This window comes from Larus michahellis, chromosome 3 (assembly GCF_964199755.1).
Source record: "Larus michahellis chromosome 3, bLarMic1.1, whole genome shotgun sequence".
Lineage (NCBI taxonomy): Eukaryota > Metazoa > Chordata > Aves > Charadriiformes > Laridae > Larus > Larus michahellis.
This window is the reverse complement of record NC_133898.1, coordinates 82,185,551-82,446,826: the sequence shown is the minus strand read 5'-3', so window position 1 is coordinate 82,446,826 and position 261,276 is coordinate 82,185,551. Positions and strand designations below refer to the sequence as shown.

Here is a 261,276-nt window from a genome sequence, read left to right as displayed (position 1 = left end):
AGTTTAATGACTTTGCAGCACAGACCTATGAAACAGCCATTCTAGACGCTGCAGCTGTGCTCTTTGTAGGCGATGAATTTGGTTTAAAAAGCAGTTAGGACCTTGTCCTCTATTTTGTGCAGCCACAGAATCACAGAATGGTTTGGGTTGGAAGGGACCTTAAAGACCATTCAGTTCCAGCCCCCCTGCCATGGGCAGGGACACCTCCCACTAGACCAGGCTGCTCAAAGCCCCATCCAGCCTGGCCTTGAACACTTCCAGGGATGGGGCTTCCACCACCACTCTGGGCTACCCATACAATCATCCAGCAGCACAATACCTGCGCGAAGTTCAGAGGAGCAGCTGACTGGTACGTCTGGTTGAGTAGCTGGATGACTAAAGTAAACGGTGCAAATGCCTTCCTCGGTCACCCCCCAGACCACAGGCCTCCCTCTCCCCGACCTCCTTATAGAGGTGGGTGGGGAAAAGGAATCAAGGACATAAAAATAAAATCAGAGCAGCCTTAAGGTTCCACCATTGATCAGAAATTGTATAAGGTGGATGGGGTATATGAATACACAGCAGTGATTAATTGGCCAAGAGTTTGATAGAGGGGTATAATATTTTGCTTGTAATTTACCTGGAGGAAATGAGACAACAAAAATTTCTCAATAATTACAGGCAAATATCTTAAATATAAGATTACTTGATAATATTGGTAAGGGACTTTTTTTTTTTTTTAAATTCAGGTTAAAGAATAGTTTAAGAGCAATCAGAACTTTCTGGTGATAAAATACAAAAAAGGGTCATTAATTTTTGCTGATTTGCCTTTATTAGTAAAAAGTACAAATAAAAGAAATTGTACTTTCACGAAGAACTAAACCAGGCTTACACAGTTTTGCAATATGTTTGATATTTCTTTCGCACAACTGAGGTGACTGAGGGGAGATGGCTCAGAGTATCTCCAGCAGACTCAAGCTTCTTGAAGTCCTAAATCATTATGAACCCCTTAGCGTAGATGTAAGACAAAGAAAAGATGACGTATGGCTCCTAACCAGAGCCAAAAAAAGCTGAAATATGGCTCTGGTTGAATGTAGGTATTTCTTTCAAGCACATGTTTTACATTAGCAGAACTTCAGGGAACTTGCAGGTAAAAACGTATGGTGGTTAGCTAAGGCAGATCCCTCTGCCTGCCACTGCCTGGGCCACGCTTCTCCGTGCTCCTCTTCTGTCTCCAGCCTTCCTGCTGCAGCAACAGCGCGAGCTCAGGCAGGAGCGCCAGAGTCTTGGGAAGAGAGAAAACGCCAGGGCAGGCACAAGAAAGTGCGAGCAAGAAGCAGTCCGGCGTTGAAGCCATTCTCCATCCAGAACAAAGCCAGTCCTGACTTCTGGATGCTGCTCTCATACAAAGATTGTGTCTCAAGGGTGCTTATTATACATGTAATATTATGGTATAATATAGGCATATATTACACAGACTATTATGTACATTATGCAGGATGTATTTTCGGTATATTTTTAGAGGATAGAGTTTTTATTTATATTTTGCATTCGGTGGAATGCAACACGCTGGTCTATGACAAACAAGCTGTGTGACAGGGGGAAGGAGTGCAGGGGGAGAAGGAGGGAGGAGAGAATTTAACAGAAATAACTCCACTTAGTGTTTGAGCGAGCGATGTAATGAAATCTGTTTGCTGTGCTAGCTGTCTCCAGATTGGGCTGTAATTACACCACAGAAGGAAGAAAGGTAGCTGAGTCTCAATCTAGATCATTTATGTAAACTCAGGCTTCTTGTCAACGGCGTTCTCAGATTGCATGCGTGCAAACCACAAAAATCATCTCCTATGAACAAAACAGAGACGGTCTCAAATTGCAGGCTTCTGATACACCTTATATGCTGTCTGTAATTGGACTTTAAAATTCAACACACTGAGGTTCAACACTTCTCCAGGATTTTCTGCATTTTATTCAGCGCGGTGAAAGACTGTACTCACAGAAGAGCATTCCTTCTTCCTTTCTGCCAAAGGCCGATGTCTAGCCTTACAAATTAACATTTATTTGGCTTAAATGAACACAAGTGTCACAAACCTGGGAAATTCTTTTGTGTAAGACTGTGTTGAAACAAACGGCTTGATCTGAGGGAGAGATATTCCCTCCCCTAGGAGAGTTGGAAAAACCTCATTCTTTGACCCAGAGCAACATATTTTATACGCACAGTGTAAAACCCAGGCAGTCACTTCCCTTAACAGAGCCAAATTAATATTTGATTAAACATTTCAAAGCTCCTACTTACCATGCTTGACACATTTTCTCAGCAAGTTTCTCAAATACGGAAAGCATTAGGCACAGGGTAATTTTACATTTGAATACATAAAAACAGTGTGAGGAGACATGACTGCGTGCAGAGAGAGAGAGGATTTTTCCCCCATTAATCCCCCGAACTGCCCTTCCCCTTGATTAGCGGGTACATTAATTCCCGGCTCCGGCAGCTGGCTCTCTCTGGGCAGGTTTGAGCGGGTTTCTTGTGACACCTGGATCTTCACACCCCTCCATCCCTCCCTCCATCCCTCCTTCGGGCAGGAAAACCACCGGCCTCCGCCCTGGCGCCGTCCCCGCCGGTGCCCAATCAATACCGACTTATTTCCTGTCCATTTGCTGAGGTCACGGAAACGGGACTCATTAATTATTTCTACCAGTGCAGCCTCAAGTGCGCTTCTGGCACGACAAGCGAAAGCCGGCTGTGACCTTTTTTTTCTTCCTCCTCCCGAATTTTGCTGGTGGCAGCGGCAGCTGGCGTGTGTCCCTCCGTCAGGATGGGACGGACGAGGTGACCAGCGGTGCGGGGCATCGTCAGTGGCATCGCTGGTGTCCCCACCAGGTTGCTCCCACCCGTGGAGGGAGAGCGGCTCCTCCCGGGGCGGCGGGTCAGGGAAACCTGGTCACGGCGTAGACGATGTTGGCCAAGGCAGCCCTGGCCTCAGAGGGAGGGAAGCGCTCCAGGGCCGCCAGCGCTCTGTTTCCGTGGCAGCGGCAGAGGTCGATGGCAGAAGTCACACCTTTGCCAGCCTTGATGGCTTCCTGCAGCTGTCAGAAAACACAGGCACAACGGGGTGGGTTTCGGCAGTGCTGGCGCGCACAATTATCTCCGAGAGCCCAGGGCTCCCGCCGCCCCTTCCCGAGGTAAAGGCAAGAACCGAAGCCGTCAGACAAAGCTCTCGAAATATTCTCTGCTGCTCCATTTTGGCTCCCTTCTACAACAGAACTGCAGGTAATTTAAACTGCATCAAACATTACTTCATCACCTGAAAGATGCCGGCTCTCCAAAGGGCCGAGGAAAAAAAAAAAAAAAAAAAAAAGACTGTTGAAATATCTGGGCATTTCATACCTAGGCCACTGCCTGAGAGCTTTTGTGCAGAACTGGCAGACCAGCAGCTCACTCGCTCCCTCGTTTTCTGCAGCAAAAAAACCTGGATTTTATGAATACCGATTCCATCCCCTGTTTTTGGAAACAGGCACAGGGTGACACACGTTGAACTCTATTTATATACCATATGATTACATTTGCTACAGTGGACAAAAGCAAATTCTGTCAGTAAAATGGGATGTGTTAAACTTTATCGTACTGAGCTATATCCATGCAAACTCAATCTTCTCAGTAAGGCTAGGGAATTTGACAATGGCTCAGAGATACCTCATATGAGAAAGAAAATATTTTCATGGAATAAGAAATATTTCATAGCAAGCTGCTGGCAAGATTTGGCACCTAAAAAACTTGGGTAAATGACAGGTTAAATCGCTATGAAATAATACAAACAAATATGTCAAACAAAACATGTTGTTTTTTCCCAGTACCTCGATTTAGCTGAAGCTCTAAATAGTAATCACATTTATTAAGGACTTTTAAAAAATTACTATTTTTTCCTGGACAGCATCATGAGACTGTCATGAAACAAACACAGGTGTCCCCAGACCAACTCCAGCCTGATGCCTCACGCCAGAGCCTGGGAACCAAGGCCAGGTGGATCTTTGGGATTTGATTATCCCAAAAAGCATGACAGCATTTCATCATCTTTAATGTGTCCCACCTGGCTTTCATAGATGGGTTACATCGCCGAATCGGCTTTTTAAAAAAGGGCTTTTCTTGAACACAGATTATCTACTGTAACTAATTATACAGTGGTTTATAAATGATGTTTTCCTCCAATACACAGCCCAATGCCCCAATTCATTTACAAAAGCCTCAGTATAACCTTATCTATGTAGTTTAAATCACGTAAAAATATCTAAGCCATGACCAAATTGTTAGTCACCCATTTTTACAGATACTTGCATTCACCCAGAATGAATGACATTTCTTATCTGAATACAAACCGAAGTGGGCTCATTATTTGTAAAGATGAAATTAGCTGAAAGCATATTACAGCACTTGAGTGTTCCAGTCCCAGTTCATAAAAATTTTATTCTCCACTTCAGTTAGAATCTTCCCGCACTGTGCGCTGGAAAGGAACTTGCCCGGAGGCATAAATGCATTGCACAGTTAATTCAACACGTCTTCTAACGAATGGGAATCAGCCATACAACCACAGCTCTACAGCAAAGGCGGGGACAGGTGAGGTGAGGTACGGTACGCTGCCAGCGTGAAAAGGTGTTTCTTCCCCCTTCCCTGAGGCACACCTTTGCGAGATGGTAGAACCCACGCACCTCGAAGCAAACTCTGCCGATTTGCTAAAGCTCATTAAAAAGGTTTCACGTACCTGGTAATACTCATGCAAGTATATACTGAGACGTAAACAGGAAAGAAAATAGCTCCTAAATAGTCTTCAAACTGGTCAAAGATGGGAGGAGCTTAGCTTAAGCATATATGATTGCATAGATGTACTCTGACTTACTTGTAACACCAAAATCTGGAAAGGGGGAGAATTCTAATGCAGGGACACAATCCATTTACACGCTTGTCTTGTGTAAGCCCTTAGACACACGTAGCGCCTTGAAGCCAAAACAATTGCAAAGCTCGTGTCAAACTATGTGCAGAGGAGTCACTATACAAAAATCCAACTAATCCGCTACTCAATGTTTCCAAGCAAAAGTTCAAGGAACCTCAAAATGAGAAATTATTGCTCATAGGGCAATCTCCTTCCTCAGCTCTTCAGTTAGAGATCATCCTACGTAATGAACGATTTACAGTCCTTAAAACCTTCTGTGGTTTATATTCCATTTGCAGAATCAGCTGGGCAATTCAAATAAGCGTACACTGAGGGCAAACCAGTCCAGATTAACCAGACGGCACACGACCTCTACCTCAGCTGGGGTTGTAAAAGAAGGTTTTGGGGGAAGAGTACAAACTGGGCTTCTTGTAGTCGGACAATTATTAGAGAAATACAGGATATAACTCCACAGGAAACCAGGCTTCAGTAGTGCTGCTGTATGCAAACCCCCCTAATTTAAGCCTTTAGCTGTACTGTCAGTTGTATCACACAGTTACACTTTCACGCTCGTTCTCAATTTTTGAGCTTCAATGATTTTTTGTAATGAACTTCACAAACAAAGTACATTAAAAAAAAATAATCCATGTATCCAGTTTAGATGCTTATTTTTTAATTTCATTTGGATAGGAGCTGCTAATTTTTGAGGCAAATAGAGAAAAGCAAAATGAGCTGCTTCTATTTGTTACTTTATAAACTTTAACTACACTCCCTCATTAATTTCTTCTAAATAAAGGAATCTGCTCTTCTGGTCTCTACTTATATGGCATCATTTTGTGCAAACGTATTTCCACTTGTAGAAACAATTTGATCCATCATTAAAACACAAACTTCTTCAGAGTGGCATTCAATAATTAAAACCGAATACAAGTCAAAAATACAGATTGCTTCGACACACTTTTCTTCAGTTGAACCGCTAGATGCGCTGGAATACTGCGTTTTCATCTTTTGTTCAGACCATTGGCACTCGAGCCCTACTTGACTCTAAAGGTACCAAGAATCTGACAAATCACCAGCTGGGTTTTGGTTATTTAAATTTAGCTTAAAGAACAGTCTTGCAATAGTGCAGCCAAGTTAAGAGTTGGATGGGAAGTGATGCCCCCCCCCCGGCTAACATACCAACACTGTTTTCCTTCAGCACCTTCCGTCTTCCTCAATAAATTCAGATATTGACCAGGCTCGACAGCTTTGCCTGGTACACGTGAAGCTCAGAACCCCAAAGTTTTATGTCTCAAGGTTGCTCTATGAATCTAAGAAAAAGCAACAACATCATCATCTGGGAAAAATGGATACCTGGCTGAGCGTGGAGGACAGAGCACACCCAGAGCCTTGCTCCATTCAGCTGCTCTATCTGCGCTAAGCCCAGCCTCATCCATCTGACGTGCAATGAATTTGTTTTCATTTCTTCTCGTTCCCTACTCTTTGGCTGGAAGGAGGGATGGCTCTGATCAAGAGTTACAGAAGGAGCGAAAGAAAAAACAGGGAGAAAAGAAAGGAGGGAAGCACTGAGGCCTTCTCGACAAATTGCTGGGTGAGAGACTGGGCTCTTATTTCTCCAGCTTCCTCCTTCCCTTCTTGTCACTTTCATCTCTTCAGTCACCTTATAGCAGTAAACCAAGAGGAGGAGAAAGGGATGCTTTCTGAGCCCTTCCAACTTTAAGGCTGCTTTCCACCATCTCCCTCTGCACCTACATGCTCTAGGCATGTCCTGCAAATAGATGGCAAGAAGCTATTGATTGTTCCTTGAAGATTGCCTCTTGGAAAAGAGATTGCCCACCAGAAAGGAGAGTTTTATATCAGCACCTTGGTTTCAAGCTTCCATTTCCTGTCCTTCAGGAGACAACCACAAGCACCAAACAGTTGGAATTGGGACACCTTCCACCCAACCCTCTGAGATTTGCTGGGCCAAGAACAGAATCAAAAACCAGAACAGCAACCACTTTCTATGAAATCTTGGCCTGAGTTCAAGACTGATCTCTGGACTACTTCCATCTCTCACGTTAAAAGCTATTGAACAAAATACAGAGAGAGTTTTGGAGCAAGGACCATGTAACCATATACAGTCTATTCATGGTTCTGGACCTACATGTGGGAACAGAAGGATGCTTACGGATATGAACTTTATTTCTCTGTTCACTGACTGACCCTTCTAACTCCACCATAAAACCAAAAAAGGATATTTGTGTGTCCCATCTCCCTGCTTATAAGCTAGTAAGACATTAAAACTAAGAAATTATTTTCTGCAGTAGAGCATAAGTGAATAATAAAGAGAAACCCTGCGTTGTCTAGGTCTATGGTCTAACCCATACCATATGTATAAAGTTATAGTGAATTCGCATTCCTGCTCATACTTCATAGCATTAACGTTTGGGCTTTTTTATTAAGTATTTAGGCACATTAATACGTAAGGGGCAGTCTACATTTGGATTAACAACCTTAATAGGGTCTACACAGCTTTTAGATTCTACCGATTTGTTATAAACATACAAAGAGTAATGAAATGGTGATGATGGTGAATCTCAAACCAACTGCTAGTTTCACATATGGTACTAAATGGTCATCCAACAGAAGTTGCCTCTAACCAGATTTGACTATATTCAACTAGATTCAAATCAATGACCAACAGGCCGAGAGGTCCACATCCTGTTTTTCTGATGTTTCAACTATATTCTTTTTCCTTCATAGTTATACACATGCATATTTTTTTCTTGAAGCAGTGTGTCCTTGCAGCAAAGATCATCAACCACTTCTTGGGCTGTGTTAACAAGTGTATTCAGCAAGAAATTACTGCCCCCTATTTGGGGCTTGTGGGATCATGTCTGGAGTGTTGTGCCCAATTTGGGGCTCCCCAGTAAGTGAAAGCCATTGCCATACTGCAGCAAATGCAGTGGGAGGCTACCCAGATGATACGGGGCCAGAGCGGCACATGGTCTACAAGGAAACGCTGGGAATTGCTTAGTTCAGCCTTAAGAAGAGAAGGCTGGTTTTGCTGTCCCAACCATCTCATGGGCAAGTGCAGAGGAGTCAGAACTGGACTCTTCTCAGAGGTGTACCTGGAAGAGATGAGAGGCAAAGGGCACAGGTTGCAGCACGGGAAATGCTGATAAGACCCAAGGAAATTCTTCTCCGCTGGGAGGGAGGTCAAGCACTGGAACAGGTTGCTGGGGTTGGCTGTGAAATCTCTGTCCTTGCAGATACTCAAAACTCAACTGAGCAAACCCATACCAGCTCTGCACTGAGTGAGAGGTGGGAACAGACATGCCCCAGAGGTCCCGTCCAACTTAAATTATTGTATGATTCTGTGAATAAAGTAGAGTTCAAAGTACTATGTTTCCTAGTCTCTTCGTTTTAAAAAGGCAAAGAGAAAATTTCTCATCCATACCACAGCAGTTAATTATTTGCCTTTCAGACCAACTCTTCTGGATTGCGGTTGGACAAAATGGATTGTCTGAGCGCAGCGAGAGGTCAAAGAGGCAAGCTAGGGACCGCTGGATTTTGGAGACTGAAGAATTAAAGCAGACAAAAATTAAGCAGGTGTTCAAGTACAAAGACAACTAACTTCAAATATTCCCTGCTGAGATATTTCTGCCTTATTTCCAAGCCAAAGGAGAGAAGATTCCTTTCAGAGAGCTCTACCTGTAGGGAGCAACAAATTTTTGGGGGGAAGGCACCCTGAAAACGTGGTGAATATTTTGGCTGTACTAGACTTCATGCACAAAGGGAGAATGAGAACACTGAAATTCTTAATTATTTTTTTTCCCCAACGGTCAAACTTAGGATTAATTAACAAGTAAATTCAGATTTTTTTTGGTTGTTTTAGAAGAAAATCCCAAGCAGCCAGATTTCTTATATACTGAAATCTTCATTCTCTCTGATCTTGAAGCGAGTTAAAACATCCTGTATTTCTGAAGTGCACAGCACTCATTGAAACAAAAAGAAAGTCCAAACCACAAAATTTAAATCGATCCGTGACTGAAAAATGCTCTGTTTGCAGTGTTCTGCATTAGCTTTTCTAAATTTGTTTTCTCTTTTGTGGAAACACTGTGTTCAATAAGCACCGATGTTTGAGACTGCTGAAATGCTACCTTGAAAAGGCACCAACATGTTTCACAGCTAGTAGATCAACTTTGTCAATTTTTTCCTTTGTTTTTTTTCAAGTACCTTGGAACGTCTCAGCATCTGCTCTCGCAGTTTTTATGGCTGGACACAGGGTTATGCTCTTCCTTCTCAAAATGGGCTGGACAATCATTTAAATGCATCACTTCCTAACGTCGTAAGATACATTTACTTTTTAAAAATCTTTGTTGGCTATGTATGTAGAATGATACACCGCTCGAAACTGCAGCAGTAAAAGTATTTAGCCAATATTTTCTTAGAAACTTTTTCTATATAAAAGGTAAAGAAATGCATCTTTAAAGGGCATAAACACCCTGTAGAAACTTCCATGAGTAGTACCACTCAGTTGACAAACAGAAAAATTCTCTTTTTCCTTAAACTCAAAACCACCCTACCTAGGAAGAGACCAAATCCGGAGAGAGTCACCCCCGGCAGCAGAGGAAAGATGGCTGCTTACGGGGAACGCCGCTACTCCAGCTGTTATGCAGTTCTTGTAGTGCACTGTGCCAAAAAAATTACAAGTCATCCCGAGACACTGATTGATTGTACGGACCCTTTAATATTTTAGAAGAGACATCAACTCCTCCTCCTTACGCCTTTCCATGTCTTTCACAATGAACTTAACAAGGCCCACTAGCTTTTAAAGCTAAAAAATGGTAGTTAAGTGATGCCTTTTTACCAAAAAGTATGACTTTCTTAAATCACATTAATGCAAATAGTGATTGTTAACTGTCATCTTAGAATACACAAGCAATTAACTTGATATTTATGTTAAAAGATGTGACAGTTGTTTGCTTTAACAAAACAATAGTTGTGCTGGATTCTCACCTCAAAGCAGCCACGGAAAATACCCACTCATTTAAAACAAAGATGCAAGTGATTATTGGTACCGGATGTACACTTTTGATTACTCAGATATGGTTAATTCCAACAGAGGAGAAAATTGCTTCTTCTGAATGGTTTTGGCAACTTTTGTAGTATTACTAACACGGCAAGAAAAATCCCACCTATATTCATTAAATCTCTGACCATTCCTTTTTTTTTTAATACAGATAACAAAAGGAACTAATGGCAGTGGCTGCTCCAAAACAAACAAGGCACATTTTCACGGAAACCTGCCACATCTACACATCATAAACATCTACAAACAACAAACCTCTGATTTTAACTCTTTGCTGCATTTCAGGAGCCAGGCAACTCTTGCTAATGCGTGGCACTGTGTTATTGTCATTTATCAGTTGCATGACAGTAGGCTACCACCGAGAAACCCCCTTGTTTCCAGATGTGACCTTTCCCATTATTCTTCTCTCTTGCCAACCATATAGGAAGTCAAGACATTAGTGCCGTGCAGCATATGAATGGCTGGACCTACCACTTCTTGACTCATGTGAGTTCCAGTTCTGTACAAAACCGGCTCCCTGCGTTAACATCACGCACGGTGTTTCATGCACAAACCAACAAAGTCAGTCACGACATACTACGCTCATGTACCAAGTTTCCCATGTCGGTTTGGATGAAAGGCCTCTATAACACACAGCAGAACAAATGGACAGGGTGACATTAAAAAAATCCAAAACAAAACAAAGAACTTTTGCTACATTCTCTTTCACTTGACTTAATTTGTCTTTTCTAAATATTGCATTTAGAAAAAACAAAAAATCCTTGCAGTAGCATACTCGTCGGCTGCAAAATACAGGATTTATTTCTTTATTTAGCCTTATCTTACAATTTTTCTAGAGCTTTAGCTAGAAAACAAAAATTATTCCTAGCTTACTTGTGTTACTAGTTGTGCCTTCGTTACACTCATTTAACAAGTCCGTATAATGCCAAGCACCATTAAGGCCTCGACTTCAGTGGAGAGTTTTTAATCAATATTATAAAATAGGAACAATTAAATTGAGAATCTCAACTTGTTGTTTTAGAATTGCACAGCTTATCTTGCATGCAAAGTAGATGTAAGATGGATAAAAGCTTTTTGATTTTAAAAAGTCTGAGATTTTTGCCAAAATTTCACATGAAAATGAAGGTGACAGGAAAGTTACTGTCTCTTTTAATGACATATGTGAATTTTGTCCCTGCCATATATTTGTACTTTCTCTTTTGTCACCTGAGAAACACCATTAAAACAGAGCTGAAACCTCATCTTCATCTCTGGAAGAGACTTTCAAACACCACACTGATGGATCAATAATTTGTCTGGTTGCGGTGTGATGGTGTAGGAAAAAAAGAGCGAAACATTCAGATACTAATGTGAGAAAAATATATTCAGAAACACAGACCTTAAAATAAACCTTTTGTGATATCGAAGTCCTTTAGATAAAAAGATTGAGAAAAGCTGGGAGAAAAAAAAAAAACTAAAAAATTTTGCAGAACATAGTGACCTTATTGACATGACAGTCTCAGACCTCATTAAATTAATAGAAAGTTTTTCACGACTATTTTTATGTCAGAGCCCTCACTAAATTTACTAATACCATCTTGATATATTTTTGTCAGTGAAAAACATCAGGGATACCATTCGAATACTACATGCATCAAAGGAACAATTCAAAATTCTTGAGCAGTCTCAAAACTGAAATAAAATAAGACCCCTGCCTTTTAAGGAGGCATGTTAAATGGGTGGATCTCAATTTCTCAAATCAAATTTACTTTCAGTCATTATTTTAATTGAAAGCCACAGTGAGTAAGGTAAAATATTCTTAAGCAGGCTAAACAGCTAACAATTTTTGTATACGTGTATTTATGCATTCAACTAAAGTAACAACATTTTAATCTCAATTAAGCGGCACACTGAAGTTCATAACAAAAATTAAGAGAACAACAATAATACAAATTTTCAGAAGTTCTACAGCCAGTTTTGGTGACCTTGGCTTTTACAAAATTAAAGAGGAGATGTTTCAGAGACTCCATGAGAAGCAAGTCCCCAGATTTGATTAGGAATGTTAAAGTAATTCTAGCAACTGAATAGAAAGATGAGAGGGGACCTTGACGCTGGGAAGAAAAGACTGAACAAATGTGCAAAGCACAGACTCTGGTGGAGTAGAAATAAAGACCACACAGCAAAGGGCAAAAACCAAAACAGTAATTTGTACTGCACAACGTGTCTTCTAATTGGCTGTGTGCAGGTACCGTGTCCAAGCTACTGTGAAGGGATGAGCTACAGGTTACCGGGTTCATTTAGCATGGATGTAACTAACGACCACTTTTATTTTAAATGAAGAAACATAGAAGAGAGGGACATGACATCCCAGTTTTGAGACCGATTTCTACAAAAACCCAAAGTTGATTATAGTTTGAGCTCACAAAAACCATGGAGAATTTTTCACTATCATTACTAAACTCATAATATCTGTGCTTATGTAAGAGATGACTACTTGGAGCTAGTAAAATGACATGCTTCCTGGCTGAAGTCAACTGCACAAAATACAACACTTGAAGAAGGGCTTTTCCCCTTCCTTTCCTTTTATAGTGTGCCTAGCCAACTTGGACACTTGAATAACTTTTTCAATTTAATCAGAAGGATCCAAATTTAAGTCAAAATACAGAATACACTGATAAATATTTAATTCAGTAAAACAATTTTAGATTTTTTTTCCTTTTTTTTTTTTAATTATGGAAATTACATTGGGCAGATCACAATTGTAACAATTAAAAGGAGAAAATCCATTCTGGACTTACAAAAGCATGTAGCCTAACTTAAACATTCACAGAAGTGTCTCGCATACTCAGACGTATTTGAAGAAGAAAATTAGTGCTCTCAGTGGTGATTTAGAAAGTCACAGCTGTATCAGATTCTTCTATTGTAGAAAAAAACGAAAAGCACTGATTTTAAATAGCATGCTAAGGTTGAGACCTTTTTTATGGTCTAACAGAAAGGAAGGACAGGGAGCTTTTTTAATAATCCAAATTACAAATTTTTTTAATATAGTATAATTATAACAAAAAAGTTTGACCTGTACCTGTGTGTTAGCCTTACGTACTAGCAGCAATCAGTCATAGCTGTAACACTCTTCAGGCCCCAGTTCAAGAAGCAATTCTCAATCACGTGTGTGGCTCAATTTATGTATTATTTCCCATTGACGCTGGAGATGACTAACTGGTCCCTCATGATCTACTTAAGACTCGGAACAAGTCAGGCTCGTGCTCAGTGAGCGAGTTGGGGACATAACCTCATCCTCTGTCTCCACCACAAGAAAGCTGTGCTCCAGTATTTAACCAGGGGAACCTTCTCAGCCATCTCCTGCAGCTCTCCAAGAGCTTTATGGTGTCCCAGCTACTTTCAGCAGCTAAGCTAATTAGTTCAGGTCTGCCTTTACTATAGAGCAGTCCCAGTAGCAAATGCAGTGGTGACTTCGCTAAAAGCTGTAACGGGGACTGGAAGAAACACAAATTACTATTAAACGTGTGTGTGCATGTTTTTTAATAGATGGCACGGCATTAAGGTGAGATAAAAAAATGTAACGGCATACTCGATCAATATAGAGAGACCACTGATAGGAGCTAACCTGCAAATGACTGCAGGAAAAAGACAACAGCAAAAGCCATCAGAAGTCTGGTTTCAAAACCAAGTTTGGGTAATTAAATGGAATGAATAATGGCAAAAATGATTATTAAATAGCTACATTTGATACTTACAGTACAGCTGGCTGTTACTAGCTTTTTAACATCAAGGAATTGCACAAGCCATTCTCTCTGTCTCTCCATATACACATGCACAAATTATAACTTGACTTTAATAAGGAAGTTTCTCTCAACTGTCAAGAATATCCTTGAAAATATTACAAGAAACATTAAAAATAATAAGCAGACTTAAATATAATTTACCAACCTTCTTGTAGTCCATTTTATTTCCTTTTCCTTGTGCCTTAAAGAGAAAGAGAAATTTTATATAAGACATTACACACTGCAAAGAGTTGCAAGAATAGAGAATGCAATTAAGGTAGCTACTACTTTAAACATAACCAACTTTCATTAGGAATCCGATATAGAAAAACTCAAAATACAACCAAACGTGTTACCAGCTTATACAACATGGTTCTTCTGGTTCAGGTAAGAGCTACAGATACTCAATGTAATTTTTAGGATTTTTATTAACTTGTAGTTAAACATTTGTTGAATCCAAAATTATTTTGTCTTAAGAAATCTTGCTGTTTTCATCAATTAATCTCTCCCATGAGATTCTGAAATAAACTATGTTTTGTATCAGTAATAACAGGATTTAATGTCTTAAAAAGAGAAACCTCCCTGTATCTATAGTGATTTGCATGCAGTTAATAGTCTAGAGCTCTCAAAAGCGGATGTCAGGACCATGTCAGCGCTATTAGACCTAGGTTAGATATGCTAATTGTGCCTTTGGTTTAGAATTGTATTTAAGCATAGAGCACCACCCTTTACTTAGGCAGCAGATACATACAACCTATGACTCCAAGCACATTCAGAAAGAAGCATGAATAAATTTCAAATTTCTTGTTGCCCAGATGCAGAAAGTATGTAGACCAAATTCCTCAATTTTGTCACAGAGTGATGTAGAAAAGAAGATGTCTATGTCTTTCTCACCCAGAGACCCAGAGCATTCCCGCTTAACCAACCTGAAGCCCTTTTCTCAGGTCAAATCTAGCTGTGTCATTATCACCTCGTCCAAATCCAGCTCATCTCTTTTCAGGCCCATTGAGAAAAAAATCTCTACTGTTTCTTTCCCTCTAGCCTCCACAAGGGAGGACCACAAACCTCAGTTCTTCTGTAATGCAGTCTCCTCAAAGGATGTAGATTAGCACCACTACCTCTCCGGGTCCTCTGTGGGGACTTCAGAGTCCAGCCAAGAGGAGCAGCCCAACTGGAATAAGGAGAAGAGCTGAGGCCTGCACTGAAGAGGAATGAACACTACGTGGCAAGCACAACTTTGAAGAGATGTTGCCAAGACGGCATGGATTTGGAAAATAAATTAATTTTTGTAAGGGAGAAAAAATAAAATAGAGAAAAGAACTGACAAGAGACTAAGCAGGCAGAACAGGAAAGAAAACAGTAGATAACAAAACTGATTTCACTGAAGGAGAAAGGAGACTGATCCACAAAACCTCTCTACTACTCTCTTTAAGCTTCTTAAGAGTCAGCTTTTCTGGAATGCACATTAAGAAAACAGCCTGATAGCACTTGGGAGTAGCATAACCCCTGCCAATAACGGCTTCCTTATTTGTGTATTCCCATCTCTTTGATTTGCCAACTCCTATGCATACTGGTTGGATCTTACAGCTTCTTCAAGATAAATGTAGTAGTTATATTGTATATCAGAACATACCAGAAATATGTTCTTTAACAAATGGTTGCCTATATGCAGATTCACACTGCAGTGGAGAATTTGCCAACACGTTTGAGGAAGATGCTTTTTAGCCTTAGCAATAGCAGAAGAGGTGTGCTCAGCGTGCCTCCTCCTGCATATAATACGTTACAAACGGCAAGAATGCTTTCCCATGCTCTGTTCCTCTCAAGCATTCAAGTCAATGGCAGTTGTGCTTCTCCAAGCAGCAACCTTATCTCATCTGTTTCCTAAGCCTTCTTTACTACAACTGCATCTTTGCTTTTTTTCTTTCTTTTTATCCTCACAGTACTTTGGCTCTTTGACATTTACTGACCCTGATTGCAGACACACAGATATTTTTTTTTTCCTTTTCCATCAGATTTCTGCATCTCGTTTAGCTTCCTCAAAGGTATTAAGCCTGATTTGCAAAAGGTGTGCACTCTTGTCAAACTTGGATAACTTTCTAGGTCTCACTGCTTGGCTGGGGAGCTCAGCCTCTGAATGTGGGGTCTCTGGGCCCTCAAAAAAAAGCATCTGCTTGCCTGCATATTAGAGACCTTAACGGGCAGCTCAGCTCAGCCTTCCTCCTGAACATCAAAGATCACTACGTGCCAGGAGCGAGGGACAATTATACCATGACATTCTTTATTAATAAATGAAGTGGCGTGAAATCAACACACCTTGCCAGGAAGAAGGACCCCTGAATCCCCCATGAAATTACTCAAAATGCATCTGATAAGCAGACCACAAGCGGATGGTTTAAGACAATGCTTTTCGGAGCACGTTTTCAGGATGTTTTCCGAGATTGACTTTTCTTTCTCAGATGAGATGGTCCCTTTTATGTGTCTTAAAAGCTATACTTGAGAAATGCTTGATAAAGCATTTGATAAGTGCTTTTCTTTCAGCCCTGCTTCTTCTGAGAAGGCTCAGAAAAATACGATGAAAGGTGCATGGATTACTCTGTCCTAGATGGGATGGTTCTAGTTTCTGACTTATTCTTTTCTAAAATTACAAATGTCATGAGCTAAGATGGATTCTAGATCTGTTCTTGAGGGATTCTGCTTAATTTCTTCACTCAAACTTTGATCTCGCTGCTTAGATCGTGGATGCCTGTTGAAGCCAGAGAATTTTTGCTCTAGTCTAGTGAGAGTTATCCACAAGTGGCTAAAAGTGACCAACTCTTCTGTCTTTTGATCCCTAGGAAATCCTCCATCCTATAATCCTGGAGGCTTTCCAAAAGCTCAGTGGACTGCAGTCAGCAACTATTACACCGTGTCATCTGAAGAAGAGCATTCAAGCATTTTTTTGTCTGCCTACCGCAGTGTTTCCTAGGAACCATTTAAGATTGAGTGGGTTTGTTTTGTTTTGTTTTTTAAAAACATTTCAGGACTCTACTCCAACCCATACTGTTTTTAAAATAGACACTTGACCAAACAGTTCATTGGGCATTTTAATTTTAAATGCACAAAGGTGGAGGGTGTTTGTGGTGAGGTCAGTGAGAACAGGAGAGACTTGGGTCTTTATGGATCATTCATTCATGCGTGTGTATACACACACAGGTACACAAACCTACACATTTTTTTCCTCCTATGAATGACACGGCTTCCCCCTATACACATCCCAAGTCCCTTTTTAGGCAGTCCCTAAATTTCATCAAAATCAGAATCTAATCTTCTCAAAACATATAATTTAGCATTGATGCAACCTTCTGCACCTGGATATCTGATGTGTTTTGCTCTTTCCAAATGAAGAGACAAGGGGGCTTTTGAAAGTTCTTCTGCTCAGCTGCAGAAAGGTGCACGTGGCTACCACCACTAAAAGGCTACCTTGGGAACAGCAACTGTACTCGGACCTCTGACAACAGAACTGTAGTGAGACAATCATTCAAGTTTTGGACACTTCACAGCAGTTTAGGCACCCTTCATGACCTCTCTGAAGACTGTTTTCATCCAAGATGGGCATGACAGGCATGAGTCCCAGTCACAGCCTTTCTGAGCAGTATATCACTGTGGAGGCAGGTGCAATGGAGCTCTCTACCTCCACTTTCCTAAACTCCAAGACCTTCCCGCTGACGGAAGCCACCAAGAGGAGGTGCTGCCTTTAATCCACCACGAGGAGGTGCTGCCTTTAATCCACCACATGAATACTTACGTGGGCAAACAGTGAAAGAAAGTCAAATGACTTAGCAGTAACTGCAGGTCCATGATGTGATTTCCATATGCCTAGTCATAACTCAGCTACTAAGAAAAATTCTACCTGACAGGGACTGAGTGCACGGTGCATGCTTTGCTTATTTAAACCATACAAATGACATTGCACAAGGGGGTGGCTTATGAGCATACTCTTACTAGTACTGCCAAGATGAGAAAGTCCCCGGTTTGAGTCTTGGCCTATCTTGAATGTCACATAGCGAATGTGACTATGGATGACATCTCAAAGAGCTTGTAGTTCACGAAAGGCAATTTTCCTTTCTAAATCACCACAAGCCAAGAAAGGCTCCTGGACTAGGTGTTGCCCTTTGTATTTAGCTAAAGTAGTATTTTTTTTTTTTTCTTTTTTCCCCTCCCTTCAGTGAGAACTGCTTCATTGTTTCTACAATGCCTATTTTTGGTATGAGAATTAGTAAGCAGACAGACGGCACTCCTGGAGTCCTGCAATCTCCTCTAGATTTTGCAGATGGGAAATTGTTTCAAAGCTTTTATAAACTGTGCTGTGGTAATACCATCATTCTCCAACTGCAATCATCCAAGTCCATTTATATTCAACTCACGTATGAGCCTTGTGTTGAGATTACAGAATTCCAAAATTCCTTGTCACACGTTGTAAACTACTGGCCTCTAATTTCAAAATGACAAAAAGTTTGCTTCGCTTTAAGATCCCCCAACTCCACACCACTGCAAGGTTGCAGATTCTGCATATACTTCCCAAAACTTCACCGCTGAAGAGACCGTGCCTCTTGCTTGAGGTATGCGAACGCAGGCTGCAACCTGGCCATCATGAACGCACAACTAGGCAGAGGCTCAGACTCCATGCCCTCTGCCCGAAAGTCCTGCTTTCAAACCAGCAAGGAAAGGAGCCGTCAGTAAGCACGTCTTGAAAGAATATGCTCGCACAGAGCTAGCTTCTTACTGAAGGCAGCAGCCTTTCTACTGAAGAATCTGTATAACAACTGCTGGAATTTTCAAACAGTACTCATCACAGCTGTTTAGACAAGCAAAACATGTCCGACTGATGCAGGAACTCAACAAAATGCTTAATTTTGGACGTTTTTGATGTTTCTCCCCCTCTGTCTTGTACAGTTATCTATTTGTGTTTCAACAACACACAGGAAGGTATTCACGGAACTGAACCCTGCTGCGCTACATGGTACATAAAACAGATCTACACCACACAGCTATCTTATTCATACCACCTTCTTCATCTAAGACTTAAAGACAGATGAATTAAGAGAACTGAGAATAAGGACATCAACCAGCTAGACCTCACAAATATTTTCTAGTGGTCAGGAAGCCAAGTTCCCCAGATCTTTTCCGCCCATCCAAAATTACTGCTTCCAGAGCCAAGTTGGCAGAAGGAAATGTGTGCCTACCTTTCAACCACTGTAATGCAAAGTTCTCCGCTTTAAGCTGCCAGTGAAAGTAGCTTTAAGCTAAGACGTGGGACTGCACAAGCAGTGCAGAGGAACAGACATATGCTCCCCGCAAATGAATCCGCTTGTTACACTGACACACCGAAGTGTGACAGAGCTCGACTGTCAGGTCCCTAGTTGCCCCTCTTGAAAGCACGGAAGAGGGAGGTGTTAAGTATTGGAGAGCAGAGGTAACCTCTATATCATCTTGTCTGTTGCTAGTTTCTCTTTGCAGATTGAAAGTATAGCTAGGAAGAGAGATATAAATGGCAAAACTACGAAATTCTAAACAATGCTTTAATTTACCTCTCTGATCTGTTTAATCCATGCCTCCCTTCCAAGGAATTCTTGATGCAGGACTGCAGGAGCAGAATTCAAACTGAAGGCCATGGTGTCACTAGAACTTTCTTTAACAAATGGCTGAAGGTCCGAATGTAGCTGAAAGAGAAGAACATCTTACTTCAGTTCGCAGGAACAGTCTATACATATCCATTCACTGACCAAATCAAGGTCCATATCCTGATCGTATACCTACTTTATCACTTTCTGCTTTGACACGTACTTTGGTTGCACTTTTTCAAGTTTTGGGGGAGGGAGAGGAAGGGGGGAAGCACTGCAGTGGCAGAAAGTTGTGGTAAAAAGAAACATGTAGAGAATCTGCAAAGTAGTGCATAAAGGACAGCTTGCAGAGCTGGGCAAGTGATGGGACACAGCCAGGTGGGCAATTTTTGAGTGGCAGGAAACAGAAAAATAATACAAAGGACAGAACAATCCAGTCTTTGGTGCGAAGAGTATCAGTTTTTAATCTGCGAAGGGTAATACATTCTACTTTTCAGTACCCAAGGAAGCTGACGCAGTATGACCCTCTTTCTGACAAAGGAAACGTTACATAGCTAGGAGCTTTCCATGAAAATTATGCAATCCTTTCTACACAGCTGTATGTCAATGGTGAATGTATTAATATTAAAGCACACACAAAATATTAAGGCTATAGTCTGCACTAGAAGCCATTTACTGGTAGAGTTATACCTAGTAATAGTATACAGTGGCATTTCTACGGCAGTAAAGCTGTGCTTTGTAAAACCACTTCCTTCTCCTGGAGGAACTAGAAACTGTCTAAACCAACTCAGCTGAAGCGGATGGGAGGTCTGTCTGCCTGTCTCAACCTACGTCTATACTTGCAAGTAGTGCAATACAGTAGGAGCAGACCTTTAGGGCAAAAACAGAGTTCCAAGGACCCGAGTTCCACACTGTGTTTTCCTTTGGACTAACTCTAGCTGTGGACTTAAAGTCTTCTAATGGAGATAAGGGGCCTTCTGTGGGAAATCCTACTGCTGCAGAGGTGCAGGCTGCTCCGGTCTGTATCTGGTGACCTTCCTCCTTATCTCTCAACTACCTCCTCTGGAAGTTACCTCCACTGCAGATTATTCAGAAGGGAACATATGCAGGTCCTTCAGCCACCGCAGCTCATGCCTCAGCCCCGTGTGCTGCTGCAGGCAGTTGAGCCTCTCAGTGCAAACCTCTGCACGGTGGCAGCTGAGACCCGACACATGCTTTCTCCTGCAACTCCTGCTACTGGGACAGTGGCTTCAAGAAGAACAAAGGAGCAGAGAAAGTAAAGTTTTAAGCTGCTACAGAAAGATATGCTAGAGGGATGTTAACAGAGCCTTGAATGAAATAAGCTACACTGCCAGAATTGTGATTTTGCCAGTTCGTAAGCACTGTTCATACCAGCATTTTCTGCAAACATTTTCACACGAGGCAGCAGTCAAATCTCTCAACACCACTGACCAGCTGTCAAAAGTCTACAGCACAGTGGCAGTATACGACAGAGCTCAAGAGCAACATATCTTACAAGTCGTTCTGTTTTTAAGATCCCAGAACGAAAGGAAAAGGTGTACCTTATGACTCATAGACATGTGCTTTCCATACTGAAACGCCATGTCCTGAATCTCCGCGCTGTGCTTTGCTAGCTCCATTGCAGCCTGGCAGCTCTTTGCCAGCAAGGCACTATGTGACAGGAAAACCTGCTCCTTCCACGTAGATATGCCGATATCATCTGTAAGACAGTTCTCCTGAAAACGAAACAAAGGCTAACATGAAAACACTGAAACTGCAGCTCTGTCAGCTCGCAGAAATTAACCGTGCGTGGTGATAACGCGACACGTGGTGAGTAACAAAACTCTGGGTGCCACAGTGCCAAATAAAGAAGGGCATTCTTTTGGGGATAAGTAGAAAGAAGTATCAGAATAAATATACTGGCAGCTTCAAACAACATTTTAATTTTCTGATCAAAAAGAACAAGGCAAAATACATGTAGCTGTCAACAGATTCAACATAGATCCTTTTCTTAATGACTGTATCATTACACTGAACATTAACAGCCCGCTATATTCCTCATGAGGGACTGCGGAGAAGACAAAAGCAAAAAAGACAACCCCCCCAAAAAAACCCCAGAGTACATCTGGGGTACAATCCCAAACAAACCCAAACAAACTTGAGAAGTCCCTGCAATTTCTCCTTTGCAGTCAAGAAAAAAATAATTATAAAAGCTATTAAAAAATCTTATAGAACTGCACTGGAAAAATGAAGGGCTTTGATGGAGGATTTGTACCTCTTCCACCCCTGTATTAAGGACGAGCAATGACTGAAAGTATTAAAAAACAAATAAGTAACGCTGTAATTTAGAAATGTCAATATTAACTTTCCCAGGGGACTGACAGAGATCCCAGTGATGCCTCTAGTGAACTTTATCACCTTGACTGTAAGGTCAGAGATGCTCAACACTTCTCAAAATCCTTTGTATCCAAAATATTAATTCGGATTACTTTCCACAAAGTGTTTTAATTAACCCAAATCCAATCCTTTCCCCCCAACCCCAAATTCAACTGCAGCTCCTTTGGTTCACAAGGTGTCAATATACCACTATTTTACTAACTGGTCTTCAAAGGTAGACATGACTTTGTAACCTTTCTCACATACGTATTACTGTCATGCCTTTAGGAACTCTCTAAAGAGGAAAAAAACCTCCCGAACCAGAAGAGACCACAGTTGCTTTGCTTAGAAAAAATTAAAATCAGTAATGAGAAGCCACAGAAAAAAATTTCAAGGATATAAATGTTAAAAAGTTTGTAATTTCTCAGTTCAGCCAAATCTGTAGTGAACACTAACCCAAAAGGTATTCTTTATTTTAAATATAAAAAGATTCTTATATAACAAGCCTTTTTCCTCAAAGTGACGTCAATTAAATTACTTAGAAACGAGCAAGAAGTAATTCTGTGTGACCCTATAGTTTTCTAGCGAGGTATTATCTGTCGTGAAATCGGCAACAAATGAAATAGAATCCATCCGTTCAGCTCTAATTTTCCTCCCTTATGGATATCACCCAGAAGTGCTGCGTTACAAGGGAGAGGATAATTTGAGACTAATGGAAAAAGTAGGAGAATTCTGCAATGCCAAGTAACACAGAGCTGTATCAAAATGTCTTTGCTTTCAGACATACTATTAACTTATACAAGGAAAGCGAAGAACAGAGAAACCACATGTTTGCTATTATGCATATGATAACTTACAAAGTCAAGCCTAAACTTTCCTCGTGTTTCATTTTACTGTAGTATTTTTGTTTTAATATCTTAACTCAGCCCAGAGCATGTGCAAATTCCCATGACTGGCAAAATGTCAAAATGAGCATTTAATTCAAGTAGTTTCCTATATATCGAGTCTTTTTTTCCTACTCAGATATAGATCAATTTATTTTAAATTTTAAATCAGGAGCTCTTGGAAGACGCAACACAATCTTTTCCTTAACAACCAATCTGCTCAGCGAAAAAACAGTATTTACTAAAATTTGCTGGATGATATTGAAAATTGGCAGTGATTTTTATAATTATTTGTTTTAAATCCAACCAAGACAAAAATATTCTAGAAAGGTATCCTGAAACAATATATGAAGTTAAAAAGTATTTCAGAAGACCCGTAAATTGAAAATGTTTGCTTGCTGGAACCTTTGAGCAGTAACAGAAATGCAGACATTATCAAATACCAACTGAAGGAACTGAAGAAGCTTAAAGAGTCACTGCAACTCGATGTACACAAGGAAATTAATTCTATGATTTGTTACAAAAATATATTCTTCTCATACAAGTTTGAATATCATCACAGGATTGAAAATGAAGGCACAACAAGTTACTGTCCACTACACAAACAGCATGCAGGAGCTTCAAGCGTCTAAAATGAACATCTAGCTTAAAAAAGAGACAAAAATTTGAGACATATTTCAAGATACGGTACTGAAATCTTAAAAACATAGGTATTGTGAATTTCTGGGTTACAGAAAGAAGCCAGTTGTAAAAAGGCGTTATGCCCATATGGATGTGCTTTAGCATATGAGCTTGCAAGCCAAGATATCGCTGATTTTAATCACAGAACGTCTTATGACCACATACCCCTAAAACTTCTGCTGCTTAAGACAGCAGAGGCAGACACAACCTTTCTTCAGCAAACTTCTCCAACAATCCAAAAGCCATTTTTCCCCAAGCTTAACTCTCATGTTATAAATAAAATGTCCACCAACCACACTGCATTCTTACAACAAGGGTACGTGTGACAATATCTAAACACTCTTTTAAAATATCAAGGGAAAAATTAAGCTAGTTCTAGACTGCAAAGTCTGCAAAATCTGACATCATGACAGCACTTACTATTTTTAGAGAAATTTTCACTTTTTGGTAAACTGTTTTGTTTTGCCAGCAGTGAGTATGTCAAAGGATAAATATAAAAGTGAACATTAGCTGACCCAGAAGACTCCTAGCAGCCTTTCATATAAAAGCCTTTTTAAACTCTAATTCTAGCCGTAATTGACAGCACTCAGACATTTGATTAACTAATGCCTATGGAGTGACCTCAATCACAAATTCTGTCACCAAGAAATGGGTCCTGATCACAAGCAACCTTGATGCTGCCTGGGTAGCAGAAGCTGGATGAAGAGAGCTGAACCCCTCACCACCCCTGGAAGAAAGCAGCCAACTCCAGATACAGTTTGGATAACGTCGGCATGGGAGTACTGACAAAATACCCGAATCCAGCTCTGTCGATCATGCTCTGTCGATCATCGTTTCCTATGGGGCATTAAAAACACATTAAGGGAAATACGAATGAAAACTGTGTCTTAAAACCATTCGCAAAACCAGGAAGGAGTAGAAGTCAGAGACTTTTCAATGTAAGACTTCAGCCATAGCTTGTAAGGAAGCCTTTGTTTTATTTCCATACCATGGCAGCTCTTTCTTAGCCATCTGCTGTTGCACAAAACGATCGAGAAGTCTGAACCACTTATATCAAACTTTAGTTCAGTTCTCAATGGGCAAATAATCCACAGAAACACAGGGAAATATTTTTAACCAACATTTTAAATTAGCTAGCTCAAGAACTTGTATTTTACATAAATAAAATTCAATGCAACTATGAATCTCTCTACCAGTAGCAAAACATCTTGCACATGGTTCACATCAGCCTTCAACAGATGCATTCCTGCTTGCTGAACATGACAGGGCATGCTTTATTGGTCTATTAATACGTGTCTTCACTGCTTTTGAAGGAACAACGGTGTCTGCAAATGGGTCAATAAAGCATGCCACCGACTACCTAATACTTTTACTGTAACACTGTAAAAGAAGCAACACAAGATTAAAAAAAAAGTTTGAAAAATTATAATAAATTTAAATATCTCTCCACATCTGTTACTTTTAAACCTCTCTGGAAAAGCTTAGTATTTAAAACAACAAAAGCAGTAAACAAATAGCATTGGCCTTCTTTCTAGCTATGCTCTTTTTTTTTTCCCCTCTGACACATTTACCCATTCTTTTCACAGATGCTCTTTACTCAAATTCCATATTTTATCCTCCCCTTTTGTCTTGCAACAGAGACATTTGTTTTTTAAAAAAAAAAAAAAAAAAGTGAAAGCTCTGACTGCTGCCCTGCTAAAAGGTTGTTTACATGACTCAAAATACATTTCATTTACCTCCTGTGGTAAAATTTATAAGCAAATCCTTTACTTATAACATAGACTCGTAGTTGTTCAGTTGATGGACATGTGCGAGATCCAAAACATTACTCCTCAAAGCAGGACTGGTGACTAAACATCAAACACGAATAGGTACAACTCCCCCCACATAGTCTGTATTTTGCTGGAGAATCACCAATTATTTTTGTTAAAAACCCCTATATTTTTCTAAAATAAATATCCATTAAACCGCTATTTGGCACAATGAGTACTTGCCACTAATGTAATTCTTTTTTCAACTTGTTTCATATATTAGTTTGACACAATTTCCACACAATTGCATTGAAAATTTCACCTAACAGTCTTCCAGCCACCAGTGGAACATGTTGGAAATGGTCTTGTCTGACATAACAGTCCCATTCTGACACTAAAAATGAGTTTTGGTAATGCGCGTTGAGCATCAGCTACATATTCTGGAAGTGAGGAAAACAACAACTCAGGGCAGCTTCCCATGAAAATCTGGAACACTTCAAGATTACAAGAATGGTCTGGCAGGTAAAGCTCAAGAACCAACATACTCAAGTCCTGCTCTTCATTCTCTTTGACCTTCAGCTTCCCTGTATCTCTCGTCCCCGTTCAGTGAACTGACAGGGATGTTAAGGCATTCTTCACTAGTATTTATTAAATCATCTGGAATATTAAGACAGAGGGTTTCTAAAAGCGTGACAGTATCCTGTGAGTTAGCAAACACTTTTAGAAGCCTTCAGTTTCCTAAAAGTAGGAAACAGAGACTCAGTGCAACGTTTTTCTGTTAAGAATAGATACCACGATCATGACTGAAGGCCAGATTAGACAACTTTCATCTTTGCACTCACTGAAAGCACAATTTTTTACTCCCAAGTTAGACCTAGATTTTGGGAAGAAAGACAGGAACCGTGAATTGTGTCCTTCACTCACAGAATTTTGAGTTGCGAGGGGATTTGGCACACCAAGCTGCAAAGGTTTATCACATCACCCCTTTCTGCTCCAGCTTACAGTCCGAAATATTAGCTTAAGCCAGTAATGCAATGTCTTAAACCACAGCAGCTATTTGCTGCTTTGAACATGAGTGGCAGCCCTAACCTTCAGGCTGTCTTTGCAACCAAAACCTACACTTTGTAGTTTGGATTGTCACTTCAAATAAAGATGAAAAGTTAAATACTATCTTTATTTTCCCCCGTTTCACACAGACCTAATGGACTCGCTATGCAGACAAGATGAAGAATGACCAAAGAGAATGTACTAAAATGGGATGGCTGTAGGATTGCATGTGGTTTTACAGAGAAAAAAATGTGGTAATGAGAGCTGTCAAATAATTATATCCATTATATGTCTTCAGGAGTAAATAAGGTCAGTCTTGTTAGGTCAAATGATTCTTTCAATTTTCTTACTGGGTCATCCAAATGAATCAAACTGCAACTTTTTTTGGGGCTAAACGTGAACTCAGGGCCTCAGAGGAGAAAGGTGAATTTTGCAGAGTTATTTTTGTCTAAAATAAAAGATAAAACCATCTAGGTAGACACCTAGCAAAGCTCAAAACAACTTGGTGCTAAATTAGTCTATTTTATGGTACTGAGGAGCTTTATAACAACTGCATTAAAGACATTTAACGTATGAAGTACGTTTTTCCTGCCTCAAAAAGCAAAAAAAAAAAAAAAAAAAAGATGAGAAGATATCCTTCTGCTTTTCCAAATTTGAGACATACCCAGCAATGAAAATGCCATTACTAACATCCCAATGCCCTACTCTTAAAAAGAAATAAAGTTTGACATTTGAGATTTAGTTGCAGAGTAGATTAAAGCATTTGTCTTACCTCTAGGAAAGGTAGTTCACATTTTTGTTTCAGTCAAATTGCAATTAGGGATGGAGGCAAGATGCACAAAGGATACAAATAAGATAGAGCAACAACTGATCTAGTCCATTTGGCAATCTTTGCTGAAGAGGCGTTCAGAACGGGAATGGGACACTGCCTCAGAAGAACAGTGTGAGGAAAGCAGCAGGGATGTGTCTCATACACAGCATGGAACCAAATTTCTCCGAGGACAAGATAAAAAAATAATTAAAGTCGATTCCACACTTGTTTGTTCTAGGTCTCATCAGAAGCCATGCACTACCCATTAAAAAGACTAAACTTCAGACACTACCATGTAATTTTCAGTATCTCTTATGCCACCATACTAATTGTGTTTTGAGTTAACTGGGCTCCCCTTAGGAAGGGTATACTGTACTTTCAACTCTCCTTAGACAGAAAAAGTCACTGAAACAAAATAAGTCTTTGTGATTTGTGATTGGGCCAGGGGAGTGTAAACACCGCGCAGCTGTGCTTAGTTTATCTCACACTTCCCTTGCAATCTACACGTGTGGAGTGCTTCAGTAATGCAACAGAAAACAAACAGAGAAAGAAAGACCAAGAAAAAGAAGATTAAGACCTTCTGCAGTGGCAGGAACCCAAAAGAGTCCGCAACATTTCTCATTTATGCAGGGGCCATGGTTAAAATAAAATGCAGTTTCATTGCTGAGGTGAACTTGTAGAGCTTTGCTTCTACACACAAAAGAGTAGTGTTAAATGTGATACTTCTGGAATCTACCTGTATTTAGAAACCTGCTTGAATATAAAAAAAAAACCCTCATAAAAAATTAAACATTCTTTACAAAAATCTCAAATATGTCATCTATTTTCAGCACATAACCCTGAGCACAGTAGGCTGCAGCCTGTTTATCCACGGGTTAAACTCAGCAGATGCAGAAGGATGCCAAGTTCTCAACATTGCATTGCTGCCACGCTTCCACCCTGGGTCCCCTCCTGAGAGGTGCCAGAGGACGTCTCTGCCATGCCACCTGGCGAGTCCGTGGCCCCAGGCGTCTCCCGAGCGTGCCATTATCGCTTTCCTGCTAGAGGCTCTCGCGTCCTCCAAGGGGAGAGCTCAGCTCATCAGCATGATCGCTTCCTACCTAACTGGTTTCAATCAAAATGAGAGGGATAAGCTTAAATGAGGTTAGTTGTAGTAACATGTCTTCGCTGCTGCAGAGCAGGAGAGACAGATACTGACCAATGGAGCCACTGGGTGCAGCAGCACCCTCCTCTCCAGGGCCCAGCCACGGTTAGCTGGTGGCTCATCCACAGCTTGATAGTCTCTGCTTGCCCACTCTGGGTTGGCTGGTGCAAGGTCATCAGTGCAGGTATCTCCGGTAGCGGTAACCCATGCAATCAGCGCTTCCACTAAGGTATTAATTTTGCTGCATACTACAACACGGCAATAGTAAACCACAGCTGCAATCTAAATACACAACCACAACATGGCAATAGTAAACCAGAGCTGCAATCTAAATACACAACAAATATAAATGAATTCATGTATTTCTGCAATCTTCAAGCCATTTCACCTACTGAATATTAAGATTCAGGTCTCTGAGGCAAACTAGGCACATGAGACAATGTTACTATAAGTAAATCTATCTACCTCAGTGGGTTTCAAGATAGATATTCACAAATACACACCGCTCATCATTCCCATACAGTGAAAACTTGCTATCATAAAACCTGTAGAGGTCATGGCAACTTTGAATTACCATTTTTTTGCATGTGTTAAGATACAGCCATAGCAAATGAAAGAAAGAACTCTTTTTTTGCTCCGACACCCTGCCCAAGCAAGCCTACTTCAAGAAGCGTCTCTACAAGTTTGCTTAAATACCCTAGTAAAGACAAAAATACCTAGATCTAATTTGACCAATTTTCATCACAATTCTTGCCAAACAATAGCACAGCACATCTGTAATTGCCCTTGAAGAAATACAAGGCTATTTTGTGTGAAGGGCTGGCAGCCGCTGTCTTTGCCCATGCCGACTCCTGTAACCTGTGCATGGTGATTTTTGGTGGAGAAGAGTACAGTGCTACACTCCTACTGATTCAGGACAAAACTCATGGTTATACGATCAAAAGGTGAACACTCAGAAGGAGAAAGGACCTGATGTAAATTTGGGATGAAGCATTTTGTACAAGTCTTTGGGTTTGGAAATGAGAGATTTAACATGAAAATATTAATGATGTTGACAACATTGTAATAAATGCCTCTAACAGAACCTTGACTAGAAAACTCTGAAACTGTTTGGAAAGCCCATAGCAAGACAAGTTTAGAGCTCCTAGTAATGACACATGATACTATTTTATTAGGCACTCACAGAAATAAAATAGTCCCCCCTTGAGCATTTCTAGAAACCTCCATCAGAGTTCAGGTGTCATAACGATGTTATTGCTAACACTCACTAGGACTGCAGCTAATTCTCTTCCTCCCTTCTCCCTCCTCCTTTTAAACAGATGAGAAAGTCAACACATTCATTGTAGTCACATTAATATCACCAAACTTCTTGGGTATGTAAAACTACTGAAATTCTTACCTCGGATGATTTTGAGTTTTCATAATATATACCTTGAACTAAGTCACCAATAGCACTTGAAATGAGTTCCACAACCTGGAAAAGACGAGGAGAAAAAGCCTTACATCTTTAATTATCAACAAGTTTACTAACAACATTTCCAGAGACAAGTGGTCATAACTATCCTTGCAGAAAGCTAGCTGTGAAAGACTGCAGGATTTACTGGTATATATATCCTGCACAAGCACGATCCCATCTCTCTGCTAAAACCTCTACTACAGTAACTCTTCTATCAAAGTTTTAAGTTAGTATAAATGAAAAACAAGACTTTTTTTTTCCTGAAGTGTGAACTATGGAGTGTATTCTCACAAGGACGTTCACAGAACTAATAAATCCCAGTTCATGAATATGAGACAGTACCTCATCTGGGCTTTGTTTTGTTTTGTTTTTTTCCTGCCAAGTAAATACTTCACAATACCTCTCAATGGGAGCTGTTAAAATTCTAATCTTCGTGGCTAATACAGAAAAGTCAGAACCCATAGAAAGGTAACCTTTCAAATGTGATCATTTGGTATTCGGGTGCCCTGGGAATGCACTGTGGATGTATTTAGTGCATGGCCTGAGGCTCAGCTGTACCACATACACTGAAAGTCTGCAACACGGGAATGTTTAAATCAGATTTATCAATCTGTATTATCTTCAGGGTTCAGACTTTTTATTTTATTCAAGCAAAGCCTAAAAATCTGAACTTGATCCAGAATGTAAAACAAGCAGTCCACGGTCTCCCTGGAACTACTGTACAATTTAGTGTCGTGCACATGAACTGTCTTAATTGGAACAAAATACTCAGATTTATTGTAAAATTAAATACAGGCATTTCAAATAAGCACACCTTAAGGCTACCCCTTTAGTTGCTCACAAAGTTTTACCTTCTTGAATGTTTAATTTCCTATGCATATGAGTCTATATCTGATCCCTCTTTATGCTTCCTACAATTCAACGCAGTTCTTATTGAATTAAAAGATTTAGTTTCAATTTTTATCATTCTTGTAACTGAAGACAAGAAGTCAAACGATAAAACCCCTGACAGAAAGATATTTTAACATTTAGGCATGCTTTATTTGATAATAAAAACACATTTGTATGCTAGTTTTGAGTACTAGCAGAAAGGTTGTATGTTTTCTTTTTTTTTAAACACTGGTTCATATACATATTCATATACACAGAGCAAGCGCTAACTTTAGAAATGGTGCTGATTAAAAGTCATGTTTTTTCTTGCAATGCATATGGGTTAATTTGCAAGACCTATAAAAACAGCCTAAAAAAAAAAATAAAAAAAATCACGTTGCCCTTTAGGAAACTAGATACCGAAGAAATATTGTAGCAATAAGAGCTGCAGAGGAACTGAAAGGACAATGATCCTACAGTGTTACCAGATGTGTTGAGTTATTTAAGTGGGGAACAGAGAAAATGAGGGGCTTTTTTTTTTTTCCATCTCCCTGCCCACCCCCCCCCCTTTTTTTTTTTTTTTTTTTTTTTTAAGGTATCAGATAAGCCCTATTCCCAAATCCAGGAGGATTGAGTATCGCCAATAGGTCTATGAAAGTCTGTAACTAAATGCCCAGGATCAGATTGAATTACGGTTTATACAAGCAACATCCCAAGATTCTTCTGATGGCTAGGACACATAATACAGATCAATCACTCACTAAAAAATGTTATGGTTTGTGAAATGGTCTGAGCTCAGAGACCTACACTGGTAATACGAAGAGGAATTTACAAAGACACTGAGTCCGACTCTAAATGTCAAAGTGATAGTATGAACTTTTAACAATGCATCTGGCTCTGGATAACTAGACCTTTTCCTCTCTCGCCTGAAACTCTAGACTGAGCAGGACCCTGTTTTGGGGTTTCTTTTTTCCATCTCTCCTCTCTCTTTTTAGTGCAACTCTACTCTCAAAGGCAATTCTGACTGACTTAAAACAATCTTGGTGAAACATTTGTGAACAATTGTACCCCTTCCTCTTATAGTTTATAAAACATCTTAGGAGAATTACACATCCACTATTTAGAAGAATCCACATATTAAATACCATTAGGCCTTTAGTGACATATTGAACGCTATATGTTAGTGAGAATTTAGTATTAATATTACCTCCCTTCTATCCAAATGTCTCCTCTTTTTTTTTTTTTTAAAACAATATTTTTCTGGGGTAAATGCAAGGCCATATAGATCACTACCAGGAATGAAATTCCAGTTTCAGGAGCACAGTGGGATACTTGCACGGGGCTCTGTTACTTCATCAACCCTTAATCCGATCTATGAAAAGCATCTGCTGCATAACATCAGTGGCCTGGGGTCCTGAGCACTGGGGAAAGCAATGAGAAATGAGGAAACCAGGTAATTTTCCTCTGTATCCCAAGCTGACATAGAGGAAGAAAAATTATTACAGATTCAGTAGTATTCACGCAGTCAATGATACATTGACTAGTTCTTATGCAGCACTTTTCATCAGAAAATTTGAAAGCAATCAACACCCCCTGTGAAATTTATTCCTTCCTGTTTTATGTAAGGGGAAAACAGTGATACGGAACTGATTTTTCCTAAAATGATGCAGCATGCCAGTGGAAGAGCAGAAAACAGTATACAAGTCATCTCTATTCTCATCGGTGCCTTTACGCCTGACCAGTGCCCCGTTCCACTCGCTCATGCTTCTGATAAGCAAGTTTGAAGAACAGGAAAGGTAGATGAAAAAATCAAGTGCTCTCAACTGCTTTTCTTCTCTTCTCCTTTGAAGGTTGAGCCCCATTTTAAACAAGTTCAAAGATGGGGAAAGAGAAGAAAGGATTGCTAGAATTAGTGCTTGAAAACAGCAGTGTCTCAAAAAGAGACCAAAGGCAGCCTATTCATAATCTCTCTTCCCACTATTTTTCCACCCCTCTACAAATTTTTTGAGAAGCCTGGTCCCTCTCAGGTACTCAAGATGAGCAGGAATAACGTCATATTGAGAGAAAACAAACTTCCACTCTATTTTTCATTTTCCACTCTGCATCAGCATCTTCCAAAGTGCTGTGTTTTCTGCTCCCCCGGAGCATCTGCAGGGCTAGGACCAGCCCAGGGGATGACCCGTTCCTTGCAGGTGACAAGTGGAATCACATGCAAATAATTTCACACTCCTTAAACACATGTTCTTCTACAGTTCTTCCAGGGTTTTTTTGGTGTCCCACCCCCCAGGAGGTATTACTTCAACACCTTTTGTCAAGATGTGATCTCTTCTGCTTTTAAAAGGTCAACACAAAGGCCATCAATTCACAATGAAAACAGGGAAGAGATGGAGTGTTAAAGCTAAAATCTCTCCTACTATTTAGGCAGACTAAGTGTTTAACATGATGGAAGTTCTGGACACAAGCATGTGATGCCTGATTCCATAGCAAGATAGAGCTCATGCTCTGACCTCTCTGACTTATGCAAATAGGAAATAGTCCAGAAGCCTGTGCTACGTTTCAACGCCAGAAGAGCTCTGTAGGTTTGAAGATGAGAAGTTTGGTGAAACTTGATTTGCCCTTTTCTGGTATAGTAACTTATTTGTCAAAAATGCACAGCTTTAGCCCTTCAAGATTTTCTCAATGTTGATTGAAGAAATAAAACAAAGCAGTGGTAGTTTTCTTACCAGTTCAGAAAATTACTCGGGACGTTCAACTAGCCACACATTGAATTTCCTCCCTCCTTTTCCTAAACTCAGACTAAATCTTTCAGGTAGTTTACTCAGGACCCATCTACAAGACACTTCAGGGTTCAGAATTCCCAAAGCGTTCTGCGTACAAGACAACACAGAAGAGGGCCATGTGTTCACTGTCATGGGTACAGTGGCCTGGTTCTTGCCTACAGTTGCCCGCCCTGGGAAATCCAGCTCTGTCTATAAAAAATAGCCATGTATTTTAATTAAAGTGAAACTTTAAAGCTAGAAGGAAATCACAGAATATAAGATATTTTGGTAAAATGCTTTCTTTGCAGTTAGAGGATATGATTCAGATTGCTTCAAGCACAGTAATAAGAATGGATTCTGGGCCCCACTCATCCTTCATGAGATTTCTAAACACCCTGTATGAAAAGACGACATTGCTGCCATCAGTTTAGCAACTCAAGCACTTTGTTCCCTTTACTTGTCTTCGAAATATTTTGTTTAAAGTTCACTGCAACATAACACTGCATATGTATTTTTTGCTGTTTCTCATACTATTTTTAAAAAAAAGGAATGAATTTGAGCTCCATTCAATGTGTGGTGGTTTTATTTTAAATTCAGCAGTTGAAATGGAATTGATTACACAGACCACTATTTCAGAGTAGTAATACAGTGTGTCTCCAGACTCTACCAGATATTTTCAAGGGGAACATCAGGGAAAGCATGAAGCTCTTGCGGGAAGACAGGAAACGGCACTAGGAAGAACACAGCAATGGATATATCTTTGTTTCTCATCCTTCCCAATTTCTATTTGACAAACATCCTTAGCTTTGCCAATTCCTTTCAAGAAAGACCACAAGTAATTTCTTCCTTTCTTAGTCTTTCTCTTTCTGTCTCTTTGGGCTGCTGGTCTTGAAACAATATCCTTTCCTCACACAGCTGCTATGACAGACCCTACTCCACGCTGCTGATGCGTAGACTTGAAAACGTAGCAAGATTTCTCCATAGAAGTAAAGAAGAAAATTAGACAGTCAGGAAACATTAAATATACAGATAAAAGTTTCTTCGACTTGCATTTGACTCCCCCCCCTCCAAAAAAAAACATTGTTAATTTTTGGAAATATTTCCACATCTAAAAATTCTGTGGAAAGTTATTAAAATTAAATATTCTCCTGCATTTGACACAGAAACATTGTAGCGCTAGAAAGCTAAAGACAAAACTCAGTAAACACCTGAAATTGGATTTTGATTGTTCAATAATTCCTAAAAAAAAAAAAGGGAGCAAAAACTCTAAGGAGTTCCAAAAACACTGGAATTCAATTTTCTTTCCTGGTAATCTCCTTAAACATCATTAGTCATACAGGTAACTAAGTGTGCCAGCCTGCAGAATTGTTTTTTAACGTAATGTTTATTGAATCCTATTGGATTTACTATTTGAGAGTATCTTGAGCTTTACTATTTTTAAACTGTCTCTCTCTCAGTTGAAACACACAGGAAAGACTACTCACAGTGATTTGCTTTCTAGCAAGTTTTAAATTCTCTTGGAAAACGCATTTATGGTTTTCTTCACTCTGTTAATGACGAATTAGTAGCAAAATACAGCGTGCAATGTAAACACATCACCCAAATGCACTACTTGATAAAAAGGTACTTCCTAGACATAAAAAAAATCTTTCAAAATAATCAGCTGCAGTCAATTTAAATATTGTTGGTATTGTCAAATATCTACCTAAGGTCAGTCTACCTTAAGGATTTTCAACAGTGTTAAGTTACCTTTTTATGCCAATGCAACACTACCCACAGAAGAGACTTGCACTAATATAAAGACTTTCAGTGCATAATTCAGTCATTTTCCTTAACGATAACTTAACCAACAGAAGAAATTTTTTCCCGTCTCTACCTCCACATGGTACCTTACACAGCGTACTAATATCTTTGCAGATCCAATGCAGCAGATCCTTGCTCTGAAGCACTCAATCAGCTGTTGATTGACTCAGTGACTCAGGTTAGAGAAATATGTGATTTCTTCAGCTTGACGCTTTTGGGCAGGGTAATTTCATTACGTATCTTTCTTCTATATAAAATGGTGAACAAAGAAGGTATTGCGACTGCAGGGCCCTGTAGCTATAAACCCCTCCTCATCAATAAATGACACGGGAGAGCATGGCTATAAAACACTATTTCTAGTCATGCTGGTACAAACAACCATTAAACTGGGAGATGTTCACTAATGAATTGCGGATTAAACTGAATTAAAAAAAGCTGACCAGCTCCAAGTAGAGAGAAATTATACCTGCAAGTTGTATTAACTATTTTGCCTAGACTGTATCCAAATAAACGTGAATCAGAAGTAATACCATTTAGCATCTGACAGATGGAATCAAATAAATGAAGCTGCAAATGTTTGCTAAAACTATCAAATCAACAACCCACTGTATCAGGAGCAGCAGCAACCAGATTCTAGACTCCAAGGGAAATGCTGCTGAATTTCTAAACACTAATATTAACCAGTACTTCCAGTCCCTCCAAAAATTCAATCTTCTTGCTAGCCAACAAGATGTGAAATACCTCAGTACAATTAACTCATCTACATTACTGCTATAATTTTATGTACTATACTGTATTATTGCACTGAAGCCACTCCAGATGTAAAGGAACTTTTAGTAAAAGTTTGACCCTGGGAAGGTTCATTTTAAAGATGAACTTTATTGCAGTGCAAAGAGAGGGGAGGATAATCTATCACCCTATTTACAAGACACATATTTTAACCTCTCTTCATAGTACAACTTCTGTAAACACCTGCTGGGAAGGAATGAAGAAGAGGGAGCCAAATTCTTGTCACTCCCACTGACAGGACGAGGCAATGGGCACAAATTATAGCATGAAATTCCATCTGGACAGATGTAAACACTTCACCATGAGGGCATCAAACAATGGAACAGGTTCCTCAAAGGGGTTGTGAAGTCTCCATCTGCGGAGATATTTCAAAAGCCATCTGGACACGGTCCTGGGTAACCTGCTATAGCTGACCCTGCTCGAGCAGAGGGTTTGGACTAGATCATCTCAAGAGCTCCCTTCTAACCTCAGCCATTCTGTGACACTAGCAGCTGGTGGAGGAGGACCACAGTTGATTTTGCATGCTCACATCTGCAGCACCATAACTTTTCTCCTCTTAGAAATAGTAAAACCAAGGCTACAAAGCTGGTGCCCAATACTCTCTTAGGGAAAGGTTAAGTTTACTGGGAACAGATATACCTACTACAAATAGTTAAATTCTTGGGAGACTAAGAAAAGCCATCGAGACAAATTTTAGATTCTTATCACTATTGCTAACAGCTTTGGATTGCAACTGAATCCTCACAAAAATCTATTTTCACACTTTAAAAGTGTATTCTCTGTTGAAGGTGTACTCTAGGTGGACAGCTGACTAAATACTAACCACTGTGACCTCCATCCCTTCTGCAATTTGTTTATTAACCACCTTGTCACGAAAATCCACTTCTAGAACCAAATATGTCCAAAGATCCCACCCACCCAAAGATGGATGTTAATATGTATTAAGTCCTCACTCAGAAAAAGAAAAAAAAAAAAAGAAAAAAAAAGGCTGTTTGAGATAATATTGTTCAGACGGTATTTCACCAGAAACAGATTTGATCACTTTTCATCCTACTACGCACTCTCAATATAAATCTTATTATGTTTAGGAAACAGACTTTAAATAAAGCCAAGAAAACAGACCTTGTGATCTTCCACTGCTTCAGCTATAAAAAGAATGAAGTTGGCATCACAAATGTCGCTCATGGAGGACATCACCTTCTGCAGCTTTATGACCATTAATTTTCATTTCATAATTTGTGTATGAACTAAAGCTATTTAGCAAAGAATTTCCCTGTGATAATTATTCATGGCTGTGACAGGAAGAGCTGTAATGAACATCTCTGCTTTGAGAAACATGGACAGTGGCAATACCTATTCTAAGTAGGTGGTGAATGAAGCCGCAGAACTGCTGGCTCTCGAGAGTCCTTTCTCACAGTGTGCATTTCATGCAGAATAAAACATCACATACCCACAAGTTTTTGTTACTTCAATTTCTTAGAATAAATTTTGTTTTCTTTTGAATATCCATTTCCTACATATTCTGGCAGAGAACAACATCTTGGATAGAGTTTCTTGTAACTGTTAAGGAAATATCAAACATAGGCACTTTTTAATGCTTGCCTCAAATCTTTGAAAGGCAATTTATTCTCCAAAAAGTGTGTGTGGGAGGTTGCTTTTTAAAAAAAGATATAATAAGAACTTTTCTTCTCTAATTTAGCCTTAACATACAATGAAATTGATTTTTTTTTATATATATGTGTGTATATATATATACACACACACAATATGCATGTATCTCAAAGCCTGCAAATATTTGCACTTTGACTTCACCACTAGACAGCTGCCAATTCAGTGTCATATACATTAAGGGAGCAAACAACAGAGGGACAGACGCTGCTACCCCAGCTATCCAGAACGCATTTCCCAGGTATAGCAATCACCACGAGATCTTGGATGACTTCTGACTTTCCTCTCAATGAAATCAGCTTTTTTTCAGTTTCTTCCAATTAGTTTTCACTTTCTTCTTCACTGATGCTCAACAACCATCTCTGAAAAACCCCCTCTCTTTCATGTATAGATAGCATATTAATATTTTCCAGACCATTCTGTTAATTAGAACAAGGCATAAACAAGTTCTATGAGCAAAAGAGCTACTTAACCAGGTGTTAGAAGTAGCTGTGTGCTTTACCTCTGAGGAAAAAGGGAATAATAACGTGTACTTGGTTCAGGAACTCAAGTGGTAAACATTGACTTTGGTCTGCTGGGCAGACCTGAGAAGCAGAAAGACATGTCCAATTGGTACTACGAGGAAGACAAATTCAGATGCAAGTTGAGGAAATTGTTAGTAAGACGATTCAGAGGCCAGAACATTAAATGTTCTGTGCAAAACTATGCAAACCAGTATGAGAATCTTCAGTATTCTATTGAAAAATTATCAGAACTGAGTAGATAACTTTTTCCTGAGAATGTCAACATTTTCCTCAGTCAACATAGCATTGGGACAGAATCTCAAACACTCACAATTCTGTTCTTGATAGCTCCATGCCTCAATGCTTTCAAAATATTCCTGCAGTTTATTTTTGGGAAAGAGCTTCAATCTTAGACTTGATGATTCATAGTGATACCTATGACCACGAATTTTGGTATCAGCCTCCATTCTCAGTCCTTTCATGTTCTGCAGCAGTCATTCTGCTACAAGGCACTGGTTATAAGTCATACATGTCCATAATGAAGTGGTAGAAATCACTTTCCCCCCCCGCCCCTTTTTTCATGCAGAAGTGGGAGGACAGAAAACAGACTGAAATCTAAACATAAAATTTTCCAGCAGTGCCAAGTGCCAAGAACCACAGAAAAATAAACTCTCTCAATACAGACCCATACTAACCCCAGAGGAGTCTAGCTTTGGGAAAGCTTAACATAAGCATTAGCCTTAAAAAACCAGTACAGGTGCAAAAGGCCACTAAGGTAAAGGATGAGACTTATTTGAGGAATGCACCGATTAAGAATCAAAACAAAGTCAAGTGGTTGTAATCTCAAAACTGACGTTCACTGCAAAGCAATACAACTCCTACAGATAAAAAAGGAGACTGTTTCTAACCTATTACCACAATTACAGTTGTCTAATTTTTAGAATTCCAATTAAATTAATAAGTTAATAAGCTGTGTCACCTAACGCTCTAATTTAACTTCTCCAAAAGATTACTTTTCAAACACATAACCGCAGCCATTAAGGTGATGAAATTTTACAAATATTTAATTATATTGCCAGTTACAGTTAGCAAAAGTGGGGCTATAAGTTTACTTCTTGAAAACAAAGGCAAACGATGCACTTGCTAAGGAATTGTTCCACTGGCACAAGTATTGAAAGGGGCAATGGGAAAACCACAATGCAATATTTAGGAGATTCAGTAGCATCGTTCTACAATTTTATCATCATCATCACAAGAACTGTTACCTCTAAACACAGCGGAAACGCTAGACGAGTTTCAAGGCAGTAGTGTGAGAAAAACTTGATTACCAAGTACTGATTCCAACAGATTTTCATCTTTTATCTCTAACATACAGTATTTTTTTTTCCCCTAATATTCTTTATAATAGTTGATGAAAGTATTTAACGGTCTTTTTGCTACCAAAGGAACTTCACATGACTGTCAACAAAAATTTAGTAAATAAATCTTCTTTATTTACAAATCCAGTGTTTGAGAACATTGTGCAGAAAAAGCACGTCCATTAAATGGACATAAAGTTTGTTTGAATTACAATCTCTTATGTTTTACTTTAAGGTAAACTAAAACCAAATTTACATCTCAGAATTGGATGCAAATTAGAAAATTTTGGTGCACCCTAAAAATAACTATTCAAACAAGTAACAGTTTTCTTAAAAATTGATTCAATATTACATGTAAATCACAACGATGTAGTTCTCTCAGTACTGAAAGTGTGTTTGCGTTCTCCAATAGAATCTACACTTAGTTGTATGCCAATATTGAGTATGTATCTCAATATTTTAAAATACAACAGGGTTGCCCAAAGAAGAGCTTTATTCTGTAATAATGTAAGGCTATGTTGTCTTATGTCTTCTCATATTAGGTTAAAGGTGCAAAAACTTTACGATTCTTCCTTGGTTTTTCTTTCATTACCCAGATAAAACAGTGTTCCTTTAGTGTACTTTTCCATAAATCAGTTCATAGCTCTTTAAACTCATCTATATTTTTCAGTAGTGTCTGGTTTTGAGACACTTCCCTTTGACACTCTAAAACAGTAAATTAGAATAAAAATACTCACCAATGCAGACACTATCCTACTCCCTATCTAGTCCAGCACGCCACCATCAAACAGTGCCTCAAGGGAAGGTACAGCAAGACAGACACGATAATGTACTTCAGAAAAGCTCTTCATCCTGCTCACTAGAAAAAATTCTGAAGGTTGCTTTTCTTCATATTTTTTTTTTCTCTTGAGAACTCAACTTCACTATCAAACTTCATAACCTGGGTCTCTTAATCCAATCTGATCTCTGTCTCTTACCAAATTTATGCCTCAGCGTCACCTACCTGCTCTGTGAGCTGATTGTTTTAAAGGTACTTATCTCTAACAGCAGCTTATATTGGGGAAGAAAAAGGAAGTAGATAAGTGAGCAGAGGTGAAGAGTTAAGAATAATTAAAAATATATACACAATTTGAAAATGGTTTTATCACCAGCTTTAGTTTTCTATATTAACACTGTAACTGGGAGCAAACAGATTACTTACGGTTCTCATCTTTTCTCCATGATTTTTTCATCCTGCCTTCTCTGATCAATACAGCTACTGAATCTCAGAAGGAAAATTCAGATTAAGGGTCTCTGCTTATTTTATGTAAAATATAATGAAAATATACTTACTGGGTATTTATTTCACCAGAAAAAACAATGAAGAGTAGTTCTTTCAAAATAACTTTCATTGCTCTGCAAATAGCTCATCTCACAACTACGTTTATCAAGAAGCACCTTCTACTCACCTCAAACAAAATGAAAAGCACTGGTCTGAAGGACAGTAATTCGGACCTGTTACAAATCAGTGGCTGCTAATGGCTGCCATTACATAAGCAACAAGACATTTCACAGAATCATAGAATTGTCTAGGTTGGAAGGGACCTTTCAGATCAAGTCCAAATATCAACCTAACACTGCCGAAACCATCGCTAAACGACGTCTCTCAGCACCACGTCTATCTTTTAAATACCCCCAGGGGTGGCGATTCCACCACTTCCCTGGGCAGCCTGTTTCAATGTTCGATAACCCTTTCAGTGAAGAAATTTTTCCTAATATCCATCCTAAACCTCTCCTGGCACAACTTGAGGCCATTTCCTCTTGTCTTATCGCTTGTTACTTGGGAGAAGAGACTGAGTCCATTTCTTACAGGATTTTTGATGGTATGTGCTCTTCATGTTCTTTACACTGAGTTTTCAGTTTTGAAGAGAGGACCAGAAAACTGCCACCAATCCTAGGAATCATTTCTTTAGCCAATCCATGATTTTTAACTGTTTTAATACTTAAAATATTTTTTTTTTAATTTTTTATGTTCTTCTCTTGACATCATTCAGGAAAAGAAAAAGCCTGATACAAGTACTACCTTTCTTACATGACATTGGAAAATTAAAATTATAGAGTCTAGCTGACTCAATTCTCAAAAATGTCGATTTACATCAAAAGGGCAACTGGCATAATTCCAGAAAGGGAATACTCTCCATATCCTTCACTGGTCAGCAAGGAACTAAGTTGTTCAAGTTGAAAATGGAGCGTTCCCCATAGGGCCACAAATGATGCTACAGTAGTAGAAACCATAGTTCAAGATAAGCAGTTCTTTTACGAAGCACAGTGTACATTCAAGATTGTTGCAATAGGAAGACTTACATGAATAACTTGTTGATGTTTATGCAAACACAAGGCCTATTTTGTAAACAACACATTTATGCCTTTAGGAATACATAAACTTAACATAAGGAAATGCATCCACCACATAAGTACTACATCTGTGCTACTGTTTATTTATAAACAAATAATGCTTAATAGAACAATGCTCTATAATGTGGTCTTCTGGCAGAGCTCTGCATTGACAGACAAGATTCTTAAATTCAATTCCAAGCTTTCAGGCTATAGATTTTGAAGCGCTTCTGTGAACGGTTTAACATTCCAACAAAAGATCACGGAATTATAGTGGAGAAAAATAGAGTCATTCCTAAGATTTCAGAAAGAACTATGGAAAACACTACCGTTACATGTATTTCAGGTTTTTGGTCTAGGTTCTTCTCCCCCACCTCCCCTGCCTTTCTTTTTTCTGGGATTTTATTTTTTCTTTTGGATATGGGTTTTTTTTGTTCCTTTGTTTGTGGTGATTTTTTTTTAAATAAAAAGGGATGCCTTCCTATCTGTTTATGGAGCTACAAGCGATGCGTTTAAAGATTATTTTATAGTTTTCTTTAGTCATCAGCACATTACAGTAGGCATTGCACCAAAACGCATCATTTAATTCATCTGAAGATTTATGGATCAAAAGTGGTCACAATTACATCTTTTATGCACCCTCTCCAAAGTTTCATAAGACAACTGATGATATCCTGGGCTACATTAAAAGCAGCATGGCCAGCCAGTCAAGGGAGGTGATTCTGCCCCTCTACTCCGCTCTCATGAGACCCCACCTGGAGTGCTGCAACCAACTCTGGAGTCCCCTACATAAGAAGGACATGGACCTGTTGGAGCGAGTCCAGAGGAGGGCCACAAAAATGATCAGAGGGCTGGAGCACCTCTCCTATAAGGACAGGTTCAGCCTGGAGAAGAGAAGGCTCCAGGGAGACCTTATTGCAGCCCTCAGTACCTAAAGGGGGCTTATAAGGAAGATAGGGACAAACTTTTTAACAGGCCCTGTTATGATAAGACAAGGGGTAATGGTTTTGAACTAAAAGAGAGTAGATTTAGACTAGATATAAGGACAAAATTGTTTACAATGAGGGTGGTGAGACAGTGGAACAGGTTGCCCAGGGAGGTGGCAGAGGCCCCATCCCTGGAAACATTCAAGGCCAGGTTGGATGGGGCTCTGAACAACCTGATGTAGGTGAAGATGTCCCTGCTCATTGCAGGGAGATTGGACTAGATGACCTTTCAAGGTCCCTTCCAACCCAAATGGTTCTATGATTCTGTGATTTAGATGCTCTAGGAAGCTCCACCTATAATGCTGCACCAGGTTTTTTCCAACTTATCTCTTATATACCCTGCAAAAGCACATGATTTGATAATATTGCGGCCAATATTCACACATCATTTGCATTCAAATGTCCATATGACGTATCTGTCTGACAGGTGACAAAAATCTCAATGCTTGTTACTTTTGCTATGTTTGTATCTGAACGCCACCCTAAAAATATTACGAGAGGTGAAGGCTACTTAAGCAGAAATCAAAGGCAAAACTAACATTTTTTGCTACCAGAGTCAAAGAAGCGCTTCCATGCAACGAAACTCGCTGTTAGCAGTTTCATGCCCACATCCTCGGCCAGGCAAAGCGAGAAAACAAATGTTAAAGATATGTTACCTTCAGATGGCAACAAAGAACCGACCCTTAAACATATCCTTTTACATTTCTTAATAATTTATTCATGTACTTATTTAAAACTGTATATGGTCACATATCCCACAACATAGGCACACATCATTTTACTTTTCCATCTCTCCCACCATCTACATGTTTATGATGATTTTTACAAATATCTTATTGCAATCCTAGTATCGAAACACTGCAACTTCAAAATGAGAAAGCCTAACAAAACAACCCCATCATGCCATATAAACACACCCCAGTCCAATAAATCAGCACATTACCAGGCATTACTGTGCTGTCATTTAAGGAGCAAAAACTAACCATGCCCTTCCTTGGCAAAGGCGTGCCACTCCTATACCCACTGCTGATGTACCAGTTACTAAAAGATTCCTCTTTGGGCTCAATTCTGTTCTAAAATCTATGGATTAGCAATGTCCAATCTACTACAGGATATGGTTCTGGAGTAAGGTTATACCCATATTATCTTCAATCAACAAAAGAATTTAGCCGAAGAAAAGCCACCATCCAAAATACAAAGCAGACAAAAAAAAAGGATAGTTTATATAAGGTGATTAAAAAGTTAACATGAATGTACAGAAAAATTTTAAATCCATGTGATCTGATCAATTTAATGCTTTGCAGCTGTAAACGTTTTTGAAGAAATTACTGTTCATTTTAAACAGTTTTTATTATCTAAATAAACTGCCACTGTTACAAAAATGCAGCATGCAGTTGCATCTGCCCTTCAGTACTTTATTTTAAGCCTCAGTCAATATCAACTTTGAAATCATAATTAATGTCTCAATTTCACAAAGTAGAAAATGAGAATGCTTCCTTCTGAATTATTATGTGTGTTCAAGCAACAAAATTTTTGATTATTTTATAATACCACAACAGCAGAATTCATCTTACCGGAGGCTTCCTAACTGAGATTTCAAGAAATTTTTAGTCCTTGTACCTCAGATATTTAAAAAAAACCCCAAAACATCGCCCCCAAGCCCTTCTTTTGCCTAACTTTAGCAAACGTATGAGAAGTATGAGCACTAGTTTAAAAGAAACCCCCCAAAACACAAGCCCTGAGCCTTGAATCTTGTTAACATTGTTGCAGCTATATTCTACAACAGTAGCAAGAAGAGGAAAATTACTACGAATTAACAACAATTCCTATATTTAATGTTATTTAAAAATCAAAGTGTTACCTAAGGCAATTACCTTGCAGCCTTTTAATATCTACAGGGAAAAGCCTAAGGGAAAATAATTGACTTTGCTAATTTTACCCTTGGCAATTATAAAATAGCTCTGCATTTCATTACGACTACAGAATTTCACATCTAATTGTCAGCCCCGAGAGAAGCAGAGAGATAAATGCATCATACACAAGCTTAGACAAGAGTTTAACAGCACAATAAAATTATCTTGGTAGCCGTGGTTTCGGTTAATGTTAAAGCCCCCTTTAGTTTAAATTGTGGTCTGTACAACAGCTATGCATGTCTACAGAGGTTATAGCCTACCGTGGTCCAGTCCCACGTACCATATAACGCTGCTCATTTCATTAGCCAATTTGCTGAGCTACCAAATAAATGCCACGATAAAAGCAGTACTGTGATTTTTACTTTTTACATCAAAGAAAACAAAACATTATGAAGGAAAAAAGTCACAGTTATTTCACACTGCTGAAAAACAGATGCCAGATTTGAAAATTCATCATTTACAAAAGAATAAATACAGTATGTTTAAATCATTGCACCTGTCAAGAGATTTCTATAGCTTGTACTTCAATTTTTCTAACTTTGCTAGTAGGGTTAGACGTATGAAAAAGAATAATTTACTAAGTCAATCAGTTTCCATAATGGCATCCCACTTATCGTATGTAGAAGCTATGAAAGTATTTAGATGTCAGAAAAATGAAAAAAAGTGCTAAAATGTTTTGGCAGAATTTTCCGACATGCAGTATAATGATGCTTTAAAAAAAAAAAGAAGTAAAAAAAAAAAAAGTATTTCTCTGCACTTGTGCTTCATTTCACTGTAGGCTTGTTTCCTGGCAAGTCTTCAGGGATTATACGTTGCTGCTGCAATACGTAATGGTGTACTAAACACAAAGTAATAGGTGCTACATTTTATAAATGTTTCCTCTTACGTTGAAACAAAAAATGGATGTAGGGTTAAATCTTTTGGTCTGTCTTGAGAATCTTACTAAGTACTAAAAAAAATAAATAATGGATACAAATCAACAATAATTAGTAAAATCAAGTGCACCCCATTTTGGTTATGGCATGACTAAAATTTTGCACTATTTAAAACTTTTTTTTTAATACTTACTCCCAGTTATCGCCATACTGGCTTAATCCACTATTCCAGCAGATTGACATCTAATTTTCTGTCTCTTCTCCTGAATCTCTGTTCTATGTTACAAAATGACACCGCTTTTGAGAGAAACTGTCACACTCACAATCAAAGCAGTACAAAAATACCCAGCTACCATCACAAGGAGCTTTAGCACGAGAATCTAAAAACAATAGACTCTCTAAGTTCAGGATTAAAACTATGTTGGTTGTTGAGAACTGCACACACGACAAACATTTATTTTACATGACGATATGGCAGTGATCTTCAGATATATAAAAAGTACCCCTACAAAGAATTGTTCTCTGTTTCCACTGGAACGGCACACTTAGCTCTTCAGCCATACACGTAGTTAGGCATTACACCAGACTGCACAGGGACGCCCAGGAATCTCTCTCCACCGCCAGAGATTTTAAGAACAAGCTAGACAAACACACGTCAAGAATGATTTGGTGTAGCTGATCCTGTCCGGGGAAAAGAAGAACCAACTGCAGAGATGATCTCTTAAGGTCTCCATCAGTCTCATTCATACATATATACAATTCGTTTGTCATGGAAAACGTTTCCCTGTAAAGTTTCAAACAGTTTGGGTGAGCAGCTGGATCGCAGCTGCCCTTTAGAAGCCAGTACATCCATGCTAATAGGGCAATGCAATACTCAGGGGAATCCAAATGCCTAACAAAATAATTTTATTAAGAGTAAAAAGTCACCTGAGCACTGTGTAGAAAAAGAAAGGAATTTCCTAAAACAGATAAACCTTTCACAAAATGCAAAGTAAAACAAAATAAGAAAGCAAACATGTCTCCAGCTGGCAGTCTGCCAGATGTGTTGTAGTCCGACATGTCATGAGGATGCCACTGCACATACGTTAAATTCACCAAATTAACCACTCATCCATTACTACCTATGGCTGCACTGCTTCAGAGTATATACTAGAGGCCTCAACACAGTAATTCTGTAAGACAGTGGTAAACATAGAATCATTTAGGTTGGAAAAGACCTTTGAGATCATCGAGTCCGACCGTTAACCTAATGCTGCCAAATCCACCACTAAACCATGTCCCTAAACATGTTTGCAGCAGCAGCAGCCTGTCAATCCATCTACAGCTATAAGTATGCTGATTTTTAAAGGATGTTCCATATATACATACATACCATAACTGCTGATTTTTTAAAGGACCTCTTTTTCGGAAGACTCACTAATAGTTACTTGCTATGGCTGTAGAAGAACTGTTTTCTTTTTACCTTGGTATTCTGCAACTGCGCAAGGCTTGTGCAAGCATTTGCTAGAAGAAAATCTCCACTCAAAACAGCCATTTTATTTCCAAATTGCATATCCTTCAGCGGGCCATCGCAGGACTTGAGCTCACCAATATTTACTATCCCACGATGCACCAGAAAGGCAGTGTGGATCAGTTCTGTAATCTCGGCCAGACTTCTTTGACTGAAAGCAAAGAAAAAGTACAATTATTTTTGATGCTATGAATAAAACTTAGATTCTTAGGGGGGGAAAAACCCAACCACATGTGCTAAACAGATATTAAATGAATTATCGTGTCTCTTCCATGTACTTTTAGAAGCCACAACCGGAAGGTGTTAAGCACAAAGAGCTTTCACTAAGTATTTCCAGGTAAGCTGCAGGTACCACAGGTTCCATTTGGAGGGACTCTGCCCTTTGTTTGAATTTTTTCACAAAATAAAGGTAAATAATCAATACAGTCCTCGTGGCGCTTTCTTTTTTTGTTTTGTCTTCTAGAAGCTTGAGGGACACTGACATGAAGAAAATGCCAAGCAGAAAGTACTGATGGGAAGGAACAAAGGACACATCAGCAGGGGAGTTGCGAGCAAGCCGATCTGGACACCTTAAGAATGCTGCAGTCAATGACTGCTCAAACTGGAGTTAAACTAATAACAGGATACCTTGCAGTTCAATGATACCAAGGCGGGAGGGTGCAGGGCGGAGAGGGGAAACAGCTGAACATTTTAAAGCTGCGTACTAATGATCTTGCACTGGTTGTTTTAGACAGAAGAAGAAAAGGTCATTGTCCGGCAAAGGGGCAGACCCAATTTTATTTAGGTAGGTTTACAAATCACTTCTTATTCCAACAGACAGTGTGCTACATTCTGAATTTAGGGGTTTCAAATCCCTGTGAGAGCATGGCCACAGAGGTTATCGCATAGAGGCTTGCCCTCTATTTCTTTTCATTTTTTGGAAAAGGCATGAAAAGAGTCATTAGCACAGCCTTCTCTTCCCCTCCTCCTGCAGTTCAACCCTGTAGCCCCCGACAGTTAGTGACTGTCACTCCAAGGAGCCCAGAGAATGTCACCTTAGCTCAGAACTACGGCAGGGGGATGAACAGTAACAACTGAACAGGGACAATGGGAGCGGGGAACAGAGCAACGCACTGGAGCATCCTCTTAACACTGCAAACCTAGACACACACAGACCCCCCTCTCCTGAAATCTTCAGCACATTCACATCTTTTCTGACTCAAGCAGTTCCCCTCTTGTCATGGAGACTTCACATATGAGCAAAACTGCCCTCAACTAGACAGACGACTAAAAGGCCTCAAAGTTCAAATTAAATTGCGACCTAGTACAAAGGCACATTATGCTCCCTGAGCTTATTCGAAAGTGGCCAAGCACTGATTCACTGAGTACCTAAACTGCTCCATACTTTCATGTAACTGCTGATACAAGCTCAGGTTAGATTCTGCCTCCATGCTGGCATAGTACTGAGTAAATTGTTTCCTCTGGACAGTGCACGTGTGTTGCAACTGCCCCCGGACGATATTAATCTAAAGTAACCTTCTGCCCCAGATCAGAACATTTGATCTGCGAAGAGCCCCAGCAGCAACTGTTTCAAGGCCAGTGATTCGTGCCAATTAGCAAGAGAGAAGAGCCAGTAGAGCCACACAGCCTGGGCAGGCATGCAAAAGGGAGATGAGATGGGGGGGGGAGAGGATAAACAGAGCTTCCCAACGTATTTTGTCACACACACAAAACCTAAGCTGTTTTAAAAGTTGCCTTTATAAGTCACAATTTTTGCTCCATCCAGAGAAAAACAATCTGAAAACAAAACAGCTAGCCACTCTCCATGTAGACAACAAAACTGGAGGTTGATGCTGTTTTTCAAAGAGGTGAGGGAGAAACGCACAGAACCCACAGCCTCAGTATTGTAAGCACGCTTGGCTCGGCTCTAACAAAGGGTTAATAAAATTTCAAGCTCGGAGAAAAAGACTAACAAGACATCCCGATGCTCCTGCTGTCATTGTCAGGGCAGCCCTTGGAGGAAATGTCCATATCAATTCGGTTTATCAGATGGACAGCTGATCAACATTAAACAGACTTGCTCTGGGCAGATTGAGCCGAGCTACCTGTTATGAATAGCAATGAGAGCCCTCTGCTCCCCGCTGCCGAGCTCTGCCATTTCCGACTGCCGCAGATCCCAGGACATATGGGGATCCCTAGTGACGAGCACATAAAGCTGCAGCTAACTCAAGCGACGGCTCATTTCCCCCAGCTGAAAGCAGGCATTAATATCCCGAGGAGATCAGGCCCGCCTCTGTGACCCCCAACTATTGAAGCAAAACAACGACTGTCCTATTTCTTCATTTAATAAGCTTTTAATGAAGGAAATCAAAATCCCCTCTTTGACTTCAGCATCGCTCTTCATGAAAAGGTTACACAAATACATCAGTGTCGTGCTTTCCAAATGCTCAGGATCTGGATGTTTTCATTTCTTTTTCTATAATCTGTTTGTTCTCCAAACGGTATTCATATTATCCGTGCTAACGAGAGAACCATATTAGGCAGATAATCTGCGTCTAATTCTGATCTTATACACTGCTCTTCCACCCTCTCTCTCTAGCAAACTAAAAATCTGAGAACCAAAGCTATTGCAGAAATCCCAGGCAATAGATTTCTTAATGCTTTTTGCGATAACCCCCATAATACCCAGGCACAACTAAGAAGTCCACAGTGCTGCTACGGATACAGGAGGGTTCTTTACATGACTTTGTAAAGCTAAAGCATACAGCAACCACCCCCCCGCCCACTGTTATGAAGTTGCTACTGAATGGCTAAAGCAATACTATATACAGCTTTCTCAATCTGAAACACAATTCAGTGATTAAATAATTCTGTATTTGAAAGCAGCTAATCCCAAAATGTAAAAAAAAAAAATGTTTATGCAATGCTGGACTTACAACAGCATATGACAGAGTACAAAAGCAGAAACAACAGGGCAACAGGATTAGGAACTCCTACTGCTTCCATCCTGTTCTTGCTCCAGAGCTCACCTTCACACAACAAAGAAGCGGTTGCCACAAGAATTACTTACATAGCAAGGTAGTACTGAGAAAACAGTCAACATTTTCAAAACACACAAAGTCTCCAAATGGAAGCAGGCTAAAAATAAGGAATGCTTTTTCACCAAATGCCAAAATACTTCCATCTGTCTTTCACAGCCTTCACCACTGAAGCAAGAACTCCCTGCAAACCATCACCAACTGCCCCAGAGACTTCATGTACAGACATCATGTTTCAAGAGATGACACCAGTTTGAGCTCTACATGTCCCTTAATCTCCTTTCCTTTCTCCCCTTCCAAAAATCAACCTACATGCAGTAATGTCATTCCAAAGAGAGTGGTACAGAAGCTTGGACGGTACCAGGGAGACCTTACTAAAAACTTTCGATGGGTCACAATCAAACGGGTACAAGTTCCACTGTTAGGTGCATTATTTAAGCAAACTTAATTGTGAAATATAGCTCTCCTGCCTTCTACCCTCTCAACCAAGAGAATCCCAGAATCATTGAGGCTGGAAGGGCCCTCTGGAGGCCATCCAGTCCAACCCCTCTGCTCAAGCAGGGCCACCTAGAGACAGTTGCCCAGGACCATGTCTAGATGGCTTCTGGATATCTCCAGGGATGGAGACTCCACAATGTCTTTGGGCAGCCTGTAAACAGGACAACAGGACACATTGTCTCATTACCATTTTGAGCCAATTACTATCTATGACTTCAGTGAATACTTTTCCCCCCTCTTCCAGCCTTTGATAAGATCCTCAGGCTTGTTCTTGGCTCTTTTCTTCTTTTGCTCTACTCCATGAAAAATCTGAATTTACAGACTTTTCTTGCCTGTGGGGTGTAACAGAGAGCAGCATGGAAGCAGCAGTGTTTTTCTGCGCTTGACTCCTTGTTCCTGCAAGTTTAGTACCAGTGTAACTAACCTAAATCTCTGTAAAATGCTTGCTATAAAGTATCCCTTAGGTTATGAGCTCCTCAAGCTGTAAATGTCATCCTGGAAAGTACAAAGAAAACACTAACTTCAGGAGTAATTAAAAAACTCTTCAGCAAGGTCAATTGGAGCTTTATTGACTCCAGGACTGTGAAACACCAGCTTGCAGGAAGGTACTAGACAAATGTAAAATTAAGTAATATAGACATCCTGCAACAAGAAAAACAAGTGCAATTTCTGTTCTTCCTCTTTGCTCCCCTCCCCCAATGAAGTCACACCGATCATTGACATTCAAGTATATTTTGGTGAACTTTGATAAACTGATGAGAATACTTCAAGAAATCTTTTATATCTGCCCTTATAAACTACTGCAGTAGCTGCAACATCCCGCTGCTGCGACGGCAAAGTAAGGAAAACAGGTTTTGCAGAAACCCCACACTCATACAGGCACCACATCTAGAGAGAAAAATAAAGAACTAATGAAGAAACTTTGTAAATATGCTTCTATCTCAAAACATGCATGTCACAATTTTGTTTTGGATTAAAATTTACTATTTGTCTGCCTGGGAGTCTGCCTCATCACAGCATCACTGTTACTAATGGTCTTATGGAGACGAACATCTCATGCAGAATTCAACACAAATTTTAAAGCCTACACAAAACTGTATGAAACGGTAAGGGGGACTGGCAAAATATTGAAACAAAATTCCATGGAATCAAAATAGGTTTTGATAGTAAGTTTCCTATGCAGCTTCTTAAAATTAATTTTGTAGTGTTCTCTCCTGGCATCCTGAATATCCTCTTTGTTGTTTGTGTTATCTTTAAGGACTTGCAGCAATGAAACATTAGCCAGCACAATCTCTTTAAGAGTTCTTAGAGGTGACTTCAGTCCCTAATTTCAAGTCCTACTCTAAAAAGAAATAATAGCATTTTGCAAAACATATGATCAAATAGAAACATTAAATAGCACAATTGTATTGCTGTGAACAAAAGAGTACTTCAGCTGAAAAACTCCTCTGCAATATTTGCGATGGAAACTCAAGCTCTCAGTAACCGCAAGAAAACTTGAGTCAGTTTACCTTTTCATTATCAGCTAACCGTCAGAAATATACTGACCCTCTCAAAGGATGATAGGTTATGCAAAGAACCATTTAATAATTTAAAATGTTAATAGTTGACATAATATTTCGCATTAATAGACCAAAGACTTAAGTGAGCCGCTAGAAACCATATTCTAAAATTTTCAGCAATGGAAGCAACTGCAATGAACAAAGACAACGGAACTGATAGATCAAAAATTCTTCAGGAACTTTTATCATTGACCCTTTAAAATGACTAACAGTATACACCCAAGATTTGAACATTTTCTCTGTGACTGTCAATCCATTAGTTTCCCTTCAATACACAAAGGATTAATTTGTAATTAGTTGTAAAGCCTTACATCAGGGATTTTTAAAAAAATAAATACATTAAAAAAATACCAGCATCCATTCAATTTTAGCGACAACTATAATAATCTACATATACCTATGAATCTGAAAAATGAAATAATTCCCTAGTGGAAAATTAATGTATGAAAAAGCATTAACTAAAGAATTAAGTAATAAAACCTTAAGCACTGACAATGTATTGGGCAGAACTTGCCCAATTTTTTTTTTTTGTGACCAATGAACAGAAAGAAAAGCCTTTGGAAAGACAAAGAGGTATATACACTAAATTCATGTTCATCCAGAATGGTCGTAGTGCTGCCCCATGATAACCCACTCAGTTTCGCAGCAAGAAAGGGCTGGGATTTTTACAGTTCTTTTTTCCATTCACCTTGCTAAGTCAGCGCCATGGTTAATAAAACCACGATTAAAGGAACGCTGCAAAGTAAGTAACGAATAGCATTATGGTGATGGAAACTTATTCTCATCTTCCGTATATAGTCTCTTTTATGAGAAGTTAAAGAGCGGGGAAGGTGTTTAAACTAGTCAACATGCATGGTAGGCGCTGCGGTTTCACTAACAGCAAACACATTCACCATCAAGCAGCAGACTTAAGCACAGCACCAATTATTCATTGCACGATCATGACTCGTGTTATCTGTTATCCAGCAGAAAGTATCTACCCACTGTTATCCTTTAACAAGGTCAGAGACTAAGACTTCTGTAGTTCCTCCTCTCTTGGTCACTAAGCTACTATACAGGCATCTTCCACCTCACAGATAAATGAAGCTGAAAGACATCAGTTCTATGAAGTTTACTGAGTATGCTGTTTAAATGCATTCCTGTCAATCAATTTATTTTTAAACTGGCTACATATCTTACCTCTTTCATCTCCTTCCCTTCTTAGCATCACAAAATTTTTCAAGTAAAACTTCTACCCATATTCCTTCATGTACTTTTCCTTCTTTATTCTTGAAAAGATCTTGCATTTTCGTTTATCTCCCCCACCACTGAATATCACTTAATTCCCCCCCCCCCCCAATTTGTCTCAGTAAGCTCTTCCCTCAGCCCATTATAGGATTTGAAAATGTTTTTTGGTTTTTAGTTCACTTGAATTCAGCAAGCCAGTTTCCCTAAGTGTTGTGGGTGGTCAGTGGGGGGGAGAGGGGCACTAGAAGGCAGGCTCCTGTTCCTTTTATTAATGTAGGAATTATGAAGAAGAATTCTGTCAATCTTGGCTTCACTGATAATTTAGGTTTATCACAGAACCACCAATTCCCCCTTTGTACTCCAGACAGCAATGTGAAACTTAACCAATTCGTATCAGTTTCCAACTAGTGCCACTGATGTGCAGAGATGGCCACCACTGTGTCACTACAGTGTAGCCAGGAGCCCTCAGCCTTGGAGCCAGCTGCCTGCACTGAACTGCATCATCACCGGGCAAAACGAAGCCCTAGAACTGGAGAACTTCAGGGTCTGAAAGCTCTGCCTGCCCTACTCCTATATTTGGTGTCAGCGCCCAGCACAGTAACAGCGATCACAGCCTACAGCACAGCGCATCTTTCTTGTGCTGGATGGCACCATCACAGCAATTCACCTTTCAAAGTGCTCAGGCTAAAAGAAAAATATTCCCAGCCTGGAAGCAAAAGCATCAATTCTGGGAAGCAGGCAGGAGAATCTAGACAAAGACCTGGTAAGAATCACTACCCCACATTCAGTTTGGAAAAAAAGAAAAAAAAAGTGTTAATCAGAGAAGCCAGCAGAAGAATACCACCAGAATCAGTAAGTCAAACTGATGTTTTCCAGGACTGAGAGGCAGACGTGCAGGCTGGGACCAATAAAGAAGATACCATCAAGAGGAAGCCTTAACAGTAAGAAGTAGCTCGTCATTGCAAGATCTAGAAAATCAGTGATAATCCAGAGTGAACTGATGAGGAGCAGGTGGGCTGGGCTGACAAGGTAAGAATCCAGACACACTTGCCATAAAGACAGTTCTTGTCACATTAGGACTTTTATAGCAAGAAGAACTATGTTTACAGGAGGGCTAGCTAGCTTAACTAATCAAACCAGAGGAAAAAAACCCCAAGAGTATTCCTGAAGATATGAAGAAAAAAATTAACAAGATACCTGGAGAAAGAGATTTCTTGGATTACTTGAACACTGATGCTAAGAAACCAAGTAATAAAAATTGGAGCTACTCATTTATAAGCATATTGTCAAATTTATTAAAATTTGGCATTTTTAAAGTCACGTACCGTAATTCCCATTTTAAAAATCACTGGTTATCCCTATGGGAAGATTCACATTTCCCAAATGAAGTAAAGCTGTCAAATTCAATATTGTCTTTTTATAACGCAATTATAAAGACTTAAACTTCTAACAAATAAATACAAGTTTAAATTCTATTTGATGTTCACTATAGATTATATTAACAGCTATGTAGACCTTATCAAATACTACATCAAATCATAGCAAGAGCTAAGATGTTTACTTCTTTAAAGAGTTACTTCTCTCATTTTGTAAATAACGATGCTGATATTACATGAGAATACTGAATACTCCAAATAATGCATATCAGCAATATAATGTCACTATCTTGAATTTCTAAAAAGAAATTTCCTACCTCAAGAAATGTAGCATGCAACTTGAATTCTCTAGCAAATTTTAATTTGTTACAAAAAGTTCATATCAGAACTAAAAATTTAGGTACAAGTGTTATATGAACACAATATAATCAAAACCATAGCACTATACAAACATTCTTTATAAATATGACGTATAATATTCAGAAGCATATAATATTATAGATAAGCAAAATTTATTATAGATAAGCGATACAATATTATAGATAAGCAATAAGCTGGAATCAGTTGGATAAATTAATCAGAAAAATGTGAATACTTTTTGGAAACTATTCAAGAATAGCCACAATTCACCTGCTAAAAAGACTAAGTTGATTAAAAGCAAAACAAAAAGACAAAAAAGCATGGCTTAGACAACCGAATCAGCTATAATTCCTTCCCTCTCTAGCTCAAACAAATGGGAAAACTGATAGCAAAAAATGCAAATCAGAGAAACTAGGCAAGGAAGAAAACTGATAAAGGAACGAACGAGAAAATGCAGAGATGGACAGGAAGCTGGGCAAAGGCAATTTAAAAAGGACATACTAGAAAACCCTCAAAGCCAAAAAGAATTTTAAGAACTGCATCGGTCCATTAGGTTAAGGGTGAGCAGTAACATAACACCACAAAGGCAAAGGATTTTAGAAAGCCTGTTATGTTTTTAAGCAATATATTTACACAACCAGATATTAATATCTTCTAGCTCAGTAGTGAATAATAATGCTCGTGAACAGCAGTGGTGCTTAAGATTTTATAGTCAGTTGGTCCAGAGAACTTGCACTCAGGAGGGAAGGCAACAGAAAAGGAATGACACAGCTGATAAGCAGCAAAGAGGATGAATCATCCTCAATACAGAGTCAACTGAGCTGGTTCAATATGCTTTACTTAAGTAAAAGTATGCATTGCAAAAAAAGATCAGTCAAAAGATCTCAGCTAGGATTACAGAAAGCAGACCATATACGCACAGGATTAGGGACTCTTTCAGGAAGAAAACACTGAAGGTTTGGAAAAGGGCGGAAGGAGGGTGAAGGAACAGATCATCCCAAATAATTAGTTAAAGTACAGGATACAACTGTCGTCAAAAAAGCTAACAGGATCCACTGATGATTTAAAGGAAGAATACCAGTAGTGTGTTCTGTCAACCCTGGGTTTCTGACGCCAGTAAAAATAATTACTGGTAAACTTCATTCAGGAAGAATTTGGCAAAGCAGGAAAAAGTTTAGAAAAGGGTCACACTAGCAATCAGAGTAAAATAAAACATACAAATTGAGAAACTAAACCTGTTTAATATACAGAGAAGGCTGATATTGAATCTGTAGATTGACTCAGTCACAGCCATTTAAAGAAGGTTTAAGTATCTACACTACAGGAAAAAAATAAAAATCAAGATAAGAAAACAGTGAGATTATCAAGCAAAGATAAAATAAAATCCAGTAGCTTGAACCTAAGCAAATCCAGAGAGGACTAAGGTGAAGGCACTTGCCAAAATCTATTATGAAGAGTAACGATGCATTCTCCAACAATGGCACAACTGAAGGCAATATCTGATGAAATCCTATTTAAGCAGAAGTATTAGACCTGATTAAAGTTGGGGAAATCCCGTGGCCTGTTTTATATTGCCAGCCAATCTGACTGTCAAAATGATGTCTCTTCGTTATTCATGTATTCATGAACCATAAAGCCAAGGGAAGGAAACTTTTCAGAAAATAAACAAAAGAACTTAGATTTGGCAGCAGTTAATGTCGGTCCCTGTATCTGAAAACTTACTATTGGCCAGCAGCCCGTTTTCTTTTAAGGAGGTATAGATGCTTTCAGCACTGGGATTTGCAAATGCATTTATTTCAGTCACCTTATTCGGGAGACATATCAAACCCACAGCCACTTTTGCCCATTACCATCAGCTCCCATTCCCAGCGCAGAGCATCCAAAGCCACCAGCAGGCTGGAAATCACAGCTACAATGAATTTAATTCTATCTTACATCACGTAGAGCATAAACATTTCAAAATTCATTTTAAGCAAGTTTTGCAAGAGGAAACAACCTACATTCAGGATTCACGTCTGTCTACACATTTAGGTATCTACATTGGTAACGCAATGTATTTGGCGCTGTACTAACCTGGGAATACATACAAGTATTCCCACAAAAAACAGGAGATAAAGAAAAACAGTGACCATCTACAGAATTATTTTATGTATATAAGGGTGTGTATTTTACCTAAGTATACATATTTTCTTTAATTACAGTTTTCCATATAACCATTAGGGGGTTCTAGCCATGCAAGTCACATTTAATAAAGGCAGCATGTCAAATAAGAGTTGACAATTACAGGCTATATCAATACACATTATGCCAGATGGTAATGAGCCATACACAAAGGGCCAGCCATCCAAAATAATCACACCATTTTCCACAGAAATGTTGAAGAGGTTATGGTTTATTACACAGTGCTCATTAGATATACAGTGGCAGCATTAGCAATTTTTCCTTCATTTGTGTCTCATTTAAGACTCTGCCCCCACAAGCTCATTCAAATTAGTACACAAGGTTAAAATCATTATGGTCAGAGGAAAAAAAAAATTAAGTTGTATTTTTATTTTACAGTAATGGTGGATCAAAGGTCCCTGGAATCTATTATTCTCTCAACTATTATCTAACACAGGATACTAAAAAGAATGAAATTCACTGTCATTTGCCATGAAGAAAGATAGCCTATTTTAAATGAGCAAACTCTATATTATTTCATTAATAACACTAAGTGAAAACAACAGTTAGGCTGTGACACAAAGTGACAAAAGTCATAAAACTGGAAGTTGAAACTGAACTTTCAGCCTTGGCTTTGAACTTTCTCATCTGCTTTTCAATTTGCTGCTTTAACAGCACGGAAATATTTAAGTGTCCAAAAGGCAACTCATCCTTCACAGCAGGTTGGAAAAAGAGTTTTCTCAAATAACCAGGGTGCCATCTCTGAGAAAACACCTATAAGACATGATTTAAAGTACCTTTCTACCCAGCTGCATATGTTGACTTCCAGCTAGAAAATGCCTGTTGGAGACATTTATTTTCCTGCCTTTCTGTGTTTATAGGAGGTACGTGGGTGAAGAGATGTAATGGGGCAAATGTGAGTATTTGTCAGCACAAGCAAGCATACGTTTATTGCTTAAAAACATGCCAGTGTCCCCCAAACTCCAAGCAACGGTCAGCATTTGGAAGTCAAAAAGACTGCGAGAGAGGGGAAGGACTTGAGCACTGGACGTGCCACCTGACAACACGATGCAGAAAACTGGCTTTTCAGTCCAAGCTCCTCTTTTGAAGCATGCAGAGCATCACTTGGAAATCTGGGTCTTGCATCAGGCAACCAGCCGGCTCACGAGACCAGGGTGTCCTTACACCTCCTTCCCCGACCGCTCCTGCTGAGCTACTCTGCCGTTACACAAAATGCTGAATTATTCATTCAGCCAGATGGCAAGAGAGTGAAAAAAAAGTCAGTCAGTCTCCAGGAGATTACAGAAGAGAAAGGTGGGACACCTGGACTCCAGTTCCTGCTTCACAAACTTACTGGGAGGGAAACAACATTACATATTTGGGCACTCCTGACCTTGGCATCCTACATCCCTGTATGAAGAGAATTCTGAAAATTCAGAGGAGTACTGGGTATTTGCATCCTTTCAAATACTTGAGGAAGTCAAGCCCGGACTTCCTGCAGCCTCGGTTAATGCTTAGTCAGTGGCCAAAGAACACGGAGCAGTGTTACCAGCACATCTCCAGCTTGGGAATCCCACCTAGATATTTTTCTAGTTAAACTAGCCAACAAATCTTATCTGTGTTGTGCAACTGTTTGAAAGATAAAAAGCATATTTAATAGGGTCTTTAAAAAAAAAAAAGCTTACAAAATTAAGAATTCCACTAATTCCAGGCAATGCAAGTCTATGACAACTGAACAGGTACTCTGATAACTACATAGAGCAAACAGTTTTCTATCAACGACAATATTTTGCATCAAGTTCGTTCTACTACCTGCCATTTGTACACTTCATTTTATTACTGACAAAAACTACTTATCCCAACAAGGTGGCACTTTTGCAGGCAGACACCAGCAAACATGAAACAAATACGAAACCTGCGCAATGTATCTGAGCAAGCCCACCTCTGCGCAACTACCAGAGGTTCTAGAAACAACAGAACCACCACTGTTTCCTTAAAACAGCAGTACTACATGTTTAAAAAAGGAAGGTGAAAATGAGACATTTGAACCTGGTTAGGGTGGAAGAAGAGCAAGCCAAAAGAAGAGTTTAAAATGGAGCTAGCATAAAGGTGGTCTTTTCGGCTTACTGAAGTGAGCAAGTTGCAGCTATTGTAAACAGGAGTCTAAAAAGGGCAAGACAGGAGGTGATCAAAAGCTTTGGCAACAGCTGCTGTAGCACGGCCTTGGAAAAATGGGATGGTAGGATATACAATGCAAAGGAAGACAGTAAGACGCAGAACTGAATAAGGCATGTTGATGAAAAAACTCAAAAGATGAGGTATGAACTAAAGGATTAATTTGTGGATTGGATGACAGCGTTGTCACCAAAGCAGAAATCAAAAGGAACACGACGATGGAGAAAAATCACATATTTTGTTACGGAAATGACCAAGATTCATTCCCTTATGACAGCAGCGTGTGTCAGCCAGACTGCTTATGGAACAAGCAGACACCACGCAGGACACCCACCCATCCAGGATTACCCAGACTTGCTCTATATGCCCTCAACAATAAGTATCCTCCAATTATATCTCATGCATCTATTCCGTAACACATTTCACATCACGGTTTAAAAATCGTTTTGACTATTCTGTGTTTAATTTAAATATTAAATATTTAAATACTTGCACTGAAACCAACTGCAAGGATAGGAAGGGAAATAAAAGGTCTCACTTGCAGGTAAATAGAAGAAACAGGCTACTAACAATTAATTTTATGGCCATACTTTCTCTTACCTTATATTAGTTGTTTCTCAGCCCTCCAAGACTTTGAAGCATGGCTATCATTTTATTTGCAATGACTATGGGAGACGGTTTGAACCAACATAACAGAAATTCCCATTACTGTGGACTGTCAACTATGCAGAGACCGCCAGCATGACTTATCACTCCAAGTGTTTCTCTGAAATATCTCTGAAGAGTTTGTCTATAATTGTATTCAATGTAGCTGAAAGTTAAGGTGCAGTAACCTTGACATTAAAGCTCTGCTACTAATGACACTTGAAATACACAGAACCTTTTTATGCGAGAGAAAAGAAGGTAACCTTTTTTATGCAGTGAAGAATGAACACCTGATAAATGAGCAGTCCTGTTACGAGAAAAGATTGTTCATATGTCTAACTGCACAGGAAAAAGGCATTAAAAAATACAATGTGAATCACCAGAATAAAGTGCACCAGATAGGGTAGTGGGTTTATTTTATGTATACAAATATATATATATATTTATCATGCTTATATAAAACATACTGTATATTCCAAAATATCAATAAATATCCAACTCATAGAGGAAAAAAACCTCAAAAACATATACTGCTTGCACAACCACAGATACCCCATACTACCAAGGAAACCTGCCTTATTCCTAACAGCTGTAACTGCATTTATGTTAGTCAGCAATTAAAAGTATAGTTAACACACCTGCTCTCCTTTCCCCTCCTGAACTTTCAGTGTTCAGAATTGGATAGGGACATTAATACCATATATTAAAATGGTTTATTATAGGAATGATTTTGCTTTTCGCAAAGCAGAAGTATGCAGCAGATGGATATTGCCTGACAAGTACAAGGAATGAGACTAATAGCTAAAGGGAGACGGCAGACTTCTCGGAGACCTTGCCCCTTACACCAGGTGTGTTGACAGAATTGCCAGCAGGGAAAGGATAATAAACCTTTTGGAGCAAGGCAACGACTGCTGCTTCTGGGACCATATCAGCATAGTAACAAGCATTTGGTGCTGTTGACGTCTGCAAAGTTTTATCGTTATTATTAGTATATATTTTATGCAAATGGAGTATCGTGTGATATTGAGAAAACGTGCCTTTTGATGAAAAAAAACCCTACCTACTATTACACCATTGGCATCATTTTCATCTATTTTAACCTTATTTACATCAGTTCTACAAGGTATTTGAAAATCTCACGCTTTCATTTTTTTTGGTCCTTTCATCCCAGAATGACTCAATCTATACATTTTAATAAGGGATAAAATGACATCAACCAATTCAAGCAACATTAACCCCAAGTGAGTGATGGTGGAGAGACAGCAATATGCTAATAAACCACCTTCAAGAACAAACTTACTTTCTGCAGAGTTCCTACCTGAGTCCACAAAATAGGATCAGTTATCGATTGCAACCACTACTGTAGTTCTGCTAAAATTCAATTTGTTGACTGGAACAGCACATGAATTTAGCTGAACTTTTTGTACTGGTTTTGTTGCATGGATATCAGAAGCCAGAATGAAATTTCATCTATAAAAGACTGAAGTAAGCTTTCCATAGAAAACTGTTTTCATGAAACATAGTATTATGAGAAAGAAATCAGAAGTGTTTTACAGTATCTGAAACTTTCTTACATTTCTTCTCTTTCAGGAAATATTAGACATATAATTTATTTGGCTGTACCTGCTCTCTCCACAAAAAATTCCACAAATTTGGCCAAGTCTTTGGAAAAATTAAAAACTACAACTACAAATACTTTAATGGACTTCAAGAGTTGGGGAATCAAGCTCCCAAAACATCACGTGCACTGAACATGCTTCACAATCACGCTGTCAGTGCTGATCAGAAAATTTCAATCGCTGCAAACACTAGGAAAAAAAAAAAAAAAAAAAATCACCTTTCTGGTTTCTATTTTGACTACCTAAGCACCTTCTCAAATGCAACATGGTTAGAACACCACGTTGCATTCATATTCTTGAAATCTTTACCCCTAATTCTCTAACTCATTATTCCTCTTCTCAAATCACTGATCACTATCATCATACATATTTCTAGCAATTTAAAGTCAGAATGCAACCATTACCTCCAAATCTGGACTTGCTAGTCTTGCAATTCATCCATATCTAAAACCTTTTAACTTCAGTAACAATTTAACTTTCCCCTTATTCCAATAGCCAAGGTGCTACATAACACGGACTAATATTCTCCATTCCAATCTACTGAAAAACCATCTCATGCCCATTGAAAATGTTTCTGCAAAGACGATTAATTTTTATTAATGAGTCATTTCCATCAGGTTAATTCTTGCTATTGTTCCTCAGTGATTTCTCTTCCACTACTGCATCAAATGAAAACACACTTTGCTCGTGAAGATGAAGATCTGCTACATGAAGATGTCAGCATGCACTTTTATTTCACGATGTCTACTTAAAAGAGAATCAGTCCAAAAATTTGTTTCTCCCAATCCAGCTGTCATCCCTTAAAGAAAATTCAGTTTCTGTTATAAGGAGATGATTTGACATTCTTTACCAGGATTCAACTTAGAACCCTTTTTCCCCACCTTCAAAAAGAAAACAGGCCAACAAAACAATAATAAAAGTGTTTTTTAGGCAATGTTCCCTTGCCTGTCCCTGTTTTTCATGCCAAAGAAAATTTCTTATTATCTTGAACAATCCTGGCTAGAGCACTACAATAAGTGGCAACTTCTTCCTCTTTCCTTGTATTTTCCTTATCTACCTGCTCGATGTATGTACTCACACGCCCACCTTTATGCTGGAATATATGACAAATAACCGGGCTTCTCTGTCCAGCAACACTATACCCTGTCTCCACCACCTGCAATAATATGGTGGGGTTTTTTATTTATTTAGTACTGTTTGCTTTAGAAGCATCTCAGAGCTGTCAAATTCCACATGAAAATCTACTGAAAGTTAAAGGCCAGATACCAGTGAAGTAATATTCACTGGTACCAGTGAAGTGATATTCGTTTACTTAATGTATAATGTGATCGGGGTCCAGAACATGCCATTATTTCAGGTGGAAGAGAATGGATGTTGTATGGTCTGTATAAAGTCTCATGAACTCTAGGCAAAAAAGGACAATTTCTGAGCTAGGAGGGAATTGTTCGTTAGCAGTCAGACCCACTCTTATTTATACTCAACCCCAAAACAATCCGTTACCACCACAGAAACAACATATTCCCCATACGTATCCAAATATGCCAAAGATTAGTATATACATACACTTGTGGAGTATAACGAAGAGCTTCTCCTAAGCTCCATCCCAGCAGATGAAAAAGTTTGTATCTTCAGTTGCATTATATCAGAGTACTGACTGAATCATATTAAGAAAATAAATTAATAGGTACAGCAAGCCTTGTAATACTTAACTTCATATTGCTACAATTTCCCAAGTATTACAGAAATTTGTACTGAAACAGCATAATTGCATTTTAAAATTTGTCAAGGGAGAAGTTAATAGGTTGTGCCTGGGAAGAGGACAGCTGGTACTTCAGCAGATGGGAAAGCATGGGAGGTATTTTGGGACTGTAGGACAAATAAATTACATAGATACACTTACTTAAGAACTTGCTGTGAAGCAATTGGTCATATTGACATCATAGTTCTGAGGGATAAGCAGTCCCCAGAGCTGTTGTGTGATTTCATCACAGCACTAGATTGCGCTTAGGTGATGCTTGGAAATTTCTCTTCACGAATACTATTTTTTTTTTTTTTTTAAGAAAATGTGAAAGTTCTCAAGCAGAGATTTGTTGCAAGGGAAAGATTTTTACAGCAGACCGCCAAAGAACAGCTCTGGCAAAATTGCTCTGGTACACGGAGATGTCATGCCCCAGGAAGGCTGTGGTAGGTCTTGTTACCCACAGGTCACCTGGCCTTCCTTTGAGAAGTTCCCACTAGGGTGAAGGCAGGACTTTGCTGCTCCCACAGCCGCTCCTGACCCACGGCAGAATTTTCATCAGTGCTGCTCTGGTTTTGTATGCCGTGCTGCACGTTGTGGCAGTCCAGTACTCGCTTCACAAGCGGTGGGAGGAGGAAGCTCCAGGAAAAGGGTGGGCTGGACAGACAGACAGCAGGCAGCATTATGGTTTCTCCAAGGTAAGCCATCCCTACTGTGCTTTCTATGATACTGAAAATTACTTCCTTTTTAAAAAACAAAACAAAACCCCCTTGTAATGTAAATTCTGAGTTTACCTTGCTCAGCTATGTAGTGCTAAACAGACTTATTTTGAACAAGATTTGAGTCCATATCTCTGCGGAGTCTTTGATTAGCTTTAATGCAGTGCCTTTTGATTTATTCTACAGCGTAAGGAGAGGACCTTTTCTTATTCAACGCATAATTGCTGTATTTGCACATGCTGTGTATGCTGAAAACAATAAAAAGTTAATGAAGAAAAGTACTGGTTGTAATGAATTAGTAATATTGTTAGATTTGTATTTGGAGTTGATTTTTATTGTTGTGGGAGGAAGATGATCAATAGGAATATGTAATCAAGTTGTATGTGCTTTTTGTCTCCCGAGACTCGTCTTGTAAATGAGATGAAGAATCTCACAGGATTTATCCTGGAGAGCAAAAACTAAATAGAATAATTTAGAATAATCGCTTAGATTTCCTCTCACTAAAAGCTCTGGGAAAGCTACCAAGGACTGGGAAAGAAAATTTTATAATCTTTAAGAAATGTGTAAGACACCACGGCTCATGTTTTGGCACACTTTTCCCATTATCTTTCAAACAAATAATTTATCAAGAGCATTGTACTTCTTAATGTACTTAGACATTGAATATTTTAGGACCATGCATTTTCTCTACCAGTTAATTAGCTAAGCTTCCAAAGTACATGCTAGTTGGGATACTGCACCTTCGCTGAAAGCCAGCCTTCCAGAAGATAGGAATAAGAACAGTAAGTCCCAAAGGAAATCATTTTTATGATAAAGAGTCCTAATGTGCCCCAGTAAAGGTGAGGATTGATTGTTATGGCCTATTGTTACTATAATTAGAAGTCAAACACCAATTAGCAGTTCCATTAATAAGATTAATCTCTGCAATATCTGCAGCTGAGACCCAGGGCTTGTGTGCAATAAGCCAGTGTGAATTTAAAGTGCAACACCTATTCTGCACTAAAACTCCCAGTTTGAATACTTACACCAGACAAAAGAAAAAACCTCTGCCTTCTTTTGAGTTCCTACATACACTATTCATCTTACTACATTTTTCTCATTTCTTGCTTTTTATTTTGTTTAAACACATTCTATCATGATTTACACCATTGATGGCGATAGGTGCAATGCAGCATGAAGTCTCACACACTCCGGTTCGCAGCCACTCCCTCTGCGTCACACCAGCTCAGAGTAAATATAATTTAGTTTTCCATTACTAGTAAACTCAGACAAGTAGTAATGGAAAAAAAAAACCCAACTTCTTACAAGTATGGAAGTTATATGTTAGGCATCATTTATTTACTTCAAAATAAGAAGGGAAGAAACAACCAAATCCAATCTCCCAAGTTAATACACCACACAGTTCAGAGAGTGAAAGAAGGGCAAGGTCTGAAGATGAGGTAAAAAGTCACACACTCACGCTCTTTATATTTTTCTAGGTACCAAAATCACCATTTGTATGGTTATTCTTTGACTTTATTTCACCTGAGTGTTGCCTTTTACAAACAAACAGAATGTAAGTCTCAAAGAGAATTTGTCCACAGATAAACGTACACTACGCAAGGTAAAAAGAAGTTTTATAAAATATAGTAGCAAGACAACCTCTAAGTGTTGCTTTCACTGGAACCATACAATTAATCTCACCTTCAACAAAATTTCCTCATGTTTGACATGGCTTACGAGCCAAGAGGCTTTGTAATAAGTGGATTTGCATTTTCCTTTCTTCCTTTTAAAGGGAGACTATCTGATTTCTTTGCGTCGGACTATTAATTAATCAAATATAGATTTATGTGGAGACACATTTCAGTTGGAAACCATTTAAACAATTACTAAAAATTACAAACATCTTGAAGCTTGTCTACAGTAGAAACAACTTGCTGGCAAAACTCTACTGGTGAGCTGAGCAAGCGAAGGTACAGCTTACACAGCGCAAGACCCCCTTTGCCAGAGTAGCATTTACCTGATCCTGAACCAGAAGGCAGCCCTTTGCTACTGTAGTCACCTACTCCAATTGGAGATGTGACAGTCTTCTGAGTCAAGAAGAGCATTATCGTCTCTCAGCTGTTTGGCTGCATTCACACAGAAAGGACAGAAGCTACTTGCCAATAACTGGAGCTCTCAGGGAACGCAGAGCCCAAGGTACACATCCTCGTGGAGTATTTATTCTGTTTATCACTCAAAGTTGAACACATTTTACATTTTCTCAACTTCCAGAGAAGTTGTGCCCACACCTCGTCCGCTACTACAATAAATACACAAAGCAGAGTATTGCCATTTCAGATCCCTCTCAACCATTAAATCCCAGTTCAAAAGTAGTCCAGGACACATACAGCAGTAGTCAACAAACCAATGCCCATTTGTGTAAATTTGTGCAGACTGCAAGTTTCAAAAGCATACTATAACAAGCATATAACCTCTACACTTTTGACTATACTAGTCCATATCTACCTTTACAGACTGAAGTTGTCCAATGATCATCATTCACGTAGCTTAAATTCCCTGGAGGCAGCCTGATTGCCTTTCATGCATACAGTAATTAAAGACTGCTCTAACAAGCACAGCATCACCTCTGTTACGCCTGCCATGGCATGGGTTTTGGAGAAAGAACAGAGAGAGTTGCAGATGGCGAGCTGTCACCTATGAGAAATGGAAGATATTTCTAGTGTCCCCACTAATACACAGCAATTTTTGGTGGCATATCCCTAAGACAGAGAAGACTTTATGCTTGTGTTCTCATAGTAGGCCTTGACACAGCCCATGCTACTGATTTTGAAAATCTTATGATGGAAAGCCCTTTGGATATTTCAGCTCTGAAATGATCTTAAGGACACCAAACAGGCTAGATTATGCCAACATCAGTCTGGTTTCTTGTGAGCTACATATTCATGCATGCACACCAACTACAGTGTTAAACACAGAGCATGAGGCTAAAGGCAGGGGACAGAAAGTTCACACATCTGTTTAAAACACATTTTGATTATCACCTTGTGAAGATGACCATGTTCTTGAAACACTTGACCTTCATGACCTCATTGCTGACTCTGCTTTGAGCAGGAGGCTGGTCTACAGACCTCCTGAGATTCCTTCCTATTTGAATTATCCTGTGAACCTAGATGTACTATGAGCAGCATCTGGTTTACCCTGAATGGAAGGTAATGGAAGGTTTAACCTTCTCTGAAGATGGCGTAAAGCTCTTTCTTTGGAATCCAGGGGAAGAAAATTAAGTTAAGGCAAAGCTTTGTTTTCCTATCTCCAAAGAAAAGCTGGGAGTAAGCTAGATAGAACTGCAAAGGGACAGAGCAGTATGTCTTCTGTCCTTAGAATGACACCTACCCTCTCCTGACTTCTTTGCAATCAAAGAAACTTCCAGAGGAAAAGCAACCAATGGGTGAATGAACCCTCTGTTAAGCTCCAGTATTTCTTGAAGACCTTTAAGTTGCAAATCAACATTCATTTAGAGAAGGTGAGAACAAGATGATGTTGGTAATGCTGCAATGACAAAGAGCACACAGTTCACACAGTCTGATTTCACGTGTGTCTGTCTCCAAAAAAGGGTACGCAGGGCACTTAGTAAGAATTACTACTGGAACCTGATGAGCAAAAGACCCATCACCACAACAACAAGGATTTGGCATCTGCTGCTAACTTCCACTTAACTTGGGCTTTTGTTGGAAGCAGAATCCATGCTGGTTTCAAAATCATTACTAAAACACTAAGAAGTGTATGTTCATGATCACTGTCACTACAGTATTACCACCACTCTTCCAAGCAGCAGGAAGAATTCTGATTCAGAGACAAGTTTATCCAGTGAATACCTTCATCTTGTAGGAAAGCAGATTCATCTTGCAAGAGATGAATTCCTGGAGCTTTAAAGACCACTGCATCATTCTGAGGGAGAAGAGGCAGGGACAGAGGCCAGTATTGATACTACCAATCCAGCAATCTGTTTGCTGTATTTACCAAGTTTTAGTACAGATCTGAAATAGTACTTTCTATATTTCACTCTACACAGGCGTAGACACACACCGGCTGAGTCTGGTAGAATAGAAAGGTCTGCTTGTCAATGACCACAGAATTCACCAGTGTGAACGTACAGGCAGATTTGACTGAAAAAAGGATATTTTTTTTTTTTTTTTTTTTTTTAAAACCTTTGACAAGCATCCAAGGAAATCTGCAGAGCTGACTCAATGGATGTCAGTGCTAGAGGGTATTTTTGAAACTGGCACTAATGGCAAAAAAAAAAAAAAAAAAAGAAAAAAGATGCAAAACATGAGAGAGAGAAGAAAATAACTTACTGTATTAGAGCGAAGGATACTGAGGCCTGAAGAGACGGCCTAAGTTCGTTCTTTGGTGTCACTTGTATTTTAAGCTACAATAGAGAAGCTAGGTGAGGAATTCATTACTCAATATAAAGCCAAGGAGATTCCTCAGTCCCCAGCCAGTAGTGTCTGGCAGTGCCATACACGAACAGAAAAAGACACCTCTTTGGGTATTTAGTGAGAGGACCCAAGCCAGTCTTGCCATCTTCGACTGTAAGAATCTAGCTCCGATTACGAAGCATAAAGCTGTAAGTGTTCAGAAACATGTGACCCTGGAGTTTCAATTAAAAGCCTCACTTCCAGCAGCAAAGTAAAAGAACAGCAAACTGCATACTCAACCATTCAAGTGAGTTTTGCTCTGAAAGAAGGCAACAGAGAGGAGTGTCAGACTGTAGTGTAATCACCAGTTAGGAAATGGATCTCAAAGCTCTTACAAAGCTCTAGGCTCCTGTGTCATGTCTAAGGTGTTCTCTGATACTATTAGCATGATAAATTATCATTATTCAGATTCTGCCTAAATCCAAATGTGAGTCCTACTTTCTCTTCGGCACAGGAGTAGGAAAGAGTTTCAAGGGAATCCGGGATGCACGCTTTGCTTGAGTACAGGCAATGACATCAACCCTTACATGATACTGCTTGCATATTCTGTAGCGAGCACTGCACTTCATCATTACATTTGCAATGCTTCTGTAGCCAAGGAAATATTTTCATAAAAGCTAAGAGACCAGCAGAATGTTTCAACTTTAGGAAATGCGTCCAACAGCTGAAATAGAGCTGTTTATCATGCTGCTGTTTCTCCTCTTCATCCTCTTTTGGGATCACTGGTGCTGAGCTGGAAGTAAAGCCAGGTTCTTCTCCCCACCAATAGGAATAAAGTCAGGTTGCTGGCAACATGATAGGGAGGCGGCTGTACAGAGTAAAGCATGCCAAGCGGACTTCTATAACACTTCCACCCTTATCTTCAGCATGGCTCATAAGGCAACCAGCAGCTACTATGATATCCTTGCATACAATGAACCCCACAGCCCCAGCTTAATGCGCGCAGATCACGTCTCCCGCAAATTATGAAGTGCTAAAGCTGGAGGCAACGCCGGCCAGAGACAGCACCATATAACTACACTAGCCCTGTTCCTGTAACGACCTAAATTGTAATCCTCATTATTCTGGAGAAGATTGCTCTCTGGTAGCAGGCATCATTTTTGTTCCATTGTGTACCAGTAAAAAACAGATGCCAGCTAAGCAGCTAGCTAATCTATTTTTATAAGTTTAGGTCAATTGTCCCATGAACTGACATATCTAGAGATTAGGAGAACAGGATAAAAAAGTTTTTGGCTATTCCAAATTCAGCTCTCAGTGTCTTTCTGTTTTAGTTATAGTTATTGTATTGCTTGCTTATATTGTGATTCAAGAATATGAAATAGGGAGGAGAGGTTATGCAGAACATGACAGACTCCAGGATGAAAAAAGTCCACCATGCTTTTTTTGTGGTTTTCTAAGTTAAATAATTATTGTACTGTTACATCTTCCTGGTCACAGATTGTACGTTTACTGTAGTACCAGATATAGCAGACTGATGTAACGTAGCTATCCAACTGTGGGACTGAATATTTAAAGAGAGCACAAGAACTGGTTCCAACACAAACAGTGGGAAAAGAAAGATTGGGCTGGTGCAATCGCTGACAAGTACTGGAACAACTTAGCTCATGCTCAAATTTCAGGAATGCAATTAATTAATCACTACTAAGTACCCTAAAATCAAGTGAGCCATATCCCAGCTAATAGTCCACAATGTAACGTTCACAGCACGTATCAGGCAATGAAGATGCTCATTACAGTGCCAGGAATAATATTTCCAGCAAAATATTATATATAAAGATGAAGTAATTATATGGCATGGCAACAAAGAGCGCTGTATAGTTTACAGCTGAGCTTAAAATCTGTAAGAATCTATTTCCAAAAAATACTTTCCAAAGCTGGAGACATATATGAACAATAAAGGATTAAGCATACTTCTTCACTTCGTATCACTCAGGGATATACTTTGCCTTTGATACGTTCGTCTAATATACACACCACATATAATTACACCGTAACCAAGACAGCAGACAAAAATGTACTATTGGAAAACAATGTCCTTTTGTTCTTATTCAGGAGAAAGCAGTTTGTAAGACGCTATTTGTAATACATAAAACAATCACAAAAGCCCTTTAAGTTCACAATTTTACAAGCTGTCTGTTCTCTTAGCTTTATACAATGGAGAAATCCAAACCAGAAATTAGACTCACATTTAAGAGTGTGTTTGGAAAAGTATTTGGAAAATAAAGGAGTCCAAAGGCAAAGGCAAAGCCCACAGTGACTTCAGCTAAGGGCAAGAACTGGCCACAATCACATTACAAAATGAAACAACGCATCGGCATTCTCCTCGCATTTACACCACGCTACAGATTTAAAGTGTCATTGAAAATCCATTTAAATTAACAACTCTATAGTTATCACTTTTGCAGACGGTAATCAACCTTAAGTGAACCTGTATGGGTGTATTCAAAACTGCTTCATTTTTTGAGTATCTTTGTAACTCTGAACTAGATATTATAATGGCTATTGACTTGCTCAAACTTAGATTATTAGGCTAGATTTTCAGCTGGTTGAACTGGCATAGTTCCAATGATGTCCATTTACACCAACTGGCTCATTATTAATTCAAGGTCTTATTTGCTCCTTAATGAATACTTCCACTAGTCACCTTCCCAACGGCAGCTTTAAACGCTCAAACGTTACCTCCATGGTCAGAATCATCATACTCAAGAACTTAGTTATCAAAAAATAATGCTTTTTCTCTCCTTTCATGAGGCATACTTAAGGTAAACTTTTTTAATCATTTACAAAACAAACTAAAATACCTCCTGTGCCATAATTAACTAACTAGAATGATGCTTTCATACAACATCATTTGCATATAAATATAAAAATTTTACAACCCTAAGGGGACATTAAGGACAAAACAAAACAAGAATGGAATTAAACAGCTAAAGGGACAACACAGCCCTCCATAACAAAGCCACTTTTATAGCCTTGGTTTTTTTCTTACTTATTGTTATTTCTGTCTGTACCCATTCATACGTATTTTCCTTCTCTGTTATTTTAAGATACTACATATTTTTTAACGTCTTTATTTGTTTGGTCTTTTCAATTTTACAATGCTATCCCTGCACTTCTAGAACACATCAGGATACCAACACGCCACTAAGTTTTTGTGCTTTCACTTAATATAGCACAGTGGTCAGAAACACAATTAACTGAAAATACGGGAGTCTGTTCCCTCAACCAAGGAACATTCATAATTTTTCAAAAGGATTTCAAAATTTCATATATTACCGTTTTTCAACCAAATCTCACTTCAGTGGAACAGTTAACTGGCAAATACACAAAGGAGAGCAACCACTATTTTTATCGCTGTTGTTACTGGCATTAAGCAATTTAGTTTAAATACGTAGAAAAATATTTAGGAACTTGATGAAGCTGAATTATCTCAGTGAGAGCCTGAGGAACCTTATTGGTAGGCTCAGTAATTCTGCAGTGACACGTGGGAGGTAAAAAACTTTATTCTACACTGCTGTTTCATGAGAAAATATCCTTCAAGGGGACTATAGCAAAACTTATATGCTCAGTGAAACCAACTGGTATTTCACAAGACTGGCAATCTGACTCTGAAATTTCTAGTAAGTAGGTGTACCCAAGTAACACTTGAGTAACTCAAAATGAAAATGCTCTATTAAAAATATTTTCTAGCTTCTTTACTTTTTTTATTCCAACTGCCTCTTGACATAAACTTTCAAATAACTATCTTGATTCAAACGTTTTTAATTTGGTTGTGTCCAAAAGCCACAATGAAGATATAGGTGTGGATATTATAAGAGCTATACAAAGAGTAGGAAACGGTTTTCACTGTGGAAAGCTTATAATAAGCTTGAGGAACAAAGTTTTGTGATTAGGAAAGTACTGATTTTCCTTGACAGCTGAGCAGGCCACTTAAGATGCTTTGATACCACCATGAAGTTGCCCATCAAACGTACCTTGGTGCATCTTGCTAAAGAAACTTACTACGTACCTGGAATGAATTCCACTGACCATGTTGTGCTGGAAAGAGAGTTCTGCCGTGCTGGGTCCAGCAGCTTTGGAAATAAGCAGTATGACCAAACCTCGCATCTGTAAATTATTTCGGCTATCGTACACAAAACCCCTGCAAAAAGAAAAGAAAAAAACCCTATGTTTTCACAATCCATTTTCACTGGTCATACCAAAGTGGAAAGAAAGACTCGGAAATCAGGCTGCCATTATTTCGTCAAGTCTTTAATATTCACGTTTGCATGGAAATAAGCTGCAATTATTAATCATGATCTTTTGTCATCCTTTACGTGACACAATTAAATACTACTATTGCAGTAGGCAGGTATTTCTGATTAAATCTTGTTTATTTCCAAGGAGCAGCTTATATCCTGCATTTCACGTCAGGAGTATTGCAGAATAATTCAATGTGATCTACTGTAACAGGAACATAAGAGCTTTCAGTTTGTTGTTTGAAGTATGAAAAAAAAGCCAAAAGAAGCCTGGTACTTCAAGAGAAGAAAGGGAAAGGTGGCAAGGTACAACCAGAATCTATAATCTGCTGGAAGAAAACAGAAAACTATAAACAGAAGACTATTTAGATCAGAGAGGTTAAGAACAGACCGCACAATACATACAACATGACTAAGCATATTAGGAAAAGACTTTGCAGAACTGATGAAAAACATGAAATAAGAGATATCTGAAGTAGTAACATGGGCTGTTTTAAACAACTGTTTCAAATGCTACACCTTTAAATTTGGGGTCAGAAGGAAACTGCCTCCAAAAACATACCTGTTGAAAGCAATGCTAAATGACCACTTAGATACACCATCTCAGAAATTAACTTGTTTTAAAGCAAACTTAGCCTTCCTTTTTGACTCCAATGTCTCCAGTTGCATTCCTCCTGTCCTTGTTAAGCTGCCTTCTACTTCCTACGTTCAGGCTAAATAGGTAGAAGAAAGGATAATATATTCCAGATGCTACTAAATTTGTAAACGAATTTCCAATAAATAAGACCCCACATCTCTGATATCATCTAGATATTTGTTAAATAAATCATATGAAGAACTACATCATTGATTACTAAGCACTTCAACTCATTTTATTCCAGAGTATCATTTTAGCCCTAATAACTGAAGGAAATCAAAATAGAACTGTCTTTAAAACATCTGAATGAAAGTCTACGATGTTGATCTTGGAAGTATGTTTGAATAGAGAACAGTAGATGCAACCTTAAAGTTTCATTTGAATTTTTTTCAATACATTTACACCACTTCACAACACAAGAATATCTTCAGTATGCTATTTCATTTACACAGACACATAAACATTAAAAAAAGAAAGCATTTAAATAGCACCCTTCTGTGTGAAAGGTCCTGTGCAAAAAAAAAATCTTGACTTCCTGAGTCTTTACAACCTTCCCTACAGTGATGGGGAAACGGCACAAACGACATGTCTCAAAAAGGTCTAGGAGGAGAACGAGCAGGTTCTGGTGCTAGACAACTACTGGGCTTGACCTTCACACCTGCACTGCTTCCAGGCTGATACTTCCCCCTCCAGAGAAGCTCTGAGCTCACACTCAGTGTAGCTACAGCCTATAAACACCACAAACAATTAACATAAGAGGAGGCCAGTATGGCCAATACAGCTTTTTACCACAACCCACAACATTTCTAGCTCTGGTAGGGTCCGATGAGCCAAACAGGAACATGGCTTTTTGTTCTGTGTCCCTTCTAACACGCCCACATCCCATTTGCCACCCCTGCAGACCAGCTGGCCCCCCCAGGACAAGGTAGGGGTGGGGTGTACCGAGCCTGATGGCACTACACCCAACTCTCAGCAACGTGGGCAGCTGTGGTGTTAGAGAAGTTATCAACATCTGCTAAATTTTCAAAAGAGTGAACGAGTGTGCACGGCCTCAGCCATTAACAGAGTTTGGTTAGCTGAACCAAAGTTGAGGTTTTAAGAACCAAGTGGGTACCAAACGATTACAATCAAAGCCGAAATTTAGCCAAAAGCAAGCACTAGCCACCCATCTTAATCTGCAATAATGCAATTAAATGGTAGTCTCTCTTAACAGAGCAGTAAAATGCAAATAGCAATTAACACATTACCTTGATGGCTATCTTAAAATAAACCAATTAAAACGTTTCTCAAAATTAAGAGAACATGAGGAATCAACATCTTCGTGGAAGAGACTCAGCACAGATTTTAGCACGTGAGATTCAAACATAACTTCTTGAGGAGAAACCATGCCACAGAGCCGCCAGCTCTCACTTCTTCCATCCTCAAAGAGCTTAAAAAACAATAATAAAAAAACCCCACCACAAAAAAAACCCACCAAACAATGCCCACAACACCACAATCCTGACTAAAACAGCATAAAAACCAGTGAAAGGAAGATATTATATAACTTCCCAGAGCAGAATTTTTTTTTTTTTTTTTTTTTTTTTTAATATCAGTCCCCCAGTACTTCCCAACCGCTCAAATCCAGGAAAGATTGCACAGCTCAGATCTCTTCCCAAAAGCACATGCTGTGGTGTGGGCCTGCAATGTGCACCTTTATTTTGTTTACCAGGTACATGTAAGTGAGGGATTTTAAGCATGAAGGGACAGCTGCTTGCCTTCAGCATTCTGTAAATTTATAACTTGCATACCTTTATTCTCACCAAGCACACAAAATCCCCCACTTCTCTTACCAGGTTCCAAAATACAGTTTACAGAATGCAGCCAAGACAGTTACAACTTAAATTAAAACTTAAAAAAAAATCCATAGATTTCCAAACTCAGAGCCACAAAGAACATTAAACTGCCCAGGAAAAAACAGAAAATACATATGATTAATAATATATAGCGTGTATGCATCCTGTACACAGAATTCGTTAATTGTTTGTGGTGGTGTAAGTACTTATCTGGCTTGAACTTCAGTTGACCACATTACTCTCGACCACACGAGTTACACAGATGACGCAACTAAATACAACTATATTTCTTCAACACTATTTACAACTCCATCATTTTTAAAGAAAAGTGGTTTTAGGAAAAAAATTGTTTCTTTCCACATACGTATGCTGTTAGAGTCAGAGTACCTTACTAAATGCAGGATCCCATAAGAAATTAATAACACCTTTTTAAAAAAAAACAAAAAACCCAAAATATTGCAAATTATGGCGATACTTTTAACAATCATGCCCTACTGTACTCTACAGCTTGCCAAGGGACAGGACATTACAGAAGTAGAGCAGGAAGGTGTTCACCGCAGGATTATAAAGCACTGGCCTTTAAATAAGCCCCTGCCTAGACAGACACCACTAGAAGTGAAGCACTACAGTACTTCTACCTGATTCAGACTAGGTGACGAACAGAAGCAGAAAATTACCCATGCTGAAAATACTCCATCACTTTCGTAGCAATAACAAAAACAAGCGTTCAGTGCTGTTCAGGGGGGTTGCAACAGCACTAGCAACAGATGCCTTGCATTCTTAGCAGAAAACGATTAATGGGAAGTGCAGCTGTGGGTGGAGGGGGGAAGAACAGGACATAAAAATCAAATAGCGTAATAATAAGGAGCAACAGGTCTGTCATTTCTACACCTAATCATATAGCCTATATGTTACATATGGTTTGGATGTAATTTCAGACAGGATTTTCTATGAATTACCAAACCAGTAGTCAAAGTCTAATTCCATTCAAAACGTGACTGAAGTTGTGTTACTGACATGTAACATATCCAGGCTAAAGCAAACCGCATTAGACTTGAAACAAATAAAGCCTACGGTCATCATCCTTTAGACACTGGAAACTACTGCAGCTACTTGACATGGCTTCAGGGGTCACATTCACATTCTGAATTAAGCTCCCAAGAGATATTCCGCACAAGGAACAGCTACACAAAAGTCTTCCAGATGGTGCAATTAGTCTTGATGGGTATGTGGCAGGAGACAGGTGCCTCTAGGGAAAAAAGTGAACTAAAAGCAACCCAAGTGAAATTGTGCATACAAAAAAAAAAAAAAAGATGCATCAAGCTGAAACTCTTTTGGAAAACCTCTGTTTTCCCAACACGTACACCACAAGTACACGCATAGGGTACCCAAGAAAGAAACATTAACATAATTTTCCTTGCTCTAAGTTACAGGCTGGGTATCTCGCAAATTACATACTTCATCCTCAGGGGATCGCATAGCAAAAAAGGTAGGAAAGTCAAACGCTTCCACAATTCACTTTTGCAAAACATTAAGAATTTGGGGAAGGGAGGGAAGGCATTTACTCTAGATATTATCTGTGTGACAGAAGAACCCATTTGAAAACTAGCAGATTCACGGTTTTAAACACAGAACAGCGTTCACAAAAAAATTCATCTTGGAGCACCGGGGAGAAGCGCCCAGCTCTGAGACATGCGCGGTACGACACTGTACAGGCACAAGAGACTCACACCACCCACTCAAGCAATGACACTGGCTAATAGCTAATGTGCTGCAAATTACACCTCCTACTACCAGAGTTCGGTTGCTGCAGAGAATAAATCAAGCAAACACGAGCATTTCACTTGAGGCTTTGTGTATTTCTCCACATGTGCAGCCATTTCAGTAGACGTTGCAGTTAAAATATTCACCTTCAATAATTGTCAGGTTTAACTCCATCGGTAATTTACACTTGCATTACAAAAAAAAGTATAAAATCTACTATTTATTGCAAGCACCATTCGTAGTTTTGAGCAATCTTATTTACATACTGCAAAGATTTTAAATTATTCGCATGAGACAAAAATAGCTAATGTTCTCTACCACTTTTTGCATTAAATTAAACCCTGAAATTAAACAATAGAGAGGAAATATGGCAAATACAACAGTTACTGTAAGGAAGAGATGGACGTGAGGTAAATTTAACGGTACCAAATGGGAGTTTAAAAAAGAAAAAAAAAGCCCAGGCAGCTGTGAAGTCAACTGACTCTGCAAGTGGGTGTAGCAGAAGACAGTATACTTAAGGGTAGTAGTGCTAGTTCAAATTTAACCGCTAAGAATGCAGAACAAACTTCCCACCAAAGCAGATATGACAGGAACAGTGTGGTGAGTAGAAGCAGGGAAGCGATGGTCCTCCTGTATTCGGCACTGGTGAGGCCCCACCCTGAGTACTGTGTCCAGTTTTGGGCGCCTCACCACAAAAAAGACATTGAGGTGCTGGAGCGGGTCCACAGAAGGACAACAAACCTGGTGAGGGGTCTGGAGAACAAGTCTTATGAGGCGCGGCTGAGGGAACTGGGGTTGTTTATCCTGGAGAAGAGGAGGCTGAGGGGAGATCACATCTCTCTCTACAACTACCTGAAAAGAGGGTGTAGCGAGGTGGGACTCAGTCTCTTCTCCCAAGTACCAGGCAACAGGACAAGAGGAAAGGGCCTCAAGTTGCACCAGGGGAGGTTTAGGAAAAATTTTTATACTGAAAGGGTCATCAAGCATTAGAACAGGCTGCCCAGGGAAGTGGTTGAGTTAGAGATATGGTTTAGTGATGTTTTTTGTCAGAGTCAGGTTGATGGTTGGACTAGATGATCTGAAAGGTCCCTTCCAACCCAGGCAATTCTATGATTCTAAGGTATTTCAAAAGGGTCAAAAAGGGGTTGTTAAATGTTTAGTCAAATGGTTTTAGTATTTCCCAAAGGTTCTGCTCATGACTGAAGCAGACGAGAGCTGCTGGATTTGCAGCCCTTTCATCCGTTACCCTGGCAGGCCAGCAGGAGCCCCTCCACCATTGCCCAGGTGTGTGCTCTACTAGCCACTGGCCTGCTGGCAGGGGCTGAAGTGAACAGACCACTGTGCTCCTCACCTCCACTGGTGATTTTGCATCCTTTCCATGCATTTTATTGAAGGTGTCCCACTGATAAGATCAATCATTTTGTTTCAGGTTATACACGAGCTCTGTTTAGCTACAAGGGGAAGGAAAGCAGGGAGAGATACGGGGTGGTGACCAGCCATTCCTCTGCCTTCCCACTTCAGATGTCAAACAAAGGGAGGGGAAAAAAAAAAATAATCACCTGTTCACACAGCTCTAATAAAAAGCAGCTGGGAAAGTCTGTAACACAACCAAAATCAATTATGCTGATGAAGAAGATTTATAAGCCTAGGATAATGTCATTGAGAACACAGGCTAGTTTTAGGCTGAAATATAAACTGTTCTGAAAAAGAAACCCTTCTATTCAAACTGACAATCCCAGATGTGACAGTATAAACACAGTTTTAAAACTGTATCATCTCGGGAAAGTAACATCTATTTTGCTCAATGTAGAAGAGTGATCAGGATGCGCTCATGGTTACAGGTGCAGGTACATTTGAAAAAAACCAACACTTTTTCAAAATTAATTATAACTGACAATTCTATATCTATCACTAGAGGTAAGGCATGGAGCTATTTGGCAACACTGTCGGCTTCCTTATTAGAAATGCAAGAGTTCTACCAGCCTCGGGGCTTTTATCCAATTTGCTTTATTAATGACTTGTCAGAAGTAAATAAGAGAAAACTCTCTGACATACTCATTTTTTAAATGGATGTTAAGCCACTATATTATGGATGCACTTAACTGAATCATAGGATTCACCATATGACCATATGATCACACTCAAACATGCATACATTTAAACACTCAGAGCATTCAATTTTATATATTTGGTGTATGCTATCTATATGTATAGCAGTCTATAGTGACTTATTTTCACCTGCTACCCAAGTTTCAAGTATATCTTAAATACTCTTCTGCACAACGTATCTTCAAAACACATTAAAAACCCTGGTCCATTTCAACATCCATGGCCAGATTTGTAGCCGGGGCTCAGCCTTGTCATGACACGTGTTTTGAGCACAGTTCAGCAAGGGAGAAGATAAACTTACTTCACATGAGGAGAACAAAATTTAAAAATGGCATTCCAATTAAATATCCAGCTGACAGGAAATTACAGAAGGAGGGATGCTCTGAAATCCATGAGCGATCTCAACTTAAAAGCCCACTGGAGGCTGCAGATGAAAACACGTGCATTTCAGGAACTTATTCCTGGGCTTGGACAACTAAACTTCTCTTTGGATATGGAAAATAAGTTTTGGGGCTGGGGGAACTTCTTTAGCTGAAAAACAGGGTTGTGATGGGGATGGGGCTCATCACCATTATGTAGCTGTCTAGCAATTAAAGGGTTTATCCAGCAAGAGCAGACCTGGGTAATGGGAGAGGCCAGGCTGAGAGAATTGATGTTCCCATCTCACTTTGCAGGAAGGTGCTCTTTTGGCAGGTTACAGGAGAGGTCTTTCTAACAGCACTCCTGCTACGCCTGCCTCTAAGCAAATGGCGGGGGGTGTCTCAACCCAGTAGCTTTGTGAAGCCAACCACACAGAAACACAGGATTTCACAGACAAAACCCAAAAAGGACTGGTGTGAAGAAGACAGAGGCCTGTCACTGCACTGGCTCTTCATCCAAAGACCCCCAAAATAATAAAAAAGGCAATTTAGAAGTAGCATGGCCTTCACTTATGATACAAAGCAACTTTTGCATAACTTCAACCACCACATGGTGTGATGGTTGGATAGTTAAGGCTAAGCCAAGATGGTAATTTAATCATATGCAAAAGAAGAATGGTTGTGGCCTGCTAAGAAAGCACTTGCCTGAAAATTATAGGTTCACAGCTGCACCTCTATAGGCACAGTCGCCGAATAACTTATACAGACAATGTTGTATCTGTGCTTCCATTTGGCTAGCAGTCTTAAGAATACTTCACAAATCGCAACTGAGGCCTTCAGTGAAAAACAGACCTCAAAATGCCCAGTTCCACAAAAGCCACAACATTTTTCGGGATGCAAAGAACTTTACAGATTTGGGTAACTTTTTTTGCGTTTATGAAGTTTCAGACACCTACTCATCTGGGGAGAGCAACTAAAGATCACTCAACCATACATTTAAAATATAGCTTGTATGAACCTAAGGTACTCAAGTGTCCCAGAAATCCACATAAGGTGTGTCTTAAAACTATTAAATATAGTCTTCATAAACTGAGTAGAAAAATAACAAAGAATATCTTAGTTGCTTTATCTGAGAAGAAGGTTGCAGGCGCATACCTTCTAGAGCAGGAAGCTCCTGGAGAACTCCTAAGGTCCTTTCCAACCTGAGCGTCTCCACGAGAATAGAAAATAGCTGTTTTTCTTAGAAGGAGAAATATTGCATGGAATTTTTGACTTTCAGTTAAGAAAAGTTTTATCACTCCATTGCTTATTAGATGTGATCTTCACAGGGACTGGGAGCTTAGAAAACTGCGCTTAGAATGTCAGGAGGCATGCAGAACTTGGGGTCAATCGCAACATTCCCAGAACTAATTTATTATAAGAGAAAGTCCTAAGACATAACTGTTTGAAGGATTTCTAGGAAAAGTCAGAGCACCCTTCAAGACCAGAAGAGAGACTGATCTCTTTCTGGAGTTGCTACACGTACCTATTTCTTCAGGCTTTAAGTATATATATCCCCCTATTGTAGTGTTTTCAAGAAGAAAATTCCAACCGCCTTTTAAACACGGCAACGATCACAAAAGATCTCACAAAAAAATCAAATCTCATTATAAAGATGAAGTTTAAGAAACTTCAAGAAAGTTTTAAGAAACTTTAAGAAAGGTTTTTGGGCAGGTGCAAAGCAAATACTGATACATGGCCTTGGTTACTTGAAGTTCATTGTACTTGAGCATTTACAGCTCCTAGAAATCAAGACAGCCTTCAAATTCTTGAAAGAAAAAAAAAAAATAATGAAGTTGTCCTTAGAGCCTGTAGAATCTCATTTAGACACTCATATCAGTCTACTATCTTACTACTACCAGATTTACTGGGTTTCCCAAAAGCAGAGGTTATTTGAACCGTGGTCATGAAGATCACCTACATAGTTGCACATTATTTTACACGTTTTTTGATGTACTTACTTCCTTTAGAACAGGTTATCCCCTAGGATCAATGGGAGGACCTGCTGTGAAAAAAAGAACAAAAACATTCTAAATTCCCATTTTTCTGCAAAACTTATGACCAGCTGAGGACAAAGAGAAAAAAGGGTTGCTTGGTAAGAAGGGAACCACCAACTTTTTCACTTGAATGAAGATGCACAGCAACAGTTTGAAACTAAATTTTCAAAACAGCTTGGTTGCATGGTCATTTAAGATCTGAAAACAGCCTACTATGGACATGGAAAAAAAAAAGCACTACAAAAATAAAGGGTAGCTATATTCAGACATCTCAAAGATATTGATTATTCAGAAATATATATTTTAATATATATTTTAATAATTCTCCCCTCCAGCCATCAGATCTCATGAGTGGTTGGGGCAGGGCAAAAAGGACTACCTTAAGGGTGACACTGAAGACACCACACAGAAAACAAACCACCAAAATGTATTTTTAAACCAACTGCCAGTCTCTGCTGTTTTTCCTGGTCAGTGTTTGACTTGATCTTGGAATGCAACGTGGATAGCAGGCAAGCTAACACTAAAAAATGCAGTTAGTGTCTGAGTGCAATTACTCTGACCAGCAGTAGCTTTCAGGTCTGGCACCCTTATTTTTCTAACCACAAATACTTAGACAGAAGCCTAATTTTTGTGTGTCTGATTTCTCCATCAATATTTACTTTATTTAAGCTTTGTGGGAGGTCTAGCACCCCACTGTCGACCAATATCAACAGGTCTACTGAAGCACAAGACTACCTTTTTGAAAACAGTCTCTTTCGGACGCAGGAATATTCTGCTAAGCAATACAAATATTTTTTGAAGAGTTCTGTGAATGACAGAAATATGATTAGCTTCACGAGGCTAACGAATTCAGACACCTCTGGAGGTCCAGTGTCACTTCAGCAATATTGTAATTGTAAAGCCTGTCATAAAAATGTATTTTGCATTAAATAAACTCTACTAGGGAAATGCAACAATGAAATAGGTCAACTCCTGGCCATTATCTCGTACTGAAAGTGCTCACAGCATGTTTTACAAATGGATGAAGCACAAAAAGGCAAAAATGTTAGGATATGTATTGTCATTACAGAATGATCTAAAAAGTTCTTTTAACCTTCTGTACTCAACAATATTTCTAAACAATAACTTAACTGATCTTCAGCATTATTCAGATTAATTTATTACAAATTTTTATTCCTTAAAAACATTGAAGGCTCTGTACTAGTAGTGAAAAAGGCCTTCCAAGTTCTGTGCTTCGATGAATTGTTTTCACTTAAAGTAAGTAGCTTAAGCCAAATACACACTAAAAGTCCTGTAAACACAGATCGTCCTTTTAAATAGAAAGAAAAAGAAATTGTTTTAAGTGGCTGAAAATCAACCAGCACCTTTAGTCCAAATGCAGCACCTCTTCTAAAGACTCTACAGATTTCTCACTACCTACGGAAGTTAAGTGGTTATACACAGCAGAAACCTTTCATAAACTGGTGAGGAAAAAAAAAATACCTTAAAACACAGTGGAGAATTAGGACAGAATGCAAGGCAGCAATATGTACATATGGTCACAAATGGGAAGAAATATAAATACTTCCAGACACTAAGACAAATGTATATACTTCTAAATACTACACACTGAGGGCCTTTCAAGGGTTTATTTCAAGCAAAAAAAATCAATGTTAAGCCAATAATGGAGAATACAGACAAATCTAGACCATAACTCTTACCCGTATAATCTTCATTTTGATGTTTTTCTCTAGATTACTGATTCCAGAGAGTCTTTTCTCAGTGAAACCCAGGTGGCTGACACTGATAATTAAGATGAATCTGGGTTTATACTCAGGTAAGTTGAATTTTCAATGTGACCTCTGCCCAAATTCCATAGTTTTCGCTCCACTCTGTCAATATCACAATCAGGCAAGTTTCTCTAAACAGAAAAACCTCCTTTTACAAAGATAAATGCAAACCACAACAAATATCTTATCCCTTTTCCATTGCTAAGCATCAAATAAGCTCATTAAGTTACCGGAGGCATGCTTTAAATTTATGAAGTCATGAAACAAGATAGAGCGCAAAAATGCTGAAAGCATTTTACAGCGAAGCAACTGTTGGGGGGAAAAAAAAAAAAAAATCACTGGAAAACTTTAGAGATTTTCTATTCTTCTTCCCTCAGAAAAGACAAGACTTTAGAAGGCTTGAGATTTTAAGCAAACACTTGTGGTTTTGGAAATGCTAGTTTCCATGGCAACCAGTAAGGTCTTCTTTATATAGCATTATAAACAGATGGTAAAGACCGGTCATGTTTGCTTCTTTGCCAGCATATCAATAGAACTGCTGTACTGCTCTATCTCATGTATTAGAGTTATTAAGAAACTTAGGTATTTGAGCAACAAAATCTACAAATCAGACATGCTTAACTAGTACCTTTTTTTCCATAAACACATGAAGATTCTCAACAGTAAAGTCACTGTAGTCTATATAGTCAGATTTCTTTGGCAAAGCTTCTTATAAATGTTTTCTCAGCACTTGCCATGCAGGGTACATTACTACCACAAATATGAATCTGACAGGGATTAAAATAATGAATTCGAACAGGAAATAGAAATGTGACTATATTTACACCTACTGGTATTAAAATGTGCTTTCGAATTACGTTTTTGTTGTATTACATTTGGAATTATTCAGAGAAGATGCAGCACCCTGTAAACTCACCGTGATTATGTCATAATAAGCAAAGGCTACTCTTGCAGGTGATTTGTTGCATTTTAATCTTTCAATTGTAGCTATGTTACACCATGTGCAAGTGTTCTTGTTTTAAAGATGTCTGGAAGCATCAAGAGAATCTGATTCGGTACCTCCCTGGACAAGTTTGAAGCACTAACAACTAGCAGTACAAGCTAACATAGATTCCTGACATTGCATTCAACTTATTCCTCCAGTGTTTCAGGTAATAGGTCTCATGACATAAATTGGAGAGGAGAGGGGAAAAAAAAAAAAAAAAGAAGAAAGGCAGAAGAAAAACTCCCATTGGGTTTACTGACTGCATGTCAGGAGTCCAAATTACACATTTTAGATCAAAGCATCACCTGTATTCTAACAAGATTACAAATTACTTTATCAAACTATTAAAAATATCAGTAATTCTGATCCAGCTCCCCTCCCATTGAAATTCATGCTATTTTCCAGTTTCAATCAATGCTTGCACATAAAGTCCCCACAAAATAGTTAAGAAAAATAAACTATGGAGAATTTGTAAAGTCTGGTGAGTTTTCCTCTGAACAATACCACCTCAAGGACAAACGTATTACCTAAAACAGTTATGTTTTCTTTCCCCCAAATACACATTTCCAGGTTTTCTCCTATCCAATCTGCTACCAGTATACACAGCAGTTACCATTAATCAGCATGGTAACTGATTAATCAGCAAAAATCAGCAAAAATATCCCCACACAACCTAAAAATCTCTCAAACTTCATAAACCCACTCAACTTCATAAAATAACCAATAATACATTTAGGAAAAGTGTGAAGTAGTGAAGATGTGTATATGTTTGGCAAAGATAAAGAGGATAACAAGCATTCAATATACACAAAGGAGACAGAAATGTCATCTAGTGCAGCATCCCAGTCGCGTGAGTCATCCCACCACGTTTCAGTGATGAGGACTACATCACAGTTTTCTGCTCCTCATGCTGCAGAAGCACTTCAGCTGGGCTACTGGTCCTGCCACCTTTTATTTGGGAGAAGCCTTAACGTCCTTTCAACGCTGTCTCCAGTAACATCCCCGTAGACAAACTGATGAAGTATGAGTAAGTGGACAATGAGGTGGACTGGAAACCAGCTGAACAGATGGGTTCAAAGGTTTACAATCAGCTGCATGAAATCCAGCTGTAGGTCAGTGATTAGCAGTGTAGCCCAGAGGTTGATACTGGGGCTAATACTGTTTAATATCTTCATTAATGTCCTGGATGATAAAACAGAGTGCACGCTCAGCGAGTTTGCAGACAATACAAACCTGGGACCAGTGACTAACACACCAGAAGGTTGTTCTGCCATTCAAAGGGATGTGGACAGGCTGGAGAAATGATCAAACAGAAATCTCAGGAAATCCCACAAAGGTAAATGCAAAGTCCTGCACCTGGGGAGGAATAACCCCAGGCACCAGTATAGAGGTTAGAGCACCAAATAGCTTTGCAGAGAAGGACCTCTGGGGTCCCAGTGAACACCAAGATGAACATGAGCCAGCAAACGTGCCCTTGCAGAAAAGGTGGCCAACAGCCTCCTGGGCAGCATCGGGCAGAGCACTGCCAGCAGGCTGAGGGAGGTGATCCTTCCCCTCTACTCAGCCCTAGTGAGATCAGGTCTGGGGTCCCCAGTACAGCAGACACAGATACACTGGTGTGAGTGGCCACAAAGATGTTTAGTTGACTGAAATATTTCACATAGGGGAGAGGTTGAGAGAGCTGGGGCTGTTTAGCCTCAAGAAGAGAATGATCAGGGAAATCAATGTGCACAGACAACCGATGGAAGGGAATAAAGACGACACAATATTTAATCCCATTCTTCCTTGAATGAGTGCAACGCAGGTATCTGGGTTAAACTGCGCGGGAATGGCAGGTCCAGAGTGATTCAGTAAAGTGATCCTAAACAGGACGGCTACTGAGTTCAAGTTTGGTTTTTTTTTTTTTCCATCTTCTCTTTCACCGCCTATGGCTTACCTATTTATTTTTCTCTAAATGTTTTAAGATTGTTTTTGAAAAATCTAAAATTTATACAGCTGACAGAGGCTAAAAGAAGAAATTATTTGGACTTTAATATTAACAGGACTGCAGTAAGCATGGCCTCTCTTGCACAGAAAAAAAAACACTTAACAAACAGAAAATGGAACTAAAGCTAAAAAGGTAGCTGGAGGTACACAGGTAGGGGTAAAACCTTTAACTTGCATTCCAAACAAATGAGACTTCAATTTAAAAGATCCCTTTTAAAAGGGGTGGCAAACCAGAGCAAGCATTGTGTGAAGGGCCTGAACTTCAGTTTGGTGAATATACAGAAGAACACCAAATTTGGAATGGGGTGGGGAGTGAAAGGCAAAAACATGTTTTGTATCAGTCAAAAGGATTCTAGGCTTCACATGTAACGTAAGACAACCCAGCCCTCACACCGACTGCTTTATTTACATAAAACTTAATACGAAAAAGCAACCACAATTTCAAAACAGTACACCAACACAAATAAAGAAGAGATGGAGCTTCTGTACTAAAGTTATGTAGTTATTCAAGAAAGGCGTTGGTGGTACTGACCGCCTCAATTTTTCCTGGACTGCCTGGTGCCAGAGTCTGCAGGGCAAAGTTAAGGAACGTAGCCTGTAGGAATTACTGGAGTCCACGAGAAAAACCTGGCAAGAGGAATCAATGCTGGAATGTGAAGCAGGAACCTCATTTGTCCCCAGTGGTGCGACCTTGACTGCACAGCAAGCAAGTGGAAAGCAGCACTGCTAACAGAGGGGGAAAAAAGAGTGACTCCAGAACAGCCAAAAAGGTGCCAGAAAGGAGGGCACCTTACTAAAAATGTCAGTCTTGGAGTAGAAACAAGAACGAAATGAAAAATGAATGACATGCCAGACTTGTCAATTTGCTTCAAAGAAACGTATCTACCACTTCAGGTGCCTACATACAAGGAAAACTGTTATTCACTCTACAAGTCAGGCAACCGTGGAAAAGTTTCCAAGACAAACATCATAATGGGAAAGGTGAAAATAGAGGAATCTTCTTCAGGCAATCTGAAAATAAATATTTTCCAAGGTCCCCCACCAAGGGAAACCTGAAGAGAGCTCAAGGCAAAGCTGCCAGTAGCAAAACTACCCCAGAATTAAGAGTCACAAGGAAAGAAATTTAAGTCACTGATCTGATCCTGACTCCAAGAGATACAGAGGCAAATAAAAATGAAATGCCAGGCTCTGACAAAGGAATACAGCACTGATATTAAACCTTGGCTGAGACAAAGTGGAGTGGGAATAAGAAGAAAGAAACCTTTGTCTGTGACATGCAAGCAGAGAACTAATGTGGTTTGTGGTTTTTGGTTATTGTTGTGTGTTTTGGGGGTTTTTTTGTGTGTTGTCTTTGGTTGGTTTTTTGTTTGGTTGTTTTTTTTTTTTTTTTTTTTAAAAAAGATTTATAAAACTATGTAGATTTTCCAGGTGTACCTGATATTTTATTCTAACCTGGCACACATCTTGCCACGTAGCTCACAACACTTAAAGTTTCCATTCACAGTAACTCATAACCAGACTGGCATTTTCAGCAGTAGCTTAATTTTAGACAAATTATGATAGAATTTGTGTTACATGCAAAATGTAAACTCAAATTGCTACATGAAGTCCAGCTTATTTTGAAGAATACCTATTTCTTCTTTAAAGATATGAAAGAATGTTTCTGCTTAATATTTTCATTCATGCAAACTGCAATTCAACATTGCCATAAAAATATCTAAACGTTTGTCCTAAAAAAAGAAAAAAGGTTTCTATATTGTCTGGAACAAAGATCAACAAAACGCTGTTTGCAGCCGTACAATGTAACAATATCCAAACCAACAACACTCTACTGACAAAAAATGTCAAATGCTTATGAAAGTATTTCTACATTTATTTCAAATATTCTTTAGTTACACCAAAAGCAAACTCTTACTATTGCTAATGGCCAAAGGAACCCATGTAAAGATATAACTCAGTGACAATTATGACAATTATGATTCCCAGGCTTTTTATTCTCTCAAGTGTACTGACATTCCAGGAGAAAAAAGATAAATTAAAAATCACCAGATAAAATTATGAAAAAACCACAAATTCCAGTATTTCATTATTTCATCTTTTATATTTTTGGTTATATAAGTCACCACTGGAATGAAATACAAATACCATTTCAGGATTATCTCTAACAATACATTCAAAAAGTTAAAACACAACATTCGGCGGGGGGGGGGGGGGGGGGGGGGGGGAAGCATCTCAGACAAATCACCACCACCTTCTGAAAAACCAAAAATGTTCCAGAAAACCTGGAATGACTATTGCACAGAACTGGCAGTGCTACATCTTGTCTGCAGAAAAAATTACACAAAAATCAAATCTCACTTTTCAGGATCTTTTTAAACTTTCACCCTAAATTTAGCAAGCTTCTATGAAACGGTTTTTCCCAAATGATACTCTGTCAATTTTAGTAGAGTGCTGACTTGCAGAAACAAGTTAACAAGTTACCTGTTAACATTGGTTTTCCCTTCTCCAGTTCTCCAGCTGTTACTTCAGCTAAACAACTACGCCTGACCTCATTTAGTTCACATGAGACAGTGGAAAAGAGAAAATCCAATGTACACATTGCCTGATGCGCCCTGATTAATCACTACTATGATGCTAACTACATTCTGCTTATGACGTGCAACTACAAATGTTCCTGTAAGTAAATCTGAATGATTTGAGGAGAGCTACCATCTCGGCACAACTGAACAGCCTTGAAACTCTCACTTCAATTTCTACATCACTCTATAAGATTTTAGAAATAGCCATTTTGTACTACTTACACATACAATCATCCGATTAATTAAGGAGCTTAAGCTTGATGTGATGAATGAAATACTCTCTACGCAATTTCACTCTAGGGGAAAAAAAAGCACTAAGATTGTATACTCAAGATTTTAAATTTATGATGAGTGCCAGTCTGCTCTATTCTTCTATTTGGCTGTCTTTAGTCAAAACAATACCGTGCATTCAAATAAAATTTTCTTACCACTACGCTGTATAAAATAGTGCTGTTTATTATCTCTAATGTATAGATATGTAATTATTAAGTTTCTTTTACAAGACAAATATTAGGGGAAATACTTCAGCAGAAAACGCTTCCAAGATACATGACTTACAAAAATAACGTATTTTTTAAAAAATTAAAAGACTGAGCATGACAAAAGAGATAAACAAAGAACTTTTTTTTTCCTCCTGTATTATCTTACATCTGAAGGATAGAACTTTGGATCGTAGTCAAAGTACTTCTAGCAAGCTTGCTAAACTTTCACCAAAAATCCAATAGTCCAGTTATACTTTTACTGCAGTTTGCTGGCAAGTTCTCGAGTATTACAAACTATCTTCCCTACCATGCCAACAGCGGGATACATTTTAATACTTTGAGGAACCATATGCACTTTCCTTGGGATTTGTTAGCACAAGAAAAAAAGAAAAAGGTCGTTCTCATAAGTGAGCCTAATTTGCACATACAAGCTTGCAGCCAAGGAATATGTTTGTGTGCTATGGCTTTTTTTTTTTCCCCCATCCCACTAAACATTTTTTTTCTTCGTTACTCAAGTTAAGCACACTTCATCTGTGATTTCAATTTGCCATTGAAAAAAGCGTATGTAAGATGAGCTGTAAAATTACAGGATCATAAACCGATGTAAATTTAAATGTCAAAATGTAAATGAAAAATGTATAGATATCTAAGAAGCATGTCACTGGAATTACACACTAGAGCGTTAAAAAAAAAACAAACAAAAAACCAACAAACAAAAAACAACAGTACCACTACAATTCTAATACACAGTATTCTCAACAATTTTCTTTACCTATCAACTTTGCTTCTTCCAGTTGGCAAATACTGTTTTTAGCATTGTTAGGTGACATTCCAAAAAAAATTCAGAGACTTTAGTTTCTCTCTTCACCAGACTACAGGGTAGCCAGCTAGAACACTAGAACCTTTTGGTGCCTCTGTGTTTGTGCTCAGATGTCTCCTTTCCACGGATGAGGCCAGCCACAGTGGATCCCGAGGTTTCTCAAATTAAATGCAATTAGTATTGTGGTGCAATTAGTATCGCGGTGACGTGGCAATGGTAAGAAATAAAGAAAAGGTAGAAAACGAAGAAATTGGATTCTCCCCTAAAAACCAGTATTTGTTCCTGTGTTTTACTCTATCTTGGCTACTTGTTCCTCAAGAAAAAATAAAAATCATAGGGGTCTTCCCTCTCATGACAAATTTCTGCAGAGACATGCAACCCTGCTGTGAGGAAAATGAAAACACTTTGGAAAAAAAGTAGAAACTGTACAAAAATCTCCAGACACAATGAACAGTCTGACCCAGAGGGAAGACATAATTCAGAAAAAAAGTCTGTATATGCACTCCTGCCCATCTACACTGTTCCTTAATAGCCAAGCCTCAGGAGAGATGCCTATGTGCAAGACAATCCTGGATCCACCACCTCCTGCCACAAACATTATTCAACCTCTAAGAAGGAAAAAAACCACCCAAGAACACACATACTGTTTTTTATAACTTGGATAATTATCCAGATAAATCTGCAAAAGCCAGTGATGAAGAAAGGCCATTAATATGTATTGAGGCTAGTCTGACTTCTCCATCCAACCTGCTAGGCAAGCTTTCAGTTCAACCCCCAAAACACTGAAAAAGTACTGAAGTACAACTTTAATTATAGTCTGATAACACTACAGCAAACTTTCTTCTAGATTTTATGCTTACCAGCCTCCTTAATTTTCCCAAATTTTAAAAACTGAAAGAACAAAACAAGTTATTTGCACACTCCAAATGTGCTTCACTCCAAAAGCAAACTTGCAAGAGCTTTGCTGCGTCAGTAGAGCAGAGACCAGGCAGTGCCCTCCTCAGCATCAACAAGCTCCCCGACTTACTTCTCTAGTTTATAACGTGGTGAAAGTGGAAGGGCAGGCTCTTGCTAGCAAGCCACAACCAAAAAAAAAAAACAACCCCAAAAAAACCCCAAAAAAATAACCCCACAAAACAAACCCCAAAACTTTGAAATCAGTTATGAGTCTGGGTTCCTTTTCTTTCAGGACCAGGAGTAATAGAGTGAATGAAGCAGATAAAAATCAAATGTGATCCTTCAGGTCCACTTTGGGATTTGCACGCTTTTGGAAGACAACTGTCCTCTCTACAGAAATACACTTTTATGCTACAAAACAGAATGACAGTACCACGGTGACACTTCTCAATAAGCAGGATAACTCTCAACAATAACATCTTTGGTGAGAGCCTTAGTTTTGCCCATCTTGGACAGAGAATAAACTTCAAATTACTGACAGCCTGCTATCTCACAGAGAAGGCTACATGGTTTCACTAACTTACACAGAGCAAAAATACAGCGAGAATGATGTTTATAAGCAGAAGTATTTCACATTCTGAAACACTGCAAATACATACAGAAACACCCATTCACGAGAAGTCCTTTCTGTTCACATACTGAAATCACTGCTTTGAAAACACAGCAACTTCTGAGGGCACTTTAACACTATAGTAGGATCTAGAACGACGCATGCTAACTAAATTTAAAGACAACAGTAATTACTAGTCATATTCATTGAGCAGAACTTGAGATCAAATCAAGGTTTGTAGTCTTTAAGTAATCAGATTCTTATTCTCTAGATTTAATGACTGAAAATGATAATTCAACTGTCAAGGGTGCATCTGAAAGTTATAGATAAGTCGGAAATCTAAAAATAAGAACTTGTAAATGTTAATAGACTGTATATAGAAAATGTCAATCCTGGTGCAAACTCTCAACAAGTAAAGTTTAATTAGCTCCCCTTATTGACCTTTTTAGAATTGACTCCACGGAGCCTATTTTGATAAAAGAATAAAAACAGTGTATTCAGTCTTCATATTAGACAGAAATTCGGTGACTGTGTCAGAGGACATTGCTAATGCCATCTGGAGACTTGAATGACAATGTCGTGATTTAATGTAAATGCTTCTTCTAGGCAATAAAAGGGAGGACAGACATGCTAATTCTTGGTGTTTTATCTGCTAACTTTAATATTAAATTTACTAGAATGTACTGTCCTTGACCAGGGCTCCCATGCACATTCATGTATTGTGACTATCACTCTTTCAAAGACTCCACATTAAAATAAGCCAAATATCCCACTGTCTTTAACTTATATTTGCAAGTTCTTTCTATCACATGTGACAACGATTTTGTAGTACTGGTGTTCTAGTCTTATCAGGCCTATTATGCCTGCAGAAGAATCAAAACACAACATTTTAAAACATTCTTTCTGTAAAATAATACAAGAAGTGTATCCGTGGGATAGCAGGCTGTCAGTAATTTGAAGTTTATTCAAGCATTTATATAAGATAACACCTAAACATGGAACATCTACATTCTTTTTTGTCAGTCAATGATGCTGCATCTAATTTACCAAACATATCTTCAAAATCCACAAAAACAAAGACTTAGGAATTTGTAACACTTCAGTTTAGCTCTAAGGAGAGCATTTGAGACACTGCATCAAGCAAAAAATCCAAGTTAGCTGGTATAAACGATAAGTAACATAAATAATCTGTAATTCCAGGTATATCCAAAGCTATCGAAATGTCAGACTCTGATGACTTAAACTATTCTTTTCAAATAATTTCCCTTTTTCATCGTACAGAAATTATGCAGTACTTTTATATCTACATAGATTATGCCTGTTATATTCAAATGCAATAGCACCCATGAACATACTCAGAATAGAGTTTTACTCTTGCATTATATTCTCTTATTCCCTGTAGTAAATATACAATGTGCTAATGCAAAAAGAACTTGTCCTGGGACTTTAATTCTTCCTTTGACCATGATATTCCATCAGTTTCATGTGAAAAATGGTTTGTAGTGAATACTAACTTCCCAGTTTTAGGACTGTGCAATTGAAGTTCTTCTGTCAGTCTCTTAGAATTATCTCTCCTTTTAGGGAAGTTTTCTATGTAACTTATGAGATGAACAGAGATGGGAACAAGCACTCCCTTGCTAACCTTGTATTTCCTTCCAATTTTGCTGAGTAGCTGCATCCTGTAACTCTAACAGAGTGCTGAAGGCTGTATGATTGTACTTCTTTGCAGGACTGATTTAACTAAAGGATAAAGTACCATTAATAAAAGAAAATGAGCTCTTATCTCAAATAGCATGGACATGGTGCTTCTGGTACACTCTCTTATTCTTGGGGATCTGCCACAATCCTACCATTAGTCTGCAGCTAAAAAGAAAACCAAAAACATCTGTTGCATTTTATTCTTTCATTTGAGAGGATACAATGACTACTCCAAGAATATATACACAAGACTACAAACACAACATCAGCATTTCCTGAATGGTGAAGGTCCAGCCATGTATCTTACTATTTACTCTTTTTTTTTTGTTTTTTTTTAAACAAAAAAAATTTCACACAGAGTTATCTTGAAAGGCGAAGTAGAGGGGAAGGGAGAGGAACAACTTATTTAACTAGACGTCACCAGGATACTGTCCTTGTAAATGATACATAGTAAAGCACACAGCAACTCAAATTAGATCTCTCCCAACACAATCTACACCTACTAAAAGAATCATAGCTAATGCAGCATCGTATACACAATGGAACATACATGTCTGGTGTGTAATAAAGGTAGCATTGCCATCAATACCAATAAGGTGTTCTGGGGAATGTGACTCAGTGCCTAATTGATTTTTTTAAAAATTATTATTACTGTTTTATTTTAGAAGTTAGAATTGTTTTCTGTCACCTCTATCCTCAATCCTTAAGAAAGAATACAATACAGTTTACAGTTAACAACTTCTTAATCTAGGCTACAGAGACTTCTTGGAGGGTGCTGTAAAACACAATCTTGGCAGTTTCTGTGGTTAGACCAGAGCTCTGGGCTACTCTCTCACTGACCTTTCTCCAGTGCATCCTGCAGCAGTGCTGGCTCCCAACATCCCCTTTTCTCGCCCACACCATGCTGCTATTAACCTTGCTCCTCCTCACCGCAGCAGTTCCTGCCACACATGCTAAAGCTCCTGTCCTTGCTCTTACAGCCCAAGGAGGGGTGACAGGACTGAAAGGAAGGCAAAACATAGAGGACAGAACTACGCTGGCGGCTGTGCCACAGGTCACAGCACCCACTGAAGCCACTCTTGTGGCTGAGGTTACATGTAGGTGGATTAACAATCACCAACTCCTTCTCCAGAAACAGACTAGCCCTGCATAAGCTGCGAATGGAGAAGGAGGAGGAGGAGGAGGTTGGCTGCTGAAGCAGCACTGAAGAGGCAGTCTCCTATCTCATCTTGGAAAAGGTGGCAGTCATGCCAAACTGCATTAAGCCAATTAAGTTTTACAGTCAAAATGATTCCATCAAGCGCGCAGGGAAGGGAAAAAACATTGCACACTAGAAAATAGTGAAAGTAAGAAATGTTAATTAACTCTTAAAATTGCATTCTTTTCTTATAGTAACCCTGGGAAGTAACTGACTGAGGTCCATCACTACTTCTTGTACCTCTCACATGAAATCAGAAGAAAAGTCCATATTTGAGCACATTCAGTCTCTGGCACCTGTTACGTTTTAGGGTAAAACTTAGCTTGAAAAAAAGCTTTGTTTTCCTTTTCTAATTAATATACCTTGCTTTCAACTGATTCAGAGGCATGTTTTCCCCCTTGGCTATTAAGGTTAACGAAAGACAACGGTTATTAATATTCTTTCAGTAGAAGGATCTTTCAACAGAGGTTTTTGCTATTACCTAGGAACAACGAAACTCCCTAAATCTTCTCTGGAATTGAAGTCCCAGAAGATGCAGAGCAAGAACACTTCAGCTAACAATACCTGGTTTCTACTTTCACATATGTCTTCAAGAAGCACATTATCCTGGAAGAGCTCAGAAGCTATCCTTGGGGTGCTCAGTGCAAGGGAATAACTGTTGTTAAGTCATTGTGCTGGGTTCTGATGAAGAAAGAAGATCAGGGCCATGACAGTGCTGGGTCACTCACTCCTACCATACCACTACAGGCAAGCTGAATAATCCTTCTCAAAGCTATGGATGTATATAAGCACTATAAGCACTGAGCTCTCGCATGATTTCATAACCATTTAATCATTTTGAATGCCTCTAGAAATGTGTCCTCATCTAAACCCAAGGGTCATGAATATCCAACGATGTTGGCTAATGTTACATGCTACTGCAGGTCAATGATCAGCAATCCCATTTCTGTGCAAAATAATTACAATTTTAGAGACTGGGCAGCAGTCAAGTGTGTCCTTCGGCATTACTGGTGGCATGTGGGATGAGGTGATCTACTGCACTGTTCAAGGAATCAGGCAAATAGATTTTTTTCAGGGAAAGACCAAAATCTCCATTACCAGAGAGCACAGCTGATGTTCACTGGCTTTCCTTACTTTCTTCCTCAAGGAGTCTGAACACTGTTCACAGACTCCACCGTTCATCATGGTTTCTTGTACTCAAACATATGCAGAAAGCATAAATTCAGTTTGGTGTAGGGAACTACATACCACATCCTGAGCATCACCAGGCATCAACTGAAACAATGACAACTGTTTTCTCTTTTACAAGAAAACAGAGCAAACTGAAGGATGAAGTTTATCAGCAACAGCTAGAGAGCAGCGATATAAAACATTTGCTGACCCAGGTAAGATGTTCAGCAAGCTGACCTATGAAGTGATATCCCCGTAACTTGCTCGCCACGTCGATATAGCAGTGGCAGCATTAGTTTTGATTTTTTCTTTCCCAAAGCTACAAAGAATCTCATAAACAAGATGTTGTTCACAAGGTGCTGCTTGGGGACCACAGCTACAGGTCTTTAAAATACTCACGTCAGCAACTCTAGTTGAATACCACTTAAGAAAGCTATTTTAAATAATTGCACCATTCAGAAAAGGCCACAATTGTTCTGGAATAAAACCACTTCTATTCTGTAAGGGAGTCTACACCCTATTCCGGAATAGCTTCTTGTGCTATAGTTGTGCCAGTCAATTCTGTGTGTAGAAAAAGCACCATTGCTAGGTAGGTTGTTAAAAAAAAAAAAAAAAAAAAAAACACCACCAAAAATTCACCAACAACAAAACATGCACATGGTCTAGTGTGTTAGTTTTATGTAAGGAGCAGGCCTTGTGAACAGGTTAGCTTTCCATTCAAGCAATCAATAGGCTGATCCTTCTGTCTCCTAGGTCAATGGCAAAATACTGTATATGACTAGATGTACTATACATTGCTACGTTAATTGTCAAGTACAATTGAAATTTTTCCTGTCAAAAAGAATGAGCAGAATTTAGCTCAAAATTATTACTGAAAGTACCAATGAACGGGCTTATACTGTTTTTTTTTCTTCATCTATAGACTCTACCTAAGTCTGAAGAGATGTTGAAAATACTTTAAAGTAAAGCTGTTTCAGATGAAAACAGAAGGCTGGTTTTTTGAATTAAAAGGAAAAAATGCAACAAAACTGTAAGTGTACCGTAATTTAGACCTCACCCTTTTCCTACAGTCTTACAGAAACGCTTTTCTTCAGGGTAAAACTGGTCTTTTTCCAGACCAAAACTATTTTTTTCAAAGTAAAGTCAAGAAACAGGATAACATGGATGCTGTCCATAATCTTAACTAGAAAATAAAAAAAGACTACTGTTTCTTCAAAATAAAACTAGAATGTTTTTCTGAATCTTTTCAACAATTCCCCAGGGATGCTGTAGTTGCTGCACAAATGGCAAGGGTAGCAATTAATTGTTCATATCATGTTATGAAAGTCTCATATGTCCAGAGATACACAGCATTTTCAAAAAATTCATGGCAAAGTTGCTAACATAGTTCTGAAGTCCAATTCATCAGTCAAGACTTCCCTACCTCACTTCTCATTTTGCTATGGCTACATGAAAAGCTATGGTGTAAATCCATTCCCATTTGGAAGCTGCTTATTTGGTATATTTATGCCTAGCTACAAAAACTAGACTGAAGTGTTAGAGAATTTTGAACCACACTCAAAATAAAGGCACAAACACATTGAGAATACCTGGCACATTCCATCACTAGCGTTACTAAGTTATTTGTAAGTGTGGGGTTTTAAGCTTTACACAGTGAATTTTTTTGATAACTTGTGAAAGAGAATTTCACATTGAGCTGTATGGCACTTTGCAAATGTAGAATGTACCAGTATATTTCTCAGTTTTATGACCTTACACGTTAATTGCAACAAGGTAGTGAAATTCCTGGTTTTCAGCTACACTGGCACAAGTATGACCTTCAAAAATTCGCATGAACTTCTGGAAGTGACTTGCTAGTATAAGCTACAAATTGTTCAATTGGCATCTCAGGCTGCGATGACCAAGATCTCACTGCAGAACACCCAGCAAGGAAACCACTTACCATTCAAAAAAAGAAAAATGCTCCTACTGGCATTTTGAAAGGGAAAGTTCTGATAGTGCACTGGCACAACAGCTTCCTCAGCACATGCCCAAGAGCTTACTTCATTAACGCTATCTAGAGGACTTTCAGAGCGAAGTAACAAATTTATGAATTCACAGGGCATCTCTTAAAGCTGGATATTTCTTTGTTCTAAACTTTAAATCTGGAGCACTGAATCCCCAATTCAGTGGTCTCATTTGGAGTCTGTGAAGAAAACAGACTGATGAAATAAAACCACTTTCATAATTGTAAATAAAAATTACACGTTTACAGAAATAGATGATACTTAAGATGTAGTTCCGCCAATACCACAAAGCCAAAACAAATTAAAACTGAAGAATTCACTTTAGACACCTGTGTAAGTTTTGACACTGCACATTTACAATTCAGCTTCATTTGCTCACAATGTAAAAAAGGCAAAAAAAATATGAAAAAAAAATAACAGCGCTGCTGATACAAAGCTACTGATCCCTTTTTATTTTCAGGATTGGTTCTAAAGCTGTTTTTACTGCAAGTTACTGAAGACTGTAGCATAACACCCAGTAAGTGGGTCCTGAACATTAATTAAGATTTATAGTAGGTGACTACCACTGCTGCTACAAGCACTTTTGGTTTGTCCTCCCTTATTCTACTCCCAATTTCTTGTCTCCCCCCTAGTAGTACAGGATGTAAACACAAAAGCAAGTTACTAAGAGTTAAAAAGTTACTACTCAGCCAAGCTGTGATTCCTGTCCACTCTTAGCCTGAGGCAAATCCAAGATAATTAGACTCAGGTTAACCTGCAATGAGAAAAGGTCAAGCTACATTGCATTATTTTGCATTTGCTTTGGGCGAGGTGAATGCACATTATTCAGTGTTCACAGTTCATCTCACGAGCAGTAACCTGACTGCACACCCTTTATAAACAATTCTGTCTTTAAGACTCAATCACATGTGTTGAGATAATGTTGTACACTCACAGTATGCAACCACCGGCAACACAAAGGACAGATCCTGAAAATTTAGCACATGGTTTTACTTTTGTGATCCCCCCCGCAAAAAAAAGTTGAAAAAAAAAATCACTATTGTGCAGCTGAATATATGTTAAAAGCATGGAAGGAATTTACAGAATTTTCACTATAAAGGCCCCTGTGATTCTGTGTTTAATATCTGCCCACCTTTTCTCCTGTAGGATTTAAATTATTTTTTTTGTTAGATAGGATAGAAAAATGACACCATTTTTCTAAGTGTAGATCACCATTTAAAGTGAGATATTCCTACAACCTGCACCCAAATGAATACCCAAATTAATTTCATGACAGCATGTAAAGATCCAGTTACTTACAGAGAACAGAATTTTTTCCACAAAAGTATCTTTCAACTCTACCGGAGGCAAATGTCCATTTTATAAGTGTTTTAATCCCTATGGATCCATGCATGTCTTTGGACTTATCGAGATAAGCAAAGTAGTCCACAATAAGGAAAATCTCCTCCGGTCCTGGTCAGAGCTCTTCACTTTTCCCTTTTGGAAAGCTGTTGCAGGAGCCTTTTAAACAATGTGCAACTGTTGAACAGTGGAAGGTGCTGAATGGGAAGGGAAGATGAAAGAAAGGAGAGAGAAAAAAAAAAAAAGGTGAGAGAAGAAAAGATGTCCTAAAGGTGTTGATTCCTCCTCTCCAAAAGGCACTTGACTTCCCATGGAAGTTCTCTCTTTTCTCAGAGATGCAGCAAAGCACCATCCCATCAGGTCACAGCTCTACGGTACAGGGTCTCCTGGAGGGTTCTGCAGAAAGTAAGAGAAAATGGGAGTGCCTCACTTTACATTTTAACTAGGAATCCATACAGGGAAAGCTCCCTGTTCTCTCTGGCTCCAGGGCTTTTCTTGACTCCCGGCCACAGAGCGATCTTCCACTTTTATCACCTGGTGCTTCTCAGCTTTGTGTCAGGAGAGTGGCCCTACACTAGAAAACCGAATTCATTTTCAGGACTTTCACTACCAGCAGGATTCCTGCAGCCATGAACTGAGTTAAAGTAACAAAAAAAAAAAAAAAAGCAGCTAGTTAATTCTTTAACAAGAAAAGACAAAGAGGGGAGAAAAGGCTCAAGGAAGCTAGGAGATGAAACCAAAACCCCGAACACAGAATTTTTGTGGTCCAGGCAGGCTCTTGCACTGCCATGAAAGAAAGAATAATTGTTTTTTGTCAAATTATCTTAGGAGGGCTAAAGAGAAAAAGAAAATCTTCTGTCTCCTCCTATGCTCTTTCTTTTGAATAGAAATATCAAAATGTTGACTACTTAAGCCTCAAGGACATAAGCACCCTACTGTATGGATTTTTTTAAATGTCACTTTATTCACTGCAATCCAAGCACAGAACAAGAGATGACTATACATGCATAGCTCACTTACAAAACTAATTATCAGTCCTAATAACCTCTACAGCAACCCTCTGAAGCTCTTGCATATAAAGGGACATAGAAAGAAAAACATTCACACAAATAGCTTAGCATAAATTTGGTGCCCTGCTAATATAAAAGTTTTCAATAGCTGTAAAAATACTATCCTGAGAAGTGTTTTAAGTTTTGCTCTTTGCTTTGCCCAGTAGGTTCATATCTTAATAATTGACATGATGTGACAGACATTCAGCACGACGCGTGAGGATTTAACTACGCCATTCCCATTGTGAACAGGAACTCATTGTTGCACTCTTGCAGGCTGCACTGAAAACCTTCCCCACCGTGTCATTGTGAGGGACTAATCATGTCACTTAAAATCGAGAGGAAAGCTCTTCTAATCGAGGATCAACTTTGGCATCTGCTTTTACTCTTTCTTGCTAATGCTAACCTTGCTTTTCGTTGTACCCGTATTCATAGGCAAATTCTTTTTGAAGAAAATCATTCAAATTAGAGAACTTAGGCCAAAAGTACATATATTTTCGTTACAAGAACTTGCCTAATGGCATTATTCTCTTCTCCACAGGCCCTTGGAAATCAATTATTGAGAGAGAGCTTATATACATATATGTTCGGCTAAAGAACAGTACACAACACTTCATTTAGCATCCACCTTTAAACAATGAAACATCATCTGCTCTGTCCAAACTGCTACACTGATCTCAAACTGTTTATGATTCCCACTTAGTTCTTAATAAGCAACAGGAAATAAATACTGATTAGAATTTTAAAAGACTTGAATGGACAACTTTTTTTATGAAGCAGAACTGATGTCACATACTACAGCCTGCTGTCTGAGACTTTCTTAACCCCTGCATGCTTTCTAAACACCAATAATATTCTAAACCCAGACAGAATCAAAACAAACAGGACACAAATGACAAGGCAAGCCAGCATTATCCTGCAGATTAAAATACTACTGTTACAAGAAATGGACCGATGCTTCTGTATGGAAACACCTCATTCCATATGCTCTCATATGAGCAGACTCTTCCCTTCCGAATGTGAAAGTAACTGCCCAATGGCAACCTTCCCATAATTTGTTCATTTAGTATCAGCACCGTTTTGTACGTGCCCTCGCATCTTGATAATGTCTGATCTACATCAGATGTTCGTTTTCATATTTAATTTTTCATCAAAAAAAACAGCAGAATAAAAAGGCATAGCATTCCTAGGAGAACTGAAGGCCAGGAGTCTACTTGTTTAATGTGCATCTTGACAAAGACCGTGCACATGCAATACAGCTAAGTTTTTCTACTTGTTTTCTTTCCTCTGGTGACTTGTAGAAGCAATAATTCACTTTAGAACTTTAGTTTTGGTCTGGTCAAAACAAAGAACTGACTCAGAAGTTGCAAACTTCTTACAATTCTGAAACATAATGCCAGGTTAATCAGGCCAGAGAGGCATAGTGTTTCAATCACATGCACATATAGTTCTACTACAGCTTTTTTCTTCTTTTAAACAAGCAAAGGCTTACTTTCAAAGAGAGTCCTTAAAGAAAGGCCTTTGCCTCCTCCTATCCCTGATCCTGCTGGAGTGCTTCTTTCTTGCTTTCAGAAGATCATCAGAACAGCCTCATGAGTAAAGACACTCTTTCAGTGCTGAAGCCACTTTACTAACCCACCTTCTATTGTGCAAGTCTTGGTGTCCCTTCTGTGGTACTGCGTGTATCTGGGAAAAAAATCTGCTCTCCCAGGATTAAGAGAATCTCTCTTAATTCAGCTTTTCACAAGACAAAAGTACAGGACCAACCCTTTATGCCTGACTTACCATCGTATGTCTGATCTCCGCTTCTGCAAAGTCCTCAATGGACCTCTGATCGCCCTTTGAAATCTTTCCCTCCCATATCCACTTTCCTACACTGATCCAAGGACTTCTTCAAATAAAGTGAATTTTAGAGATTCACACAGTTTTAGCTGAAGCAGTGATCCCTGTAGAACTGAAACACTGTCAGCATGCATCATTCACTCCTCTCCTGCGTAGCTCCTCAAAAAGACATCCATCGAACTTACTTTAGTAACATAGCAGAGGATGCCACAGATTGTGCTTTCTGAAGCATTCACTTCCCTATGCTCATTATAAAGCCTGTCCACAGCAACGAGCTCAGATACAGACATGGACACAGTAAAAATTAACTCCTGCTAGACATGTAAACACACAGGCTGAAATTTTTGTCCTAAGTCCAAGACACTCCAAAAATTTACATTACTAACTTTCTGTGTACAACAGAGACCTATCATGTTGAAGAGGTCCTTAGTCCCAAAAGGAGCTACCTCTCCAGCGACAGACCAGAGGATGTTCTGCCACATATGATTTTCACCCCAAAGGGCTCTGGTATGCCAGAAAGCACAGCAAGCAGCCACAGCCTTCCCCTTGCAGCATCCTGCAGCTTTTCATGCATGCTGAACCCCAGCCAGCAAGCACGCTGAAGATTATGGACCAATACCTTCGCTTGCTGTTCCACAGAAAGGAAGACCACGTTCAACTCCTGGCAGCCAGTGCTGTTGAGATGACACACAACAAGACCCTAAACCAGCTGGACCTTCTGAGGAACTGCAGCCTTCATGCCCAGGATTATCACATTACAATGGTCCGGAGGAAAGTGATGAGTAGGTAAGTAATTGAGGCCAGGTCAGCTTCTGACAAGGGAGAGCTTCCCCATCAGCAAGAGGCAAGAGAAAACGTTCTTTAGGAATGCTAAGCTCACACAGAACAGATGGGAGCACTCCCAGATGTCTTGCTGAAGCCACAAGCCAAACAGTAAATGTGTACACTTAACCAATGGCAACCTCCTGGGGCTTAGCAATATTCCAGATACCATCACCATTATCACCTCCATCTTACCCACATTTTGTTTCAGCTTACGCTCCTCCCTCCCACAGAACCCTAACTTTGATTCTTTGGTTGTTATTTATATCCTTTTCATGTATACGTCATTTGCCTACTCAACTTGCCTACTGGTCTGTGGAGAAAATAATTCTTTTCTTGTACCGCAAAAGAAATAGACCTAGCAAGGGAGATGCAGATTTACATCATTATTTCTGATATGCACCTGTATATAAATGCCAATGGAAGGAATATTAGGTAAATATTTAGGGTCCATTACTCCTCTCTGAGGACACAGCTTTCAAAAATAAAGCAGAGCCAAAGGGCCAGTCACCCCCAAAATGGTTCATAGTGAATGTATGATTTTAGGTAATTGGTATCTCTTTCAAGAAGTCCAAAGAAAGCAAGCTTGGTTAAGCCACCTGCTATTGCAGAAGCAGAAAACAAAACGTGTGGAGAAACCTCAAGACGCAGTGTATTCCCTACCCAACAAACCTGATGCCACCCACAAACTGAAAACAAATTGACATATACATTGTTATGAAACCCAGCGTGACACAGAAATCGTGTTTCATCAGGTTTTGTTGGAGGTGACACTTTCTTGTTTTCTTATCAGACACTGCAAACTGCCACCCAAATCTCCATTCCTCTACTTTCCCTGCCAGTTCCAGTGGTAATCCTGCAGATGGCACTAGGGGCTAAGAAATTTCTTTCCTACTTTTCTTGTCGGAGGCCTTTTACACTTGGTTCTTTTCATGTTCACTGAACTGTACTATAGAACTCATCTTTTAAGCAACTTGATTATTTCAAATTTATAAAGTTTACGTTGTCCTCCTGCTGCACCATTCAGATCCCTTCAAAAACTTCAGCAAAAAAAATAATCTTCATTCATCAAATATAAGGCATTTGTAATAAAGAATGTAAAATAATGGATGGCTAACACCATTAACATAAATAAAATCGCACATTTTACAGAGGAAACAAAACCCATTATCTACATGCAAGGTTGAATAACAAATAAATTCATGTAGCAGACAAAAATGTGACTTTAAACTTAGGATGGTATCATGTTGCTCCTTTGAGATACCCAGAAGCTGAATTCATTCAATCTTCATCTTTCATGAGTTTTATGAAGCTATTCCTATAAAATTTAAAATTCACTGTTCCTGTAATCATCTGTGACTTGATTATCTCACAGGATGCAGTAGACTCATCTGAATTGGAAAGATGCTTTTCTTCTTGCTCAGTGCACCTTTTTTAGCTAGACAGATGGTACAGCAGTTTCAGAGCAGAGAGTTAAGTATCTGACAAACAGCTGGAAGATTTTAAGCATCCCACTTACCCTGTCTGGGAGGGTAGCCATTCTCATCTCAGCTTATCTGAGATCTTCACACAAGGTATTTAAAAAAATAGCATTGAAACGCATTTAGTTCCTAAGGCAACTCAAACTTCAGAAAACATAGAGCTGACTGGGCGTGACCTTGGCTATACTTAAGAGGTAAACAGACCTGTAATCTTCTCTTTTTACAGCCGAGACAAAACTAGCTAAAATATTCAAGGTATATTTGACACCTATTCACCTCACAAGGCTAGATAGCATATGAAATACAAATAAAACCTCTCCTATGCTGAGCTCTGTATTAAGATGAAATTGTCATGAAATAGAGACGGATCGCTCCTGACAGACACCTACAAGGAATGCCAACAGCTGTGCTCCCCTACTAACTCGATTCCGAAGTGAAGGGGCAAAAAAAGAAAATCTAGACGCATGCCTGAATTCATGGCTTGATACTACTCTTTCTGCCCGTTTGTAGGACTACATTGATAAATGAAACCAACCTGTAGTAACAGCAAAGGAGAACTACAATACGCAATATTTTGGAATCAAGGAAGGAAACAGAGAATTGTTAAAGCTAAAGGAGAAATGGCAGAGAACTAGAGGAACCACATGATGTACTGCAGAATTTAGACGCTCAGATGCTACTTCAGACAACAGGGCAAGAGTGTCCTTACAGACTGCTGACACAAAAAGGTAGGCAATAACTTCTCCACAACAAAGCAGCCTCACTAAGGAACCTAAATGTCATTCATTGTGAGAGAGTACACTTTAAACTACCTCCATCAGTGAATCAGACCAGCCCAACAGAAAACAAATCCAAAATGAAAACAACATCCATTTTCCTCTTTTCCTTAAACAAGATACAGTAGTTCACGGAATGGGAAACATCAACACTATTGCCAATGCACAGGAGGGGTAGACCTGCAGAGGCAAGAGCAGGGAAGAGAAGAGAGTGATCTCTCCCTTCCAACAGCAACAGCCATCAGATCAACTCAGCTGCTCATGAAACCACAAACCAAGACCTCTCTGGTCAATTCTGCCGCTTCCACTCAACACGATGAGCCTTAAGCCACACGGTCAAACTATCCTATTGCATCACTTAGCAGCCAACCAAAATAAAAAAGATTTCTTGCATGCTTTCTGAACTAAAAGACGCAATATATCCAGAAAGATTTTTAGTTAAGTTAATAAAGCTGTTTATCTGCAAGTTTTCCCCGAATCATTAAAAATTCAGGTATTTAGAAGCTCACAAAAGTATTAGTCATCTTCTTGTAGATGCAAAGATTTTTTTTCTTCCTTCCACCTTAAAAACTGTCTTCCCCAAAAGAGGCAATTAAAACTCAAATAACAAAATAATATGGCAATAATACATACATCTTATGTACTAATCCTATACAGAACAAATGTTCTTGATACTAAATTGAGAAAAGAAAAAACCCAACCATTTGGTTCGACTTATTTCTGAACTCTGGTGACCATATAAGTTTAAAATTTCTGACACGGTAGCCTGATACAAACCTCATTTTTCACAATAGTCCTCAATTCCAGTACAGCTTTCATTTGTCCACCAGGAAAAAAGAGATTCACATTTCTTAGGGATTTTCTTGCTCTCTCTCATTTTGCTACAGGGATTTTTTCCTCCATAGAGCTCTTTTGAACCAGAAGACTCAGAAACAAGAATGCAATGACTAAGGCAACAGGAGTAAAACTTTCCAGAGTCCACTATAACTGAAACTTCCCTTGCCAAAGGAAAAGCTTTGCAGAGTTTTAATACCTCTATTACAGAGATTCAAATTGCAAGAGTTGTTGCAAGAGTCAATACAAGATTACAGATGAAGTATTAAATCCCTCAGCAAATCATGAAACTAAAATTAAAGTTACTTCACTACAAAATGGAAAGCTATTACCCTAAATTTTTGTAAGTCCCAACAGAATAGGAAAGCACTTCCTATTCCTGCATCCAAATACATCTGCAGTAAGCTAATGCTTGGTCACTTGCACCCTCAGACACCACCATTTCTTCTGTATTATGTCAAAGGTTTAATTAGTAAAGGTTCTCCTTCCCTTTAGTTCTTCTAGTACATTATTCACATAACTCTTCAACTGAAAAAAGTCACTGAGTTTATGTTTTGTATGTTCCCTGAAGATTAGTATGAAAGATGCTAACTATTTCCAATTTTACTTGACAGGTACACACTGATGCCGAAAAAAGGCTGTCAGACCATATATGCACAATACAGGTGTGCACTGCAAGGAAAATAAAGTTCAAGAACTGCTGTCCATAAGGGGAGCTGCTAGTCCGCTGAACTATGTCCTTCTGTTGTTTTCAATTTAAAGTGATTAAAACATAAACAGTGCTTAGCTTTTAAAAGCACTACACAGCAGAAAACCTCTTCAAACTACTGGAATGCTCTGGATGCACACTGGAATCGTTTCCCACATATCTCCAACAACCTCACTGTGATCAGCCCTTAGAGCACACACACTCCACCTGACTCCTTTCATCTGACTTCTGTAATGTACTACTCTTACTTTTCCTTCTTGAAATCTGTGGGTTTCTTAGCCTTCTTGACTCCTTCCTCTCTCATTAGCTCTTTCTCTAGTAATTTAGCAGTAACACTCCTATTCCCCACTTGCTAGGAAATCTGTCAGGACCCTCATCCTCTGCTTGAAAAGCTACCTTGCCCCTGGCTTGGTACACTTGGTCCAAACTGCCTGGCATTCTTCTTGCCATTATTGAGCAATCAACCAAACCTTACTTTTACCAAAATTGAGCTCCAAACTTCCCAGAAGCCCTTCCACTTCTTTTCTTATTCTGTGTAAAATGTTTCAGATGTTACTTGAATGCAGTATAATTAACAGCAAACTAAAAAAGATAAATGTCACTTAAAAAAAACCCCAAACACAAAAAACCCACCACAAAACAATGAATCCCAGCTCCTTTTCAACACTTCCATCAGCAAACAGAAGCCTGAATCTACTGCATTCAGATCATTTGCCTCAGGCAAGCAAGACCTCTGCATGGTATGTCATCATTATTTTGTGCTTTAAAAATCATCAGTAGGGCATACATCCTTAAAATAGCACAGACTATTGTTACCTGGAGATTACTTTCTGCCTCAGTCTAAAAATGTGTTAGGACCACTTGTGCATGAAGCAAAAAAATAAATAAATCAGGTTGGATGTAACTTTCTTTACATATGAAATAAACAAAACACAGAGAATTTTTTTTTTAGTATCACAGGATGCCAGTAAAAAGTTCTCATTTACTTGGCATCATGAATTTCAACATTTTCTGTAAATAATTTTTTGCTATTTGACATCCCAAACTGCTACTGTATTTCAATATTAATAACTTGGAGTTATATTGAATTTGTAACACCCAAAGCAATCTTGCATCATTTGTACTAAAAAAAAAAAACTAAAAAAGCATTTTCCAAGTTAACTTCAAGCACTGTTTGAATGGAGGACTTCACAATAGCTGGTGATGGCAAAGATAAAAGATGGCAAAAATAAAATAAAACTTAAAAAAAAAATCAACAAAACTGAATTATTTCAATTGCAAAACTTCATGGACGAGTTCCAATCACTCGCCTCCTAGGATACCCAACTACACTAAAAAAAAAAAAAAAAACAACCACAAAACCCAAACTTTACAAAATGCAGTTACCCACATTTAAATTTTTCACAAACTTTTCTGCTAATGTTCTAGCTCTTGCACCCTGGCGAGCAGTGGCCCCAGACCATTCTATGTTTTTCATAGAACCTAGGCTGGAAGGGACCTTTAAGATCATCAAGGCCAACCATCAACCTAACACTGCCAAAACCACCACCAAACCATGTCCCCCAGCATCACGTCTACCTGTCTTTAAAATACCTCCAGGGATGGAGATTCCACCACTTCCTGGGCAGCCTGTTCCAATGCTTGATAACCATTTTGGTGAAGAAATTTTTCCTAATGTCCGTTACACACATGTTCCAACCTCAAGGTATCCGGGGGTGTCTTCTTCAGACTGCCTTCCTCTACCTATACCGCCTTTGTGGGAGTGCGCATAGGCATAACCAGGTTAGCTCAGGAAAATACGGAGCTAACGTAAAGTTTGTAGACTGGGAGATAGGGATGTCAATATGTTTCTCCCAGGGTTCTGAGCCCCCACCCCTAAATGGTGCCAATGTTTGCACAGAAAAGACTTGCTGACAGTCACAGAGGCAGAATGAAGAACCCAATCTCAGCCTCTTACGTGAGAGGCTAGTACCTTAACCATTGAATATTAGGGGGAGTAAGAAAAGAAAAGGAAAGAAAAAAAGTAGCCCAGAGACCACGCAAAACTCCATAACTAAATTCATCTTACTTAGTATCCTGTCCTCAACAGATACCAAAAGTCAAAATACATAGGAAAATTTTAATTACAGGCAAACACTCTATTCTCTACCATTGGCTGCAGGCATTGAAATATGGTATTCTGGAAGATTATCTGTAAACCAAATATGCTAAGATTTAAAAGAAGCATGAAGTGTTTGGGGGGGATTTTAAAAGCGACTGTTTTAGTGATGTCTCTCCCATAAGTTACTGTAAGAATGTTCTCACACAATAGTCTTCGCTTAAGGCAATTTCCCCTCCCCTTTGATTCTGTTCTTCAACTAGCTTCCAAGAAAATTCTTTGAAGTGATTAACTCAATTAAAGGCACAATGATGAAAGCTAACTTAAAAAAGGTTTAATGACTGAACTCTTTACCCTACTTTATTTTATGAATGTATCTTTTATCATAACTTCAGATACTACAAAATAAATAGCCACACAAGGGAAAACACAGTTTAGGTTTGCTATTCCTTCCTTTTCACGAGTCAGTTGCAGGCTCAGTTTAAACGTATGCCAAATATGAGCCAAATTTACCACACCTTCAACAAGTAATCATACTCAAGAAAGGAAAATAAGCATTGGTTCAATCCCCACAGTCCATAAGCAACTGATAAGCTTACCTTGTTGTATATAAATATATATATACATATATACACAAAAATAGTTAAAACAAGGGGAATACCTACTGAAATCAGGATACAACATTAACACCAATAAACCTGTCTCTGTATCTTGCCCATTATCTAGAAAATTTTCATATATGCTGTTATCAGTGCCTCATTTAGTTTTACATTAAATTTCTGCGGTCCTCAACAACTTCCCAAAGCAATACATTTCAATGGCTCTTAATCTTCCTCTTCCACAGCTGAGAGGAAAATATGTTTCCGGTGATATCTTTCAATTGTCCAAGTTGTTCCCTGAAATGCTGGACACAGACCAGAAATCAAAAGCAGAACAGCAGTCCTGTTCAACGGAGCAGCATACAACAGCCCATTAGAGAATTATGCAGCAAATATTATCCTTCTCCACTGCTAACATAGTAAAATCTCCTCAGGGAAGAGCTTAACTCACCTGTAACTTAATTTAAAATGTAAAGATTTAAAGCCCCAAGTAATTAATTAAAATAATCTAGATCTCTCATGAAAGAATAATTCATCATTCACAGGGGAGGGAAGAATTTGAAACTATTCACATCAACAAATGATGACATTTTTGTCTAATGCAAAATTCCATTTTGAAAGAAAATAACATCAGGTATGGAAACACTTCCTTTCGCCATAACCAACCTGCAGGTTTCTGCCTTTTGTGTCCCAGTAGTAAAAATAAATAAATAATCAATCAACGGTTTGTGAATTCATAAAAATCATAAATAGGGAATTTAGAGCTAAAAAAAGGGCTATCTCCACTTCTTCCTCTAACTCTCTTTCTAGAGCTAGACCAGCTCTGAAAGGTTTATTTATCACTCAGCGAAGAAGGAAAGGATTTCTCATTCTTGATATAGAAGTGTAAAAACATCTCCAAATTACTCATAATAAGGCAAGGGTTAAACATATATAAGGTTTGAGCATCTGCTGTCTTTAACAATACATGTTTGGAAGTAGAAAACAAATAAAACTTGCACATCAGCACTTCCCAAAGTGGGTTTTTTTGATTAGTTCGGTGGGTTTTTTTCAGTGTGAAGTGTACAACTACACTCTCTCAGTAACAAGCAACACCATTCACAGGCTTCATATGTTTGCATTACATTCTATAGCATGGCAAAAATAATTCCATGTAGATTTAAAGTATTAATGTCATCTTCAATCTTCTCCAATGTTTTTTCTTGCTTTCCTAATAATTTTAAGAAGGGCTCCTATTTGTTTTTCTTCAGATTTAACACATGGGGTACAAATCTTTAAAGCCTAAAGATATTATTTTATATAACATCAGAGACTTTTGCTTTCAAATTTCTTTGAAAAACAGATTGAACAGTGTTTCCTGAGGTCTAGTGACAGTAGTTGGTAAGCATTTAAGTTATTTGTGAGCTTATACGGATTTTCTTCACGTTCTCAGGACAATGCTTCTTCCTCTCAGTAACGCTCACTATTGTGGTTTCTTTTCTACCACTTCATTTATCATAGCCAGAGAAAATCAGGACAAAGGCTTAAATGGAAGATTTCCTAAGGCATACTGGTGTGTACATGCTTCCCAAACTGCTCAGTAAATAAGACTTGTTTACACAGAGCTTCACCACATGAGAACACGGAAACACCTTTCAATATTTAATACCTACATGCACACCAAGGTAATCTGAAGCAGTGGTACCAACCAGGGACAATATATTAGTCCAGATTTGATATTTCTAGCAAGTAAGTCACCTCGCAATTACAACAGAAGAGGGAAAAGAGAGGGGAACGATTCTAGTTGCGAAGACACCTCAACTTCCGGTTACAATGCGTGTTCAATTCTTAGCAGTTGTCTGAAAAAGTTTTTTTTAATAAATGAACTATTAGGAAGATGGTATATCTGAAAGAACGCTGTGGACTGAGGACGAGACCTGTCAAAATTAGAAAACGAAGTTCTCAAACGAAAATACATTTAAAGGAGCGAACTGCATGCACTAACCCTGTGAAGCCGAACACCTGCGCAAGTAGGGCAAGATATAACCCATTTCTGGGTCCACACAGAGCTATTCTGCCAACCATTTACATTCACGCAGTTATCTGACATGCACTGCAGTCGCAAGCTGAATCCTTACAATAGATCTCCATGGTCTCAACCGGCACTCGGGTGAGAAGACATGGGGCGCAAGCCTGCCTCACTGCCCAGGCGGCTCCTCCCGGCTCGGGGCCCGGTGTGCGCGCCAGGCAGGAGAGGGATGCGCGTACACCCACAGCAAATCTCACACATCTTTAAATGCATCTGGGATGCACTTAAACTTCACACTGCAGGCTGGCACCCGTGTGTTAATTAAAAAAAACCTAAACAACACACCACATCACACAACCTCTTGAAGTTTGATTCATAATGTTCTGCTACTAAAGCTTCATCGTTCTCTGACAAGCTCTGGTAAAACACCCGAAAGATTCAATGGGACTCCTAAAGAGTTAAAAGTAGAAAAACAAACGAGAAGATAAACATTTAGTTTGGTTTTTTGTTTTTTTAAAGAAAATCAAAACAGGAAAATCTAACAAAACTTCAGCTCTTTCAAAGTGTCACAGGAACAAGGATGGCCAAAAAAAATATATTCTCCCCTCACACTTCCAAACATGCACTATCTGTTAGGACGTAAACTTCCACCTCCCCAAAATCCACAGGCAGCAATATGATCCCAAGTGATTCACAAGCAAAAAACAAGCCTACGTTTCTGTTGCTACAATATAACACATAATAGCCTTTTTTCCTCTGATGTCATTTTTATAACATTATTTTGGAATTTGACTATTTTAAAACTTGGTTGCTACAACACATTGTAGTCGTTACACGGATTCATTTCCTACTTTCCGACTGGCAAGACTATTTGTTTCACTTTTATGAAGTTATATTATGGACAAAAGACACATAAAATATACTGTAAATTCTAATAGTAGAAACTCCTTTAAAGCCTTCCATTCCTTGAATAAATGTGTATTGGAAGAAGGGCTTCCCCCACAATTACCCTAAAGGTCTGTATTGCCTGCTTCCTCTAGTCTTCTGAGCCTTATCTCTGAAAACAGTCTTTTTGCATTATTACTCCTACTGATAGATGACGTATGGTTTCTTGCAGAGCCTGTCAATGACTCCCAATAATGACTACCTAAACTTACAAATAATCAGAAAGTGGCAAATTCTTCCTGTGGACAATAAAACAAGAAGTATACGCCCTCCCCACTATTTCTGGCTCTAACAAGTGGGGATCAAGAACAGAAGATGAACTGATCTCTCAACCCTTTACACTTCAGCTTCACCTGCGCAAGGCAACACGGGTTTGGGAAAGACGTGTTTTTCCTGTATATTAATTTTTAATTACTGAAATACGTCATACCAGACAGATTCACATTCAGAAGTCAACTTCTAAAAGAACAATCAAAATATGAACTTCATATTGTAGCATTAACATCACTGAAATCCCTTTAAAATACGCACACAGTATTACCCTCATCTTCACAAACAACACTGATTCCCAACTGCTTTTCGTTTAGAGACGAGAAGGTTACCGGGATAAAAAACTTTCCCCTGTATAACAAACGTGCACACAGGCTGCACTGATATATCGTAGCAGCCTGTATTTTCTAGCCTATGAAAATAGATGAATTTTCATAATATGAAAACATGGGGGCTCTGACATGTTCAGTCTCAAAGCTCAACACTAATTTGACATGAACACAATACACGTTTGGGGGAAAAAAAGATCACTAACAAACATACATGCTAGCACAATCACTTTTAAAATAACATAAGAGAGATGATTTTCCACTTGTGATCACAAAGCTTTGCCTTGTGTATTTGACCTAACAAGTATTCCATTTAGCTCTTCACAACTTGAACTTTCTGTTAAGTTTGATTAAAAGCAGTCTTACCAAATCAACTCATTACCGTGCTTCTGCTACTGGCTAATCATTCAGATGACAACCAGACACAAAGCGTGTTGGCGCAGACCATTACCCTCAAATTGCCTTAATCAGGACTACGCATTTGCAGGACGGGTCTACACAAGCACATCCTGTTACAGACCCAGACCTACTTTGTGACTAAAATACAGATTTTTTTTTTTTTTTTTCAAAGGTGCAATATGTAATCTATTTCAAGTACTAGTGGCAGCATATAGATGCATTAATTCTTTAACTACAACCATTTTGTTGGGTGTGATGAACAGGCAGTTAATGAAAAAGATATCTGTCATTCCAGCAAGTTCGGATGTTGAGTGTGAAAGTCCAGAAAAAAAAATAATGAAAGTTGTTAGGAAGAATGGCTTTGGGGGTTTTTTTGAGTTTTTTTGTTTTTTAAATAGTTCAAATTCTATAATTTTGAATTAATTTTGAGCATATTAGTGGCAGCTATGAAGCCAATCAGTTCATGTTTACAGGACTGTTTAAGTAACAAATAATAAAAAAAAAAATCTTCTAAAGGGAGTACTTTTTGAAACAAATTCAGGGTGGAAGCTATAGGGCTTGCTTGTTCATGTTTTTTAACTAGAAAAATAAAAGCTGAATCAGTAGTTCCTAGGTATGACTTCTTTCCCTAGCTGGGAAGAAGTCAAGGGGAACGAAACAAACTAGATGTTTACTATACACCTTCATTCTATTAAGAAACAGAGGATTATCTGTAAGCCTTTTTTGGTTTTCCCCAAAATGGAAGAGCGGCTACACAGAAGAACCAACTACTGCTATTCTGAAGAAAGGAACTGGAGGAACAAGAAAGCAAAATGTGAACAACCATCATGTGTAATTTAAGTGGAAAAAAAAAATGAGAAAGATGAATGTAGAAGCTGGAGCCCCTGATGGTTCTTTAGGAATAGCTGAGGATTGAAGAAAAGATGACTGTGGCTCACCTCCAGCAGGCTGAACAGATCCTAGAGTTTCTCAGTTAAGTCAGGTATTGAGTCAAATTTCTAAACCCTATCATTATTAGTAAAATCTAGCTAGTTCACAGCATGTGTTTGGTAAAAGCTCATGCATAATGAGTTTCCCCAGTTTTCCTATATCATCAGTTTTTCTTTCCTTAAATGAATCTTTCCACACACAGCAAGAGAGAAGAAAAAAAAATTAAGCTAAAGTGATTGTCAATGCCAGAGAATTGGCAGGGACAATTCAAGGACAGCAAAGCAGCTGCTACAGATTTTAAACTTAATTTTTGTAATAGATCCAACTTTTAAATTCATGGTGTTCCTTTATAGTCCGTCAGGTTTGTCTCTAGCAGTAGTTCCTTTAGGGCAAGCACTGCAAGACAGTCTGCCTACCCTGAGGGAAACTAAGACACTCAGATGTGGGGTAAAGGAAAGATATTAATAATTTAAGACAATGGTCTGCCACCCCTAGGAGAAAGCAACAGTGTTAAGTACAGAGCTATCTGACTCCTGAGCTTAGGTTTGTCCTTTGTGAACTTTGTATTTTCCTGAGGAGATTTTCAAAGTGCTGTGGAAGACACAGTGGTACCCACGTTTTTTGGAGGAGTTCTGAAAATGCTCATGGTGACTTGTTAATGGGGTCTCCTGCCACTGCCAGGGCCTCCAAAGCAAGGAGAGAAGTCAACTGGGAGGCAGCATCAACAAAAAGGCAGCGGCAGGGGGAAATATCTCAAGTAGTGGAGAACACTTTTTGTAAGCTACAAAATACAGAAAGAGTAAAAGGCCTAGGAAAAGTATTTTTCTCCTTATTCTTGTAAGACAAGGAAGTTAACTTGTCATAGCCAAATAGAAGACTCACTGAAAACAATTTCCAGTGACCCAAATATGAATTTTGATTACCCTATGACATCAGTTCTCACTTGCACTTTTTTTTTTATATATATACATATATATATATAGTAACCCTCTTCTGGGTTACAGAAATAATAATTTTGAAACTATTTCCACTTATTCAGTTACTCTTTTCCCATGTAGAGCAAACATTGACATAACAGCCATTCACTGGTACATTAAACTTGGTATTCTATATTCACATATTACAAATCAATTGTACTCGAAAGAAGAACAGATGTGAACTTTAAAAATTATCTGTATTTTAAAAAGATGCTTAGGCTACTGTGTGCCTAAAGTAAAATCAAGTTTGCTCTAGATGTAGTATACCATGTCCTTTCAAGACTGACTGGCCCTCAGATCTGTTCATTATACATTCTTTTTCAAGTGCTTGAAACCCAAGCTTAAGAAATCCCAAGGTCTTTCAACTAATCACAATGAGTTGCACGTGAAATTCTGCTAAAATCTTCAGACTCATATTCCCTATAAAACATACTAGAAATCATCAATGTCAGGACTGCATGTGAATTTTCATTGTAAATAATACTATCAGAAAAACCCGAACAGCATCATCACCTACTGAATATACTTCATTTACTAAGACTTCATTTACTAAGACCACCCTACATGCTCAAATAATACATTCCTCAAAATGGAATGTATTCAATTCAATGCTGAATCCATGTTCTGGATTCAACATGGATATTTAAATGAGAATCGTTGCTAAAATCGCAAAAAAAATAATTATTTCATTATTGGGGAGGGACACTTTATCAGGGAGTATAGCTCTAGGATGAGGGGTAATGGTTTTAAACTGAAAGAGCGGAGATTTAGATTAGATATTAGGAAGAAATTCTTAACTCCGAGGGTGATGAGACACTGGAACAGGTTGCCCAGGGAACCTGTAGATGTTTTGAAGTGGGAAAATTTTAGAGAAAGAACAAACAGCACACATTTATTCATCCCACTCCACCTTACTACAGCGTAAACAATGAGTGTGACCTACAAAAATGGACTGTCTCTTCCCCTTAACTGTACCAGACAGTATTAAGTAGTGGCTAACTGAAAACCACAGCCAAGGCCACAGGTACAAGGAAGAACATGGAAGGAATCATATACAGAAGGAAGTTTCAGTCCATATATGAACCTACAACAGTTTAATTTCCTCCGCGTCTTTTACCTGCCAAAGTTAACTTTTACGCTCTTTGTGAGTTCATTTAGCCAAAATACGTAAGAAACTGATTTCTGGTGTCTAAGAACCGTTTACTTGGTGGTGAGTATAGTAACAGAAACCCTTAGGGAGCATCAACATGTATAATTATAGAATCATAGAATGGTTCGGGTTGGAAGGGACCATAAACATCACCTAGTTCCAGCCCCCCTGCCATGGGCAGGGACACCTCCCACTAGATCAGGCTGCTCAGAGCCCCATCCAGCCTGGCCTTGAACACTTCCAGGGATGGGGCATCCACAGCCTCCCTGGGCAACCTGTTCCAGTGTATCGCCACCCTCACAGTAGAGAATTTTTTTCCTAATATCTAATCTAAATCTACCCTCTTTCAGTTTAAAAATAAGACATACAACATGATGAAGGTTTTTGAAGTTACTACTCGAGACTATCAATCCAGACTGAAAAATATTCACAAAATCTAATTTAGCTAAGAGAGACCTGCCTTTCTTGAAAGAGAGAAGTTTCTTGATGGGGTGAGTCAAAGCCAGAATTTAACTCCAGTGCTTCACCTGCAGTTCTCCTTGGAGCACCTCTGTTTCCATCATCTATACAGAGTGCTTTGGTAAATAGTCTTCCCAAACAAAGGCAAATTTGTTATAATGACCAGTATTTCAGTAATTTTGCAAAAAGTATCTGACATATCAAACAGGAAAAATATTTCTACATTTCAGACATCACTACTAAGATTTTCTGCAGAGGTGCCTCGCATGCTAGCTCTGGTGGCCTGTGCTTCCAGGAAGTCCAACAGATCTCTGCAGTAAACGTAGGAAATGACACAACTGCTACCTCATTGCTAACCTCACAGGCATTCTGACCACAATTATAAAAATCACATCTCTCTACCAAAAAAATATTTTTTACAAAGTGTTTCAGCAGGCTGAAAAAATAATAAAATTTAGTGAATGCAAACATGTTTTAACTTCTGATCCAGCAACAGCAGGAGAGGGACTTTATGCCCCCAAGTTCCGTTACAGATTGAGCAATTCAGTAAAACTTTAAAGACTGTAGTAAGTTTCAGTTTTAGAAGCTGTAAATTGACCAGACACTGCTTGTCACTAACTACTGGCTCTTTTCAGAGAAAGTTATCTCATTAGCCACTGCCAAGTAAACAGACACTTTAATTTTTCTAGCCCAGAAAAAAAAATAATTAACATTCAAAACAAGCTGCTGAGAAGCTACTCGCGCTCAAGCACAACATCTACAATTATAAGAGGGATAGTTTTGAGGTCACCATTCTGTTAAGGCAAAATAAAAATTGGCTGTAACAATTCCAGTAACACCAGGTTGGAACAAATCCCTAGGCCTACACTGAAATCAGTCACCAACGTAGGAGGGCAAATGCATGCCACATCTGAAGTTAGAAGACATGCGTTACTGAACTAAGCCATTTCAAGCTGACAGAGAAACAGGACTATTAGGAAACCAACGCTACCAGACATTTTAACCAAAAAGCTTATAATCTTGAAGCTACTCTGGATTGCATTTTATGTTCGGTGCTTAAAATGTCTAGAGATCTACACAGAGCAGGCTGCAACAGAACAAAACCTGGTCTATTGAGGCTTTTTATTTCTGTAATAATCCAGAAAAACTGCAGCTAAGTCTACTTAAGCATTTATCACCAACAAACAATTCTGACAGACTAAAATATAATCATTCCTCCCACGTGCTAATGACAGAATGGCTAGAGCTAAATGGTATCCCATAATAATTTTACGTGTATGAAATGTTCCATTTCATTTAGTGATATTATAAAAGTGATGCATTGGCCATAACATTTACTGTTTACAATCTGCAGCAAGCTATACCCTTCTCAAGGGAGATTAAATAATCAAGAAAACGTTATTCACACTATGTATTTGAGAAAAGTAGATCACTGTGCCAATTACAGATTCTTTCCTATATTAAGAAGGATGTATGCTAGCCTAGAAAGCAGGCGAAAGAGAAGAGAGAAGACTGGAGATTTGTTTGCTTCCCAACTGAAAAGGAGGTCATATGTTCGTGTGTTGAAAAAATTTTCCTTCAGTCCAACAAAGCCTGAAGAGCAAAAAAAATGTAAATGTTAGTTTTGAGTAGCTGCTGAAAACACTTAATTATAGGGAAAGAAAACTTAAAGCTCTGAAGAACCATACAGTGACTCACAGGAATACAAACAGAAAGATCCAGAAGCAGTCAGATTTCCAGATTATCCATTAGAGGTAAATATTTTAATGACAGCATTTGTTTAAAGTATTCTTTATTAATATTGCTTATGCACCATTTTCCACTCAAAGATCACAGTGATTGATACAGGCTGTAATGAATGAAGTGTAACACCTCCAGAAAACAGATGCTACATTATTCATTTTACAGATAAGTAAATGCAAGTATGAAAAATTAAGTGACTTGCCCCAGTCAGAGAGCCAAAAGCACAGCTGTGAATATAATCCAGATATCCCAGCTTCCAATGATCTGTTAACCACTAAACATTAGCCTTTCTAAAATGAAATGTGACCTTTCCCTCACATTTCACCCTCTTTCTAACAAGTCTGGCAAAGCTAGTACTGAGGATGTTCACTTAATGTGGCTGACTTTTAAGAAACCAAAAACTTAAAAAAAAAAAAAAAAAAAGATAAACTTGACTTTACCACAGGGATCACAGAACTCCAAATCCCTCACTGTAGGGCTCAGTTACCCGTCTCTGCCCTCACAAGAGCGGAGTCAGCAATAGCTCACAGATTTAAAGCTGCTGGCTGGGCACAGACTTGGTAGGAGGCATCAGGGTCGCACATCATCCCAGAAGAACACCTGCTGCAGTCCTGATTCATGGCAGGCACTTACACGCAGGAGCTGCCACCGCCGCATCCAAACGAGAGGAAGAAATGGATGGGATCATCAGAGCAACGTATACTGCCCCAACAGCTGTTCCTCCACATGTCCTCGCTCACATAGACAGTTATCTCTAAGCTGCCTTCTTCAAGGCTCTCCGCACAGGCTACAAGTTGCAACAGCCTAGTGACCCAAAGCTCGGCAAAAGGTTAAAAATGCTTACCAGTACTCCTGTTACACTAACGGTTTTCAATGTGGTGGCAATTATGTCTTATGCTGTCTCAGCTCAGAACCTATTCTGCGCAGATAAAGCAGAGGGGTTTCTGCCAATGCTTAAGTAACTCCTAATGGTCTAAGGAAGACTTCAAAGGCTAGCGAAGCATTTGGACAAGAGGGGAGGGTAGACACAAAAACACTGAGGACAAAATGCCACCAGTTAAAGAAGGTTAGAGAAAAAGTTAAAGAATCTCAGAGATGACAGCAAGCAATCATAATTTGATTGTCACCACTCATAACCTCAAAAATAAATGAGTAGAGACTTGAGAAACAGCACGTGCAATTAATCAATTTTACTGCATAGATTTTTCAGATGTTCCCACAAATAGAAAAATCTCCTTAAGTGCTGGAGTACTTAATAGATGCGTACAGTATTTATGCACTCACAGTCTGAAAGATTAGAGTTGCAGAACCTATCAATCACTTCAGTTTTTCAAAAAAATCACCAAAGAACATACTTTAGATACCCATGCTTTAAAATCTTTGCCTGAACACATAACAGAAAACTTATGTTATTTTATAAGTATGGGTAATGAGCCAGAGATTTAAAACACGTACCTAGTATTGAAAAATCAAGACCCGTTTCCCAAACTGCTATGCTAAGTCAGAGCATAGATCTCAGACCCATAACGAAAATCAATCACATTTAGAGTCAAATATACAACAGTAAATTTTCAGAAAGAGATTATTAGGATAGCACAAGGTCAAAATTCACCTTATTGCAAAATCATACCATAAAACAAGGCGAGGTACAATTTGTGCATTGCTACAGGCGTACTAAAACTTGTCAGCAGGAAATTAACTCTTCTTATAATACAAAGGCCAAGGCCACTAGAAACGCATCTGCAACAAAGCCTTTGGAAATACCAGTGAAGCCAAATAAGAATATCCAAAATAAGGGTACACTGTTTCGGGTTTATGTGAGTAAATACTGACTTGTTTCCAGCAAGACACATCAGGTTAGTAGTGTAGTCCGAGATATACACAAATTAAAAAAATGAATGGATTCAATCCTGCTGACCCTGTGCATGATTATATTCCTTCTGGTGTTCCACAAGCCACAGGCTTGCACAGTCATGCCCGAAGCAGCCCACTTAAAGCAATAAAAGAAACCACCTCACCACACATTACAGCTCTACCACAAAACCTCCAACCACGCCCCAAAATACTGTATTTAAACTTAATTCACAAATAAAGCAGCAACCACTACACATTGAACAAACTATCTAAAGCTAACATTGAAGTCCCGCTTCAGCACTGCGGGTCTCTGATACTTCTATGACTGCAATGGAAGTTAAAGAGCCCAAATACATTGCACTTCAGTCCTCCTATTCCCTGTATTCCACTAGCTGACCTTAAAGTTGGATCCAAAGGCCAAAAAACATTTTCTTCTTGTCCCTTGTCTTAAAAAAGAAAATCAAAAATCTTGGCTAAGCTTACCATAATATCACAACCTGCATTTATAAACAATTCCACAAAATCCCCTCCACCGGCATTTTCCAAAGTCAGGCATTTTCCATTTTTATTAGCAAATTGATTTATTTCTTCCAGAAAAGTCTATTAAAGCCAATATCTAAATCCCCCTCCCACAAAATTATGTTTCTTTAAAAAGCAATGTTTGTCCCCTTTTCTTCTGTTGTTCACTTAAGACGACCAGATTTAGAGACAGTCTGAAAAATAAATCTTTTTATATCATTACAGCAGAATTGCAGAGTTGCCAAGGACCACTATGCAGCTACAATTTTTATTCTTTAAAAGAAAAGCAGAAAATTTGTTTTGAACAAATGCTACTTTTTGTTTTACACCTGTGCAAATATACTGTGCATATTAAACTTGGGTTCTATTAACATTGCTATATTTGTAGTTGTAGCAAACGCAGTTCAATCAAACAAAAACCATATGCACACACACCCACACACACCCCTCCCCCCCAAAAAAATTACCCCAAAACCCCAAACCCACAACCCAATGCTCTTGGAAAATTGCACTATTTATTTATTTTGTTAAGCCTCTGGTATTTCATTGTTTAAAAAAAAAAACACTGCCAATCAGTTCTTGTTTTACAGTCAAAGAAAACACTGATCAACAATCCAAACTTCTGCTTATTGGCAGGAATGCAAGTCTTCCATCAGTTTGCCTTAAAAACGAAGGAGTGGCTAATCAGCTTAGCAACCCTGAAAATCTCAGCAACATACAAAAACTCACAGCTCCCAGCTGGATATTCCAAAACAGAAAATGTTTTCTAAAGCCCTTAGTAACAAAACACACACTTCACAGCAGTGCCATTCTGAGCTTTTGAGTTGATTAGTTCCCCCGTTTTTTCCACTGGTTTCCTCACAATATAATCCTTAATATTAAAAAATATGTAACTGTTAGCGAGATGGCCATTCTTCTTCTATTATCAAGGAATATTTTTTTTTGCACATTGCATGGGGAAGGAAACTCATTCATCGCACGTGGCATTACGATGAAGTAACTTCCGAATGACGGCGGATAACTGAAGGAAAAACCTGTTGCGGCAAGGAAATGAAGATCCTGGAGCGGAGAGCTGACCGCCCACGCAAAACCTCACGGCTCACCGCTGGGTTTCCCTAGGGACACGCCAGTCCTGTCACCTCCACGGCCGCTCCCCGCCACCCCACCTGCCACGGCCGAGTCGCCCACCCGTCCGGCGCCGACCCAACTCCCCGCAACCAACGGAGCCTCAAAACTTCCCACAAGTTCTGACGAGCCTCCCGAGGGCTGACGGCCGTTCCCACCGCGGAGGCCGGGGACGAGGCCCCAGCGCCCCCGGGAGCCCTCAGCCGGGCGGGCCGGGTGCTTACCGGGCGGTGTCGAGCAGCGGGTGCTTGGTGCCCACCAGCTTGCGGACCTGCATGGCGATGTTGCTGAGCTCGTCGCTCAGCAGGCACCGCAGGCTCATGAAGGACGTCGGGTACCCCACGATCTTCTCCGCCTCCGACACCACCTGGCTCCAGGGCGGACCGACCGACACCAGCCCCCGCAGGCTGCCGGCGCCGCGGCCCCCGCGCCGCAGCAGGGCACCCCACATCCCCCGTCCCCCCGGGCGCCGGCTTCCTCGTCCGTTACGAGGGGTCCCACAGACTAAAACGTCCGCAGACGAGTTCCCCTCTCCTCGCTCGCTGCTCCACACCCCACCGTCAGCGGCCGGCTCAGCCCCGGGCGGCGGATCCGCACGGCAGCCGCCCTACCTGCCCGCCTCCCCCCCGGCGGCGCGGCGGCGGCCGGAGCGGGCTCATTGTGCCCTGGGGGCAGCCATCTTGGGCGTCGCAAAACACGGCGGGCCGTAAAGCGAGGTCTCTTTCTTCCCCCTCCCACCTGCCTTCCTCGCTTGACGGCCGCGGCGGTCGGGCGCTGGGGTGGGGGAGGACTGTGCGTGAGAGAGGTGGGCTGCAGGGGGAGGGGTTCTGTTGGCTATTGGGCACATTCCCTTCTTTTTCTTCACCCTTAGCCTTTGCCCTGGGCAAAGGGCTGCCGCCTCTACCCTCCTACTCTGTGCCTGTCGCCTCCCGGAGCGGCGTGCGTGGGCCGGCCTCGCCAGCCCGGCCGTGGCAGAGGGCCCAGCTGCAGGAGGAGCGCTCCCCCGGCGGGGCCAGGGCTCTGGGCTGGCTGGGGGTTCCCCACGGAACTCGATATGGGCTGTCTGCTCCCAATGGTGCATGCAGAGACCGACAGGGAAGAGAGTTCAAGTTCCCCCATAAAACATTCAACACATAGTCTTTAGCTACACAGTCGTGGTTTATAATTGCGGTGTTCTCTGCATGGGTGTTCTTTTTTTGTCTTTTCCCATAGTTGTTTGGGACATGGCACCAGCAAACCTTATTTACTGCATTCTCTACTTTTCCTTGTAGGTTTGTCCTATGGTGACTCTCTGTGATGCAGCTGAGGGTTTATGAACAGCCTCCCTGTGAGCTGAAGTACTTTCTACCAAATGGTTAACATCAGAAGTGACAACTAGCTGAAGATGTCTGGGTCCTGCAATTCCACAGTGTGGTCTACTGTGTATCATGTAGTCTTTCATTTATTCTGAGCAGAGCTGTCACTAACCCCTCTTTGCAGCTACAAGCACCTAAAGCTTTTGTGAATTCAGATAATATATTTTCCGTACCCTGTAGAAGAGGAAAATTCACTGGCCATCTTCAGAAATGGGATTTAAGTGACTTGCTCAAATCCACAAGTACTTCAGCAAAAATGTGATCTATTCTGTCTTTGCAACCAGTTACATCCATTCCTCCTGTAACTTCCAGGCTTTGTTGTAACAAATCAGGCAGAGTTCTGTTGAGAAAACAGTCCCATTGACTACATTCACCTGAAAAATGAGTGTGTTACGTTTCTTATCTTTACAAATGCAAGATACAACTCACTTTATTTTGTTTGCATTATTCCACATGATTAAAAAGAGTTACATTGAAGGATACTGTAAGAGAAGGTGCAAGCAGTAAACAAATCCAATGTGAAGGAAGACCAAGTGCAGTCCAGGAAAGCACAAATAACTCTTGAAGTTGCAAGGGGAGAGCTGCTAAAAAGGAATGCCCTTACCTGTTTCCAGTGACAATGACAAGGTGTTTATTGTTCTTACACCTGAGACAACTCAAAATGGGCACATAAAACGTTAGGTGTAATGTTACTGACTGAAGGAAGGGGTTTTGACTGTGGAGTTGACAACAGCTGGACAACGGCAGCATCTCATCAGGGGCTTCTCCCAAACTGGAGAGGGGAAAACTAGAATGAAGAGAAGCTGCGAAAACTAGAAAGATGACAGGAGAGTTAAGGTTCTGCTGTCAAATCTTTGCTTTCTGTGCTACCTGTCTCTGAGAGAATAAAGCTTTGCTTTGAAGGAGCTGCTACTGAGTCAGTTTAGTTAGCTAGTGTCACAGAACAAACTGTTGCTAAATAGGGAGTTTCAGCTTATAAACACAGTCTAAAAATGACAGAATGCAATGGCATGTTTCTGTGCAGAAAAACTAAATTAATGAACATTGCCGTAGGGATGCACTTAAGAGGAGCTACCAAGGCACCTTATTCTGTAATGGTGACAGGTTCCTTGATTCATTTCCTGAGCCATATCCATTCTTGCACTTAATGTGGTAAGTGTTCTGTGAAAAACCAACACGATTATGCAATTAAAGTCTGCTTAAAATAATACATATAAACTGAGGAGAATTAGGGTTCCATGGGCGGTAAACCTACCATCTCCTAATGTGTGAGACTTTAGCTTTTCAAAATCATTGTTCTTTGTGTTACAGTCTAAGGAACTGAACACCTCTGCCCCTTTTATGTAGAATTCTTCTATGTCTAAACGGTTTAGAAGTAGGGCAAGACCCTTGATATCCACAACGCTGCATGCTGCCACTAGAGTTTCCTCAGAATTCACCAGCAGTAGGTTGGTGTTCTTTAAATGCAGCAGTTGCTGGAGAAATAAAGCATACATTTTGTCAGTGAGTTTCACAGCTATTTTTGACCACAGAGACTCTTTGGAAGGACTATGCTGTAAAACCCAAGAACCCTCTGTCTTTCACTCTCAGCCTTCATCCCTTTCCCTTCTCTTAACAATGTAACATTCTTACTTTGGTAGTTCATTTTTGACTCCTGCTCCAAGTTCATGGTTTCTTTCTCCCAGCCTCCTCACTTTTCCACTTGAGTCCTGCATGCCATCCTTAATGGCTACTGTTTTTTCATTCTTGTCCCAGCCTCCTCACCTTTTTCTTATTAAGTTCCAATCATCCTCTTGTCTGCACAGCCTGCATCCTGATTGTGGACTCTTCTTTTCATACGTGTTTATGGGTGGGACTGTGGGGAGCGACAGCAGAACCCTCTCTCAGTTCTTGCGCTCACCTCCAGAAAGGCCTCTGTTGCTAGGAAAAGCCATTGCTGGAAAGTCTAGCCCATCCCCACTAAACCTACAGCAGATATCCGTTACTGTTGGACTTTTCAGACAGTAGAATGTGGAAAGCCCATTCTGTATTTACGTTTTTTAATGGAAACCGTCTGAGACATCCCCCACCCATCAAATCCCTGGCAAATCCTTTGCCAAATTTCAGTTTTAGAGCATGAAGATAGGAGAGTTTCTCAGTCATGCAGTCCAACAGTATTTTTTAACATGAGCAAAATGTATTTTTTGCCAACCTCATTTTGCAAACTGACTGAACTATTTTAAAGATCAGCTTCAGGCTGACATACCAATTGCAGAAAAAAATCATTGCAAATTAGTTAATATTTGACAGTTACAGGCATCAAAAGCCAGAGTCTTATAATGGGTAGTGATGGACCAACTTACCCATAGGCATTGCTGCTTGCACTGCCTGTAATTTGGAGTTTCTCAGTTTTTCTCTCAAAAAAAACCCACATCAGAAGCAGAAGTATGATGTACTTACCATATTTTAGGTTGTGGACAAAACAGCTTTTTTTTTCTTCTTTTTTTCCTTCTTTTTCCCCTTCTTAGCTCATTTCCCCTCCGGATTCAAGAGAAAAACCCACACTATTTCAAGAGCTTCAGTGACTGTACAATAGATGTGTCTATTTCTTTAGAGTCTTAAGTAGAGAAGAAAAATGAAGCTCTTTTTTTCTCTATCAGTTGTCTTTGTTAAGCCTCCCCAGGAGGAGAAAGAAGCCACTGCAGGAGGGCAGTATCAAAGTTGAAGAACAAAGATGAAAGGTGAAGACACACTTCTGTTTACAGCAGCATGCTCTGGACTAATATACCAGAGAATACATCAAAGGCACCACTAATGGCAGCTCTGGATATCTTTTCTAAGAAGTGAAATTTGGAGATATTTTCCCGACTACCATCTGAAGTAAAACAATTGCAAAGCTCTCTCATTTGATTGGGAACATTTGACCATTCAAACTTTCATAGTTACTCTGGCCTTATCCAAAATAAATGATGTCCATAGGAGAATGAGACTAGCAATGTTAATATATTACACTAACTATATCCTGCCCATATAACCTGTTCTTCTAGATGTTGCTTAATTTTTTAATATGTTAAAGCTTAGGTGCACTCTAAGGCTGTTTACAAAACTGAAAGCTAACAGAAATATGTCTGTTGCTTCCAAAGCATCCAGGTAGTTCCCCCTGCCCTATACATATAGAGAATTGATTTACTCCATAACATCCTGGGGAAGTAGACAGTTATGATCATTTGTATTTGGGAAATCAGGAAATTTAACAGCGATGTCCAAGGCTTCACAAAACCCCTAAGGTGAACTGAGAAAAGAATCCACTTCTCTTGACCTCGTTGTCTGTGTCTTGTCTGCAAGGCTGCCTGTCTTCCTACTAGCTGACAGACTACCAAGAAGGACGAAGGCTTTATTGATCCTATAGTTAGACACTGAAAAAACAGCATCGTTTAGCATCAGTTAATTTCAGTAGGAGTCACATCCCTTGGACAGAATTTGGCACTAAAGGGTATTAATTTTGAAGCCTAAATATACCTATTGAGCTATCAATGTCAGAACATGATGTGTTGCTGGTTAGTGAATGATAATAAATGCATAATTATTTTTATTTTATTTAACAAATAAATAGATACGGCTGTGATATGTAGGGATCCTTTGTATGGGTAGGTGTATGTTACCCCTTTCACTCTGCACACAACATGCAGCGATATAGTAGCTCATCAGTGCACGGCACAGATGAGAAGCCAAAGCTCCCGGTAGCTCTCGGCAGCGCTGCGCAGGCAGTGGGACGTGCCCCTCCTGCACCGCACGCTCGCAGAACACAGCTCCTTTCTCACTGGCTCGCCAGCTAGCACTGCAAAGAAAACAAAATCAATTGAAATCCCTCCATTTCAGCCAGCCGAGTAGGAACAGGAGCAGACGAGCGTGCAGCTGATAACGCCCCTCCTTCCTAGAGTCGCTGTATTTTCACCTCCCAACCCGATTTCACTTGTAAGACAGCCTCTTAGGCCGTCTCCTCTGATGGGCAGTGCTCCACTCAGGGGAATTTGGACAGAGATTCTCAAAACAGCAATGTTTTGGAGTTGAGTAATCTACAGAAGAAGGAGGAGGAAGATAAGCACAACATTAGTTTTGGTCATATGCAATCGAAACTGACAAAGCATCCATCATCCTGTACAAAATTATCCTTTAAATATTCAGCTTTATCAGTTCCCCTATTCCTAATCCATCATTAACCACCCCATGAAGCCTCAGCTGATTAGCCCCACCTCTGCAGCCTGGCAACCTATTAACTATTTATTATTTGTATTTAATTGGACTCTGGTAGCAGTGAAAAACTCCAACCAGACACATTTCAAAACTGGAACAAAGGAGATGGTCCCTCGCTGAAGGAGTTCATGGTCTGGGCAAGAGTGAAATGCAGCAAAAAGGAAATGACAGCCATGCTGAACAAAGGCTTGCTCGCATGCCCTCTGTTAAACTACCCACCCCACAAATCTATAGATTTTCTATGGATTTTTTTTTCCAGCAAGTTCCATCTCAGCATCCCTTAAAATCACAGAAGATGATGTGATTTGGGAGGGTCCAGCAGAAAAAAAATGGGATTTTGTATGTTATGTTAAAAATAGGTTGAAAAATTCTACCTAAATCATTCCACAATTACTGGGTAGTGACACAACCCAGGGATTAAAGTCATAGTGTAGGAAACTGGCAAACATATACGACATACATATTTTATATGGATTTAAATAAATAAACGGAAGCATTTCTGTTAAAATTCATATTTCTCAGGGACTAAATATATGTAATTTATGAAGTGTTATTTATATTTTGCTGCTTGCTATTCACATGCACAATCAAAACATAGATACAGTACGAACCGTTCTTTCTCCTAGTAATGCTGGGTTTGTGGGGAGAAGATCTGTACGCCTTTTTCTGTCTTTCTCTATTTTTTTGACTTTGTATTCCCCACCGAGGCCGGCTGTACATTTCCTCTGAAGTAAACTTTGCAGAAGTCACCGGTGCCTTTGTTACCTCCACCTGGGTTGCTGTACCTTTCTATTTATGAGTCCTCTTTGAAGCGTGCCTGAAGGATTCCAGTTCCTGAGCAAGCCACTGCCCCGCTCCCTGGGCAGTGCCGCACAGCACGAGCACTCCGCACCAGAGACTCGGCACTGGCTTGCTGTTTACTGATCGACTTTAAAGCCCAGAGCACTTGAAGAAATGGTTATTTTAGGGGCTCCTCTCACTCTGTGCCTCGCTATCAGGTGGAGATTAATGTCTTTCCGGGAACTGTGTTTCAATATATGGAAGTCAACTGGGATGATAAAGAAAACGGTTTTAAAATTTGAGTTAGAAAACCCAAGTTAAGCAAAATCATTTGAATCCATCCTTGTAATTTTCTGTCTGAACAAAGTAATGTCTTTTAAACAGTACAGACTAAACGACTTTGGGGGAAATTAAAACAAGATAAACAAAGGTATTCATTATACTATACTATACTGTACTATCTATGCGTTTTCCCCCGGTCTAGGTAAACTCTTCTGTTCAATGTAGGTGTTTTTTGTTACGATTCCCTCTGCTTTTGAATCTGTTTTGATGTCAGTCTGTTGGAGACAAAGAGCGATGACCCTCAGGGTACAAGGGGCGATCCATTTATTTTTACCTAGCACTTGACTCGCATCTGTTCTCCTATTAATCCCTGCAATTAAAATGCCTGCCTGCCACTTCAGTACATGCTCTAAAATGATTAAAATTTGAACATTGTAGCAATCGCAGTTACTGCTGCTGTACAAGAGGAAGAACAATTGATCTAGGCCAACACATTTAAGCTCTAGAAGGGAAACCATAAGCTACTAATGCAAAATAAAGTATTAGAGTATTGGGTCAGATGAAAGGAGCATCTAAGGTAGCGTACCCTGTCTCTGATAGGAGCCAGTATGAAATGCTTGAGGAAAGAGAATGAAAAATTGAGCAAGTATGGAGAAGTATGTCCTGCAGCATGTCCCCCCAACTTCTACCTGACCATACTTTAGAGACTTCTTGAGACCGATGCTTTATCAAGTCTGTCATGTTTAATAAACCAAAATGGATCTATGTTCCAGAATTTCCAAGTCTGGCTCTTCTGAGCTCTCCTTTGAAGCTATTTGGACTTTTGCTCCCCTGAACATCCTGTGGACATGTGTTCCACTGTTTTATTACACATTATGTGGAAAAAAAAACACTTCACCATGTTTATTTTAAGGCCCCTAACTAACAGTTTGCATTCAGAGCCAATGAGGCATGTCCAAGCTAGTCTAAAAGAAGGCTTGAACAACATCTCCATCCCTTTCTGTTTTATTAATTCCCCCCATCTTCCTTTTTTTCTCTCTCATTCCCTCTCTCTTTTATCCTCGCATTATCTCTGGAGTGTGTTACAAGCTACACAGGCTTCTGATTTACAAATGCATGCCTATTATGTACCAAAATTCAAATGACCAAAAGCATGGCAGCCCGTCAGAGACACACTCTTCCACGATGGTGTCACTTGCTTGTAAGTTTAGTCTTAAAATTTGGCACCTCGGTTCCTTTCTGAGCTCCCAAGTGACGGTGACCTGGATTTCGGAGGTGCTCAGCACCCACCGCCTCCCGGGGGGAGCTGCAGGCACTCAGCGCGCACAAGAGAACACTTTTATGCAAAGCGTCTGCCTGGCTCTGGGCACTCAAGTATTAAATTGTTATTCTGGATTCAGCTTCACAGTGTAGTGACACAGGAAGTCATCAGCCCCGGAGTGAAATTAAGAATGTTAGGACTGACGGTGCAACCCTCACTTATGGAGATTTAAGGTAAGCAGTCCTCTTGAATTAAATATTACTAAACGTGAATCTTCTTATTTTTTCAGGATCAGTGGCAAATGCTACAGAGTATAATCATCTTACAGACTTTGTGTAGTATAAATGTACAGATCGTGGCTATATGAGGAGGAACTCCTAGCTTGGACATCTGATTTTCAGCTTTGTATCTGTTTCCACAGTAAAACACACCAAAGCTTGAACTTACATGTTCACCTGCACAATCATCCAATAGATACACTTTCCATCTGCCCTATAATTTTTCCTTCTTTCTCTGCTCATCTCTCACTCTTGGAATTTGCTCAGACCTATTCTCTAGCCAAATGTCTTTTTTTTTCTTTCTTTCTTTTTTTTTCTTTCTTTCTTTTTTTTTCTTCAGTGTACTCCTCTCTGCATTTCTTTTTGCTTTCTTGCCACCTTTCTATGTGTCAGCCTTGTTCCAGTTCTTCTCCCCAATGGCATTCAGAACTCCTGCTACTTTCATACACTCTCACCATTTTAAGCCGCTTTCCCACATGCTCCCTTTCACGGAACACCTTCCTTCCACTGATTTCCAAAGCACAGATGCTTGTTCGCTTTCCATGATGGCAACAACAGCTCTAAAAGAAACATATCATTTCCCCTCCTGCAATTCATGCACAAATGCCTGGCATGTGCTGCCTGGAGAAAGCCTTTCGACTTTGAATTTCCTTGCCTTTGTGGAATCTGTGAAAAAGTCTGATAAATTACAGCTTTGGCAGTTATTTCAAATAACTTTATTTGCAGCCAACTGAGGCAAAATCTGTCAATGGTGCCATCCCTGTGTTCTTTCAAAGGTCGTTGGTGTTTCATGAGGGAGCTCAAAGTCAAGCTGGTTCAAAGGGAGGCTCACGTTTCATTTTTTTTCCAAGAAGGTTAGATTACGTGTTCTAATGGTGACAGGACTGTCCTACAAGACATAAGAGCTGGGTTCTAGTTGAGGCCGTGAGACTCTTCAAGTACATGTGTTTTGTCACTTTATCTCTCTCCCGATGATTTCTCATCTGCAAAATAACTGTAATATTAACTGGTAGTTGTAATATCAGTTAACAACAGACAAGAAGACCCTAACTAATCATATGGGTGGCTAGGTTTTGAAGTTGGTCTTGGACCGGGTTTTGGTGTTGGCAGTTCAAGTAAAGTCAGTAAAGCTCAGTCTACAGCTCCTCACACCAAGACTTAAGAGGCATTAACTGTGACACCACCTACAATATGTGAGAGGCAATTTCTCACGTTGTCCCGGGGGGTGAGAGGAAGCAATAATATGGAGCCTTGGCTCTGCAAGCCAACTGAATTGCTGCCTGAACATGCAGGAATGATGGGGCACTTGGGGACCTCTAGTGATACTCGGAATAAACCACAGCATGGCAAGGGTCGGCGTGTATGTGGGCGGGAGTTCAATGCATGCTAATCGAGATATGCACCGAGTTCCTGACCCTCGACTCCCTGAAGTTACCCAAAGCTGAAGCCTTGTGGCAAGCCCTCTCCACACCAGCTGGGTAGGATGGAAGTTGTATGTGACCATCTCCCATCAGCACCCTCTGGTGATCTGAAAGGGAGTAGTGAGGACGTGTCAATTCTGCTTTAACTAGTAGTGTTGTGAAAAGAAATTGATAACCACACGTGACTTCAAGAGTCTCAGATGGAGATGGTACATACATCGATCCTGTTTTAAGGCAAAAAATCCTATCTGTGTAGAGAAAGATTCTCATGACTGTCTTAAAGCAAAATCTATTTTTGGTTATGGCAGTAAGAGACATAGATTATTATCATTAATGTTACATGCATGATTTAATTAGGAAAAGCAACACAGTTCAGGAAAACAAAATCTTTCCAGATAATAGTTATACTAATTACCTAAAAGATCATAAATCAAAGCAAATTGAATAAATTACAGGAGAAATGGGCTGACAAGGATCTCATGAAGTTTAGCAATGAAATGTGAAGTCCTGCTCCTGGAGAGGAATATTATTTGTAGGAATACAGTTGGAGGACCGACTAGAAAGCAGCTTTGCAGAGAAGGCCCTGGAGTCCCTGATGACCCTGATGGGGATGGCGGGGGGTGTGTAGAGATGATGCAGCCAGGCTCTTCTCCCTGAAAGGACGAGGGGCACATGGGCACAAATTGAAATACAGCAAATTCCATTTAAACGTAAGAAAAAGCTTTTTTGACTATGAAGGTTGTCAAACACTAGAACAGGTAGCCTGGAGATGCTCTGAAGTCTCCATCCTTGGAAATATTCAAAACAAGACTGGACACAGCGCCAACCTGCTCTGCTTTGAGCAGGGAGGTTGGACTATACGATCTCTACGTATAGTCCAAGGGCTACAAAGATGATTAGGGGACTGGAACACCTCTCTTATAAGGAAAGGCTGATGGATTTGGGTCTCTTCAATCTGGAAAAAAGACAGCTGAGGGGGGACCTTATCAACACTTATAAATACTTAAAGGGTGGGTGTCAGGAGGATGGGGTCAGGCTCTTTTCAGTGGTGCCCAGCGACAGGACAAGAGGTAACGGGCACAAACTTGAGCATAGGAAGTTCCACCTAAACATGAGGAGGAACTTCTTTCCTTTGAGGGTGGCAGAGCCCTGGCACAGGCTGCCCAGAGAGGTGGTGGAGTCTCCGTCTCTGGAGACATTCCAAACCCGCCTGGACGCGTTCCTGTGCAACCTGCTCTGGGTGACCCTGCTCTGGCAGGGGGGTTGGACTAGATGATCTCCAGAGGTCCCTTCCGACCCTATGATTCTATGATTCTATGATCTCCAGAGGTCCCTTCCAATCTCAGCTGTTCTTTGATTTGTTGAATAAAGAACATTTTCCTAAGCTGAAAATATGTGACACATCCTAGTCCTGAATATATTTTTGCTATGCATTCCAAAGATATGTTTGGGGTTTTTTTGACAGACTTTTTGCCACAGTGATGTGAATGCATTACTGCTGTATATTAGGATGTGTAAAATTCATGTAAATATAACTGAGAAGATCAAGAGATTGAATCACATGTCATGTAGGATTCTGGTGAGATGCTGGCAGGAAAGCAAGCATTGCAGTAGAAGAGTAATTGTCAAATAATGACATGTCAAAGCCCAACTTTACCCAAGTCTAAATCATTTAGTATATGTCACTGTAGATACTTTGACATGTTTCTTTGGGTCCAGGAAAGAAATGAATAACCCACTGTATCTTGTATATGCAATGCAGGGGGTAATTTGGACAAAATGATGTAATGTTTTTGAAAGCATGACAAGAAAATTAAGTATGAAGTAACTCCAGAATGACTTTTATGAATGAAAAGAACCTGTAATTGTTTTCCATCCCTTGACAGATGTTACTTAAACTGACATACTATATCATGCAACAAAGCTCACAGAGGGAATACAGGATTAGGAGAAAATGTATAAACCGCTGTCTTTATTGTAAAAAATTCTTTTATTCTTCGCAGAAAGACAAATAGAGGAGGGATTCCTTTTAGGAAGAACTTGATGTAGATTATTTTCAGGAATGTATCAGCACAATTGATCTATTAAAAAAAGAATTAGGTTAAAAAGAAGGAGAACTTTCTGCTGTATCCCAATCCCACACAACCTCTCTGTTTCTCTCCTGTCATTGTAGCTTCTGGGAGACTTACCCATTTCTTAAAGTGAGAACAAGAAGACTCTCTTCTGCTACCTCTGCATGGACAAGTAAAAGAATGGGAAGGGGGGGGTGCAAATGGCTGTTGTTGAGAAACGACACGTGGAGAAATGAGTCTGGCTTGGCTGTAAATATTCTCAGTGCACCTCGGAAGGAGCTTTACAGCTGTGGGGCAGCTGCAGAAGTTTCCACCCCTTATCAGTTTTGCTCTGGCTTTGACAGTTCCCTGCTTTCAAGGTATGTGAGAAACAGGGGCATAGAGAGTAGGAGGGTCTCTCAGGTACCTCAGACCTTCTCCAAAGTAGCCTTTGGAGGTCAGCATTTTGGGTGTCAGCTGCAAGGAAACAAGAAGGCCACAGGAAAGACTTGGTATATGCTCTTACCAACCTGTATGACAGAGCAAGTAGACCACTGTTGTGAACCAAATAAAACATTTTAAGTTTCGCAAGTTTCATTCTGAGGTACAGTCCTTAACCGTCATGAAGTCTAGAGGCTGCAAATGCATAGTTTGTCACAGCCAAGTTCTAGTCTGGTATAATGTGCCTAAGTTTCTTGCTCATCCAGAGGTCCTTCATTTTCCTCTACCTGATCTTTGGCATTGTATTCAATATGAGAACGTCACAGCAGAGTCACTGAATAACCATAGTGGATAGATAGGGTGTAGCAGTAGACAGATGATAAAGATTTTTCCCCAAAGTCAATACTGGTGTCCGGGGCATATTTTACTAATTTGGTTTTTAATGCATTGCTGATGATACCTTTTTAAAGGTTTAATATTGATTGATTTTTAATGGTGTGGGTGTTCTCTGATGCTGAAGAAGGAAAAGACTTCTCCTTGCTTACTTTTGGTGTAGGGAACATGAGAAATAAAACAAGAAACAAAAAGGCATTTTAACAGAAAACTTTGAAGTATTTAACAAAGAATCACAGAAACAAGCTAACATTTTGTTCTGTTTATCAAATTATGTGATGTTTCAGGCAAGAAGAGCAATCATTAATTAATGATTTAATAACTTAAATAAAGTTTCTCTCTGTTTGCCAGAACTTTAAAAAACATTAACAGTATTAAAGCTCTATCTTGCCATTAATCTGTACAGATTTGACACTGATACCTTAAAGCGGCACAAAAATTGAAATATTCATCAATATTAAAATACCTCCAAGCATTTCCAGACTTTCATATTTGGAAAGCCGCCACTACTCCCATTTCAACTGCCATACTGTGTCTGGTTTGGAGAGACTACCTCTTGACATTTTGCAGAACAGCCTCTAATCATCTAAGGAAACTCTGGATTGAGGTTAGTATCCACAGCAGAAAGAAATCTACAGACACTACTGTGTGTGAGTAATGCTGCGGGCGTTCCTCCAAGCTCAGGAACGCGTGGAATGTACCCCTTCTCAAAGGTATGGGTGGAATAACATCACTGAAGTGGAAGTGGGAATTGGGTGGAACTGAAGCAAGAGAGAAGTTCACATGCATGTTTTCCATGTGTATGAAAATGGCTGTCTGTACTAAAAAAAAAAATATATTAAAAATTGGGAGCTGATATTTTAATTATTCAGTGCATTTATTTGCTTCTAATGGCATAAATAATCTATCGCCTTAGCATGTCGTACAAAAAGTCAAAGGAACATTTCCACTTCAAGTCAAATGAAAAAGAAATATTTAAAAAATCAATGTAATGGTACTTTTCTATGAACACATATAATGAATTTCTTTGTTTAATTAAACACTTCATCAAACCAAATACCTGAATTTAAATTGCTGTTTATTGTGGTTTCCCCTTGGATACAGGTGAAATGAGAATAGTTTAGCTTGTGAAAGACTGCGTAGACATATGTTTCCCACCTTGACTGGCATTACTAAGCAACCTGATGGAGAGCTGACAACATCTTGGCAAGCAGGGAACAATAAGGTAAATTATCGTCAATATTAAAAGAAACCAGTTAAGAGCCACATCTTTACTTTGGCCTGCAACATCTGTGACTGTTATTTGGAAAAAACCCACAAGAGCCTCACTTATTACCTTCAGCTTTCTCCCTACATGTGTGGGTGTACATGTGTGTTTATACGTGCATAAAGGCACGCAGACTTGTACTTGCACACATTTGGGTATCCGAGGTTCCATGATGCGTTTCCCACCGTGCCGAGAAGGAGAGAAACAGGAGGGGGAGCTCTCGCCGCAGCCGCCGCGGCGGCAACCCGGGCTGTGCCGGGCAGGGATGCTCCCCGAGGCAGGGATGCTCGTGGACAGGGATGCTCCCCGGGGCAGGGATGCTCGTGGACAGGGATGCTCCCCGGGGCAGGGATGCTCATGGTCAGGGATGCTTCTCGGGACAGGGATGCTTCTGGACAGGGATGCTCGTGGACAGGGATGCTCCCCAGGACAGGGATGCTTCTGGACAGGGATGCTCCCCGGGACAGGGATGCTCCCTGGGACAGGGATGCTCGTGGACACGGATGCTCCCCAGGGCTGGGGGTGGCAGGGCCTCAGCCCCCGCCTCCCACCTCCCACGGGGTAGCACAACTTCTGCAGTAATTACCCCAGTTGTCCCAATTTTGGGTCTGGAAAACCATCCCATCATTTTCAGTGTGCCCACAGAGTACCATTTGTTTGATGCCGTTGCCTTTTAAAGCCTTTCGCATTGAAGCCATCGTGCCCACTTATGTATTACCAGCTGGAAAATCAAGCCTGCTTGTTTATCTAATCCTCTTCAGTAGGCAATAATGAGAAGAAATAGCTCAATAATAATATTAAAGAGAGTTACACATTAATAAAGACCAAATTGAAGAACTTACAGCAAAGTGTTGCTTTTGTGCTATCTAGAAAGCAACTCCAGTAAGTGGATAGGCCCCCTTTTAAAACATGTAAATACTAATAAATAGGAATATGAATAATAGAATATAAATTAAACCTGGGGTGATTTATTTTAGGCAACTCATTTGCACCTGTTGTTTTATGAACAATATTTGTTTTTCAGAGGTCCAAATTACTGTGCTTGCAGAAATCCAAGCGCAAATTCAGAGCTGGAAATGCAAAACTGTGATAGAACAAAAATAGGGAGCTTGGCAAAGCACCTTAGGTGTAAAACATGTGCTTGGGCAATGGAAGGAAAAGTTCAGGTTCTTGCCGTCATTCAGATACAGCAGGGACCTGAACCTCAGTCTTGCAGGTGACTTAGCAACCACCAAAAGATGGACCATGTGGCTTTTTTCTCCCCAACTTTGAAAATAACCAATGAGCAAAGGAAAAAAACCCAACCCCAAACCCTTCGACAGGCAAGACAGGGAGTGACTTACTCTGTTGCAGTGTGGTTAGAGCATGCACTCATCATGGGAAGCCTCATATGCAGCTCCTACTCCCTTTCGAGATGAGTTACAATAAGGAGTATGAAACTTTTTTTCCCCTCAGATCGAAAAATCTCATTTTTGCTTGAATGAGAATGGAAACATATTTTGAAAACCCTGCTTTCTTTTTTTTTCTTTTTTTTGATCTTTTAGAACATGGTGTTCTTGCTTTCCAATGCACACTGTATAATAAATTGATTTAAAATCACTTTGGAAATTTCACAAGGAATTTGGTCTCATTAAACTCAAATCTTCACTGTTTCCACAGGACCAGGATTTCATCTTTGGCTGGAAATGGCTTACTGATACCATGTACCCCAGTACCTAGTAGAATAAATGCGAGCAGCCCTGTTGATCCAATGCGAGCAGCCCTGTTGATCCAATCAGGCATCTGTATTCAACTTTTTAAGATGTCTGCAGAATCCATATAGAGCACTGCTGAATCAGGTTTCTTTACGAAAAATACAGGTTTTCACACAAGAAATTTGTTCTGTCACAGTTCAGTAAATGTATTTAATGTTAGGGTCTCTGCAATGTAAATACCAGATTTATTTTCTCGTAACTTTTTGGAGACGTTCAGATCAATGCCATTGTGTGACTGACAAATTCATGGCTTCCATAGATTCTGATATTCTGCCTCCCCTTACAAGTTCACGAGCTACCATTAAAACCTGAAAGCGTTCCTTTTTGTTAGTCATTCGCTCCCCAGTAACAAGTGGAATAATTAGACAGTTTCCAAAACTTATTTCAGTAGCTACAATGTGTGTCAGATAACGTCTGAGCACTCTAAATGCATGAACTTCTGTGTTGACAGTTGATGGTCCTCCATATGCTATCACTAGAAGAACAACTTCCCAAGAATATGTAGTATAATAATATGCAATATGTAAAGGTAATAACAGCTCTAGAAAAATAGGAATCGTGACAGATGCAGACATAATCTGCTGTCAGATGAAGAGATATTATTAGGACACAGAGAGGTAGAACTTTTGTATCCATCCAAAGCCTGTATTAGATACTGAGAAAAACAGGATATGCTTTAAGAACATGGCTCTCATCTGGTGGTTGATGAGGTTCTGGGGGACTGTAGGCTGTTTTTAAGGAGTTTACCAGAATTAGCTGAGAAAAGGGAGCCTACTGTCAGGAGGCATAAGTTCACATCTCCATTCAAAAGTATTTGGAGTGTGCAACTGGAAAAAAAAACCTGACTGAAAGCCACTGTTTTTGATGACCAAGAAGCGAGGATCAGAGTTCAGAACTGGCAGCGAGAGGGGTGGGAAGTGCTTCAATTTACAATGAAACCTTCAGCCGTTAGTCAGGAAAACTGGAATGACAGATTTGATCCTGAAGACATTCTTTTTGTTCTTCTCGCTGTAACCTGCTGAAGACAGCTTGCACCATTTGGGCTTGCAGATACCCTCTCCAAAGCCCCTTCCAATATTAAAAGAAATTCCATCTATGTTGGGAGTTCGGGATTCATCTTTTTGTCAGATTATCAATTCAGTCTATTACATTTATGCAGAGAAACAGAGATTTATTACAATACATATAGTAAGTGTTGAGAAGTAGTCTTCAGATGTTTCACTGAAGAACCATTTCGGGCAATAGTCTGTTTAGCAGAAGTTCTAAATATTTTCATTAAAACTTTGCTATCAGCTCTACAGAGAAACTTGTGATATGTCCCTAATGCAAGAATTAATTTTGCCTTTTTCATTAGAACGACTTCATGTATCAGCAAGGTGGTGGCAATTCAAAGCAGAGTAGTTGTCTGAGGTTGGCTTGCTTTTTCCAGCCAAAGGTTCCAAAGAGATCGAAGGCTACGTGAGATTGTGTTTATAAGCAACTTCCCCTTGCATTGCCTGTCTTATTCCTACTGGGTGAGAAAATGCATTGAGATTCTGGGATTATCTCCTGTACTTGATGAGAGATCAACCGTACCGATTTGCTTTTAATAAAATATGGTGAACAAAACATAGAGATGAGGTTGCTGGTGGTGGTGGTAGGGCACAGAAGGCAGGAAACCTCCCTATTAAGCACCATGCTTTGGAAGTTACCCGTAGAGTCACAAGTTAGTTTCCCCCAAGTTTCAGAATCCACTGTGTTTTAAAATATTGCAGGCAAGAAAAAATATATCTGTAAATCTCGGTTCTTTCTCATGCTCGCTGCTGGTGAGTCTGAGGGCAGACCTTGTGTTCCTGGCGTGCGCAGAACAGACCGAGCCCACGGCACGACCCCTTCTGCGGCTTGTCTCCTGTAGCTCCTTGCTGCCGGCAGAGCCTTCTCCAGGGTCTCCGCGAGGTCCTGCCGCTCTGCGAAAACAAACCCAGATCAGATCTGTTTTTTTTCCAACATCTGCCCGGTTCTTGCAGGCAGCAAGGGGAGCGGCAGCACCTTTGCTTCACCACGGCCATGACCTTACCACTGCAGATGGGCTCTAGGATTTTACCAGACTGAGGTCTGGTTGCTGTCTCACCTTTTGATGATCACTTAGCTCTAACGGCTAAGGCTGTGCAAAATCCCAGTTTCTTCCCATTTTCAATGCCACAGGGGAGAATATGCTCCGTGTCTCTAATCACTCTGCCATCTGAAAGCAGGCGAGCAAGGCTCATTTTAGTCACAAAACGAGCAAAAAGGAGTTCTGCTCAACTTTTCATACTGAAAAAATGTCAGTGATTTAAGCTTCAGAAACAGAGAATGTAAATTAGACATTGTTGCACGCAAAACGAACTTATCTTTGACAGGCTAAACAGAGATTTTTATGGGGAGCCTACTCATACCCACACGGAAAGCAGTTTATCTTTCAACTGCGGGGTTTTTTTTAAAAAATAAGTGTAATTTTAAGGTGTACTGCAGTCATAATGAGAAGCCCCGTACAATTACAATTTTGACTAATGGAACAATGGACACCCCCGTACCACACGGTATTGTATCGGGTAATTAGGGACTGCCAGGGAGCAGGAAAGCACAACCCAGGAATAATCAATGTATCCCCCCGCAGTGTGTACTGTAATCCAGCACCTCGTCCCACCAAACCATTCATCCTCCCTTCCCAGGCGCAGATAAAGGGGAAAAAAACAGGAGTAATCACACCTCGGAAAGAAAGGGGCCGGAGAGCCCCGGCTGACTGCGGCGGGGACGGGACGGCAGCGCTGGGGGGGGGTGGGGGGTGGCGGGGCCACCGGGCCGGCCACGCAGGGGGACACGGCGACGGCACCCCGGTGCGGGGGGGGGGGGGGGGGGGGAACGGACAGGCGGGGCCGACCCCCCGCGTATGCGTGGGGGGACACACACACGTCCCCCCCTCCCCCATCCCGGGTGTGGGCGGGGGCGGGTGCGCGCCGCCCCCTCCCCTCCGCTCCGCCCGGTGCTCGCCGCCGCGTCTCCCCCCCCCCCGCCTCCCCGGGCTCCCATGGCGGGCAGCGGCGGCCGATTCGGTGCCGGCAAGCCCCGCCCGCCGGCGGGCCGAGGCCGGCCCCCCCTTCCCTCCGCCGCCCCCTCCGCGGCAGCCCGCCAGCAGCGCCACAGCAGGCGCGGGGCCGGCTCGCTCCGCGCTGCCTCCTCGCCCGCTCGCCCGCCCGCTCGCCCCGCCGCCCCGCCGCTCCCATGCAGGCCGGCGGCGAGGCAGAAGATGGCTGACTCGCCGGGGCACCCGCGCCCCTGCCCGCCCGCGACCCCCGCCCGCCCGCCGCCGCCACCGCCACCGCCGCGCTCCCCCCGGGCCCTCCGCGGCGCCGCCTGCCACCACTGAGAGCCGCCGCCGCCGCCACCCCCCCCCCGCGCCCCTCCCGGCCCCCCCAAGAGCACCAGCAGCCATTTCATCTCCACCACCACCACCACCAAGTCGGCGCAAAAAATGGCAGAAATGGAGAAAGAAGGGAGACCTCCCGAAAATAAAAGGAGCAGGAAGCCGGCTCACCCGGTGAAGCGGGAGATCAACGAGGAGATGAAGGTAGGTGCCTGTGATGGGGAAGGGAGAGGGGGGCTTCCCCCCCCCCGACTCCCCCCGCCTCCGTGCATGGAAATGAAATAAGAAAGGATCTCTTGTCATTTTTTTTTTTTTTGTAGGATGCACTGAATGTGTCTCAACTCCGCCTCCTGGGCTGAAAACAGAGACGAATTCACAGGCTGCAAATCCTGTTCATTGACCAGCTTTGATTTATTTATTTAAAAAAAACCAAACAAACAACTCTCCCTCGTTGGGCTTTTAAGCTCCTTGGGTGACAGTGATGAGCCTCTTTTTTTTTAATTATTATGATTTTTTTATTCTTTGTATAGCCATCCCCTCAGGTAGCTGGGAAGCCCTAAAGTTAGGAAAGAAAGGGACCTCTTTTAAACACTGCCTTTCGCTCCTTTTTTTTCTTTTTTTTTTTTTTTCTTCCCAGTAGCCGGCTGCAACTGTGTAATTAAATTGTCAAAGTGAAATGTTAGGGGCTGAGCCGCGCAGCGTCCTCACACTTACAGCGCGGAGACCCCTCGTCTCTCCTTCCCCCTCTCGCCTCCTCCTCTGCTTTCCCTGCCCCGCTTCCCAGCCCGTGGCGGCGGCGGAGGGGATGCTGAAAAGGTGGCCGTCCCGGGGGCTGCCCCGGGGACGGATAGAAGTGTATTTATCCTGCGGAGGGAGGGCTGTCCTGCCTGATAGGGAGCGGTGCCAATCCAGCTGTGCTCTGGAGGTAGCGCTTGAGGCGGCCGCTCCAGATGTTAGGATGGCTGCGATCGCACAAAAAACCCCCGTTATTTCGGGACGTCTTTTATCATTAGGTCGCTACTCCAGGCTTGACCGGTCCTATTTTTTGCGCCTGTTTTCCACGTCTGTTCCGCGTCTGTTTGTTTTACGTCTCTAATTCCCCAAAGTTGGGAACAATGTATTGCGAGACGTCGGTTGAACTTGCTGTTGTTGTTTAATGCGCGGATAAAGTGACTAAAAGGGTGTAGTCTGGTTATGAGATAAAGCTGCTGTCATTTAAGTTGAATATGTCATTTATTAAAAGGCTGATTGTAAGTGGAGGACTGCCTGGAGTCGCATAGTATGTATACTATATAGGCAAGTATATAAATATGCATGCTGCCTAGTGAAAATATCTCTGCTTTCCGGAGCATTGATCTCCCTGTGTAAAATTAAACGGGAATGCACAATCCCCTCCCCTCTCCCCTCTTTCGCACACCACTAATTTGGGTTAGGTGCCCTTTCCTGCCTAAGGCAGGCGTTGTGGCTCCTGCCGCCTGCGCGATGAGCGTGTACACAGTCCTGCGTGCACATCAACTGGAAATGTGGACAAGAGTAGTATTAGGGGAACGCACAAAGTAATGTGTCGGTGCATCTCTTCAGGAACAAATCGTACCAGTTTCGAGTCTCGAGGAGCAGTATTATTCTTTGCGAGATATATGACACATCCTATTTCGGGAGAGGGCTCTGTGCAGGCACCGGAGAGTAAGAGTCATTGCTCATTGTAATCCCACATAGTTTTGAGGACTGCGGAGGTCTGTAGTACAGGGCATTGGCCCCTCAGAGCATCGCCTAATGTGATCTATATGGATTGCAGCTTTTAAGTTTCATAGGTTCTAGAATTACAAATTAGCTAATTTTAATCAAAACATGTGAAATGTTATCCTGGCTGGATATAAAGGCTGACTGTGCTGGATCCTCTGGGTTTGTTTTGTTTACTTTGGCTGCAGGCACACTCAGCGGTTTGGGAGATAGTTGTTCTTCTACAGTATAACAGATGTTTGTCTGAAAGGGTGAGGAAGAAACAAAAACAACATTGTGTGAAGGAGAAAAATTACACAATTTTAAACTAATGCTTTGGTATTAAGCACTGGCGTTAACCTTCACGTAGAGAGTTTCTCTTTTTTTAACCACGGGTAGCTGCTTAAGGTTGGAAACCTCAAGATTTCAGCTGACTTAAAAATGAAAGGCGCGTAGAAACAGTGTTTTGAACTGATGTGATTTGTGGTCGAGAGCAAGATAGCTGATGGCAGAACCTTTCACAAAATGCAGGCCACCTTTCGATGTAAAGTGTGCTATATGTGCTGTGCTGGGAGATGGCGTTTTTAGTAGGACGGTTGGGTGCTATCATCCAAGAAGCAGAAAAAGGGGGGGGAGGGGGGGGGAAAAAAAAGTGGTTTGAATTTTTGACTTGTTGAGGAAGTTTAAAATCCTGCGGCGGTCGCTTACTGGTTTTCTTTGCTGATGAATTAAGATGTCTAGCTGTTCTTGGTAAACCCGAGGAATACAATAATGTAACAAATTGGTTACACTGTGCAAAATGTTTGCAGGGAAATGACAGAGGGAGCACAATGTGCCCTTGTGTGGGTTCATATCTGTAATGTTCAAACAGACTGACTGTTTCCCTTCATCTGAACTGCTTTCATCTGGACCAGTGTAAAATAAGCTCTGGTAAGTAATCACGGCGGAGCAGAAAGAAAGGAATGTATACAGCAATAGACAGCCTAAGCTGTAAAAACTGTAACCCGAGTATCAGCAGCAGATCAGATATCAAGGCTTTAAGGTAGGGGAAATGAAAGAGATGAAGGGGAGGAAAAGACGAGAGAGGGAATGGAAAAGTCAGCTTGGAAAGTGAAGGAGAAGTAGGAGGGCCCCCTCAGGGAAATTTGGCTCAGGGATTAGGGAATTTTATCATGGTGTACAGTGACCTACTCAGGTTTCAGCCCACATTGGATCAAATTGCCTCCCTTTGCTAGCAGAAAGAAAAAGGACTGGTGTATATGTGATTTTCTTTTTTTTTTTTTTTTTTTTTTTTTCTTTCGGGTAATAAAAAGGCCATTGGTACAAGTGTCTATTTTAAGTACAGCAAATGCAGGGCACTATGAATGAGCAATAAAATTACCTCATCACAGAGACTTCCTTCAAGATTTGCTGTTTGATACAGCCAGATATTTACTCGAGAAGGATCACAACACCTAACTCCTTGGCTTGTTGTCTTCCGACAGTAGCGTCACAGCTCGGTTTTAAAGTGACCGGATGGATATTCAGGTTGCTTGCTCTTTCCTTATGCCAGATATTAAGTTACATTTTTGTTATCGCTAACCTAATGTACATGACGGTTATAACAAATTTTAATTTGAAACAATGTTGTGTGCAAAAAGTACATGACTCTGCACAGTTTTCTCGTATTACATTTCAATGAAAAAATATATTCAGGAGGAATTGTTTTGTTTCGCTGTGACCTTTACAGCCTCTCTTTCTTTTTTCTGATTATTGTTTTCTTTTGTCCCCCTTCCTCCTTCAGATGATACTTACCGTTTTTATTTCCAGGGGGTAGCACTGTTCACCTTGCTCAGCGCAGTGCCGTTTCTCACTCGCTGGTGAATAACAGAACACCGAAGAGATCCAAAGCTACTGTAATCAGGGAACCCGATGCTATTATAAGGCTGAAACGTTTTTTACGGTTTAATTGATGAAACTGCTCGTCAAGGCGCGGTGATGGCTTCCCCATCCATCCCTCCACAGCTCATTTCCCTTTGCCATCCCGCTCCTCAGGAGCAGCTAGGTGTTGTGGAATGAAGTTGCATCCAGTATGGATGGTACTGGAAGTTCTCCTGCACAAACAAGGCAACGTATCCGCACGTCTCTGTCAGTTGAAAGGCGAGCAATTAATTTGTGCTGTAATTTCACAGGGCTGCTCCGTGTGCCCAAGGAGTTTACCATCTATAAATATTCTCGATAACTAATTTGTATCTAAAATTGGGCTTCGTTCCCGATGCCTAGAGCTTAAGACAGCCCCATCTGTTATAGTTTAATAGTAAACTCATCAGAAGATCTTTCAGTTTAGTGTTTTAATATTCCCCATTTGGCATTTAAAAGTACTACTGTCGGAAGGAGGAAAGCGGTGAAGCAGGCGTAGCGGCGCTGCGCCTGGAGTGAGCCAGAGCGCTCGGAGCGCTCGGAAGATTCCAAGGAAACTCCTCCCTTCTCTCCTGAAAAGCGAAAAATGTCTTTGGGAAAGTGGAAAAGCAGACAGGCTTTATCAATTGTACTATTTCAGGAGACCGAGGTGGGGTTGGGTTTTTGGGGTTCTTTTTTTGCAGAGTCTGCATGGAAGGGGTTTTGTGGGATGGCTGCACAAGGGAGTTGTGTTGTCGGCGCAGGGCGCCTCACCTGCCTCTGCGTCGTAGAAATAGCGCTTCCCCAAACCACCTGGCTGTTACAGAACCAAACGTGTATGTACGTGGGAGGATGAAGGAAATGAAAGCATCAAGAAATTTTGCTTTCTGATAGCCTAAAGGTCTAACCATAAAATTCAATATGGCGACAACATAAATGAGCAAAGAAAGTGAGGGCTGGTAAAAAAAATAAAAAAAATAAAAGAAATCGAAGTTTGTATTGTGGCTATAGAAACATTTCTATTTCCTCGGTGCGGTGAAAGCGAAAAGTGAATTTGTGGGGCTCTGCACCGAGTAGGTTATGCAGGCAAGGAAATGGAATGGAGCCACCGTGCTTCCTCCCAGATCTGAAATAAACATTCAGCAGTAAAACCTACAAGAAAATGAGTCTGACAGACTTGTTCTCCCCTGCGTTTCCTGCCTCCGTGTTTGCCAGGCCTCGTTCGGTGAAGCCAGGCCTTGCCCCCTGTGAATAAGGTTTGTAAAGAAGGAAAGGCAAGAGGTCTAAGATGGAAGGAGAAGCGTGGCTTAGCTTCAGTATGTATTAATTAGTGAAGATTTGGGAAAATGATGCATTGCAATGTAAGAAATCAAGCTGTAGGTGTACTGTTACGATGAAATGAATCCTAAAGTGGGAATAAATGTGATTATATTTTTACTGCCTAGTGTATAAGTCAGTTTCACAAAGGAGAGAAACCACAGTCTGGCGAGTCAACACACTCTTCTTCATCTTTGCCATGAATAGGAAGCAAATTCAAGTCAAAATACCAACGAGCATAATAGTTAGTTAGTTATCCTGGCTCTTCCAGAAGAGAGGATATTTCTGTATAGTACAAGAATAGAGAAATCATACAGTTAAAACATGCAAATTACACATTGCCCCACCGTGGTGATAAGTGGTTTGGGACTTAGCAGGGGGCGACGAAAGACTTGCCATCTATGAGTAAGGGAGGGCTTTGGCGGTGCTGTGTGACTGGGGCCACCGGAGCGTTTTGGGGCCGGTTTCCTTGGCAAGGATGAGCTGGTTGTGCTGCCATGGTCAGGCAGCTGCCATGATGCGCCGCTAGAGGAGCGCAGGAGATTTGGCTCCGGTGGGATGTCAACCCACTGCCTGGGCGCAGTCTGAAGAGGTTGCTGAAAAGGTTGTTGGTGTTTTCCGCCACAGCCTTGGGACCTTGGCTGCCTGGTGCATGCACAAGAGCTTGGCATGGTGATGTGAGCACAGAATTTCTGTGCTTGTCTTCTCAGCTCCGACGCTGGCCCATGCCCTGAGCAGCACCGGGGCTCCGTCTCTTGGTTTCCCTGCGAGGGACTGAGCGTTGACTGCCCGTCAGCATGACGTTCACGTCGGTGCTGTAATTTCACAATGAAATCCATGGATCCCTGCGGGACTCCTTTTGTGTTCAGTGGGTTTCGCTCTGGGCTCCAGGGTCCCAGCTTGGCAGTGTGATTGCTGACTTGGGGTTTCGTTGATGATGGGCAAGGTTTTCCCCAGTGTGCTGGTCTTTCATGTCATGCCAGCCCTCCGGCACGGCTGTGGGGATGGGGTGGCAGCCGCCATCCTGCAGACCCTCCACGTGCTTTTGAGGAATGGGTCTGAAAGTAGGAGTGGCCTAGTGTGGTGCCTCTGCTGGCCTGTTCCTGCAAAAGCTTGGAATTGCAGCTCCTTGCACATCCTCCATCTGGTCACCCACACTTGTTTTCTCCCTGGGCTTTGGCAGGCCCATTGTCTCTCAGTTCAGCTGATTCCTCTCTAGCCTGCTTCATCACTGCTGCTTCTGCTCTTCTGGTCCAGCATCAGATCCTGCGTTCTTTTTTTTCTCAACCACCATGATTACAATCATCACCTTTCTTTTCTCTAAGCCTTTGAAGTTTGTACATCCTTCAGTGAGCTTCTGCTCGGCATGTACAGGTTATATATTAATTGGCTTGCTTCCTTTCCTTAACTCCATCAAGAACTGGGCTTTTTTTCCCTTTTTTCCCCCCGCATTCACACAGAGACAAATTGCCTCCTCTCATCTCACCAGTTCTATTTTGACTATTGCCGCCGCCCTGGTCTTTACATATCTCATTTTGTTACCTATCTTGAATCCACATAGACTGGGCCTACCATTGAAAAGGAAAGAAGGAAGAACACATGGAAACAACGAAATAATAGTGGTCAGCTCTAGGGCTGCAGCTTCAGCAAGCGCATGACGTGTGTGACCATCATCTTGATGGACAGGGTGTTAGACGTAGCTGCAAACGAGTATTGTAGTCAGGATTGTGAGGGAAGGTGATGTTGTAGTTCTGTGGACACCCGTCTACGTGAGAGAGTTAGCGTGGAAGGAAACATTTCTCAGCTTTGACTGTCAGCTTGTTGAGGATGGGATCATCCTCTTGGTTTGTCGTGTACAATGTGCTGTGTAATGAAGCCCTGGCTGTTAGCCACTGGGAGAATAGTATTAAGAGTGATCACCATCATTGTAATACGTAAGATAAATTATGAAGGAGAATGGCTTAATTGTTTATTTCATCCGAGCATCCTTGTTGAGAAATCACTGCGCTTACTTGTGCTGCTGCTAGTATGCGACCTCATTCTACTCTCATTGAAGTTAATAGCAAAGACCCCAGTGATTTTTAATTTTTTTTTAAAAGAGTCAAGTCTCTATTTTGAGTAATTTCAGAATCAAATGTATTTTTTTGTCATTACTACGGTTCGTTTTTGTGCATCACTCATCATGGGTGGTAAAACGAGGCTTGAAAGGTACTTAAACTTTGTGCTGTTACAGACCCAGTCATCACTTTGGAATCTGAGGAGACATATACATGTGTGAATTTCCAGGAAAAAACAAACATATATACGGCCTTGCTTGCATATTCCTTGATGAGTAATTAGAAATTACTCATTGCCTGAGTTGATCAACAGTGCAAATAAAACACAAAGCATCCACAGGAGGCAAATTTAGAGCTACTCAATTAATTTGGTTGCTTGGGGTTTAAGTCAGGAAGGCTTTGGTCTCTACCTTGCTAGATTAGTCTCTAGGGCTGCGTCTCCATAGTTGAAACTGGGCAAAGCAAGGGAATTTGGTGGAGCTTGCCTTCAGGCCTCCATGGGCCTGTTGGGTCATTCTGGGTGAGCTGCAGTGGCGAGGTTTCACTCCCAATCTCCAGGTCATTTCGTTGTTGGATTGCCGCGGGTTTAGAGACAGGGTTAGTGCGTGGGGACTTTCAGCGCTGTGAGGAAAATTTTCTAAAAAGCTAAAAACCAAAAAACTTTAAAAAAAAAGTCCCATTTTTGCTAGTATTTAAGACACGACCCTGCATCATTCAAATGAGAGATGAAATATATATTTTTAGAAATGAATGTAGGCATTAGCCACATTACGCTGCCTTGTACTCGCTGTTGCAAGCTGTAGTAGTGACATAGTTCAGATGTAAGGGGTTTTGTACTTGTAGTGCTGACACTAGAGGTGGAGGGGGAATGATGCGATGTTTTTCCAGCAATTCGGGGCTGCAGATGACAGCCACGGCATTGAGACTCCCAGCAGGAGGTCAAGTGAAAATGAAAGGGGAAAAACCAGCGGGAAATTGGTGCTTCCAAGGGTCTGCTGTGGCATTTTGGGTTTTTTTTTTGGTTTTTTTGTTTGTTTGTTCGTTTTTTTTTTTTCTTTTCCCGGAACATGTGTTTGTAGCACAATTGCACAGAGGATACTCCTGGAGGAGTATAAATTGCTTGTGTTTATTGCTTATAGCTGCTTTACAGCGCTCCTTGAGTGACAGGAACACCTATGCAATCTGGTGTGATGAATGAGCCAGGAGCAGTGCAGCTCTCTGACGTTCCGGGGCAGAGTGCCTGCTGTAGCTTTGAATTCAGAAGCAATTATCATCTGATTAATTTTATTTATTTATTTAAATGACTGGAGAATTGCTGTGTTCTATCATTAGGCTTGCTCCCACTCAAAAATTAAGCTAGAGCAGTTACTAGACAAAATCTAGCAACCTGCAAATTTGACACGTACCATTTGTTTTGAATTGGTGTTGTATTCTCCTGATTCCTTCGCTGGTAGCCGGAGTCCCAGAAGACAGTGCTTATCAGGAACGTTATTTTAGATGTCAAGATCTTACAGGAAAATGAAGTTTGGAATTTGTTTTAAAAGAGCGATAATAAAAAAATTGCGGAGACCAAATGGAAAGGCTTTGTGTGTGGCTTTTTCGTTTCATTTTATAGTTGTCATACTACTTTAAACTGATCTTTGCCATCGCAATAATTCATTAGCTGGTTTCCTTTGGTAGTTTCCTAAATCCGTAAGCCCTAGAGCTCCATGGCACTATTTGGTTTCAGAAAGCTTTGTTGCCTGGCTGCAGATTTCTTAACTTGCTCCGCTAAATCTCCTGGCCCAGTAATGAGCGTTTTCTACAGAAATATTTTTGCCACATGACCTGGAGGATGTGTTTTTAATAGAATTTCAGAGTTATGACAGTCATGTTCCATATTTTGCGTTTCCATACAAACATAAAATGTAACCACACGGCTGCTTGGAAATCGGTCTGAAAATAAATATGGCAAAACTGAGAAAGGTTTTCTTAAACAAATGTAAGAGGTGTTTATCTGAAGCGTTATGGCAAAATGCTTTCACGGTGAAGAGTTCTTTAAGTGGTTTGACTGTGCAAGGCCTTATAACTCTGAGGAAAGACATCTTCGCTGTGATTTTATTTGATTTGGTTCATGGGCAACTCAAGGAACTGTAATTGTGTCAGTGACCTGCTCCAGCTAAAAAGACTGTAGTGCAGTAAGATTGATTAACTGCCGGTCGAAAAAAAATATCCTAGTTTTCTGTTATTCTCTTCCTGCGGTCTTAAATATTTTATGGCAACACAGACAAGTTTGTGTGACGAATGTATGTTAAAATATTTCTGACATTGAATGCCAGAGCAGAAGTCATAAATATCTCTCCTTTTCATTTTCTTTAAATTACAGATGTATGAGTCTCTGTCATAATTACACGTGCCAGTCGGAGATTTAAATGCATTACACTTTATGCACTTGACTTATGAAACGAACATTAGTCTTTGAGGAGGTGGGCCAAACCTGACACTTCCTCGTGTAGCACAGATATGGTTCGATTTATGCAGTCCTCCCTTCCTTCCAAATGGTTATTGATTACATAAATAAGTAGGTAATTTTTCTCTTTCAGAACTTTGCAGAAAACACTATGAATGAGCTCCTTGGCTGGTACGGTTATGATAAGGTTGAATTGAAAGATGGAGAAGATATTGAATTCAGGAACTACTCGGCAGACGGGGAAAGCCGCCAGCACATTTCTGTTCTCAAAGGTAATGAGACTTAATGTTTCTGTGTTCGCACAAAGAAGGATTAATATCTCAACCTGCCTGAATTGGCGTGGACTGGGAAGCGTGTTCTGCTGCTTGCTCCGTGGTTGGTTTAAATAAAAATATCGGAGAGTCCCTTCTAGTACGAGGAATCCAATAGAGTACGAGGAAAATCACTTAATAAAATTGCTGTTAGTAGGCACTTAGTAATCCGTCTTCACAAATAATGCCTTTTGTGAGTCAGCAGAAAGTCACGTACCTGTGGTACCAATAAACTGCTCACAACTGGAAAAAAAAAGAGAGAGCACTTTCCTAGCTGTGTGGCTTTAGGGAACCCTTTTGTTTTCAAAACTAAGACTTTTTGGGCTATGGCTTTTTTAAATGCTGAAAGATTTTGAGCTGGAATATGCACAACGCGCGTGGGATTCGGCGTGAATGTTCACAAAAGGCTCCTCAGGGATGTTTGTACTCTAGTGTCTGCTGCAAGTGCTGGAGAAGTTCCCCAGGGGTGTGGAATTTGTTTGGGACGCTGCTGGATCTTTGTGTACTGTAGTATGAGATAATTAAAAATGTGAAGGATGGGACCCGGTCTTTTTGTCCCGCCGTTCAGTTGCTGCCTTCTGACTCCTCAGCCAAGCGAATGGGTAGGGACTCGTGATCAGAGCGAAGCGAAGAGTAGGAGATTGCTGCATCTTGACTTATCCGACAAGAGTCCCTCAACAGCGAGGGAAAAAGAGGAAATTGCAGCTGCTTTTACGCTTTTGGACTGCCACTTTTCACTGCGTTTGTGGCCAGCAGTGTTTGGGTTTTCTTTCTGATGGCCAGCAGCAGCACTGTATTCAGTGAGTGCTGCAACGAGTGCTGATACCAGAGAGGCCGGTTCTGAAGGCTAGAAAAAAGGTAGAAAACTTAGAGGTAAGGTGAAACAACCTAATCGTGTTAAAATTGAATGTTTGCAGCTTGTTAGCTCTATAGTGACATTGGTGATCAATATTTATTTTTCATTGAAAATGCAGTGTCATTAGGCCATCTTTGAAGAAACTTGTTCCTGTGCAGTAACGCGATTAATTCATTCATGTTTTAATAAATAGATCTTTTATTGAATGATTTGTGGCTCCAGTCTATGCCTGATGAAATTTGTGACATAATTTTTTTTGTAGACACATGATACAAACCATATGTTTTATGTACCAAACAAAGATGTCGAATACCCGTGCCAGGTAGAAACTTTTGGTGTATGCAGTCTGTGGGAGGGAAAAAAGTGTGTTTCTTTTTCTGAGAGATGGGAGGAGAGGGAATACTAAGAATTAAGTCCTGCCCCATAGCTGACTGAGGTGCATTAGAGAAATTCACACAATTAAGAATCCTGAGGTGATTTGGGATTAAAGAATTAGAATAATAACTGTCATCATTTCATGCACGCTTTGCTGTAATGTCAATATTTTATTCCTTTCTTTAAATCCTTTCCATGACTACTACTCCTCCACTTACTGACAGAGAATTAGGAATTCTTTCATTTTTCAGTTTATGCTTCTTGCATTGGTGAAGTCACAGTACACTGAGTGTGATGACCATGCAAACAGTGGAAATGAAGGATGTGAATAGGCTATCACTGATTAAATCAGGCGCACTAAGAATATGTATGACAAAATAATCTCACCTTAAAAAAAAAAAAAAGAGGATAATTTTTTTAGTGTGAGTTTGTGTGAGTTTGATTTATTAAAACAGAGCATTTCTGCGGAATATTGGAAAGTATCCATTTTTTTAAAGGGAAAATATCTGGAGAGGGTTGTGCACTCTTCTTGTATTAGGGTAAGTAATTTAATGAACAGATTGGTGAAAGTACGTAGGGGCATTTAAGAAAGATATTTGTCATACTGTACAATGTGTTCTTTGTGTTTTACAGAAAATTCTTTGCCAAAACCAAAATTACCTGAGGACAGTGTTATTTCACCGTACAATATAAACCCAGGCTACCCAGGGCTTGCCACAGGAAATGGACTTTCAGACTCACCAGCAGGGTCGAAGGATCACGGGAATGTACCTATTATTGTCCCATTAATTCCACCACCTTTCATAAAGCCACCAGCAGGTAAATCCTAATGAACATTTAAAAGTGGTATCTGTCATAGACGTGTGTCCTGAGATTGCTAGATTATGATGTCTTTGTAAGAGAGCTGATTTCAAAATCTTTAAAAACTGGTCACAGGGAACTTTAAAACCATGGGAGAGTGAGTATTCTTGAAAAACCTCTGCAAATGCGATGACAACAGACCTGTGCTGCTTGTGACACTCTGTGAGCTGGATTATACTCTCAGCGCTTCAACAACCTCTGCTTTTTGAAAAAAAAAAAAAAAAAAGTTTTTGTTTTGATGAATAAAGCCTTTAAATAAATTAACGGAAGATGATTAAGTTAAAAATAGGCTCCACGAAGGAAACAGCAAAAGAGACAAAGCTATCAAATCAATATCATATCTTTATATCAGGTTAACAAGCTTATCCTGGGAAAACTGTCTCTTGATTCTCATTGAAATCCCTGACCGTTGTCTCTTGAGGGTTTAATATGATCTTGACTCTACCCAGGAGACTGTACTGAGATGTTTTACATTTTCATTAGATTTTTATCAGGAGTGATTTTATAACATGCCATTCCTCAGAGTTTGCGTGAAAAATGATTTATTCCACACTGTGTGCTGCTTACCATAATCTGTGAAAGTAACTCTTACGGCTACACCAGGGTGATGAATTGCTGTGTTATTGCGTACTGCTGTACACGGTGCGATAATTGGTCAATGTAGATAGCAGCAGGCTCAGTCCTGCTTCCACGGATGTCCCTGGGTGTTGTTCTGGGTGCTCTTGGGTGACCGAGGCACTGGGGAGTACAGGGTGACCTCCAATACCTACCCAAGAACGAGAGCTCTCCTCACAGAGGGGGGCAGCTTGGCTAGAGTCCTCATGGGATGTGAGGACACTTCTGCAGAGGCAGAACAGCTTGTAGGATCAGATCCCAGGTGTTAGATGGTCACCTCTGCCCTCCGTTGCATTGACTAAAGGTAACTGTAAAATACCGATTGGTCCAACAAATTGTTTGCCTGTTGACAGTCATGCGAGAGACCACAGTTGCCCCTCCCAAATTATTTTTGTGCCATTGAGTTTTATCTCTAAAGAAATATACTAATATGCTATGAATAATTTTCAAATGTTACTCAATACGCATTCCCTGCCAAAGACTTTTCATCTATTTTATACGATATTTGCTAATTACCAAAGCTATTTGGGCCCATTCCTGCAGCCTTTACACAGCTAAAGATCTCGGGCCATATGGGCTGGATCCTCAGCTGTTGTTGATTTGGCCCTAAAGCTTTAATCAAGGGCTTGTGCCATCCCAAGCTATTTTCTCCTCCAATCTGAGTCATGAATGAATCCAGAATGCTGAATTTGTGGTACACGAACACAAGGCTATAACATGCATTGTGCAAACTGCCACAGTTGCTGTATTTTTATGACATCAAACAAGCAGGAGGAGATGGAACTATGAAGTAGAAAAACAAATTACCACAACAGTAGTTAAGTGGACACGGGGGAACCTTGGCCAAGTCAACTGCCTTCTGTTCTTTGCCCGTCCACCTACCACGTGTGGTCCTATGTTCAAATGCACTGCTAAGGGTAATGTGCAGAGAAGGCTTTTTGGAAGTATTTTCCAAGTTTAGATTTTTACTTCAATAATTCATAGTAGTTGTTTCACTCATACAGGGGATACGAACGCATAATCTCTGCCTCCTCTGACTTTATCCCATGATCAGTAATTGAATGCTAGGTTACCATAACTTCTGAGCAAATGAGCATATTTATCTTTGTTTTAGGGAGCAAAGTTTAGGAGGACCGGAGAGGGAGGAGAACAATTGTGGGATTTGCAATAACCATCGGTAGTAATTGTTCTGTTTTATCTTAGGGCGTAGGTGCCCTAGTCATGATCACCCCAAAGAGCCTGGCAAGAAACAACTGGTGAATACAAGTAGAAAAGGGAGTACAAAGGAGCCAGGAGAGCCAGCGTGCAAGGCAGTGGTCTTGGCACTGCACTTTGACACCGTTTTGTGGGCACTACATCAAAGTAGGAAACTTCAGAGTCATGCAAAACCAGACGAGAGTAACTCTGGGGATGTTTTCTTGGAGCCCCTCACAGGCACAGGGGGTGACTTTGGAAAAAGCACAAAGGTACTTCTTTGAGTTGATCAGGCAAATGAAAAAGATTCACATCATTAATTGCTAAAGCTTAAAGTCAACATTCTCAACATGGGGGAGAGAGAGGCTATGACTGACCTGCCACAAGAACAAAAGCAGCTTACATTTGTTTGAGTTAATAAATGAAGAAAGGGGACAGGGTGGGAGAGGCAGAAAGAGTCCAAGAGAAAGCTTCAAGGTTAAAATCGTGGGCAGAGAAAGGGACCTTTGCAGCACATTTTGAATAGATGTGTGTAGGACAAGGCTACATTACAGGCCAGAGAGAAAACCAGGCTGCAGTGACTGAGATGCTGAGAAGCGGGATGAGTCCAGACTTTGTGCATGGGTGGGGAAAGCTTTTAGATATCGTACAGGAGAAAAATCTACAAGATTTAAATATAGCTCAAAAGAGAGTGCCCATAGATGAAAACGATATCTAGATCATGAACCTGAAGGACAGGAAAGATGATGGTGCGGTCTGCTGATATTGAACAAATAATATGGAGTGAGCACTCAGGGAGAAATTATTAAGACTTTAATTCTTGCTGTATTGATCTTGAACTGAAGGGTCAGTGCCAGTGAAGAAGTGTCAGAGAGACAGGCTGAGGTGTTCCTTTGGACAGGAGAGCAATGGTCTGGAGAGCATAAGCAGATCCAAGAAACAATCACAATGAATTATAAGTTGAATAATTTTTGCAGGTAAGATTCTATGCAGATAAGAGGGAGAAGAGAAAGAGCAGGGCATGGGGGATGCTCACAGAAACCTGAAGGGAGAAGTAGGAAGGACACTCTGCAATGTGCAGTATGGAATAAGGGGTGGAATGTCCTGGTTTGAGGTAAAACAGAACCAATTTTCTGATTTGTAATTTTACTTTTTAGCTGGGCCTCTTCTAACTGACCAAAGTCTGAAATTAACAGCATATTGTTCAGAAACTCTTCACTCCCAGAGTGATAAGACCTGATTGTACCAAGGAATGGTATGCACAGAGGCTCTTGCTCATACTTATTGCTATAACAACCAAGGTCAGCTCGCTTCGCTGTTTGCCCCGTTCGAGGGTCGGAAGCGGAGAAGCGTAGAGGGGTCCCACCTGCAGGGAGGAGCAGACGGGACAGGTGACCCAAAACTGACCAACGGGGTATTCCATCCCATATGCATCACGCTCAGTTTAAAAGCTGAGAGATCAAAGGGGCAAGGCTGCTCTGGCTCACTTTTTCTTCAATGGCCGACGTCTGAGGAGGACCCTGTCTGTTTGTCTGCCTTTGATCCCGATCCGAGCATTCCTGACTCTAGTTCCGGAATTCAGCTCCTGTCCATCGCTGACTCCAGTCTGGGACTTTCCCTGTGTCTGCTGGTGACGCGATCATCATCCTGGGAGCTGGATATGGTTTTGTATATATTGTATACTTTTTTTTTCTTTGTTATTATCCTATTATTATTTACTATTCTCTTATTTATTATTATTTTCATTAAAGTAGTTTAGTTCTTTTTCTAAACTCGTAAATCTCCTTATCTCCTCTTCTCCTCTCTGAGGAGAGGGGGGGGAGGGCCATCTGTCGTTCTGCTTGGCCAATCCAGCCAAAACCATGACACAGAGGCAGAAAAAGCACTGGGAGAAGACAGAGTCAGGAAGCCAAGGGAAACAGGATTTCCAGGGATGCAGATATAATACTTGGTATCAGAAACAGCTACCAGCTCGAGAAGGAGGAGGAAGGAGTACTGGTCCTGAACTATGTCTAGAAAGCAGTCATTGAAGATTTCAGCAGATTAGGTCTCCCTTGAGCATGCTGGAAAACTTTGAACAGTGTCCTATCTGCATTCATATTTTGTGTTGAACAGGCTAACTCTTTGAACAGTTAACAAAATTACCTTTTTTCCCCCTCATGCTTATTTTACACTAAAGTGTTTTTCTTCTTTCGAAAACCAAGTAATTTTGAGCAGTCTGACTAAAATTTTATCTCCAAGCTGTTCAGCTTTCTGTTTTAGTCAAATGAAATATTAGGTAAAAATTTCCTTATGCAATCCTGGAAAACATTAGACAGCTACATGGCCAAATATAAATGGCTCCAATAAAGGCACTCTCTCCTTGCCATACCTCAAAATTACATCCGAAAAAGTGACTTAAACACATGGGCCCTGTGTGGTGCCCTGACCGTCTACAGACTCTGGTAGCAGAGCACTGGAGCAGGCTGCCCAGAGAGGTGGTGGAGTCTCCGTCTCTGGAGACATTCCAAACCCTCCTGGACGCGTTCCTGTGCAACCTGCTCTGGGTGACCCTGCTCTGGCAGGGGGGTTGGACTAGATGATCTCCAGAGGTCCCTTCCAACCCCTACCATTCTGTGATTCTGTGAATAGCACGTCAGTGGAGGATACTAAATCCAGTCATGGGAAGCCTCCCGAAAAAGGATCCCTCTTTGGGATCCTGGGGACTGTTTGCCAGAGCACTCCACTCACCTGCACCACTAGGCAGACAGACCGTGATCAGGCAGTGCCCAAATCAAAAGGGGCTTTGTCAGTCAACATCAGCCATCCGACCTGCATCTGGAAGCAAATAAGAAGTCAGTGTGGCCTCCAGAGAGTTGGCGTACTTGTCTCTTTGTGGCTGATAACCATCCTTGCCCAGCAGGCTGGTAGCTACGTTTAGTGTCAGCATAAGATTCTGAGTGATCTTCAGGGTTTGTCTCGGGTGCAACATGTTGCGACAAACTGATACTAAGATTAGTTCTGCTTGGTGTTAGGACATTCTTTTTTTCTACACAGCAACGTAAAGTTAAGTATTTTTTTTTTTCAGTTAAAAAATTACATAGAAGTAGCCAGGAACAGAAAAGCAATAGCCAGGAGTGATCTAGAAATAAAAATCCCACCGCAGTTGTGCAGGTTGTATGGCCATAGTATGCAGCATGAAACTATCCTAACTGTTATTCTGCAGCCCTTAGTGATAGAGTAAATCTGAGAGGGCACTTAGGGTGACTCTGCCCTTTCGCTCAGACAAGTTTGGACGGCTGTTGTTAGATGGGATGAAGGAGGGCTAAAATCAAGGGTAGTCAAAGAAGAATGCAAAAAATTCTTTCAATGCAGGTGAGAACATGCTGCCTCCTTCCCCCTGCACCTGCTGGAGGCTATGGTGTCTCAGTTCCCCCCCCCCCCCCCTTTTTTTTTTTTCCCCTAAGAGTGCTCTTTGGTTTACTTTCTCTTGTGATCACCGTGGCAGTGCCTCGGTAGGGGTGGTACAGCTGCTGGTTGGTCTAGCCTTTGAGTATGGGTGTCGGCAAAACCTTTCCCTTTCCCGCCTCCTTCTGTGTACGAGTGATGCACAGGCTACATCGGCTGATCTGAGCACCCCAAATAAGACCCAGCTCCCTGCCGTGCTGTGCTGCGAGGGGAGGTCGCTGTCGGGGGATGCGGTGGAAGGGGAGGCAGAGGGGTTGACACCGTGCTGTTGACTGAGCTTTCCAAGGGGGAAAGAAGTACAAGGGGAAAAATAATGCGCCCTCCCAGGGTTTTCACAAGATAACGAGCACATTTGAGAAAGCAAAAGGGATTTAAATCCTCCGTCATGCAGATCAGTGCCTCTATGTGATGTTTGGTTCAGTGGTTTCCAAACGATAATGATTGGGGTTGTACCAAAAGTTATCAGAAACTTGTGAAAGTGAAGGAGGAATGGGCTGGAGGAACTGTGTCTGGTGAGGCAAAATGTCTTAAAGGAGGAACAGAAGCATTTCTATGACTGAGTACCTTGTAAGATATGTCTGTGACATAAGTTGGCAACGAAATGTTGTATTCAAATATTAAACCGAGTTATTAGATATTTTATAGAAAGGAATGAGTGATTTTCTGTGTTACAGCTTAACATAACTTTAAAGTTTACGGGATTTTTTTTTTTTGTAAATATAAGTGCACACGAGTAACTTGGTGCAACGTGGGATTAAGCAGAGCCTCTGCCCACTGAACACTCTGGAACTGCCTGCCATAACCTCTCTCAATATTTAAATTGTGTACGAGGAATCTGGAAGCATAAAAGATGTTTTAAATGGTAGTTAGCAGGGCAGTAAAAAATGATTTCCAAGATCATCTCTCTAAATTCACCGAGGAATTGGTTCTATGACTGCATTACCAAGAAGTCTGATTTCAGGCAGGACCCAGTGGCAATTTTCCCTAAATAAAGACCATATTATCAGGTCTAATTAAGCCTATGTATCGAGGAGACTTTCATTTTACTATGTCTGGATCCCGCTTCAGCATTTCCCAAAACTTATTGCAGTTGCTGAACAGCATTGCAATTTCTCTAACTGCAGGTTTAGCTCTATAATAAAGACCACCGCGACAAAACCTGTAGTCACTACTCTTCAAATTCTTTCTCTTGTTTTCAGTTTCAAACATCATCTCATTTACACTGATCGTAGGGTTATTAGTGCCTGTGTTCTAAAATGCCAGCCGTTGCCAGGATGCCTGCCCCATCTAGCCCGCTGTTGATGTCTTTTGCTCTCTGTGGAGGGCCAAGTGTTTCCTTTGTGCTAAAAAGAAAATCACAAAGTCCACGTATGCGCTTTAATAGCATATATTCAAAATACACAGGGAGTTCCCCCCCTATTAGCTGAAATAGGTGCTTTTTTGTTTGCATGCCTGCCTAAATGCCAGCTTCTATTTGTGTTGTGCGTTCAGTCCTCACTGAACTATGCATGGGAATGTGCCTCAACTCATGCATAGAAAACGTAGGCAAGCCGTGGTTCCCCAAAATGATTGTTTAAAAGCAGCCGGGACACTTTGCTTTATTGGCAGAGTAGTGAACTTCAAGAGACTGGCCCTTAAAAGGAAACACATTGTAGAGCCTCTGAGGTATTTCCATAGCAGTGGTTGCAGCAAGCTTTCTATTGTCAGCCCCGTTTTTTAATTTTCCTCTGGTAATTACTTTTTCCGAGGTTCTTTTTGTACCTTAAGTTTGTCACATGCCCCATCTATTTGTTTAGAGGATTGGCGCTTAAGTGCTATCGCAAGGGGGTCTGCAGGAATGTCTCAGGAGTTTTGTTTGTTCATTTTTCATTTTGCGATTAATCAGATAAAGCATCTTGGATGTAAGAAAAATGACTGTAATGGTGCTTCTGCCTTGCTTGGGATCATCAACCTCAGGAACTGCTTTGGGGTGAAAAGTCCAAACGCGCGCTACTTGGTTTTCTTCAATGGCAAGCTGGGGTTTCAGGAGCGGGAGGCGGCTAACTCGGAATTAACCGTTCTGAAATCCTGGCAGGTCCCAGTGGAAACAGTGAGCCCTTATTGTTAATGCTGCAGGTGCTAGACTCAAGTTAGGATCTAATGTCTTGAAAAAGGAAGCTTTGCAGCTTTTCATTAGCAAGTAGTAGTGAAAGCAGCTAAAATATTTAAAGAAAGATGTATGCCAGTGGGTTGAGCACAGTTCCCAGCACTGGGTAAAAGGGTTATTCTAGCTCCCCCCAAAACTCCTGAGATGCAAACTGCCTGGGTGAGGGGGCGGGACGCAGCAGCAAAGAGAAAAGAAAGGAGAACAGAAGAAGGCGGTAGTGGGGAGACGGGGCTGCTGATAGCTGTGGTGGAAGGAAACTCACATGCCAGGAAAGAGATGGGTGGTGGGGAGACACCGAGGAGGGATGGGGATGCCAAAATATTTTCTGTATCAGATCACAGATACAACCACAGCCAAGGCAAAGGTTTCCCACAGGCTCACTCAGTCCAGGGGACGTACCCTTTGAGATCTCAGTCCCAAACCCTGTGCCCATGTTGTTTTTCCATCTGCACAAGAGACTTCTTCAGTACTGCAGTTGAGCACCTTCAAGAGCGATATTTTGTTTTTGCCAGAAGAGTTGAATATCTCCTGCTGAATTTCATGCAAGGAAATGTGGAAAGCGAAGTTTTGGGGTACTTGTCCAGGGATCATCATCATCATCTGCAGGATTAGAGCCGTAGCTGCGGTTAGTTTCACCCAAATTCCTGAAACTGGAGTTAAAGTTGAAAATGCATATTAGTTAGTTCAAAGGAGTACTAGTAGAATATTGCAGTCTAATATTAGGTAATATTATTATATATTATTAGATATTATTAGTTAGTTCAAAGGAGTACTAGTGTAATATTGCAGTTAGTAAACTGATCAGGATTTAACTCCAGAATTGTAGGGATTTTAGAATCATCCAGCTAAACACTGTAGGCCATGCTGGTGTTCTTAGATAAAGGGACAGAGCTGTACATGATAGATTTACTCGGTTGTAGTCGTTGCCTTCCTTCTCTCCCCCAAACCTCTCCAAATTATGGTTCCAGATAAGATCGATTAGTCTAAACTGCTGCTCATTGGGTTTAAGAGGAACAATTTTCTGCAGCTCCTTCACGCTGGTTTGAAAGGAAAAAAAATTCCAAACATTCTGCTTAATTAAGACCTAAAGAGGCGGTGCAAACTTTTGATGATTAATTGAAGCATGCTTTAGACTGATGCATATTTAGTTATTATAATGTGATAATTTTATCTTGTTATACAAACTGCTCCCTTTGGGAACATGATTTAACACTGCAAACACTCCGTGTTTATTGCATTGTTCATTATGAAAAATACACAGGCTAAAAACCACAAGGAGATGTATCTGAACAGTATCCGTGCGGTGGGTGCAGGGAGTACTTCTTCAACCTGTAATGACACAACCCAGGGGCAGAGAAACACAGTATTGGAACTCCCACAATAGCTCTCCCTGTGAAGAGTTGAGAACTCAGGAAAGCAGAAGCTGGAAATTCAGATCTTGTACTGTATGCGGAAGGAATATGTCTTTCTATTACCTCATGTAATTATGGAAGACAGTGGTACGGATGTTCTGCTGAAAACTCTCCTGTGACTATTCAGTCATCTCTGTGCCAGCTCCTCATTGTCTCACCTGTGGGAGTACCCACGCTACCTGCCGTAAGCCTGTCAGATCCGACAACACGCAAAGCATGTTGCAAGAGCAGGTTGCAAAGTCGCAAGCCCAGATGGAGACAAAAAATACAGTTGTTAAAAAATATTTTCCTTTCACTTCTTCAAAATGATCTGTACCGGGACTTGCAAATGTTCTTTTCGTACTTTACAAACATGCGTCAGCCTGGCTGTGTGAGCCCTGAAAGTGATGGTCAATGATCTTCATGAGAAGAGCGGCTCCAGCGAGGGCTCACATGATGGACGTAGGCATGCCGTCAGGGTGAGCTCATGTTACTCAAGCGGATATGCTAAGCGGGACTGCCAGCAAAAGTTTGTCTGTGAGCAAAGGAGAGCATTGCCGATGTAGTCTACTGATGTAATTATCGTGGAGAAGCTTTCTTAGTGCAGACCTAATCAGAAAAAGATTAGAATAAAGGTTCGAGACAGATAAGCAGTCTCAAGCTACTGGATTTGAAATTCCCCGCCTCCTTGCTTTCTTGTTGCAGTGGGTTCTTCTTGCTGAGTGCTCTAGGGATGGGGATTTGAGACGTTTTCCTGAAAGGAGGAGAAGAGTCTGGTAAAGTGATTTTTAAAGAATTTGGCCTTACGAAACAAAGGTCTGTGAAAAAGTGAGAGGAATCTTGTCTTGAATGGAAGATTTGAATTACTGATTTTAGATTATTCCAGTTTGTATTTAGCAGAAGACAGTGATTAAATCACCAGCCTTTGGCCTTCCTTATTTCACAGTCTTAATTTATTTTTTTTTTAAGTTATCGCTTCCCACTGCTGTAGATTGTAATGGTAGGAATACAGGGACTATTACTTTTCCATTAATGTTGCAGTCCTCTTTTTCGGTCACTGAGCTTAAAACACTGTAATGAAACATTCCTATTAGTTATTTTTACAACTTCTGCTCCGATCTCTACTGCAAGCAGTGTCAAGAAGGAATGCACATGATCAGGTTTGGACCTTTATCATTGTCCCCAGCTGTCATCCATACCCATAAGCCGTAGGGCATGACTCGCTCTGGTCCTTTTCTTTGCCGTTCTTAGCTTCACTTGAAGTTAAGAGAAAGGGATTGGTTTTATAGGAAGTCTTCCTCCCACTGTGCTCCACAGGGCTCTTGGTGGTGGTCCACAGGAATTATTGTGTGATATTGGGTGTTTTCCTTTTTTCACCTGATGAATTGCGTTACAGGCGGTGAGAGTTGCTTGTAATCAAATCAAAAATTTACTTGGGCAAACCTGCACCTGATGGAACAAGGGTGACTTAAGAGAGACATATTAGTGTACTGTTCCAGGAAGTGCATGCTCTGAAATACTGTTGTTTCCTGGCTGCTTTACGTGGCTATACTCAGCTAATCCTTTTGTAGTCATGTTCCTGAGCCTTTTAAATGGAAGAGGCATCTAGTTTTATTATTACTGTTACTATTAAAAGGATTATATTGCATATGACCATTCTTTGATGACTGAGGGAGAAGGGAGTAGAAGAGAGAAATAATTCAATTCTCTGTATTTAGGCAGACTCTTTCTCTCCCTTTCTCCCTTCCTTCTTTCAAAATGATGAACATTTTGATTAATATTGATGATGCCTTCTGGATATCAGCTGTCTCTTCCTGGAGGTGCAGACACCAGCTGGAAGTAGTTTGTGGACCATTCGCTGCTGTTTTATTGACTATCAGATCCGTGTATCACAAGTAAAGCAATGCTAGCACAAAGGATTCCTTTTGAGATGGGGGTGAAGTTCTGCTGGTCAGGGCATGGGAAGATAGCAACTTGACAGAGTAGGTGCCTCTGCCTCTCCTCTCCTTTTCTTGCCAGGGACTTAGAGAAGTCTTTGGCATAAGGAGGTGGATTGAGCCTTACTGTCTTGCCTGACCTCCTGCAGAGACACGTGTAATGTGGCTTTTCCATGTAAACGGTTGTTGTTGCTGCTGCTGGGATGCTGCGTAATTGTAAACGGACACTTGGTGTGGTCTTCCTCACCACCCATGGGAGACAGTTCGTGGGTGTTGGTGAACCGGGAGTTGAATGGTAGCAGTGGTGCTTCCCCTATGAAGTCAGGCATGAAAGCCCCTGAGAATCCCAGTGGTGGAGCTCAGTACTTCTCCTTAAAAGCTGTGTTCCAGACGAGCCAACCTGCTTCAAATAGAGATACTCCAGCACCTACTTTGCCAGTGAACTCTCTTAGCTCTGAAATTTTCTTTTTTCATTTATGACAGTTACTCTCACCAGAAATGAAGGCTATTGTAAAGGTATCACTGGTAGATCTTCTATTTTCCAGAGATAAAATACTTATCAGTAGGAGAATATACGTTGCTGTTATCTGAAACAAGAGGTTGCCGTCTGTTTCCTTTGGTTCATGGGACCTTCTGTTGTCCTGGTACATTCAAAGGGGCAAGTTCAGTCTGTAAGGAATCGGTTTACTATGGTGCAAAAGTAGCTGAATCAGGACACTTTTGTAAAAGCTTAGCGCTTCAAATGGCTCAGGATAAAAATGGTGGGAAGAGCTTTTGGGCTGTGCTGGAGTAGTCAGCATCCTGGGCAAGACTGGTCCGGAGAGAAAGCTGTGCCAAGCACCACGTGGCACCACCATAACGGCACCCTGCGCTCCCACGCGTCTGGCTCAAGGGCAGGCTTCTTGACCCTATAGATGGCTAGAGATAATTTTGCCCAGACTGTTTTGATTTCCCTTGATGTTCAGTATGTGAAAGCATTTACAATATTGGCAAATCCCACTCTAAAGGGTAAGTGATGAAATACATTAAACACAAATCTGTGTTATAACCTAGCCTTAAATATAGGTTTAAAGGTAGACAGCCTGATTAAAACTAAAAGGTCGTTATTTTACATTGTACAATTTTATTTGTAGCTATAAATCAGAACACAATTTGTGGAAGGAAAAAAGTTATTAAACTGGCAATATTTATTCCGTTAAGGTGAATAAAATGCAGCACGTAGTTCTGAGTTATGAGAGTCGGGGAAAGGAGCCAAATCACTCTGCTAAAAATTAGTTTGCCAATAATTTTACAGAACGACGACAGCGTAGCTTCAAAAACAAATCCTTTATAGGGAAATGGGATGGCTGCATGACAGACTCTCTGAGCTATGAATTCTCCACAGCTCATGGACCAGGAACTGCTTTAACAATTAGTCTTCAGGGATCATTTTTTTTTTTCCAGAAGTTAGACAATGGCTGCTGTCTCTAACCGAAAGGTCACACTGTATTATAGACTGGACATAAGAACTGAAGAATTCTGAGTTTTAAGTCAGAAAGATTCCTGCTAACTTACTGTTTTGATCTGTTTAGGAGGCTTAACTATTCACTGCCCTCATCTGTGAAGTTGGGGTGGGAATGATGACCGACTGCACAAGGATATTGCTAGGATTTAGTAATAAGCCCTGTTTTTTTGTGGTTTGTTTGTTTGTTTGTTTGTTTTGGTTTTTTTTTTTTTTAATAAGGCAGAAGTCATACATGCCACATTCGTAACACACGTTAGAGAAGAGCTCGAAAGAGACTCGGGAACTCAGTCTGAATTGAAATTTGACTGATGAGCATAAAGACTGGAAAATTACCTGGCAGACTTTACCAAGTGCTGCACCTTCCTTCCTGCTCGAGTCTGTGTTTCTGTGACTGCTCTATTCACACAAAAGCTCCCCGTTTTGTACGCTAGTCATTATTTCGAAACAACACCGAAAAGGGGGTATTTTGTGGTTCTTCTTGTTTGGAAGAGGGCTCTTGTTGGAGACCTGCCTTGGTGCAGTACCTTCTGGGGGTGTTCTGTCACCAGCTTGCTGAGCAGAACATCTCAGGGGCTCACTACAACAGACTGTAAGTAACAAGAACAAAGCAGCAATACTCATTAAGCCTCTAGTCTTGGTTACTCGTTTAATAAAGAGTTGTGCACTCCTAAATGTGCTAAAGAGCTCTCGAGATTTCCAGAGCTTTTCAGCAATGCACCATTTTTTTAAGCTAATAACCTTTTCCAGCCATCTTAGAAGCTTTGCCAATCTGCTGAGCCTGGCTGGCACAGGTCACCGGCTGCCTGAGGACGAAGCTGGTGATCACAGGCATGCACAGTTCTGCTCTCAGACAGTGAGGATTTAGAAATAAGATGAGCCGGTGCTGGTTGTATCTAAGAGTAAGTGTGCAGATGTCTGAGGAAGGTGTTTTCATCTCGTGTAAACATTGTTCTTATATTTTTGTTGTAGAAGATGATGTGTCAAATGTACAAATAATGTGTGCCTGGTGCCAGAAAGTTGGAATCAAGCGCTATTCCCTGAGTATGGGAAGTGAAGTGAAATGCTTCTGCAGCGAGAAGTGCTTTGCAGCTTGCCGAAGAGCATATTTCAAGAGAAACAAGGTAAGAGAAATAAGGAAAGATGTAACCTACATAGACATAGCTTTAATCAAGCCCAACCTGGGTCTCATTTAGCATCTAATAGAAGCTCTTTTCTTTTGTTTTCTCTGTCTCACCTAGTCCCTCCGCTTTCCATCTGTATTGTCTGTTGGACTGTCAGCCCTTTACTAACCCTGTTTCTTTCAGTTTCCTTCAGCTCGATGCTTGGGTTTTGTGAGAGTCAGGGAATTTAAATACTAATAAGCAGCAATGTAAGAGTCCCAATTTGGCCTTAGAGTCTCAGGATGCTTGCTGCATATACACAACCAAGAGGAGGAATCATGAAAATAGACTAGAGGAGGGTTACATATGACAGTGTCACTAAGTTCCATGGCGTTGGGATCATGGCTAGTGGGTAAATGCTTTTAGGACCTAAGTCTGGGTCCTGTCACAGTAGCGGATATCTTCCCACTGCTGCTAGTGAGCTCTAGTTTCGTTCTTTTAAAGTGTATAATTACTAATAAATTACCATTGCTTTAAAACTCAGAGGCTATACAAGTTTTGGGTTGGGGTAAGCAATGTTAGAACATCTAGAGTCACGTGAAAACCCCTCCTACTCAATTTAAATTTAACTCTGTCTAAAATTAGAATGCAATCCTAATATTGAATGTCTACAAAAATTGCTGTAATCACTGAAGTACAGTGCCTGAAAATGCCCCCTAGGTTACTTCAGCAGCTGTTTCTGCAGCAGAATGTGCGATGTGTCATTTAAAGAAAAATAACGAAGGAATGCTCTGGCATTTTTAGTTGTTGAAAAAGTAACTGTGTCCTTTTGGTGCTTAATAGTGTGAGTCTTTGGGTAGCCTTTATTGTCTTAGAAATATCTATTATTCATAAAACCCTTTACATTTTGGTTTTGTAAATGATACTGTTTTCCCTCATGCTACGGAACGTTCAAAGGCTGTCAAGTTCAAACTGAATTCAGGTCTCTGAATCTGGTCTTTTACATCTGTGGTAATAACAAATAAGTACATATGGATCCTAGATTTAGGATGCAATGTTATAGCAAATTGCCCTGCTTTATAAATTTGGGTCATATCATCCTGCCAAAAAAAAAAAGGAAAAAAAAGGAAAAAAAATGCCTGAAGAATTAGGTTGCAAAAATCAGTAGAGTGGAATTTTAGTGGCAGTCTTGGAGAATCAAGCTCATAATGTCTACTGAAGCAGACAGGCAAGTTAAAGTCACACGAGTCTTCTGCGAGGAGTGGTGTTTACATTCTTTTTTTCTAGAAAAAGTGTAAAGGAGGGAAATATATGCTCCTTAGATGCTCCCTATTTGAAAACAAGTTCTCACGGATGTATGTGTCTGTGCACATACGCACATTTATGCACATGTAGCTCAATGTGCCTTACAATGTGTAAGCCATTCTGGGGTGACAGGATCCAGATCACCGTCAGCTGATGCTCCTGTGACTTTCAGTCACAAACGTACGTGGGTAAGATGGTTCATAGTAATGGAGGCATTGTCAGTGATCCTAGTTAGGTGGTCCTGTATGTCCAGCAGTGATGAGGACCAGATAATTTGGGAAACCTTGGGGAGGCAGATGAAAGAACAACCAGTTCATGGTGGATTCTCCATCTACAGCTTAGATCCTGAAATAGAAGGTTTAGATCCCTTACTAAATTAAAATAAATGCCTGTTAACATAATGCATAGGTGTACTTCAACCTTCTACTAACCCACGAGTAGTAGGACTCAGTAATAGTTTATGGTCATGAATTCAATCAGTTGGGCAATATATGCAAAAGTTCCCTTTTACCTGACTTACAATTTATTACCCATGTGCTTTGTTGGAGGCCTCCATGTCCATGTATTATGAGAAAGGATGAATGAGAGCATCTCATTGCCTCCTGCCTCATTTCCTACACCTCCGTTAAATTCTTCTGGATGCTAAAAGATGCTGAATATTTCCATCCAGAAAGCTCTCTGTATTCATTATATTGCATATATCTAAATAACAACAGATTTTCCGAATCTTTTCATATCCCATCATATCCCAGTGAAGTGTCCTATTCTTCACTAAAGAGGTTGCAAATTAACAAAATGTCATATGGGAGGACTTGGCAAAACATGAGAAGATAACATATAATTGATAATGTGTTGGTTGCTACATTGGCTCTGCTTCAAAGCTAAGCGAGTGAGTCAGATTTTCTTCCTCTTTGCACCTGTGGAATCTGGAATTGCACAGGATCCGACCCAGCAGGGGAATTCTGGAGCTGCCCCTTGCATGTGCATTTGTGGCATTAGATGATCCGAGGACAGAATATTTAGAAAATTTCACTATTAAATTAAGACAGGTACAGTAGAATTCAGCAGACCCTCATGCTTCTTATGTTGCACTTCACCTGTTAGTAATAGAGTGGAGTCTTGAGGAGTAGGATCAAAGGAAAAGGCTGCAATAGTTTCAGATTTAACCACTGACCTTTAATCTGTTATTGCTAGTCCGACAGCATACCTGTCTTCTCCATGAGTCTAATGCTTATTTATGTATTTGAGAAGTTATGCCACTCTACACTTTCTCGTTTTTCAAACAGAGACGTAAAATAGTCACGTTTCACCTGCCTTATGTATGTTTTTTTATGTATCTCAGCAACAATATAGTGTCGTATTACTTTAAATATGTACAGCTGCTGCATTTCTGGGAGCTGATTTTGTGGTCACTTCATTTCAGGCTTGAATTTCCTAATGGATCGTGTTAAGCAGTCTTCCCTCCCTCCCCTAGATAAGAAGTGCTGTAATAAGCACTTGCTTAAAACGATAGGACTGTTTAAACAGTAAAGAATAAGTCATTGCTAATGTCTCTAAGTAATGCTGCAAATTATCCATCCCTGAATGCCAATTGCTGTGTTCAGAATTAGGATTTTTGTCGTCATCCTAATAACAAAATGCTCTCCCATACACAGGGCAGATGCGTGCTGAAGCGACGCATGCCCACAAGTTCCCAGCTGGGAAAAAGCTTGACATGAGACCACCGGAGAGCGAAGAAAGTGCTCCAAAAAGCCCCAGGTTAGGCGGGCACTGACTGCTCTCAACCTCTAACTCCTTCCCAGCCCTCTCCTGCAATAGGTTTACCAAGACCTTGCTGGCCTCGGGAGTGTTTGATCCCAAGGATTTTAGTTGGAGGTGTACATCGGTCCTTCCTGCCTTTTATCCCAGGGGAGCTGTGTCCGTTTGTGCTCCAGAAGCTGTGCCCCTGCACCCCCTGCATCCATACATAGCCAAGGGTCATCAGGGACCTTCATGTCTGGGAAGGGGAAGTTTTAAGGAAAAAGACTTGCACGATTGTAAGTTGCTTTTCTCCTAAGGAACGCAAATTTTGCCCCAGGTATCCTGCAGTCACGACCATTTAAAGTTCTCTGTCTTAGCAACCATGCCTTGCAAGAATAGAAATACATAGATTTTGAAATTACCATGAGTCTCCCCAAAGAGTGTAATTTTATCTAAATTACTAGAAGTAAATGAAGGAAAAATGTGGGGTTTTACCCCTTTAGGCAAAGAGCGAAATGTTTAGACTATATCCAATTTAGAAAAAACCTAAAAATACACCACCCCACCCCCCAAACAAAAATAACCCAACTCTGTATTCCTGATCCTGTTTGGTCTAGAATGCATAGTCAAATACACATAATGAACTAGTGTATAATGATAACCTGTTGCGCATAATAATACCAATTAAAAGGAAGTGTAGCAGGAAAAGGGAGCATTTTGTACTAATGCTTGCAACTGAAGATTTAAGATTTGGACTTGTTCTGATGCTCCCTTCCTTAGAGATTTAATTTTACAGGCCAGCTAGTATGAAGTTAAGTACCAAAGAGGCACATAAGGGCAAAAAGCACTAGACCACCAAATTTCAGAATATTAAATTTAAAGGGAACGATTGGATTCATAATTGGATCCAGTGAGTTTGAAGCCTGAAAAGATTAAGTTTGAAATTAAGTTTATTGACTCAGTGGGTCAGAAACCAAATTTATTATGACCAAATAGCCAAACCTAGAATGAGGACTGAATTCATAGGGGTTGTAAGCTCTGTTCACATATATATTAAAGGATAATTTACTTGATTTGACTAAGACATGGGAGACGAAGTGACTGCAAGGTCGTCAGGCAGCATTTTATACTTGACCTTGTTCCTGTTTCACACTGCCTCCCAGTCAGGAAAAAAGATGATAGATGTTTTTGTTTACAGTGCAGTCAAATTTCATTTATACTAATAAACAAAAAGGCATCAATCAAAAAGTAAGAGTAAACTGCTGTTTAGCACCACGAAGAAGTAAACGATGATGGCTTTTCTCCCCGTACGGGACAGTGATGGGCAGCACTGTGTGCGAGTTGGTAGCGCAGATGGGCAACGTGTTTTATGCCCTTTTGTCTCATCTGTGTAGCAAGAATGAATGTGAACAATCAAATGGGGCTGTAAGAAGTAGTCCGTGTTTATTTAGTTCTGAGTTCTACTGCATCAGAGAATTCCTTACATTTTCAAATTATATTTAAAGACAATAAGGTGCACACAACATCTATACTCCTTAGTACACTGTAGTCCTCCTGCCTGAATATTTTTTTCGTTGATTAACGTGTATCGCTCTGTGATTAATATGGACATGTATATACAAACACATACTAAAAACTGGGAGTAAACACAAGCTATCATTCCCCCAAATTGTTACCAAGGGTTGTCAGAGAAAGTTCTCTTGATTTCAAGCTTAATTGTGCAGCCTAACAGCGCATATGAAACATTTAACAATCTCCCTGTTAAGTCAACGAGTAACAGCAAAAAAGCCACGTTACTTTCTTCTCTTTCTTATGCACCTGCAAAATTTATTTTGTAAAACGATCATCATTCATGGAAATTTGGAAAATTGCTTAAAGCAACTTGATGCAAATAATGCCCCTAAGGAAAAAAATAAAAAAGCTTAGCTGTTACATTTTCCTTTAGAGTCCCTTTCCATAATAAGTTTTGAAACACAAGGGGGTCTGAATAGAAAACCTATTTCTCCTAGAGATTTAGCTTGCGTTAGTTAGGTGTTCAGAAAGGTAGAAAGGTCAGTGTAGAGCAGGTGTCCTCCCTGGTTTGCGTGAAATCGCCTGTATTTGCTTCGGCAGAGCTGTAGAGAAGTAGGATTTAATAAACGGTTCACAAAGTTTCTTCTTCTGCTGTGGGTTTGCGCAGAATGTGCGCAAGTGTATTTATGTGTGCTTGTGTGTGTATGTGCACACCTGCACGTGTGCGTACGCGTATTTGCCACAGAAGCCGATTAATGAGGTTTCTTGCGAATGCTTGAAGGTAGAAGGGGAAAAGACGGCAAGCATCTCCATAGCTATGATTGCTATGTTGAGATATAAATGAGCGCTGATGAGTGAATGCAGATGAGACGCTGAGTCTGCAGAGGAAATAGTTCAAGCGTGGCGCACAACTGCGAACTTCTTGAGGAACTATCTGGAGAAGGAGGGGGAAGGAAAATATCCTCCCTCAGAGGATGTTTTTAAAGTTTGTGGAGGGTAGAAGGCCGCAGACAGCGACCAAGAATCTGGAACAGATACTGAGATATAAAGCAAATCCTGAGTTGTGAGAGAGGTCGGTGGCATCAGTCGGAAAGGAGAAGAGTCGGCATCATTGTCTAGCTGTCATCAGCTGGCCTTTTCACTTACTGGATACTAAACCCGGAAATCTCATAAAACTCCTTCCCAAAACCAGAGCTAGGATGTTTCATGATTAGAAGAGGCAAATGAAATTCCAAATTAACCTACTGAGACCATCAGGCAGAATATCTCATTGCTCACCCGCACCAAAGTAAAATGTATTAACATTGCAAACAATGAAATGCATCAGCACCTGACTGATGCCACCAATGACTTAATGAAGGGATCTGGCAAACCCAGGGTGCTTGTCAGTTTGCAAACTCAATGGACATTTTACTGTCCATCTGCTGCCATTTAATACTATAAATTTGAATCAAATTCCCATTGTCTGAATTGCTAGCAGGTATCCAATCCAATTAAAAGGCGTGTTCACTTTTAATTTTAACCACCATGTCACATTACATCAGTCGTGTTGCATTCTGGCTGCTTTGTTTATATCAAGATGAATACGCTAATTACAGCTTGAGAATCTGCTGCCTCTTGGACAGTGGGCATTTGATTCAAATGAAGCGACCAGTTTATGCGAGGTGTCCTCTCATCAGTTCTGGATGCTTCAGTGATTGCATCTCTCCTTCTTGCCAAAAGTAGGTTTTGTTTACGTACAGATGTTACAACAAAACGCCACTAATTGCATTAGGACTTGACTAGAAATGCTTTTAAGGTTTTCACGCACTAGGTTATACGCAGTTTAGACCAATGATTTGGATGTAAGTAGATGTTATGACACCTTGATATTGGAGACGTGAAAGAAGTTGCTGCCTGCCAGAGTGACTGAGGAAGAAAGATGGCTGGTAGCTATTTTTGTGGAGGTTGCTAAGGTGCTTTGCTGAAGTCTTAAATCACTTAGGATGAATTTTTGAAGGGGAGGGGGAGACACTAGGGGAAAAGCAGACGTTTTGCACCATTAATAAGTTTGGCAAGATAGACTTCATGATCTGTATCCAGGACATGTTTACATCACCAAGGGATTTTTGATTAAAGAGTTTAGATGCATAACAATGACGCATTCAGAAAACGAGCAGATGTAATACACATGGGTGCTTACTTTACCTCTGAACCCCTTTGGCTCCAACCTATGTGAGCTGCACGATCGCTCAAAAAAATATTGCTCTCGCTACGTTCCATGTCTCGGTTCAGGTTACGTTAGATTAGCCCACATTGCCTTGGCCTCTTACGAAATTAGGTACCTTCCTGCTTTGTTTCCATGCGATCAACACAAAATGAGCATCGAGAACAGTCTTTATGCTGAGGAAAACTTCGGGTAGGTCTCCAAAGTGAATCTAATTTGCACAGATTATATTTGGTGCCACTTTTCGCTTTCCTAACGAACACATCAATCATTAATACTAATATGAGCTGGGCAAATAATGAAATGCATATTAAATAATATGTTTGTTCAAAAATATCATGACATTTGAATAAATTATTGCCTTAATGCATCTGTTCACTTATCAGTCAGCTCATTAACTTAGGGAAATATTGAAAAAGGAGCTTGAGTATTTTTTTCACCCTATATATTTTTATTTAAAAACCAAAATTAAGCAAATATGGCTTTCAAAAATATGTTTGGGTTAGGAACAGTGTTGTGAACGACACCCTTCGTACACACTCCTGAAAGGACGTATGGAATATTACAATTAACTGCGTAGTTTAATGGGATGAAACTCTGCCCAGGCAGGGGACCGTGGTGGGCAGCAGGAGAAAAACTGAGGGGCCCAGCTGAAGGTGGAAGGTCATTTCTAGTCCTGAATTTTCTTGGGAGCACAAGTTGCTGTCACACTTCGCTAGTGGCGAAGGAATTTGTGCAGGTGAGGCAGCAGGTCAATGGAGTTGCAGCATTTCTTGTCAGCTGACGGTCTGTATTTAATTACTCTCTTACTCTTCCGAAGCGGTGACTTCCCTCTCCATCATGCCTAGTAATCTTGGGACAAATTCAAGGATGAAACTCAGTCAGACCAAGGGAGTAAATCACATCGTATATCTTTTGGCCCTTTCTAGGTAGGAAAGTTTCATCCCTTTTAGGTTTGTTTGCAAACATTTGCTGGTTTATGGGAAGATCGAAGAAACCCTTACACACAGTAACCTTGAATCTGGCCTTGTGAGTCTAAATGAGGCTACGAGAGGCCAAATGGATATAATTTATAAGCTGACGGATGAACAGGAAAAATCTACTATGGGGAATTGTTAGTTAAAGTCAGCTTCTCGCTGTATATCAAGCTGTGCTCGATGTGCAAGTGTTAAACTTGCTGGAAGAACGAGGTGGGTTTTATAGGGCAAAAAAAGTCCAAAAATGTCAAATATCTTTCCTGTAGAAAATTGTTTCTGCAATAATAAAAGAGTGTTTGCTGGCCAGCTAAGTTCAGTGGAGGGCTGCTGTCAAAAACCCCAAGCATTTACAACTCACCCATTTGAATTTAAATTGGCCTGGAAGTAAACATATGTTGCAAGTTGTCAGCCTGGATGCAATTTTGTATCTAAAGTAAATGTACTCATCTGTTTAATAATTTTTAGAAACGGTCATAAAGCGTGCGATGAGAGGGTTGTGTGTGTGTGTGGCTTCAGATGGTTTTGGTTTATTTAATCTCCTGCCTCCGTTGCACAGAGGGGCTGGTGGAGATGCTCAGGCAGGAGACGTGGCCCCATGGCGGTCCATTTACTTTAAAACCAAAGCAGAGCATCTCTCTGGCCCTTATCTGGGCTTTGCGAGGAGAAGGATCTTCAGTGGGGTATGGTAGCCCAGCACAGCTTCACCCAGGAGCGTGTGAGACCATCAAGGACTCAGCTTCCCCGTCAGCGCTGGCCAGATACAGTCATTTTCCCTGTATCGCATACAGGGATACAGTGGTGCCATGTCCCATACATCTGTGGCCCTTCCCTCCCCTGAAATTTGGACTGTCAAATCCAAGGGGAGACCTGTTGAGTTAGAAATCAAACAACAACCCCGTCTCAATTAGTCTTATTTTTAATCTAGCCCACAGGCTTTCGCAGTTGCAGTGCACAGTGCTACTACATCAGGTGGAAGAGAGCTCCTAGAACTACCTATAATCTTAAAAGCTTAATCTAGAGATTTACAGAATCACAGAATGGTTTGAGTTGGAAGGGACCTTAAAGATCATCCAGTTCCAACCCCCCTGCCCTGGGCAGGGACACCTCCCACTAGACCAGGTTGCTCAAAGCCCCATCCAGCCTGGCCTTGAACACTTCCAGGGATGGCGCATCCACAGCTTCCCTGGGCAACCCTTTGAGTGTGGCCATTTAGCCAGTTCCTTGTCCACCAAGTGGTCCATTTAGACAGAACACTGCCATTTAGATATTTATGAGGAGGTAGGTTTGAATAATTTCATGCTGTAGAAGTAATAATGGTCAACTTTGGCTGTTGTTGAAGGGTCCAGTCTCATGCCTCCATTTGCAGGAGCAATTAATTTATCAATACCGATGCCTTGATAAGTCAGCTCCCCACTGAGTTTTGTCAGGTGGCTGTGCTCCTAACTTCCATATTGGAAGATAGTAACTTTTATCCTAAAGAAAGGAAGGACCAGGAGCTCTGAAAGACAAGGCTCTAAAATACCAAGGAAAAGGGTTAACCAAGATAAAGTTGTTTGTTTTTTTTTTTTAAAAAAAAAAAAGGGAAAGAAAGAAGCATTGAATCACTCTGGAGGCTATTTAAGAACACCATATTAGATGCACAGATGGTTCGTATACCTCTGAGCAAGGAAAAAGTAGAAAGGGGAGAGTAAATCTGGCATAGTTTAGTGAAGAAGTGCATAAGCTTAAAGGGACACTGTCAACTTAAAAATCACACTTTTATTGGAAAACTTGTTACCTACTACTGTTACAAACAACACCTATGATTACTGTAACCGAAAAATGAGACAAAAAACCTCGCTCTGTTTTTTGTTGTGCTTCCTTTGGGCCTGATCCAAATTCCATTGGCGTCAGTGGGTGATGTCCCGTTGCTCGTGATGAGCTCCGGGATCAAGCCCCGTGCGTATTTGCCTGTACATTGTGTACGGGCAGTTTCACTATTTTGCATGTGGTCTGCTTTCTTATTGTTTCTGTGGTTTTTCGCACAGCAAGAGAGGAAAAAAAACCCATTTTTTTCCAAATTGGAAGTGTGGTTGTTAAACTATGGAAATGCCAACGGGGTCCCAGGCACACTTGTGACAGAAATACCAACTGTTAGGCGTTTTTAAGACAAAACTCATTCTTCAAAAAATTTGAGAATGTGATCAAATCAGTTATAACCAAAGGTCTCTGAGAGAAAGTGCAGGAATAAAAAGACAAGGAAATTATCTGAAAGGCATGTGTACAAGGCAGTGTAGAAGGTATAGGAAAAACCACCTGTAAGTACCCCACTCCCACAGGCCAGCCAGCCGTGGCTCTGGCCCCTTCTGAGAAAGCAGAACAGCAGAAAAATTAAATTAAATTTTCTGCGTCCATCCTCACTGCAGAGGATGATGAGGAAATTTCTGTTCCAAGGACACTTTTCACAGGAAATCAGAGTGTGGCCTTATAGCAAAAATTGAAGTCTCTTAGGAGGAAGTTACGGAGCAACTTCAGCAGCTCGAGAGCAGTAAATCACCAGGAGCAGATGGTACTCAGCCGAGTGTTCCTAAGGAAATAAAAGTGTGAAGCAGCAGAGATATTGACAAGGATCTGCAATGTATCATTAAAACCAGCAACTGTTCCTGAAAATTTGGAAGTCATTTGTATGGTGCTTAAAAAAAAAAAAAAAAGAGAGAGATAAGAAGGTTTCTTTCTTCTTGAGCATAGGAAACGAAACTGAGAGTTCCTGAATAATTTTTGTTTAATTTGCTTAATGGCAGAATAAAGCAACTTTCAGTTACGCATGACCTGTCAGGTCGTAACATTGAAAAGAAGAGTTGGGATATAATTTTTATACATAACATCTTTTAGAAAAAGATATTTAGGTGAACATAGTTTATTTGGACTCAGGATCACGTTTTCTGGATAAGGTTGTTTATTTTCGATGCGTTATTTCATGTCTATGGGTAGTTTAATGCCCTCCATGGAAAAAATGAACGCATTTTGGCACAGCTGCATACCTCGGTCCACGTTTTTGTAGCAAGTAAGTTGGCCATTTAAATAAAAAGCTGATGGCATTCCAAAGGACCTGAGTTCAGTGCCAGCCAAAAATTACTTTATAATGGTGAGGAATGTTGTTATTTGTGCTACAAAAGTTTTTAATTCAATTTGCTACAGAAAAATTAATCTTTTTTAGAAAAAAATCTGAGTTTTTCAACAAAAAGCAGATACTTCAAAGCACAAACACACTCAACTAAATCCCCATTTTCTGCAGTTATACCATATGGGCAAAGAGTAACAGAAGAGTACAGAGGTTTTGCCAAGCAAACACAGCCAGTATGTACACACACGCACGGAAATCATCTGAGGGAGGGAAATTAGAAGTTCTAATGGATTTGGAATTTAGTAAAGCACTTGAAATAGCATCTCATGAAATCTTACCCTCAGATTAATTCAAATTACTTTGGATATGAACACTGTCAAGTGGCCTGAAAATGAGCTCAAGGAATAAAGTAAAGGGTGGTGATAAAGAGCAGCATATCAGGTTGTGGATAGAGAAGTGCCGGAGGGACTTTCATGAGCTTGGTCTTGTTTCATATTGCGTTAATGGTCTCCAGGAGAGAACCGAGAGCAACTTCTCAAACTCTGCAGATGATGCTAAACTAAGGGGAAGTTGCAGATACCAGACAGGACAGAAAATAATTCTCTGGAGGAATTAGAAGTAATGGAAAAAAACAACTAAATTACTTGTACTTTGACAAAAGTGAGTTAATGTGTTGAGGGGGAAAAAAAAACCCAAACCTGAAAAAAATATCTTAGTGGAATGAGGATAGGTAAGGGCAACGAGTTGGACTGTGCAGATGTAATGGTAGTTAAACGACCATAGCTAGGGTCTGGAGCCTGGGGGTGTTGAGGATAGCTGAGTAGCTGCTGAAGCATGGGTACAACAAAGAGTGGCAGGATTTGGAGGGAGTTTGGGCGGGCAGGGTTAAGGGATGAGCAGAGCCAAAGATAATTTAGGGAATACAAAGGTGATAAGCCTGTGGAGAAGGAGGAGAAAGCTGGAAAGAAGTTAATCTTTTGCAGTTTTGATGTATAACACTTCAGTGTGTTAGCACTTGGAACCGTGGCCTGAAATCAGCCACTTTTCTGGGGACGGACTAAGCTGGGACGAGCAAACACTAGTAAATACAGAAGCTGGCACTGGCAGAGGGAATACATACACCGTCTTCTGTGTATTTTCCATCTCTGACTTCTGCAGAAATGAAAGGATAGCCTGCTCGGATTCAGCAGGCGGTATTACACTGCCCATTTTTAGGCTGAGCTATCACAAATCGTGGTTAAAAGCCTGAGCCACAAGCCGCTGAAGTAAAGAGGAGTGCTCTGTCCCCAGTAGCAATTGAACTGGGCCTTAAATTCAATAGTATAGTTGCATAGGTTTGATAAAACTGATGATTATTAGCAAAACGTATAGCTAAGCCAAGTAAAAGAGCAACGGAAACCAAACCTCATTCATCAGAGAGATTGCCTGCCAGCGTAAGCCCCAGATGCATCCTATGACTGCGTAGATTATAAGATATTTTTCACTCCTTCCTTCAGGTATTGGCTATTGTCAGCTGCAATTTACCAGGCGAGATGAACAAATAGGCTGATCACTATGGCGAGACCCATCTTCCTAATCAGAGTGCTTGCACTGATGCCATAGCAAGCGTGAAGGGCTCCGTGACATAATCCAAATCCAAATTGACGTGTCCCATTTGGTCGGCCAAATTCATAACTGGTGTAAGCAGGCGTAGCTTTATTAAAATCAGTGGGGCTGTTTGCATCAGCTGAGGCTTCGGCCCTGTGTGGGAATTGAAATAGCTCCATTTAGTTCTCTACTGGGTTTGGAGAAGCAATAGGTTTGCTATAGTGTCACTGGAAAGTTTTTTTATTACTATCATTAAAATGAAAATGTTTTGTCTCACTTTCAATCATCCTCAAATCTCTCAGAAAATTTTTCAACATTCATAAAGCAGTTATCAGTGTCACTACACTGCTCTTTTGAAGAATTTTGAAAATGTCAGTATTTTCTAGTATTTACTGTTGATGCAAATATAGAAAGCGTGGAAAACTTTTTATAACAAGGCTAAAGCAATATGTGAGATTGAACACAATCTCACATAGTGAGGGCTATTTTTAAAGAAGTGTCATGTAGAATTCTAAATCATTGTATCTGGCCTTTTCAGCGTTGTGTAGCACCTTTGCTGTGCCTAACACAACTAGAGATATTAGAGCACGTTGCATAGTTTGTAAGATGTTTCCTAAAATTGGTTTCCTAAAGACAGCTAATCACAGATGTGGTTATTTTGAGCTTTTTGTTTCTTTACCTTTGAACTTAGGTTTTAATAACTCAATATAAATTGCAGAACAGAATATGCAATGAGGTACTGACCACCGGTTTCAAAGCAAAGGAGGCATTTTGGTCCTGCGGATATCAGGGCCAACATTGCCACTCATGCCAGTAGGATGAAAACTGAATCCCAAGCTAAAGCCAGTGGTGTCATTTTAACAGGAAAAATGAGAAATTAGGTATTTGTCTGCGTACTTCGTGATCTACAACTAACACTTTTTGCTGATAAAGCTGTATAAGGTATATTAAATTTAACCTAACTCATGTTAAATAAAATAAAGCCCAGGTCTGCCACACTTCCTCAGTCTGGATAGCCCTTCATTCTCCAGTAGCCCAGGGCAGGGAGGTGATGCACATTTTTCCTCCTCCACCATTCTGCCTTATCCTTTCCCTTGCTTTATTAAGTGGAACCTTTCTCGCCTTTGCAATACAGCTGCCAAACTTTTAACCTCTTTCTGGCTGTGTCTTTCTACATTTCCTAACCTGTTTCTGCATTTTCACTGGCCAGGTTACGATAAGGTATGGCATGTGCTGTTCCGTGTTGTGTTCTGTGTTTGCAGCATGTCTTGTGTTGTCTTATGGATGTTTTCTTAGGTGGGTTTTTTTTTTTTTGGTGAAAGGTACTGAGGAGATTCTCAGTTATTTTTCCTCTGTGCCCTTAACGGGGTTTAACTTACCACCCCATTAAACAGTCATTTCTTATGTGCAATTGTAATTGCTGGAATGTAGGTTGCTATTATTAATCATCTTTCCATTCGTACCGTTACATTAATCATGTGAGGAGACGCGGGTGTAAGTTTGGATCCAGCAGGATGACAACTTCTTATTCGCGGTGATCCAAAATTCAACCCGTGAAGCAAAGAATGACTTTTACAAGTCGTTTTCGTGTTTGCCAATTTTGAAGGCGGCGCTGTGCCATTTTGCAGTGCTCCATGCTAATTGTGACCCGTGTGGATTTAGGGATTTCATGAATAATACAAGAGAGGCAGGAGCAGTTGGAAGAAACCAGTTTCGCGCGTTGTTTGTGTCAGGGCTCGGTAATGGATTTACCCTCAAACGCAGCCACCGCTAAGAAGCCATTCTGGTTTGCAGGGCCTCACACTGCGCAGGCAGGAGTCATTTCGGTTTTGCAGGCAGGACTCTCTGGCTGCTCTCCCTTTGTTTCCAAATAGCGCGTGGCTCCGCCACGTACGTGTGCCTTCAGATATTCCTGCAGGAAATCTACTTTCACGCCCAGGAGGGAGAAAGTCTAGCACGTTTTCTGCAAATCGGCGTATTCCTTTGGGAAGCGTGCTTGCGGAGGAGCAAAGAGGACAGTGCAGCTGTAAACATTCTGCTCGGAGATAATCAGCGCCCCAGCGGGAGCACCTTCCCCGCACAGCTGTACAATTCCCTTTGCTCTCTAGAAGGCACTGCACCCTACGTGCAGTTTCCAAGCTACATTTAACACAATTGCCCATCAGCACTTAGGAAGCAGTTACCACAGAAACCCAGCAGAGACCAATTAGTCACATGATTAAATTAATTAAAATAACCCAGGGTATCTGCCATCTTGCTTCTCTCTGCTACGCATAGCGCATGACCCAGGCGGAGCTGTAATTGGGTAGCATTATTGTGCCTTTTAATCCTAGAATCATCTTCATACTGTACTGGAGGTGGTCTCTGATTTTCCCTTTTCCACCGGTCTGCGTAAATCCCTTCCCAGAGATCCGCGTTATTCCCTTGCCGCAGAGACGCATTATTCCTTTTCTGGAGATCTGTGTTATTGCACAAAAAAACATTCTCCAGCCCCCTCAATAAGCCAAGTAGTATCAAATTTACAAAACATCAGATTTAACAACAGCGAGATTTGTTATGTTTGGGATAAGAGGATTTGGAAACATTTTCAATTGCGCAGCTAAGACTTTTGGAGGTCTTTAATGACAGCTCTAACAATACTTGCCAGAGAGAGCTCTGTAATATGTATTAGCACTTGACCCGAGAATTGTAAAGCACTAAGAAAAGACTGTATGTTGTGTCTTCATTTCCCAAGTAATACTATTATTGCAGTGGGGCGCGTTTAAGTGGAACAAGCTGTCTGCCTTGTAAGACTGCTTCCTAGGAAAGGCAGGCAGTTCGGTTTCCTCGCTTGCTTTTAAATCCTAGAAATGCACTGTCATATTCTAACTTAGTAAATCAGTCCTTTGTCCTTGGTCCTTTGGCTGCCGTGATAATGGCATCCCTGAATATCCATGTCAACTAGAAGGGTTTTCTTCTATTATATCAGTGTCATACTTCTGCATGCACGCAGATCATCTCTACCTGAAATGACATAAACCACGGCACAGTGCAATTTCCATCTCATCAAAGATTTGCTGGTGGCTGCTCTGAAGTTACCTTGATCCATGGCACCAAAGGAAAAAAAAAAATAAAAAAATTAATACTATTTCTGGCCCCAGAGTACAGAGCAGCTTGCCTCTCTGAAGCAGATTCCATACAAACAGACTTGACAAAACAGCACGCATAAATTACATGGCTCTGATGCATTGATTCGTGCCTAACAGAGCAAGTGGCAACGACACTACATCTACAATGGATGGGTATAAGATGGAAGAAATGAAGTCTGTGGGTTAATGTATAAATAATCAACTGTTACGGAATTTGCAAATATTATGGAAGAAAGCTAGCAGGTTTTGCGCGTGCTGTATTGCTGAAGTGCCGTGCACAAGCGCATTTGCTAGGCTTAACTGGCTCTGACCGGCCCGTCAGGAAGGATGTACACGTTTGGCAGTGCCGAGGCACAGATGCTCCGATATGGGATAGGCTCTGGTCGTGAAATGAGGTCTCTGTCCACCAGGGTAATGTCAGTGACAAAAGTGAGCCTCCACCAAGTCGTAGGACGTTTCCCGAGGTGAAGGAAGCCGAGGTGAAGGTCTAACGTGGCTCTGGGATTTTATAGAAATTATCCCCAACTGACCAACATCCCCTACATCCAGGACACACGCAGGTTACCAGGCATAAATGAAACCAGTGCTCAGAGTGTTTTCACTTGTGTTTTACTTGCAAATTATCATGGGCTGCTGCAGTGTGTGTAATACCTGCTGAAAAATTGCCCCATGTGTAATGCTCGATCTTGCTATTTTTGCAAGAAGTGACAATAAGAACAGTGAGAAAGAAATTCTTCATGGGATCACCCAGTTTTACAGTGTAGTAGTCCTATAGGAATTGGTTGAATTATGTCTGTATAAAAATGAAGTAAACTAGTGGAAAATCTGGTCTAAAGATTGTAGCTGCAGAGGCCACATGCTGTTGTTTCCAGAATTAAAAAATGTCCTATAAATATACTCATGCAAAGCATCACGAGAAGGATGCTTTCTGTTTCATACTTCAAGTGCTTCGTCACCAAACCTGCCCACTAAGTTCTCAAAGCTTTTCTTCCTTTATAACTCAGAAGAAAAATAATTCTTTTTTCAGACTAGAGCAATGTAAAATTTTGACTGCTGTTTCTTGTCATGTTACATACAATAAATGTGGCTGAAAACAGAGGACAGGCTCTCCCTTCACAGCCAAAGTGACAGTAAAGGCTGAGGTGGCTGTTTTGAAGTTTCTTTCCAGGAAGGGAAGGGTTTTGCTTTGATGTACAGGGGCTCTATGTTCTTCATACAAGTTTCTTGGTGTGGGTTTCTAGCTTTTCACAGGGAACAGACGGGCCCCCTCAGCTGAGCGTTACAGAGGAGCGAATGGTGATGGAAATACGGGTCCCTCTCCCAGTCATCTGTGGGGTGGGATTCACAAACAAGAGAGCAGAGACTGAAGTGGGTCAGTACATACCTCTGTGCCATATCTGCATTTGAGAGCGATGTGCTGACCTCTTCCCAAAGCAGGAGATGGAACAGTTCCTGTGGGCACTGTTCCCCTTGCCGGGCCGTTGAGGGGTTCATAGGGGCTTTTCTGAAGTACGGTCCCTGAGCTGCTGCTGGGATGGTCGCTCCGGGAACACACAGATTAGAGGTAGGGATTACAGAAAAAGAGAAGTACTGGGGAGTAAAGAACACCATAATGTTTCAATTGTGGTGGCATTGGGCAGTGGGAGGTTTGCAAAGGACTTCAGCGGGATTCCAGGCTTCCTTTATAAAAAGGTGAATAAATTATACTTGCCCTCCTTGGAATAAGAAAAAGGGAGGATATAAAAGGAAACTTGACGAAGTGCAAGCAATTTTGAAATAACTATTTTGAATGAATGTTATAAATGCACAGTGTATTGCATGCCAGAATAAGTGAAAGCAAATCAAGATAGCAAAAGAATTTTGGTTGTATATTTTCTGCTCACCACAACAGCTGAGGCAAAGTGTAAAGAGCCATATCACAACGATTTGATTTTTGTAGGTGTTGTGAACGCCTCACCTCTCAGGAACTGTGATGGGGCTTACAGCTAGACATCCATGGCTGTGAAAGTCAGGTTGTCTTTGGCCTGTTTGTAGGCAGGCTGAAGTCAATAGGAAGCCTGAGCTGAGTGGCAATAAGTGATTAGCATTTGGCTTACATGACTTTAAACAGGAGGAATGGATAAAACATGTACTTCTGAATCATTTATGTATGATTTTTTTGTGTGGCAGAGGACACATAAGGTAGTCTTCAGGCCTAAGTAAATAATCTGATGCATTGCATGAGAAGGAGCGCCAGTGAGAGAGAAATGCAGAGCCCTCTTGAAGTCAGTGAGAAGGTAATATAAGTGAGAGGACGATAATTTTAGGGGGTTCCTTTTTGCAAGAAGTCACTGCCGCTAGTTGAGAAAGAGCTGGTGATCCTCCACAATTCATCTATCCCTAATCTCTCCACTCATTTGTATTCCTGAAATGTCTCTGACATAGAAGTAGTTAGGGCAGAAATAACCTTCTGAAGGCCATCCAGGCATTTCCCTACATTGCAAGAGGGTTTGTTTAATTTAATGCTAGTCTATCCTCATGGCATTACTAAACAAAAGCTATAATAAATAGACTGAGAGACTATGAGGAGGTACTCTGGATATATTTCAGTAGCTTTCCTCAACTCTTTGAAGTCCAGAAAGTTTAACAGAATAAGTAGAAGTCCACAGCTAACTTTCTCAGCTTGTATATAGTATTAACTGCGTAGGCTGTGGGGTTGAATTCTGGTCATGCTCATGAGTGTCTCTCGAGTGATTTTAATAGATTAACTATTTTTTTTGGAACAGCTGTATTCACAAGTGGGCCATTGCTTTAGGCATAGACCTGCTAGTGTGAAGGATGTTGCTGGTATTCTTGATTAGAAACAGGGTACAATTTTTGGATAAACGTCAGGTTGAATTATCTAACTCAAAGCGGGGGGACACCTTTTCTAGTCAGCTGGGATAAAGGAAGATCCAGTTGATTCCAGTTTAGACGGATACAGCTTGTTCCGAGGCGATTTGGATCGGACCCAGTTCCCAAAGCCGTATCCTCTATGGCTTGTGTTATCATTCGGGCTTTATGCAAACTGGACAGGAGTAGTTTTGCTGTTGCCTGTTTCTCCAAAATTCCTTTCTCTGAAGGCTCCACACTTTTTACTTTCCTCAGCAGCATTTCCATTAGTCTCGATTTCTTTTGCCCGTCCTTCTCTCCCTCCTGCCACCAGCTTCTGCTTTACTCCCTCGACTCTTCCCGTCTGTCGTGTCTCTATCTGCCCTCATGGATCCTGGCACTTCCTGTGCGCCACTGACGCTTACTGTGCACTCCATGAGAAATCAGAAGAAAACTGTTTCTAAATTCCATATAACTAAGACCTTTTTTCCCCAGAAGCACTACGTTGTCTTTCAACATATATTTGTACGTATTCCTTGTGCTAGGAAGCAATCGTAACCGCGTCCCTGGTATTCCTCTGCCGTTGACAGTAGATTAGTTGTACGATGGCAAAGTAACGTGGCTCTGCCTCGGGAGCTGACTGCCACTGCACGTGGCAAATGCCAAATAGGTAATGCTTTTATTTACATGTTTTCAAAAGATCCTTAGTAGTTTTCCCCTACATTTCTGCAGCAAAATCTGGTCTCCCTGAGGAGCAGAGGGTGACTCTGGCGGGAAGTTTTAGTTTCTAGATGCGGTCTGTGGATTTCCGTGCCCCTTTTGCTCCCCAGCTGTCCCCCCTGCTTCCCTCTGTGCGCATGTACTGTTCCTTTTCTTGTCACAGCTCTCTGGGGTCTAAATCCCGGCCGCTTTGAAAGTCAAAGGTAAAACTCAGTTGGCTTCAGAAGAGCAGGATTTTAGCCCAGCCACTCTCACTGGGCAGATGCCTGTCCCACGTGGCGGGAGGGTGTGCGTGGCTCTCTGCTGGGACGAGGCAGGGATGTCACCAGGGTCGGTCAAGGGAGAGCACGCCAGCCAGAGCCAGAGGAGAGGCTGAGGACGCTGAAGCAAGGTGTGTCGGTGTTATTATCTCTGCCTTTCTGAGCTGCTTCCAGCACCGCATGCTCCTCTGTCAGTTCCACTCAGATTAAAAAACACAGTGAAATGTTCCTTTTTGTGCTTCTGAAGGGGAAATCAGAGATAACTTAGATACCTAGTATGTATCTGAAAAGATAAGTGCCGTTTTCTTTCCCCTCCGTTGAAGAGCGTTGCAGAAAGAAACAGTTGTCATGAACTATCTATAAGATGGTTCCCTTCTCCAGAGAGTTTATTACCCTTCATCTTTCATTACCCTAGGATATTTACAGGTAGGATATTCATTACCTTGAACATTCCCGCATACTTGTACGAGCACACAGTGTACAGATGCTGGGAGACAAGCCTCCTTAGCACCCAAAGACACGGTATTCTCATTTAACATTTTAATTTCACCACACCAAACCGTGGAGCTGCAGCATAAGCAACTTCGGACTTATTTACTCGGCATGCGAGACTCAGCGGCACAGGGAGTTTTGACTGGTCACATTACGTGTCATGTTAAAGAGCCTTTTGTCTCCATTCAAGCTTTCTGAAACAAGAGAAATTATGATATTTTCCTGTTAATTTCTGTTAATTTCTTTCCTTAATGAGTTTCATTAAAATAAAAGCTTCCGGAAGACTGAGCCATGACAGCTGTCTAAAGACTGTTTCACTTGCTATGGGCTGTTTGGGCTGAATAATTATTTCAGCTTTGTGAGGATTATTTCTTTAAATAAGAACAATGATGCTCTGTTTGGGAAGGGAAACAAATGCTTGGAGTGGTGCAGCATAATTTCGTAGTGCTGACTCGAAGCACTCAATGGCTTTCAGGAATACCTGAGAAAAGCAAATCTCTCTCAGTCTGACATGTTTTTTAACACTTAAGGATACAAAGGCAGCTATTTCAGCTGGCAAGAGACAGAGGGCTTGGCTTTTAATGAAGCAAATCAGTTCTTCGAAAGAGAGAGGGGCTTGTTCTTTACTGTTGCATTGCAGTGAATGTGACCCAAGAATGAAAAAGCAAGTCTTTCTGGTTTGCCATTCATAAAATATTCCTGTAAGCTGCAGGCCTGATACTTTGATAAGATAATGGCAAATATTTCAGTTCCTTCATATTTCCAGCATTGTAAAATCTTAAAGATGCATTGTGTGTTTCACACCTATTGTAATTAAAAAGACAAGGCTTTTACGACATAGTTCAGTCTGTTTGCTGAGCTGACCGTTTTCTTTTTACACGGAAATTCTTAAATCAAGGGGTGGGAAGATGGGAATTTTACAGTAGTCCGCTGCTTCCAAGTCTGAACTGGACACTCACCACCTGTTTTCACGAGCTGTTGCACTGAATTCCTTGTCAGAGTTGCAGAAAACTCGGCTGGTTTGACGGAGCTCGCGTTCCTAGTGAGAGTCTCAGATTTCAAGACCCAAATGGTAGATTTTTTGCTTGGGGAAAGTGAGCGTTTTCTGAGGTTTTGTGACACCCTCTCAGCTTCTCAAATCCTTGCTCCCTGCCCCCTGTTTCTAATCCTGTGTCCTTCCTTGTGCTGATTTTATCACAGTACTCTTATTCCTTGGAGGATAGAGGCCCGTGACCTCTGCTTACAATGAGATTGTAGTTAAGAAAGTGGTTATTTAGAAATGACATCTTCTTATTTAACAAAGAGACTGCGTGCTCTGTATGTTTCCTGCATTGACCCAGACGTATCTTGTCCCTGTCAGCGTGGCTGGAGAATGAGCAGGTGACTTCCCACCTCAGTTATCATCATCAGGGTAATGGTCAAGAAAGCCTGACACACGGATTTTTTTACTACCTGGAGTGACAAAACACCAAAAGAGCACAGCTTAATTTTCAAATCCCGGGTTGATTTTATAAGACAGACAGAAAAGCACAACCCTATCCGCCCTCACAAAGCCACCGCTATAATGAAAAACGAAGCCGAGCGTATCTGATGTAGTAACTGTCAAAAGGGAAGTCAAGCTCATGTCGGTACCACAGGACTGGTCCCACACAGCAGCTGCTGCTTGATGGATACTCAGGACACGGCATAGGTCAAGTGTTTAAGGTAATTGTTTGTGAACTGGCCGGCTGACAGCCGTAAATTTGCAGCTTGGCTGGAGTTTCCCCGGGAGCATCCTGTCCCACCACCAAACAGCTACACATCAGGAAACAATGGGCTTCTGCCATTTTATTTTCCTTTCTGATCGACGGCTGTTGCAGTTGGAGAGGTGCTTGCTCCCAGCAGGAGAGGAAAAGCACCCACAAAGGCATGGTGGGAGCTAGGTGGGTGCTCCTGCACCTCGTGAGCCCCTTTCTCCACCGAGCACCCACAAAGGAAACAGGAGGGCGTCCTGCCGCCCCACGGGGAGCACCATACCTGAGCAGCCCTGATGCAGCCGGGCATTTGTGGCCAGTCCTGTCATTGTCACGGCTCTGGGATGAGGGAAAATGTTTCCTTTGCTCCTCTCCCCAAGGCTGAGATTTCCCAAAGCGACCAGTTTCCCTGAAGGAAAGTAAATGATGGTCTTTGTTTTCTTAACCTATACTGGGTCTTTGAGAATCCAAGGCCAAGTGACCTTGCAAGAGGGAATCGCATGGGCTCTCAGCTCTGGAACTGTCGTATGAATCCAGAATCCACATTGTAACCTCCTTCTGTCATGTCTGAATTACTGTTGTGACATACTTTTAATGGGAAATTTCTGTAAGAAATTGGTCCCTCTTAAAACTTTCCTCTGATGAAAAGTGAGAATGGAAGATGTAGCTTTGGGCTGATTTGAGGAGGGTGGCTTATTCATTGCTAGAAAGTCCAGAAGAGCTGTTGTGATTTTCTCCTCACACGTACGCTAACATGATCTTCCTTTTACTACTATTTTTTTAAAAAAACCCAACCAAACAAAAACCAAGAGGGCCACTTTTCAGTCTGTCACTTTATAGGCATCCAGTGTCGAAAAAGCAGGTGTATGTAAGCCTGTTTATAAAAAATACACCCACAGTTGCTTTTTTTTATAGTTCAGATATTCTAAGAACCCTAGATTTAGTTGTTGCCTAATCTCAAATATTAGCACCATAAAATCAGTCGCATTTAAACGCTTTTCCTAAGAGACATGCTGTCTTTCCAGTCAGTTGTCGGCTTGTTTTGCTCCGGGAGTTCAGGACGTGCCTCTCCGCCTTTGCCGTTTCATGGAGTTTCACTGCGGAGACTTGATCTCCAACCATGAGAGGTATTCCAGATTTGCTGAGAGCCCCGCAGCTTCTGCGCCCTGGGAGCCCGTGGAATGAAAGCCTTTGCGTGCGTGGCGGGCTCTGCTCTGCCGCTTTCTGCTTCGCGGCTAAAAGTAGCTGGCGTAAAAATTCGCTGCCTTTCTTGTTGAGTGGCGGCTTTTAGAAATCAGTCCATCTCCTGCGTATTTCAGATGTATCAGGGTATAAAAGAGCCGCGTGCTTTGTTATCACGAGAGGATGCCCTCGGAGGGTTGTTTAGAGTTCAGGCTCCTTCCAAAAGTGTTGGTTGTGTTTTCACGTTAAGTGCCACCAGCCAATACCCAGCCTGGCAGAGAAACTCCTTCTGGAGTCTGTGCTTTCAGTGTCGGTGGGTGAACCTGGAACCCAGTTATTTTTAGCGTGTATTGTTCATGGATGTCTAGCCTCCTCTCGATGATGCGAAAACTCTTAATTGAATGTAATCCATGAAAGATTTATTCTCCTGATCAGCTTTCTCGCAGGAAGTGATTTTAGGCTCATCAGATTCCAGCTGTTGCTTAAATCCATTCAGCCATCAAGCCTGTCAATTTTATTGTGAGTATTCCAGGTCGGTTTCCTGCCGAGGCCTAGATGTGGGCCTCCTATTCTTCTGTTTTCCATTTAAGTCAATCTATAGCATAACACGGGTCTTCCCTGGTGTGTGGGGAGATGAGCAAGGATGTGGAAAAAATGTAAGTTGGTCTGATCTAGCTAATCCAACAAGAGTGGTTTAAAAACCCCTTTTCAGCTTTGTTCTTAAGATCTTCTGCTTCCTGCAGTGATCTCTCTACAGCAGCCGGCACTTGATGCCCAAGAGGGATGAAAAATTTTTAAAAAAGAAAATAAAAAACACGTAAGACTTTTGTGACCTCTTGGAGTATTTGACCAGCATCAGCTACATGTGTCAACTCCACCCTCTTGCGAAGCAACTCAGTTGCAGTTTTAGGATGTTAAGGGTTGATTTTAAAGTTTCCAATTATTTCTCATGAGTGGTGGAACTAAACCTAGAGGTTCATGCTTATCCAAGTGTACATGCACGTGGCGAGGCCACTGTATCTTTTCCTCTGAACCATCTAAAGAGAAATGGCATATCTTGGCACAGCCAGTAGGTTTTACTTCTTTTCCATCACTACATTCTCCTTTCCATGTCTCAGAGCTGCATAAATGTTCCCCATTCCACCTGTTAACACAGCATGTGACTGTAGCAAGTAGCATGTGAGTAGCAAGAGACTGTGGATTTGGGGGTCTTATAGAAACCAGTGAAGCTATTGAAGTTGATTTTGAAAGACCTGGGTAATACAGCTAGTAAAACTATAGTATCAAAGTTTGTTGAAAATGTGTCCAAGGCTAGTATTTTCTTTTTTTTAAATCCCAGTTTTAATGAAGAAAATGGTAAAGGTCCTGCTGAGGGCCTAGACAAAATAATTTCCTAACATATATAATTACCCTTTCCCTTCTTGCTCATGTGTTGTAGGGAAAGTGTCTGTGTAGCTCGTAATATTTTAGCAAGCTTCCATTCCAGTATTGGTGTTTTCTAGGATGCTTATTTGTAATTGTCTGAATTCCTCTGAGCAGCTCTGCATTCCTTAGATCGGGAGAGAAAGATTTAAACTCCTGCTGAAATGCATCATGAGACTGATGACATTTCTGGTTACTTCATGTATCTCTAAGAGTATAATCTAAGTTGGTTTCCTGGATAACTATGTAATTGAACTCAGGAATGCAGGAAAAATAGAAGAAAGAAAAATTAGGAATCAGGGTGAAAATTATCTTTGTTGTACTTCTCATTATTTTTGCATGTTACCGTGTGGATATTTACATGTTTCAAGTCCAGTTGTCTCATTTTTGGCCCATCAGGATATTCAAAGTTGTTGAATTTCAAGAGCGCTGTGCTTCCTCACAACAGGAGGAGACAGCTGGAAGACTTCTTGTGGTGTGAACAGATACCTGGAAGGCTAGAGAAGCTGTGACCTCCTGGCTTTCAAAAGCCCTTCAAGGGCTAACCTTTCCTAGATCATAGAATCATGGAATGGTTCGGGTTAGAAGGGACCTTAAAGGTCATCTAGTCCCAACCCCCCTGCCATGGGCAGGGACACCTCCCGCTAGACCAGGCTGCTCAAAGCCTCATCCAGCCTGGCCTTGAACACTTCCAGGGATGGGGCATCCATAACTTGTCTGTATAAGATCTATAAGCAAGAAAAGCTAGTCCATGCCCAGTACCATCAGGAGATATGCATATGTGTTTGCCCTTCCATCTCTCAGCCAGTGTGTAGTGTAACCAGGTGTGCTTGCTGTGCAAGTTAAATTCAACCCCTGTCTCTGAAGTCTCTCGCCAGTTTCAGAAAAAATTTATTTACCTTTTTTCTGGAGGTAGAAATGATAGCCCCAACTAATTTCCATGGGTTATTTTCAAGGTTTGAAAACAGATCCAGAGTTCCCATCTCTAAAGTCAATCCCTAGAGCTTGACTGCAGAGAGGCACAAATGTCCTAAAACTCCAGGTGAAGTCAGCCTGCACCCCGCAGGTCAGACTCTTGGCTCTTTGCATCGAGGTCATCTCTGTACCGGTTCCTTCAAACTACTCTAGTGTGGCAGCACTTGTACCATTATTGTTAATAGCTGGTGAATGTGTCCTTCCAGAATACATTACACTCCTCCTGGATTTGTGCGTAGTTTTGGCCTGCACACCACCCAGCTTGGTGACTTTAGAGTTATTTTCTTTCATTTGTTTTTGCACATTTATTGAACTTTTTGCATTGTGAGAAACAATGGATGGTTAATGAGTAATTAGTAGACACTTTCTGTGGTAACAGAAGTATGGGAGTTTTTTTGGTAACATAAAAATATAGCAGCCTACATAAACTACTATCATATTCATTCTCATGTTGGTTTTTTTTTTCAAAGTGGGTAAGTCTGCGTTATTTAATATCTTACGTAAGAGCTGTTCCAAACCTCTGATTACCCTTTGCTGATACTATGTCCTTTAGTGCAGACCATGGCCTGGTTTTGAGGAGGAGCCTGCCATGTATTTAAAATAACATTGGAAAAAGAAGTTTTATCCAGAGTGGAGATGCAATTAAAGTCAGTTGTTGAAAATGAACTAACATCAGCAGCAATTAGTGCTCAAGGCAAGAACTTGTTATTTTCCCCCTTTCCTCGCTTCTCTTTTATTTTCATATCCTTGATAGGAGAGGTGACAAAATTGCTGTTTCATATCTGTCTCCCCCCAAAAGTGTGGCAACCATGTCCCCCTTCCCCTTTGCCGTGGAGTAGTCAGGGGGTCACCCTCAGGGCTGGGGGAGAAGGCGGGGGACATGGGGCGATGGCAGAGCCATGCAACTGTGCTCCGACGAGACGAGGCAGACAAGCTAAACTTAGCTGGGGGTTGTATTTCGTCCTCGGCAGCGACGCGCTGCCCAAGGCGGTCGTCCTTCCAGGGGAGCTGTGGGGGCGCAGGGCTGCGGTGGCAGCGGGCTGAGAGCCCATGCCCTGCCGCAGGACTCCTCCAATGCCTTTTGGGCAGCCCCGAGGAGCAGCTGGGTTTGGAGGTGCCGTCACAACCGTGTCAGAGGAGGAGGGAAGCCCCCTCTCAGCCGAGGGATGTGGTGGAGGCCAGGAGAAAGCTTCCTCGTGGGATGCCTTTCTCCCTTAGCTCCTATCAGCAGGACGGTTAAGCTTCCTCTCCCCCTCAGGATCAGGTGGGCTCTCGCCTGAGAGAAATAAGTTTGAGTGAGGACCATAAAAAAGTGTGATTCCCCTGGCTGAGTGCCTCTGCGATTCCGGGGTGTTTTCCCACCATGAGGTTGTGCTCTCCACAACCTGCAGCTGTCAAGGAAGCTTCTGGAGCGAGAGGCCCACTTTGAGACCTGGTATCATCTCAGGCAGCGATGGGGCTGGACAGGAGGGATTTTTTTTCCCAGATGTCAGCCGAGGCTTCCTCTGGCCGGGGAGCCCTCACCGCATGCAGGGGAAGCACACAGGTCAGCCCTGACAGCTCCAGCGCTCAGCTGTGCGAGGAGTTCATTCCTATGAGATCAGCAAGGAAAGGTGATGTCTCCAGTGATGGCTTTCTTACCAGGGCAGTTCCTCTGCATCCTAAAAATGCCACCCCACCTTGTGTTTCCCTTCCCTCTTTTGCTTACTCACCACACTTCCTCCACCTACACATACATGCACATACGGAGTCCATCAGTAGGTAGGAAAGGAGATGGGCTACTATCAGGCTACTAGCTCAGTGCTGCACAGTGAGACATACATAAAAAAATCCAGGAACGGTGGATGTACAGGCCAAACTCAATTATTAAACCTCTCACACACCTACTCCCAGTGCCCCTGTGGCAGGTCTGTACCCCTGGAAGGACTGGTGGCCCATTGCTCCTCAGATTGTGCTCAGGAGGGTGATACCGGCCACTGCTGGAGACAAGCCTGGGCTAGGGTGCCTTAGGTCTGACCCAGTATGGCTGTTCCTTCTCAGATTAAAATAGAGTCCCTGTTTCAAGGTTGTGGTGGAAAAAAAAAATCTACCAGACATCTGGTCCAACCGGCACAGGAGAGTTTCCTACCATATGTTTCCACTACCTTCAGCCCAAAGAGCTGGGGGAGTAGGAGACACAGGACTGATCACAGCTTGAAGGCTACTGTGCTGGGCGAGGAAGAGAGCCACAACTGCTTTTTGGCTCTTGCCCACCCGCTCCTTGAATCCCTTCCTAGCGCAGGCTGCCGGCAAGCGCAGTGGGGCACCAGGGGGATGATTTGCGTGTTTGCTGGCCAGTCGTTAGCTGGAAGCCATCCGCTGGGGTTGGGAATCATTGTCCTAGATCAAACCAGCGACGCTATTTGTGACCCCCGGCAGTGAAAGGCCGAAACATGAAGTTAGGGCTGACGTTCCCTCTTTAACTTGAGCCACTGTGCTTTTCATCATGGTGCCAGGAGTTGTCAGCTTTAACTCCGGCTTTTTTTGGCTTGTGTCACAACCTAATAAGTTATAGGCCAGCTTCTCCTGTCGATGTTTTTGCTGCACAGAAGGCTTCACATTTTGTAAGCTTTTACAGCACAGCTGTGCTCAGAGATAAAACAGAATGTGTATACAGTACAGTATGCATTCAACTGATGCACTAGATTCTTCCCACCATATGTATGGAGTGGTGTGCATTTCACTCCGATACCTCACTGCCAAAACTGCCAGAAGCAAATAAACAAATGGCGGAAGAGAGACACCATATGACGCAGTGCCAGGCACATGACCTAGGCTTTCAGAAGAGACCCGGGCTGCTTTTCAAGGATTATAGTGGTCCGATTTTTTAAACCTCGCCTCCCACCGTGTGAAATGTTCTGCCAGTGTATGCTGTGAAGTGTGCCGGTTGTTAAAGAACCCTCATAGATTTCCCCTTCCTGCTAAGCAGCTGATGTTGCGGCTCCTCATGCTCAATGCACATTTCCCCTCTCTTTGATGCCGGTGATTCCCCGTCAGGTTTCTAAACCGAGAGAGAGGAACAATGGAGATGTGTGAAGTAGGCTAACGCTGGAAGGAATGCTACTGTAAAAAGACAGAACACATGTAATTAGGGTAATGAGATTAATAATATTAGTAACAATGTAACGATTAATATATAAACAATGCAAGTGAGACAAATGGTTGTTCCATCTCGTTCCTTGCCAAAAAAAGTCACTAAGTTGCATTTCACAGCATCGATGGTGAAGATGCCCGTAATAAACTGACACGAACGTTAATTACATGGTTAGATGTAATTAATTTCAATTGTAATTCTATTCCTGGAACTCGCACTCTGAGTATAAAAAGAGGATTCCTTAGCTTCGTTTCTCTCTGACCAGCCTGTTGCTAAAGAAAAGACGATGACGGCCACCACCACGGTCCTCCACCTGCTAGTAGCACTGGAAAACACGGACGGATTTTCCTGCCTATTGGCCTCAATCTTATGTTAGGCTGAACATCTGTCACTTAGCCTGGCAGTTATCTTGCTAGCTCTGATCTTTGCCTAAGCTTAGCTTTACTGGTGGTTGTGTGAAGGGCAAGCAGGCGCTTTCTTCACTTTAGAGAAGCTTTAGGCACAGACTGGAAAAGTGCATTAAGAACAGCAAAGGTCAAGACTGTTTCTGTGCTTTACAAAGCTGATACTCACTGCAAAGTGGTCTGGATGCAGGTGGGAGAACCCACTGCAAAATCGCCTGGATGCAGGTGGATTTTGATGGAATCAGATACGGAACAGAAAATTATATTGAGTTTTTCAGATAGCAGCAATATTCACTAGAGTAAAAATGTGCTTAAAGTGTTTCATTAGAGCTGGTTCTTTGCTTGATGCTTTTGTACTTCTGTGTAGTGGCAATAATAAGAGCATCAGTTTTCCCCGAGCCTTGCTGCCTCCTGCTGTAATATACGCTGTGACCAAGATAAAGACTTCTACATCTTGGTCAAACAATGGGGAATTTGTGGAGCTGTGCACGGTGGCTGAAAGGCCAAAGGCCACATTTCTACAGGCTTCTCCAGACTCTGCTTAGACAAAGATGTCATTTCAACTCTGCCCTGAAATGAGATAGATAAGTCTCAGCTCTGGCGACAGGAAAGGCAAGTGCTTGATTTACAGCCTGGGAGTGGAGAAACACCAGGAGCACTTTGCTCTTTGAATATTGCAAAGCCCACCTGGCTGCTTCAAGCCCAGACCTTGAATGGAGGAGCCAGGGGCACTCACTGTGCAAGGGGGGTGATTTTGGCAGCTCCCAGCTCTGTAGCCATGGTACCTGCTTTGCAGAGGAATGTCCTAGCTCCGTCTCTTTTCTTCCTTGTGGAAGCAGTAGGTCCATCTTAGAGGAAAATGGGAAAGACCTATGGCAGCAGACCTATTGCGTAGGACCAGCTGGACTTCAGTGTGCCCAGCAACACAATGGGTCTGCATTTGAGGTGACACCAAATAGTCCATTGGACAGTGAGGAAACATTAAAGGACAGAGCCGTAAACAAAGTTATTGGCTAAATATTTGTTGGAGGTGTTGGGCAAGTAAGAGTTATATAAAGGACCTGCACATGAGAGGCCAGAATAAACCCATGGAAGCTTTACAAAGCTGATAGTGCCACCCTGAAATGGTAGGGATGGCATGGACATACTCATGCATACGCATGAGGAGACAGCAGGGCTAGCTGGGAGCGTTGCAGGACTCTGGTGCAACCTCAAGGGATGCTTTCCAAGACAGGAGCTGTGAGTGAGAAGTAGGAAAGGGCAAACCAGGAATACAGGAGAGGTGGCAAACCAGCGAAACATGCGAGCCTCTGCCGTCTGGTAAGGGGCCAGGCAGGTCAGGTTAGGGATGGAGGCAGGAAACAAGCCATTTGAGTCAATGCAGAAGATGAAAAGATGGTGAATGTGTTTCTCCCTGCTCCTCTTTCCAGTGAAAGCATCCCCATTTTTAAGCCTGTCTTTAAGAGTTAGAGCAGTATATTTATTTTTTTTTTCTGTAATAACAATGCACAGAGTTGAAAACAAAGGTCTGATAAACTGCTGGGCATAGTTACAAGTGGATTCCTCTGGGCTCAGAAACCTGGCCAAGAACCTACCCGCAACTGCTCCCCTTGGAAGATGGTAGTGAAAGGAACTGGGAAGACAAAGGAGTTTTTCAGCACGTTTGATCTTCTTCTAACAGAAAGGAGAAAACTCAGAGTGGGACTTCTCAAATCCCAAGGCAAGTTGGGAAGAGAAATTATAGTTGGTTGCCTCCCATTGCCTGAAAAGATCTGTGTGCTCTGAACTTTCTTATGAGTTTGAACAGACAGTTGCCTGGTTTTAGACATGATAGATGTTACTGGAATCCCGCCGGCTGACAGAGGGTTGCAGTGGGCAGTGGAAAACACAGGCACGCCACTGTGATTTAGAAATAACTTTCTGCCAGCACTGGGAGCAAGCTCAGAGGTGTTTGAGTTATGTCCTGTTTGTCAGTGAGAGCGTGGCATCCCCCATGGTCATCACTCCTTCTTTAAAGAAGAGTGGAAATGCTAGAAAAGGAGGGCTACCTCGTTTGGACTATATTGGCCTATTACTGTGCGAAATGTCTTTGAAAGGAAAACTTTGAATAAAAGCCTCAAAAAAAGGTGGCGGGAGAGGAGGGAGCAGTACCGTACCTGGTATTACACCCAAAGGCAGTGGCGGTATCGTGACCTCAGTCCCTGACCTCCAGCTGGGCTGCCGGGAATTATAACGAATGCTCCTCACCACCAGCCAGGTTTTGCTTTTGTCCTGCTTATAACTGCCACTATCCCACCTTTTATTGCAGCCATTCATCATCGGCAGAAGGACTGGGAGATGATATTAAGGTTGTGGAAGATGTCGTTTGTATCAAAGCTTCCCCTCTTTTCTTTCCACCCTCTCCTTGCCCGTTCTCCTGCATATGCTTCATTCCTATTGGGTTTTGCTCCCCTCTCCAGACCGGTCACCCCTTCACCCAGCTCATAAATGATTGCTTTAATAATATTACAGCCCCTTCATTTTCATGCATGAATGGCCCGAGTGGTATGTCGCTCGTAAGCAAAGCAGGGAGAGATTTCTATTTTCACCCTTTAAAAGGCCACAGAAAATACAGAGAAAAGGATCCTTCCTGTCTTGCACCGATCCCAGGCAAGCATTTATTGCTGCGGAGCAGCTTGCAGACACAGACCGTTCGAGGGAAAGCTTTACCAACCAGACCTGGCCATTGTTTTTCCTTCTCCACATTTATTCAAAGTGCGGAACTGTTTATATACCACAAAGATGGGAATTAAAGGAAAAGAGTACGTGTAGAATTTACCAGCTGTTTAAGTCTTATTGTTACTTTCTGTATCGATCAAATCTGTTGCCTCTTAATTGGATATTGACTGTTGTGAAGCAAATAAGGCAAGCTGTCAGAGAGGGGAGGGATGGGGCGCGAGGTTTATCTTAATGGTATGTTGATCATGACTAGTCTATAAAAGCCAGTGGGAGAGGAGTTCATTAAACCAGCCTGCAATTGCTTTAAAAAAATATGCTCTGAGTCAAGATGATTAATCATATATGTGACACCGCAATCAGAGAAAATCCGCATTGTTGCTCTGGTATTTACAACGCTGAATCTTGAAATAAGCAGATGCATTGAAACAAATTCATTAGGGACAGTGATTTGTTTGGTCTGTGAGCCTTAGCTAACCGTAACCAACATTTGAGGATTTTTTTTTTCTATTTTTTTTATTTTCTTTTCCTTGGTGTTGTGTTTTGTTTTTCTGCCTCCCTGCTTCTCTGGCAGGCTGACTGGAAACGTGTGCTTGCCCTGCACAGGAGTCTCTCTGGGAACCTCTGCTGGGGAACCCTTGTAGAAATGGCAGCAGCGAGAAGGGAGACTTGAGCTACCTGACAGTAAACCACACAGAATACTTTGGAAGACGCTTTTACCTCGTAAATTATAGTAGGGAATGAGAAGAGAGAGGGAAAGCTTATCGGCTACACTGGTGTGAGCTACCCGTTACAAAAATGGAATCTGCTGGGAAGTCTGTAGTATATTTTCATTTATTTCCTAGCCATATTTTAGGCTGTGTATTGAGTATGTTGCAATAACTGTCAAGCACGGTCCATTAGTGTCTCTGGATCTGGCCTGTCATGAATCAGAAGGGAGATTAGTAGGACAGGCTCAACTTTTGTGAAGATCCTACGCAGCTGTGGCTTGTCGAAGGAATGTTCAAAGGGGCAATAAACAAAGCTTATTTCAAATTATCTCAATGTTATGTGTTTGTTATCGTGTTTGTTCTTTGACAATTCAGAACTGGTTATTAAAAATTTATGATATGGGTAAAGGTTTGTGCGGTTTGAAGAATTAGCTTTTCAGGCAACCACCTGAACGCTTCTCATATATCACCATGCCGTGAACTGTCAGGGAAAGGGTAGCGCAGTCCCGCAGAAGCCAGTAAAGCTGCAGAAACTGCCTGGTTATTAGCCGATAGAGGAAGGAAGAAGGTGCGTAAGTCTGGAATGCAGTGGGAAAATGAGGTTTAATGGGGAGTTTTCGTTTGAGAGCCCAGAGAACTGAGATCCAGTTCCCTGCTCGAGCAACTGGATTGAGGCTGGACCGCCTTCGCTCGCTTGTGGGCCCGAGTCATTTAACATCTCAATCCTTCTAGTCCTCTTCCTATAAAAATTAGAAGAGTGGTCCAAGGCAGTAGACACCGCTATTTTTGCATCAGTTGCTCTTTCTGGATGTACTGTGAAACTGAAGGCGATCATCAGTTTTTCCTAAGTATTTTACGACTATGGTAGAAGGGGCTATAAATGTACAGGCATTGCAAGCTGTATAAAAAGAAAATCCTGATTTTGTCTGGAAGGGTGAGAAATCCAGCAGGAAATCAGGATTCTTCTATAAAGTATATGAAACAAAACTGAGGGGAGGGGAGAAAAAGTTATATAGAATCCAAAAAGCTGAATCCTTTTTTTTTTGTGTAAGTTTTGAGTGACTTTTAGATGCAGTAGAATGAAAGTTATGACTTTAGCAGGCACCAGGGTAGTACTGTTATTAGTATTTCCTTTTGATTCACTTATAATATTATTTATATTGTAATAGAGTTTGCAGCTTGCATTTTAAATATAAACTGTGGATAATTTTATACCATGAAATTCTCAGTGAAAAATTTAATACATAAAGCTGGACCATTCGGAGCCATAGCCTGTGGAAGACAAGCATTATTCAAAAAAAGAAAAGATCCACAGATAACCGTTTATCAGATTTTCAGGCACATTTGTTTGGATTTTTTAGTGTGCTTCAGTTATGCAAGAAAATGAACGTGACATTCCTCAGTTGCTTTGATGAGGATAATTTCAGAAACACTGCCCTATCATTCCACAGATTGGCACCTTCTCCTTCTTTGTCATAATGCATTTTCTCTGGGGCGGCTTTTCTCAGCAAAACTGCCTGTTTCCCAGGAGTTTTTACACCTGTTCAGAAAGGGACAATGAGGAGGTGTGGGTTGGGCTTGGTTAGAATAGCAGGTTCAACCTAGTGGCTATTTATTTTTAAAGAAGTCAGGGAGTATTTCTTCTCTTAGCACAATGGAGAAGATTGCAGGATATTCCAAATGATGTATTTTCTCTGGTTTTAATCACACTAGCCACATTGCTGGCTCCTGAAAACATTTCTACACCAAACCTTCTCCTAAACATGTGGACTCAAAATGCTTTTCTAATCCAGTCTGCCATTAGTGGTGTTCTGTTCAGATTTTGTATTCACTTTTGACAGCTGTAGAAATGAAATAGCAACTAAAATGTGAACACAGGCTAGAGTTTGGGTCTAGATTCATCACTGTCTATAATGGACGTACCACGGTAAAGCATAAGCAGGTCTTACCAAGAGATACACCAACTGTAAGGTCCCTTGTCTTGCCAAGGATGCCTGCAGGGAGTTGAACCTCAGGCTCTACTTAGGGACGGCATCTTTGCAGGGGCATCTTTGCTCCTTCTCGGTGACCGTGTAACTTCACTCTCTGTGAAAGGGACTCCTCAGCTGTGGAGTCTGTACTGTAATACATAGGTGCCAGGAGCAGCTGAGTGCCGGGGAGAGATTTCAAGGAAGGCTGGGGATACACCCCAGGCAACAAAACGGCACAAACCTGTCTCCAGCAGTACACCCTCCGCTCAGGACCTGGGAAGAGCTGCGTGCCCAGTCCTGAGGTTTTGCCTGCCATGTTGATGTTGTTCCACTTGTTTCCATGCACTGGTGACTTCTTCCAGGGTAGACAAGATCTCAATTCCTATCTTAAATAATGGGTGGAGATGTGCGCGTGTGTGTGTTTGTTCATATGTTCGCGTGTGTCTTGGGGTGGCGTGTGTGGGGAGAGACGAGAGGAGGCAGCAAAAGAAGTCAGCAAAAGTCCTTTTGCTTTTTCGCTGCATACTTAATAAAGAAGTTATAAGAGGGCATACTCACAATTTCATTTTAACTTTGTAGATCACCTCCAGTAGACAGATTGTCTCGTGGACCACTTCCCCTCCCCTTGGCGATCAAATAACATTCCTGTGGTGACTACAGCAGTTGCTTACATGGAAAAATAACATTGGGAAAGTATTTAATGTATTTTTAGCTGTGTTTAAATGCATTTTAGCAGCTGGAAACAAGGGGAGTTAGTAGCACGTGACGTGCAAGATCTCCGTAGACCACCACCGAGTGTGCAGAGAGCCACTGCAGGCAGAGAGACCCCAGGCTGGGAGATATTGGGTAGGGTGGTCACCTCTAATCTGGGGTGGCCAGAGGAGGTCAGGCAAAAGGGATAACCTTGATTCTAGTAGGATGTAAATGATAACAATGTGATAAACAAACAGTGGGATTTTAGGTCCTTTTTTTTTCCACTGATCTGAGTTTTGTGAGATTTTATGAAACATTATTTTGACATGTTTCAAAATACCTCGGACTTTTTTGAAAAGCTTGAGAAGATTTTAGAGGCTTGGAGTGGCAAAATATTACAACTGTAGAGATTAGTGAGTAGAGTGCAGCTGAGAGAGGCAACAAGGCTCATAAATTCCGTTTATTCCATCACGCGGCAAATCAGGAAAATCCTGAAATCCTCCAGAAGAGCAAACCTCTTGTCAAACATTCAAATATTAATGGGAGCTTTCCCTGAGGGAAGACTTTCCCCAAGCCGAGGGCTCGCTCATTCACTCCTATAACTGCACGGTTGTTGAACCAGGGATGTCCTCTCCGGACCGTCGTCCCTGGCCCTGCTCCACTCCCAGTATGGAGCCACAACCTGGCACCCTCATGTCAGGCTCCCTCACCGCCCCAGCAAGTACATTCATATTTCTGGGAAGAATATACTGAACAGATGGAAGTTTAGTACTATTTTTACCGTGGCTGGTGCAGTGAATGTAGAGAGCATGATAATTGATTATCTGGGACAACAGAAATGCACAGGAACTAGAATTTCAAGGATTAGGGTCTCCCCGAGGATTTCCTTCGAGTTTAAGTGAAGGGAGAGATAACCTTTGTGGTGGAAACGGAAACATGGCTTTCAGTTCCCATCTGCGGCCAGCCTCCGGAGACAATAGTATTAAGGGTGATGTGAACTTCCCCTGTTCATCGCCACGGGACGGGAGCCTCGCCGCAGTTATCTGCGCTTCTATAGCAACGCTGCTCAACTTCTCGCAGCTTTTTTTTTTTCTCCCGCCAGAGACATTCAACTAATGTCTGCGTTTAACATGTCTGGGGGGTAACAGTCCTGTGTTTCATCTGTTTGAAAGGACATTTATGAAAATTAGGTGGCAATTTTATCCTGAGTAAGCAGGCTAATATTCTGTCACTCTGCATTACTCAAGTGGCCATTGCTCTTAGAAAATAGATGTTAGGTGTTTTCAGTTAAGTGGCAAACTTTTGTGGACCGAGCAGCAGGGTTTCATTGTGAATGCATTGTCCCGTTTTAGTGGAAGCTTTGCATTAAGAAGTTCCATCTTAATAAATTATTCTGTTCAACCTACCTTGTGACTTATACTGTCATACAATCCTGCCCTTAATATTAGAACGTAAGCACAGATTTCCTTCCTCTCCCAAGGCTAAGGCGGCATAAAAAGACTTACACCGAAACTAAGAAATCCTCTGTCTGGATCAAGATAATTTTTCTCTGAGAATAAGGAGAAACAAATATCCATGCTCTTTGGAGAGGAGGAAATTCTGCTGTGGATTGTTCTTCCTCCCATCACGTTAAAAAAAGGAATCTTGACTTAATATATAGTCGGTTTCCAAACTGTTGGCATCTCTCACAAATATAGGCTGGCTGGCGTATGAACAACCGAAGATGGTTGTCATCATGCACTTATTAATGAGTACGCATATCTCTGAACATCAAATGCTGTGCTGTTTTCAGAGAGCTCCTTTCAGATCCCTGTTCTTTTTTTTTTATTTTTTTCCCCTTACCCTCCTGCCATTTTCCTTCAAAGCTCAGAGGTAGAAAGCAGAGAGGAAAGGGACCTGGGAAAGGAGATGTTCTCATCCGTCCAGCTTCCCCATGTCAGGAGCTACTCTGTGCATGTCATTCCTGACAGATGTTTGCCTAATCTGCTCTTAAAAAACTCCAGTGATGGGGCTTTGACAGTGTCCTTAGGCAATCTGCTCCAGCGCTTTGCTGTACCCATCATTAAGAAGGGTTTCCTGATATCTAACCTGCAATTAAAGGCCACGATTTCCTGTGCAACCCGTCATCAGGCTGACCTTACAGCCAAGCCAGCTCCACCAAGTCGACTGCAGTTTCCTCGCTAGACCTTCCTTGCCAGTGCTGCTCCTTGGGTAACGTCCTCTCTTCTGCCAGGAGTAGCCGGGGCCGTGTGAGCGATGCCAGTTTTGTCCAGTGTCCAGCCCTCGGCATCCCACGGGCCAGCGATGGGCAGGTTTCCCTCTCGGAGCCCGTGCAGCTGACGGGAAGGCGGCTGCCTGCCAGCAGAGGCTATTGAATTCGGAGATTCAGTAAATCCCAGGAGAGGCGCTGCCACAGTGAAGTTGCAGCAGTTTTGCGCTGATAAAAAACCGTCAGCGCTCACCATGGTCCCAGGCCTCAGAACAGGAGCTGAAACCTTTTTTGTCCTGGAACAAAATGTGCTGGTGAGAGCAGTTGTACCATATATTGCATATATGCAATCAATGGCATCTAGCATTTTGGGCATATATTTTATTTTTTTTTATGAGAGCATTTCTCTAACCATTTCAGCAGTTCAAAAGCATTTTAAAAAAATCAGAGAGATCCCAGGTTTGGCTTGGGCTTTTTTCAGTTGCTTCCTTTTAATCAATAAGCAGACAAAATACATCCCATGGCAGCCCAGGCCTGATGGAAGAAGCTGTAGCTGCCAGCCTGCTGCGAGCGAGGTCGAGATGGTGGGGAGCTGAGGCAGCCGCTTGCTGGCCTGCGGCGGCAATTGAGAGCGGGATACAGTCGGTGTAGATACAGGCATATCACGATATTACCATGGCAAGATAAACTCTGAGCCACTTCTTTAACACGCTTAGAACAGTGCTGAACATTTACAAGAGTGTTTCCTTCTGCAAATTATTTGCAACTGGAAGATGGTAGTGATGAATTAATGTAAAGCAACTGGAGAATTAGCCCTGGCTGCTGAGAATAGGTATTTTTTACAATGGAAACCAGCTAGCTAAACTAGGAATACTTTTGCTGCCTGAGTAAATTATAGTAGTACGTAGCTAAACTGGTTTTGAGACTAGGAAATTTTAGTGACATCCAAAGTTAAATAAAATAAGGTTCGGACCAGTGGGGGGGGAGCACGTTGCCATCAGCAGGGGTGAATAACCTTTGCGTAACTGGCAATTTTAGTAAGCGGGTCAAGGTCGGTGGGGTTTGTCTCTCTATTTTGACACACGCAGTACAAACACCCTGCTATCCATTTCATTTTACAAGGTGTGTGCGTGCACCAAGATAATGCTCCCGAGGGTCACCGGCAGGTTACAATGTGCCAGCCGTCACGTGCACAACATCTAGAATAGTGCCAAGATACGATTTCAGGGGTCTGGGGGGCACCGATAGCATTCAGAGCCCTACACAACACCTGTGCCTCACGCAACATCTCGCCAGCTCTCTGTCACTGAGCATCCCGTTGGCACCTGTGGTCCCGAGCTTGACAGGTCCGTTTCTATTTGTGCAAGGCATTTTTAAGGGCACTCGCCCCCCAGTTGTCTTCTGGATGACCTGGAAGAGCTTCGTCGAGTTGCCCATATTCTTTCATGGAGGAGAGGAAAGGACAAAGTTTTCAAAATGAGAATTGGGGTGTTTTTTTTATAAAAAACACGGTCAAACTCGAAACTTTGTATTCCACAGAGCATGGGAGGTAGATTTACTGTGTGAGAGAGGTTTCAGTTTCAAACTAATTAGAAGAATGCATTTAAACCTTTGTCAGTATAAAAGTGATTTCAGGTGCTCAGGAATGCTCTGCCTCTTCCTTGTGGTTTGGAGGAAAAATTTTAAACATTTTCCACCCTGCAGCTATTGAGGGCAGTGAAAGAAAATTCCTCTAAGCTGCTAGGAAACGTAGAGAATAAATTCGTTTCCCATTTCCCGCTTCTTGTAATAGTCATCAATTGTAGGTGCTACTCAAAACATACCTTTGGACAAACTTTGCACTTTTAAAAATGATATTTTTTTTGTCAGGCAGAGTTTGTTCCCGCCCTGTGGCTGACAAGCAGAGGCCCAAGTCGAAGCCCGATGGAGTCAATGGTCTTTCAATGAGATGCAACCCCTTCACATTTTCCTAAAAAATCCCCCGTGCCATTAACCCACAGCTCCCCTTTCCTACCCCGTCTCTCCCCGGGGAGAGGCAGAAGAAGCCTATTTGAAGGCAAACAAGCCGTAGAGCCTACAAGGTGTAAATATCTTTCATAAATGCCAACGCTGAAAAAGCCTGGGCGCCGGGAGTGTGACACACGACGACAGGCAGTTCACGCCGCGCAAGGAGGGGGGGACACACACGATATGGCAGCGCTGCCGCAGCCGTCGAGACACAAGTGCATTGCACTTGGGCATCCCTGGACCCCCTCTGCCCTGGGGAATGGGGACGTGGGGAAGCTGGAGGGATGGGGAGCAGGACTAACTGCTCCTCGCCCCGTTCCGCCGGCTCCCCTCGCCCCCATTCCGGTCCTCCCCCCCTGCCTCCCTTTCTGCCCTCCTCCTCTCCCCGGCTTCTTCTTCGGGCAAGGGGCTGATTTAAATAGGTTGGCCGGGAGCCAGGAGCTCATCATTTTAATGCAGTGTAAAATGGAATGTGCATAATTATATGCAAGCCATATGTGAGGGAGACAGCTCAGCTGTGAATTTCGGGAGGCTGCGAGAGGGAGAGAGCGAACAGTCAGGGATCAGACGAGATGGAGCGGAACGGAGTGCAAGTGTCACCCAAATGAACAGTGTAATGAGTGTATTGCTGACACTCCTCCTTTCACCTGCTTCTCCCTTTTGCTTTAACTCGAAAGCAGAAAATGCTGTAGATGAGAAGGGAAAAATACTATATGCAAGCAGGATTGCTAATGGGCTCTGGTAATGTCTCCATTTAAACTTCAGCTTTCTTAATTAACAGCGTAGTTCCAAATAACTGGTAACTTTTAATGCATCTTTGTCATTAAATATTTTGACCGCATTTGACTGAAGGATCATTGTTCTCGCTAGATGATTGCTCCTTTCAAAGCTTCACTTAAACATGGAGGGGGAATCCATTTATCTATAATAGTATTACATGTAAATTATGAGTATGCAAACTTACTTATTTTTTTTGGCCTTGCTGTTAAACTTAAAATACGAGTACGTTATCTAGGGATTGCTTAATCATGTCAAAAAGTTTAAACGAGTACGTATGTAATGTAATCCTGAAAAATGCAATGAAGTAAATTGAAACCCTGAGTTACTCACAGTTTCCAGCTCAAATATTTTGTTTTGGGTTTGTCTTTTGTTGTTCTAATTATTACACCACAATGAATTTGCATGTTCAACCTAAGCTATGTAAGAAAACAGCATCCCAGGTTCTCGTATCTAAAAGGTGTACTGAGCATTTAAAGAAACTTTTTAATAATGTTGTATTTTGGGATTCCCGTCTGTTTTAATGATCTGAGCTGTTATGCTTTTAGCTATTTTTTTTTCCTTCCATTATTTGTAAGTCCCTAAATAGGCCATTATATTTCCCTTCAGGCTAGAGATGAAGATGGACATGCTGAAAATTTTCCCCAGCAGCACTATGCTAAGGAAACTCCAAGACTTGCCTTCAAGAATAACTGCGAACTACTTGTAAGAATAACATACTTACAACAAGTCTAGATTGTTACTTTAGCACAGTGAAAACCGTTTTTTTTTTTTGAAAGGCTTTTGTTCATTATGACATACATTATGAAATATGATAGGTTTTTTTTTTTTTTCCTGTTTAGCGTTCTAATGCTAGTTCTGCTATCCGTGAACAATTTAAGATCTCAAACTGCTTGAAAAATCTCTCATATTTGATGACAGCACGTGAATGGCCTTGTCGTACTACCTTGTCTCGCACGGTAAATCAGGGAGAGCCATGCAGGGAGCGGTTGGTGATGCACGAAAAATCCCCTGTCCCCTCCCCCCTCTCTGAGGCACCCCAAAACTCACTCTCCCACCCACCTTTTAGCTCTGCCTTGTTTTTGGGCGGTGGCGGCGCGTTTTGTTCTGCTGACACGCAGTGCTCCCTTTAGAGCTCGCCTGTTCCTCCCCTTCCTAGCTGCATGCAGGCGGGAGCATCCTCTCCTCTCCTCTCCACTCCTCTCCTCTCCTCCACTCCTCTCCTCTCCTCCACTCCTCTCCTCTGCTGCGGGGAAAGAGCGAAAGCCAGGAAAGCACATACAGGGAGCCTGGAGTGTTTACAAGCCATGAGAGAGATGATGTCAGCTGTGAAAGGATCTCTGTTCCAAGGCAGGGTTAATTCGCTGTTCATTTTAGCATTTGCAGCTAGGCAAGATTAAAAGCAAGCAGGAATGCCTATTATATTTCTATTAAATGAATCTGTTGGGACCTAATGTTCTTGATTAGCTTGCGAAAACGAGTGCTCCACGATGAGTTTTTCTGTTTGCCTAAAGTAAACAGAGAATGAATTGTAGTACATTTAAGAGAGATTCACGCATGGCTTTCCAAAAGGGAGTTTTAGATGAACTGGGAGATCTCTCCCTCGCATTCGCCTTTCTTCTCGGCCGTACTTAAGTAAAACGTGTCGTTTGGCTAAATGGAAATATTTGTGGAGAGTCAGAACACGGGGTTGTATTTTGCAACAACAACTTTTTTTTTTTCCTCATTATAACTGTAGAAGAGGCGGGTGGCGATGGAGGAGCAAGCTGCATTTCCTCTGCACTGAAACCCGTGTCTGCCTCCCCCGTAGAGGATGCAGGGCCAAAGGCCAATCTTGGTGTCCCGGGTGCAACATCCAGCGAAGTCGAGCTGATGAGCTGACGTAACCCAGTGCCGAAGCCGGTCCCCAGGTTCAGGCAGTTGATCAGAGAAGCCCAGACTGGAGGGCAGCAGCCCAGAGGTGGTGGCCAGTCCCTGGAGTGCAGAGCATCTTGGCCACGCCTGCACTAGTGGGCCCACAGGCTCTCCTACCCTCTGGTGTCCCCTGTGCTGAGCCAACCCCTGGTTAGGTAATGACGATGCTTTTTAGAGCCCTAGGAGTCACTCGGAAGGGTCAGTTTGTTCCCAGTATAATTCTCCCCAGGCAAAAGCGATGTGACCCCTAAGATCTGATCTTGCTTCCTCTTAAACTCCTTGCAAAGTTCCCGTTGGTTTCAGGGTTACATCCTAAGGGGAGGAAACCAGACAAACATAAAAAGTGATTCCCCAGTGCAGTCACAATTCTTGTGCCAAATAAGTTAAACTGTTTCTTCAAGGCCATGTTTAATTACTGTGCCGCTGGTCAATCAGGCCTGACGAACCATCACAGCACACCAGGATGCCCCCAAAGTCAATAGGTGTTGGAGGAGTTCAGGACTAGAGTTGGGAGACAATATGATATAAAATAAGTTATGTATTATTTCGATTTAAAATCTGCTTTATTTTTAGTGCAAGCAATCAATGAACCAGTTGACGCCCTTTGTGCTATTAAAATAAAGCATTCATTTAATGCCCAGTTAATTATTCCTCTATTAATATGTGTTTAAGTTTTTGCTTTATTATATCACTCCTGTGCCTGGCAAAAGCTCAAGTCATCCAAGTTAGTCTTTCATGTGCTTTTTTGGACAAGTTTCAGTTCTTGTTTAAGGAAGTAATAAAAGCAATTTGTTAGACTTTTATTTTTCCTATGCTATTGGAAACAAAATTGGCAGGGAAGTAATCTGTACTCAATTTGTATGTGAAAAAAAAAAAAGTGGTCAAATAATGAATATGTACCTAAAATATCTTTAAAGATGTATTTTAGGAACTTTCAGTGAAAATATGATGTTGAGCCTAGGTTTTGGTGGTGGGGAAACGAGTGGTGTTTGTCAAAGACGCTACGTGTTTCACAGAGGTAGTGGTTTTCCTTCTGTATTTTTACTTTTTGGGAAACAATGCTATATTAAAATGTGCTCAAGAGTAAAGGGAATTTCACAGGAACTGGCCATTAAGACAGCATCTTTCTCCTAAAGGCTAGTCAGTATTCCTACGTTTGTGCTAGGAATTGTCTCCTTGAGAGGGGAGAAGGGAAAAAAATATGAAAGAAAGGAGTGGGGACGGCTGCTTCTTCTAAAAAAATATTTTCCCCATGGTAAAAAATTACCCAGAGTCTAATAGTGCAAGTCAGATGCTGGCTGAGCGAAAAGCTGAGATTTTTTTTAAATGAAAGAGAAACTGAAACTTGTTTATGCTTTTGAGAATTGGGAAATCCTTGGAGTTTTCTCAGCGCGGTTGAAAGTAAGTACGGTAATAGCCTGTCAGGTGGAACTGCAGGCTTCAGCTCAAAAGTGCTTTCTTTGCTTTAGGGTTCAGCTGCCATTTTCCAGCAAGGTTTGTTCCGGCAAGTGCAGGCTCCTCTGCTGGGGAAATGCTCGTGCTGGGAGGGTGCTGCCAGGTGGGATGCAGGGGCTGGCTCTGCGTGCCAGGGCTCTCCCGCAAGAGCCGGGCTACACCGCCTGAATCTTAACGTCACAGATCACTGGCACGCACGGCGAGCTTTAACTCCTTGGCATTTGGAGACATTTGAAAGCATAGTAACATAGAATATTACGAATTGTATGCTTTCTTCACGGAATCACAGAATCACAGAATGGTTCGGGTTGGAAGAGACCTTAAAGATCGTCTAGTTCCAACCCCCCTTACTCCTCAGAAGAGGAGATAATTTGGGTAGTGAGGTACAACTCAGCTATTTGGAGGGGGTTTTTTGAGAGAGTGAGCTTGATAGGAAATAGAAGGAAGAAAGACGTATCATTTAGTCAAAAGAACCCCCTGAAGCGCTTACGGTAGTTCTGCGCATTAAGAAAAGCAGTGACAATTAAAGATTTTGGTTGGTATAGAAAGCCATTGTGCAGTTACGAGATTAGGTTCCTGGGTATTCGCTTCCCGTGCTAAATCCAGATACGTTGTGTCATGCTGTTTGTTGTAGAGCACAGAAAACAAAGCGGTTAAGATGCTCTAGTCAATGAGGACATCAAATTTTTCTTGTGAACTTTTCAGTATTTTTGAGAGCCATGTTTTCTTAAGTTTGGCTACCCATGATAAATACTGGGAACTACATAAAACAAGTTATTTTTAAAGAGCTGGGCTAGCATGCTCTCTTGGCCAGCCGTGCACCCTTCTCCCGTAGGCACTGCCTCAGGATTTTAATTTCTTATTCCACAAGTGGCTGGAAGCTTTTCTTTCAGGCACATCTCTTTGTTTCCAGAAGGAAAAGGCAGAATCTAGTCCTCTGGAAGCTGATTGTCAAGGAGCAGTACAGTCCAGCTAAGAGTGGATGTGGGGAGAGAGATGGGATTAACTGCGGAGAAAGGGTAGGCTGGAGTGAAAAGGCCAGTGAAAAGCCCACAGCCTCAGCTCTAGCCAGCTGAAATTCCTAAGCCATTGCCTAGAGAAAGGAAAAATCCATCTGGCACCTACCCAGGTTAGTCAGGGTAGGAAGGGCCATGCTTGGATGCCTTTTAACAAAAGTGGGAAAGAAAAACCAACAGTTCGTCCTTCCCTGCCCCCAGTTCCCCAGAATATTGAGTCAAGGTTTCAGATTGCCATGCTGCTGTATGAGCAAAGGAGGGTTTGATGGGTTAAGGAAATTAAACGCCAGGTTGCTTTCCAGATCATTTGTTTATGAAGATGATCTGAGTACCACCCACTGCTATGGGATTATATGTAAAGCAAACAAATAACCAAACAAAACGTAAACACCCTGGGAAAAAAAAATCATTTCCAGTCCCACACCCAGCTGTGATCCACGGTTTTCCTGCAGTAAGATCATGACCTTTTTCTCTTTGAAATCAGAAAGCCTGCTCTTAGTACTTCTGCTCTGGGAGGATAAATTTCTGAGTCCAGTATGAGATGAATTATAAGGTAGTCCTGGTGCTTGGAAGCTGTTATGTAAAAGACACAAAATAAAACATGCTTGTTACCAGATTTAATGCAAACTCACCTACGGCCAGTTATCTTTAATCACTAACAAAAAGAGGCAGAGAAAGCTCTGAAAACACATCTGCAGCTGAAACATGAAATGCAAAACGTTCTCCTACAAGCAAAAGGCCTTTGGGGAGGCTGTGGCAAGGCTGAGAGGAGCCAGAGCTACAGCTGATGCTTCGCTTGGAGTCCTCTCACTTTGCTCTGCTGTTCCAGCACTAGAGGCAGGGTCAGGAAGCACGGCACATGTGGGGCATCCGCCCAGGGCAGCAAGGATGCAGGCAGGTTAACCTCAGTGTTACAGTACCAGAACGGGGGAAAGATTTCATACCTACAAGACTGATTTTAAAAAGCACTGGGAATATTTGTGATCAAACGAGGCCAGTAAGTTTTGTAGTCGTGGTCAAGTTAATGGAAATGTGCATGTTGGTATCCTTCAGAGACCATGAGAGTTTTGGTTTCAAAAAGTGAGGTTTGAATTCTTTTTTTTAAGGTACCTGACCTGTTTCCTGTGCCCCGGTGTCAAGCAAAACCGCTCCCTGTTAGTGCTTCAGCATTAAAAGAAAATACCTCTCAGTCCATTTGTAATCACAGTGCCTTCAAAGGAGGACTGAATTAGGGGAAGACAGATAGCATTGCTCATCCCCTCTCTTGCCTTTACACCCTTTTCATCTTCCATGCTGCCTCCTTATTCTTAGCAGAGAGGAGAGAGAAAGCAAAGGCTCTTCCCCCTGTACCTCTCCTTGGCTCTTCCTTCACCCTGTTAGGTGCAAACTGGCAGAGGGAGAGCGCTCCCTTCATCCTGGCCCAGGCTTCAGGACACCAGAAAGCTGAAGCGGGACTGCCACCCAGCAGCTCTGAGGGATGCAGGGTCACATCTAGCCTTTAAGGTGCCAACCTTGTGGTCAGGAGGTGATTTTGCCACCTTGGAGAGGCGGGAGGGGAGAGGGGTGTAAGACCTGTGACACCCTGTGGAGCTCCAGGTTGTAGACCTACTGATACCAAGCCTGCCGAGAGTTAAAACCTCCACAAGCGGTCCCTGCCACTCTTCCAGCATCACTCAACATTTGCTGTGTCTTACCGCTGGTGCCATTTTTTGGTGGTTTACCGATAGATTTCATCAGTTTCTTGCTCAGTTTGCCACCGCAATCTGAGAGCAACTGGTCCTGCTCCATCAGCTGCACTGTGGCATACACAGTGATTTGAGCAAATGGCCGTGCAAAACCCATAACAGCCGAGGGAGAGCCCGCCGTTGGTTTCAGGGACTTTGGATCAGGCACAGAGAGCTGTCAGAATGGCAGTTATGGCTCTGGAACAAAAAATATTGAGAAAAGCAATTGTAGCAGTGAATTGATACTGATGTTCTTAAAACCTCAGTAATCTTGGCCACATGAAATTCAACCTTTCCTGTGACTGAAATAACAGTGAGGCTTAGGTCATATTGTAGACTGTAACGTTTCATTTTCAAAAACTAAATTGTTCATGAGTTATAGCAGAATATTTTAAAAAAGAACCTCCCCAAAAACCCCACCAAAAAAACCCAACTTTCATTCTGTTTCGTTTCAAGCAAGGGCAACAAACCAGGCAAAATTACTGTAAAGTTTTTTATTTGCTGCCAGGCTGAACGAAGGGCTATGCGGTGTTCACCTTACACACACTCCTAAAGACTGTCGAAGTCCACGGGGGCTGGGTGAACGCACTGAAAAAAGGCAGCAGTGAGCCCACGGGCAGATTTGCAGCCCCGGGGTGGGGAGGGGAGCCCCAAAACCCAGCTCTGGCTGACCCTACCTGCACCCTGATAGGCATCTCGCCGGGATAACGCAGGACCAAATACAGAGCTGCGGCCTGCCAGCCGCCCCGCGATATGCTGTCCCTGGGAAACGACAGGCTCTATGCCTGGCTACACAGATCTATTTACTGTTTTAGAACAAATGCATCCACTGTCTTGCCCGGTCTTTCTTGCCCTGCTTTTTAAATGTTACGTTTTTCTACCCTGTAATGGAAATGAAGGCCGTTGCTCCCGTGGGCTGGACCTCTGAGGTTTGGGTCCTATTGCTGGGGCTGCAGCAGACCTTCTCGGGAGTCTTGAGAGATCTCCTTGGTCTTTCAGGCCTTCTGTTCCCCTTCCCGCGTCCTGCACCACCATCCTGCTGAAGAAATACGCTTTTTCTTTTTCTTGACTCACACTGTGTTTAGGACTCCACAACCTCCGATCCAAAGCCCAGTGAAATCAATAGGATCCCTCCCATTAGCTTTAAGTGGTCTCTGAATGACAGACACCCTATGTTCTGCAGACATGAAAAGACAAATGACTGCTTTGAGACATCTTCCCCCTCTCTGACCAAAAATTGCTGTAGGCCAGCTAACGGCTAATTTGAAGTGTAGAAAACATGATCTTTATTAATAATATTTAAGCTGAAGGCTGCAATCAGCGGCCAGCTGTAGGAACTTATAGAAAATACAACCCTGTCATAGCAAGCCTGAGATAGCAGCTCTACTGGAAGTAAGACCCAAACCTCACTCCTTTCATACTCGGGGTTAGCGAGTGACCGTGACCTACAGCATTAAGGAGGTTGAGGGATTCCCCACGCCTCCCGCAGAGGTGGGCAGGGGAGTGCCATTGACCCTTGAGAGCAGCAAGGAGGGTTAAGTCTCTGCCAGTAGCCAGCGACACATAAATTACAAGGCATAAAATCCCCAGGAGCATGAAGAGCGGGGAGAAGGAAGGGAAGGAGATGGGGATAAAGGGAACGAAGCTCCCCAATGGCCAGGGATGAGTCTTCCCGCCCAAGCAGGCTGGTACCCCCAGCAGCTCTACGTAATCCCCACTTTTCGGTCCGGTGAAGCGAATTAAGGAAGACGATTCAGGGAGCTAAAGAGATGGAATAAAAGGTGTGACAGTGAGAGGGGTGGGCAGCACAGGAAGATGGGCAATGGGAAGGCGGCAGATTTGGGAAAAGACCATGGCTACCGACGGTGGGTGTTTGGCCTCCCAGAGCCAAGAGCGACTCATATCCCCTTTCCCACAGCACTTGCCTCGTGTACGCTAGAAATAGCACGCAACTTCGCCCCAGTGTCTCTAGTTGAGCATTTTCCTTCATACCAATACCGGCACATTATTTTAGGATGTGACACTTGACACTTCGTGAGCACAAGCCTGTCTTTCCTCAGAAGGAGGCATGTTTTCTAATTTTTAACACCAACATTATTATTATTATTTCAAAAGAGAAGCAAAACGCATGTGTTAAAAAGGAAAATAATTAAAATCCCATTACAGCTCCAATTCTGTCAACTTCCTTCCCAGAAGAAGCATTAAATTTTTTATTAATAAATGTGCAATTACTAGTGACCCCTGAATAATTTCTCCAACCTTAATTTCTCCCCACTGCAATACTGTGTTGTATTACTCTATTTTTACTCTTTGCTTTCCTCATTTGATGTGTTTACTGAAGTTATAATTTTCATATTAAACATGTTCTTGTTGAAAAATTGCTTTTTCAAAAATGGTTTTAAAAAATTACCAATCTTTTTATTGACCAGGAATTTAAACAAGTTAAAAGTTAAGGAACTGTTGGCTGAAAATGCATTTTTAGCAGGCTACTTCTTAATAAGCATTTCAATAAATTTTGAAGTAAAAAAGCCTGAAAAATATTGTCAGCCATTCCCCCACCCAAACCTCTATAAAACTGGAAAAAAAAAAAGCAGGTTTGTGTCCTTTGGAAAGAAAACAGGTTGTGAATCGTGGCTTTGCTTTATGAAACTGGCATTCATAACCAATTTAAATAAAATTCAGACAGTTTTTATAGAACGTTAAAGAATAAAGATATGCCTTGTTCCGAAGGAAGTGAAGTGCGGTGAAATAAAATTCATTGGATTTCCTTCCACATAAATTGGAAATAAAATTTCCAAAGTCATCACCCAGAGCTATAAATATTTTCTTCCTGGGCTCTGTGCAGGAGATGCAGATGACTCAGGAGGGCCCGTGGGGCACCCTGGCAGCTACCTGGCAGGAGCCGTCCCTCGCACCCCATCTCCCCACGGCCGTACCTGCAGCACAGGGTCAGGGCCTAAAACTGGCTTTACTCCCCCCATGCCCAGGTCCTTTTGCACCTCTGACCCTGGCTCTCACTCCTGCACGGTGTTAATGAGAACGGGTTTTGTCAGGTCCGAAAAGATGCCTACGTCGACCAGTGTGACTCTCTATAATGGTGCCGTTGGCTTATTCCTCATCTTGCTGCATGCGTTGTCCTCCTCATTGAAAAAGAAAAGAGTTTGGAGTCTTTGACCCCTTTAAGAGCCAACATACAGCAGTAAGAGAGTGGGAATTCGAAAATCAGGAGCTGTGCTCTTTATATTTCTCAGAGTTAAGGTCCAGCCTGTGGGAAGGACGGTTGAGAAGAGCCTGGCCACCATTTGGCTGGACTGCAGGGAGGCTTGGGGGTGCTCTGGGATATTGAGCGTGTGGCCCCCTCTCTTTGGAAATCCCTAGGAGTGTTCAGGGCTTCCAGGAATGACGTCCCGAGGAGGCAGATTAGCGTCACGCAGTTACCTGAAGGCACACTGAAGAAAATCTGTCTGCAAGGAGCAGGTATCTCACTGCTGTCTGTAGCAGACACCATTTTTACATCTCAGCAGTGACGTGTATTATATTGCTTTCGGGATGGGAAAAAAAACCCAAAATATAAATCCTGCATTTTATTATAGAAGTTAATACCAATAATTACTTAAAATTTAATGAATTTCAGTTCTCACTTAATTGCTTTTGAGTAGTTCACTTAACTTATTAAAAAGAAGCAAGGACATATTCATTTAATGAGCAGCAGCAGCCTTGGCCTAGCATCTGCCTACATTCTCTTTTCAATTAATCAATTATAGTCCAATGGTGTGTAATTACACATTAAGAAAGTTATTGGATATCGCAGCATGGCTGTCCCAGGGGGCTCATGAATACACTAATATAACACACCTGTAATGACCTGTTCTCAGATCTGCAAATTGCTCCCATTTCTCTCTCTCTCTCATTGCTAAATGAAGATGAGAGCAATTACCATTAACTTTTTGAGTCACATCTAGTCAATGAGAGAGAAAAAAGATCCCTACCAGCATTCATAATAAATCTGCCTGTTGGTACGGAGTGTTTTAACTGCACCAGGCATGGAGCTGGAAGGCAGTAAACGCACATCGGGATCGCACAAGATTGTGGGGATCCCGGAGCCGGTCTGGGCTGAGCACACTCTTCACCCGTAGAGGAGAGAAACGGGCAAGCAGGAAAACATCCTCCCATCACATCCAGGCGTAATTTGCCTGGCTCGGTTTGAATCAAACCAAACTCTGGAACTGATCCCTATGCAGTGGCTCTAAGTCTTTGCATAGCAACTAAGCCGTGTTGCTGTTGTGTTGAGGTTTTTTTCCAACACGAGAAAGAACAAAATTTACTATGTAATGGCAGAAAGGCTTTGGTTGTGTGAGAGGATACGGTCACCGATGCTCTCTTATTAATGCATAACAAATGAAACCAAGGAGAGACTCTTCATCTGCATAATGAAGTCTGACAGATTCTAAATCGGTGATTTAGTCAACTAAAGGGTCCAAAAATGCTCCGTGGAAGTGAGCTTCTGATGGCTCCATAAGTCAAACGGGGGATGATATCTGTCAACATTTTTATAAATGTTGTCTTGTACAGTGTGATTTCGATGTGCTGTTGTCTCTCTCTGGGAAGAAGTGTCTGTTTCCCTACACAAAGTTTTCTTGTTCATGCTTTCATTTGCAGACTGGGGTTTTCCAGGTGGGTGTTACATGCAGATCAACGTGCAGCAATATTTTGAGTACAGCTGTTCTTTACAAATAGGGTCCATTTTGCTCATAGTAATCTGAATTATTTCCGTGCTGTACGCCTTGCAGCAAGCTAGCGTTAACAACTTCAGTGAAAGCTTCATCATGCTGGAGGTTACTTCTCTTTTTAAGGACTGTGCATGTCCCCTTGTGCTTGATATCCCTCAGGATAACACTCTTGTGGGATTCAAGTGATCAAACGTTGCACTCTCAATGAGGCAATGGATATTTCGGTCTGAGCTTCAGCTGGGTCCACATTTCACTCTGCTTTTCACCTGTGCCACAATTTTTCCCAGTTCAACAGCACCTTTTGATTTAGGACGCAGTTCGGTTCACGTGCCTACCTGTAGCATCTCAGTATTTGACATCTGGGCTGATGTCTCAGTCCAATTGATAGTTAACAGAGGAAGGCAAGCACTTCTGGAGTGTGATTTATTCAAAATAATTAGGTGCTGATTTAGGATTGGTTAAACAAGGCCAAGTGGGAGGTCCTGCATGTGGGTCGGGGCAGTCCCAAGCACAAATAAAGGCTGGGTGGAGAATGGATTAAGAGCAGCCCTGAGGAGAAGAACTTGGGGGTGTTGGTGGACGAGAAGCTCAACATGAGCAGGCAATGTGTGTTTGCAACCCAGAAAGCCAACCGCTTCCTGGGCTGCATCAAAAGCAGCGTGGCCAGCAGGTTGAGAGAGGTGATTCTGCCCCTCTACTCCGCTCTCATGAGACCCCACCTGGAGTACTGCGCCCAGCTCTGGGGCTCCCAACATAAGAAGTACACGGACCTGTTGGAGCAGGTCCAGAGGAGGGCCACAAGATGATCTGAGGGCTGGAGCACCTCTCCTATGAGGACAGGCTGAGAGAGAGTTGGATTGCAGCCTGGAGAAGAGAAGGCTCCAGGGAGACCTTATAGCAGCCTTCCAGTACCTAAAGGGGGCCTACAGGAAAGATGGGGAGGGACTCTTTATCAGGGAGTGGAGGGATAGGATGAGGGGTAACAGTTCCAGTGTTTAAACTGAAAGAGGGTGGATTTAGATTAGACATTAGGAAGAAATTCTTTCCTGTGAGGGTGGTGAGACACTGGAACAGGTTGCCGAGGGAAGTTGTGGATGCCCCATCCCTGGAGATGTACAAAGCCAGGTTAGGCAGGGCTTTGAGCAACGTGGTCTAGTGGGAGGTGTCCCTGCCCGTAGCAGGGGCTTAGAACTACATGATTTTTAAGCTCCCTTCCAAGCCAAACCATTCCATGAATTCTGTGAAACCACCTTTAGATGTGCCTATGTCTGTTCATTAACTAGATGAATACCTTCCATATGACACCTACATTTTCGATAGCTGCAGTCATGAGTTGGACTGCATATTGCTGCATGTGTCTAACTTCAAGCTTGCACATAGAATCAGTTCAAGCAGAGGGACTGCTTTTATGCTTGAAGTTAGGTATCTGCTAACTTTGTGTTTAGATGTCTGGTCTCCAGCCTTGAAATGGGGATGCTACTGTTTAATTGCCTTTGCATGCAATTTGAGATTGAGATTAAAATGTTAGAAGTGCAAAATCTATTATTTAATGTTGTGTTATACTCCAAATAGCTAACAACAGCAACCTTGGTGTTTGCAGAGTGAGTTCATTTATTATGAATTATTATTTGACGCAATAGGAGAAAACAGGTTCTGAGGTTTACTTTTAGGTATTTAAAAACAATTTGACTGCCCAGGCAAGGCATAGTAACCGAAACAAGCAGAGCAGTGAGTACAGATCCCACAAAGTGATCAAAGTGTGCGCGTGTGCAGTGTTCCCAAATTCTGCTCAACGCACAGCTTTGTTTATGCTTGGAACCAAAATTCAATTCTGTGCTTTTTTTATTTATTTATCAGTGCCTGAATGATCAATTTAAAATGTTTTAAACAGAGAAAGGAACACAATTATAATCTAGAGCTTGAATATACAATACAATATTCGGTTGTACAGGCTAGTTAGATATTGGTCCTAAAATACCTGCCAGTTAGCTCTTAAGTTGTGTAGTTTTCATGTGTCTGATGGAGAGGATGGTGGTATTTCATTCAGCTGCAAAAATCAGTTTCTAGATGCAAAAATTCGTTTCTAGCTGTATTCTCCGCCAGAGGCTGTAACTCTTTGCGTGTCACTTTCCTAATTGAGCAATAAACTCTGTATTGTACTAATACTTTTTATTATGAGGAATAAACATGCTTCTTCTAGACAGGCAGAGGAATAATTGACCACCTGTGGCCAGTCCTGAATGAACATTACTGCACATGCCACTGAAATTAATGTCTCCTTAGTCAAGATGGGAAACAGTCATTTTCTGAGAGATTTTTTTTTTGTGGTTAGGAAGCTAACACACCCGATACATTTCCACTTTCTAACAACGTGGATTCCCGACTGCCAAGGGAAGGAGCTCTCGGTGCTCCCTCGGTTACTGACCCTCTCTCTGTCTTTGGGATTCAAACAGCAGTTTCGTTTGTTAAACACATTAAGCAAAGGGCCAGATTCTGGCTCGAGCCAGGGATGTCTTTACCTCACTCTGGCAATAGAAAGAAGTCTCGAAAGGTGGTGTGCGTGTAATGTGCTCCCATGGCCCCTTTCTGCTGCCAGAGTGGTGCAAAGGAGTCTCAAAGCGGATGAGAATCTGTCCCAAACATAGGTTTATGTAATGCCGGAAGATAGCGCTAGGACATTGTGCTGGTGTATCGTGTTACAGCTGGCCCGGCACCAAGTCCTAAGGGCTGAAGGATGCTGGAAACTAAAATATTAAAGAGCTAACAGATCGACTCAGTAGAGAGAAATGGTAAACGCTTCTTTTATCAGTTATTCTTCATTTTGTATTAATAAATCTCTGGGACCGTATCTTGTGTAAACCGCCAGATCCTTCAGGATCCGGTCTCTTCTTTAAATGGGAAGCAGGGATTGCCGTGAGAAGCACGCAGGTGATACTGCCGGGGGTGCCCGTACCCACCACATGCCGTGTCCCTGCCACAGCAGGTGCCCGGGGAGGAACCGTGTCCCCCCAGGGTGCACACACACCTGGACAGGCACAGGGGTTCTGCAGGGTCTGGAAAACGTGTCCAGCCTTACCTTACGCGTATCCTATTTCTTCTTTTATGAGAGATCGCAGGGGGCTGTGTTGAGCGAGTGCTTTTCTCCCCAGCGGCTGTGCTCGGTGTCTTGCCACAGGGCTCTGTGCTGTCATCTTTCTCAGTCACCTACGTTCTTTTAATGAGGGGTTACTACTGAAGTGCTTGCATGGTCCTGCAGTCCAGCTTTAGGTCTCTTCTTCCTCCAGCCACAAACTAGGGCTGAAAGTCTCCCCAGTAGGGAGGCATGGCCGAGGCCTGGCTGAGCGCAAGCCGTCCAAAGTTCAGACCAGATTAGCTCAAGATCACTGCCGTCGGTGAAAGGAAATAACCAGAGGGCCTGGCTGCTGACATACCCCCCACATAAATGAAGATATTTGCCTGCTTTTGTTATCAAAATCCTTCCCTGGGGACCTGGCTGAAATCTCAGTTGCCCTAAGCCACCACAGAGCAGCAGTGACAGAAGTGGTGGCTTCTTTCTGTCCAGGAACAGAGAGCTTTTCTCTCCAATCCTGCCCTGGTGAGATGTGTCCCTTTGGTGTCCCCAAGCTGCGGTCTGTCTGTGGCCACCTCTGTGCTCAGCCAGGAGGTGGGGACCGACCGGACCGCAGCAGCCTGCTTGGGTGAGCTGCACTACCTTGCTCCTCTACTTGGAAAGCAGGTGGTGCTTGCCACCATTGAATTTACTATAATCCCACCGCTGTTTGCCTCCAGCTCAGCCGAGTCACTGTGAGAGCTGGGAGGAGCCCTCACATAGACAAGTTTGGCCCAGTTTCTCCCCCTGTGCTGTTAGAAAAACCAGCAAACCCGATTAACACCCTGGAGAAAATAGCTCTACTGTACAACACTGAGGATTGCCACTAGTGCGGGTGCGTTGCAAGGAGAAGCGGAAGTGGCTTTTTGAATTTTTGCGGAGTGATGGGCGCTGCAGTTGATGGTCTGTGCTGTCTGTCTGAGGGTTCCTAGGTGCAAAACCTGGCGTGGCCTGGGGAATCTGCCTTTTGTTTTCAGAGCCACTTTTTGAATGTCAGAGTTGTCAGCACATCGATACCACGGTGCACTGCCGCAGCAGGAGTGTTGGGGATGTACCGCATCCCTGGTGTGCAAAGCCCTGGTTCTGCACCAAAATCCATCTGGCTGAACATGGGTACCCATGGCAGAGGTATGAGCTGCTGCAGACATGGGGACCTCCCCGTGCTCTCAGGGTTAGAAAACCACAAAGAAAGCGAATCCAAAATACCCTGGATCTTGTTGATCCTCCAGAAACTCCATGTAGCTCTGCCTTAGAAGAGGCTTTTGGAGAGTACCTGGATTGCAGCACTCAGAGGGAATCAGAAGTGTTTAGATTTCACATTGTGTGTTTTCTCACTGCTGCTTGTTTCCTGGGTGGGATTTGCTCCTTTTCACAGCTGTAAACACAGCGCCCGGGTGGGCTCTGGGAGGAGCCTGACTCCAAGCAGGTCACCCTGAATTTGAGACGAGTGCTTCATCTCACTATATATACAGTGAAAAACTAGAAAAGGAAAAAATCTATTAGTTCCTCCAGCCAGGGCTTCTATTCAAAAGCATATCTGTAATGTGCTGTAGGCTTGGACTGGGAGGGGGGGGAGTGGGGTGGTGTTGGGAGGGAAGACAAAATTGCTCACTTTTCTGTAAATGGAGAAGCAGTGAGTATCACAATCTGGTCTGAGAGAAACCGCTCCGCAGTCTCGACAGTGCGCTCTCCCTTTTAGACAACCTCACTCTTCAGTGAAGGCGCTGGGGGCATTTGGAAGCTGTGCCTGGCGCCCCTGCCTGTGAGCACGATAGAGAAAGAGAGCAAGAGAGAGGAGAAGAGAGAGAAAAGGGCACAGGCTTTTGGTGAGGACAGGGAAGTAATTTCAGGTGTCTGTGACACCACGTGAACCTTGCGTGTTTAGTGTCTTCCTGAGCACATTATACCCTGGAGATGGGGTGGATGGAGTGAAAACTACCTGCAGATGTGGCATCTGAAAAGAATCCAGAGACAATGCGACTATTTTTAGCAAAAGTGCAAACAGTGATAGATGCCATGGGGCTGCTGTCACTAAAATTTGGCTATAAGCAACATATTCATATTTAAACAAGTCAGCTTTGCACATTGAAATGAGCAAACACTGTCTCTGTGCTTGTTTGTTTGTTGTGCAGAAGCCATCAGCTTCACTCCTTATCCCTTCACCGTGGTGGTGATGTGGAGTCATGATGATGGATCAGCTGTCTATCTAGCTTATCTGCAAGGCCGCAAAACATTTATATCATACGGCATGATAGGGTGTTCTCGTGCAAGAGTGGAAAATGGGAATTTGGGGCTGCCTTTGCAAAAGTACCATCTCCTGCACAACATTGTCATTCTGGTAAGCTCACTTGGCACAGTTTGTACAGCTAAGCACATCCACTGTGAAACCTAACACTGGGATGCACATGAATAAAGTCACACAAAATCAGGAGAGGAGCGAGCATCAGAGAAGCTTCTGAACGCAGGGGGCAAACCAGCAAGGATGGAGTTCCTGCAGTTTCTCTCCTGCTTAGAGGGGGCCTGTGTCACCTCTGGTAAAAGGCCTCCAGCTTGCACCAGCATTATACTTGGCCAATTATCTTATTTAGGTATCTCGTATATATTTAGGTCTTGAAAAGGTCAACAGCAGAACGCGGCTGGGCAGGGTTTTTTGAAGCTATAGGACGGGAAGCTTTGCTTCTAGCATCATTAGAAAATAATTGCTTGTGAATGTCCAGGGATTTGAATCTGCATGTTGGAGCTCTGAAAAGGAGGGCAGGAAGGTTTAAAACATGATCGAAACAGCTGCTGCTAACGTTACACCCACTGCAGACGCCGAGCTGTGGGGGGGGCCCCACAATGGCTGCGCCTCACCTGCCTCAGTGCCCTGGCGCTGGGAGCCCATCGCCTCAGGCTGCTCCTCCTCTGACAGATGAACACCCGCCTCCCGCCAGAATTTGCGCACCCTGCTGCACGTTTATCGAAAGCTGCAGTGAGGCAGGGATCGTCCCTGGGGCACTCCAGCTGAGCTGTCTTCACCTAAGTGTATCTGCTGTTCTTCCATTTTAAATTATTTTTGTCCTTCGTTTTTGGTTTTCTGCTCCTTGCAACGTTTTCCTCAGGTCTCTCTTCCCCTTCTGAATATCTCTCTTCCTCCGTTACTATCTTTCCTTTCTCTCAGTTTAACTGTCTTCTTCCCCCCATCCGTGATAAATCACATCACTTCTGTTTTATGCCTCCACTTTTTTTCTAAGTCCCTGTAGTCTTTGGCTCCTCGTAGCAGTTAGCTGTATAAAGTCCCCTTCCCTAAATGTTGTAAGGCCCAGATGTTACTAAATTTGATTTTTACCATCTCAAAAGCTGTCAGTTGCCTGCCGCTGCTCACAGCTTGATTTCTCTGTATGACCACGCTGGGTGGCTTGTAAACCTGAATGCAAGCCCTGAGTTTCTTATAAGGAAGATTGCTTCGACGCCTGGTATTAGACCAGTCCTTAATGAGGCGTCCGTTCCCTCCTCAGCTCTGTTACGGATATTCCCTGTGACCCTGGCCAAGTCATTTTCTCTCTCTTTGTCTCTGCTCCCCGTTCAGAAAATGGGCATCACTGCACTCCTGAAGCTCACGTGGAATTGCGGCGATGAACTCCTCCTGCTTGCTTTGCCTTTCCCTCATCCCTTTTGTCTGCACAGTTGTCAGCTGGGATAAAGCGCCACCGAATCAGAGTAGCCATGGTCAGTGCAAAGCTCCTGCTCCAAGGGGCTGGCCCGGCCGCTCGCCATATCCTAATAACGTTGACGGCAGAGAGTCGGCTTTATTACTGTTTTCATAGCCGTTTTGTGTGCTTTGAGGAGCTTCTTATGGTACCTGTGAATAGCCAACAGAGAAGTTTCCAAGGCAGGGTGCCCAGGGGTACAGAGTGGTTATTTCAGGACAAAGAGATAAAATGGCTTCCTTTGAGGGGGCTTGCTCCACTGGGTCGTTAGCAGAAAATGCGGGACCTTGGAAGTACCAGAAGGAGAGGGAGGGAGGCAAGGAAATCACTCCATTTGTGAAACCCATCTCCGGTTTTCATCCCCGTAGTCCGTCCTCTTTCTCTCACCCTCCCCACTTTCATTCTGTGACAATAACGAAGTGAAGGAATGTAAGGTAAAGGCATCCTTAAGGCTGTCATTGTTGCCAAGAAATGCTAATAGCACTTTTTCTCTCACATACCTGCTCCTGAACGCTAATGTCATTTAATTATTGTGATGTTGCAAATGAAGGTGCCCACACACAAATTCAATATGGATGTAATTATTAGAGGTGGAATGCCAATTAAGCACTCACCGAAAGCAAGTGGTGTATTTTTGATTTGTCGTCTGATTTATTATCATTTACCGCACACACCTCAGACAGACAGCACTGCCTGAGTCAGGAATAGAGAACCAGCCCTTTGCATGTAAAGCTTGCTCTCAAATCTATGCCTCACAAGAAAACAACACAACAACTGGCATAAAACAGTTGTTTTTAAAGTACAACAAGGAGTGTAGTTTTGAGGCATTCTCTATCTCAGGTGAGGAACACAAGGGAAGTATGATTTTTGGCACATCTCCAAAAAAAAGCAACAGAATACAATACCATTCACATACGTAACATATGTCAAAAAGCCTTCGGTGAAAATCCAAATTATGCAGGGAAGAAAATCCAGCTTGCAACCAGTTTAAGTGTGTTGGCCAAGTCAGCTGAGAGGATCTGCAGGCTTGGGCTTCAGCAGCTAGGGGCGCATTGTCTGCCTACCAGCTAATTACAGGGGTTTCCAATTTTGGGGTATCTACCTCCTACCATTGCATTTTTCAATTCTAGTCAGTCAGTGTTGCCTTTCGGGGCGAGGAGCACGACGCTGGTGGAGCATCCCACCCTGTTGTGCGGCATGGGCACATTTATAATGTTCTCCTGCTCTCCCGACCCGTGAAGAGTCCTTCTTGAAATACGGTGCACTGCTCACCATGCAAGCAGCTCATTATCCCAGGCATTTCAAGACTAATTTATAGGACATTTGGTTAATTTGCATAAGCCAGCCAGTACACAGAAGATGTCTCCACAATAAAGTAATATGCCAAAATCAGGATTTATGTGAAAACATGAATACTCGGGGGGGGGGGAGGGGGGGGCATTTCTAAGATCTCTAAACGAATACCTCTGATAAAAAGTCACAGAATCTGCCTCTCCACCTACTGTATGTGAAGCTCCCATATAATTTTCTGCTTTGAATCTTGCTCGTCTTTTTATTAAGTAAGATGGGTTTTGATCCTTAAAACAGCCTTGAAATATGAATACTTGGCGCTGTTGGCTTTGTCTGAAAAGGAAACAAAATCCCCCAAACTGAATCCAAATCGAGGGCTGCCACGTTCAGCTATCACTGCGAGGAGCCTCACGCGTCCGCTGCTCTGATTATTACCTTGACACCAGAAACAGGAGGGCCTGTAATCCTTGAAACAGCTGACATCTGAAGCGCTGATTCTTCCTGTGCTTTGAGTTAGTCGGTCCTTGATCTCCATGCCTGGCATGCAAGCCCAGCTTTCACTGAAACCTGACCTCGTGGTCCCTTCTTCTGCAGCCCTGTTTGTCTTCTGCCGCTCAGAAATGTGCAGCTTCTGTCCTCAGGACTCTGAATTAGAGCTGCATGGGTCAAAGGAGCAAACGGGAGAGTTGTCATTATTGGATCCAATGCCTGCCCTTGATTTAGGTGTCCTTGCTGGTTTGTTGGTTGGGTTTTTTTGTTTTTGTTTTTTTTTTTTTTTTTAAAATAACAATTACAAAATAAGAACATTGCAAGAAGGTTTTTAAGCAAACCTTTCCCCTGCAAGGTGACACTGGCTTTCCGTGATCTCTAATGCATGAATGCGTCACCTACAGGTACAGATGGTTTTGCTCCCTTGCTTGCAAAGCCAGCCCGGGATTTGAAAGTCAAGTTGGTTTCTTTCTTCTCCCCCTAATATGTCTTCTGCCATTATGAGGCCTCTGAAGAGCACGTTAAGTCCATATTCACCCCTGTGCAATCTAATTAAATTCCAGAATAACTGTGCAGGTGTAACTGAGATCCCAGTTTGAAGGCAGCTTTGCTCCACTTATTATAATTGAAGGAACTGTTTGGCCAGCAGCATTTCTATTAGTAGTAATGCTGTTTGAAAAGGAAATAACTTAGGTGGACTTTTGGACTGAATTTGTAGGAATGCCAGCTAGAATTGCATAAGTGAGTGCGTGTATATATATCGGCTTACTTGTAAATAGAAGCTAACTTGAGCTGGAAATCACATGTACAATAAACATGTAATCCTGATGCCATCGCTACAAATTCATTTCCCAGGGCAGAGCTTCGGTTTCAAGACCTCGTTCCAGTGCTTTATTGTTTCGAAGGTTTGAACAGTGTTGGTTGTTCGCTTTGGTGCATCACGTGTAGTTCCAGTTGGGTGAAACCTGCTGGGTATTTAACGGCTTGTTCAGCTTGAACCAGAAGTTATTCTGTTTTATCTGTTATTCTAGCTTTTGAGATTAGTATTTTCAATTGCAGCAATTTGTGGGGGATTTTAATCAAACTGTACTAGAGCCTCCACGGAACTGACAGCATTAGCTTGAACATAATGAGTATGTTCAATAGGAACAATACATGCAGTTTTTTGGTTTACTCTCTTCCAACTTGAATCACTTTTTGCTATTCTAAGATGTTAGAAGCACATTTTTTTCCTCTGGGGATTTACAGTTTCTCTTAGTGTTTTGATTACTTGTGAATAATTTGATAGAAAACCCCTTACACATGTGCCTATGATGTACAGCATCTAGCTTGGATTTGGTTTTTGACTGATCCCTCAGAGTTGAAGTTACTGTATACAACAAAAAACATTTGTAATGCTGTCAGACAGGAAAAATCTCTCTTCTATAACTTGACTCAAATTTGTTATGTGTATAGCTCCATGAAGTTCAATAGATGTAAATACAGATTAATTATTTAAAAAGTAATAGGAAGGAATGAGCTTCCAAACATGTAGTGTTTAATTATTTAAAACCTATAATGGAATTTCAACCCTCACGCATACCTCAGATCGGTCGTTGTTCTTGGACAAGCGCCTGAGGTTAACTGGCATGTCCCTGCCTCCCAGTCATCTCCCCTCCTATATCACAGGGTGATAAATGTGCCCGGTAGATGTGAAGAACAGTCAATATTCTCAGTCATGTTTACTAGTACATATGGTACACTTAACTCTGTCTTCCTTTCCACGTCTGTACCTAGACGTGGAGGAACAAATCCTAAAGTCTGGGCTTGGCCAAAGCCCCTTGTGTTTGCTGGTCCCACAGAGTGGAAAGAGCCCCACAGTAATGTTGCACTTTGGTCATTTGATGGTGGTGGTTCAAGGCTCCTGCTGTGTGTGATTGATCGTACTGGATGTTGTACACACATGTAGGACAACCTGATTCCCATTTCAAAAAACCCATGCTCTAAGTAGGCTAGCCAGATGAGGGGAAGCCTTCTCCCCATTTTAGAAGGAGGATCAAAGATACAGACTGAAAATGAAGAACATACAAGCCTCCCAGCTTTAGAGACCTGCCTGAGCTTGCTCTCCCTTCACTCCCTCTGCAGTGGATGGGGAGAGTTCTGCTGAGACCAGTTCAGAGCCTCAGTTAGGTTCCTGCCGTGATCCACTCTCCTGAGATGCCCACCTTTGTCCACAGACCTGAGCTGGGCAATCAAAGTAAATACCTAAAATTGAGCTGTCTGGATTATTTCACTGCCTACCCTTCACCTTGTCCAAAGTTACCCAGGAATTCTGTGTCTGTGAGGAACAGCTAATGCCAATCTGACAAGTCCCATCTCAGCACCCCAGCTACATAACCTTCCTTCTTTTACTGCCGTAAGTCACTGGATGAGGAGCACTTGACTCAGGGTGGGCGTTAAAATAAATCTAAAGAAAAGCCCTTAAAAGAAAAGCAAGCACCTCAGTTATATTGAACAAATACACAGTTAAGAGTCTTTGTATGTGATGACTACTAGTCTTCATTTGCCAGCCAGATCTCAGCTGATTCTGTGAGGAATATTTCCAGCAGTGCTCTACTCTGTGAAATTGTTGTCAGAAGGAGTTTTGTGAAAAGGAAAGGAAAAGGGCTAGAGAAAGCAAGGCAGAGTTTGTCCTCTTTGAGGAGGAGTCTAAAGAGCTTAGCACTCTTGAGAGCCTTGCTTGCGATACGCTTGCAGGGTGACAAAAGAGCCTTGCTTGCGATACGCTGATTTCTTTTGTCCTGGTGTGCAACTTCCACATAGCTGCTTCGTCGCGCATGTCATGCAATGAGAAAATCATCTGCATGATCTTGTAAGTACGAAAGGGTTTGCCATGATGCATTTACATAATAAAATCATACGTACAGGCAAGGAATGAGTGCCATCTACAGTAACACAATGCATTACTAAAGGATCCTCTGTAATTGTGTTCTTTGCCGAATAGCGTGTCTGATGCCTTCTGCTGTAATGTACCCTCCTTGGTGAGAAATTAATACTTTGTGCCAAATTCAACTCTCAGTTACATGGTTCAAATTGAAAAAACAACACTGGCTTCAGTGGGGTTATCCCAGATTCATCCTGGGGTTACTAAGAATAGATTTGATTTATGTAAATAGCCGGGTGTCAGGTACGCTCCAGTGCTAAATGCTTTCTAAACAGAGGGATAAGTAAGACCTTTTCATTTGAATAGGAAAGACCTAGTGGGACTTTTTTTTCCCTACATCCGTACCCTACTTACAAAGAGGTAGGTGTAAATCACCAAGGAAGAAGGTGCATTTCCACTCCTTGAGCACCACCAAATGTTTTGGGCCTGACAAAGGCATCATAGCAGGCAGCGGGGTATGTGAAGGGCCTCCCTCAAGCATCAGTCGCAAGTAAAGCTGGTTGCTGCCCACCACCCTTACAGCCGGCGGGTCCTGTCGGAGGACGCCTGGCTTCATGGCAGGAGTGTTCTTAGTAAAACAAGACAGGCATTAGTAGAAGAAGACAAGGAAGTTTTCACACACATTAGTTCACCATATGTTTGGCTCTAGGCTGAAGTTTCAGACCTTTATAACTCCTCATTTATTATTTTTAAGGCTAAAATCCTGGAAAACAGTGGTTTAAGATAGCTAAGGACCATAATAGTCATGGTGAATCCTACCTACCAGGTAGGATTTTTTTCTTTTTTTCTTTTTTCTTTTTTCTTTTTTTCTTTTTCTCTTTTTCTCTTTTTTCTTTTTTAATTCTTTTTTCTTTCTTTTTTCTTTTTTCTTTCTTCTTTTTTTCTTCTTTCTTCTCTTCTATTTTCCCCTCTCCTCTCCTCTCCTCTCCTCTCCTCTCCTCTCCTCTCCTCTCCTCTCCTCTCCTCTCCTTCCCTCACTATTTGGAGGATATGCAGACTGTTGCATTCCCCGTCTCTTCTTTTCCCTGGCCCTTGTTTCAGTCTTACGTTACCTACTTATCTTGGGAGTGCCCAAGATTGAGCCTGACGGTTGCTCAGGAGAAGCCTCTCTCCACTGGTGGTTTTGTGCTAATAGAAGAGGGAAGGGGAGCTGGGTCTCTACCAACAGGCTCGGGGTTTCCGCCAGGACCACTGCCTCACAGCAAGAGAAACTAGAGGGGCGCTGAATGCTTCCTCTGTGCGCAGCTGAGCAATTTCCCTTGCTTGGCTTTGTCTTCTCCAGCCCCCAACTCTAGAGGAAATGGGAAAAATGAATTCCACTCTCCATGCCCAATCTGCAAGAGATGTGACACGTCTCAGTCCTGGGCTGAAACCGATGTGACACACTTTTCCTTGATCCAAGCAGATTTTGGATCTGGCCCAGAGTTGTTCTAATCAAATGTGGTTCCCAGAGAGAGGGCTGCTCTTTAAACGGAACATATTCTGGGACGCGGGGTGGTGCGTACCATTACCAGCGGCGAAACCAGCAATTCTCAAAGTGTGAATCACACGCAGTCAAATCTGGAACAGTTTTGACTCCCTTCAAAGTTCTATAGACTAAAACCCAGCAACGCTCCTCTTGGAAAGTTTTGATTTTTTTTCATCCGTTTTTACTAACGGTCAAGTCAATCTTTCCCTAGTCAAGTCAGTCTTTCCCTAACATTATTTTTCCAAGTAAGCAGCTGATGCAGTCCCTCAAGGATTTTATGTGTATGGGAAAGGTGCAGGAATGTGGGCAGGGGGGGTCTGCCCCAGGTAGACTGTGAGACCCGGCCAGTTCTGCTGCAGCCCACGCTATGGCCAGGTATACGCTAGAGCTCATAACATAATGGGTCCTGGCATGTAAATATTATTGCATGATAAAGATTACATTTAATAATAAAGGCTGAAGATCCCTGACCTATATAGATAGGTGGAAAACCCCGTATTTTGTTTTATATATATATATATATGTTCCAAGCACCCAGAGACTTCTATTCTGTAAGCTTCTGGCTTGTACTAGCATAAATCAGAAGAAACAACATAAAAATCTGTGAGAGTTATGCCACTGTAAAATTGCATAGGTGAGAGGCAGAATTGGACTTAGAACCCTTCATTACAGGTAAATAAAGATTTCTCAAGGTTTCAGACTGCATTCCTACTTGCTATTCTATGGACTAATGATATCTCAAATCTGGATTACAGTAACATTCTCTAGACCCAGTAATATTGCATTTAAGTATGAGTGATTTAATGGCTGTTCGCTGGTGATTTTGGTCCAGGTGAAGTGGTGTTGGCCTCCAGCAATGCCTTAGGCTAAAAGCATCATGTGTTAGCAAAAAACCATTAACCTGCCCCTCAAACCTCCTTGTTATTACATTTATAGTCCTGTCAACCAACTTGCGAGCCTCGGGAAGCATAATGGAGGGGGTTTTATTGTTATTTTTATATTCTCTTGAATATTAAAGAGAAAATATATTGGAGAAAAAATACATATAAGATATTACTAGATATAAACTCTAGACAGAGGAGCCACATGGGTTATTTTCCATCTCACAATGTTACTTTGCTATATGACCAGAATAAAGTTTTGTTCAGAAAAAAAGGGTGAACATGTTTATTCAGGTACTGAATAAAAAAGTGAATTAATTAGAGAATATAAATCTTCATTTGGCTTCTGAAGTTACCTGCAGACTTGATAGCGTGAGATTGTCACGGGTGAAGATTTCTCATTTGGAGAGATCTTGGTAACTCAATAAGTGAGACACTATTTGAGGCTAGTAAAGTGCCCCTTTCCTCTTTTACTTTTAAGTTTTCCTGTGCTTAACAGCATCCGTAATTCTCAAAAGAATTTGATAGGAACATTTATAGTGTTAATTGCTCTCAATTTCCCTTTCTTTTCCTGATTGCTGGGGCTGGATGCAGGGAGTGCTGCACACAGGCTCTCTTTTCTCAGTGCACCGGTTGACAGCTGCTCTGCAGAAGGAACCTTCTGTGGCTGATGTTTAGTCCTGTTCTCCTGAGGAGCAGGGTCTCTGCAGCCCCTGCATAGGAGCGAGGAGCTCCTGGCGTGGCAGCTGTGCTGGCCCTCTCCTTTGTCCCCTGAAGAGGGGCTGGCAGTGGTTCTCAGCCTGGGCGCTGGGGAGTCCCGGCAGCTTGGGCACCCCTGGGATGGAGAAGCTGCTCTGCTGCCTGCTGTAGCTGAGCATGTGAAAATGTAAACTGTGCAGAAGGTTCTCCAAGGACACGGAGGTAAATGTCCCCATGAGGAAAGAAATGCATTTCCACTCTCTGAGGGAGAGGGAAGAGGGAGATTTCTGAGTTTGACCTTCCCCTGCTGCCCCAAAAAGATGGCAGGTATTGGACAACAATGGGCTACGAAGATGATTAGGGGACTAGAACATCTTTTAGGAGGAAAGGCTGAGGGATTTGGGTCTTTTTAGTCTGGAAAAAAGATGACTGAGGGAGGATCCTATCAATGCTTATAAATAGTTAAAGGGTGGGTGTCAGGAGGATGGGGTCAGGCTCTTTTCAGTGATGCCCAGTGACAGGACAAGAGGTAACAGGCACAAACTTGAGCATAGGAAGGATGGAAGGAGGAACTTTGTTACTTTGAGGATGGCAGAGTGATGGAACAGGCTGCCCAGAGAGGTGGTGGAGTCTCCAACTCTGGAGACATTCAGAACCCTCCTGGACGCGTTCCTGTGCAACCTGCTCTGGGTGACCCTGCTCTGGCAGGGGGGTTGGACTAGATGATCTCCAGAGGTCCCTTCCAACCCCTATCATTCTGTGATTCTGTGACACTGTGAGGAAGTACTTCTAAGCCCCAGAAATGTTTTTCCAGCTGCTAGCTTTGTTTTCTTTCTTTTGGCTTCCTGAATATTCAAAACCGACAGTTCTTATCCTGTTCTCAAGGTGTTTATGATACTTCTCACTGCCAATACTTTGCATGGCTTTAGTAGAAGCAGTTTGAGGAGTTACATTCGTGTTATCTTTATGAAGAAGCGAAGCTCTCACTGTGGCACTAACAGCTTAAGGATCATAAAGCAAAACCTCCTGTTGTGGAAAGGCACGTACTGTAGTTCATTGAGATTCCCAGCTTCATCTACTTGCTGTAGTTCTTGCTTCTGGCTGCTCAGCTTTTCCCAGATCATATCCGGACCAAGAGAATTTGAGAATGCACATCATGGGAAGTCTTGGCCTGGAAATCAAGTGTCTGACCTCAAGGTGACCAATGCCCACATAACCTGAATCAAACTGCTTGCCTGACCAGCAAATATGTCTGTGGCACTGGTCTGCCAAGCTGGCTTCTCCCACTGCCACCCACGAGCTAAGGGCCATGAGGAGCATGATGCAGACACTCAGTTGACTCCACAGATCCCTACCTTCAAATTAGGCTCACCAGGAAGGAGGCTACAGACACAGTTGAACGGTCTCCTGTCAGACCAGGTTAAGTCTGGAAGAGGAATTGCCTCTTGGCCTTTTTGTGTGGGCACACCACCGTGCAAATGTTGGGCTACTGCTTGCAGATCTGCGGCAGCCATCTGATGAGCTTGTGGCTTGACAGGAGTTGGAGAGTTGAGCTTGGGACTCGATGGCTTGAGACGGTGTTTGCTCTGCCCCACAGTCTCTGGCGTGACATAGTTATGCTCGAAGGCCCATGGACTCACAGTGGGATGAGGTTTCTTGGGGCCTACATTACTCTTGGAAAGGGCATTACCCTTGGAAAGGCTTAGGGGATCTTCAGGCATTCCTGCAATATGAGTCTTGGTGAGACAGGTTGTCTGTCCTGCTGAGGGCATGTAAACCCCCCAGCTCGCTCTCCCTCTTTTGCCCTCTTTCCGTCTTCTGCATCATCTTAATTTTATTTAGGCCTTCTGTCATGGCTGGAGTGGTGGCCTTAGCCAGTACTGAAACAGCAGCACGGATGTGCCCTGTAATCAGCTCTCTTATGGTACGTGTGTAAAAAACCCACATTGAGGATTTTAAGGTTTAAATGCTGTTATTGTCCCATTCTGTGTTATTTCAGCCAGGAAGGTTTCTGGGGAGAAGAACTTCCCTCTTGGCAAGCCCCACCTCACACTACATTCATTTTCCCTGAAGTTTCGCCCACCGTATTGTGGGCTTCACCAGTGGTTTCAGATCCAAAGTTCCTCCTGTGGTTTCAAAGCCTCAGACTGAAGTTGAAAACACGGAGCTCAGCTGTTTATATACAAAATCAAATATGTAGCCACCCTAACGGAACAAGACCCAACCTGGATTTCCACCGGGCATTAGCATAACTTATATTCGTTGCTTTTGGCTGGGAACGTTAAAAAGCCCCACAACACAAAAGGAACGCAATGGCTTTGAAAAGACTATGTTTTAAATACCACAGATGACAACTGCAATGATTCAAAAAATGAAATCAATTTATCATTAGCCATTAATTACCAAATAGCTCTATTGTCTCCTTATGCTTCATGTAGCTTAGATTTTTGCATAATTAGGATGAAAAATGGAGACAGAGTGGGTCCTGCATTTAAATGACATAAAGTCAGTATTCGCTCCTCAGAAAACTGTGGTAAATTTTCAGGAGGACAAGAAGTTTAGGAGGGTTACGTCAGGGAAAGGAAAAGCAAGTAAGCAGGCAAGCTTTTGTCTCTTTTAAACAGAGAGAAACTCATCACAGGACAGTTTTAAGTTGTAGGCAACTCCAGTGGTCTGTTTTGTCAACTGTTTTTGCACAAAGCTTTGTTTTCCTTCACACCTAGCATCGCTACGAGCTATACTGTAACCACATTCACAGTGTGTTAGAGCCTGCCTCGGGGTTCCTTCGCAGCAGGTTTCAGCTGGAATAATTTTTTTTGTTTGTTTTGTTTTTTTTTCTTCTTATAATAATCACTCCATTCAAGTGGAACAATCATTATAAAAAATTACCACTACCCATCTTGGGCAGAAAAATCCTGGAACAATAAATATGCTGGATGTCTTGCAATAAGCACATTGAAAATGGTGACTGAGGCTGGATAACTGCTTAGAGCCACGCTTTGGGTTATGCCTGTTACTAGTGTTGGTTGACATCTGGTAGTGAAAGAGCATCAATCCCCAATCATGGCAGCTGAGGCAGGGTCTTGGTTACAGTCGTCTTGAAAGTAGATGCTGTGAACTGCCCTCCCGCTTTGGGGACAGTCTGCATCCCTGCCAGGGACCCCCAGACCAAAGCCCCCCACCCCACAGGGCCAGCATGCAGTGGCTGCCGTGCTGGGTATGCAGACCCCCGTCCCTCCCAAGAAGAGTCCTGAACAGATTCAGGGTGGGCGTTTTGGGGGAGGATTGGGTAGGGAGATGCAGGACACTTCGGTGAACGACGGCGGGTTGGGCGGCTTCTGGCAAGGCTGTGTCCACTCCATCTTTTGACGCAGAGTGCTGGCAGCTGCATACCTTTTGTGATAACTCAACTAGTTGGGAAGAAACCACAACAGCATTAAGATAAGCAAAAAAGCCTTTAAATTATGAATTTCAGTTCCCTTATGCTGATTATCACTAATGTCTCAAAGGACCTTGTCATTTGTCATTGTCTCTTGGTGGGACATATTCCCCTCCCCTTTCTCAGTCCGACCCCATGCATCTGAGCGGAGCATGGCCGTGTCCTTCTGCAGATCTTCCCAATTGGCTCAGCTTTCCCAATCAGCACGGCAGGGTGCCTCCCTTGCCCTTCTTAATGTTCATCTTTTTTCTGAGTCGGAAAATGCTAAAAGGGAACTCCAGTTCCTTGGAACAATCTTTATGTCAAAGAAATGGCTGCGTGTTTGTGTGCTAACAGCTGAGCGGCGCCTTCCCAACCTGGCAGGGACTTTGCTTTCCCAGGGGCAGCTACGCGGGGGGATCCCCAGGAAGTGAGCAGGGCAGGGGGTGAAGAGTTAGTTACAGACCTCCAAGTTTCTGTTTGCAAGAGGGGTTGGTCTGACCCAGAGCCCCACTGGGGCCATGGTTTCTCTGTGCTCACAAGCATTGAATATGTTAACACTTGAAGTACAGCTTTTGCCCCAAAGTTTCTCTGTTCTTGGTCATGAAACAGACTGTGGAGATGAGGATATGTCTGTGAGGGGATTTGTTTAGAAATTGCCATTACCTTTTAGGTGACCCACTCCAAAGAGGAGCCTTGGTGGTGGATAAATGGAGGAAAGAAGGGAGGGAGCAGGCAACTACATTGCCCAACAAGCTGGGGGAGCTGGTGAGGACAGCTGAGAAAGGTTTCACACTCCTTTGCCATTTAAAGATAGGCACATAGTCCTTCAGGACAAGAAGTTGTAGGTTTCTTTCCTTCTGATATACTGAATTTTCCCCTGCTGTTCTGCTGGGAGTGCTACACAGCCTTGTGAGGGGGCCCGGGTGGCAAGGGGTCTTGGTGTCCATGCCGTGATGGCCGGTGGGTGAACTGCAAAGGGTCTGACTGAGCTGTGTGTAAGAGCACTAGTTGTGACTCATTTGGCTGTTTACTAGAAACCTCTGTTATGTGCATTTCAAGCCACTTCCTAATTTCTAGATTGCTGTCGTGTCCAATGTTTGGCAGGCTTCAAAAAACTTGAGCCTTTGCTGAAAAACATATGGCTGGTGTGTCAGGTTCTCACTTGGCTTCAAGGCAGGAGCCTGTGCAGGGGGAGGGGGATTGTCTCCTCGCCTTGTGGCTTTTGGGATGGGTTGGGAGCCTCTGCCTTCACGCCTCACACATCCTGAGGGGGTGGCAAGGTTGGAAACTGCAGGGAAGGGCCTGGGACACAGTCTGGGATAAAAGAAAAGGCAACCAGGCCAGAATGGGATATAGGAAATGTGCAGTGGCGTCGGTGAAGCCAGAACATGCCTAAGTGTGCATGAAGAGACAGCAGTTGGATACCACAGTGGGAAAAGGGAGTAGAAACTACTCAGCAAAGTTGAATACATGGATTTTATGCCAGGGAGCAAGGCTTTGATAGTCTTCAGTCCCATGTTTCGGCATCTTTTTTTCAGCCTCTCCTCATCTAAGGAGAGGCTCAGGGAACTGGGCACGTTTAGTTTGGAGAAGAGGAGGCTGAGGGGAGACCTCATTGCCCTCTACAACTACCTGAAAGGAGGTTGTAGAGAGATGGGTGTTGGCCTCTTTTCCCAGGTGAATAATGACAGGACCAGAGGAAATGGTCTGAAGCTGCGGCAGGGGAGGTTTAGATTAGATATTAGGAAGAATTACTTTACTGAAAGAGTGGTCAGGCACGGGAACAGCCTGCCCAGGGCGGTGGTTGAGTCACCATCCCTAGAGGTGTTTAAGAAACATCTAGATGTGGCACTTCAGGGCATGCTCTGAAGGGCAGAGGTGGTAGGGGTTTTGTGTGTGTGTATGGTTGGACTCAATGATCTCAAAGGTCCTTTCCAACCATGAAGATTCAATGATTATTCTATGATTCTGTGATCTTTGTTAAGAGCCTGGTCCTCAGGATGTGATGCAGCCCTCCCTTGTGCAATGTGTCCCACACCAGCGTTCTCCTGAGCAAGGAGAACATTAGACACCCTCTGGTTCTGAAGAAGCTGAAAAGGGACTGTCTTTACCCTAGTGACCCCTTTCTGTCCTCTCGCTAAGCTTTACCAGGGAGCTGATACTAGTCCAAAGTGCTGTGTATAAGGCAGAGGCTCTCGTTCATCGCAGCGGTGGTGTTTGCACGTTACGCGTTCCTGCTTTCTCTCACGCTGATGTAAATATGTCCACAGACAGATTTTAGCAAATGTATTTCTTAATGAAGTAGTGTCTGGTACGAGATTGTAATTCAGAGGTTAGTGGTGGACTGCACTAATGGATGAACTTTGTGCCTGCATTTGACAGCCGATTAAAGTATTAATTACCCTGTGCCTAAAGTCTGAGCGTGGCCCTTTTAAGCGCAGCAGGATGCCTGTGTTGTGCCTGTGGGGCAACCTTGTGGCCACGTCTGGATTCTGCTTTGGACGTTTCTATCAAAATAAAGATACGGATGCCAATGGGAATGGCTCTTTCCCCCCTCTTTGTATTAGAGAAATCTGAGTGTTACAGGATCCCTCGGTCCTGGCTTCCTCGGTGTTCCCGTAGCGGGTGCGAGTAGTGTTTCTGCTGATGCGGTGTCTTCTGAGTCGTCTCCTGGTGTAGATTGCTGTGTGTTTCACAGGAAAGCGGATGAATGATATCAAGTCATTGAGCTTATAAGTAGCACACTGGCAACCCGCCACTAAAATATAAATACATTAAACGTACTGAAGGAAATGTTCATTCTGTTGTTTAGCGTTGGACATGCCCCAGTTAGGTAAATTTAATCTTCTCGAGGGTTGTTGCGTTACAGCTGAATGAGATAGGCAGTTATCTTATTACTGATCATTCTGTCATTCAGGGTTTGTGTTCTGGTATTCGCGGTGTGGCGTGTGCTTGCCCCAGAGCGTTTGGAGGAGTATTTTCCAAGGGAGATGAAGGTGCATAGGGATCTGTTAGCACCTTGCAAGGTCGGACCCTTTATCTCAGAAATGTTCACGCTCCTTGTCAGTCACACCACTACCGGTCCCACCTCCTTTTTGGGTAGGAACGTACAAAATGGTCACTTTGCCTGTGTTTGGTAGGAAATGTCTGAAACGCAGCCTCGCGGCATTTATTTTCTTCCCGTGTATTCCTTTTGCTAACTTGTGCTGTGGGATTTTCTGCTGCAGTTCCTTCCAAAACCCCTGTCCGTGCCTCTGCTCCTGTTGAGGTCAGGGGCAAGGCTCCTGTCAACTCCCGGCTAAGCGGAGGCCAGCGTTGAGCATCGGACCCAAAGCCGATTGATTGCATTAAAGAGGAGTCTCTCCATTGTTTTCCACGGGTGCTGGGTCAGACCCTCCCGACGTGACCCCGCAGCATTAACTCTCGTGCCTAATCCCGATGAAAGCTGGGGACCTACTCCTGTGCGTAAGCACTACCAAATCCATCGCGCAGCACTAACAAGCACTCTGACACGGTTTAGCTCTTCTCTTGGTTGTACGGTGAAGGGAAAGGATGAGGCAGGAAAAGGGAAGCAGAAGGAATAAATGAACGGAGAGATTTTGAGCTGGTTATGAAGAATGGCGATGTTCTGGACGCAACGCAAGTACTTAAAAAAATAAGACATTGGCTGTGTGTTTTACAGATAAGAAAATGTTATTTTATTGAACGGAAAGATATATATGTTTCACCTATCACATCTGAACTAATCAGTGTAGGCTTTTAGAATAAGTCTGTAATTACTCTGAGCACGTCATTAGTTAGATGTAAAATGAATGATATTGCTCCGTTTTATTACCTCTAGTGATATAGCCATTTGTATCATAAATTCATTGACCTCATCTTAAATGATCAATCCTGTAAGACAGACTTGATTCATTAATTCTTAAGTGACATTTTTTCTCCTCCAGTAATTTCCTCCTCATCTTAGGGACTGTTTTTCTACCTTTTAGTATGGTATTGTAAGGTGTCATATTACCTGCGTATGACATGCAGGTTTTATACTTTTATCTTAAATAAGCAGCATAGACTGATTGCTTAGATAGATAGGTCGGTAGATGGATAGAAAGAAAGAAAGAAAGAAGGAAAGAAAGAAGGAAAGAAAGAAAGAAGGAGAGAAAGAAAGAAGGAAAGAAGGAAAGAAGGAAAGAAGGAAGGAAGGAAGGAAGGAAGGAAGGAAGGAAGGAAGGAAGGAAGGAAGGAAGGAAAGAAGGAAAGAAGGAAAGAAAGAAAGAAAGAAAGAAAGAAAGAAAGAAAGAAAGAAAGAAAGAAAGAAAGAAAGAAAGAGATGAAACACATGGCTGTAGTAGATAGACATTTCTCACTGACGTGAACTTCAACACTTTGAGATGTTGCATAAAATCAATGAGACAATTATTAGATATTTGGTCCATCCAGGATGTTCAGAGGAACAGAATCGCTGCCTTTAATTTCTGTGGCTTTAATTAATTTTAGTGATAAAATATACGGAACGGTTTGTAATTAATATGTGAGTGAGGCAGGCAGACTTCAGAGTTTCTTGTACCTCAGTGAATTATTGAAAACAGGAGAAATCAGTAGAGAATTTCTAAGCAGGATTTCTAAATCTTTTACCGAGGAAAATATTTGTTTAGCTAGGGGTGACATAGGAGCCCACTTGAGATAAACAAATCAATACAGCAATAAAACACTGAATTATTTCAGTGAATTTTTCAACTGATGACTAATAAAATTAAACTATTAGAAATTATTAGAAAAGGTTCCACAACTTTTTGGGGGTCTTTATTTTTCTTTCAGTCACTTTAATTAAAGTCACTGAGGGGTCTCTTCCTAGAAAGATAAGGAGGCTGAGTTTACTCTCTCGTATTTCTCAGATGCTTCTTTGGCAGCAGGCTTACAAGCTGGTCTGCTTCCTTTGCCCCAAAGGACGGGCAAGCCTTAGCTGCACCATCCCAGGACTAAATCGGGGAAGCAGCTGCATCTGGAGTCCTGCCCCATCCTTTACAGCAGCCACCTCCAGGATCGGTCCCCTCCTCGTCTTTCCCCTGCAAGCAGACACTGTTTTGGTGGGTGATGGGCCAGGGTGGGCTTCATCCTTCCCCGAGCCTTCCTCAGGAGCCAGCTGAGAGCTCCTGGTACCTCTTTGTGCATCCCTTGGGGTACATGTGGAGACCCCCTGCCTCTTTGCACAGCCCTTGGGGCAAGAGCATACCCTGCAAGTGGCAGAAGGAGCACAGTGGTTTACATCCTGGTTCCATACAAGCAAAAAGGTAGCATTTTGTGGCTACAGCAGTGAGCTCTGGATCAAAAATGACTTTAAGGTGAATTGAGCAGCTTTAGTCAGTTAAATAGTAGCTTATTAACTCACGGTATAGACTCACAAATTCCCCTTTTGTCTGCTTGGAAAACAGTGGCAAGTCAGAAAATTTCAGGAGGCCAGTTATAAGGTGTTTCCATCAGATCACCCTGTGTTGACTCGCCAGGTGGGTGGCCAAACCCCTACCCATGCCAAATACCCGAGATGGTTCAGTGCCCACTGCTGCGTGTTTGCACTATTTGTGGCGAGGGGTTGCCCAGCTCCGGTGCTGTCTGCCATGGCCACTGACTGAGCTCTCCTGCGGGGAGCAGAGGGAGAGATGATGCCTGGTAAAAGCCGGGGGCCCATGGAAGTGGGTGTGCCCCCACTTTGCCTCCTTCCATGTGCTTCTGCTTCCCAGCTGCCCTGCACCTTGGGGGGGATGCATTTGCCATAGCAGTGGAGGCATTTATCTCGACTCTTCTGTGTGTTCAACAGACTTATTGTCCATGTTTTTTTTGGAGTGATACATCATCAGCGTGCGTTCAATGCAGAGCTGGCCCTGTTTGCAATGCACCAGGAAATTTTCTTCCTTGCATGGGACATCGTGCTTGGAAATATGCCCGTCCTAATGCCACATGCATCGAGCAGCACCAGCACCCTCTGCTTTATCTCACGTGGCGTTGCGTCCGTGTGCCCAAGCTAAAAATCTGGGCCCTGCATTCCCAAACTTCAGGGGTGACTTAATAGTTGCTGCTTCTCAAGTAATTATTTAGTTTGATTTAAAAGTTGAGGTGAAAACTTCGTGGCAGAGGAAGGGAGTGTGTGTGTGTGAGTGTGTGAATGGGGTGGGGAGGCAGGAGAGGGAGGCAAATAGCAACCCGCCTAGATAACCAAGAGGTTGCAGAGCTAAAATAAACAGGCTAATAGCCATAGCATAGAGGGGGTGTGGGTATGTATATGTGTGTATATATGTATTAAAGATATATTACTGAAAACTCAAAAATGTCACCACTGTTTATATTAAAGGAAAACTGAGAGTTAAATGAGATGGGTAATCAGATGCCCGACATATGTTGTTTGGAATTGTTTATATGGCCAATAGTTATTAAAATTAATTATCCTTTTAATACAGTCTTTTCACAATCATATTCTTTTTTTTTTCTCTTTTTTTTTTTTTTTTGTACAAAAGATATAATCATTTCAAAACAACCTAATACAGACTATTCAGAAAAGGCAGAACAAACAATACCGGGATGTATTCTGACACGGTCATAGGCTCAACATGCTGATAGAAAGCACCAAAAATCTCTGTCAACGGAGTATTTTGAGAACTAATGTAAATGACAAAAATGGGTTTTTTGTGTGTGTAAAATTCTGTCAAAAAAGTAAGGCACTGAAAAATCTGACATCTGTTTATCTGTTTATAGCTATGGCAAGATTACTCATATTAATTCTTGTTTAAAATGCCATATGAAGGAAAGGCATTTGTGCAAACAAGAGTCATATTTGAATTGTAGATCATGTCTTCACCATCTGTGAGAGCTGTTGGTGTTGCAAAATTAATGTGTTAATGAAATCACAATAATTTCTCTGAAGTAATGGATTCTGAAGCCTAGAATGACTATTTTTTGAACTTTGATGTCTAGTGGTTTACAACTGGGAAAACCTTTCACAGCTTAATTAGTTCTGCAGCCTTACTTTAAAAAAAAATGGCTATGCCTCCGCCACACCAATAGCAACACAGAAATGGATTAAATGGAAAGCAGAGAAACAAAACAAAAATGAGCCTGCAACGCTTACTTTTTGCCATAGTGTTTGAAAAGTTGCTAAATAGGCCCTTGCTTGCCAAGAAGTTTTACTCAGCGACTCGTACACAAGAGCGGGCAAGCAGCTCAGAAAATAATTCCAGCTTGCCGAAATATCACAAAATTGGGACTATTCGAACCTCACACAAATGTCCCGACCATTTCCAAGTTTCTCCTTGGAATGAAGGGCAAAGGGTGAATGATGCTTTTTGCTTCATGATGCCATTTCAAAATACCACACCCTTTCCAACTTACTCCTTGGTACTCTTAATAGAATACAAAATGTTGCAGTGTGCTGTAGTTTAGCAGAAATTATTTGCATTCATTTCCAGCAACTTTCTGAGTCCTTTTCCAGTTATCATACTCCTTGTGTAGCGTGGCACCTCAGATGGTACAGGTGTGCTTAGGTTACCCCTGAAAAGTAATCACAGCCATGCTCGTATGGATTTTGTATACTTACATATACTTACATACAAGAGTTTATGCCAGTTGAGGATTCTTCTCTGTGGTATGGGTTTAAGATATATATATAAAATGTACTGTATAACGTAGAATTGAGGTCATGGGAGCCAAAAAAGGGAGTGGCATTCAATTCACCAATATTTTGGAGCAAAAAAAGCATAGTTTTCACAAACGTAACTATTTTTTTTTTTTGTGCTAGAAAAACAATGTGAATATTTAGAAAGCAACTAAAAAACTACTTTTGAAATAACACTATGAAGAGAAGATTGCTTTTCTTACCTGATTTGATTTTATTACTGTGTTGTAGGTATGTGACTGGTGTAAGCACATAAGACACACAAAAGAGTATCTGGATTTTGGGGACGGGGAAAGAAGGCTTCAGTTCTGCAGTGCAAAATGTCTCAATCAGTACAAAATGGACATTTTCTACAAAGAGACACAGGCCAATCTTCCAGCTGGACTGTGCAGTACATTACATCCTCCAGTCGAAAATAAAGCAGAAGGCACTGGGGTGCAGCTGCTGACTCCAGATTCTTGGAATATACCGCTAGCAGATGCTCGGAGAAAAGCCCCATCCCCAGCGTCTGCAGCTGGCCAAATTCAAGGTCCTGGACCATCAGCGTCTACCACTGCCTCTCCGTCTGACACTGCCAACTGCTCTGTCACTAAAATCCCCACACCAGTTCCCAAACCTATTCCCATCAGTGAGAATCCAAATATTCCACCAGTTTCTGTCCAGCCACCTGCTAGCATTGTGCCTCCAATTGGTGTCCCACCTCGCAGTCCTCCCATGGTGATGACAAACCGTGGGCCAGTTCCTCTGCCCATATTCATGGAACAGCAAATTATGCAGCAAATCCGTCCACCATTTATTCGTGGGCCGCCTCACCATGCCTCAAATCCTAACAGCCCTCTGTCAAATCCAATGATCCCTGGAATCGGTCCCCCACCAGGTGGTCCCAGAAATATGGGTCCCACCTCCAGCCCCATGCACAGACCGATGCTTTCCCCTCATATCCACCCCCCCACAACACCTACCATGCCTGGGAATCCTCCAGGCTTGTTGCCGCCTCCCCCTCCTGGAGCTCCTTTGCCCAGTCTTCCCTTTCCCCCTGTCAGCATGATGCCAAATGGTCCTATGCCTATGCCACAGATGATGAACTTTGGATTGCCATCCCTTGCCCCGCTGGTGCCACCCCCAACTCTACTAGTGCCATATCCCGTCATTGTCCCTTTGCCTGTCCCCATCCCCATTCCCATCCCCATTCCTCACATCAATGACTCCAAACCCCCCAATGGCTTCTCCAGCAACGGCGAAAGCTTCATTCCGAGTACCTCCAGCGAGACGCCTGGGGCAAAGCCAACCAATAGCTCTTCATCCCCTCGAGAGTCAAAGCAAGGATCATCTAAATCCTCTGACTCCTCACCGAGCTGCTCAGGCCAGTCCCTAAATCAAACTCAAGTGCTTCAGGAGCACAGTAAAAATGAAGTTGTTGACTTGACTGTCAGACCTAGTAGTCCAGTGAACAGTAAATTTGGTTTCCCCAGTGTGCTGCAGGGTCCACAGGACGGTGTGATAGACCTAACAGTAGGCCACCGGTCTAGGCTGCACAATGTTATCCACAGGGCTTTACACGGCCCGGTGAAAGTTGAACGTGAACCTAACAGTGTTGTAAATTTGGCTTTTGGTAGCTCAGACAAAAGGAACTGCAGCGACTGCAGGGACAACTGCAGCCCAGTTGACTCAAAAACGTTACCGTGCAGTGACGGAGCTCACTGCTGTCCTGTCTCCTTGCCCTCCGGCACGCCGGGACTGGAAGCTGGTGCAGCGGTGTGCAACGTCATTGTGAATGGCACGAAGAGCACGGAGGGTTCCAAGAACCCGGAGCCGCCCCAGGAGCCGAAAAAGCCCCAGCCCCCAGAGGAGCTGGCGGTGAGCGAGCTGGAGTCCGTTAAGGAGAACAACTGCGCATCAAACTGCCACCTGGAGGGAGACGCTGGCAAGAAGAGCGGGGAAGAGCCCCTTGCTGGGGGAGACAAACAGGACCCGAATCTTAACAATCCAGCAGACGAGGACCATGCGTATGCTTTGCGGATGCTGCCTAAGACGGGTTGCGTGATCCAGCCTGTGCCAAAACCAGCAGAAAAGACTGCTATCGCGCCGTGCATTATCTCAACGCCAATACTCAGCACAGGGCCAGAGGATCTGGAGCCACCATTGAAAAGGAGGTGTCTCCGAATTCGAAATCAGAATAAGTAAAGGTTTGTGTAATCACTACTGCCTTCTGTGTGAGTAGAATGAGTATTTTCAGGTATGAGATCAAACCCGCGTGGACGTGGCCTTTGTGAAACAAGATACAGGTCCCGATTTATCAGCACTTTCAGAAAACTATTGGTATTTATGTTTTAACATTGTTCTTTGTGTTGTATTGCATCTGTACTTGTCAGTACTCCATCCATCAGCAGCCTCATTACACTTTTGCTCACAGAACATTTCGTGATGGTGCTGGCTGTGAAATTATTGTGTTGTGTATGTCAAAGTCAGTGGTTTTCTGCCTAGGATATGGTTCAGGTCTGGGCCATTAATCTGCTTACTTATTCCAGCTGAGTTACGCAGCAACTCAAGCCTTCATGATGATGATTGAAATTGCCCTACAGCATAGCACAGAGCAGGACGACCCAGCTGCTTCCCGCTAGCTCAAATCCAATTGACTTACCAAATGGTCATCTCCAACCATCTTACTTTGGTTTGCCTCCAGACCACACCCTGGCTTTCAGCCGGGCTGTTCTCCGGGGAGCTAACCCCCTCTCCCTGAGCTTTCCTTCCTCGGGTATTGGTGCTTAGGGACTGCCTGCTGTAGCTTGTCTCAGCAAGACCTGTGCCATGGGGCTTTACCCTCTTACCCAAGGTACCTGCTTTTGGTGCAAGTCTCCCACCTTAGTAAAGCAGCTGAGGTTTCCCCCAGCCCTGCAGTTGTTATATGTGTGTGGTTCCTGGTGGGGCTGCAAAGCAAGGCAGAGATATGGGTAAGTCCACCAACAACTGTGGCTTATCCAAGGACTATGCTCCAGAGGCAGAGCACCCCCCCACCTTCATTCCCTATTCCCAGCCTACTGAGTCCCTCTGATAAAACAGCACCTTTCTAAAACTGTTAGTTTAATGTATGTCTGTTAGTTCAAACCTGCGAGCAAGAAACAAATGTAATTGCATTTGTTTAGATTCACAAGCGTGGAGAGCTTCTTTCAGGAAAAGGGAAAATGGTGGGTGTTGCAAGAAATCTGTTCAGCAGTAAAATACTGACGGTTTGCTGGATGTGGCTTGATGACATGCCAGATTTCATTACAATCCGTGGAATATTCTGTAGCCTCCAGTAAATCCCTGTCCCTGGTAGCACAAATAGGGACTGCAGCAGTGCAATACGAATATTGCCTTGAAGGGCTTGGCACCTATAATCGTAGACAGCAGCGCAGGCTGTGGAATCTGGGCCATTGCAACATCTCCCTGCTCCATCAGTGCAGGCTAATTGCACCATCAAAGATACCGAAGTATATAGTCAGGACTCCCTTTTTATTTGTTAATGCCGCGTTCCCTGTGTTGGCTGCAGTGCCGGAAACGTTGCTTCCCTTGATCACAAACAGTATTTATTTACTTTCTTCAGTGGAACAGAACCATTATTCTTTGCTCTCGGCATGTGCTGACACATTTAAAAGATACATTCCTAAGAACAGAGCACAACTATGACTTTCTTGGACTAATAACCAACATATACAATAACTCAGAAGTCAAGTGAATATTTAAAATCTTTACGCACTTCTAGGCTCCGCTAGCGGGGATCCCCCTACCCACCGTGATGGACTGTATGTCCTTCTCAGCAGCAAGATCTTTATTGCAAACCCCAGTGTGCCACCTTTGGAGCTTGAAAGATTGTCTCTTCATAAATGTACGCATGCTTTTACCTAGGGGTCACGATTTGACCTAGTGAGAAGGCCACTATTTGATTGTATCCCTTTTATTTAATTCTAGGAGAGCCGAAGTTAACCCGTCCTTTCCCACCTTTCTCAGTCTCCCCATAGCTGTGGTTTGTTTCAAGCCAGCGCTGAGACCTGCACATCTGTGTGCTGACACTGTAGTCAAAGACAGGCTGGTTCTTAACATCTATTTATGCTTGCCCAGACCATCCAGGCTGCGGTAATGCCACCTTTCCAAGGTCCTGACCCCAAGAAGGGTTTAGCATTGTCCAGAGCCAAAGCCATAAAACTCAGAGAGAGTTTTGGCCTCACTGAATTGTGTGGTTTTGCCTGTTGACATGATTATCCATGACATCACTTCACAGATAGTATTTGACAGAGAAAGTGGGCAAACTGAACAAGCTGCCTTGAAAAGACAAGAAGGGTGCTTTATCACTCGGTTATTGTCCTCAGCTCTTTGTATTCTCTAAATGTCAATAACTGCCACTGTGGTTATCCTCAGGAGTAACCATTTTCCCATTCACCAAGAGTTTTATATATTCCTTTGTCTCAGCGTAAGGGTTGTCTTACAGGAATGTTTTCAGGTTGCTAGGCAAGATTAATCTGACCCAATATAGACATCTGGAATGAAGACACAGCTGAGCTAATTGTCTAAACTCTCTTTAAAATCAACCTAGAGAAGCAGGCACTTCAGAGAGACAGCTGAGCTCATTCCAAAGTCGACGACTGAGACAGCTCGGACGAATTGTGCCCTAGGAGTGCCTATTTCTCCCTGCTGTGAAGGAAACTTAGGGTGACTGGCACAGACATAGATGTCCCCATAGAGACTGGAAGTTAAAAAGCCCACCCTATGTGTTTGCTGTGCCTCTAGGGTTTGTGCAATCGCAGAGCGTGGCATGGTGATGGTTATTAGTCAGTCTGTGTTCATCCCCTCCTTTCTCCACAAAAAGAAATGAAGTAGCCTCCATGCAGAAGAGATATGACACCAGGATCCTTGTGTGCTTCAAGGGAAAGAGGATACCCAAAGTACTCTGCAGAAATAAACAGTGTGATAACCGTTTCATTCCAGTGGGTACCTCAGTGAAACGTGGGTGGGTTTTGAGCCTCTCAAGGCACACACAAGTGATTTGTGCAGCTCTGATGATTGATTTGTGGCGAGGACTCTTTGGTTTCATGCAGAGCCCTCCTTTCACTAGTGCTGGTAGTAGCCAATCCAGGGGAGCAGGGGGGGCTGCTTAGATTTCTGGCCTCCCAGCAGTCTGTCTGTGAAGGCTGCAGAGGGCTCAGAGTCTGCCCGTGTCTGTAAAGAGGGGGCGAGCAGGGGGGGCAGAGCATTGGTGCAGCCCCTGATGCCGCAGCCCTGACCTCTACCATGCCCATGAGTTCCTCCTGCCCAGGCCTAGGGAAGGGCAGAGGTAAAAATCTGCTCCTTCCCCATTCTGGTTGCAGGGAGGCCCCTCATGAGAGACTCCCAACTTCATAGAAATTCTACTAAAATACAAAGAGGCTAGGAGCTGCACTAATAACTGTGTTGATTTGGGCCCTTGGAGGTTTATGTTGATTGCACTGGCCATGCTAACCCTGGAGAAGAAAGAGTCCAGAGAATTGTCTTTTTCTCTCTTGCTCCCCACCTACCCTAATTGGAAAATCTGAACATACTGCCCTAATGTGCAACTTTTCCTGGATTTTGTTTCCCATCATATTGTATGAAAAGAAGGAAATTAGCCAAATATTTTTACGCTAGAGTTCTGGAGAGACAGATTGAATTCATGTAATAGCAACATGGACTCTCTAAAAAGGAATCAATGCAAGCGTGACCTTTTTGGGCAAGTCGTCAAACTCTGGATTATTTAATGTACCAATTACTTGATTATTGGAAGTGATAATCAGCAACATAATCCTTGATGTTAAAGTTTAGTCTCTGCATCAGGATGTGGACTGTCAAGCTCTCCTAGCTTGATGCAATTCGAAGAACCAGCATAAGATGTCTCGGTGCCAAAGTCCTACTATGATAACGGAATGAGGCTAGGAAGAATATGCTGTTGAGTGTTATTTTTTCAAGTTTGAGCAACACGAGTTTCTAAAATTAGCAGTGTTAGTGTTGCCTGCCTACATGCTTTACATCCAGGCGGGATCAGTTTTAACCCTCCAGTTTTGGTGTCAAGGTTTCCTAAAGCAAATAAATGGGAACACTAAGGTCTGCTTGGATTTAACATGATAGTTATGGTAAACTAAATTAGAAAATTAAGTGGCACACGCTAAACTAACAACTAGCTACTGTGTGTGTGTCTCTGTGTGTGTATATTGGGGGCAGAAGGGATTTTTTCTGCTTATGTCAGCAGAATTTCTCCCAGAAGTAATGGAAATAGTAGGAGTATGGCCACCTACAGAGCCAACCCCTATGTCCTGGGGTCAGCATCTGCTGAGTTATAGGCCCAAACCTCCAGCTGTCTAGTCCATACATTGTAGTCGTAAAAATATACAACATCCAGTTCAGAGCAGAAGTAATATGTATCCCACTGTGAGCTCCCCTGCCCATAATGGTCCGGCACAAGATTTCCTTCTCTGGTCAGGATTCCTGAGGCAATGGGCATAGCTATTAACCTCCCTTTCTGCCTTAAGAGTTTTTATCGCTCCCCTGTCACTGTAGCGTCTATGTACCAGTATCTTACCCTACCCTCCTCACTCTGATCAAGATAGAATTTGACCTTAAAGGTATACTGGAAAACAAATTTTATAGATTTAAACACATTTTTATGCTAATCATCTTCACTGACACAGTACTATGGGCCAGAGCCTTACCTAATTTTACTGGATGTAGGGCCACTGGTGCTAAACTAATTTAAATCAGCAGAGTAATTGGACTCATACACTTAACACCTACTCTTCTGCTTCAGAAGTTTTCCTTCACCTGGCTTCTTATGAGCCTACAGAAATTTTCCATTTATCCGAAGGGGGAGAGGAGAGACTGTTAACACCACAAAGTCTTAAACACATTTGCTTGGAACTGAAGCTTTGCCCTTGAGAGCTTCCTGGCTGTAGCAGTGTGATCTTACATTTCAGAATTGCCTGTGTAGCTTCTCAGATATATTAAATCAGAAAAAGGATTTCCCAGGAAAAAAAAAAGAGGGGGGGGGGAAGTGGTTCTCAAAATGGTGAAGTATAAAATGACATGCTTCCAGAGTAGCTTTCAGCTCCCACATCTTGCTGCCGGGGTGTGGGAGCGCTAACTTCCGTCTCAGTGGCAGTAAATAGCAGGCTCGTGGTACGCTGCTGTAGATCACTGCACACTCTTTGCATCAAAGGAACGAGTGCTGATTTCTGATGAGTTTCTCCTGCTTTTCTATAAAACCTCCTAGGGCATATGTTTCAAATAGGAAATCTGATTCTTGAACCCAATTGAGAAAATAACCACGTTTGGTCTGATTTGCGAAGATAGTGAGCATCTTAGGGCTGTTGGCAAACAAAAGACACAGACAGAACTTCAGCCAGCAAAAATTGCCATAGCTTCATTGACAGACCCACAGAAATCTGCAGAGCCTGCGGCTCCTGGAGGCTGTAGCCTACCTGACAGCTCCCAGGACCTGACTTCAGAGAACTTACTTGCCCTTATTAGTTTTAATTGTCTTGTGAAATGAAGATTATTTGAACTGAAATAAGCATCTAATCCATGCCATTCCATAAACTGGTACAGCCCACATTCACAGAATCACAGAATGGTTTGGGTTGGAAGGGACCTTAAAGATAATCCAGGTCCAACCCCCCTGCCATGGGCAGGGACACCTCCCACTAGACCAGGCTGCTCAAAGCCCCATCCAGCCTGGCCTTGAACACTTCCAGGGATGGGGCAGCCACAACCAGCCTGGGCAACATGCGCCAGTGCCTCACCACCCATAATCCTTTACCTTCAAAGGTAAAGGATTCAAAGACTGACCAGGCACTTTCATACATATAAGGCCTAATGCTCCTCTTATTTAAGTTGGTGCCAAGCAGATTTGGCTGCATTCAAAAGTGTTAAGTGTAAAACAGGCAGAGGGGGAGACTAGCTCTCCATCAGTCTTTTCTTGTGCTGTCGAGCTACCCTGGTCAGTGGCACAGGGAAAGTTTATGGGGGATAAAAAGCACAGCTCATGATTAAATACAGAGTCCCTAACAACAAAGACCATAGTAAAACAGACAACCACCCTTGTAAAAACATCCTCCGAAACAACGATTGCCTTTACATTCAGAGGCTGAGATCCTGGACAGTATGTGTCTGATTGCCACTGAAATCTGATAAGGAGCTAAGCACCTGATAGCCTTTGTGAAGCTTGACCCCGAAACAACCATGGCCAACTTCAGCGCGGAGCGGTGAGCTCTGAGCAACTGTGAGGAGCTAATAAACTATTTCTCAGTGTGACAAGCAATACCTGGAAGTGGGTCAGTAAAGGAGCAAAACACTTTTGAGGACTGTGGTTGCAAAAAAGTTGGACACAATCAAGTGGTGAGCAATAGATTTTAAGAGAAAATTAAATCCTTGTTAAAAAAGCAGTGGCAGATTCAAGCAAAGCAGAAGCAAAGCCATTTGAGCAAGAAATCAGGAGGAAATGAGACTGTGACAGGCAAGCCTTTCTGAAGCACTTTTTGTTTCCAGATTACCTGCTGAGTCTCTCCCTGTCTATTTTTAGGTCCCATAGTGCAAAACAGGCAAGTTAAGCACATTCCTGGGTGCCTCCATTAGTCCAGGCCTGACAGCTGAGGCCTGCTAATCATTACCTTATTTACACTGTTTTGATAATGAGCTACATTTCACTCCTGTGAGCAGAGGCTGTGTTTGGAAGCATGTGTGATCATCTCGTGAGAGCCGTGAATCGAAGTAACCTCTGACATTTTGCAGAACCCTCAACTGTTCAACATTTGCTTCTACCAGGAAAATTAGAGCTAATAATTAAATATCTGGGCTTGATCCTGTCAGGTACTCTGCGCACTCAGCGCTCGGTGCCTTTAATGCAAGATGAAGGCCCTCAGCACATTACAGACCGAGGTCTTCCCTCTAACTCATTTGCATGGCTTTACTTCCTCAGACACGATTTTGGTATTTGAAAAGAATGGTATTCCTGTACAACATGTGTCTCAATTTGTAACGATATCCTCCCTGCAGCTGGCTTGCTTTTCCAAGTGTTTCTGAAACATTACTGTCTTAAATTCGAGCCAACCTACAATAACAAATTATCTAGAGGCAAAGAGGCTGAACTGCGTTTGTCGAGAGGACGCCCCCACTCTCCGCTGTGCTCCGTCTTCCAGTCCTGGTTTTGGACTTTCAGGCTGTGTAATGTAATCATCTTCTATGGAAGCACACATTTCCAAAAGAAAAAAACCAAACAAAACCTAAAAAAATAGGGGGTTTAGGGATTGGGTAGTGCAGAGTGAAATAACTACCGAGTTCCGACCTCTCTGGAAAGATCTGCATCCCATCATTGGCTGACTGATATTGAAACCTATGGTTAGAGCAATTTTCAGCTATTTATTTGGAGCCCACGTGGTTAAATGTAAAACTTGGTGTTGCCTGCTTATGCTCCAAGTATTTATAAGCTTTCATGAACCACTCGTGCTGCCACTTCTAAGTTGCTTATCCAAAAGGAGGTGAAAAAAACCCTTTCCCACAGGAATTCTCCAACTGAGAGATGCTTGAGCACTAGTATAAAAGAAAAGATAGATGATGAGGTCACTGAAAATTTGAATTCCGACCCTGCCTTTCGAAGTACAATTAAAATGCCAGTTCTGTTTTATTTGAAGCAGTTAAGCAATTATTGCTGAACTGGTTATCTTGGTGGTAAAAATATTGTTCCTGTTTTCTTGGGGTGGGTAGGGGAAGTGGGAATTAGAGAAAAGCTAAAACAATGGTTGGGTCCAACGCAGGTCACTCCGTGGCCAGCAGTGCTGGGGATAAGGGAGATGCCCTGAGGTGCCCGGCACTGCACTGAGGTCCATGCCAAGTCTCACATGCTTACTCCTTATGTGTTCTGGGTGGGTTTTTCCTCGTCCTTCCCCCACAGTATAATCTACCTGACACTTTGGCCGCTTAAGCATGCCCCCTTGCCTTTGGATGAGTCTGCATCTGCTCTTGCTTAGGCTGAGACAAACCAGGATGGGGGCTGTGAAAAACAGTCATGGGGATGGTGCCAGGCACACAGCCCTGGATGGTTACAGACAGAGGGGTTGTTCATGGGAAAATGGGAATATGTTGATTGCTTCCTGATATGGGATGCTGAAACTTTTCAGCATCAATACTGCTTTTGCACTTTTTTCAGCATTCAATACTGCTTTTGCAAAAATTTATTATTACATTTATTGTTGTTGTTCTTGTTATTATTATTATTATTGTTATTATTAGTTGTTGTTGTTGTTGTTATTGTTATTAATTTATGGCCCACAATAGCATTTCAGATTAAAAAGCCAGGCCCAGGTGTAACCTAGATGAGGAGGAGGACTCTGACAGGGAGGTATGGGCTGTTGCTCGGCAAGACCCCCATCTTCACCATTCGTCCTCCTCCACACTGCTATGCACAGTTAATCTGCCTTTTTCTGGCCATTTAGCTGGTTTACCAGAGAGATCAGCTTGGATAAGAAAATTGAGAAGTGCCTCAGAATAGCCAGAAGCCTAGTGGTTTGGGCCCACAGAAGGCTGCTGAAATTCAAGTTGAAGTTTCTATTCTGATTTAGACAAAATCTGAGGCTTAAAGAAGGGTTATCACATCACAGTGGTTGCCTGTTTTCAGGAAAGGAGAGTAGAAACTGTCTGGATTTGGTTTTCCTTCTGTTTTAGTTTTTATGTTTTGTCTTTTTTGTTTGTTATTTTTTTTGTAAAAACATCCTTGCAAAGTTTCAGCCTTATCCCAGCGCAGAATGGGAGAATTAGTTGAAAATTTGGCTGTTTCTTTTAAAAGGAAAATCATATCTTCTGCCACATCTGCACATGAAGCGTCGGTAAGGCGAAGCAAACTATTTACAGCTCTGCCAAATATACTGGTGCTGCACTAACGGGAGGTCAATGGGCTGCCTTGCTGTTGTGGAGATATACCTGGTTGCCCCACTGTAAAGCAGAGCCTGGCCCAGGCGGGCTCTGTGCTGTGCCACAAGGGGCCATGGCCAGAGACAGTGGATGTTACACCTGAGATTGCAAGTCCAGAGACATGGTGGCATTTTCCTCTTTGCATGGCTTGCATGCATACCTCGAAATGCCCCAAAATGTAAACCGAGACCCCCTCGCAGAGAAAGCCGCGAGAAGGATGGTGCCATGGGGCTGGGCAGGAGGACCTGGCTGACATTGGTTTTGTCTTTTGTTCAGATTGAAAGTGAAGGAGAGTTTCAGGAACTCACTGAACAATTGTTCTATAAAAGGTTAAACCACAAGAAACTTCTTTGAAATGGCAAAAAATTATATGAAGAGAATATTTAGAGAGGTTCTGGGGAGATTGCTACTTTGAAAAGTAGAAAGTGGTATAGATGGGGAAGGAAGGCTGATGCCAGAGAAACCTGACAGCAGCACTAATGCTGAAATCTGGGGAACCAAGCCCAAACGTTCATCTTAGCCTACCAAGACTGATCTCCACTGCCTCCCTCCACAGCTGGTGGATAGAGAGGCTCTTCCCAGATGTGTTTCAGAGCACCAAATGCAGTGCCTACTCTGTAGCACCCCTGGACATGGGAAGGAGAATGAGGACACAGGTTGCCCTGGGTTAAAGTTCATGAGCCCTTACCTCTCCTTTCCCTGTACCACAAGAAGAGGAAAGCAGAAAGCAATGCAATTTGGTGGGGAACTGCTTTCACGAAAAGCTTGACAGTGATGGGAACATGAGGAAATGGAAATTTTAAATGCTGCGGCATGAGTTTCTTGTGGCAGCTGTTGTGCCCGGGAGAATCCAAACCTGAAGGGGAGAGGGGGTGCCATGTCCCCTGGATCTGTGCAAAGCAAGCCGCACAGTGAAGTTATGTTGCTGCTTTGTGGTACAGGGAAGGATTTACAGCAGCCCAGGCCATTGTCCCTAAGTATGTGGCTGCTCTCTGCTGAATTTAGGGAATCCTGTTTCCACTGGCTATAAAGAAGAGCTGCATGCTTACCTAGGCCAAGACAGTACTCCTATTTTGGGGGGAGCATTGTCTTTATGGACAGGTATAACGGAGTGAAGAAACTACTTTTCCCTTTGCCTTATGTTGTATCCCTACCATGGAGCCTGTTGCTGGAACAAAGCAGTCAAGGGCAGACTCTGCTGCTAGATAGCTGGGTTTTGAACAATTGCCATCGATTTTGAAAAAGGTAGAGAGGGCTTCATTTCTGTCTTGTTTCTCTTCAGTGAACTGACTGCCTGGTAAATGCAGGAGCATGGACCCCACATCTTCTTGGTGACTCTCAGGGTCGCTTCCGCAGTGGTGATTCCTTTGCTCCCTTTTTTTAACAGGTCGTTTTCCCTTGGGCCATGCAGGAGCACGATGGACAGTCTGGGACTGTATTTCCACCATTTCTTTGCTACATAACAAGGGCATAGTGACATACATCCCTGTTCCTAACTTCACTAGCTAGTTTCAGGCTTCAATTTAACATACGTTGAATGAGTTTAGTGAGAAATGGTATTAAATGTACCAGCAAGGGGCCGAACGTAGATGTAAACTTGTGAAATTTCCTTAAAGGCTTTTCTAGGAATAGATGCTGGGAAGCAGGAGTCAGCACACAACAGACCTTCTGCTTTTCGGGTTGTGTTTCTCCCTCAAGGTCCTTCCCTGACTACAAGGGACTGGATATGGTTGCAAACACGGCCCCTGGTGCATCCCTTCAACATTTCAGTCACAGAATTGGGGATGACTAAGCTGTTCCTACCACTTCTTCTGCCTAGGCATAAAAGGAGGGCAAATCCCAAGCCTCTTCCCCAATGCATTCCTTGAAATCACAATGTCTGCTCAGATTACAGCTCACGTTTCAGCAGGCGGGAGAGCCTGAGTTGCATATCTGACCCAAAGTTGAGAAGGATCCATAGCTCACCAGACCAGAGCAGAAGGAAAACACCACCTTCAAAATCAAAGGTTGGTGCTTAAGGACCCTGCTTGTTATCCCATTCGTGCTATAGGCCTCCCCTGACTGTTGCAGTGTGGCATCCCTTCAGTTAGCTCATGGAAAGACTAATCATCAAGTATTCAAAGGGGAAGGTTTTAATGAAGAAGCTTGAACTGCTTTAAGAATTGCTAAAAAAAAAAAATAAAATAAATTACAGAACTATTACAAGTAACAGATGATTCCAGAGTGTTTCCAGGGCTGAGTTTGCTCCCATGCTGACTTTAGCTGCACTCTTGTGGTTTATCTTCAGAACAGTTTCCCTGAGAAAATAATTGCAGTGCCTTTACTCTAGGGCCATGCATGTCCCAGATGAACCAGGCCTCTTTTAGCACATCAGCATTCATTGTCCGGGTGAATTAAGTGCTGTGCTAAATGATGGAAACTCTGCCATGCCAGCCCACATCAACGGTTGCCTCAGCCATCCCCACCCAGTCTCTAATTTTTTTCTGAACAATAAGATGTGAATCTGGAGACAGAAATGTTCAATGGAGCACAGAATGAGGGGGAAGCAACCATGGAAAAAACTGTGTGTTTGCGTGCGTGTGTGTGTCCAAAGCCATGTCAATGACATTGGCCCCTCTGAGGAGGTAGGACATGATCGGGGAGGGCACTGGGTAGAAGCAGCTATTTCTGGTGGCTATCACTGCCAGCAGGAGCATGCCACCAGCATGGCAACAGTTGGCTCGTGGGGCAGCGCTGGGAGAGGGCACGGGGGATCAGGGCAGCAGAAGAAGGAATTGCCTCCACAGCTGAGTTACCCAGCTCCTCAGCATGGAGGCATGGAGGGCGAGTGGAGTGAGGAGGACTTCTAGCAATTAGCTCCACCAAGCAGGGCCAGGCTTCCCACCCCACAAGTCCCAGGGGCTGCGCAGGACAAAGGGCTGTAGGTCTGCAGCAGCACCTGGAAAGAGCTGGCGAGCTTCCTGGCTAGAAAGGGAGGAGGGAAGCTTGCTGGGGAGGCCTTGCCCTAGCTGCCAAGCTCTCCTGCCAAGCTCTAACTCTGTGTTGTTCTGAGCAAGGATTTAAATCCTCGTGTGTCAGGGCATAAACCAAAGAGGAGACTCTGCGTTGGTGCAGCATGACTTAACAGCCGCAGAGGGCATCAGTGCGACTCTCACCTACTGTTCACAGGAGCACCGTGTTGCTGTCTGAGCCCGCATAGGTGAACCTCCAACTTACCTGCTTGAACTGGGTCATCACCCATTTGAGTTATTCTCCTTTTGCCCCCCTGCATTGACAATGGGGCAGAAATGAGCCTTTCTACTTGTTCTCTTTCTGTCATCTTTTCCATGCTGCCTCCTGGGGTTGGAGTTACAGCCTGCCTCTAACTTCTAAGTGGTCTTGCATCCCAGGATCAGCCCAGCCCTGCTTAGCTTTGGAAAGCAGGCAAACCCCAGTGTGCGCACCTCAGTGCAACTCACATAAGCTCAACTCCATGGCTTTATGCTTACAAAAGTTCTTCTTTGGTGGCTGATGCAATTTTTCTCTCTGATCAGCAAAATTTGATGTACGATGAGGGCAAGTTCAGCTGGGGTGAAGAGCATATGTTGCTCTCCTAAAAAGTAATTTGTTTTTTTGGGGGAGATATAAATAGCTGACTTTGTTGTGCTGGTCATGCACGCTGGTGTTGGCACGAGGTGTATAACATCTAACTGTGAAGTGGTGATGACTAGTGTGTTCTCATTTCTTTGTAAAACTTCGCATGCTATGCCTGATATGGACTTTTGTTCTGTCACTTGATCGCTACAAAGATGCATTCATCAAAGGCAATGACTGCCATATGAGCCAATCAGCGGGGAAGGTCCTTCTCTCCAATCCACACAGTCTGTTACACTGAGGCTATCTGCAAGGAGGGGAAAATAGACAGGAATTACAAAATTAGCTGACTGCTCCAAGCAGAAAGCGTTGAGAGCTAGTGAACTTCTTTATGCCCTCCCTCCAAAATCACTCATCAGTCTGTGCTATGCCTATGCCATGCCATTTGAGACTGATTAGAGAGGGATGGAAATTCATTTCCCTTGATGTATGGAAAGCGAGGAGCAGGCGAAATACCTGAAGTGCAGAGTGAGGTTTCATACAGACATTACAGATTTTGTTCTCTCTTCTTCCCTTTTTAGTTAATCTCAGAGCAAGTTTTCAAGCCAAAAAGTGACAGAAAGCAGTCATGTACTTTATGGGGAGTATTTAGTAGGTGGATGCATCCCAGCTCTCAGTCTAGTCGTTGTCCACAGCTCTCTGTACACACAAAGTGGCTCATCCTGCTGGGCACGTTGCCCTAAAGCCCAAATGTTACTCCTTAACCTAGATATAATGGTCTCCGTGCTCTGGGAGTTCATGCTGGTCAGCATATTCAATGTGCCTTCCAGTCTCTGCTTTGAGAAGAGTGGAGGTTTGGCAGGGGATACGAGCACAGTGACAAGAGGGATTGCAGAGGAGCCAGTGTGAAGGGGAGATCTTTGAGCAGACTGAGAAGGAAAATGTGACCCAGCACCAAAATTAAGGCAAATAAGTACTTCAGAGTTTCAACCGGAATGTTCAGGGGACAGCAGATCCCATCCAAGGAGAGAGAGTCCAAAGCATTCTGTGGAGAGAGAGAAGACAGTCCCTGCTAGGCAGTCTACACGGTCAACTGACAAGGGAAGCAGAAGGACATGAGGCCATAGTGTATCACCCAGTAGCTCCTAGATAAACTAAGGCATCAGGAGCTTGTAACCACTGTGTTGCTGTTAGTTGCATTAGGTTGGTGAGAAGGTGATTTGCATTCTCAAAAACGTGATTCCAAAGATTTTCGTGACCTTGGCCTTCACCGCCGGCAAAGCTGTCCTTATTTTAAGGGAGCTATCATGCGCATTTCTGAAGGCCTCAAATCAATAAAGCTGTGTTTGCCTCAGTATTGTTCACCCAGTCAAAGCACCAGTGGGCTTCAGAAGGAGGTTGTCTGAATAAGTTTTGTGGGATGCATCCCTTTTGTGTCCTAAATAAAAAAAGAAAAGCAGTCAGTACATCTGGTCAGATAGCAGGAGGAAAATGGACCTGGGTGTGATGACCAGGATATAAAAAGGGAACAACTGGAAAAATAAATTATTTGTCTAATTCTGTGATCTGCTCTAGCAGGATCTGGAGGGTTTTGTTCCCCTCTCACACACGCTCCATGGAAATGTATGCGTTCAGTGCTAAAAATATCAGATGTTAGTAGCAGTTTACCTCAGTGAGAGCAATGCCTAGTTCTGCTTTGGCTCTTAAAATGCCTTTAATTGAATTCTGTTTGTCATGCTAGGCACTGTCAGTCACCGTGCTCTGCTGGTGGTGACCCTGTCATGCTGCAGCTGCTGTTGCAGTGGTACAAGTGGGAGGAGGCCGGTTGCAGACTGTCCCAAGAGACGACCGAGGAGGTTGTGGGGAACTCCAGCCCGACCTCCCTCACTGCAGCTCGGTTTTGCTGTGTTGAGCATACATCTCTCCTTTGTATGACTGCAGATTTAGAGAAAGGCCAAGAGGGGCATCTTCAGTTTGTATGCGTAGCATGGATAGTACCTACAGAGTTAGCTGTGTCAGTGGGAGATGTATATTTATGTGAGAGCGGAGCTGTCTCCAGGTGTCGTTCCAGTTTATCCATGAGGCCGATCAGCCCTGTGGAGCCGCACACCAGCCCATGTAGTGAGGTCTCTCTGGGAGCCCTGGCACGTGCGGTTTTCCCCATCTTATCCTTATCCCAGGTGCTGGGGGATCCTGCTCCAAATGCCTCTCCTTCTCTGACTCCACTTGCCCGCCTGTGCCGTGCAGAGCGGTACATCCCAGCTCTGTAAAGCACACTGAGATCAAGGGGTGAAGGGTACTGTATAATCGCAAAGTATCATTATTCACCCATGGTCTTGTAGGATGAAAGGCACTCCATGAAACCCAGAGAATGAACTATTATTATATCGGTTTCCAGCTTTCTATCACAGGAATTCCTCCATCTTCCTTTCCAGCAACCTCGGAGGTTGCATGTACCAATGGCCCTTGTGGCAGGAGGGGCAGCCAAGGCTGAAGCGGTGGGTTTGTGTCCCAGCCCGGCCACCCGCCCAGCATGAGGCTACGTGCCGTGTGCGCTCAGGCAGTGCCCAGCTCGCCTGCGATGGGTCTCCCACCGCTCGCCCTCACCACCTCTCCTTGTCTGCTTTGCAGGAACGCTCGCCGACAGGGTACCTTGCATGGAGAAAGGGAGCAGAGCAAACCACGTCACTCCACCGAATGACACCAGCTGGTCCGCTCACCACCCCCTCCGGCTGAAAGTCCAGCAAAGAAAGCAGCTTCCTGTCACGAAGCCCCTCCGAGGAAGCCTCGGTCCCACGGGTGCCTTTGACCCAGAAGACAGCACATCATGGACCCACACAGTGTGCTCAGCATTCCTGCGACCACCCCTCTTCTCCTCCAAGGAACGCTTTTTCCTCTTGGTTTCTTGCTGGGGGGGATTTTTCACCCTGGTTTCAAAAACCACACGGACCAACATAGGTACTTTTCCCTCTCTGACTTCAAAGTTCAGATATTTGAGACTGGACAATGATACGGATTTTTTTTTTTAATTTTTTTTTTTCCTTCAAAAAACTGCTGTGGTTTTGCTGCTACACTAAGAATCGTGATTTGCATTGTATGGTTTTGGACCTATTCAAGTTTTGATGGGGGAAAGGGGTAATACTGGAGTAGCAACGCTTCAGAGTCATCTCTGACCTACCCATGATGCACTTTTAAATGAAGAGTTAGAATATTTTATTGGCTAATATACTTTCCTTGTTATTTTTACAAAGGCCACCTTTATCCTTTCTAATGCCATATTTTCAGTGTTACACTTTTATGGCTTTTAATTTTTGATTTGACAGATGTAAGAAGCAGCATGAATAGTTTATACTGTGGTTTTTCAGAGACTGAATGCCAAGAGAACTCAGTAAATGTTTATTCTTCTCAGCTTTCTCTTTAAATTCCCCTAAATAGCGCCCCATTTGGGAACAGAGCAAGAGTGTTGAACTAAAGACCAAAATTCCCTCAAGGTGTAAAATAATCTGAGGGGAATATTTGCTGGGCGTCACGAAAGACTTGGATGAAATTTCAACCCTGATGGTTTTCAGTGATCCAGGAAGGCAGTGAGACAATCTCTCCATATGCATAGCCCTTTCATGATAATTAGAATGGTATGGACAAACCAATGAAAACAAGGGTAAAGTGAGAAAGATCCCCCATGATTCTGTTTCACTGTTTGCTTTCTCCTGTCATGGTTAAGAGAAATGTGCAATTCGATCCTCAATCAGTGGGTGGAGGATAACAGGGTAGAATTTACTTGTGTGCACTTGTACAGTTGTAGCCAAGAGTCCAAAAGTACACTAGAGCATGTTATACTGGCACTGAATTGGTAAGAGAGTTGTGGAGTATCCCATTCTGACAAATACAAAAAAGAAAAAAAAAGAAAAAAAAAAAAAAACAAAAAACCCCCATAAAAACCCCACAAAAAAATCAAAAAGAAAGAAAAAAAAACTTAAAAAAAAAAATCAGATCACCTTGTGATTCAGTGTAACTGTTTACTAACTCGAATAAAGCAATTGTTCACTCTCGAGTGTTCAGAGTACACCTTTTCTATAAGGCTGCTGCGGGGAAGTGAGGAGCAGTTTGCAGGAGCAGTGTGTGGCTGTCTCAGCGGTGTTGGGAGCAGGGTAGCAGAGTCAGTTGAACCAGAGCCTTGTAGTGATGGTGCACTATGAGCACTATGTATATACTGTATTTCTATATTTTCCTTTGTACAGATTCACTTAAGTCAAGCTACTGTTTTACAGGTGCTCCTTATTTATTAGAGCTGTGAAAGCTTGGAAAACACACCGGGCGAGTAAGCTCGCTTTTTAAAAAAAAAATACAAAAACCCAACAAAAAAACAAAAAAGAGGGAGAAATCCAACAACTCCTGAGTCTAGGGAGAGAGCTCAAAGAGATGCCGATGAAACATCTTCAAGAGAGCAAGAATCTGCAGCACCCTCAGTGTGCTCTGCTTTCCTTTTGGGCTTGCAACGCTTTTCTCTCTCCCTGACTGGTGTCAGATTTATTAAAACAAAATA

General features: G+C 41.8%; 2 protein-coding genes across 6 annotated transcripts; one reads left to right on the top strand and one right to left on the bottom strand.

Moving 5' to 3' along the window:
* Positions 1-720: 720 nt before the first annotated feature.
* On the bottom strand, positions 721-122,662 carry PDSS2 (decaprenyl diphosphate synthase subunit 2). 4 transcript variants are annotated; one of them, XM_074581006.1, is made up of 8 exons: positions 122,111-122,662; positions 72,459-72,590; positions 46,849-47,047; positions 29,433-29,507; positions 20,902-21,075; positions 19,307-19,438; positions 13,906-13,941; positions 721-3,063 (listed from the first exon to the last, which is right to left on the bottom strand). In XM_074581006.1, the coding sequence occupies exons 1-8, from the start codon at positions 122,335-122,337 to the stop codon at positions 2,905-2,907; spliced, it is 1,134 nt and encodes a 377-aa protein (XP_074437107.1). In that variant the 5' UTR covers positions 122,338-122,662; the 3' UTR covers positions 721-2,904. The 4 variants fall into 4 exon arrangements, with proteins under 4 accessions (XP_074437107.1, XP_074437109.1, XP_074437108.1 ...); XM_074581005.1 differs by lacking the exon at positions 721-3,063 and adding an exon at positions 13,128-13,451; XM_074581008.1 differs by lacking the exon at positions 72,459-72,590 and having other exon boundaries at positions 122,111-122,592.
* Positions 122,663-140,740: 18,078 nt separating this feature from the next.
* Positions 140,741-260,782, top strand: SOBP (sine oculis binding protein homolog). Of its 2 annotated transcripts, XM_074581003.1 has the most exons (7): positions 140,741-140,988; positions 150,338-150,476; positions 152,380-152,565; positions 165,811-165,962; positions 206,361-206,456; positions 242,448-244,402; positions 259,365-260,782. In XM_074581003.1, exons 1-6 carry the CDS (start codon positions 140,893-140,895, stop codon positions 244,398-244,400), a joined length of 2,622 nt encoding a protein of 873 aa, XP_074437104.1. In that variant the 5' UTR covers positions 140,741-140,892; the 3' UTR covers positions 244,401-244,402; positions 259,365-260,782. The 2 variants fall into 2 exon arrangements, with proteins under 2 accessions (XP_074437104.1, XP_074437105.1); XM_074581004.1 differs by lacking the exon at positions 206,361-206,456.
* The last annotated feature ends 494 nt before the right edge of the window (positions 260,783-261,276 follow it).

Bases quoted from the DNA above. Each gene is read 5' to 3' on its own strand.
- PDSS2 (XM_074581005.1), bottom strand. From the start codon at position 122,337: ATGTGGGGTGCCCTGCTGCGGCGCGGGGGCCGCGGCGCCGGCAGCCTG. The intron at 19,439-20,901 runs GTACACCTTTTC...CTTCTCTTTCAG, and splicing joins ACATGTCTATGAGTCATAAG to CTACATTCGGACCTTCAGCC. The intron at 13,942-19,306 runs GTAAATTAAAGC...TTTCTCTTTAAG, and splicing joins GGATTAAACAGATCAGAGAG to GCACAAGGAAAAGGAAATAA.
- SOBP (XM_074581003.1), top strand. From the start codon at position 140,893: ATGGCAGAAATGGAGAAAGAAGGGAGACCTCCCGAAAATAAAAGGAGC. The intron at 140,989-150,337 runs GTAGGTGCCTGT...TTTCTCTTTCAG, and splicing joins AGATCAACGAGGAGATGAAG to AACTTTGCAGAAAACACTAT. The intron at 206,457-242,447 runs GTAAGAATAACA...ACTGTGTTGTAG, and splicing joins AGAATAACTGCGAACTACTT to GTATGTGACTGGTGTAAGCA.